Source organism: Candoia aspera, chromosome 2 (assembly GCF_035149785.1).
Source record: "Candoia aspera isolate rCanAsp1 chromosome 2, rCanAsp1.hap2, whole genome shotgun sequence".
Taxonomy (NCBI): domain Eukaryota; kingdom Metazoa; phylum Chordata; class Lepidosauria; order Squamata; family Boidae; genus Candoia; species Candoia aspera.
In genome coordinates, this window is record NC_086154.1 from 24,595,115 (window position 1) to 24,859,775 (window position 264,661).

Here is a 264,661-nt window from a genome sequence, read left to right on the forward strand (position 1 = left end):
TTGCAAACTGGAATTTATTGCTGAGAAAAGTGTTACAGCTCAAACAATACTTTCAGATGCCTTTATGCATAAATGTTCACTTCAATTTCTATATACGTCGATTTTCCTGATATTTTGAGAAACACTGACTGAGTTACTGCATTATGTTAGAGGCAGAACTGTGACTCCATCTTCTGGGTAGCCCTTTAGATAATAAGAGGAGATGGGGGAGGAGCAGCACGCATCGACCGAAAAAATCCCTCCTTCCCGTTCCTTAACACATTATTGCAATGTTGAATATTCATTAAATGTGTGCCTCTGATTACAGTGCCAACTTTAAATAATTTAATTTAAAGAATTCAATAACAATAATACATTTAATAATAATACTAAATTTAATAATAATAACAGCAATTAATTTAATAATAATAATAAATGTAAATAATTTAATTATGCAACTCCATTTTGGAAGCACTGAGAAGAGCTACAGTCAAAACACTTGGTTGCTAAATCGTGTCTTCAAGGAGTGGCTTCCTGGGGAATATATTTTCTCTGTATTTTTTGCAGCAAGAAACTCTCTTACGTTCAACATCATGCTGTATAATCTTTGGTCCTGGGAGACACTTCTCATTCTTGAAATAAACACCTTGAACATTTCATCTGAATTTTTAACAGTTATTTGAGAGTATTTTTAACAGCAGAAAGATAAGTAGAAATAATGTTTTGTGTTATCTATCAAAGTCATCGCTGGATTTATTTATTTATTTGGGCTTTATACTAAATCGTTTTTATTATGTTGTCCTTTCCTTTTGATTCTTCTTCTACCAGGCCATTAAGATGGGTCTCTTGGTCTGTAATTAAAGCTTTGGAAAATCTCAAACTGGAGTAGATTTTTGTTTTTCTGCATCTTTAGCTATATAGCAGTCTGTTTTGAGGTACTTTAGATCAATTTAGATATTATCCTAAATATGTTGTTAGCAGTTATGTCAACAGATTTTAAACACATCAATATTACCTACAGAGATTCCATTTTAATCAGGATTGCTATGACCAAACCAGGGCTATAACCAGCCGAATAGTAACGAGAGGCACCAAAACAATAAGGCTTTTTAAAAACAACATACATTTGGGGAGCAGTGAAAATTTAGACAAGCAATCTCCCCCACCCCTCTTCTCTCCTAGCTACAAGTCTGGGACAGGGAGAAAAGTTTTAATTATTCTCTCTCCAGCTGATATTCGCATTATAACAAATCCCACAATTAGGTTTAGCAAAAAGTACCACCGGTGGCTTTTCCTTTAATGAAAGTAAAGGCTCATGACAGCTGAGGAGGTACAATTTTTGTTAGACTTACAGCCAGGAATGGAAGGATTAAATCTTCCTTTCCTGTCTACTGCAGTTCCAAAAAAATTATGGAGGAAAGTATTACAGTTCCTTTTAAATATAAATTTGCCCCCTTAATATAGTTGTCAATAACACATTTAGCACAACATTTATTTCTCTGCCAAATGATATATAATGCTAGATACTAACAGGGCCAGCAATCCCCTCAGCTTTGCAAAAGCCCCGGGTTGTTTATTTATTGCATTTGTTGTCCTTTTCATCCAAGAATTCAACAAAATAACAGTTCTCTTCTAAGAGTTCAGTTCTCTTCTAAGTTTATCAACAAATTTCAGTTAGGGTGTGTCATGAGTAAGGATGGCGAGCAGGGGGCTCCCATCCAGACTGTCAAGCGCATGCGTAGCACTGAGGAATTGTTCAGCCATTCAAAGAGACACAGATCGGGACCGCCTTAACCCTTGGGGGTTATATGTCTGGGTTTTTCCCACGCTTCTTCAGTTTGTTAGGATTCCTGTTAAGTACTAGCAATAAATATTAGAGACCAGTTCATTGTCTCAGTGTGTTTCCTGGTTGTTAGGACAGGGTGGGCTGAAAAACCGGCTCAAAGTCATCCAGTGAATTTCATAGTACATTATTAAATATATATGTCACCCAACCCCCAATGACTCTGGGAAGTTTACAAACGATTTAAAGCATGAGAAAACTAGACAATAAAAACAACAAGGAACAAAAAAGGTTAGAGATAGCAGAATAATACACTGGGTGGAAACAAAAGAAAACTACCCAGGTCAAAAGAAGGTTTCAGTCATCCCCACCAAGGCCCGAGTGAAGAGCCAGGTCTTCGGGCCCCTTCAAAACACCAGCAGGGTGGGGGGCACTCAGATCTTGGGGGGGGGGGAACATCATTCCAGAGGGCATGTCCTCCACTCGAACACATGCTTTAGGTTAACAAAATCATAGGTTATGAAGTATAACAAAATTACTACAGAATGTGTCCTAACTGCCAGGAAACACGCTGAGACAAGGAACTGGTCTCTAATGTTTTGTTGCTTGTACATAACAGGAATCCTAACAAACTGAAGAAGCGTGGGAAAAACCCAGCCATATAAACCCCAAAGGTTAAGGCGGTCCTGATCTGTGTCTCTTTGAATGGCTACCTAATTCCTCAGTGCTACGCATGCGCTTAACAGTCTGGATGGGAGCCCCCTGCTCGCCATCCTTACTCATGACATCATGCCCTAAACAGTCTTCCGGCAACAAAACATGTACTGAAGAGAGATTATACAGAAAATTGGGCTGAAGGGCTATTAATACAAAGTTTGAAGACAAACTGGAAAAGATTCAGGAATCAGTAAAAAAAAAAAAAAATCAGTGAGGTTCTGTCTAACTGTGCCGACAACACTTTCAGAAAAAAAGTGAGCAATGGTGAGGGAAGTCAAAAGAACTTGGCGGGGGTGGGGATGGGAATGGGGAGGCTCCTTCTGCATCACAGTTTCATATCCTCTATATTCACAATCAGTTTACAGCTTTACCTTTATTGCTGATTCTGGGATAATTTGAGCAAGGGCACATTCAAATTAATTTCTGTAAAATTAGTTTGCAGCCAATATCTGTTATTTTCGCCCCCCTCCCAAATCCCTTTTATGAATTAATAATTCTGAAGTACTGCAATTATTGCAGGCTTTACAATTTTAAAGATTTAGGTAAACAGGCCAATTATCTCTGTTAGTTATATAGAAAGTTAATTTGAGCAGAACCACTCACCAGTACCTGATGACACTTCATTATCTAGTTACTTGTTTATTCCAAGGCTTGCAAAAGCTAGAAGAGAAAAACACCATCATGTAATATTAGAAAAAGCAACACTTCATAACAAATTAATTTCATGCAAGTAACAGTCCTGTGGATGTACAGTCTGGTGCTCATTGGATTTTCAATTTAATTGTCTTAGTATAAGAGAGCAACATGACCTAATTCTTAAACTCCCTGGTGTGGTTTTCTTGTGAATGTGGTATATTCTGAACCCACTTGCCACATGGGCTATCTTGAGCTCCAGGAGGAAGAATTGGATGTAAATCAAATCAAACTTCCTTAGGTCATTCAGATCTAAAACTACTTAAACATGCAATCTTTTACGTATCTAAATTTAAAGACTTCCTATAGTTAATCTTGACTCTTTTGATTTTTTTTAATCAATTCAATCTTGTCTGATTCTTGCTGACTGCCTGGACAAGTCCCTGAAGTTTTCTTGGCAAGATTTCAGAAGTGGTTTGCCATTGCCTCCTTCCTCGGGCTGAGAGACAGTGACTGGCCCAAGGTCACCCAGCTGGCTTTGTGCCTAAGGTAGGCCTAGAACTCACAGACTCCCAATTTCTAGCCTGATGCCTTAACCACTACACCAAACTGGGTCTCTGACTCTTGATATGTCAGTGTAATTTTGTTTAATTTCCCACTCTAACCTCTAACCTTTTGGATGGTCTCTAATATAAATATGACCTTAGCTTACTTTTTCAAAATCACCAAAGTTAGCTAGGTGCCACCACCTGCTGTGAAAAAATCCTCTTTATCAGGGGCATCTATGTGTGTGTGTGTTTGTGTGTGTGAACAATGTCAAAAAATTGTTGATCAAAGCCTTTTTTTATTTGTTTATGTAATGCATATGATGCACGCTAAAAGGGGACAGGGATTTGATTGCCCATGTTGACATCAATTTAACATCATTGCCTATCTCTGGATACTAAGACCCACTTCTTTTAGTGAGACTTACTGCTAGGTAAACAACCATTTGGTTGCAGCAATAATGTCAATGAAAATGTACATGGCCGATGGAACAACATTAATACTTTTTTTTAAAAAAAAGACTTTGCATTGGACTCAGTCGAACCCCAAATTCAATTAGTCTGCTTTGGACAGGTTTAGGAGATGTCTGAATCAAACTGATGTTCCTCCAAAGAATCTGAAGCTCCACTAACACGTTGTAAGTGATGCACAGGGAAGCAATTAGGAAGGCTTATGAACTGGCACAATTTTCCTCAAGCTCTGTCACTCAAAGTTAGCAGCCTGTTATCCAACCACAGTGCCTTGAGTAAGGGATGTTGAAATTTTTCAAGACCCTTCTAGTTTCAGAGTTCTTTGCTAGGTTTTTCTCTCTGGAACAGGAAAAGAAAAAAATGGTGCAGCACTTGGTGAAACAAATAGTTACTTCCCATTAGGTGCTTGATAATTTAATATATTATCTATTATACAGAAATTGTAAAGTTTTTGTTTATTTCTTGTTTATTTCTTGAATTGGTCTTTTTTTTTCATAATAATGGAAAATACCAATTCATCAAGACATCATATACCAATGAAATCTAACTTCACTCATAACCTAAATTTAGCTTATTTTTGTGTTCTGCTTTTCTGAACTTGTAACCAGCATTGGAATGAGATGGAAATGTTTTGTATATGTGAATAGAGAGGGTGAAAAGTTATTGAAGGGAACTCTCTGTGGTGCTGAATATGAAATGTTATTTCGTGAGAATAAATCTGAGTCTCCACACAGCTAGTCTGATGTTTTAACTACCAATCCGCCTATAGTTTGCCTGTAACAAGAGACAATATGAAAATCAGAACAGTTGATTTCTGCCAGTTGATATATAACCAATAATAGACACCTAGAAAGTCTTCATAAAAGGCATAGAGAGACTGATTTCTCAATCAATTCCATATGATATCCATACATTTCCTATTTTTGCTAGATTTGAGATTCTGTTTATCCACAGACCTCTTAGGCTAGCATCACATGAATGAATGGGGCTGTATATGAGTTCACACAGAACATCTGCCCTTCAGACATTCATGCCAAATGTATAGCTATCAGAAGAAATATTAGCTTGCTTTCTTGTTTTTGTTTGTGGATCTTTCATTTTGTTTTGGTGCCCCTTGAAGAAGAAACATTTTTGATGGCATTATTCTATCCATCTGTCTACTTGGAGAAAATCGATGCTCTAGGATTTACCATCTAAAATACATGTCTGACAAGGAAAAGGAGACTGGGAAGTGATGTAGAGGAAAGGAATAATGGGAAAATATAAGAGGATATTTCTAATATGTTGGGATATCTCTTGCAAATCCTTGAAGTTATGTCCAGCCTTTTCTAGGTTTCTTCTGTCATCTTCAGGCCTCCTCATCCTCCAAGCAACAGTCCATTTCTCCCTTTTTCCTTCTGAGGTGGCCAGGATCCTTCCAATACCAAGCATTGGCTTCCAGCTACCAGTCATACTTACTTACCAAAACTGATTAGGGCAATAACAATGGAAAGTAGTTGGAAAGTAGCATTTCATTTTTAAGTTCTTCTTGCCATCCAAAGTAAAATAAAGCAAACTGTAGTTATTAGCAAGGTGTAATGCTGTTTGTTAGTATAACAGTGCCAAAATATTGTCAAATGTGTTTATTTGAGGTGGAAGGAGTATTCATGCAGAACGAGCATGATATTTTTTTAAAACTTTGAAATGTATTTTTTAAACTGACATACCAGGTAAGAAAACTAAAGTATGCTAAATACTTCAAATGCTATAGAAGGAATAATAACTGAAGTAAATTACTAGGGCACAAATAATTCATTCCATAAGACCCAAGAGACATTTGGCTTTGATCTTACCTTTCTTTAATTTGAAGTGGAGGGGGATCTCCATTCCATGAAGCATGCTGGCAGTATCTAGGAGTACCTAGGCTTCTTTTGATTTTGAGCAAAGTGGATTAACAGGGTTTCTCTAAAATCAACATAAAATTATATTAGTGCCTACAACTGTAACAAAAGTTTCCACATTTTGGATTCAAATTGGATTTCCAGGTTTGATTTTCAGGTGAGGTTGAGCTAAGTCATAAATCATTATGAGAGAGACAAAGGAAGTTTTGAAATCACAGCAGTGCAGGAAGCATTTTAGGCTGAGTTTTGTGTAAGTAAATGTCATGTGGTGCAGGCATGGATGCATCTTTGAGGGAGTTTTATACCACTGAAGTGTTGAGCTGCTTATCTGTATTAATGCCCTGCTTGTATACTGATAAATACACCTACTTTTTATTTGATCTTACCTCCCAAAAACTCAGCTGCCATAAACTAAAAAAGCTGCATGTATTGAATTATATAATTCTTGTTGATGAAAACAAAATTCAACCAATAACAGCCACGTTGTTTAACTGCTTGGCTTAGGCAACTCATCCGAACACAAGGTGAGTATATATCACCTATCAATCCCACTTTCAATATTCCTCCATCCACCCACTCACCTTACTTACTGGCAGAAAGGAAATCTCTTTCCTTCCTCTCCTACCTAGCAAATGGTGTTGACTTGTTTATAGCCAGACTTTAGTAATACTGGCTGAAAATAAACCAACTCAGGCTGGTTTAAAATAAGCCAAAGTGTTTCACTGAATTTGGGATAAGTTTGAGCCAATATAAGAGCCACCGATATGATTTTCTGTCATTCATCATAATGGGCATAGTACTACATCTTGCACATAATATGTGAGAGAGAAAAAATGGAAATATAAGTGAAAAAGCAGGAAAAACTGTCAACACAGAAATAGTTCTTCAGCTCTGGTGGTTCTGCTTACATTGTTGAAATAAAAGAAATAGATACCATTGATTAACTTTCTCTATCTACAAATATGTCTATGTATATTTGTATTGAATAGTGAGGCAGCTTCTGGCTTGTGTTTAAAGATCACAGAGTAAAAAAAGTAACAAGCTAAGAAAACAAATAACAATTATTTTCAGTTGATACTTGCCACACAACTAAAAGATCGAAATATACTTCCACTATCAGTTATTGCTGATTAAAACAAATCAATATATTTGAACATTTTATCTATTATATATGTTCCAAGAAAATATGATAATTTCAACCTGACTGTTTCTCTCAATAGTTTTTTGGCTCAGATATTTAATATATAGTGAATTACAGCTTAAAACACAACTATTTCCACCTTTACTATGAGTTTTTTTATTTTTATTTTAAATTCACCTCCGTGAACACTTCTTCCTCTTCACTGAATTCTTCGTTCAAGCATTTCACTTTTTAAAATACTCTACAATTTAATACACTTTGAAAGGTGCTGTGTATGTACCCAAAGAAATGAGAAGATTTGTCAAGGAATATATATAAAGAAGTAACAGATTAGCAAGAACATGGTTATGTGATCAATGGTACTCTTTTGTACCAATGGCACAAGAAAACATATGATGATAATTTTGATACATTTCATGAACTGCCACCCATTGTGGTAGTAAATGGTGCTTCCTTGCTGCTATGTAGTTTTTGGGCCTTAGATGTAGAACTTTAAAGAGTTTCATTCTGTTCTCAGAAACAAATTCTGAAAACAATACCAAAAAACACTACCTTAAACCCAAAAGATTTCCCCAAATCCCCCCTCCCCCCAAATCTTTTATATGAAAAGCAGGTGGCAGCTGTAGCTAGTTGTCTTTGTGCAACTTCAGGTTGTGTGTCAGTTGTGTCCATTTCTGGACTGGGGAGCCCTGCTCATGGTCACTCAAGCCCTTGTGTCAGTCTTGTGAGGTAGACCAGACAGGAAACACAGACAGATGAGCTAATCTACTTTATTTTAAGGTTACATTAACAGAATCTTGCAAGCCTGAAAGTACAGTTCTCCCCCCATCTCCTTTACAGCCCAAGAAACTAGGGAGGGTCTCTTCTGAGCCTCTTGTCCTACCCACATTCCTGCTATGGGCTAAGTAGCCTTTTATCTGACCATTACCTTGGATGCATCTCTTTGCCCTGTCTCCCAAGGTCATTCCTACATACCATTACATCTCAGTCTGGATTATTGCAATGGGCTCTACATGGGGCTGCCTTTGAAAAGCATTTGGAAGCTTCAGCTGGTGCAGAATGTGGCAGTGTGAGCAGTTAATGGCATTGGTTATTCAGCGCATGTGACACCACTGCTTTGTGAGCTGCATTGGCTTCCAATGTACCGCCAGGTGCAATTCAAGGCACTGGTAGTCACCCTCAAAGCCCTTCATGGCCTGGAACTGTGTGACTTATGGGACTGTCTCTCCTCAATTGTTTCTACCCATCCTACCCAGGCTGGCGAGGAGAGGCATGCACTGAGTCCTGTCAGCTAAGGAGCATTGGCTGAACGGGCCCAGAAGGAGACCCATTCCTGCTGTGGGTCTTCACCCTTTGAAACATCATTCCATCTGAGATCAGACTAACCTCAACCCTCCTACCCTTCCGTAAGGTCTGAAGACTTGGTTTTGTGCCTGAGCCTAGGACCCCAGATGTGTAATAGAGCCCTTCTGTTGGCTTTGTTGATGGCTGTTTTTAGGATGCTCAGCTGCTGTGTGCTTTAATTTTTATGTTGTGTATTTTGTATAATCTGATCATATCTAATCATATTATTACTGATTTATGTTCAATGAATAATAGCCTCTACTGGGCTGCAAAGGCATTTACATCGCTCAAATTCCAGTAAGACCCACCTATAACCTACTTTTAAAGTAGTGTCTAGTTTTTGTTTGTCAGGTTGAACTATTCCTGAAATATGTTGATAACTTGTTTCCTGTGCTATATAATTCCATGTCATCAGCTTAGCAAAAGTACTGAGTTTGAGCCATGTGTAGGCATGAAAAGGGGTCTTCCATCCTTTGCTGTTCCTTGATTATTAAGATTGCAATATACACCTACTTAGACAAATCAGCTTCGCTTGACCAAACAGGTCATTTTGCCTAAGTCCCTAAGCTAACCTATACTTATGATCTATGTATAGTATTAGATAGAGTTAGCTATGACTCATATGTACTGTATGCATTAGGTTCTTCTGTATGTACAGTATAGATGTTAATGTATTAAGGATGACAGCCAGTTTGGTGTAGTGGCTAAGGCAACAAACCTTAGAAACTGGGAGACTGTGAGTTCTAGACCTGCCTTAAGCATGAAGCCAGCTGGGTGACCTTGGGCCAGTCACTTTCTCTCAGCCCTAGGAAGGAGGCAATGGCAAACCACTTCTGAAAAACCTTGCCAAGAAAAATGAAGGGACTTGTCCAGGCAGTCTCTGAGAATCAGACACAATTGAATGGATGTTAAAAAAGCATTAAGGACCCATCTATCTTGTGAATGTAAGAATGTTAGCACATTAGGCCACCTACAACATGATGGAAGACATAATGACTAATGTCCTCTATTATCTCTCTTTATATTTGGAGTTTTTTTACACCTTGATTGATTGTGTGCCATTAAGTCAATGTTGACTCTTAGCAACCACATAGATATTGTCCATCATGATCTGTTCCTAATCTGGTCTTTCAGGCCTTCCAATGGTGCACCCATCACCACTGTAACTGAGTCCATCCACCTTCCTGCTGGTTGTCCTCTTCTTCTCTTTCTTTCCATCCTTCCCAGTATTAGAGCCTTCTCTGGAGAGCTAGGTCTTTGCAGAAGTGTCCAAAGTAGATCATTTGTTCATTTGTGCTTCATTAGAAAATTCTGGATTGATTTGTTCACTGATCCATTTGTTTTCCTTTTCTTTTATATACACTCCACTTTTCCTTGCTTGAAATATAGTGCAACAAAATTCACCCTTGTGCCTCTCCAAAATGTGCCCATTCATCAAAGCATAAGTCTTAAATGTCCACTCTATATCTTCTCTTACATCAGCGTTGAAAGTGTAGGAAGCATACCAGCTGTATCCAAAGGAAAAAATCCATTTGAAATGGAAATGGTGTATTTCCAAATTGTGTCTTATAATAGCTCTTCAGTAAATACATTCAGAACATCTGCATTGTGCTTTGAGGCAGACAAGCAACAGGAGAACCTCTGAAAGGTTCAAGAAGCAAAACAGCACAGAAAAAGGAGAAGAGGTCTCAATTGCAACAGTAGGGCCATGACCTGGCTGGAAGGCAATTGTATCTGTAACCTCCTGAGCCTTTTGTTCTTGTTACCCTAATCTGTGAAGCAAACCAACTCTTTTCTGGATGAAGCAGAAGATTATATAAACAGTTGGAACAAGCTGAAAAGGTTTACTAAATGTGGCTGCCCCTTTTGGGTTTCTGCTTCATAGAAAGGAAAGAGTATACTTTTTTTATTATTGGATCTGTAAAAATGAAAGGAGGGAGTGCTACAGTATGTATGCTGCCTTGAGCTTCTGAAGGAAAGACAGGATATAAACCCAACAAATAAATAAATATATCAATTGGGGAGCAGCTTATTTGTGAAGATTGCTGACCAAGAGTAGGCTTTGTTCATTTCTGTAGATTAGACTTGACTGGTGCCAAAGATAACAAAGTGCCAAAGATTAACACCAGATGAACAATCAAACAGCACAATACACCCTAATCAAGGAACTATTAACTCAATCAACCAAGCAGCAAACCACAGCCCAATCAAGGAACTCCCAAGAAGAGAACAACACCCCCACCAACACAAGCAGGGCAAGCCACAGTATATAAACTGAGAGCAAGGCCCACTCCCTCTTCGCACTGAAGATGTTGCCTAGTCTGGCAATGAAACGTCTGCAAGAAAACAACAAGGCTCAGAAAGCACCAAGGACTCCACAGCCCTGGATAAAGAAGGACCAAGGGGGTGCAGGGATGACTAGGTGTGACTGGATGGATATTCTATACAGACTGGGATGGGGAAGATGTTGCATATATCCACCAGAATTCTCAGTCTCACCAGAAGTCTCATTAATTCATCTTGGAAATTGTACTGGATTTTGATCACAGAAGCAAAAGTTTGTTGGTGTAACACTCATGTTGCTGCCCAACCTCTTTCCTGCCTTAGTGGGCAGAGGTGGTCTGTCACCTCTGGAAAGATTATCCACTCAAGTCTGGCTCAGGTTTTGTAATCCATGATGAGCCTGTCTCAGAATATTCTCTGTTTGCTTGAGGATATGATAGATTGGCAGCAAACCAAAGGTTGGGATAGGTAGAATCAGATCATTGTCATGGACAATTCCTTCCTGGTAAGGTTATATCTGACTATAACTGATGTCTCCAGTAAAGGCAAAGCATCAGTTAAGATGGTCTATCCTCAAAGCTAATGGAATTTAAGGTATTCCTGAAAATCTCTGGAGAGCTTTCTAGAAGCAATGGCTAGCAATTCTTCTTAAGCCATAATCTTGCTGTAGAATTGTCAGGACTTGGCAGCAACTAACAACAACAAGGGTTGTTGATACTATCACTCCAGAATGTTCTCCGCAGTTACCAAGAGCCCCAAATGTTCTTTGCTTGACTAAGCAATTCTAGATGACAAAGTAAATCAGTAGATGTGCAAATCTGATGTGAATTTGACCCAGCAGAAATCAGAATGGCCAGCTGTGTTCCAATGGTGACAGCAAAGAGATTCATTTCTCCACCATCTTTGTATTCTCAGTGTACCACCCAGTAGAAGTGGTGTTTTGTGTTTTGTGTGTGTCTGTGTGGGAGGGCTATTCAAAGATGGTCCTGAGACAGACTCAGCTAGCTAGTCAGTAGTCTACTGTAATAGGCTTCCAAGGCATTTTGAAGGTAAAGCCTCTTGCATCTGCTGTGAATTAGATGCCCAATTCATGCCAATCTTGTTGAATTTATAGGAGTGCCAGAAAGTATAACTGGCTTTGGTTTAGCATACTGTATGAATGAACTGTGATTTATTCAGCAAGCTGTTCAATAAATCATAGTTTAGCACAATGTTTGAACCTGGTTCCATTGGCTGCTCTCCACAGTAATCCTAAAGCAGCCCTTCCCTGTCCATATGTGTTGGAAATATAGTCCCCAGAAATCCCAAGAAGGAAGTCATAGTTCCAACACATTTGGAGAAACCAGACTGAAAAAAGTTGTCCTGCACTTTTTGACAATAGTTGGAGTCCCTTGGGCTATTTTTCTCACAGATATAATCCAGCCTTTGCCTGTGTACATCCTCTGAATTGGTTTGTGTGAGGTTTTGATTTAGGTTAAATATACAGAAATTGTGCACAATCCTAGGCCTGCAATAAATACTTTGGAACCTATTACTTAATTTGTCTCTGGGCATCAGGCAGAAAATAAATTTAATAAATTATTATTAGTCAAATTTCTAGGCTGCCCAACTCTCACTAAAAATACAATAAAATACAAAAGGAACAGTATGTAGCAGGGTTTCTCAACTAGGGTTCTGTGGCACCCTAGGGTTCCATGAGAGGTCCCTAGGGGTTCCCTGGAAGATCATGATTTATTTTACAAATCATTTCAAATTCGGGCAACTTCACATTAAAGAGGTAAGTTTCATTCTTTATTTTTAGTTTAAGAATACTGTTAATGCATATATACAGACCTACCCATGAAATGAATATAATAATTTTGTAATTTCTGGGCTATATTTGAGCCTGAAGGTGCAGGGGTTCCCTGAGGCCTGAAAAATATTTCAAGGGTTCCTTCAGGGTCAAAAGATTGAGAAAGGCTGGTATGCAGCATAAAGTAAAACTACCATCAAGTGGGGGAAACCACAAAAGCTGATCTAAATTTGACTAATAAATAAATAAATAAAACCCACCATGTACCTCCACTTCACCCATACACTACCCCTATTATTAATAACCTAGAACTAAACTAGCTAAACTAGGACAACACCGAAATCAGATTGACTACATCCTTTGCAGCCAAAGGTGGCGGACATCTATACAGTCGATAAAAACAAGACCTGGAGCTGACAGTAGTTCAGATCACAAACTTCTTCTTGCACAATTTAGGATCAGACTAAAGAGATTAGGGAAGACCCACAGATCAGCTAGATATGAGCTCACTAAGATTCCTAAGGAATATGCAGTGGAGGTGAAGAATCGATTTAAGGGACTGGACTTAGTAGATAGGGTCCCGGAAGAACTATGGACAGAAGTTCGCAACATTGTTCAGGAGGCGGCAATAAAATACATCCCAAAAAAGAGAAAACCAAGAAGGCAAAATGGCTGTCTGCTGAGACACTAGAAGTAGCCCAAGAAAGAAGGGAAGCAAAAGGCAACAGTGATAGGGGGAGATATGCCCAATTAAATGCAAAATTCCAGAGGTTAGCCAGAAGAGATAAGGAATTATCTTTAAACAAGCAATGCGCAGAAGTGGAAGAAGACAATAGAATAGGAAGGACAAGAGACCTCTTCCAGAAAATTAGGAACATTGGAGGTAAATTTCAGGCAAAAATGGGTATGATCAAAAACAAAGATGGCAAGGACCTAACAGAAGAAGAAGAGATCAAGAAAAGGTGGCAAGAATATACAGAAGACCTGTATAGGAAGGATAATAATATCGGGGATAGCTTTGATGGTGTGGTCAGTGAGCTAGAGCCAGACATCCTGAAGAGTGAGGTTGAGTGGGCCTTAAGAAGCATTGCTAATAACAAGGCAGCAGGAGACGACGGCATCCCAGCTGAACTGTTCAAAATCTTGCAAGATGATGCTGTCAAGGTTGTTGTTGTTTATTCGTTTAGTCGCTTCCGACTCTTCGTGACTTCATGGACCAGCCCACGCCAGAGCTTCCTGTCGGTCGTCAACACCCCCAGCTCCCCCAGGGACGAGTCCGTCACCTCTAGAATATCATCCATCCATCTTGCCCTTGGTCGGCCCCTCTTCCTTTTGCCTTCCACTCTCCCTAGCATCAGCATCTTCTCCAGGGTGTCCTGTCTTCTCATTATGTGGCCAAAGTATTTCAGTTTTGCCTTTAATATCATTCCCTCAAGTGAGCAGTCTGGCTTTATTTCCTGGAGGATGGACTGGTTGGATCTTCTTGCAGTCCAAGGCACTCTCAGAATTTTCCTCCAACACCACAGTTCAAAAGCATCGATCTTCCTTCGCTCAGCCTTCCTTATGGTCCAGCTCTCGCAGCCATATGTTACTACAGGGAACACCATTGCTTTAACTATGCGGGCCTTTGTTGTCAGTGTGATGTCTCTGCTCTTAACTATTTTATCGAGATTTGTCATTGCTCTTCTCCCAAGGATTAAGCATCTTCTGATTTCCTGACTGCAGTCAGCATCTGCAGTAATCTTTGCACCTAGGAATACAAAGTCTTTCACTGTTTCTACATTTTCTCCCTCTATTTGCCAGTTATCAATCAAGCTGGTTGCCATAATCTTGGTTTTTTTGAGGTTTAGCTGCAAACCAGCTTTTGCACTTTCTTCTTTCACCTTCATCATAAGGCTCCTCAGTTCGTCTTCGCTTTCAGCCATCAAAGTGGTATCATCTGCATATCTGAGATTGTTAATGTTTCTTCCAGAGATTTTAACTCCAGCCTTGGATTCCTCAAGGCCAGCTTGTCGCATGATGTGTTCTGCATACAAGTTGAATAGGTAGGGTGAGAGTATACAGCCCTGCCGTACTCCTTTCCCAATCTTAAACCAGTCTGTTGTTCCGTGGTCTGTTCTTACTGTTGCTACTTGGTCGTTATACAGATTCTTCAGGAGGCATACAAGATGACTTGGTATCCCCATACCACTAAGAACGTGCCACAATTTGTTATGGTCCACACAGTCAAAGGCTTTAGAATAGTCAATAAAACAGAAATAGATGTTTTTCTGAAACTCCCTGGCTTTTTCCATTATCCAGCGGATATTGGCAATTTGGTCTCTAGTTCCTCTGCCTTTTCTAAACCCAGCTTGTACATCTGGCAATTCTCGCTCCATGAACTGCTGAAGTCTACCTTGCAGGATCTTGAGCATTACCTTACTGGCATGTGAAATGAGTGCCACTGTTCGATAGTTTGAACATTCTTTAGTGTTTCCCTTTTTTGGTATGGGGATATAAGTTGATTTTTTCCAGTCTGATGGCCATTCTTGTGTTTTCCAAATTTGCTGGCATATAGCATGCATTACCTTGACAGCATCATCTTGCAAGATTTTGAACAGTTCAGCTGGGATGCCGTCGTCTCCTGTTGCCTTGTTATTAGCAATGCTTCTTAAGGCCCACTCAACCTCACTCTTCAGGATGTCTGGCTCTAGCTCACCGACCACACTGTCAAAGCTATCCCCGATATTGTTATCCTTCCTATACAGGTCTTCTGTATATTCTTGCCACCTTTTCTTGATCTCTTCTTCTTCTGTTAGGTCCTTGCCATCTTTGTTTTTGATCATACCCATTTTGGCCTGGAATTTGCCTCCAATGTTTCTAATTTTCTGGAAGAGGTCTCTTGTCCTTCCTATTCTATTGTCTTCTTCCACTTCTGCGCATTGCTTGTTTAAAGATAATTCCTTATCTCTTCTGGCTAACCTCTGGAATTTTGCATTTAATTGGGCATATCTCCCCCTATCACTGTTGCCTTTTGCTTTCCTTCTTTCTTGGGCTACTTCTAGTGTCTCAGCAGACAGCCATTTTGCCTTCTTGGTTTTCTCTTTCTTTGGGATGTATTTTGTTGCCGCCTCCTGAACAATGCTGCCAACTTCTGTCCAGAGTTCTTCCGGGACCCTATCTACTAAGTCCAGTCCCTTAAAGCGATTCTTCACCTCCACTGCATATTCCTTAGGAATCTTAGTGAGCTCATATCTAGCTGATCTGTGGGTCTTCCCTAATCTCTTTAGTCTGATCCTCAATTGTGCAAGAAGAAGTTCGTGATCTGAACTACAGTCAGCTCCAGGCCTTGTTTTTACCGACTGTATAGATGTCCGCCACCTTTGGCTGCAAAGGATGTAATCAATCTGATTTCGGTGTTGTCCATCTGGTGAAGTCCATGTATAAAGCCGTCTCTTAGGTTGTTGGAAGAGAGTGTTTGTTATGCAGAGTGAGTTGTCTTGGCAAAATTCTATCAGCCTGTGTCCTGCTTCGTTTTGTTCTCCCAGGCCATACTTACCTGTAATTCGAGGTGTCATTTGACTGCCCACCTTAGCATTCCAGTCTCCTGTGATGAAAATAACATCTCTTTTAGGCGTGTTGTCCAGTAGGTGCTGCAGATCCTCATAGAACTGCTCTACTTCAGCTTCTTCAGCATTTGTGGTTGGGGCGTATATTTGGATCACTGTGATGTTAGATGGCTTGCCCTGAATTCGAATTGAGATCATTCTGTCGTTTTTTGGGTTGTATCCAAGCACTGCTTTAGCCACTTTACTATTAATTATGAAGGCTACTCCATTTCTTCTGTGGTCCTCTTGTCCGCAGTAGTAGATCTGGTGGTCATTTGATGTGAAGTGGCCCATTCCAGTCCATTTCAGTTCACTGACGCCCAGAATGTCTATCTTTAATCTTGACATCTCACCAATAACCACATCCAATTTGCCCTGGCTCATAGATCTTACATTCCAGGTTCCGATGGTGTGTTGATCCTTAGAACATCGGATTCGCCGTTCACCACCAGCACCGTCGGCCGCTAGCCGTCCTTTCGGCTTTGAGCTAGCTGCGTCATCACGTCTGGGGCTAGTTGAGCTCATCCTCTGTTCCTCCCCAGTAGCATTTTGACCATCTTCCGACCTGGGGGTCTCATCTTCCGATGGTATACCGACATATCTCTGGTTGTACTGATCCATTTAGTTTTCACGGCAAGAATACTGAGGTGGGTTGCCATTACCTTCCCCAGGGATCGCATTTAGTCTGACCTCTCTGTCATGACCTTCCCATCTTGGGTGGCCCTTCACGGTTTAGCTCATGGCATCATTGAGGTGCTCAAGCTCCAGCACCACAACAAGGTAACGATCCTTTGCTGAAGGCTGTCAAGGTAATGCATGCTATATGCCAGCAAATTTGGAAAACACAAGAATGGCCATCAGACTGGAAAAAATCAACTTATATCCCCATACCAAAAAAGGGAAACACTAAAGAGTGCTCAAACTATCGAACAGTGGCACTCATTTCACATGCCAGTAAGGTAATGCTCAAGATCCTGCAAGGTAGACTTCAGCAATTCATGGAGCAAGAATTGCCCGATGTACAAGCTGGGTTTAGAAAAGGCAGAGGAACTAGGGACCAAATTGCCAATATCCGCTGGATAATGGAAAAAGCCAGGGAGTTTCAGAAAAACATCTATTTCTGTTTCATTGACTATTCTAAAGCCTTTGACTGTGTCAAATTGTGGCAAGTTCTTAGTGGTATGGGGATACCAAGTCATCTTGTATGCCTCCTGAAGAATCTGTATAACGACCAAGTAGCAACAGTAAGAACAGACCACGGAACAACAGACTGGTTTAAGATTGAGAAAGGAGTATGGCAGGGCTGTATACTCTCACCCTACCTATTCAACTTGTATGCAGAACACATCATGCGACATGCTGGGCTTGAGGAATCCAAGGGTGGAGTTAAAATCACTGGAAGAAACATTAACTATCTCAGATATGCAGATGATACCACTTTGATGGCTGAAAGCGAAGAGGAACTGAGGAGCCTTATGATGAAGATGAAAGAAGAGAGTGCAAAAGCTGGCTTGCAGTTAAACCTCAAAACAACCAAGATTATGGCAACCAGCTTGATTGATAACTGGCAAATAGAGGGAGAAAATGTAGAAGCAGTGAAAGACTTTGTATTTCTAGGTGCAAAGATTACTGCAGATGCTGACTGCAGTCAGGAAATCAGAAGACGCTTAATCCTTGGGAGAAGAGCAACGACAAATCTCGATAAAATAGTTAAGAGCAGAGACATCACACTGACAACAAAGGTCCGCATAGTTAAAGCAATGGTGTTCCCTGTAGTAACATATGGATGCGAGAGCTGGACCATAAGGAAGGCTGAGAGAAGGAAGATCAAACCAGTCCATCCTCCAGGAAATAAAGCCAGACTGCTCACTTGAGGGAATGATATTAAAGGCAAAACTGAAATACTTTGGCCACATATTGAGAAGACAGGACACCCTGGAGAAGATGCTGATGCTAGGGAGAGTAGAGGGCAAAAGGAAGAGGGGCCGACCAAGGGCAAGGTGGATGGATGATATTCTAGAGGTGACGGACTCGTCCCTGGGGGAGCTGGGGGTGTTGACGACCGACAGGAAGCTCTGACGTGGGCTGGTCCATGAAGTCACGAAGAGTCGGAATTGACTAAATGAATAAACAACAAAAGAACTAAACTGCCATACCGGCATCTTCAAGTATTGGCTATTGCCCGCATACACTACTCCTTTTTTGCGCTGTTCTCCCCTCCCCTTCATCTGCGCTTCCCAAATCACGATGGATTGATGATTATGAGACTCTTAGCCACTCCACAGCTGGCGCCCCAATAGCGATCCATCGTACGTTGAACATCAAACATTCCGTCGGTGCAGTTAAAATAAAGAATACACATCGGTCCTAAAAAGCTAACAAGGGCTTATTTCTAAGTAACTATATAAAAGTGTATAAACTGTATGCCCACTAAAGTTAACGAGGAAACTGAGCGTATATCTGGAAATTGCATTAAACAGTGGCAGGCGCCAGGCCTGCCAACGGCTCGTGATAACACAGTGAAGGACGTAGCGCGGGAACAGTTTCGGCTTGGTCGTACCCAGGACCGCCTGTTTCTTTTTCAGACCTCGGAGTTCCCGAGGTGGTCGGCTCCGTTCGGGTAAGCTGAGGAAACGCGCTGTTCTTGTCCGGGCAGAAGACGTGTCAAGGCCCGCCGTTCGGCGGTTACCTTACCTGCGCCTGCCCTGCGCTCGACCAACTCACGCGCGGCTGACACGAAGAAGGCGGCAAGGCAAAGCCGCGAACGCGGGCAGCCCGCCCCCTCCTCCCTTTCCCTCCTCCCAGCGCGCTCGGCTCGGGCGTGGATATTCTCCGGGAACTCAGCTCGCTGTCCAGCCTGGGCTCCTCGCCGCAGGCGACGAGCCTACAGCCTCTTCCGGGCGCTCTTCGCAGCTGGCTGCTGCAGCCACCGTCGCCGGTGCCTCGAGCGGAGCTGCAGTTTGCGCGCTGAGAGCTGGGCAGGGATGGAAACCGTCAACCAGGTAAAGGAGCCGGAGGAGGAGGAGGAGGAGGAGGAGGAGGAGGAGGAGGAAGCGGCGGCGGCGCGCGGGAAGGCTTCGCCACGGGCGCACGGAGGTTGGGATCCCCTCCCCCTCGCTCCGGGCATCCTCTGACTTTGCCCCCGCTTTTGTTTCCCCCCAGCTGGCCTCCAAGGGCAGTTTCCAGGCGGTGAAGGAACCCCTGGCTTTCCTGAGGCTGCTGGAGTGGGTAAGTCGGACGCCCTGGAATAGGGGGAGAAGTCGAGGAACGGAGGGGAGATGGCGCGGCGCGGATCCTTCCCTTTCGGCGAGTCCCAGAGAGGCTGCGAGGAGGCTGGAGAGAACAGCTGGTCGCCCTCCGTTGCTTTGCGTGAGCCTTCCCCCTCGCACTGAGGAAGGGTCCCCGGTAAAGCAAGACCGTCCGCTGTTGCGGAGGACGCGGCTGTGAGGCGGCCGAAGGGGCAGCACTTGGGTCGAGCCTCCAGCAGAGGCATTTCTTGGTGTTATTCTCTTAGTGGTTGGTGGCCCTTTCTGTGATTATGGACGCGTTGCTTCGCGGGCTGAGCACCTGCTTGAGGACCTCCGTCTCAGATTAAACGACCGTCCAGAGTCGTTTGTACGAGATGGGCGGTGAAGAAATGCGATAAATAAATAAATAAATAAATAAAGCCGGCTCTAAAAGAGTATAGAATAAGGTTGGTTTGTGTAGTGGCTTTTGCTGAGAGCCAGGAAGTGGAGGGAGGCAAAGCTTTCTTTCAGAGATAAGAATTCGGAGATAAGAATTTGGAGGGGGGATGGTGACTTTTCTTAAGTATAAACACCTGATAGGGGCACATGATCTTCTTAGCAACTGGCTTTCAAAAGAAGGAGGAACGATAAGCAATACAGGTTCAGGCATCCTGTTACGTCCCTATAATTTACCACAATTATCCCTTCCTAGAGACCTATTTACCACTCTGAATTGGAAAATCTCTTCCTCTGGCAGCCTATAAAACAAACTGGGAAGGGACTGACTGCTCTGAGTTCCTCATTTGCCTCGCCCAGCTGAACAGCATTTTATATCCTAGCTCCTACATTTTGATTGGACATATTTTCACTTCTTCATCAAGGGAATGCGGCAATTTAAATGCAAACTGGAATATTTCTGCGCAAGGTTCCTCTCTACTATCCTCCTCTTTTTAGGTATTTAGCAAAGTAGTCTTTGGGCTTTGGCTGTAAATTAAGGTAGATAATTAGTACAATAATGTCAGGGCTTTCAGAAAGGTATCTGCAGGTCAGATGACATCAATTGCAGTATGTTGGAAGGAGGAAGAGAAACCTATGTGATCCGAAAGCTCAGAGCATGTCATGAAGGATTAATCACACTCCTTTTCACCTTGAGCTAGGAAATTATGTAATATATACATAGTGTGTGTGTTGACTGATTCATTAGGAACTTATGAGGCTAGCAATCTTTAAAGAGAAAACTTTGTTTTACTCCTATCTTTAAACATATTTGAAAATGTGTATTTAGTCAGATTTTCCAAAGGCTTCTAAAATCAAGGAAAATGTGTTGGTAACATCTTGGCTTCACTTCTTCTACTGTTTTGATCCCCTCCCCTCACCTCCAAAAGAATTGTACTTTTTGCTTAAACACTTGTGGTGGTGGTGGATTTAATTAAAAAGGTATTTCAAAAAGTTGTGACTGCTAATGAAGTGTTCTATAATAGCAGTTTGTCACTTGCAGGGAATGTCTTGAGGAATGAATTGATGTTTCAGGTCCAGAGAAATACCCTTTGAAGGACATATGCATTGATGCTTCAAGATGAATTAATCTAAATACTGACAGCTCACATGGTAGTAATTATCTCTGTTTCAAGGATGCTACAAAGTCTGAGAGGTTGCTGGCATGCTGTCTACCCAAAGTCTGAAACAACCATAGAGAGTACATGTTCAGCTTGAAGAATAAGTAAAATAAGTGGTAATAAGGGCCAGAAGATCTTTTGCAAATAATAAGGCAATTGCGTTAGAAGTCTTGATTAATCCAGAAAACCCGGTTGTATCTGTCCATCCTGTCAGATCTGGCAGCCAAGGCATGCTCCAGGTCCCATCTATTACAGAGTGTCATCTGGCAGGATCCAGGAAGAAAGCCTTTTCTGTCATGGCACCCACCCTCTGAAGCACCATTCCCCTCAGAGATCAGACTTACCCTGACCCTGCTGGGTTTTCATAAGGCCTTGAAAACCTGGTCTTGTTCTCAAGCCTGGGGTTCTGGGTGTGTGCTTGACCATAAATCATGATTCTGTTTTTTGTTCTTGGCTCGTTTTTATTTCAGCTCCTCTATATATTATTTATTATTTTGCTATAATGTTTTTATCTTGTTTGTATTAATTGTTAACCATTCAGAGTGATGTACTTGAGATGGGCAGCAATATATATCAAATAAATAAATAAATGTCTGCATAGCATGGTGGAATATTCCAAACAATATTTCATTGTAAGTTCTGGTAGAACTTTTGATAGTGATGCTTCCTAGTTTTTGCAGCCCATTTAGGCCAGACATTTAAATAGGATGCCCATTATTATTATTATTTTTTGGTGGGAGGAGATTAGAGTGCCTACCATCCCAATGGTCATGCTGCCTGAGAATTCTGTGAATAGCTAAACATCTTGAAAGCGCAAAATTGGAACAGGCTGGATTAATCACTTGGGTTGACTGGCATATGAGGTTTTGTTTCTGTAGCAGGGGTGTATTCGTTTAATGATAAACCAGAGAAAAAGTCATTGTAAGTTAGGAGATCTAGATCTTTAAGATTTCAGTGCTGTATATCTAGGTGACCTTGGCTGACCTCAAAAGGGTTGATATTTGGATGAGACACAACCAAGAAATCCCTGTAGGTTAGATTGGGAACTTGAAAAAATGCCGGAAGAAGACAATCCATACTACTTCTCTTGTTGACAAAAAATCTAAATTGATGTAACTGTGAAGTCACCAGAGACTGAAAATGACTTGACAGATACTTTAATTTTTTACATTCATGAAATCTTGTGAGGTCTAGGAGGCAGAACCAAAGAAACCTAGTTGTGAACACATGATTGGTACTGTATAGGATCAGAAACTGGTTTGTATTTTATACAATATAGCCAGATTTTTCTGGAATTTGAAAGATGCAGTACCTATGAGTATTGTTTTTATATGTTGCTTTCCTTATTATGTTATGTTTTTTATTATGTGAGCTGAAATGTTAAGGTGCTACTTTGTATTACATCCCTCTGTTTCTTAGCATAGTTTCAATCTACAGTGTTCTACTGTAGCTCTAGAATAAGTTTTCTAATTCAGTCTCCATCAGGGATTTCTGGGAGGTCAAAAATGTCAAGATGGAGGCTGCAACATTATGACTGAAGCCCCACCTCAATTCTATATATGTCATGCATGTAAACTATCTTGATTTTTCAGGCTGTCCTGAACATGCTCCTGACCTGCATGCTTCCTCGATCCATTCAGTGAATCCTTGATTGTCCATATGTATATACAAATAACATTACAGTATTCCCTTTCAGAATAAGGAATGTTATTCAAAGTGTGGAAAAGGAGAAGGAAATCTGAAGAAGTTAAACACATAAGATAAGAAAAGGAACTATAGCTATACCATTCATTATGCCTCTCCATACCTTTCTGTCCTTGCAAACCATCCTTGCTTCCACAGGCATCCAGATGAAGAAAGACCATTCATTCTAAAAACAATCTGGCATGTAATCTAACACAAGGCCTGGAGAAAGACTGGGTTTTAAGGATAAACATTGTCCCAGAGGGCAGGTGTTACAACTAAGAAGGCCTGTTTCCTGGATCCCATCAGATGACACTGTTCAGTTGATGGGACCAGGAGCATGCCCACTTGTACAGGATTGTACAGGATCAGCAGAAACTACAGAAAGCACATGGTCCCTCAGATAACCAGTTCCTGTGCCATGAAGGGCCCTATAGGCGATAATCAGTACCTTGAATTGCACACAGAAGCCTATTGGTAACCAGTGCAGCTCAGGAAGCAATGCTACATGAGCATGCCCATAATTGCCAGGACTGCTGCCTTCTGGACCAGCTGCAGCTTCTGGGTGATTTTCAAGGGCAGCCCTATGTAGAGTACAGTGCAATGGTCTACATGTGAGGAGACCAAACCATGAGTGACTATCTGAGAGACAACCAGGTAACAGTGCAATTGGCACCCCATTTTGTTCTTTAAACTTCTCCTCTCTCTTTGTCTGAGGATCTCATCACCTCCATTTAGCCATGACTTTCTTAGTCTCTCTCTCAATCTATCTTCCTTCATATATTTATTTTGCAGTTCATTCATTATTCACTCATTCAATATATTTATTTCACACTAGTCACTCACTTCTATATTCAATCCACATTTATTCTGTACCCATTCATCTTGATGCTATCACTTCTTGCCCTACCTCACAAATTTCTTTATCCCATCCCAACTACATCCAACTTACTTGTATGTTTCTCCTGACATGATTGTTGATTATGTGGCATCAAGTTGATGCCACTTCTTAGCAACCACATAGATGAACTTTCTCCAGGATGACCTGTCCTCAAACTGGTCCTTCAGGTCTTTCAACAGGGCACCCATCACCACTGTATGTCTCTTGACATACCAAAGAATAGAACAGCAAGGATCATACCCCAAGGCAACTCTGGCTTGTAAAAGTATAATTCTATTTCATAGAGTACATCCCTCACTGTTGTACCTGAAGGTAATCCAGAACACTGAGTTTTCCAATAGCTCCTCCCCCAACTGCTAATTATACCAATAAAATTATTTGTTTCTATGGTGAATAGTTTTAAAGTATTTCAGTGAAAATAATAAAACAAAATGTGTCAGAATTTGGGGAACTTTCTTAATTCTTGAAATCATTACAGCCAAATATAACCACCAGAACTATTGGTTCCTTCCTACCTTCATAGATATTCTTGCTAAAAATGGTTAAAATTAATTATTTTTAATTTAAGAAATTTGCTATGCATTTTTTTCTTGGCCTTGAGCAAGGCAAAAAGTTCTGAGTTGAGTGGTGGTGTCATATGCAGATAATTTGGGACAAGACTTTTCCCTCAATAGTGTTTACGTGAGCTGCTTATCAAAGCCACCCATATGACAGTTCAACCAGGAACGTTAATGGTGTACCAGTGGTCTCTCATCACACGAATCTCTGAAGAGCAACTGAATAAGCAAACTAAAAATAGAACAAGAGACTATTAGACACCTGACTAATCTATGAGGTACCAGTTAGTCAAAGGGTTAATCACAGCGTAGACCATCCTTTCTCAACTTAAGCAGCTTTAAGATGTGTGGACTCCAACTCCCAGAATTCCCCAGCTAGCATACAGTGATAGGCAACACTGACTATCTTGAGGCTCATCTGTAACTTTATGTTCATTTCCCCCAACCTGGTGCTCTTGGGATGTATTAGAACTGCAACTCTCTAATTTCCCCAATATTGCTGCCCCAGTACACTGCTATTGTACTTGCCCATAGATTCTTAGAATCATAAAGGAAGTGTCCGGCCTAGCCCAAGAATGACACAGGAGCAATCCAGCCAAAGTTCAGTTCTTTATTTGCTTACACCGTATAGACATAATCTTGCCAGGCTAAACCCATGCTACTCTAACCTAATGGATATACTGTACCCTGGGAGATTTCCAGGGTGTGGCTACTCTGAATCTCTTCCTCTTCCCACGGTCCAACTCTGGGCTGTGCTCTCTCTTGTCTTGCCCCCCTCCTTGGAATGTGCTCCCTCCTTCCTGGGGACCAGCTGCATTACTGTAGTCTATCACATCACCTCCCCCTTTGTAGACACATTCCATCACAGGATGGAAGGGGGCATTTAGATCACTGAGTCTAAGCCCTACTCAGCATAAGAAACCAAATAAAAACATATTCAGTGGGTGGCTGTCCAGCCTCTGCTTGAGCATCTCCAAGCAGAATTCACAGTCTTTCTCAGTATTTGCTTCTGCTGTTGAACAATTGTTACTGTGTGGAGGTTTTTCCTAACACTCCACAGAAATCTGCCTTCCTGTAACTTAATCCATATTCTGTGTCATATACTCTGGAATATACCTTCTGTGTTACAGCCACTCAGGTATTTGAAAGGTGCTCTCATGTCCTCCTTCAGCAACCTTTTTTTTTAAATTCTAAACATACCCAACTCCTCAATCTTTCTTCCCAAAGTTTAGTTTTGAAACTTCTGGCCATCCTTGTTGTCCTTTTTTGCACCTCTTCCAGTTTCTCTTAAAACAGATACCTAGAAATGGATGTAATACTTGAGATGGGATCTGACCAAAGTAGAATGAAGCGAAATAATTATTTCCTATGATTTAAAAAGTGTACTTCTATTAATACAACCTCAAAATGCATGTGTTTTTTAATCAAATGAGGTTATACTGTTGACTCATACTGAGCTTGTGATAAACTTCAACTGCAGAATCTTTTTCATGAATACTATTATCAAGACAAGCATTCCTCACTCTAGAGCTGTGCATTAATTTATTTTTTCTAAGTGAAGAACTTTGCACAATTAAATTGCATTCTGTTACTTTCAGTCCACTTCTCAAGATAATTTTGAATTTCTGTTTTTTGAGCTCTCCAAAGTGGGTGAATATATTCTAGGGGGTACATAAAATGATCCACTGGAGTGCAGGAAGAAAATATTAGAATATATGTATTTACTTTGTGTCTAAAAAAATAAGAAAGAAGTTAAACTATACTAATGCTTAACATACTATATGTATCCGTGTGTGGTGTGTTCCATCTGGCAATGGAACTAATAATAATAGAAGTAGAACGACTGTGGCAAAAGAAAGCAAAGATAGTACCAATAGTAATAGGTGCCTTGGGTGCAATTCCACAACTGGACTACTTGAATACCATGTGCATTGACAGAATCACCATCAGTCAATTGCAAAAGGCAGCTTTACTTGGAAAAGCTTACATCCTGTAACAATACCTTTAATATTATTAAAAAACTACATCTGCCTATCCCAGGTCCTTGGGAAGGATTCAATAGGTGGACAGAAATGTGAAATCCAATCTAAACATCTGGCTAACTGTGCAACCAACCATAATGTATAATGTACATAATATATTAGTACAGTAAAATAAGTGTATATAGTTTATAAGTAAACATACATATATTAAGACTACATGTTCAAAAATTATTTACTGATAAATGTGTCCCATCCTGTTTCATGCTGACTGCAGATTTGATAAACATTCCTTCTACCTCATTATCCAAACTGATGAGCCCTTCTTGAATGAATGAATGAATGAATGAATATATATATATATATGCCTGAGTCCCAAACAACTCTAGGCAGCTTCTAATCAAAAACCAACCTGTTAAATGACAATACAATATACCAGAAGAGCAAACTACAAAAACAAAACAAAGCAAAACAATATACAAGTATTAAGCCAGCAGTGTATTCATCTGATAGACATGCCTTCCAGCCATTAAAACTGTCTGCTTCTATTTGCAGCCTGTTTACCAGAAAACAAGACTCAAGGTATCCAATGAAGCTTAATTTTCCAAATCAGTCTGCAAATGTAGATTTTGTTTTGTTCTTATTGTTTCACAGTGACCCTTAAAAAGCCAGTTTTCCTAATGTTTGAATCCTTTTTGATGACTTGAACAAAGCCTGACAGATATGTAACTTCTGATTTGAGCAGCTGTCTCTGAAAGAAAATGTTAAATAAAATGGCAAAAGACAGTAGGTCATACCTTGATTTCCTTAGTCTAGATAAAACATTTTTTTAAAAAAATCTACATTTGTTCTGTTCTTTTTCTTTTCCCTTATTTGTCTTAATATGCATTTCCCTTTGTCCCAAGGCAGAAACTGAAAACTCTTTAATATACAGATAAGATTAGCATACTGTATTTATCTTTCCATCTATAGCTGGAACTTATTTTTCAATCATATTATGCAATCATCAGATAATCAAACCCAACAGGCTGACAACTGTCAGCATACAGTACATCAAAAAAAGTGATGAGAGTATTTGATCAAAATTGTATTGAAGAAACCCAAATACTCTGGTACAATGAGACTTGTTGAAAGTAGACACTCCAGACAAAAAAGTTACTGCAAGGCAATCATTTTGTTCAGTTCTGTAAAGACATTTCCTACATCCAGAACTGATTGGACACTGATCAAAACAGAAAGGTGTTCAGAAGCTGCAGTTGATTCAAAAGACTTCTGCCAGATTTTTAACTTGAGTAGATAAGCCAGTAGAGAGCCAGCTTGGTGAAGTGGTTAAGGCACCAGGCTAGAAACCAGGAGACCATGAGTTCTAGTCCCACCTTAGGCACAAATCTAACTGGGTGACATTGGGCCAGTCACTTACTCTCAGCCCTGGGAAGGAGGCAACGGCAAACCACTTCTGAAAACCTTGCCAAGAAAACTGCAGGGACCTGTCCAGGCAATCTCCAAGAATCGGACACAATTGAACAGATTAAAAAAAAAAAGATAAGACATAGCATCTAACTTTAATTCTATTTCATTTTCATTGGCTGATTACTTGTTCCCAGAACAAATTCAGTATAGGAGTTTAATTTTATCTTAAGTTAAAAAACAAGATAACTTGTCTGCCTATAAGTACTCTGCTATATCACTCAGGATGATACCAGAGATCTTGCTATGTGTCTTTTCACGAATTGAAGTTCAGTGGTAGACACTAGTGACAAACCTTTCTTAGTGATGCATGTTTATTTGGGAATGCTCTTCATAGAAACGTTATCTGATTATTATAAATTGTTCTCTTTTTCCACATAGAAAAAGAAATAAGGCTTTCAACCATATTTAGACAGGAATGGTGTAGTGTGCTGGTGATGATCTGTTCTGTAAACTGACATGTACTACTGCTGCTCCAATGTTGTTATTTTATAACTTTTTTGCTTTTTATTATTTTATATAGATTTTAATTCAGCACCACAAGCTGAATTGACTTGTAAATGAAGAAAATAAATAAATAATTTAAATAATAGCTTTTCACAAATAATTTTAATGGGACCAAAGTTTAAATCTACTTCTACTGGTGTTCCTAAATCTGACCCTTGCTAAATTAAATATGCATATCTATTTAAGTTGATTAAGTTTACTACATTGCATACTTAACTGCATCCACACCTGATCTATTATTCTGATCTATTATAAATTCACTGAAGAAAATATATGAATTTATTTCAGACATAGTATACTCTCAACTTTCCCAACCCTTTCTGAATGAGTTAGATTAAACTCCTAGAATTCTTAATTTACTTTGGGCCATGCTGGCTCTGAATTATGGGGAATGCACTCCAATTACATCCAATTACATCTAGAAGGCACTAGATTAGAGAGGTGGCTTATATAAACCACGAGATACAAAGATCAGAACAGTACCACCACCACCTCAATCTCATTATTTAGCTTTATTCTTCTAATTGGATATTAATGAAAGTGGGAGAATACAACCATCCCCATCCTTGGTACACATCTCAACTGAGGGCAATGAAACAAGTCAGGAGAAGACTAAAATGCAAGTTTAGGAAAAGTCATCTTGATGTTGATTGAACAGAAGTAAGAATTCATTACTGACTGCATTTTGGGGAGGGGAAAAAAAAGCGATTCTCCACTGTTCAGTACTGTGGAGAGAAGCTGAAGGAATTGTATTTTAACAGTTTCGTTCCTCCTCGTGGATCCAGTTTCAGAATACTGGTAGCTGTGTCACCCAGCTGTGTTTTGTCCCCAGTACTATTTAGCATTTCATTGAAGGTATAGGAAACAGTCATATACTTGGGGGCTAGATGTGATCAATTTGCTGATGGCATTCAGCTCTACTTCTACATACATCTGAAACAGCAGAGGCTGTGTATGTTCTAAATGGTGTCTTCACGGGGAAAAAAAAAACACAAGCTTATTTCAGAAGCTGAAATTCTATGAAGAAAAATCCAAGGTTCTGGAATCAGTACTGCCAAGGAATTAAATCTGACATGTAACAGAAATTGAAATACTAAAGTTTGGGAGTTGAAATAGGTGGCAGGGGGAGATGTTTCCTGATTATTTTCTCTCTGAAGGGTATTCTATAACTAGGAAAACACAACTGCTTTAGCTGAGAGCCAATTTGGTCTAGTGGTTAAGGCAACCAGCTAGAAACCAGGAGACTGAGAGTTCTAGTCCTACCTTAGGCATGAAAGCCGGCTGGGTGTCCTTGGGCCAGTCACTTTCTCTTTCTCAGCCCAATCCATCTCACAGGGATGTTGCTGTGGGGAAAAATAGGAGGGAGGAGTATTAGATATGTTCATCACCTTGAGTTATATATTAAAAAGGTGGGATAAAAGTCTAATAATATTTTTTTTAAAAATGAAAAGACTTATTTTTAAGCTGCTATTGTCTAAGAATGAGTGTATAAGTGGTTATAGCAGATTACTGAATTGTACTTGAATAGATACAATTACATAAGTAAATAACTGAAACCTTCTGGCATTTGGTGAAAAGGTCAATCTCAGCATTGTCTCCATGGCTAGATATTATTAGAATTTACTATTTATTGAAGATTTTTATTGCTGAATTTTTGGTGAGAATTGTACTTACAGAACTTTTTCCAATTGCCTTTTTGTATAACATAGCTCATAACAAAATGAATCATTTAGTGCTCTTATTTTGAATTATTATGGATATTTTATCCTTGATCTCCATTTCAAAAGTTTTTCTGAGGCCTGAGAAAGAATGTTTGTTTCTTCCCACTTCAACATTCTTCAGACATATTTTAGTGAAGGCATTAAAGCAGGTACAAAATAACTTAAACGGCTTCCATAGTGATGCTCTGTTTCATCTAATCTTTATGAAGTTAATGTTTATTATTTTAAGAATTTTTTTGTTCCAAACTGTGAGAATAGTACAGATTCAGCTAGCAGTAATTACCAACAAACAGAATTGTCCCCCAGGCAAATTGTATTAGTTGAAGGGTTTTGTGCCTTTTATACACAAAATTTCTATTATTTAAAAATTTATCATTTTCAGCCAGTGCACAGATATTATGTACTGGATTATTAGTAGGCTTAAAGATGAATGAAATTGCTGAAATGAGAGACAGTAAAACAGCCACACCTCAATATTGTACTATCAGTCATTTGATCTGGAGAAAAAAATGAATAAAATGGGGTTATTAGTTAGGGCAGGCCACCAAGGACATGGAGAAAAAGTGAGATTAAAATAACAACCCCTGAAAAACCACTACCTGTATCCGTAAAATCAATGTGGTTTGAAATAGGCAATGTCTGAATCTTGTAAGCTTGGCAAGATTCCCATTTCATATGTTCTGAAAGTCATGTTTGCTTTTAGATCGTGACTGCCTGCCCCAACACAATGTCTTGTTTGTAAACTTAGTTTTATCAATTGCTTTACTTGCTTGTTTCAGTGTCACCGGTCCGTCACCGTGAGAAATTGTGCAGTCATCTTTTCTGAGTTGTATTAGCTACCTTACCTAGTCTAGCTTCTGATTTGTTTTACAAATTTTATGAAGACTGGCATATTCATCTACTGTGTAACTGCCCCATAACCTAAGAAAATCAGTTCCATTATCAATAGTTCCTCCCTTTCCAAAAAGATAGATTGTCTGGAATTTGGCACAGTTTCCTTCCCACAAGTGGAATTACTATTGCTGCAAAATTTATTATTTTTGTCCCCAATTAGGTACTATTTAACTAAGTTTTACAGTTTTTCTCTAAAATAGAAAGATTACAGTTATCTGTGTTTTTCTCAGGCTACATTAGTAGAAAACGAAGTTCTGTTTTTCCAGTGTTACATGAATCAAGTCAGATTAGTCTATGTCCAGAATAACCTGTAACAATGAACTTTAAAAAAGAGGCAATTTTTTCTTCCCAAAGAGGAAAGACAAAAAGAAAGCAGTTGGAATAGGCAGAAAAAGAGAAAATTGTTTAAGAGACAATTGTTAGAGACAGAACAAGTATCCTTTGCCTTAGAATTTGTTTATAAGCAGCATCCACAATTACTGACAGTGAAAATTGGGCTCCTAAAGAATACTTCTTTAATCCATCCATCCATCCAACTAACTATTCCTCCCTGGCTCTCAAGCTTTATGATAATAAAAATTAAAGGATAAATCAATGCAAACAAATAATAAAGGGACCCCATCCATAATCATACAAAATTAGTTCCTCTCTGAACAAGATAACCACAATAATGCATATAAAAATCTCTGACAGCATTCTAATGTCATTATCCAAATGCCCATTTAAACGAAATGGTACTAACAGCCTTGTAGAAGCTTAATAAGGAATCTGCCTGGTGCATCTCCAAGAACAGGGCATTCCACTGAATGGACAACATTAACAAAAAGGATTGTGTAAGGACCCATGTCCCTTTGATTTCTCATAGGGTAAGGACTCTAATCGTCCTTCCCTAGAGGATGGGATGAGTCAGTTTTGAGGACATACTGTAGTCCCTAAAGTATATTGGAGTTAAGCCATTAAAAGCTTTCTAAATTAAAACTGGCATTTTGAATTGGACTTGGAACCCTACTGGTAACCAATACAATGATTGCAAGATCAGTTTTACATGATAATAACAACACTTACCTGGGAGTAGTCTGGGTCCTAGCTTCTCATGACATCCTCAGATAGCCAGCCAATGCCCTGTTTAAGGTGACCCATTCTCTAGATGCTTAAATTGACTTCTTTGATCAGAGAAAAGATAATGTTTGCATTTATTACTGACCCCTTATGGGATTTTTGAGTAAAAACAGAAAAAAAATGAACTTACGATTTATGGTTTTAATGATTAGACAGGAAAGATTATAGAAAGAAGAGAGTTAAGTTGAAACTGTAGAGTAAAAGGTAAATTTATAATTGTTCCTTTAACTGCTGTAAAGAAGATTGGAAGCTACTTCTTTCTATCTTTTTTTTCTTTTTTTTCTATTTTTCTTTTATTTTTTCCCCTTTGTTGCACTTTTAGCTTTCTCTTTGATTTCTTTCTTTTTCTTTTCTTTTTCTCACTTTATATTAGTTTGAATTAGTTTTTATCTTCCTTTTTAAAAATCTTTAATAAAAATATATATATAAAAACTAATAAAGTGGGACATTCTCTAACGGGGAGGGAAGGGCCACAAGGGCTGCTGTGAGTAATATTCTAGGCATCTCACAGAGAAAGTCACCTGGATTCTCTTGGAATTACGTTCTGACTGGGAAGTTTCAGTCAAGATGACTGAGGCATGATCTTGCTCTGTTATCTAGAAAGTATTTGATCTAGTATTTCCTGAGGAAGCAGATAGAGTCCTTGGAACTGTTAATTGGGCCACTTATTTAATGATCCATGTTCCTCCTGGTTGATTACGGCTTCCCAAAAGGTGACATATGGTTGAGTCCATTTTGTAGTGAATTCATCCTCGAATGACAGGGTCATTCCACCTACCTTGAAGGAGGTGGTGGTATGTATCCTTCTCAAGAAACAATCTTTGGACCCAATGGTTCTGGATAATTTTCACACAGTCTCCAACTTTTCCTTTGTAGGAAAGTTTGTTGAGAAAGTAGTCAGGTTGCAGCTTCACAGGACCCTGGAAGAAGCAGGTTCTATGGATTCGTTTCAGTCAGATTTTAGGCTAAGGCACAGTACCGAGATACCATTGATTGCACTTGTTGATGACTTCTGGCAGAGCTGGGATGGAGGTAACATGACCATCTTAATTCTCCTTGATCTCTTAGCAACTTTCAATACATCAAGCAAGGTTTCCCCTGGATTAATAACTGAGAATGGGAGGCATGATGTAGCAGTGGTTCTCCTTTCTTCATGGCTGATTCCAGTCAGTGCTGGGGGGTGGAGAGGAGAGTTTAAGCCCAAAGCCCCTGGTTTGTGGAATGCCACAGGGCTCGATGTTCTTGCCTCTCCTGTTTAACATCTACATCAGCTACTGATTGAAGTCATTCATCAACATTGGTCAAGTATCATCAGTATGCAGATAATACTCAGCTGTAATATTGGCTTCTAGTTGACCAAAAGGTTCTGTCAAAGTCTTGTCCCAGTGTGTGGAGGCTATTGAGAACTGGATGGGGAGAAAGTGGCTTAGGCACTTTCTCCCCATCCAGTTAGGACAAGACAGAGTGACACTGGTTTCTCTGGTGCTGGGGATTTTCCATCTTTAGTTCTGAATGAGGCTTCACTTCTGCAGACAGAAGTGTTGTGCACTTGGAGGTCTTTCAAAGAGCAGGTGGCAGCTATGGCCAGGAAAACATTTGCCCAAATTTGTGTCTAGTTGTCACGGTCCCTGTTCCAATGTTCCTGGAAAACATCATAACGGGTTCCCATGCCATAGTGCTGACACGAGTTGCTGTCCGGGAGGGGGCTGCTCCTGTTCCTTGTACCAGGCTGCGATGCGAGGAGGGAAGAATGCATGTTTGGGTTATCTTGCCTGGTCAAGGACGTTTCCCGCAGACCGGCCGGAACCGTTAGGGGCACCTGCAGGGCATGGGATTGTACTGACTTTGGGGGGAGAGTCTGGGAGCTGTTTGGGGATTTATTGGGAGACATCCCGCGCTTTTACTATTCTCAGCTTTGCTTGTGATCCTGCACGCTGTTCATTATTGTCGCGTCGCGCGACCAGTCCTTCGCCCTTCGGTCTATGGGATTCCCTGGGGGGGAATGAGCCAACGATTCCCTCGCAAGGGTGAGGTCGAAAAAACAACGGTAGGCACAGGATTCTTTTGTGGTGAGAGACGCTACATCTCAGGAGGATCTGGTGCTGCCTCCCGCGTGCCACGCCCCCACCTCCTTTTATTCAGCAGTTCTATCAGGGCGGGGGAGTGAGTACAAAGAGAATAGGGAAATACAAGTCATGCCCTTATAAGGGAATATACAGCATTCTGAGGCTACGTGAGAGACGTGCAATCTAGCTGTGCAGTAATGGAGTCAGGTTCGTCACACATTATTAAATCAGATATCCATGAAAGCCTTGTGTGAGTCTGATAGTGATTTTGAATAGGCAATCATTACACTAGTACACCAATTGTGCCTTTCCTGGACTGGTAGTTCCCTTCTCATGGCTACTTATGTCTTAGTCACCATGTGTATGGACTACTGTAATGCAATCTATATGGGTGCCCTTTAAAACTACTTAAAAGCAACAGCTAGTCCAGTGATACAAGCAGTTATGGGCATAATATCTACTATGTGAACTGCACTAATTACCAGTGAGCCTGTGGGTGTAATTCAGGGTGCCAGTTTTCACTTATAAAACCATATATGGCATAGGGCCCAGTGATCTGAGGGACCACCATTTTCCCCATCTTTTCTGCCTATTCTTAAGATCCAACACAATGGACTCACTTCATGTCTCATTTTTCAGGCAGAGCCATCTGCAACAGATCAGAGTTTGTGTCCACCTGTACTAAATTATGCTAGGTTTGTTTATGATGTATGTCTGTTCTTCCTGTTCCAATCATCTTTCGCTTTTCTGATTTAATATCCGGTGGTTTTGTTTTTAATTCTGTACAGAAGCAGTATTGAGTTAGGCTGCCTTAGAAATCTAAATTATACATTCATACATACATGTGGTTTTCTGAAGATGAGCTAGCTATAACAGGAGCTTTTACTTCTGCTGGCTTATCATCAGGTGCCTCACAATAAGGTAAAGCATGGATGGGCTGCAGTTATTGTGAAAGAGAATATTTAGTCAGCTGTTCAACAGGCCCTCAAGCCCAAATCATTGGTGGCAGTGAAGGTACTTAAAGTGAATGATTGATATTTTCAAACCAAGCGCAAACCTTTTTGTCTACTCCCAGGGTCCTGCTAATTCAGGCCTTTTACAAGGTACTTCTATAATAATACCAGTTTATATACCACTTCCCATGTCAGAAAGTATATCTGAAAGTGGATTTTTTTCTAGTCTCAGAAGAAAGAAAGCAAATAATTAAAATATTTAAATTTTACCTGTACGTATCTGGTTAGCTCAAAAGTTTACTGAATCCTACAAAAGACACTGTTCCAATGTGTGTTATGTCTAATTCCATATTCTTTTATCCCATCTAGTAACACCCTCTCTCCCATCTGATTTGTTTCTTTTGCCAATCTATTTAAAACTAGCAAAATTAGCTGCAATAATCCATTTACCCAATTTTTCACAGGAATTCTTGCTGCATTATCTTCTGAACATACCGTATTTGGTATAAGTGGTAGAATATTTCTAGTCTGAGTTTTTGGAAGAATTCTAGCACCTATCTTTAGTGAGAGATCAGCATACTTAAAGACATAGAGATCTATGAAAAAGGGTACCTATATTAACATATATTGTTATAATTTTACTAACAATTTTATTTTGCAGTGTACATCTGTGACAGAAGGTGGCAGATCTTGAAAAAGATAAGTAGGGCTGGATCTGCTTAGTACTTGGATGAGAGGCCACTGGAAACTCCCAGGCCTGTAGACTGGCAAGTTGAAAAAAACATCCTGGAAAAAGCAGTGGCAAACCACCCCCACATTGCTGCCAAGAAAATGAGATGGTGATGCCCACATAGTCACCAGTAGACAAGCTCAGCTCAAGGGAATCTTTAATACGTGCTTTTCACTTCTCTCTTCGATATATATATATATATATATATATATATATATATATATATATATACACACACACACACACACACACACACACACACATACATACACACACACACACACACACACACATACACACTATAAAACCCTGTAATTTCTGAATGTTGAAAGCTGTTTGAGTTAACTTTCCATCACTTAGAAGTAACCATTCTCCTTAATGGAATACCATGTACATAGTTTGCATACTATACTTCTATAAAAGTCTTCTTTCTTCATTGCCCAACTGCACATATCTGTATGTGAAAACTAACGTATGCATGGAGGATGTGCAACTCCAATTAATAGTCACAGGTCCAGGTTACCTGAGGGACCCTCTCAACCCTATTACATCGACCGTTTCTACCTGGTCAGGGAGAGATTGCATGTTACAAACCCCATCCGTGAAAGACTGTTGATTGGCAAAGCCCCGGGAGAGAGCCTTCTCTGCCATGGCCCCCGCCCTATGGAACGCTCTTGCCCCAGAGATGAGGCAGGCCCCCACTCTCCCGGCCTTCCAGAAAGGGGTGAAGACCTGGCTCTGCCATCTCGCTTGGGGATGAGGAGGGGTAATCAATCCCAGGGGTGGTTAGCACCTTGAAGAGGCTCCCATGAATGAAATGAATTTAACTTAAGAACTTATTAACATCCCTATCTTGGATTTTATATTTATATTTTTACTTAAGAATATTGTTTTTATTATATTTTAATCTTTATTTATTTCAGTTTTATTGTAAACCTCCCAGAGTCACTCTTTGAGTGAGATGGGCAGCGACAGAATTTGAATTAATTAATTAATCAATCAATCAATCAATACCAGAAAATGAACTTGCGATGATGGTTCAATGAAAACATTTAAAAAGCAAATTTCACGTGAGAATGGTTAGGAATAGGTCAAAATAATATGACCAACAATATAATATCTTTATACACATAGATTGCAGCAGGGGTTCTTAAATTGGGGGAGGTGTAATTTGGGCATATCCTGGGGACAATTTGTGATTCCTTGTTGGTGAGTCAGGGATCCAGTTTGGGACTGCTGTTACCAAGACCTTTGTATAAAAAAACAGAGTGTGCTTTTTTTGTGGGGTAATGATATTATTCGAAACTGGGAAAATGAGTAATTCGATCAAACAGTTTAAGAAGCACTGGACTGAAGGGTAACGTTTTTAATATTGTGTACTGTTTTGATTACTTCAGTTTAAAAAGGTTATTATAGATCTGGAGAAGGGTTGGGGGAGGGTAAGAAAAGTGAGAAAAGACTAGAGCAAGGTAAAACATTTGGAGTTATTATTTTAAAAAACAAATAAAGGGAGAATTGATAGAAGCTCACTGTATGTAATTATGAAGGTGTAGAGAAAATCTATCACTTACACAGACAGACATGATTCTAGAACTTGGAGTCAAAACTTAGTAAACTTATCTACTGTACAAAACATCAGGCAAGAGGAAAAAAATGGTACTTTCCCCATCTATTACAGCTTTGTTGTTTATTCATTTAGTCGCTTCCGACTCTTTGTGACTTCATGGACCAGCCCACGCCAGAGCTTCCTGTCGGTCGTCAACACCCCCAGCTCCCCCAGGGACAGTCCATCACCTCTAGAATATCATCCATCCACCTTGCCCTTGGTCGGCCCCTCTTCCTTTTGCCCTCCACTCTCCCTAGCATCAGCATCTTCTCCAGGCTGTCCTGTCTTCTCATTATGTGGCCAAAGTATTTCAGTTTTGCCTTTAATATCATTCCCTCAAGTGAGCGGTCTGGCTTGATTTCCTGGAGGATGGACTGGTTTGATCTTCCTGCAGTCCAAGGCACTCTCAGAATTTTCCTCCAACACCACAGTTCAAAAGCATCGATCTTCCTTCTCTCAGCCTTCCTTATGGTCCAGCTCTCACAGCCATATGTTACTACGGGGAACACCATTGCTTTAACTATGCGGACCTTTGTTGTCAGTGTGAGGTCTCTGCTCTTAACTATTTTATCGAGATTTGTCATTGCTCTTCTCCCAAGGATACTAGCTACTCTAGTTACTACCAATAGGATCAAAGGTGGTGTGGCTTTGAATACTAGTTATTGGGAAACTTTTGCATGGTGAAGTTTCATTATAGATTAACTTCCTGATATGCAGAAATTCAGAAGCTAAAGATTTCTCATGGTAGCAAATTAAGGGGGCTCTTAATTTTTAACCTCCTGCTGTTCTAATTGAGACACTTTTAGCACCCTCTGAAAATATTTATTTATTTATTGTTCACATTTCTATCACTGCCCATCTCCCCCTAAAAGGGGGACTCTGGGTGGTTATATGGTCACTGCCCTTCCTAAACCGAATAGGAACCATTAAAGTACAGTTGGTAAGGAATCTGTAAAAGTTTTAAAATATTTTAATATTTCTGTGCAGTAAATGTGAGCAGTATTTGAATCTGAAGCAGAAAAAAGTGCATTAGATCTGGCCTTGGTGCATTTGCTGGATCTGCTGGCAACTGTTTGAAGAAGCAACATACCTTTTCTTAACTTTCAAGATAGCTGAGCAAAGCTGTATGTTTGAATTATGGAGGTGACTGTATTTGAGTTAGCTTGTGGCCATTACACTGTTCTTTCAAATTGCTACTTTGATGTATTTATGCACATCCATATTCTTCTTTTCCTCATTACACCATGTTGGGTTTGTAGACTAGCATGACACACTCCAAAACCTCTTGGGTTTTGGTTTTAAAGGGGAGAACTGCAGCCATTTATTTAGAATTGATTTTATTCAAAAGTGATATTCTGTCCCATCCAGGTGAGGGGAGGTACCTCTCCATTCAAGGACAGATGGTAGCACCTGCTTAATGGAATAGGCATACCTGGATACTCAATAATTAAGAGTTTTGCACCCAGTGCATGATATTTACTCCTTTGCAGAAGCATTCTTTTAAATGTTAACTGTGTCTAAAGGTAAAGGTAAAGGTTTCCCTTGACGTAAAGTCCAGTCGAGTCCGACTCTAGGGGGCGGTGCTCATCTCCGTTTCTAAGCCTTGGAGCCGGCGTTGTCCATAGGACACTTCCGGGTCATGTGGCCAGCATGACTCATGGAACGCCGTTACCTTCCCGCCGAAGCGGTACCAATTAATCTACTCACATTTGCATGTTTTCGAACTGCTTGGTGTGCAGAAGCTGGGACGAGCAACGGGAGCTCACCCCGCCGCGCGGTTTCGAACCGCCGACCTTCCGATCGACAGCTCAGCGGTTTAACCCGCAGCGCCACCGCGTCCCTTCTAACTGTGTCTACTCTTTACATTTTTTGAAATAAGTGCCCCACCAGCCTATCAAACGTACAATCCCAGCACACATTTATATGATTAAAATGATGCTATGGACAGGAGAAATGGAGTCAACATTTTGTTTAATTAGCTGTATAAATTAAAAAAAAAATAAAATGTACACGGGAGAGCCAGTGATTAGTGATTAAGGCGCTAGACCAGGGTTTCTCAACCAGGGTTCCACGGAACCCTCGGGTTCTGCAAGAGGTCACTCGGGGTTCCCTGGGAGATCACGATTTATTTAAAAAAAATATTTCAAATCCAGGCAACTTCACATTAAAGAGGTAAGTTTCATTCTTTATGTTTAGTTTAAGAACACTGTTAGTGCCTATATACAGGCCTACCATGAAACAAATACAATAATGTTGTAACTTCTGGCCTCTATTTGAGCCTAAATGTGCAGGGGTTCCCTGAGGCCTGAAAAATATTTCAAGGGTTTCTCCAGGGTCAAAAGGCTGAGAAAGGCTGTGCTAGGCATTGACTGGACAATGTTCAGTTCTGTTAGAATTTTTATTTCCTTACCAAGTTTGTTTCTGAGCTGGGACCAAAGAAACAGGCAGTTGCATGAAATAAAGTTCTTTATTCTTCACCCAGGAGCAAAAGCAATGACAGCAAGCTGTTAGGTGGGCAATCACACAGGACCCCCTCCTTACAGCACATTATATACATTCCATTCAACTCCTTCTTTAGAATACCACCCCTTGCTCAGTTACCCACACTCCACCTTAGCATCATTCCATATTAAGAACTTCCTTCACTCCACCTTAGCATCATTCCATATTAAGAACTTCCTTCCTTCGCTCCACCTTAACATCACTCCATATAAGGAACTTCCTTCCATCCTTGATAGGGTCCCTTGACCATTATTAAACCATACTTTTTCTCTGGAGCAGCTACCTTTTGAAAGTACAACTTATCTTTCTATGGGCATAGCTATCTAACAAGGCCTGTGAGAAAGGAAGAGTAAGAAAGCCAACAAAACTCTTCAAGGAAATAAAACATGGTTTCAGAACCATAATAAGAGTGCAAATGTTCTAATATATGAATCCTAAATATAAAATATATTTGTATGTAAGTTCGATATGTGTAAGATCATCTATCAGTTCTACTCTAAGCCAAGGAACCTGACTGGGATATTTTAGGCCCAGCTGTTATATATCTTAGTCCAACTATTCTTCCAGGGATATTGTTGTGAAGACAGAATTGGAGGAGTGAATGATAAGAACACTACTCCTATTCTGGAAGAACAACAGGATATAAATTTAACAAGCAAATCTGATAAATATAAACAAACATTCTTAACTTGGATATAGTGGAACACCTTTGACAGAACCATGGAGAAGTAGTTTTCAATTTTGTTGTTGATTTTTTAAAAAATTCTTCCATTACATTGGGAAGAAACACAGTGGGTGAATCAGTCTGTTGAATTATTACACAGAGTTGCTGAAAAAAAATGTCAGTGGACACTTAACTTTTCTCAGGAGGGAAGATTAGCCTTATTTCCCTCTCTTTTAAATACCTTCTAGAGAAAAACGTGAAAAAGCTTATCACCTAGGAAACGTATGGCCCTCGATCACACAGTTCTGGCACTCATTTAGACTTTCAGGCAGCAACAAGGTCCTTATTTAACTGGTCTTTTCAGTGGCACTAAAATAGATGATTCTACTCATCCTAAACTTTTTTTGGTAACTAGGAAAAAATGGATAAAAAGTAGTAAAGACAGCTTATGTCTTAAACGTGAAGAAGTATTAGTAATGTTTTCCCTGGATAATATTCTGTACCACAATTATACCACATAATGAAGAGAAATCTCTGGTATTACCCTTGTTGTTTTTCAATATAATTTAGCAGGGGAATCAGCAGTTTGTGGTTTGTACTGTTGGAGATGTTAACAAATCAGCATGCCTCATTAGCATATAGATGAGTTGATCCCATGATGCAATTCTCTATGTGTGAGGAAGCTGTTTGTTGCCACTCCTACTTCCTCTCTCTCTCTTCCTTCTTGCACCGACCGAGGAGGCAGCATGCATACTGCTCTCTCTCCCTCCATTATGGCCACATGTTTGGGTCTTGAAGAAGGATTTTTCCCATTCTCTGCATGCAGCTCTTAGCAGCTATGAGGGCTAAGAGTTCATTAAGTTTAGGGAAAGAACAGAAGAAACAAGGAACATCATTTTTCTAGTGAAGATGGATGTAACTGAACCAAATAAATCAGTAAGATTCCCTTTACTTCCTTTTGAACCTACTTTGTCTAAGTGTGTAATTCTTTATGCTTGGGTGGGCTGAGTGTGTAAGATCAATAACCTGCATTTCTCTAATGTGCTCATGAAAGCTATTTAAGATAATATTCTTTTTCTGTGCGCAGCTTCTCCTCTGTGTTAAGCTCTGCTCCATTCAGTGGCCCTAGCTGTCCACTAATGGCTTCATGTACTTGGTTTCTTTGAAGTTAACTTAGATTCATCTCAACAAAGAGATTTGCACTGTGGAGGTGAGGTCATTCTGAAAAAGGAAATGGGAGGAACAGATGTAGGCTGAATTCTAGCAATTTGGAGTGGCTGTGGGTATGAAAGATTTCTGACTCCATATCTATAGTTCTGGATGAGGTCACCTTCCCCTTGTACAGAGCTGGTGTGTAATCTAGGACTTCTGCATTTGCAACTCCTGCTTGAGCAGCAGGTGGGGATTGTGGCCAGGAAAGCCTTTGCACAATTACATCTTGTGCACCAATTGTAATATTTCCTGGACCGGGGAGCACTGTGCATGTCACTCATGCCCCTGTTACTTCACAATTTGATGACTATAACTGGGGCTGCCCTTGACAACTGTCTAAAAGTTTAAACTCGTTCAGCATGCAACAGCCAGGGTAGGGGTAAAACCGTCTAGATTTGGCTGTCAGTTTTTAGAGTAATTCAGGGTGCTGCTGTAAACCTTCAAACCCTGCAGGGTTATTTCCAAAGCCACCAGCTTTGAAATGAATCTGCCCATCCTATAAGACCTGGGATGCAGGCCCTGTTCAGGGTCCCATCTCATAAGAGGTTTCATCTGAAGGGACCCATAGTTGGACCCTCTCAGTTGTGACATTATGGGAAGAAAGATGTATTAGTCTACTGAGGCAAAACATCAGGAATGGAGCAGCATAGAAATTTTACTTAGGAGAATAGTGGGACTCACATTTTCAGGCTTTCGATGTCTTTATGGGAGGAATCTTATAACTTTCCTATCTCCCTGGATAGTTCTTCCATGTGGTGCACTAAATCTGTTGCAGCAGATGCCTCTTAAGGCTAAGGAGAGGGTATATCAGACTGCATACCACACATACTAAGCTCATATTCTCTACCTATGTCCTGCTTTAATATACTCTAGGCACTATAAATTCTTTTTGCCAAGGATGTGATGGTCTGTTGGAGATGAGCTAGACTTCCAAAGCTTCCGTTGACAGATTCTGATGTATCTGTATCATTTTTAAAGTATATAGCACAAACAGTGATTTGTAAATAAAGTTCCCACAATGTGGCAGAGCATATAGTTGTTCCCCCACCCTGTCCCCCCCAAAATCCTTTATGCTATTAGCTGTTTTGCAAAGTCTCTCACCTCTCTAGGAGAGCTACAAAATGACCAATTTTCTTCTTTTTGAATAAGAAATGTAAGTCTTAGCAAGATATTCTGCCATTTCTCCATTCCACAACCCCCTTCCCCAAGTACCTGAAACCAGTGTTTCAGCTCTGTTAGTACAGATTGCCTTGATCCTGGGATGAAGCTTGTTGGGCCTGGCTCTCTACCTGTTTCCTTGTAAAGGCATGTTTAGATTGCCGAGGTCTTTCAGCAGCCTCCATTTGCACTGGTCCTGGCCTTCGATCATTTCAGAGTTGCCATTTGTAGTTTTTGGAATGAGTAAAGGCTAATTCAGAAAGTCATAACTAGCCTATCCCTGAAATATTAATTTTGGCCATCTCCAAACTCACGGCCATCTATTTCTTAAGTATCCCAATTAGAGAGTTTGGAGTTTAGAGAGTATGTGGAGTTTGGTAAAAGGGTATCTTCTGACAGTTCCCCCTAGGCTCAAAATATTTATAAATTTTTCTCAAGTTAAGGACATTGGCTTTTTTCTCTGCAGCAGTGCAGATGGAAGATTTAAATGTTCGTGCTGCCTGTAATCTCATGGAATAGATTAGGGCCTGTAGAGTAAGTGGATATCTCTGTCAGGCCCAGCCCAAGAATGACAGAGAATCAATCCAGCCAAACTTCAGTTCTTTATTTGCTCACACTGTATGACAGAATCTTGCCAGACTAAAGCTACTCTACGTAACCTAAAGGGAAATAGCCTGGGAGGATCTAGGGTGTGGCTACTCTGAACCTCTTAGTCTTCCCACGTTCCCGCTCTGGACTGTGTTTTCTCTTATCCTGCTCCCCTCCTTGGAATGTGTTCCATCCTTCCAGAGAACCAGCAGCATTACTGAAATCCACCACAATCTCCTTTATTTAGTTTGGTCACAATTCTGTAGCTGGAGAACAGCTGCCTCCAGCAGATGGTCCAGCAAGCCTACTAAAATTAAATGGTTCTGGTGGAGATTTTTTTCTACCTTGCTAATTCTCAAGATTGCAGGACCAAAAGGAAGGAAGTTCTATTTATGCCCAAGATTTTTCAAAACGGCATGATATCCAAAGCTTTGACCACCATATTTGTTCTTTATTAACTACCTGAGGCATTCAGTTACATAGCATTAAATTAGCTAAAATAAATAAAGTCCTTACAATTCTTACTCTGCTGTTCCTAGTAGAAGACCTCAGTACTGAAGTAATTTCAACTTTATCTCTTCCTAATACTTCATTTCCATATAAGATACTCCTCCTCTTTGCTGATTAGATTCATATTTTACTATGGAGCCCTAGAGAGGATCATAGTTTCCCTATCTGCATGCTACAAGATGAAATATAAAATTCATATGTCAAAAAAGGTTTAGCTAAGGGGATATGTGACACCACCCATAGTTTTTTTCTTTATTCAGTTGCATGTGTTTGTGGAATATTGTAAAAACTGTTGCTTTGAAAATAGTTTTATTCATTTCACTACTGTCTGAAATTATGGTTTGTTGATAAGATTTATGGCTGTTCAGCTTGATAATTTATGTGAAAGTTCCTGAAAGCCATTGTACTGGTTTGTTTATATATATATATATATATATATATATATATATATATATATATATATACATACACATACACACACACACACACATACACACACACACACACACACATACATACACATACATACATATACACACACACAAACACACATCACATACATACACATATACATACATACATACATAAACAGACACACATACACATACAGACACACACACTGTGTGTGTGTGTGTGTGTGTATCTTCCCTGATCTCTGTTTTCATGGAAATCTCCTTGAAATAAAATTTCTGTTATTAAAAAAATGGGATTTTCCTGCCAACTAAGGTTTGGTTTACCTTGCAGTAACTACCCTGTTTGTGAGATGGTGTTCATGAATAAGTCATGTTCACATGTAAGATTATTGGCCTTTTACTGAGATGAGTAAGAGTTTGCTTAAGCATTTTTTGTCATAATGATACATGCAGCATATATGACTCATTCAATGCAGCAGACCAAGTTATTGTGTGTAATTACTAAATGCTTTTGAAGTGGACATTTTCCTTCTACCTGCCCGCCCTCTCACCTTACCTTTCAACCTTGTCTACTGTGGTAGGGGGATAATGCAGCAAAAATAATTGAGTGCTTTTAGAAGTCAAGGTATTTTGCCATTTGATATATTTTCTTGCTTCAGAGAGTTTGAATATAATTATAATTATATAATTATATTAGATATGTGTGCTGGCATAATCCCAAATTTCAGTTCAGGATTGTTTATACAACCTGCTTTTTTGGAATTAGTATCTGAAATGTACTTCAGCTATGAAATTCCATTCTGAACTAAGTTGAAAGTAATGCGAGAAATCTAGGTTGATGTAAAAGAGGGCAGCACTCTTGTGTTTTAATAATTATGTAGAAAATGGGAATTCAGTGGGAACTGCTTGTAATACAAACGTTCCTATGCAAAAGCAATAACTGAGTTGGAATTCTGTCTCTTTTTCTTAATATGGTCACCCTCAAAATATATTCTAAAGGATTGCTGACTTTTTGTTCCTTCAGAAGGAAACAAATATATAAAATTGCATCCACATTTTAAGATATGATCAGATTTATTCACCTTGATTGACTGATTGATTATGTGCCATCAAGTCATTATCAGCTCTTAGCAACCACACAGGTAGATTTTCTCCCTGATGATCTGTCCCTAACCTGGACTTTCAGGTACACTCATCACCACTGTAACTGAGTCCATCCACCTTGCTGCTGGACATCCTCTTCTTCTCTTTCCTTCCACTTTTCCCAGCATTAGAGCCTTCTCTAGAGAGCTGGGTCTTCACATAATATATCCAAAATAGGATAATTTGGCCCTGGTTGTTTGTGCCTCAAGTGAGAACTCTTATTTGTTCATTGATCTACAGTATTTGTTTGTTTTCTTGGCCATCCACAGTATTCTCAGGACTCTTCTCCAACACCAAAGTTCGAAAATATCAATATTCTTGCTATCCTGCTTCTTCAAAGTCCAACTTTCTCTTCCATAGAGTGCCACAGGAAATACCATTGTCTGCATGATTCTGATACTTGTAAGTATAGACACATCACAACATTTGAGTATCTTTTCCAAGGCCTTCATTGCTGCTCTCCCAACTGCTAGTGTGCAGCATATTTCTTGACTTCTTGCTCCTTTACTGTTGATGGTTGATCCTAAAAGGCAGAAACTATCCTCCACTTTGATATCTTCATTGTTAATTTTAAGGCTGGTTGCTCTACCTGTTGTCATTAGTTTGGTCTTCTTTACATTTAACTTTTGTCCCATTCTTTTCATTGCGCTCCCTGACTTTTATTATTAGAGCTTGCAGATCCTTTCCATTTTTGGCTGTCAGAGAAAAGTCATCAACATAAAGATTATTGATATTTCTTCCTCTAATTTTAAAACCACGCTTTAGCAATTACCAAAATGAGTCTGAACACTGGAAATAAATTCTGAATAGTTTTTTTTTTTTAATTATAAACAATTAGCCTTGTTGTATAACTGTAAGTCAAAACAAAATGCTTAACAGTGGAGAGTACTGGCATCGACTGGCATTTCTTCAGATTTAGTAGTAAACATCAACTTTTTCTGAGGGGCAATCTTTCTTTCTGTGTTCCTATAGTTTACACTTGAAAGCAGTACTTTGCAAAGAAGTGGCAATAATTGATCACACCTGTCATTCCAAATACAGACATCCAAAAGGTAGGCGTCTTGTGCTACACTCTAACTCTGACGTAATTACAGATAATCTATCCTCAGTTGCTTTATTCTTTTTCTGTTATTCAGAACTTAAATCTCTAGTGCTGCTGGAAACATACAGCTGCAGGAAATACATTTGGGAAAGTTGTCTCATCTATGTGCTTGCTATAAATAATAACAAATGGCTAAGCAGTAATCAGTAACTGCTTCTTGATGGCAATTTGGTGCTGTTTCATTTAGCTTTTCCAAAACGAACTGTAAGGTACTAAGGCTGGAGTTAGAAAGAGATACATCCATGCCCAAAGAAATACAACACTTTGGGTTGCTCTCTGACAGCCTGTTTCTGCAAAATGTAACACACACACACCTTTTTTTGTTTTTGCTTCTTCCCTGAGGCAGGATGCTTCAGCCTGTCTAGAATGACGGAGGCAATTCTGAGTCGCATGATTCCCTGTGCTGGGTGATGCTGTGCTCCTCTTCTGACATTGTAATCAGTATTTCTGTACAAGTGCTGGAGAAAAGCCCCGACATAGTAGAATAATAATGAAGATACTTTCAGGGCTCAGCAAAGGTTAATGCTGATAATGGTGCAGCAGTGTTTGCTTTCAGAACAGATCTAGTTTTAGAATGTTGAAGAATTACGGAGTGTGGAGCACTGAAAGATTCTTGGAAGCCGTTGGAAAGTAACTGACAACTTTTCACTCTTTTCAACCTTTTATCAAGCCCAAGGGTTAAAAGCCAAGGCAAAGGGGAGAGGGGGTGACCCTCGGGCCAAATCAGCACCAGTTCACATTCTTAGATGGGATGGGGTGAAAGCATTCCAAAATGCAAACTGGGTCTATCAAATAGAAGGTGGTGTTAGATTTCACTAAAGGCTTTCCAAAGATTGTTGGGAAGAAGATACAAGTAAGAAGACACAAATGGGTTTAAGAGCCCCATTTGTGTAAATACAAACTCCATCTGTTAAATTCAAAGCTGTTTTGGTCCTGTCCAAGATACAGAAATTCCTTGGACAGTAGAAAGCGGAAGAGGAGTCAAATGGGCAACTGTATTGTGAAAAAGCTGGAAATAATTTTAAATGTTTACTTAGATATAAAAATCAGTGAAAACCAAGGTGTGTAGAATTCTTTAATTCTTCAGCTGATCTGGTGTAGGACTATTGTATCTGGTCTGCAGAAATCCAGAAGGCCATTAGATGTCAGCAACAAGGTATTAGAAACTCTATGCATTGCTGCCATACTGTACGTGGGCATCTAGATTTTTGCAGCCTGGTTGTGGTAGCCTTAATTATTGGATGACACAGTCCAAGTCCTGGAAGTTGAATGGAAGATGGTGCCATATTAAAGTAAATCTGCATCTTACGTTAAAGATTTACTTAATGAGAAAATCTTTTCTCCCTCCCTCCTTTTCTCAGAAGTAACTGTGGGAGTCTGATCTAAACTGGAAGCCTAGCTACTCTATACTGCTATATTGGCCTCCCTGCTGCTTGGTGATATCCCTGCCTGATCTCAGCTAGCAGTAGAGTTTCCAAGGCTGTTAGATCTTAGAGATTTCATGAGATGCTCTCATGTGCTTATTCTGGCACGGTCCAGGAGTTCATGGTCCCCATAATAATCATGGACCTATCCCACATTATGAAGGGCCTAAGTCACACTGTCTCAGGTAATTGCTGTTAATATGTTTTCTACTACAGATTAAGGTTACTATGGTAACTAATCATTTTGGCCGGGTGAAGAGGTTGAATTTAATTGTCCCCTTTTCAGAATTTAATTGTCCCCCTTTTTGCACCTGGGGGAAAGAACTTGCCTGGACTTGTTTTAGTTTCAGTTTCCCTTCTGTGTAGGCATGTAGAGAGTTAAGCAGCTCTCACTGAGAGCCTGTAAATATGTTTGCTTTCTGTAAATAAAATTATTTTTATAGAAATGCCTGGTGTGTGACTTTTCTGATCTCTCCTGGGCCAAAGGCTTTCCTAGCAATCTCCTAAATTGCAATGTGATTGAAGATGGAGGACAAAACCATCAGTCCTTTATCCTAACCAGGTTGCACTTGATTTATTTTGGTTTGTGATACAAGGTTCCTGGGATTCAGAGTCTTTTCCACACCAAGATGAGTTATCATCAGCAAGTAGTTTTTGTTCCCTAGCTCGATGATGGATGGAAGATTTGTATGGTTGTAGGGCTACATACCATCTGGTAAGACTGGGATTGTTGTCCTTCATTTTGTGTATCCACATAAATGGTTGTTAATCCATAATTACTTTGAATTTTCAGTCTAACAGATAAACTTAAGAGCCTCAATAGGCCAACATAAGGCATATTTTTATTTTTCAATAGTACTGTATTTCTGTTTGTGTTGTGCTAGCCAATTGCAAGATTTGTTCTCTATATCTGTGGGGAACAATGATTTGTTCCAGGCACTCCTTAGTTAAGGGATAAGCCATGGCTCTGTGTAAGATGTTGACTGTGACTTCCAAGACAAGGTTTCTTTTCCCAATCCTCTACTTTTATCAGCCTTACACAAACATTTTTCTTTGTGGGGGAGGGCACCCTTGAGCCCCTATTAGAAATGAACACACTGGAAGTATATTCCACCTCTCTTCTTTTTTTGGCTTCGATTCCTGTTTTGCCTATTTGGCCTGACTTCTTGTGGAGACTCCAACCATTTCTGGGGACCACTGTCATTTGAAGCTTTCAGTTCGCTTCCAATAGGAATGAAAATTGGTCCCTATAAGAAGATCAGAAGGAAGCTTTGGAGGTTTCCTTACAAGGAGATTTGTAGTAGTCCCTTTTATTTTAATCTGAGCCTGTATTAAGGGCACTGTGAGTTAAAAATAAAAAATAAATACCGCCACAAGGGATGCAAGATACTTTAATGAATTATTTGGGGAAAATGCATATTACTAGAGCCATAATTAATATGAAAGTGGGTGCAAAAGATTAAAGCCCTCACATCTCTATGCTAAAGCCTTAAGATGGATCAGGGCCCTTAAATTTAAATTTGATAAGAAGGAAAAAAAGTAAGGTGTTGCTTAAAGGTTTAAGTGTTAGAAGGAAATAGGAAAGTGTGTTTCAATAGGAAAATCTTGCCTACTGACCTTTCAAAATCCTGCTTGGATTAAAAATGTTCTATCAAATGGACTACGTTGCAACTTTCATTATTGACCAGAGTTGAACAGGTGGTGACCAAATGATTCCAGGTAGCTCTGGAAGAGAAATATTTCCTTTCAGTTAGGATTCAGTACTCAGGGGGCTTGTAAAATGAGCTTGTAAAAAAAGAATTAGAATGTGACTTGTTTGAGACACAGCAGCATCAGTTATGTATCAGTTTTTAGGAGTATGCATTTATGTAGGTATTTTATATTGTGAGTGCAGACTAAATGGAAACTTATTTTATAGTTACAAAAAGGCAGTGGGTTTGAATTTAGTACGTATTGTGATGTTTACATTCTTTTTTTTTTTATTTGTTATGGGGTATTTTCTTTTTCTGCATGCTTCTTCTAGGTGTTCCAATTATTGTTGAGTTTGCAACAATATGATCTCTTGATATCCCTGGAATTATGTATGGCTTTTAATATGTTTGATTATAGTATCTTTCTGGAGACGTAATAGACACAAAGATACTGTGCTCTGGTATGTAATCTAATCTTATTTTATTTGTAGATTTTAGAATAAGGTGTTGCTGAATTATTTCTGTGTTTGGAAGATCCTACGTAGGGTCCTCAAGAAACTATAATGATTTCAGTGTCCATCATGTACATAAACCTTGATGTAATCTGGCATTTTAAAGTTGGTATGATAAGGCTGGTCTCGAGTCAGTAACAGATGAGGTAAGATTATTTAGTGGAAGATCTTTGGAAGATCTGTAACTCAGTATGAAATACTATGTTTTGTTTGCAGAAATATTCAACTTAAGGCTCTCCATTTCACTGGGAAAAAATTCTTTGCTGCAGCCTGGGGTCCTGCTGTCATGACTGAATTTGCCCCTAGTCATAATGATTTCTTTCATGGTAATGGTAGTCTTTGAACTAAATTCAAGACACTGATACTTGCTCAGAAGACCTGAAGTGTGCCCTTTTCTATCTTGGACTTTGTACATAGGTACACTCAGCCTTTAAGTATCCTACAGCTAAACTGAAGCCATTTGGTTATAGGCTAACAAAGAGTAAGACATTTAAAATATGGTCTTTAAGGTGCCACATAAAAACAAGTGATAGCACCTGACCGACCTGGACTAATCATGAAAAAGTTAAACAGGATTGGATCTAGTTACTATCTGATTAGGAATCCACTGGAGGAATCCCAGGGCTCTACTTTACACCGAAAAGTTTAAATAAACTTCATAGAGAAGGTAGTGTCACGTCATTGCCAAGAAAATTACACAAATGTGCCCAGATAATCACCAAGAGTTTAGTTCAACTTGAGGAATCTACTTTTTTCTTAATATGCAATACTTCTTTCAGAGGTTGTAGGAATTTCTCTATATGGAAAAATGTTCGGTAGTTGTTAGTATGGAAACACATTAAGAGTATGCATGATAGATAGACAGACAGACAGACAGAGGTAAGTGTGGATAGAGAGCTTTTCTGATAAGAGTAGAGCACTGGGTCATCTGGTGACACGAAAAGATGGGAGACTTAAGACAGACACAAGGAAATGAGGTCATCACGCAGCACATAGTTAAATCATGTTTTCTGCCTTAATTGACACCCACATCTTTGAAAGTAGCTTAGGCAAAAGTCATGGAAGGTGAACCATCACCAGTTGCTAGTTAAAACAACATATTGTGACTTCATGTTCAGAATGATTCTAAAAAAGCATTCAGAGGAGAACAGATATATGAAGCTACAGGTATTGTGAGCTTCCTGAAGGCATTTGATGATCACTGTGGTGGACCATTCTGATCAGCCTTTTCTAAATGTAGCACTGCATGATTGCTGTCTTGTCTATCAGTTCAGAAATTTTTGATGTACTGTACTTCTATCCACAAAAGCTTATGCCAGTTATGATTTATTTATTTATTTATTTATGATTATGTACTTCATTGCCTATATTCTAGAAGTGACGGACTTGTCCCTGGGGGAGCTGGGGGTGTTGACAACCGACAGGAAGCTCTGGAGTGGGCTGGTCCATGAAGTCACGAATAGTCGGAAGCAACTAAATGAATAAACAACAACTTCATTGCCTAAGACAGATAAACTCAGCCAAGTGGCACTTGTTTCTACGTAGATATGTACAGACTTGAATTTGATTATGCTGTAAACCTGCTGGTTTTCCAGGAATCTTAAGACTTGGTTGCTTCTGCTGTGTTATACCAGCATAGTTATTCCTCTGGAAATCATGTAGTCTTCTTTGTCAACAATACATTCTTAAAAGACGACAATGATAAGAAATACTATAAAGAAATGTCAGCTGAAAATGGTTAGCTAAGCAGCTGTGTGTACCTTTTTGGTATGAATGGCAGGGAGTGTATTCCTGATTATGAAATGCTAGATAGCAGCTGTGATGCACTTTGGAGAAGGATTACCAGATGGTTAAATGATTAACTTGTTTCCATGGAGATCACAGAAATAAAACAAAGTTTCAGAGATGTAATGAACATATTAAATCTATTATATATAAATCTGTGAAGTAATACATATGTACCAGGTTTGTTTATATGCCATTTCAAGAAAAAGATGGTTGCTTGTTAGACACAGTGCAGGCAGCTTCCATAAACACTCTTGTCACAAACCTGTGCAGTCCCTTTTAGAGGCATAACATATTTTTCATGAGGAAGGGGGGATAATTTTGGTAAAATATTATACCTCCAGCAATATGAATTGTTCAGTTATAAAGATGGTATCGGGTACTCAGTGTGTTGCCTAACAGAATATGAACACTAATGTTACGATTAAGAATGAATAACTGCATACTAATCTTAGCCCGTGGGGTATATCAAATGGCAACTTTTGTTTCTGAATTAGATCAAGAGTACTGGTCTTGATAGTGTCTGCACTTTATTGGTTGAAAATCTTTCAGGTGCATCCTATAAGTGGTAGCCAGGGGCATTTGCCAGAGGTGGTGATGTCAAAACAGGAAGATGGTGGTTACAGCATCGTGATCAAGGTTCTGCCCCTTTGTCTATGAGTACAGTATAGGGACCCAATTAGTATGTGGGACTTGGACCATGCTGCTTCAACTGCCATCTTGCCCATTTTGACCCCCCACTGAGGATGTCTCTGCTGGTACCACAACTTTTGGAAATATGGAGTTTGGTCTTTTCTATTTTTGGCAGATCTGCACCTAAACAAGCTATCTGACCAACAGATCAAATCCATTCACAACATAGAAGAACTTAGGTTGCACCCTTTCCAACTACTTCAACAAATTGTATTAAAAGACATAAGTTTTTGTGAGCAGCAGCTGCAGTTTTTGTGACTATCTTCCTATATTCACAACACATGTTTCCCAGTTTCGGAAAATATTTGTTTTAATTTAACTGATGCTGCTGCTAGGTTTCTGAGTTATTGTGGTTTTCAATTTGTATTCTATCTTAAATTATTTTTCTCTTTATTGTATTTGTCACAAGAGTAAATATTAGTGCTTCTTGGGCGTTTTGATTTATATATGTTTTATTATGTAGTTCAGTATAATTTTATATTTTGATTTTGTTCTTGTGCAAGTTGTTAAAAAAACAGAAAGGTAGAATAAACAGCATAAGTAGCTAAAGGCCACACAGTGGCCTGTTGGTAAATGTCAGTGTTTTTATTTTGCTCTCTGCATGTTCTGAATACAAAAATACTTGAGTAAGGGTCATAACTAAAATGCTAAAATACCAACATATATGTCTTGTATTTTCTGTTTCAAGGTGTGCCACCTAAGTTAGAAGTAAAATGATTTCCTTTTCTGGTATTTTTCTATCTAACATGAAATAAATAATAAAATGTGGAATTATCAAAATAGTTAACAACATTAAATTGATCTATTTTCCTTAGCAAAAATAAAACAAATTCCATATGGAATTGATTGTAAAAAGAGACTTTGATATTTACAATACAATCAGTTTTAATCTTTGGAGCCAGGGTTTCTCAACCAGGGTTCCACAAGAGGTCACTAGGGATTCCCTGGGAGATCACAATTTATTTAAAAAAATATTTCAAATTCAGGCAACTTCACGTTAAAGAGGTAAGTCTCATATAGTAAATTAGTTCGTGGGTTTGTCATGTTTTGGATTCCATAATTACAGTTTACCCAGATATATTTCAAGATTAAATATGATATTGTGGAGGATTGTCATGCATGAAGGCTTGTACATGACCTAGGCAGGAGGAAAGACACAGAAATACAAAAGAGAAGGCGAAGCTGAGCCACTTGATGACCCTGAAGAGAGAGGAAACAGATAACGGAAACTGGCCACAGATCCTTTGTGTGAAGGAAGGCAGCATATGGGCACAATATGCCATTGTCTGTGGTCCATGGTATGAGCATCTTTAAAAAGGGCAGGTTAGAGTCCCATTGGTAGAGAAGAATATACTGTAGAGATGCTGGGATAGCCATAGGAAGGTCATCCCATACTATTATCAGATACCACATTCCAATTGCAAAGGTCATATTATGATTTATACTATTTTTTGTTTTTATTTCTTTGCAACATTGTGGATGCTATATAACCTGGAACCTTGCTTAGTTTGGAGCTCTTTTGCATTCTTCTGGCCAGGAGCCCAGTGATTACTGTAGTTGTGCATGCCAATAAAAATACTTCATTGAATCTATCTACAAATGGCTTCTTATTTAAATGGGCATTTTCCCACATCAATATCTAAGCCAATTGTTTCTAAAAGTTGCACTTTTCATAGTATAAAAATTATGCAAAAACTTGATATGTTCTGCTCATTTAAGATTCTCTGCCTTCATGAAAATAATTAAGGCAGATCCTTCACTTTTTCTTTTAATGCACTTCCCTTATTTTTCCCCAAGAACTCTTCAAAAACTTCATTCTGCCTTACAAGTAGTTATTGTAAGTGATTTTATATATCTCACCACTGTAATTTGAAATGACCCATGTGTCATGACATCACTGCACAAAGGATGCAACTTGCATTGTCATGTCTGATTTAAGTACAAAGTTGCATCATTTGCCATGACATCCAATGCATGTGTCATCATCGTCCCCCACCCCCCACTGCACGTATTCCCATGCCATAGCCATGTTAAGGATAGAAATGAATTTTAAAAATAGGAACAAGCAGAAATGCCCAAGCCAAGTCCAACACCAAATTGCTATCTGTTTTCTTGCCACAGGTCCTAGTGGCTCAATGCCAGTCATCTATAGTCTTTTTTCCCCATTTCTTTGCCACATATTCCTAAGTGTACTTTTCCAGTTCCTCACCAAAGAATCTAGTTATTTATACACATAGTTGTGTGTGCCACTATTTGCTATTCAGGCACAAGCTATTCAATATGTGGGAACACACCAATACAGGTAGTCCTCACTTAACTATTGCAATTGGGCCCGGAATTCAGTTGCTAAGTGAAGTGGTCTTTAAGCGAATCCGACCCAATTTTACAATCTTTTTTGCAGCAGTCGTTAAGCGAACCATGTGATTGTTAAGCGAATCGTGCAGTTCTCCATTGATTTTGCTTGCCAGAAGCTAGCGTGATGGTTGAAAATGGTGATCATGTGACCACAGGACACTGCAATGGTCAGAAATACAAACTTGTTGCCAAGCGCCCAAATTGTGATCACGTGACCATGGGGACACTGCAACGGTTGTGTGAGGATTGGTCGTAAGTTGGTTTTTTCAGCACGGCTGTAAGTCCGAACCATTGCTAAACAAATGGTTGTTAAGCTAGGATGACCTGTATCCCTTTTTGTTTGTTGTTCTTTATATTTTGAATGCTTTTTAGCATTTTATGCACACAGTACACATAGATGTTTAAAAGGAAATTATTCTAATTGCCAATATGTTTTATTTAAATATGAAGATACTATAAATGAGCATTTAATTACTCTACTAGCAATATTTCAGTTACAAGACCTGCAGCAATAACAAAATTTCTAGAAAAGCAAAAAAAAATTCATAATACCTGATATGAAGACTAATTCTTCCTTGCTATTAATGCATTAACAGATATCATTTTCATTATTATTCAGCTTTTCTTAGAGGAAGTTGAGGTTTCTTTTTGTGTACTGGAATAATGAGTTGGAGTCTTCAGAGTGGAGGTTCTTTATGTCACTAGGGTTTATACTTGTTTTAAAGATGTTGATATACCACTGGTTTGAGAAGTTCACAGATTTGTTAAAATTAGTGCTAGTGTCCTGTGCCGGCACTGCTGACTGCCAGCCAACAAGATAGAAAACTGGCTGCCTGCCACAGTCCAGAGATACTAGACCCAGTGTGCAATCTGGGGGTCCTCATAGAGTCACGGCTCCTGCTTGAAGAGCAGGTGGCAGCTGAGTCTAGGAGGGCCTTTGCACACCTTCGGGTTGTGTACCAGTTGCGCCTGTTCCTGAATTGAGATGACTTGAGATGACTCACTCATGCCCTCGTGACCTCCCATCTGGATTACAGCAATGCACTCTAGATGGGACTGGCCTTGAAGAACATTCAGAAGCTTCAACTGGTACAGAATGCGTCTGCATGGGTAGTAAGTGGTGTCAGATATTCGACACATGTAACACCAGTACTACGTGAGCCAGTGTGCTTCTGGGTGCAATTCAAGGTGCTGGTTGTCGCCTTTAAAGCTCTCCATGGCTTGGGACAGTGTTACCTAAGGGACCATCTTCTCCCAGTTGTTTCTACCAGTCCAATTCGGTCTGGTAGGTTGGGCATGGTACAGGTACCATCAGCCAAGGAATGTTGGTTGGTGGGGACTAGGAGACATGTCTTCTCTGCCGTAGCCCCTGTCCTCTGGAACATCCTCCCTCCAGAGATCAGGATGTCCCCGACCCTGTTGGCCATCTGTGAGGCCATGAAGACCTGGTTATGTAGCCAGGCCTGGGGCCCCAAGTGTATTAAGGGCCTCATTTCTTGGCTATACTAACATCTATGCATTGTTTACTTGGCGACCGTATATACAGTATGTACTTATTTTGTACTGTTTAATTGTTTTTAACTGTTTTAACTGTTCTATGGTTTTTATGATTGAAATAAATAAATAAATAAAGTATGTAAACTCAGGCAGAGTACTTTTTACCTATACTAAAGATGGCAACTGTAACATAGTCAAGGCTTGGCACAGGCCGCAACCAGGAATCCAATAAACAAACAACAAATCCAAAGGAGAAGGTGAGAGGCAGGGTGAGATGGAATCCAGAGTTCAAACATGGCACAGCAAGGTAAACACGACAATGCTGAGGCTTGAAAAGTTGCTCTCAGCATTTTCTCTCAGGGAGTGAAGCCACCACCCAGATGTGCATTGAGTCATGAGTCACTGGAGTCTACTGTCCTGCCAGCCTCCTTCTTGGCCAGTCTAGCTGACCTGCGGAGCTCAGCCCTCTATTGTTGTATCTTTAAAGCACGCCTCTGTTTGGGACTGGGTGGGTGAACCTCAGAGTTTGAGAGGCTGTCAGTGGGTGAAGGCAGGGGGTCCTGGGGGCTTGCTGGAGCTGCCTCAGCCAGAGTGGACTTACTGGCTTCCGCCTTGCTGGAATCACCCCCTCCAGGAGCCGTAGAACTCCCCAGCTCGGCTTCCTTCTCCTCCTCATCAGAAAACGAGTCCAACAGGACCACAACAACTAGGATGAAGTTTTTCAAACGTGTTGAGTTAGCACTAAGGGCAAAATGTAATCTTAAACCCTTTGGGGGGAAAGAAAGTAAAGTAGAGGCTAAAGCCATTCCTTATGAAAATGTGGAGTAACTCACTGGGAGTTAAGTATGCTCAGAAACTTTACTACAGATGTCTAAAGCCCCCAATTCATTTAGATCAGCGTTGCTCAAAGTGGGCAACTTTAAGGTGTGAGGACTTCAACCCCCAGCTGGCTGGGGAGTTCTGAGAATTGAAGTCCACACACCTTAAAGTTGCCCACTTTGAGCAACGCTGATCTAGATTACTTGCTATTTCTCTACTCTCCCAATTGGCACATTTGGAAGAGTGAGTGGATGGGGAAATTGTGCTAGATCAGAAATCTGGTAATGATGGAAGTGCTTCTCCATTTGTCTTTCTAAGTTGTGGAGGACTCTCAGAAGAATGTGACCCATTCCACGTTGGATATTGCTGATAAAGTAATTCATATTGTCTGATATATGCCAGTAAAAGGGATATGAACCTTTAACTTCCAAATATCTCCAGCAAAACAGATATATACAAAATATCAAGAATAAGTGTTCTGGTTCAGTTTCAATTTTTAAAGTGAATGAGAACTTTCAATTTAATTTTAATAATATAGTTTATCAAAACAAAACCTTCCTAAAAACAAATATGATAGAGAATCATTATTATGGTTATAACAACCATGCTGTTATTATTGCAAAGTTGGAATAATTCTATGGAGACATTCCAGTTCTAAAATAATTGAAAGGAATAAATTATTGTATATGCTAGTTGAGATGTACTTTCTATGGTTTTAAGATATAAATACTGAGGATGAGGTCGCAACTACACTCGTTCAGTGCCATCATGAATTCGAATGGTAGCTGAACAAGTGTTTGTTAAACAAGGACCATTTTTATCATTATTAAGGGACACTTCTGGGTGTATTCTATGGCTCCCACCTTTCCTTGGGCAGAAACGGCTTCATTAAGCCCTCTCTGCTGTCTTCACCAGAACCAGGTGCATCACTTTTATCTTCTGTTTTCACTGTTTCCACTCTTCTACTTCCACTTTCCAATATTCTTCCTACGCAGTCTATTCTCCATTCTCCCTGTCTCAATCTTGCCCCTCCCCAGAACTCAGTACAAACAACAATCCACAAAATAACTATAAAATTGTACCAAAAATAATTACCCCCACAGTTACACAAATCTTCCCTAAACCAATAAGCCTCTCCCCTAGGTCACAATTCAAGGGCTAGTGTATTAATCATGATTTTCCACCATGTTCTAGAGATAAGATGACTACTACTTTGTATGTGGCCTGGAAGTTTTGGTTAGTAACAAATATTATGGTGTTACAGCTTTTCAAAAATAATTTGGAAAATGTGCTTTGGAGAACAGTTTGGCCTAGTGGTTAAGGCAACGGGCTAAAAACCAGGAGACTGTGAGTTCTAGTCCCACCATAGGCATGAAAGCTGGCTTGGTGACCTTGGGCCAGTCACTCTCTCTCAGCCCAACTCACCTCACAGGGCTATTGTTGTGAACAATTTGTGTAAATTTAATTCCAAATTTGTATTTTTTCCAATGTCCTAAGCAAAAAATTCAAACATATTGAAGGCCTTATAGGTATATAGAGTAAATAAGGCTATTTTTAAAATTTTTCATTCCGCTGTATAGAATTAAGAAACAATCTAACTAGATGTCCAATCTATCTGCTCTTGATAAATCCATATTGATAACTGTATTGATCTGAATCAGTCACTGAAATTAATCCACTGGTAGTTCTTTTTCACCTTAATTGGCTTCTATTCCATTGCTACTTCAAAGTGCTGGTTTTGACCTACATAGCTTTCCATGACATGGAACTCAGATACTTATGGACTGTAGCTCCCAAATGAACTGAGTCATTCCTTCAGTTGCAGCCTTCTTTGAATGCTTTATGAATAGCAAATTCAGAGGGAGGCTACGTGAACAAAGGCCTTCTCCACTGTCCTTATGATCATTCTCTTATTTATTCTTAATTTTTATGCTGCTTTTCTTCCTTTTTCCTAAAATTTTATTTATTTATTTATTTATCTATCTACCAAATTTATCACTGCCCATCTCCTCCAAGTGGAGGAACTCTGGGCGGTTTACAATATAAAACAATAAATATATAATAAAATTCCAATATAAAACACATTATTAAAAAATTCAATTTTTTTTTTATTATTTATTTATTTATTTATTTATTTATTTATTTATTTATTTAACTTCTCAACCACCCAACTGGTATGCGAGGACTCTGGGTGGTTTACAAGAATAGGTATTACATACTCTGATTTTCTTTTCTTACAGAGAGGTTCATAATAAATTAAATGGATAAGAGAATCAACTTAATGTTAGTCCAATAAGCCTGAATGGGCACATATGTGTAATATGTTTACCTAAGCAACACCTAGTTAATGCTCATGACAGTAATTGAATGTCCATCAGCTGCTTAGTCTTTGTTAACGTGGAAACACTACACCATGAGCCAAGGATTGTGGTTGCAGTGTACAACAAACAATGTGACATGGATTGAGGGGGTGTTGATTGGGAGGATGTGGATAGGTGATGTGGTTTTGAAGAACTACTGGCTTTGATGCTTTGGAAAAAGAACAGCATATGAAAGAGACCTGGTGAAGCAGGTAGTATTTCAGATCTAAGCTCTGCGTCCTGGAAAGAACAGAGAAGGGATGAAATGAAATTTATTTGGCAGGAAAAGAGGTAAGATATACACGAGAGGAAGAGCAAACTGACAAATATTAAAGTTGATAAATTGCAGGAGAATGCCAGAAGTTATTAGTGTGAAATTTGTATCCTACAGAGAACAAGCAGGATAAATTTGATTAAATTGAATATATAAATTTTATTAAATTTAGTTACATGCATAAATTCAAACCTGTTTTTACATTTATTCATCCTCTATGAAAGCATAGGCATAAGACAATAAAACTCAACTGATTTTGCCTAGGCTGTGCAGTCTTTCTATGCGTTAAAATACATACTGGATAAAATATAACTTGCATACTGTTTTTTATTTATTGCTACCACATTTAAAGCTGGAAAAAAAAGGATTTTCTTTTTCTATTCCACAGAACAACTGTCTGGCTTTGGACTTTAATTCCTTACACATAGCTCTTTTTTTTTTTTTTTTACTTTCTTAGATCTGCCACCCAATAACCTAGTGGCGTTAATATTTTATATGTATTGCTACAGAGTATTTATGCAAGCGTGACCTTTTCTTGAAAAGGTTTAGTTGTTGAACATCAGACTCTAATTTCAATGTTTAAGCTAAAAATATTGCTTTAAGTGTAGTACTAAATCATCACTTGTCAGAGATAATTGAAGCTTTTTATCCAAGGCATACTTCTGCAGATACATTACCAGTTTTCATAAGCAGATTGTGCAAAAGAAGGAAATAGTGAGGTGGGGACGTGGGGTTATCACACAAAGAGCTGAATTATAAGATATGTCAATTAATACAAAATAATTCATTGAACAAGTCAAATGAATATGAAGTGCAAACCACTCAAGCATTTATTTATTTATTTTCTATCCCACCTTTATTATTTTTATAAATTACTCAAAGCAGCAAACATCCCTAATGCTCCCTCCTCCTCCTGTTTTCCCCACAACAGCAACCCTGTGAGGTGGGCTGGGCTGAGAGGGAGTGACTGGCCCAAGGTCATCCAGCCGGCTTTCATGCCTAAGGCAGGACTAGAACTCCCAGTCTCCTGGTTTCTAGCCCGTTGCCTTAACCACTAGACCAAACTGGTTCTCAGGACACAAGTATTGCTTTTGTCCCAAGTCATGTATCTAAAACACTTAAACCTTAGTAAAGGTAATACTTTCCCCCACTGACTCCCAAGAAGGACAACCTCATCAAATAACTCAATAATGAATATTGCAGTAACAAACAAGAAATGTTATTGTGTTTACCTAAAAGAAAGATGAGCCAGAATTGAAGGCAATTCCTTTATCCTCCTCACAAATGAAAGTTACATTGGAAATAACACATCTGATTATTATATTATCAGTGAATCTAAGAAAACCATCTCATTTTAAAGGCAAATTCCTTCTGGGGACATACATTAGTTCCTTATAAGAGATCACCCATAATGTAAGACATATATTCTGTTTTTCCCAAAGTATCAATATTCTGACAAAATGAAAATAATCTTTGTTGTCACAATAAATGATTAAAAATAAAAACACTTCTAGATCTCTTCCCACCACACACCATTTGAGTTTATAGGACAATAAAGGTTATCAGAATTCACCTTCCTCAACCAGATATTGTGGATTTCACTTCCCACCCAGCAGAACCCAATATTTATGACTGATTTATTAAATTCTCCCCTTTCATATCACTTTTACTTTCCACCAGGTGTGGTTCGTCCAACTGCTTTCCCAAGGTGGCATATTCCATTGATTAACAGATCTCATTATTCAAGAAGGTGGGAATTTTGGAGGTCATCAGGTTGGGTAAATCAAGAATAAGGTAATAGAGGAAGCGTTGGAGAACCATGCATGGAGAGACAGGAATAAAGTAATGTCAAAAGAAGTACAATGGGCTGTGTAATCATTTGCAAATTTGCACATGTTACTGATGGATAATTATGAATAAATGAGCCAGTATGCAGAAACACTTTGAAGCATTTTGATATATAAAACATTGGTTATGTTTCCCCCCCCCCTTCTCAATATTGTTCTTCCTAAAATGTGGCTGTATTAGCAAAACAAGTGTTACCCTTAACTCTAGAGCTGCTTAATTCTCAAGAGTCTGTATCAGGCTGGTACTTATTTCAACAAGAACCTAGTGACACCTGGTGGCAGACCACATATTGCCTCATAAAAGATGTTCAGCAAATTGTATATGCTGTGGCTTGACCTATTTTTGCTAATAGAGTCCTCTTTCAACCTTATTTCTGTGAAAATCATCTTGTTTCTCCAATGAGCCTGAGCGAGCTGGAGATAACAGCAATATGCTGCTGCGGTAATATCCGTTGTCCTCATTTTTGCCAAAACAACTAGAAAGTAGTCTGTCTTAAAAGTGATCTTTTTCTTTTCTTTTTTTACAAACAGCAACACCCAAACTCATGATCTTTTTGTTATATATACAGGACCCTATGCATTCTGTGTGCTTAAGCAAACGGGTATGTATATTTAAGACCAGTATTTCCTCAGATGCTTCTTTGTTGGTGAGAATGAGGTACAGTTTGTGGATTACGAACATGTATTTTCTTTATAACAAGAATATGTTAAGAAATTATTTTACTTAGCAAATTTGTATGCTGCTGTTTTCAGTCCGGCTCATTTATGACTGCCCTTTATGGTGCTGTACCATAGAATGTTGGCATACAGATACTTGTCCTGAAGTTCACAACTATCTTGCTGAGTGTAAAAGATACAGTAAAAATGTTTTAAATGAGCAAATGTTATATTCTGCTACACATGTTATGGAGTGCTAATACTTGTTACTATCCAAGACTGTTTGATATCTAGTGAATTTCTTCATTTCAGCCAGATGTAATTTTGGGATGTGGGAAGTACTCATGGTTTTGTAAGTCTAAATGCATTTTTTTCTACTACTCAGAGGATGCAGCCATACATGTTACCATGGTAGAGATGTGATATATTACAATAATAATTTGTACTGTTTGTTAGTAAACCAGTGACTATTGATAAGTATAAAATATAAGATAGATTTTTTTCTATTTTTCTTTTCTTTCTTTCTTTGATGGCACATGATCACTCATAATCAATCATACTGCTGGACCATGTTTAACTTGAGGCTGTCAAGGACAGCTACATCCCTTTCGCATGTACTATTTGCAAACCAGGCCCCCCTCATCCTATACTTACGCCTTACATTTTTTTCTACCCAGATGTAGACCTTTACATTTCTCCCTATTAAATCCCATCCTATACACTTCAATCCACTGCTCAAGCCTATCTAGAACTGTTTGAATCTCCTGGTTTTTCATTAGCCTCCACTCCTCTACCTTGGTGTCATCTTGTAGAATAACTATTCCATGTTCAGTGAGTAGTAAAGACAAAAGTTTGTTCAGCAACAATTGTTGGATCTGCAGATGCCAACAATATTGTTATAGGCAATATTGTATAGCACAATATGTCAGTTTCTCATTAGCTAAATGTATGCTTTTGCTTTACAATAGCAAATATGTCCCTCAAAGATGGAGACATTCATGAACATTCTTTGGGTGCATTCATTGAACCAACTGTGACTCCATCTAACGTTAGCATCATCTAGCCCATATTTCTCTCTCTCAGTCTTTCACACACACACACACACACACACACATCCATCCTCCATCCATCCATCCATCCATCCATCCATCATCTATCTAAAATATTCTGCCTCAATCCTAACAGTTTCTTGGTGGGTAACAAGATAAAACATACAACACAATAAAATAAAATATATAATAAGGTTAGGCAAGCTCTGTTGTATATGTGATTTTATGATTGATACGTTTATTTACCTTGGGTATCATGGCCTAGTATTTTTAATTGTTCATTTTTTTTATCTTTGTATACTGCCCAGAGCCACTGATGTGAGATGGGCAGCCATATAAATTATTCAGATAAATAAGGTGGTTCAAAGGCACACTTGAACAAATAAATTAAGGTCCAAAGGCACACTTGAACAAGATGGTTTTACCATCTTCATTTTTTTGTCTGAGTACAAAACTAAACAAAAATAATCTGAACAATGTACAAATGTATTTTAAGTAATACCACCACAGCTCTGGTTGTATTACTTAACTCTGAAGGACCAATTTCTTAAATCCCGCATGCATACAAAATGGATAAAATTGCTCATATTGCTTTGACTTTTCTCTGAACTGATCCTGTTTGTTCTTCCATATTCCTCTTTACCATGTTGGATGGGCTAAGGGACAGGCCTCACACTATTGCACTATGGAAAAGATTGTTATCCCCTGGACTACTGGGTATATGTTCCACCGTAGTTATAACAATGCCAATTTAAATAACAGTTATTAACATGAGGCTTGCTTTCCTCACTCTCAGGATATGTATTTTTCTGCTGACTATGCTTCAGGACTTAATACAGTAAGCTAAGGATAAAAGATTACAGTAACCTTTTGCAACCTTTTGATGCTGGAGGAACCCTTGAAATATTTTTCAGGTCTTGGGGAACCCCTGCACATTCAGGCTCAAATATAGGCCAGAAGTTACAAAATTACTATATTTGTTTCATGCATAGGCCTGTATATATGCATTAACAGCATTCTTAAACTAAAAATAATGAAACTTACCTCTTTAATGTGACGTTGCCCGAATTTGAAATAATTTTTCAATAAATCGTGATCTCCCAGGGAACCCCTAGTGGCCTCTTGCAGACCTAGGGTCCTACAGAACCCTGGTTGAGAAATCCTGGATTACAGTGTTAAGGTGTAGTCATTATGGGAAAATGGATGTTGTATATCAAGAATATTGCTTTCCCCAAATCCCTAGAACAAAGAACCTTACAGGTTTGTGATATTTTTAAATAATCATAGAAAAGATCTAGCCTTCAAAACACATTCTGAATTACTGTTTGTTTCTGTAATTGGGATAGAGTTTTCCAAAGCAAAGCAATAATGTCTTCATCAAGAAGCTACATTTTTGTCATGATCTTACTATGAGATCAAATAGAAGTATTAATGATGTCCAGACTTTAAATGCTTGTCTTAGATGTTTTTAAAGTGCTAAAAATATGTGCTACTATGTTTAGGAACCCCAGCTAATGATTTATTTTTAATCTGCCGTAAAGGAATGTGTAAACAAATAGAAATATATTCTATGAAATTTCTATCACTAGTACTTTTTTTCAAATAGTTTAATTTCCTTAATTGATTTCCACATTTTTTTAACCTCATTGTACATAGGAAAATTGTACTGCACACACTGATACTCATTCTCTCATGAACATAGACACGCAGATGCATTTTTTACAGTCATCTGAAAAACAGTGTAAAAGCAACATTTCAACCACGTTGAAAAAGCAGCATTTCATATAACAAAGTATTCACTGTGGTGCTAAAAATCACAACTTGAATAAAGACTTCTTCTTTTTTAAACTTTAAATCCAGAAGCCATAATAAAAAGCAGGAGCCTTGTTAGACAATTTAAAAGATGCAGAACATGATCATAATTCTGTGGGCCTGCTCCAAGGATGATTAAATATGGCAGGGTTTTCAGACAAATTCAAGAGTGAAGAATGCTAATATGCTAATTTATATGTACAGATGTAAACCTAGAGAAAATAACAATGAAAATTTAACTTTCACTTGAGGAAAGGTAATTAATTTTCCATTTTAGTCTGCCCAATAAATTAATTTGAATCTTACCCCCAGATTATCCCATTAAAGTTCCCTTCAGGTACATTGGTACCAGTTAATTTCTTACCTACACATTGTTCCAAATCAGATTTGTATTCATTTAGTCTCCCCATTAATTGTATTTTCCTCTCAAAATGGCCTCTTGGTTTCAAGCAAAGCTAAGTATGAGATACAGCATTACACAAGGACCACCCAAAAAACACTAGTATGCAAGTAAGATTTTTTAACTGGGGAGTATTTTAAAAACTTTCATCCCAGAGTGAGTATGGACTTCAAAAATGGTGAGGTGATCCCACATACCTCAGAGAAAAGGGTTGGATTTTACTGAGGAATGAAGAAATGAAAGCATGTCATTGTGAAATGGCAATGAAGGAGAAAGTAGCAGTCACAGGGGAAATAATATCTGATGGGGAAATAACTTTTAAAACAGTAAACAGTGTTGAGGGAATGGTGATGAATACATGAAAAACATCCACAAGGTACTCAGTGCAGGAAATAATGGGCAATGGGAAATGCCAGTGAAGGGGAAAGCCATTGCTACTTGGAGAAGGAGCATTCAGGAGGGAGATAGGACTCTAGGGCTTGTGAGGACCAGCACACACATTGGGAAAAGAGCAAGTCTGTATACAGGAAGCCCTGTCCTTTGTCATAGAGAGAGTGAGTGCTTTGGATAAATGATCTGGGTGGGGGTCTGATATTGGTACACACATCTTAGCTTTTGGAGTCAGACGTTCAGAAGGAAGGAAAAGGGAAACTGAGAAGCTACTCTGTGTATACCATATAGCTTGGGGGAGAGAAAAGACTAGGAAGAAAAAGAGAGAAAGAGAACTATGAAACCAGCTTGTAGCTAAAGACAGATAATAAATAGGTAAGGAGTAGAGCAGTTGAAGAAGGAGGGCTGATGTATCTCTCTGCAATGCACAGTCCTAATTATCAAGGCCTGGTGGAAGACAATCTCCAGAACTTCATGGAAGATGGGAAAAGAGCTTAGGGGGGACCCTATCATTAGATGCCAGGCAGTGCTGTTTGGATCCGTCCAATCGCCATATATCTTAGCTTTCTCCTAGAGTTCTTCTACCACTGGGGACTTGGACCAGTTCTGAGACTGGAGCAGTTCAGCTGCTCCAGAGACCCAGGAAGACTGTGCTTCTGCAATCTAAGATTACTGGAAGCCCCAGGAGCCTTCTTGGCTATAACTGCTGTTTTTTATTTGTTTCATGTTTTTCGAACTAGCTTACATAAGCATGCTGCCTTTCTGATCTTTGGCACAAGGGCTAGAAGCCATTGGTAATCTTGTGACACTGCATTTGATTGTTATATTACTGTGTTGCATGGGAAGCTTTGTTTTGGTTGTGAGCTTTATTTGATGCAATTTCTTAGTAAGATGAAAGAGAGGGAAACTTCTTTCTATTCATTTCCAAAGGTATATATTGGCCAGTTGATTTCTCTACACTGTTAATAATTTTGTAAATCTCTATCAGTGATATGGTGGTTTCTTAGCTGAGGTTAGACTTTATTACCTGGCTGTGTAGATTATTATTCACTATTCAATGAAAATTGACATCCATAATGATCACTGGTGCTTATTACCAAAATAGATTGCCCTTCTGTAATGTTACAATATCATAAGATAGAAGCAATTCAAATAGTTCTGTTCTTTTGCTTGAATGAGTTATATCCTTAGAAATACTGTATAATTAGGAAATATTCATGTAGCAAAATATAGCTTGCGCTATATTTTAGTACAACAAAATAACTCTGCATTTTTCTCTTATACATAGCTAGACTCTTCTCCCTTCTCTTAGTCTAGGAAATTAAATTAGAATGACCAGACTGTGTTTTCAGGGTGCCACCTGAATTTAGAGATCACCTCAAAAATAGATTTGATGTGCTAAACACTAATGACCAAAGACCAGAAGAGTTGTGGGAAGACATTAAGAACATAATTTGCAAAGAAAGTGAAAGATCATTAAAAATGCAGGAAAGAAAGAAAAGATCCAAATGGATGTCAGATGAGATTCTGGAACTTGCTCTTAAACTCTGAGTAGCTAAAGCTAATGGGGAAAAAAATGAAGAGAGCTCAATAGAAAATTTCAAAGGGCAGCTTGAAAAGATAAGGAAATATATTATAATGAAATGTGCAAAGACCTAGAGTTAGAAAATCAAAGAGGAAGAACACGATCAGCATTTCTCAAGCTGAAAGAGCTGAAGGGAAAATTCAAGCCCCAAGTTGCTATCCTTAAAGATTCTATGGGCAATACATTAAATGATGTGGGTAGTATTAAGAGAAGATGGAAGGAATATACAGAATCACTGTAGAAAAATCACTGTAGAAAAAAGAGTTAGTTGATGTTCAGCTATTTCAGGAGGTAGAATATGATCAAGAACCATCGGTACTGAAGGAAGAAGTTCAAGCTGCACTGAAGGCATTGGCGAAAAACAAGGCTCCAGGAATTGATGGATTACCAACTGAGATATTTCAACCATCAGATGCAGCAGTGGAAGCACTTACTCTTCTATGTCAAGAAGTTTGGAAGACAACAACCTGGCCAACTGACTGGAGGAGATCCGTATTCATGCCCATTCCAAAGAAAGGAGATCAAACAGAATGTGGAAATTATCAAACAACTTCATTAATTTCACATGCTAGCAAAATTTTGCTGAAAATAATTCAATAACATTTGCAGCCTTACATTAACAAAGAACTACCAGAAGTCCAAGCTGGATTTAGAAAAGGACGCGGTACAAGAGATATTATTGCTGATGTCAGATGGATCTTGGCTAAATGTAAAGAATACTGGAAAGATGTTTACCTCTGTTTCATTGATTACACAAGGCATTTGACTGTGTGGACCATAACAAGTTATGGGTAATATTACCAAGAATGGGAATTCCAGAGCACTTAACTTTACTCATGCAGAACCTGTGCGCAGATCAAGAAGCAGTCGTTAGAACAGAAAATGGTGACACCGAGTGATTCAAAATTGGAAAAGGTTTGTGGCAAGGTTGCATACTTTCACCCTACTTATTCAATATGTATGCTGAACAAATAATTCGAGAAGCAAGAATGTACGAAGAAAAAAGGGTATCAGAATTGGTGGAAGACTCATTAACAACCTGCAATATGCAGATGATACAACTCTGCTTGCTGGAAGTGAAGAAGACTTGAAGTAGTTGCTGATGAAGATCAAACACTGTAGTCAGCAATATGGACTACACCTGAATGTGAAGAAGATGAAGATACTCACAAATGGACCAATAAATAATGTTACAATAAATGAAAAAAAAAATTGAAGTTGTCAACAATTTCAGTCTACTCGGATCAACAATCAATGCCAAGGGAAGTAGTAATCAGGAAATCAAATGACGTATCATGCTGGGAAAATCGGCCATCAAAGACCTATCTAAAGTTTTCAGAAGTAAAGATGTCAGTTTAAAAATAAAGGTGCGGCTGACTCATGCCATGGTCTTCTCAATTGCCACATGTGCCTGTGAAAGTTGGACATTAAAAAAGGAATATAAAAGAAGAATTGATGTATTCGAATTGTGGTGTTGGTGAAGATTATTGAAAATACCATGGACTGCCAGAAGAACAAACAAATCAGTTTTAGAAGAAATACAACCAGAATGTTCCCTAGTGGTGAAGATAACTAGGCTTAGACTCTCATACTTTGGGCACATCATCAGGAAAGGCCAATCACTTGAAAGGGACATCATGTTTGGTAAAGTCGAGGGCCAGCAGAAAAGAGGAAGACCTTCAATGTGATGGATTGATACAATTACCACAACAATGGATGCAAACATTGGAACGAGTCATAAACAACTCGACGGCAACTAACAACAACAACAATATACTACCCCATTAAACAAAAGTAATAGTTACCAATGCCTAGGTGGAGTTTAAAGTTGTTTTAAAAAGGGGAGCTGCAGTTATCACTCAGCTGAATATGGGAACAGTTTGTGCCTGCTGACACACATCTGTAATAACAGCCTCTTGTCACAGTCTGTTTCTCAGCATCTTTCAGTCAGCTGTGCTAAACCAAACCTTTGGGCAGGCAGTCAGCTTTGTTACTTGTTATCACAGCATCGACAGAACACATGTTTCTTGCACCTGCAAGTAATATGACAATAGATTTTTTTTCCTTGTGTGGCCCCATGAAAGAAAAACTGATGAGTTACCATAGTTGCTAATTCATTCAGTGGGGACATAGGGTATAAATGGCATAAAGGGCCCCACAGTTTTAGGGGAAAGCTGTCATGTAAAATTCTCAGTTCAAATAGGTCTTTTAATCCAAAAAGTCCTCCAGCTCTGTTTCCTTCAGCCCTCTCCAGAATCAATTAAACATTTTACATCTCCACTAACTATCCAATTTGTATCAATGCTTATATTTTTATAATATAAAAATGCTTATATTTTATATTATAAAATGCAAATATAAGCATTTGATAAGGGCATGAGTGACTGCCCTCCGAACAGTCACTCATGTCCTGATCATCTCCCTCATAGACTGTTGCAATGCACTCTACATGGGGCTACCCTTGAAGAGTATCCGGAAGCTTCAACTGGTCCAGAATGCGGCTGCGCGAGCAGTTATTGGTGCCCCAAGATCGGCACATGTGATACCACTGCTGCGCGAGCTGCACTGGGTACCAGTTTGCTTCCAGGTCCAATTCAAGATATTGGTTAGGACCTTTAAAGCCTTACATGGCATGGGACCATGTTACCTGAGGGACTGTCTCTTCCCCTTAACATCGACCCGTCCCACCCGGTCATGCAGAGGGGGCATGCTACGAACCCCGCTGGTAAGGGAATTCTACTTGGTGGGGTCCAGGAAGTGGGCCTTCTCTGCAGTGGCACCCACCCTCTGGAACATTCTGGCCCCAAAGGTGAGACAGGCCCCTTCACTCCCAGCCTTCCGGAAGAACTTGAAAACCTGGTTCGGCCACCTCGCTTGGGGTGGGAGGGGCACCAGTTCTTCTTGGGGGTGGCTAGTACCATAGATCACTCCCCAACAAATAAGATCTTCATCTCTTGGATTTTATATCTATTTTATCTTTATTTATTGGTCTCCTATATGTAATTTATATGCTTTTAATCTTGATTTTATTGTAAACCACCCAGAGCCCCCCTTTTGTGACAGATGGGTGGTAATAGAAATTTGAAAAATAAATAAAAAATAAATAAAATAAAATTTACATCTCCGCTAACTATCAATGCTTATATTTTTAGAAAAATATCCAAAATAAAAACAAACTTACTTTGAATGCAATTGGTCGATATTCAAGATTATTTAAATTTAATTGTTATATTACAGTATAGCAACACATAAAAAGCACTTTTGGAGCAAAGGAAAAAAAGAGGTAGACCTCTTTCTAGACTTTGATTTCTGAAGTACAGTGTCACCATTATTATAAACCCTTCAGAAACTGTTCTAAGCCAATTCTGTATTAGAGTCATGAGATCTCTCATAATTTATTAATCCATTGCATGACCACAGTAGATTCAACACACAGTCTAAATCTTCTGATGTTTTGAAACATAAACATTTATATATTAATTTCTGGATGACTGGATTTTAATTCTGCAGTAAATAGTCACCACAGGCGATTTCACATTTAAAATTTATTGTTATTATTATCATGGAAATGTCTGATAATATCACTTCTTTCTTACACAAGTGGAAGAATCACATGGCTGAAATAATTAAAGAAATAATTCTCAAATTTATGACGCAGCTGCTTACTGAAGCAAAATAAAAAATAAAAAACGTATTTTTAAATGATAGTTTTGTACTATAAGGTGCAACTAAATGCCAAGTTTACCAGGAAGTAAGCCCTATTTAATTCAGTGAGACTGGCACATAGATATTGTGGCATCAAGGATAGGTACTGTTGGATATTTTTGAGGGCCCGGGACAAAAATTGATCTGGCTCTGCTGCTCTACACATTTCACTGCCTGTTGACCTGCCCTTTCACATTTCAAGTTGTGGCAGCAGTGAAAAAGTTGAATCCACTAGGGGAGGGCGTGTGAATATTTATCTGAGTCAAAAATAAGATGCTGATCCCATCCAAGCCCCAAATAACAAGCTGGCATTAGAATTAAATTTATACATGAATAAGGTTGTGCTGTAAATCTGTTAGAAAATGACTTATATTTAAATGTTAATCTGCCTCAAAAAGAACAATGAGAATCACAAAGATTGCAGATAGCAGAATAGAGAACACCTATTCCTTCAGTATCTCAGTTTTACATTTGCATGTAAGTCCTAATTTGTATAATATATTTGCAAAAGTGTTGTATTTCCCACCTATATCCTTCTCTACCCTACTCAAAGAAGTAAGGCTACTTTAAAAAATGAGGAGTTTATTTTAATGAAATGAACAAAGAAAAGCTCCACCTGATGCATTTGGATAGAGCAGGCCAGATAATATTCTTCGTACAGAAACCAATGGTTAAAATTCCTCAATAGCCCAATGTAATTTGCTCATTATGGCTAGAGTAAATCTTAGCTAGAAAAGTGTACAATAAAATCTGTTTTATGATTTTATGTACAGATTCTCCAGTTTATGCTAATGCAACTGGCAATTGGGGAGTTAGAAATATTCCATGTGAAAATCCTGTCTAAACATTTTCTGTTTATTCTCTGTTTATGCAAAATATCCAGATAAGAAAACATTTGTATGATATATTTATTTTTGTTGCCTTTTATAGCTTCCATATGATATTTTGTTTCTTGTGAGAAGTCGGCACTTGCAAAATATAAGCAGAAAATGTGAAAATGAATAAATTATACACACACACACACACACACTGATTTACTTATTTATTTATTTATTTATTGTGGGTGATAGGATAAATGTCTTCTGCTGAGCCAGGCTGCAGACACCCAGGAGGACTCTAAGGCAATTCTGAGCTCCAGAGGGTGAGTTCATGATCACATCAACAGGGAGAGCTAACATGAATTTGGCAGGAAAGTTCTGTGACAAAGTGGAAAAAAGTGGGGGAAGGGAGAGTTATATACCCCACCTTAAGCTCCTGAGATAAAGTTCTGAGAGAAATCTAACAAATAAAACCATCACCCAGATTTTCCCTCTTGTCCTGTCCCAGCCCAATCGCACACAATACACCAGGGAGGCAGTTGTAAAACTTTACTGAGAAACTTGTGAGGTAAACTTGTGCGGTAACGAACAGGCGGCAAAGAAGTGAGAGTGCAAACGCACACCCCTTACAAAAAGAAGCCCCCAAAGTCCTGTAAGCTTGCCTTAAGGGAGTTTAACGTCCAAAACAAGATTAGTCAAGAGAGTCCAAGAGTCAAGAGTCGGGTCACAAGGTTTCCGATCAGGAATCAAGGCACGTGGAGTCCAGTAAGCAGACGGTTGTCTCCAATGACCGATCTGGGCCTGCGGCTCCCTTTTTATAGAGGCAGATCCAGATTATTTAGGAGGGCAGGGCTACTTTCTCGCGCATAGCCTCTCTGACCTCTGCTGTTCCTTCCTCCTTTCCACTCTCTTTTCTCGAGCACTGGAAGGAGCAGCAGCTCTGAGTCTTCATCCTCACTCATCAGCGGCGCCTGTGCCTGCTGCTCACTGACCAGCCCCACCTCCTCTGACGGCCCAGGCGGCCATTTATCCAGAGCTGTCTGCTCGTCCTCCAACTCTACGCCAGAGGCTGGCCACCCATCCTCATTGTCCAAGCCTGAACCCCCCGTGGACTCCAAGCCCAAGCCCCCCATGACACCTCTAAGTGAACAGCTAACCTGGATGTCTGAGAAGGAAACTGGAATTTAAAAAACTCTTTGTACCAAACTGAGTATGAATCAACATGACTCTCTTCATTTCATCCTCGTAACAAGAATGGAGGAACCACTTGTTCTTATAGGAAAGGATGAAGATTTATTAGAGCACAAGTTAACAGAGGAAGCCAATGACTGTAAGGAAGAAAATCAAGCAGGAGCATGACAGTGACAACCAAAAACAAGAGTCATAAAAGATATCCTGCACTAGTAGAACTCAGAAATTGTTCTGGGACTCTCACTGAAGAAACAGGTTCTGAGATTTTAGTTGGGTGAAAAAAGGAAACATCTTACAACAGAACTCAGGCAGTGGAACTGTGAAGAAGACAAGGAGAAAAGTCATGGTAGTTCCTACTCCACGGAACAAACATATGCTGATCAGATTCTTCAGGTTGTGAAATATACTGTCTTTCAGGAACATTGATCAGGGAGTTTCTCACTATGAATTCTGAAAATCTATGAAGGGCACTGAAAATCTGGGAACTCTTATCCACCCTTCCAGGCCTTGAAAGCAATTTAGAAAGAGATAGGATGGTTTGTTTGATGACCAGCTTGCAAAACAGACAATAGTTGGTTTCCATCAGCCCTTTGAAGTAGGCAAGGTCAGGAAAAAAATGCCACAAAGATTACTAGAACTCTGTTTTATTGTTGTAGGGTACAGAATTTTGAAAACCTTACTGTATTTCTGTCTGCCTCCTCTTATACCAAAGAGAATCAAGGTGGGGTTATCTTAACTTTCTTTCCCATACTTTCTTCTTTTCCAGGGCTAAATTTATCTTTACTTAATCATTCTTACATTCCTTCTTCAAGGTTATTTTCACAATCCTCTCCAATTCTGGGACCATGATCTGAGTTATCTGGATAATGGACAAGTTGGATTCTACCTCACAAGGACTGGTAAAATGCATTTGTCTGAAGAATAACGAGCTTGATCAGGAGGGTTTAAAATGGAATCCTGTGAGGATCAGAGATAAAAAGCTTGAAATATATTTTTTCAGATAAAGACATATACATTGTGGAAGGAAATGAGAGTATTGATGTAATGGAGTCAGTTAAAACATCTCAGTGTCCTTCTGAGAAAGTCAGAAAATTGGGTTATAAAGTTCATGGCCTTCAAGATTAGGTGATAAGTTGTGGGGTATCCAACTGTATCAAAAAGTGCCTCACCATCCAACCAACAGAAGCTATAAATAGGATAACACTGCCACACATCAGAAACATCTCAGAAACTACCAACAGACTGTTACAACCGCATGGCATCACCATAGTGCATAAAGCAACTAAAACTCTTCAAAACATCCTAAGTAACCCAAAAGACTCAGTAGCCCAAGAAGAAAAAAAACAGGAGTTATTTACAACATACAGTGCAAGGACTGTAACAGGCACTATGTAGGACAGACAGGCAGAAGACTAGCAGAGCGCATCCACGAACACCAACTAGCAGTCAGAAGACATGATGAAAACTCCTTAATCTCATAACACATAGACAGACTTAACCATACTTTCAACTGGGAGACTGTGAGCATCCTAAACCAAGCCAAATGCAAAAACACTAGAGAATTCCTAGAAGCTTGGCACTTAGACAAAGCAGCCATCAACAGACACATAGAGGTAAACAACATTTACATACCATTCAAAAGAGACAACAGAAAAGACAAAAGAGCAGAACACCTCCTTGCCACCAATCAACACCCATACATGCAAAGATTAACACTAGGATTAACACCAGATGAACAATCAAACAGCACAATACACCCTAATCAAGGAACTATTAACTCAGTCAATCAACCAAGCAGCAAACAACAGCCCAATAAGGAACTCCCAAGGAGAGAACACCTCCACCGACACAAGCTGGACAGTATATAAACAGAGAGCAAGGCTCCCTTTTTGCACTGAAAAAGGCTCCCTTTTCACACTGAAGATGTTGCCTAGTCTGGCAATGAAATGTCTGCAAGAAAACAAGGCTCAGAGAGCACCAAGGACTCCACAGTTCAACCCTGAGCTACAAATATTCACTTCAATGCTAAAGATCAATGTAAACCTAGCATACTTAAAGCAGAGTTACTCTGTCTGCCTTTCTTGCATTTCCCCCTCCCCTGGACTAAGGAAGCTTTTCTGTAATGGTCTTTCTCCTGTGTGTTTCCAGGATCTGCTAAACATTCTATCACATTTGGATAGGGGAAGAGTCACAATGAGGTTGACTTTTAGTGTAGGAAGGCTAATATGACTTAATAAAACCTCATTGAATGATGCCTATAAATAGACTTCAGCAATCAAGGCTACAATTTGTGTGCACAATGTGTTAAAAATATTAACATTTGCTGAGAAATACAAGTGACTGGACTTGGCAATACTATAGAATATATCAGGGTTAAAGTAAGTGGCGAAGGTAATAAAGGAAATATAATTGTTTACATCTATTATCTCCCCCTGCCCCCACATACACAAGATTAAAAAAATGGATGGTTCTTTCCAGAAGCAAAATCAGAAAGATATATGAAAGAAGAAAGATAAAGGACAGATTTTGCCAAGCATGACCATTCCATAGTTGCAGTACAATCCTAAGAAAATACAGATTTGGTTTAAGGAGTCACAAACAGAAATGTCATGTGTGTTCATGCATGCTCTGAAGCATCCTTCACCTTTGAATAAGAATTGCATAGCTCTAATAGAAATATTGTAAAGGCATAGCAATTTACTCAATTTATTTAAATCTCTGGTCCAGATGAATTGCACTGCAAGATGCTGAAAAACTTATGGTTTGTCCAGCCAAATCTTTATGTATTATCTCTGGGAATCCTGGAGAATATCAATGAACTGATAAAATTCGATAAATAGATAAATAAATAAACTATATTCCTCCTTCATGTCCTTTTCCCTGTGGCTTCCCAGATTTTATATATAGTTGCTTTCCTCTTGTGCCACCTGATTAGTATTGCATCTAGCTCCTTGCAATTTTCATAATTCCTCTAATTTATTCCTATTTTTGTTTCCTAGCTGGTCTTTGGTAGTGGCCTCCACATTGTCTTGTTTTAAAGTCAGCTGAAAATAAACGTTAGTTTTCTTGTCTAGATATTTACAGGGTCATAAATCCTCCAAGGTCAGACTACCTTTTTAACATGAGCTTTTAGGTAATGTTTATAGTATGTTTTTAAAGATGAATTTCAAAAAACTTCAGAAAACAAGAAGCAATTTTTGTAGTTTTCCAGGCGTCTCTGAAACCTAACATGGGAAGAGTCCATCACATGGACTCTAATACATAGTGTTCATGTGGGAACCATAGAGAACAGTTGTATGATTCCAAGAATAGACACAGGTGCTTTAAAGAGTTGCAGGTAGATGCTCTGTAATAGGTGGTTGGTGGTTGGTTGGTTGGTTGGTTGACAAAATGTTTATCCTGACTGATTCCACAAACTCTGAATAGCTTACACAAAAAACCCATTTGGAGTAGAATCATAAGTGCTATACAGACCTAACATGTACATAAGTGAACACTTTCTTTCTTTCTAAGCCTTTATATTTCAGTGAGTTTATTTTAGTGCATTACAGTGTGAGCCAGCATGCTCCCTTTTTGGTGTTACCTTGTCCTCTAAGTTCATAAGGGAACCTGTTAAAATACAAATCAAACACTACATCTTAACATTAATGAATTTTGAACTGCTTGCAAGTGAAAATAACTACAGGGGATTTGTTTAAGCAACAGATGGCTACATTGTACTCCTTTCACCTCTTTTGAAAATGCACGGTTTATGCCTGATGAGCTGAGAGAGAATGGTATGAAATTCATACAAAATGTTCCCCTCTTTTTCTTTTTTCCCTTTTACTGAAAGGCAAATATGTTAGGATGCAATTTTGGAAAAAGGAATGGCAGACAGAGAAAAAGAGTATTAATCTATTCCTGTCTTCACCGTGTTTGCACTCAAAATCCCCCTTACCACCACTACCATCATAGATGCATATGAATTTTTTTCCCACAGGATTCCATCTGTGTCTTTATCAGACTTATTGTAGTTGCCATCTACTGTATATGGACTATATTAAACCTGTAGTCTATCAATATCTTGTAGAAAAAAAAAACAGAGTAGCAAATACCAGAGTTTTCAGAATTGACTAAAAATACCTGGATGTCTGAAAATGGAAAAGCAGTTGGGTAGAACAATTTGGAGTGGACAAAAAGATGGCAAAAATGATACCACATACACTATCATTCACCCACAATCGTAACTTTCCGAAATTACTTTTTACTTCTTATTTTATTTTGATAAAAATACCTGAGCTTTGTTGCACACAACTGCAGAAACGTTATAATGTCTTCTGAATTTGCCTGCTTTCCTACAGTTTCTGAAAATGTGGTTAATATGGAGGATTAACTGCAGAGGATTAATTGAATTCATGTAGGAAGAGTTCAGCTCCATCTGGTTAATAAGGGAAAGACTGAATGCAGTTAGAGACAGTTCTATACTGCAGAAGATCTTTTGTTGATGCTGGTTTTTAGACATAATAAATGCAGAGAAAATATTTTAATTTTTTCCCTTTGCTGCTCTCATTGATGAGAATTATCTGATGCTCCAACTCAGTTGTAACATCCTGGACTTCTTGAGTCCTAGAAAGCAATGTTTTATCTTTAATTTGCATTTCTTTGTTACATACTTATTCTTTCTCCTTTATTTTCAAAATAATCCTGTCTGGGCTGTGAAAAAAAGGACTGATCCAAGGTCCTCAGTATATCTTGTGGCTGACGGGGAATTCGATTCTGGATCTCCTGGAAGAAGATTTTATCCCAGAGCTGGCAATAGGAGTCAGAATTAAGGGCATTCGGGAAGGCCCATACCTTGCAGAGAGTGTTTGTTTAGCTGTTTTCCTATTTTTAAAAAAGTACATTGTGTGCATACAGGGAGATCCTGCAAGGTGGCTATATGAGATTAAGTGATGTTTGTTCTCCCACTTTCCTGGGTTTCGTTTATTTTATCTGTTTACTTTATCTGTTTATTTTATTGGTTTTTTATTGTTTTTAGATTGTTATGGAGTTTTTAATTGCTGTGTTGTACACCTCCTAGAGTCACGTGTTTGTGAGATGGGCAGCTTTATAAATATGCTAAATAAATAAATATATACATACACGCAAGTCAGTGGAGTATATTCAGTGTGCAGTTGAATCCTGTATATGAATTCAAAAGAAACAATACCAACAACAGAGTGACACCAAATACTACCTGTTACTTTGCATTAGTTTTCCTTTAATTGTAGAGTGGTAACTCATCACATTCTGTATAACCTAACCAAAGAGGCCTGCATCAGGGTTTACTAATCTTGGGCATCTGCTAGAGCTACCAGATCTGGGCTTAGATGCAAGTAAGAAGATTGAGTTTGTTGTTTTGTTGTGCTCGGTATTTTTGAATGAGAGGGTGAAACAGGTTCAGCATTACCTCTAACAATCAACGTTAATATACAGTCACCTTGAAGAGTCACAATAGCCTCCCCAGTTCGGCTATGAATACTAACAAGGCATTTTTAAAAAAAAGGTGCATAAGGTTTTACCTAGAAAGAACATTGTATAATGACTGCCTATCCAAATCAACAGTCAGACTCACACAGAACATCTATGGAAATCTAATTTAACAATGAATACTATGCAGGATCACCGGCAAACCTAAGGACACCAAAAGTGTGGGATTTCTCCCAATTAAACCACAAGCAATCCCAGACCCCTCCCGCTATTGTCAGTACAATTCCATCCCCTTGCAGGTGTTCCTAACTGTTGTTGGCAGTCTTTGGGCAATGTCCTTGACCAGTCAACTTAGCCCAAACATGCATTCCTTCATACTCGCATCGTCCAGCTCACTGCCTGGTACAAGTGTACAGTAGCAGCCCCCTCCTGTACAACAACACGTGTCAGCACCAGCATGGCATGGGAACACATTACGATGTTTTCCAGGAACATTGGAACAGGGACCATGACACATTGCTCTTTTGCCTGGGTTCATACATTGTATTAATCTCTCTCTCTATATATATATATATATATAGGTTTTGGTTTAGCATGGGGCATGAGCTACCCAAGTGTGGCTTATTCAGAGCGCAGTAGGCAAACCAGATCTTTGTTTGGGAATAGACATGGTTTAAGGAAACTATACTACCATCCACCCTAAAATTACCAAATGAAGTTCTAATGAATGCACACCTATGTTAGACTATCTCTGGCCAAGATCAATAGAGGATGAAAGCTACTGAGAGGACAGAGAAGCTTGCTATAACCAAAATTGATCTGATAAAGTCACTCTTTCTATAGGCACAAAGTTTTGCATTTATATGTCTGCTGCAGCTGGCTACATTGGCCTTGTTACCTAACTCCAAATAATGGGGATGTTGAAGCATATTGCATTCACACACTTAGTTAAATTCTGGCTGCTGATAAAAGGAGAAGATTGCAAGTCTATCCAAGGTCAGATTAGTAGGAAGTGAAGCTCCTCAGAATGCTACTACCGTACATAGTGATATATTGCATGCATAGAAAAACCTGGGAAGTTTTGAGTAGGGAGGCCTGGTTAGATGGCAAACAAGTGAATTACAGTAAGCACGGCTAAAGATTTGGGCCCTTACCGGATGCTAGGACTACCAGATCTTTTCTACAAAAATCCAGACAACCACTAGATAGAAAATAACTTACTCTCCTGCATCTCTTTGCCGCCTTATAGTTGCAATCTTAATTGAGTAAAGTTCTTGCATGTTAACTGCAGAGTATTTAAATGATTAGTTGAAAATTTCTTAATCAGATATGAGCGTTAAGTAATTAGATGAGCTGTTATGTTATAAGTGTATATGCGTGTATGAATTATACCTCTTATATTGCCTGTGGTTGAAACTGATATAAGAGCATGTAAGTAATGTGTTGTATCATGGAGTATCATCACTTTCTCTCAGCCCAACTCGGTGCAATGTAGACTAGCCTCCTCATGGTACACCCCGGACAATGTGACTTGTCATGGCTAAATAGTCTACATATCTGGCTGCTGGACCTCACAAGGATTTCCCAGAAAGAAAAAGCAGCATGAACACCGAGCTGCTATGCCATACATTTAAAAAAAAATGTTCCTTTTATTTATTATCCCGCCTTTTTTATTATTTTCATAAATAACTCAAGGTAGGGAACATACCTAATACCCCTTCCTCCTCCTATTTTCCCCACAACAACAACCCTGTGGGGTGAGTTGGGCTGAGAGAGTGTGACTGGCCCAAGATCATTCAGCCGCCTTTCATGCCTAAGGCAGGACTAGAACTCACAGATTCCTGGTTTCTAGCCCAGCACCTTAACCACTAGGCCAAACTGGCTCTCCATTTATCATGATGCTAACCCGTCTGAATGAATTCTACAAGTTCTGCATTGGAATTTTGATTCAGGCAGGGGGAGAGAAGGGAGGACCTTATCTGCTAGGGCCAATTTTCTCTGTTTTGATTGCGATCTTTCTCCTAAAAGGATTGATTTCAATGCCTGATATTTATGCTGTATCATCTCTTGAAGTGATCATGTGATTTGTTCAGTCATACACAAGGCATTGTTCCTGTTCCTTAGTACAAATGGCATCGTTTTAATGTGTTGCAGATGTCTGTAATGGTGCATCCAGACACTGGAAGGCTTCCAAACAAGGAAACCTTTTGCTATTGAAACTAGCGTGCCACAGTCTGGAGCCGGAAATCAGCTCCGTCTGTAATTGCATACTTGGCCATCGGGTAAATGGATAGAAAGCCCTAAATTTCAATTTGAGGTACATTGTGCAGATGTTGGTCATTAGGACACTTTATCTACTGCTGATATTCTTTTTGCTCCTGCCTCATTTGCAAACACTTTAAGTAACAAGGGTATTCGTGATGATGAATAATTTATTTAAAAACATAATGACTGGCTGAGTCAAAAACATGCTTTCTCTCAAATTTTCATGATGGTTTCAGTTGGTTTGCTATTTTGTTGATGAGAGCAATAAACGCATGACCGCATTATAAAATAAATGTAAAGTTCCCATTGCTGGCTTGAAATCAGTGTTGTGCAGGGCCAGCCCTGTTACAGGTAGTCGTCATTTACTGACTGCAGTTGGGACTAGCAACTCCATCACTAAGCAACACAGTCATAAAGTGAAATGTCACATGACCGTGCCAACTTACGATGTCAGTTCTGGCTGCAGTCATTAAGCAAATCACTCATGGTCATTAAGTGTGACATCATGTGACCGCTGCTTCCAACTTCCCCATTGACTTTGCTTCTCAGAAGCCAGCTGTAAAAGTCACAAATGGTGATCATGTGACTGTGGGACACTGCAACCATTGTAAATGCGCGCCAGTTGCCAAGCGCCCAAATCAAGATCAGTGGACACTGCAATGGCCGCAACTTCGAAGACTGGTTGTAAATCTCCTTTTTCAGTGCCATAACTTTGAATGGTCACTGAATGAGCGGTCAGTAAGCAAGGACTACCTGTTCAGAGCAGCGGATACCAGGAAGCAGATGTGATCATCTGCTGGCTGTTCCTCCTGAATTTCCCTTCTGCTGGCAAACAGAATAGTGTATCTTGTCATAGACCCCTATCCTTCGCTTCACACAACAAAATAGAGAAAGGCACAGTTGATCCTGCCCTTTGGGGCTATATTATTATGGTAATGACAGAGGTCTGCTATTGCAGGCACTCCCTGACTTGGATATCCAAGTCCTTCTTTAAGAATGATGCTTAGTGTCAGAACAATTACAAAGGCTGCTTTGCAACTATTGTGGGTATCTGTGCAGGATCTGGGATTTGTGATTTATTCGGATTAACTGAACCAACAGGTTACTCTCAATGAGTGATGATAATAGGGCCTCTTGCTTCACCAATATCAAGGAAGAGGAGGCGGAAAAGACAGTAAAACATGTCAGGACAGACATGGTTCTGTGTTTTTAACCAATGCATGACAGGGGGAAGAGTGATTTTTAGAGTAACTACAAAAAAGTACAGGATAAGCTGGGTGAAGCCTGACCCTAAATCACATCCTATCTTTGTAGATAGTAACAGGGCTGGCTGTGCACAAAACTCCTTTCAAGCCAGCAATGGGTACCTTGTGATCCACAGAATACCAAAAATCAATAGTAGCTGTGTTGATCGGTTAGAAAAAAATTCAGATCCACAGTTGGGTAACTGTTTTATTGGAATAAACCATAATGATGTAAAAGATCAAAGACACTGCTCATTCCTTTTTGAGTTCTGTAGAACTCTTATTCAGGAATAATTTGAGAAAAACAGTGGATGGAGAAGAAGCAAAATAATATGAATTGGACTAGAAATTAGAACTATGTCCATTTTTTCCCCATTCTTTTGGAATTTTAGAGGAAACCTGAATAGTTCTAATATTTGAAATGACATCTATCCTGCAAATGCCACCTTAACATTGAAAATATGCTGCAGGATGCATAGCTGTTACTATCCAATTAAGATAGAATATTAGCTTGTTTGAGAGCAATAAATCATCTCAGATTCCTAGTTTGTCTTAGGCAATAAAAAGGTGAAGAAATTGCCTGCACCAGCATAGTGCTTATTCATTTAACCATTTATTAGGGTCCTTTCTCTTCCCTTTCTAGAGCTTTCCGTTCTTTCCTGTATCCAATTTCAATCCTATTTTATTTTTTCCCTTTGGCGTTTCTGCTCTAAGGAGAGATGGGATGTGTGTGCACGCATGTACTGACCCTTATACCTATGTGGTTGTGTGTGTGAGAGTGGCATATGCAAATGGAGTATTCATATGATTAGGGTGGTTATCTCACTTTACAGACAATTTTAATCAGTAGCCTATTTAATTGATGTTAACTTATATTTTGTTCTGGCTCTGGCTTTTGTGTGGGGGCATATAGTTTCTGGGAGGAAGACACACACAGCGATAAAATTCATGACTTAAACAACAGGAATGAGCAATGTCTTTGATCTCACTGCAGCAAAAGAAAGATTCTGTAATAAAATTGTTAGCTTTCAGAGTGTCACAAGGCTCTTTATGAATTTAACTAATCTGGATTGATTTGTTCTATGAACCATTTGTTTATTTTCTTGACTATCCACAGTTTATGTGTAGGTATACTCATAAATGCACACTTACATGCATATATATCAGTATGCCGCATGCACACATTGGCCAGGAATGGGTGAATCTCTAGGATTTGGTTTCAGCTGGAATTAACAGCCCCAGTTGTAACAAGCTGGGGAGGGTAGGCGGCACACAGGATTCTGGCCTGTCTTCATAGTCTTTCTGTCTACTCTTAAGAGGAGAGTATGGTATCTGAATTCAGAGACACCTTCCTTTGGGGTAAATGTGTTATTTTTATTAAATGCAGCTTGATAGTTTAGCTGTTACCATATACCAGCAGAGGGCATATATGCTTTGAAAATAAACTGTTGCATGGAGGCAGATTCTTAACAACAGAAGCTGCACATGTCTAATTCAGGAAGTTCCTTTGCCAAGCTACAGAACAAATGCTTTTATAGCACAATTAGGTTTAGAAATTCATAAAATAAATTCCATCCAATTAGAGATATTTCTTCAGGTACAGATGGAAGAATATCAGTATAGCAATGCAGTTCTATTCTGCAGTCTCACATCTATATTCTGGAAGGCTAGTAAAACCTGAATAAAGGATTCCTGAAGATACCATGCAAGTTACTAGAGACAAATAGGATTGAAAGCAGTGAGCACTAATTGAAGTCATGGTCATGACACATGTGCAAGAATGCAAAATATGGGAAGTCCCGAAATATACAGATGCTTATCTGTGAACTGAGTCACCACCAAAGCAAATTAAAATTTTATTTATTTATTTAATTTCTATAGCCACCCATCCCAGCCAGTGACTCTGGGTGGCTTACAACAACAAAAACCATAAAACAAAAGAACAATTACAATTAAAATAATTAAAACAAAATAAATATACATGGCTGCGAAGTAAACAATGTAAGATGTCAATACAACCAAGAAACGGGACCATTACCACACTCAGGGCCCCAGGCCCGGGCACATAACCAGGTCTTCACAGCCTTATGGAAGGCCAACAGGGTCAGGGTCATCCTGATCTCTGAGGGGAGAATATTCCAGAGGGTAGGCGCTATGGCTGAAAAGGCATGCCTTCTAGTCCCTGCCAACCTACATTCTTTGGCTGACAGGATCCGTAGCATGCCCAATCTACCAGATCAAATTGGATGGGTAGAAACAACTGGGAGACGGCGGTCCCTTAGGTAACCCGGTCCCAAGCTATGAAGGGCTTTAAAGATGACAACCAGCACCTTGAATTGCACCCGGAAGCACACTGGCAGCCAATGCAGCTCCTGTAGCAGCGGTGTTACGTGTGTCGAATATCCGACTCCACTTACTACCCATGCAGCCACATTCTGCACCAGCTGAAGCTTCTGAATGCTCTTCAAAGGCAGCCCCATGTAAAGTGCGTTGCAGTAATCCAGACAGGAGGTCATGAGGGCATGAGTGACAGCGAGTAGAGCCTCCTGGTCCAGGAATAGGTGCAACTGGTGCACAACCTGAAGGTGTGCAAAGGCCCTCCTAGCCACGGCTGCCACCTGCTCCTTGAGCAGGAGCCATGAGTCTATGAGGACCCCCAGATTGCACACCGGGTCCGTCTGGGGCAGTGCAACCCCATCCAAGATCAATGATGGAAAAACCTTGTCAATGGAAGGCCCACAAACCCAAAGCCACTCAGTCTGGCTTGGATTGAGCTGAAGCCTGTTGCATCCCCTCCAGACCCTTACAGCCTCCAGGCACTGGGTCAGGACATCCACGGCATCATTCAGGCAGCCGGGGGTGGAGATATAAAGCTGGGTATCATCAGCATATTGATGATACCTCATCCCAAACCATCAGATCACCTCCCCCAACGGCCTCATGTAGATGTTAAATAGGAGAGGAGAGACAACCGAGCCCTGAGGCACCCCACAAAGTAGGGGACATGGGCTGGACCTCTCCCCCCTATCAACACTGACTGGAACCAACCCTGGAGTAAGGAGGAGAAACAGCACAACACTGTGCCGCCTACTCCCAACTCCTGAAGCCAGTCCAGAAGGATACCATGATCGATGGTATGGAAGGCCACTGAGAGGTCAAGAAGAGCAAGGATGGCCACACTGCCCCCATCCCACTCCTAAGAGTGCGATCAATGCTGTCTCAGTCCCGTAACCCGGCCTGAACCCTGACTGAAAAGGGTCCAGATAATCAGCTTCTTCCAGGGTCCTCTGCAGCTGCCATGCCACCACTCTCTCCACAGCCTTCGCTAGAAAGGGGAGGTTGGAGACTTGACGAAAATTATCCAGGTTGGTGGGGTCAAGCGATGGCCTCTTGAGGAGAGGATGCACCACCACCTCCTCAAGAGCTGGCGGGACCACCCCCTCTCTCAGACGAATTAACCACCGCCCAGACCCAATCACGTGCCTCCTCCCGGGCAGCCTTGACCAACCAGGAGGGGCATGGATCCAATGCAGAAGTGGCCAAACTAGCAGCTGCAAGGACCCTGTCCACTTCCTCAGGTGCAACCGGATCAAACTCCCCCCAGATAACCATGCCAGACTTAGTCCACGCAGTCTCCACTGGCCCTGCCTTAAGGCTGGAGTCCAACGAGGAGCGGATGCGAGCGACTTCACCTGCCAGATGCTCAGCATATTCCTCACAATGGCCCTGAAGGTAGACCCCCAAATCACTCCCTCCAAGGAGAGTCTGGGTCACCCGAAACGGTCGCTGGGTGGCTAAATATTTATTTATTTTCTATCCCACCTTTCGTACTTTTATAAATAACTCAAGGTGGCGAACATACCTAATACCCCCTCCCCCTCCCCCTCCACAATAACAACCCTGTGAGGTGAGTTGGGCTGAGAGAGAGGGACTGGCCCAAGGTCACCCAGCCGGCTTTCATGCCTCAGGCAGGACTAGAACTCAGAGTCTCCTGGTTTCTAGTCCAGCACCTTAACCACTAGACCAAACTGGCTGTCATTAGCCAGTCTAAAGTCCAGATGGGAACTAGCCTCTAATTGTCATTATTATTATTACAGTATCATCATGATTGATTGATCTAAATTTATTGGCCACCCAGCTCCAGTGGACTCTGGGTAAAACGGGGGTTAGCATCATTTTCCTTTGGAAGAATGTAAATGTTTATGTAATCCCAGCCTAGGGACTTCCAGAGGCTTGGACATTGAATGGCTGCTTTTTCTGTTGCCTCTCTTCCCTCTTTTGCTTAATTTGTTCAATTGGACAGTTTTTAGTGGCTGAGTTACCTTTTTTGCTTTCTCTTTCACTCATTACATGTGTTTTGATCTTGATTTTTCTTTTAAGAAAAAAACCTCCAGCTTTAATTATGCCTCAATAAACAGAAGATAAAGAAAGTCTCATCTTCTCTGGCAGATGAGGATGTTCCAAGTCCCACCTCCACAGAAGAATTAGGGCTGATGCTGAAATCTCAAGATGAAGCTGCCTCTGCAGCTGAGATTCAAGATATTCACTGGAAAAGTCGGCTGTGACTTCTCATTCAATGCAGGCTGCGGTCGGGGCCTCTTCTAAGGAAGAGGCTGTTCTCCTGCACTAAGTTGCAACCGATGACTAAGTTGCAATCAGTGTGTAATCTTATGGAGTCTAATCATGGCAAATTATGTTCTGAGATGATGAAATCATGGCAAAATGTGCACAGAGATTGGCTCTATTGGGGGGCAGGGAGAGATGGCAGCCATCTGTATAGATATCTGTACAGTGGCCATCCAGACGCAGCAGCAAATTCTGAGCATTTTATTGTAAATTAATATAAATTTGTCTCTCCAAAGTATGCCCTTCTTGTTTCCAACTCCACAAAAAGTCCTGGCTAGATCCATCTGGTCTATGTCTACTAGTTCATTCCCTATGCTGCTTCTTTTTTCCTCTCAATTGTCTTCATCTGCAGCTCAGTCGCCAAAGGCCTTTAATTTTGCTATTTGAGCCTCACTTAATAATTTGGCTCCAGATTTTGAAAAGTTAGCTTTAAAAAGGAACAAACCCCAGCCATGGCTGACTCCAGACTTTCATCCGTAAATTAGAACGGAAATATAGAAAGACTCTGCTGACAATAGGGATTTCTTTTAATGAACCCTTACTGATCTCCTTGCAATGGTGGAACTAACCAAGTAATGCTATTTTAGTAATTTCACACTAGGTACCCTATACTGCATTTTGCTATGTTCCATTCTTTCTTATCACCATTTTTGTCACAGGCTGCTATGAAAGTTTTTCTTCTCTTACACCTGACAATCTTGGAAAATAGCTTTTAGCCAAAACTGATATGCTCCATGCTTTTCATTATTTTGGCATCTATACCCAGTGTCCACTGTATTACCATCAGATGATCAGTGGTTCTAGACCATGGATTGGAACCATTTCTTTAATCAGTTCTTGTACACTGCCTTGATATCAGAAACAGCATTAAATATTTTTTTAAAAAATATGAATAAAATTGTCACCAGTGATATGTGACCTTTGATGTTCACAGTAGTATGGATGATTACTACATTGGCTCAATTATCAAAAGCCCATTTAATCAATGTATTTTGATAGTCTTTCCTTGTATTTGATAGATCCCAAAGCAAGCCTTAAGCCAATCCCAGTCTAATAAATTAAAGCTGAGAAAGTTTTCAAGACTAGTATCTACAAACCAAATGCTACCTATTTGAAATGTGAAATATGATACTGAATCACAAACTAGCCAATCACATTTAAGCCTCAACTATTGTGCCGATCGATCTGCCCATGTGGCTAGTTCACAGATTAGAGTTTCTTGTAAATCCAGAAAATTTACTTAATTGAATACATTATTATTAAGTTAACAGTGAGTAAGCATGCATATGAATACAAATAGATAACAGGGAAGAGTCATCTAACCTTAACATCCACCTCTTCAGATAGAATCTTTTAGACTAATTCATTTTAGTCCTCTGACAGATAATACACAAGACCCAATATTATATGGTTAAAAAATAGTCAGGATTGATGGAGATGTGCTTTATCAGAACCATCGATTACCTCCAATTGATGTTTATATTGCTTTTTCTAATAAGACAACAACTTTTATTGAAATACATTGATTTTATTTTCTTTAGAAGAAACTGGAGAGCTAGCAGAATGGACTGAAAAATGATGGGGGAGGGCTGGCATAGAATTGGACCAGTCTACTAAATCATCTCTAAGAAAAACAGAAGGCTCTGATAATTGCTGTTCTTCTATTTCCGTTTGTAAGTCCCATTCAGGATCCTCAAATTTATCAGAAATGGGAAATGGGATTAGTTTACTTACCGTTTCCTTTTGTAGGAAAAGTTCATCAATTTTTGGCTGTTTGGCTTTCTTGGAAGAGTACTGTGAGCCAGGACTTCCTTTTCCTCATTCTCCCAAGTCAGAAGTCCTCTCCTCTCCTCTTTTCCTCTTCTCCTCTCCTCTCCTCTTTTCCTCTTCTCCTCTCCTCTCCTCTTCTTCTCTTCACCTGACTCCTACCTTTTTTCTCTCCCAGGAAGTAACAGATGTATAAGTGCTTACTTTAATAAGTCACAACCAGCACAAATTTTGGTGATTGCTGCTGCTATTTGAACTACAGTTACTATAATAATGTATTTTATGTAATTTTATTGCATTTTTTAAAAATATAATAATCACAGGTCTAAGTATTTTATTATTGTGCTTTCTGGCCCAAAGGCTGTAATAAAGTTTTATGTTTGATGTTTTAAAGAAAACTGAGAAGTAGAGCAACCTTTGATAGTATCCTAATGTTTAACTTTTTTGCTCTAGCACGGTCCTCTGCACTGTATGTTAATTTCTTGTTTGCTTTTTAACAGACATTTCTCTGTTCAAGCTTCATGTTTTCTCCCAAACTTCTTCAGATTACTTCCTTGAGTTATGTGAGAATATTATGCACTGCAGTACAGCAGCAAAAGCACTGGTGGCATTTTAGACTTTTGCCAAACTTAAGTAGACAGCTAGTTATTTGCTGAAAGTTTCCTGCCTTATGCTATTTCTTTTACTTGTTAGGTTAGCAGCTGCAGTGATTTAAAACTGTATCAAAAGTCCTCCTTGCGTTAACATAAATATTTTCATTCTATAATTTATATCAGGTGAAACAACATGAAAGGGTAAGTTATGCTGAATCCATGTTGGCTTTTGTAGAAGCAGAGAGATTTAATTGGCTTTACTTCTCAGATGCATTATCCTATGTGTACTTACATACAGAATTAAAGGAGAATGAAAATGAAACAGTTCTTTGCCAACAGACTAAAATTAGGGCTTCTGGGAACACCTACTCTCATAATTTTTTTTTCCTAGATAGCTCAGTTAAGAATTTCAACAAAGGAAGAAAAGTGTTCATCCATTTTAAGTGGGTTTAGTACACCCTTGATTTTTTTCAACATATTTCAAAAAGCAAAGCAAATGAATGCACTGATTAAACAATTTCACATAAAATGGAAAATCCCAGAAGGTAGCTGCATTAGTCTGTTGCAGAAAAAAATAAATAAAGAGGAGTGTTGTGGAACCTTATAGACTTGGCAGAATTTTCCATGGACAAGAAATCTCCAACATATACCTGGTCATCTTCCTTAGCCTCCACTGAATAAAACTATGAGAATTTTTTGAAAACAGAAGCAACTTTCCATAAAATTGTGAGACTATAATTCAAGAACTGTGCAGACACAACCAAGAGCCTGAAATAGGGTTTCAAATGCACAGACTGGGTAATCTGATGTACATTTTTTAATGTATTGCTGCTCTCACTGTTGTGGTTAACTAGATGTGTCAATTTTCTTTAATCTCAGTGCTTCCAGCACACCCAAAAACCTATGAGATATCAGATTCCTATGGAGAGTAAAGCTCATTTATTTATTTACATGGAGGACTCAGAGAAGTTGAAACAGTCTCAAAGAAAGGCAGTAGGAATAATCAGGGAACTAGAAACCAAGTCCTGTTGTTAAGCTTCATTTAGACTTTTACATACAGTGATCATATGTCCTTTATTGTAAAAGACAGTCCTTTATCTCAGAAAGCTGTCCTTTAGATTTATTTATTTTTCAAAAACTCACTTTTGTCCTTTATTTTGATCATTTAACTTTTACTGTACAAATTATTCCACTGAATGCATAGTCTTTCACATTCATGTGAAAAATATAGAAATTGAATAGTCTTTTTAAAATAAATTTACATATACTGTTTGATTTTAGATATTTTTATTAGAATATTTATTTTTGTAAAGTTTTTTAGCAGGGTTGCTCTTGAATTTTCCTTTGTAAAGCAAAATTATAAACATAATTATTTTTTTTATGCTTATGAACCTCTTTCAGATTTGCTCCTTTTTCAGGTTTGTCCTTTATTTTTTCCAAGAAAATATGGTCACTGTACTTTTACTTTTACTTGAATCTGAAGGGTAACAGGCAGAAATTTAAGGACACAGCTTTTTGATAACCTAGTTTTATTACAGATACTGAAAAAGCTAATTAGAGCAGAACACCAGTTAACTACCAAATATAAGTGGATGGATGGATGGAGATCAGTCACCAGGTTCAAATAATTACATTTTTTCCCACCCACCTATGTGCCCCAACAGACCAACACCTGTCTATTTCTCAGTGGGGAGAAACTGACAATTATTCTTTGCATCTGACCTTACACTACCTCCCTCTCCATTGCCTCCTTCTCTCCTTTTCTGACCACGGAAGAGCTTCATTTTCTCCCTCCCCATAGGATGAAGAATAGGAAAGATCTGTTTACATCTATGTTTCAGGTGCGGATAGTGAAATATCCCCTGTCCTTCCTCCCATTCAAGAGAATTGGGGGAGAGGAGAGCAGGCAGGAAGAATAGACGTCTTATATTTAGCAACTCACTCCACTCCAAAATTCTCCCTCGCAGAGATCAGTCTGGGAAACTCTCATTTCTTCTTTGGATCAGGCATCTGGTGGGGGAGAGAATTTAATTCCAGTTATCTTATGATTGTCACCCTCCCTCCCCATCTTCCACTCCTGAGAGTAAACAGCAGGCAAGGGAAGAATTTCCATTCTCTGTTTCATCTTCCTTGCTTACTCCTGTCCAGCAGTTTTCCCCAAAGCTTCAAGTGAGGGGAACCCACTCTCTACTTCCTCAAACTAGATTCCCTCCACCTTGGAATCTGAGGAATTGGTAGGTGTAGAAGCTGGAATTCTGGACCAGCCAGATGATTTGGGATTGTGTGGATACTGTAGGTCTAACAGTCATAGAAGGTAGGGCACATGGATGTTGTCTGCTGCTTCCCAAGATCTCTCTGCATTTATGTAATCCTTCCAGTGAATCAGATATTCCATTCTGCCCTTCCTGTGCCAGGAACCCAAAATTCTTTCCATTATGAATTTATGTATTTATCAAATTTGTCACCACCCATCTCCTCCATTCTCCTCCTCCTATCAAAATGAGAGAAGATTAAGCAGAAGTATGGAAAGGGCAATAGGGGTGAAGGTGGATGTTCTAGGACATATCTTTCATCTATCCTAGAGCTTTTGCAAGCCAAATAAAAGAATTAATAGTACTATTGCTTTTGATCATGAACATCCACTGGATCTCTGTAGAATTAAGTAAGAAATTAATAAATCAAATAAGAAATTAAATTAGTAGTTAACTATTTTGTTGGGGGGATTGTGTGTTTTATCTGTACTACTGGATCATACTAATTATATAAAATCCCTTTAAATGATCTCAGGAAGCCTATGCTGATTACTGAATTCACCTCAAGACTGAATATTAATTAAAATGGGAAGTGAATTTCTTTTTCTATTTGGAAAAGAAAGAAAAGAAGAATCAAGATAAATATGTTTGTCTGAAAAGATATCAATCTGAAATTATTTAACTATATCTTATTAATTTAAATACTTATAAACTCTATGAAAGCTCTATGGATATAACAATAATGTCAAATAAAAATAAATTACACTGTAAATCTTTAATCTCTTGCAAGTGTGTGGGTGTATCCACTTAGGAATCCTAGCCTCCTTCCTCCCACCCTCCCCACCACCGTTGTGTTGATGAAGATTATTCTGCTAAGCCTGAATGCCCCTATCCAGCCCAGGTGGGTTACCTAGATCACAAGTGAGGTGACCGGCATCTGTGTCTCAGCAAGGAATTTGAAAGAGGAAAAGGAAATGTGAGCTCTAGATAGAGGAGCTTGTAACAATGTGATTATTGAAAGTGAAGTTTCCTACATCACTAATGTAATGATGGGGAGACACCTCAAATAGGCTACAATAAAAAGACTGATTGAAAGAATCCAATCAATCTCAGTTCTTATGACGGTGATATGTAGTAAGATAAAATTATCATAATACAATCAGTAAAACAGAAGAGAATTTAACACCTTTAGAAATGAAAATCTGAACAGTAAAATTACATTTCCATACAAATTGAGAATCTTAAGCTATACTGGATTGTTGTGGGCTTTCTTATTCCATCCTTAGGGTTTATTGTTCCGAAAAAGATTTATTGTACTTCTGGGAACCTCAAATTTCTGCCCTCCTTTCATGTGATTGATGTTACAGTTTTGGTATATATGGATTCAAATATGAAGAATGAAAATATACTGGATTTCATCTGCATTGTCGTTATTTTGCTTAGCCTTGAAAGAGGAGTGAATAGATTGTATATCTGTGATGCCTCTTGTTCTTAAGTATCATCCCAAATTATTTATTTATTTATTCAATTTGTATTGCCACCCATCTCAAACCAGTGACTCTGGGTGGCTTTTTTGTTGTTGTTTATTCGTTTAGTCGCTTCCGACTCTTCGTGACTTCATGGACCAGCCCACGCCAGAGCTTCCTGTCGGTCGTCAACACCCCCAGCTCCCCCAGGGACGAGTCCGTCACCTCCACAATATCATCCATCCACCTTGCCCTTGGTCAGCCCCTCTTCCTTTTGCCTTCCACTCTCCCTAGCATCAGCATCTTCTCCAGGCTGTCCTGTCTTCTCATTATGTGGCCAAAGTATTTCAGTTTTGCCTTTAATATCATTCCCTCAAGTGAGCGGTCTGGCTTGATTTCCTGGATGATGGACTGGTTTGATCTTCCTGCAGTCCAAGGCACTCTCAGAATTTTCCTCCAACACCACAGTTCAAAAGCATCGATCTTCCTTCTCTCAGCCTTCCTTATGGTCCAGCTCTCGCAGCCATATGTCACTATGCTTTAACTATGCGGACCTTTGTTGTCAGTGTGATGTCTCTGCTCTTGACTATTTTATCGAGATTTGTCATTGCTCTTCTCCCAAGGATTAAGCGTCTTCTGATTTCCTGACTGCAGTCAGCATCTGAAGTAATCTTTGCACCTAGGAATACAAAGTCTTTCACTGCTTCTACATTTTCTCCCTCTATTTGCCAGTTATCAATCAAGCTGGTTGCCATAATCTTGGTTTTTTTGAGGTTTAGCTGCAAGCCAGCTTTTGCACTTTCTTCTTTCACCTTCATCATAAGGCTCCTCAGTTCCTCTTCACTTTCAGCCATCAAAGTGGTATCATCTGCATATTTGAGATTGTTAATGTTTCTTCCAGCAATTTTAACTCCAGCCTTGGATTCCTCAAGCTCAGCTTGTCGCATGATGTGTTCTGCATACAAGTTGAATAGGTAGGGTGAGAGTATACAGCCCTGCCGTACTCCTTTCCCAATCTTAAACCAGTCTGTTGTTCCGTGGTCTGTTCTTACTGTTGCTACTTGGTCGTTATACAGATTCTTCAGGAGGCAGACAAGATGACTTGGTATCCCCATACCACTAAGAACTTGCCACAATTTGTTATGGTCCACACAGTCAAAGGCTTTAGAATAGTCAATAAAACAGAAATAGATGTTTTTCTGAAACTCCCTGGCTTTTTCCATTATCCAGCGGATATTGGCAATTTGGTCCCTAGTTCCTCTGCCTTTTCTAAACCCAGCTTGTATATCTGGCAATTCTCGCTCCATGAACTGCTGAAGTCTTTTGTTGTTTATTCGTTTAGTCGCTTCCGACTCTTCGTGACTTCATGGACCAGCCCACGCCAGAGCTTCCTGTCGGTCGTCAACACCCCCAGCTCCCCCAGGGACGAGTCCGTCACCTCTAGAATATCATCCATCCATCTTGCCCTTGGTCGGCCCCTCTTCCTTTTGCCTTCCACTCTCCCCATCATCAGCATCTTCTCCAGGCTGTCCTGTCTTCTCATTATGTGGCCAAAGTACTTCAGTTTTGCCTTTAATATCATTCCCTCAAGTGAGCAGTCTGGCTTGATTTCCTGGAGGATGGACTGGTTGGATCTTCTTGCAGTCCAAGGCACTCTCAGAATTTTCCTCCAACACCACAGTTCAAAAGCATCGATCTTCCTTCGCTCAGCCTTCCTTATGGTCCAGCTCTCGCAGCCATATGTTACTACGGGGAACACCATTGCTTTAACTATGCGGGCCTTTGTTGTCAGTGTGATGTCTCTGCTCTTAACTATTTTATTGAGATTTGTCATCGCTCTTCTTCCAAAGATTAAGCGTCTTCTGATTTCCTGACTGCAGTCAGCATCTGCAGTAATCTTTGCACCTAGGAATACAAAGTCTTTCACTGCTTCTACATTTTCTCCCTCTATTTGCCAGTTATCAATCAAGCTGGTTGCCATAATCTTGGTTTTTTTGAGGTTTAGCTGCAAACCAGCTTTTGCACTTTCTTCTTTCACCTTCATCATAAGGCTCCTCAGTTCCTCTTCACTTTCAGCCATCAAAGTGGTATCATCTGCATATCTGAGATTGTTAATGTTTCTTCCAGAGATTTTAACTCCAGCCTTGGATTCCTCAAGGCCAGCTTGTCGCATGATGTGTTCTGCATACAAGTTGAATAGGTAGGGTGAGAGTATACAGCCCTGCCGTACTCCTTTCCCAATCTTAAACCAGTCTGTTGTTCCGTGGTCTGTTCTTACTGTTGCTACTTGGTCGTTATACAGATTCTTCAGGAGGCATACAAGATGACTTGGTATCCCCATACCACTAAGAACTTGCCACAATTTGTTATGGTCCACACAGTCAAAGGCTTTAGAATAGTCAATAAAACAGAAATAGATGTTTTTCTGAAACTCCCTGGCTTTTTCCATTATCCAGCGGATATTGGCAATTTGGTCTCTAGTTCCTCTGCCTTTTCTAAACCCAGCTTGTACATCTGGCAATTCTCGCTCCATGAACTGCTGAAGTCTACCTTGCAGGATCTTGAGCATTACCTTACTGGCATGTGAAATGAGTGCCACTGTTCGATAGTTTGAACATTCTTTAGTGTTTCCCTTTTTTGGTATGGGGATATAAGTTGATTTTTTCCAGTCTGATGGCCATTCTTGTGTTTTCCAAATTTGCTGGCATATAGCATGCATTACCTTGACAGCATCATCTTGCAAGATTTTGAACAGTTCAGCTGGGATGCCGTCGTCTCCTGCTGCCTTGTTATTAGCAATGCTTCTTAAGGCCCACTCAACCTCACTCTTCAGGATGTCTGGCTCTAGCTCACCGACCACACCGTCAAAGCTATCCCCGATATTGTTATCCTTCCTATACAGGTTTTCTGTATATTCTTGCCACCTTTTCTTGATCTCTTCTTCTTCTGTTAGGTCCTTGCCATCTTTGTTTTTGATCATACCCATTTTGGCCTGGAATTTACCTCCAATGTTTCTAATTTTCTGGAAGAGGTCTCTTGTCCTTCCTATTCTATTGTCTTCTTCCACTTCCGCGCATTGCTTGTTTAAAAATAATTCCTTATCTCTTCTGGCTAACCTCTGGAATTTTGCATTTAATTGGGCATATCTCCCCCTATCACTGTTGCCTTTTGCTTTCCTTCTTTCTTGGGCTACTTCTAGTGTCTCAGCAGACAGCCATTTTGCCTTCTTGGTTTTCTCTTTCTTTGGGATGTATTTTGTTGCCGCCTCCTGAACAATGCTGCCAACTTCTGTCCAGAGTTCTTCCGGGACCCTATCTACTAAGTCCAGTCCCTTAAATCTATTCTTCACCTCCACTGCATATTCCTTAGGAATATTAGTGAGCTCATATCTAGCTGATCTGTGGGTCTTCCCTAATCTCTTTAGTCTGATCCTAAATTGTGCAAGAAGAAGTTCGTGATCTGAACTACAGTCAGCTCCAGGCCTTGTTTTTACCGACTGTACAGATGTCCGCCACCTTTGGCTGCAAAGGATGTAATCTATCTGATTTCGGTGTTGTCCATCTGGTGAAGTCCATGTATAAAGCCGTCTCTTAGGTTGTTGGAAGAGAGTGTTTGTTATGCAGAGTGAATTGTCTTGGCAAAATTCTATCAGGCTGTGTCCTCCTTCGTTTTGTTCTCCCAGGCCATACTTACCTGTAATTCGAGGTGTCATTTGTCTGCCCACCTTAGCATTCCAGTCTCCTGTGATGAAAATAACATCTCTTTTAGGCGTGTTGTCCAGTAGGTGCTGCAGATCCTCATAGAACTGCTCTACTTCAGCTTCTTCAGCATTTGTGGTTGGGGCGTATATTTGGATCACTGTGATGTTAGATGGCTTGCCCTGAATTCGAATTGAGATCATTCTGTCGTTTTTTGGGTTGTATCCAAGCACTGCTTTAGCCACTTGACTATTAATTATGAAGGCTACTCCATTTCTTCTGTGGTCCTCTTGTCCACAGTAGTAGATCTGGTGGTCATTTGATGTGAAGTGGCCCATTCCAGTCCATTTCAGTTCACTGACGCCCAGAATGTCTATCTTTAATCTTGACATCTCACCAATAACCACATCCAATTTGCCCTGGCTCATAGATCTTACATTCCAGGTTCCGATGGTGTGTTGATCCTTAGAACATCGGATTCGCCGTTCACCACCAGCACCGTCGGCCGCTAGCCGTCCTTTCGGCTTTGAGCTAGCTGCGTCATCACGTCTGGGGCTAGTTGAGCTCATCCTCTGTTCCTCCCCAGTAGCATTTTGACCATCTTCCGACCTGGGGGTCTCATCTTCCGATGGTATACCGACATATCTCTGGTTGTACTGATCCATTTAGTTTTCACGGCAAGAATAATGGGGTGGGTTGCCATTACCTTCCCCAGGGATCGCATTTAGTCTGACCTCTCTGTCATGACCTTCCCGTCTTGGGTGGCCCTTCACGGTTTAGCTTATGGCATCATTGAGGTGCTCAAGCTCCAGCACCACGACAAGGTAACGATCCTTTGCTGAAGTCTGGGTGGCTAACAACAATAAAAACAGTCATAATATAAAACAATAAAAACAATAACAAAAATTAAATATAAATATAAATACAACCGAGCAATCTTAAAAGCCATGGCGAATAACTTTTAGTTCATTTTGCTCATATAGTTTCCTTTATCTGTCCACCTGCATTGTTTCCCTTCAGGATGCATACAGCATAACAGTTTTCAGAAAGAAGACTGAAACAAAAACAAAAATCCATGAATGAAAATTCTTCTGCCTGGTTTGCCCAACTTTTTACATATATACATACATACATACATATATATTTAATTCAGTCTAGGTGCTGCCCAACTCCATGTGACTCTAGGCAGCTCACAATATATTTGTTTGTTTGTTTATTCATTCAGTTGCTTCCGACTCTTCGTGACTTCATGGACCAGCCCTCGGCAGAGCTTCCTGTCGGTCGTCAACACCCCCAGCTCCCCCAGGGATGAGTCCGTCATCTCTAGAATATCATCCATCCATCTTGCCCTTGGTCGGCCCCTCTTCCTTTTGCCTTCCACTCTCCCCAGCATCATCATATTACCATTAAAAAAATCCAAACCAAACCAAACATTCCAATACAAACCAAAACAGACAAAAATAACAAAGTCACATTCAACCAGGGGCCCCATCCTGGGAGAATAACCAGGTCTTCAAGGCTTTATGAAAATAATAGAATGAAACTAAAAGAAATAAATGCTAAGCTTTTTCATTTAAATAAAAGAAACCTAATATATAAGTATAGTTTCCCCACCCCCATCCCCAAAAAGGACTTTAAAAGAACCAGAAGTAGCCCCTAAAGTGCAAGGAAAGAACAAGGACTCAGAAAATCCATGCATTTATTTGATCAGTCATCATTGTAACAGGAGAAAAAGAATGAATTTAAGCTGCTATTTCTGGTGGCAGTTATGCAGTGACCAAGAACATGGTCTACGAGATTGAAAACTTGTCTTCAAATATAGTTAGTATAGTCTGGGCAACAACAGCTTGCACAGAAGCAGAATCCACAGTGGGCCTTAACCCCTCAGTTGTATTATTTCCAGCTAGCTGTATAGATCTGACCTTTAAGGTAGCTATCAGTATGTTGAAAAGCTATGCTTATTTAAATAGTAGTACCAGATGTGGCTGTAGTATTTATAGTTTTCTTCATGTTAAAATCTTATTGTAAGAAGGTACTTGTAATTTCACCTCTATGGAAATTTATTTACTCTGTGTGTGCAATGTAACAAGAGCTCCTGAGAGGCTGATTAATTTACAAGACTGACAAAACAGTTCTTTGACCTGAATACCGTAATAGGTTTGTAATGTTATAAAATAAGATAGCGAGCAATGCACGTGTTAATCAGTTAACTGAGTGGCCAGGAACAAAACAACAACAACAGGAACACCAAAAAAACACTTTGTTCATAGAACTAATTATCATTTTTTTACAGCTTGAAGAGTATGAATAGTCTGCAGGCTTCAGACAGAATTGGTAGGTAGATGAAAGGTAAATATACATGGTAAATATACATATACATAAACTTACACATATGTTCTAGCTTCTTAGCTTTCCTTACTTTTAAGTAATTTGCTCAACTTAAGGAGCCCAGTTCCCCTACTCACATGATGGTGGATTCACTTTGGTAAAGGTCTAGAACCCTTCTGAAAGCTAGCACTTAGAGATAGGCCATCTTGTTCTCCATGGTTAGTTGTTCCTCATTGCTCTTGAAACAGAAGCACCTGTCCTAACAGTCAGGAACCACGCTGAGACGAGGAATTAGTCTCTAGTGTTTTATTACTGCTGATGTCATGAGTACTGATGGTGAGCAGGAGGGGGCCCCTATCCAGGTGGGAAAACGCATGCGCAGTACTGAGGAGTTAAGGAGCCATTCAAAGAGACACAGATCAGACCCGCCTTGACTTTTGGGGTTTATCTGTCTGGGTTTTTCCCACGCTTCTTCAGTTTGTTAGGATTCTGTTTTATGTAGCAGTAATAAACACTAGAGACCTACTCCTCGTCTCAGCATGATTTCTGACTGTTAGGACAGCTACAGTAGACAGAAAATCCTACCAAACTGAAGAAGTGTGAGAAAACCCAGACAGATAAACCCCAAAAGTCAAGGCGGGTCTGATCTGTGTCTCTTTGAATGGCTGCTTAATTCCTCAGTACTACGCATGCGTTTTCCCCCCTGGATAGGGGCCCCCTCCTACTCACCATCAGTGCTCATGACAGCACCAGACATTTGTTTTCTGTTACTACAGTGTAATAAGTTATCCCCAGCTGTATTATAAATTCAAGTTAAATAACTTGCTACAGGATGTATGGAATCATACATTTCTACTCTTCCTATAATTAGTCTAAACAACAGAAATTATAGACTGTGAGTTCTAGCCCTGCCTTAGACATGAAGCCAGCTGGGTGACTTTGGGCCAGTCTCTCTCTCCCTCCTTCTCCCTCTTCCTCTCTCCCTCTCAGTCCTAGGAAGAAGGAAAGGACAAACCACTTCTGAAATCTTGCCAAGACAACTGTAGAGACTTGTCCAGGCAGTTACCAGGAGTCAAGACTGACTTGACTGACTAAATAAAGCAAAAGACAACATGGAGAGTTCAATTTTATTTTCACAGCAGCCCAATGAGAAAAGTTGAGAGATCCATCTGTTCATCCTATAAGGAAGGAACAAACATCTCTACAGCCTCATGTTATTCTCCTCATTGCCCCTAAAATCTATATATTGGATATGGACTTTTTTAAAAAATAGGAAACCTATATTCATCAATATGTACATAGTTTTCAAATGAATTAGATTTTTTTCAGAGTTTAATGCCTTTACAAAAACTGGATATAGTCTGCTTGCAATAAATTTTATTTATGTCCCAAAGTGTCAGAAACATACATGATCCATAAATATCATGAAAAGGGTGTCTGGCCAAGGTCTGTTTTAGGAGTGTATAAATCTTTGTGGCCATAATGTAGTTGTTTACGTGTTTTTTTAAAAATATCTCTGAGAATCACCAAGTTTGTGGACAGAGATATCAGAGTGAGTGGGGACACATTTTGTACTTTTTTTTTTTTGGTAATGAAATTGATGCCCAGAGGTTTGATCCTGCTGCCTATGACCCTTAGTTGTATCAACCAGGCTACTATGGGAGGGCTAACATTTCTGAACTGCAAAATTGCCAACAATTGCTAAATGATAGCAAAGTGACAAAGAAAAAGACTATGTTTTTGCTGCCATCTCCTTGAGGATTGAATTTTGCAGCCCAGATATGGTATCCCTAATTATGGATTCTCTGACAAACAAAGAATTGCTTGGCATGATGTGTAAAGCAGCCATAGCGTGCAATAGTTTTGAGACTGCACTTTCATTTGTTTTGATGATGATAGAAATGGAAGCAATTTCCAGAATTCAAGGGTTCAGACTTCTCCAATAAGTGGCTTTCATAATAAAGCAGAAAGATCACGATAAGTATATAAGGGTCTCCTTTTAAGGGCCAGTTTGACTGACAAGATGCAAGAAGTAACTCACACTGGGATTTCTGACAGATGGCTTTGGTTACCCAGCAAGGTCACCCTATCAGGGAGGTAGTTCCAGCAGCTTCCACAAGGTGTCAAAATGCCATGGCAGGCTTGACTTTGTGACCCAAGTCCCACACTTTTTCTGTGTGCATCACACACATGTACAAAGGGGTGGAGGTTGGATCATTACACTGCATTTATCCTCATGCAAATTTTGGCACACATCCCCTGCTGTGGGCAGTTCTGAGTACTCATGACACTCCACCTCTCCAAAGCTGTTCCACAAAGTTGGCATTCCTGGCAAAGTGGTTTCTGTGCATGCACGTGTATACACAAATTATTTTAGAAGACCCTTAAAGTGATAACACCATACCTTTGGGAGATGATGACCATTCGTTCCTCTGGAAGTTGACACAGTCCTACTGCATTATCCACTTGCAGGTACCAAGCTAACTGTATCTTTTGATCGACCTACTTGGCATTATGTTATTAAAACTATAAGTGAAGAACAGGATATGAAAGCCTGCAAACAATGATTTATTGTGTCCATAAAAATCTGACCATGTCAACATATGTACCATTACAGAACCATAATTATTAAAATTTAACATTTGTATAATATAATCCTCTTTAACCTTCTCATTACTATTGGCTTGCTTAGTTCAGTGACCCATCCCATTCTGTTCTCTCATGCTTGATCCCACTTCCAGTGGACACTGGTGGGCAGTCAAATGTTTTTTTTAAGTAGTTGGGTACATTTACACATTCCCTGAATTAAACAGCTTGCTAGCTTTAGTTGCCATAGCAAAGAAGTTGAGTGTTCCCTTGACACGAGCAATAATTATGGTGATTATAGTGCGGTTTGTGAGGGGGTGATGTTCTTTACTTTTCTTTTCTTTCTGAAGTAGCTATCGCAAGTCTTTTTATTCTGGTCCAAAGTACAATGTGAATGACATATTCATTGTGTTTGAGGAGAAGCGAAGGCTGCTCTTTTACCAGGAAAATTACTGTGAAACAAAGCCTCAACAGTTCAACAAAGAACCAGCATAATGCCTCAGTGGCAGCAAAAATAAATGCATGCTGGGAAGGGCAAACAGAACATATGTCAGTATCAGTAGAATATATCCAGGGTAGTGCAGGTATCTCTTCAGCAAAGGATCGTTACCTTGTCGTGGTGCTGGAGCTTGAGCACCTCAATGATGCCATGAGCTAAACCGTGAAGGGCCACCCAAGACGGGAAGGTCATGACAGAGAGGTCAGACTAAATGCGATCCCTGGGGAAGGTAATGGCAACCCACCCCAGTATTCTTGCCGTGAAAACTAAATGGATCAGTACAACCAGAGATATGTCGGTATACCATCGGAAGGTGAGACCCCCAGGTCGGAAGATGGTCAAAATGCTACTGGGGAGGAACAGAGGATGAGCTCAACTAGCCCCAGACGTGATGACGCAGCTAGCTCAAAGCCGAAAGGACGGCTAGCGGCCGACGGTGCTGGTGGTGAACGGCGAATCCGATGTTCTAAGGATCAACAAACCATTGGAACCTGGAATGTAAGATCTATGAGCCAGGGCAAATTGGATGTGGTTATTGGTGAGATGTCAAGATTAAAGATAGACATTCTGGGCGTCAGTGAACTGAAATGGACTGGAATGGGCCACTTCACCTCAAATGACCACCAGATCTACTACTGTGGACAAGAGGACCACAGAAGAAATGGAGTAGCCTTCATAATTAATAGTAAAGTGGCTAAAGCAGTGCTTGGATACAACCCAAAAAACGACAGAATGATCTCAATTCGAATTCAGGGCAAGCCATCTAACATCACAGTGATCCAAATATACGCCCCAACCACAAATGCTGAAGAAGCTGAAGTAGAGCAGTTCTATGAGGATCTGCAGCACCTACTGGACAACACGCCTAAAAGAGATGTTATTTTCATCACAGGAGACTGGAATGCTAAGGTGGGCAGTCAAATGACACCTCGAATTACAGGTAAGTATGGCCTGGGAGAACAAAATGAAGCAGGACATAGGCTGATAGAATTTTGCCAAGACAATTCACTCTGCATAACAAACACTCTCTTCCAACAACCTAAGAGACGGCTTTATACATGGACTTCACCAGATGGACAACACCGAAATCAGATTGACTACATCCTTTGCAGCCAAAGGTGGCGGACATCTGTACAGTCGGTAAAAACAAGGCCTGGAGCTGACTGTAGTTCCGATCACGAACTTCTTCTTGCACAATTTAGGATCAGACTAAAGAGATTAGGGAAGACCCACAGATCAGCTAGATATGAGCTCACTAATATTCCTAAGGAATATGCAGTGGAGGTGAAGAATAGATTTAAGGGACTGGACTTAGTAGATAGGGTCCCGGAAGAACTCTGGACAGAAGTTGGCAGCATTGTTCAGGAGGCAGCAACAAAATACATCCCAAAGAAAGAGAAAACCAAGAAGGCAAAATGGCTGTCTGCTGAGACACTAGAAGTAGCCCAAGAAAGAAGGAAAGCAAAAGGCAACAGTGATAGGGGGAGATATGCCCAATTAAATGCAAAATTCCAGAGGTTAGCCAGAAGAGATAAGGAATTATTTTTAAACAAGCAATGCGCGGAAGTGGAAGAAGACAACAGAATAGGAAGGACAAGAGACCTCTTCCAGAAAATTAGAAACATTGGAGGTAAATTCCAGGCCAAAATGGGTATGATCAAAAACAAAGATGGCAAGGACCTAACAGAAGAAGAAGAGATCAAGAAAAGGTGGCAAGAATATACGGAAGATCTGTATAGGAAGGATAACAATATCGGGGATAGCTTTGACGGTGTGGTCAGTGAGCTAGAGCCAGACATCCTGAAGAGTGAGGTTGAGTGGGCCTTAAGAAGCATTGCTAATAACAAGGCAGCAGGAGACGACGGCATCCCAGCGGAACTGTTCAAAATCTTGCAAGATGATGCTGTCAAGGTAATGCATGCTATATGCCAGCAAATTTGGAAAACACAAGAATGGCCATCAGATTGGAAAAAATCAACTTATATCCCCATACCAAAAAAGGGAAACACTAAAGAATGTTCAAACTATCGAACAGTGGCACTCATTTCGCATGCCAGTAAGGTAATGCTCAAGATCCTGCAAGGTAGACTTCAGCAGTTCATGGAGCGAGAATTGCCAGATGTACAAGCTGGGTTTAGAAAAGGCAGAGGAACTAGAGACCAAATTGCCAATATCCGCTGGATAATGGAAAAAGCCAGGGAGTTTCAGAAAAACATCTATTTCTGTTTTATTGACTATTCTAAAGCCTTTGACTGTGTGGACCATAACAAATTGTGGCAAGTTCTTAGCGGTATGGGGATACCAAGTCATCTTGTCTGCCTCCTGAAGAATCTGTATAACGACCAAGTAGCAACAGTAAGAACAGACCACGGAACAACTGACTGGTTTAGGATTGGGAAAGGAGTACGGCAGGGCTGTATACTCTCACCCTACCTATTCAACTTGTATTCAGAACACATCATGCGACAAGCTGGGCTTGAGGAATCCAAGGTTGGAGTTAAAATCTCTGGAAGAAACATTAACAATCTCAGATATGCAGATGATACCACTTTGATGGCTGAAAGTGAAGAGGAACTGAGGAGCCTTATGATGAAGGTGAAAGAAGAAAGTGCAAAAGCTGGTTTGCAGCTAAACCTCAAAAAAACCAAGATTATGGCAACCAGCTTGATTGATAACTGGCAAATAGAGGGAGAAAATGTAGAAGCAGTGAAAGACTTTGTATTTCTAGGTGCAAAGATTACTGCAGATGCTGACTGCAGTCAGGAAATCAGAAGACGCTTAATCCTTGGGAGAAGAGCAATGACAAATCTCGATAAAATAGTTAAGAGCAGAGACATCACACTGACAACAAAGGTCCGCATAGTTAAAGCAATGGTGTTCCCCGTAGTAACATATGGCTGCGAGAGCTGGACCATAAGGAAGGCTGAGCGAAGGAAGATCGATGCTTTTGAACTGTGGTGTTGGAGGAAAATTCTGAGAGTGCCTTGGACTGCAAGAAGATCAAACCAGTCCATCCTCCAGGAAATAAAGCCAGACTGCTCACTTGAGGGAATGATATTAAAGGCAAAACTGAAATACTTTGGCCACATAATGAGAAGACAGGACACCCTGGAGAAGATGCTGATGCTAGGGAGAGTGGAAGGCAAAAGGAAGAGGGGCCGACCAAGGGCAAGGTGGATGGATGATATTCTAGAGGTGACGGACTCGTCCCTGGGGGAGCTGGGGGTGTTGACGACCGACAGGAAGCTCTGGCGTGGGCTGGTCCATGAAGTCACGAAGAGTCGGAAGCGACTAAACGAATAAACAACAACAACAAAAGTGCAGGTATCTGGTAAATAATGGCTCTTCTTTTGAAGATCCCCATCTCTGTGCTATGAAGCAATAACACAAATATCTCTGTTAAATTTTAGGTTTGCGGGGATCCATTTAACGTTTTGCTAGAATCTTGAGATTTCTCTGCTGGATCAGGTGCAAAAGGCATACATAGGTGCAAACTAGATGACATACTGCAAGAAAGCACTTGTCCAGTCCAGATGAGGACTATCATGTATTAACTAAGTCAGGTCAAAGGGTTTCATTACATATCATTAAAAAGTTGCATCACTCACACATACACACACCATTCCACTGATGTGGCTCAGATGACAGAAAGTCATCAAGTAACGCCTCTTCTGACAACCAAGTTAGAGTAGAACCAAATGGGAGGATAGAGTCATTCATGGCTCTTGTGACAGAGTACATTAAGCCAATATTTGATGTCGATCGGAAGGTCGGCGGTTCGAAACCGCGCGGCGGGGTGAGCTCCCGTTGCTCGTCCCAGCTTCTGCACACCAAGCAGTTCGAAAACATGCAAATGTGAGTAGATTAATTGGTACCGCTTCGGCGGGAAGGTAACGGCGTTCCGTGAGTCATGCCGGCCACATGACCCGGAAGTGTCCTATGGACAACGCCGGCTCCAAGGCTTTGAAACGGAGATGAGCACCGCCCCCTAGAGTCGGACACGACTGGACTTTACGTCAAGGGAAACCTTTACCTTTACCTTTATGGAAAAGTTTGTCAAGTCCCACAATAGAATGGGTTCACATAACCGAGTATGTGTGGTATACTTAATCATGGTGTATTGCATAAACCACAAGTAGTGGATACAAAATGCTGAAGCAATGTGCTTATTGGAACAGTTTATCAAGGTGCAATCAAGTAACCTAATATATGGCTACAGAGCTGCTCAGGGCTACTCAGTCTATTCCTACAGTATATCCAAGCATAATGATAAATATGACCAGAAGAGTTGCTGATTGGTCATGTAAGAAAAAAGAATTGCAAAATGTAAGAATTTCAAAGGAACTTGGAGATCACCAATATATACTGTGTGTGTGTGTGTGTGTATATATATATATAATGCAATTGTCTCTAATTTTCTCATTATTAGTGGCTTGCTTACTTAATTCAAAGAGCCATTCTATTATGTTCTCACATCCTTGACTCCACTTCCATTGGACACAGGTGGGCAGTCAATCACTATCCAGTGCAGGAATTCACTACTAATGCATTTTTATTAATATTTTCTATGCTACTCCAGTCTCACAGGCTCTGAGTGAAGTGCAATCAGAAAAAGGATTAAAATCACTGTAGAACTGCAATCAATCAATCAATGTACCATCCACCAGTGGCAGGTCAGATCTTAGTATTCCCCCCAAATGCTTGGTCAAGATCCATTTTTTAATAGCTCTGTGGAAACTCAGCAGGGAGGTGGTGATCCTGATGTGTAAAGGTTAGTTGTCCATAGAAGGGAGGCCAACATTGAGAAGACTCAGGGGGCCCTGCAGGTACAACTTTTTGATACTTATATTTAATAAACTTTTATTCAAGTCATTTATAAATATGTTGAACAGCACAGGGCCTAGAATAAAGATCTGCAGAATAGCACCTGAAACTTCCAGCTTGACCAAAAGCCATAGAAATATGCTCGTTGGGCATGATTATTGAACCAACTCTATATCCATCCAACTGTAGCATAATCAAATCCACATCTGTCATCTTTTCTTCTGAACTTTCATAGGCAACTTTGGTGAATGCTTTGCTGAAGTTAAGCACTGTATGTCTATCTCATTCCTGTGGTTAACTAAACTACTGTAGCCACACTGTCAAAAAGGACATTAGATTAGTTTGGCAGGACTTATTCTTGATAGAGCCATGCTGGCTTCTGCTAAGCTGTGCATTTTTTTTCCCTAAATGCTCACAGGCCAACTGTTTAATAATTTGTTCCAAGTTTTACCAAGTATTTGTAACTGATTTATGTATTATGTTTTACCCCAGAGTTCCATTGGTAGATGGGCAGCATGGCTGGCTGGGGAATTCCTGCAGTTGAAGTCCACACATCTTCAAGCTCCCATGGTTGAGAAACACTGATATAGCTGTACTGTCAAAGAAAAAGTTTCCTTTGGTGAGATCACAGAATTTCCAAGATCACATCCACAAGCTCCGCCAGGGCTAATGAATAAAATTGGTCTGGTCTTGTCGACATAAACTTGTTTATAGTAGCCAGGTACCCCCAACCAGCTCTTTACTTACCATAGGTAGACAGTCCTGGGACTAATTAAAATGCTCATGCTGTCAAACAGGAGATCAGCATTCCACTCACCAATTTCATCCCCAAAAGTTTCCATAATGCCTACTGGATCTTATTTGTCTCCTACCTGTGGACATCTAGTTTTTTTTCCTGCTGTTCCCCAGCATATACATTTGTAGAGACTCTGAAATCCTTGGGTCACAGAGCTTGATCTATTCCTTCTTGCACTAACATGCACGTAATAGGTGTCTCCACATCTTGCATACCCCTCCGAGTCCCAGTCCTTGGCAACACAGTATTTTATGGGCTCTCTTCTTTCTCCCATATAGGATCAGTATAAAGCCCTCCATATCGACTTTGCTATTACTTTCCAAAGACATTATTCCAGTTCTTGCAAGGTGCAGCCCATCTCTTATCAGGAGTCCTTCATCTCAGAACCATTTCCCATTATCAAAGAGTCCAAACTAGCAGAGGGGCAAAAAGTTCAAGATGGAGGAACATAATAATGCCATATATATGTGCTTCAAGTCATACTTGACTCCTGGCAACTACATGAATATGTCTCTCATGACCCCCAGTCTGAAGAAGCTGCTCCAACTGAACCAGTAGAATGCCAGCCTCAGGAGACACCAAGCCATGAATCACCTGAGGCTGATCAAACACAGGCAGCATCAGAACAGCTGGAGCAGTCAGTGATGAAGTACAGCCTTCTAGCCCTCAGACGCAGCAAGTAGAGCAGAGAGCAGAGCAAAGATGCTTAGCGAGGCCCCTTGCCAAGCAAGGGTGTTTCTGCCTTAGCGAAAAACAGCTGGCTGCAGGCTTATTTAAGAGGCAGCTCTGTCCCATGTTTCCTTGTTGGAAACAACTTTCTGATTTCCTGTGTCTGGCATGTTGCCTTCTGTTCATGTAAGAAACCTGAAACTCTGACTCTTGGACTGACTGGCAAACCCTGATTGGCTCTTTGACTATTCTTCTGCATGTTCCTATGGAAAGTGAAACTACTCAGGCATGCTTTATCTCCAGAGACTCTGATTTACGTCCCTTTGCTTGTCTGCTCAGCCTTGAGTAAATTGCTTACCATTACCTAGCAACTCTGTGTGTGTGTGCGTGTTTAAAACCTGAAACAGGACAATGGCCTTGCAATCTGCTAGGCAACATTTTCAGAAGTGGTTTGCCACTGCCTTCTTCCTAGGGCTGAAAGAGAATGACTGGCCTAAACTTACCAGCAGGCTTCTGTACCTAAGGCAGGATGAGAACACAGTTATCCATGCTTTTACGCCAGACCCTTAACCACTAGACCAAACATGACAAAAAGGTGCAAGCATATCATCTGTATAGCCAGTTATTACCTCCCAACATTGTCTTTTCTCTCCCATGGCCACATCCTTTGACAGGAAGGAGTGAGGAAAACAAGTTTTTGCCTAAACAAATTAGGAATGAACCTTTCAGGCTGTGAAAGATAAGACCTTCCTATTTTGGAAACCAATTTCTTGCTTGTGACATGAGGGGAGACAGTGTCTGGAAGCTAGGCCACATAATATTTCTCCCTGGTCTCCCACTTGTAGATTCTTCAACTGATTAGCCAACTGACAAGTGGGAAAGCCCCCAGTTGTGAAGGAAAGTGCTGATTGGTCGGCCTGTCTTGGCCTGTCTTTTCATTCATATCAGCAATACTTTCCCAATGCCAGATGACTGGACCCCCTGTATAATTGTTCTCACCCTGAGAATGAGAACAACACAAACCCTTTGCACTGCCATCCAGTTAGCCTATTAAGGGTACCTATTAAGTTATATGTCTGCTTCTTGTTATTTATTTATTGCTATTGGATTAGCTGGATGAAGAGAAACTGGTAACTGAAGAGCAAGCAAGATTTAAGGAAGACAGATTTATAGTGGATCAGAGTGAGTTCTGAAAACTTTTCATAGAAAATGCATTCCTTATATGTTGCCTTCATTGACTTAACATCAGCCTTCCGTTCTATTCCAAGGGCGATTCTTTGGTGGAAGCTGTCCTTCACATCCACTGGTCAGATGCTACTCATAAGGAAATAGATGTGGGAGAACTGGCTCCCTTACTGTGGACGTTGCAATCCGTCAAAGAGTGAAACAGAGTGTATTGTAGTTCACGTATTTTGGATACCCATGTGAATTTTGGGCTAAGCTGCCTTAACCGAAAAGCAATTGCACTCTCCTAAGTTTAGTGATAGGCATTTGGCAGTGCTCCTGTATGTTGTTGATACAGCAGTTCTTTTGCTTATACAGGTAAGCCTCCTTTACTTCTCACCAAACTCCTGTTTCCTCTCCTTGAAAGCTGGCTTCCTTATACGTCCCCTGATGTGGCCTCAACTAGATCATCAGAGAGCAATGCTCTGATCACACCTAGTAGACAATCAACAGCACAGGGTGCAATAAGCAGCCAGCATGAAGAAAATGCACTAGTGCTTTAGTTCAACAAGAATTTGAACAACCTTCTTTGAATGTGGTTAAAATACTTGCCAATGGGAGAGAGGATAAGGAAAAAACAGTGATCCACTGAAATTAATTCTGATGTAATAAAACTATTTTTTTTAGGCTTTAAAAAAATTGTCATTTTCACCACTGTAATTGGTCTGGATAGTTAGTCATCCAGCTCTCATTTAAATGTGAAGACTTCCCTACTCTAGGAGGATTAAGGTGATACTGCATTTAAAATGGAGAGAGGAACTATGGAGAGCTATGATAAGAAACATGGAAGTACCCAGCTATCCATAGATGAGGTACGTGGCATCACAAAGCAAAGACACTAGTGCTAGCATAAGAACCTGATTGATTGATTGATTGATTGATTGATTGATTGATTGTGTGCCATCAAGTGACTTTTAGTGACCACACAGATTTTCCCCATGATGATCTGTCCCTAACCTTTCAGGTCTTTCAGGTCCTCCTATGGTGCAATCATTGCCACTGTAACTGAGTCCATCCACCTTACTACCAGTCATCCTCTACTTCCCTTCCCTTTCACCTTTCCCAGCGTTAGAGTCTTCTCTAGAGAGCCAGGTCTTCACATAATGTGTCTGAAGTAGGATAATTTGAGCCTGGTCATTTGTGCCTCATGTGAGAACTCTCAGGTGATTTGTTCAATGATCCATTTGTTTGTTTTCTTGGCCATCCACAGTATTCTCAGGAATCTTCTCCAACACCAAAGTTCAAAAGTGTCAATACTCTTCCTATCCTGCTTCTTCAAAGTCCAATTTCCTCTTCCATAGAGCACCAAAGGAAATACCATAGTTTGCAGGATTCTGATATTTATAGTTATAGACACATCATGACATTTGAATATTTTTTTCAGAGCCTTCATCACTGCTCTATGAAGTGCTAGTCTGCAGCATATTTCTTGACTGCTTGTTACTTTCTTGTTGATGGTTGATCCTAAAAGGCAGAAGCTGTCCACCGCTTTGATATCTTCATTGCTAATTTTAAGGCTGGTTGTTTTAACTGTTGTCATTAGTTTGGTCTTCTTTATTTTTAATTTTAGTCCCATTTTTTCACTTTACTCTTTAACACTTACTACTAGAGCTTGCAGATACTTCGCATTTTCTGCTATCAGGGAATAAGAACCTGGTTTTACCTCCATTAAACCATGGCCTATGTAGCTATATTATCTCTTCTAGCTGGTAACACTCTCCAGAATCTGAAGCAGAATTTTTCTCATCTGATCTTGGGTTTTTTTTGCAAAGGATCTAAGCAATTCAATTAAATAGCAATAACTTGGTTTATTCAGAACAAATAAAAATATATACACTGTTTAGTATGACTGTGCCAAAAGCAGAAGAGTGCTTTGGGACCTCAGTGTAGCTACCTGAAGGCCACTTGAAGTCATTTGTGGGAATGCATGGAAGGCACTGTTTGCACAGCCCTCTTGTTTACAGTCTTTGATCCAACTTCTGTTACTTCTGGGGTCTTTTCTTGGTATATAATTTCTCCTATTCACTGATAATAATCATGTTTGGTTAAATGTCTACTATCTGATCCTTCCTTAAATGAGATCTTTGCATATCTTGCAAATACACTATCACCATGATATTCTCAAGATCCTAAGATGAGATTCTTGTGATAACTCCAAGATCTTCTCATGGTAACAGGGAGAGCAGGACAAATAGGCCTGAATTACACGTAGAGCCAAGCTGTATACGGTTTGTTTGCTGTTGGGTTTATTTATTTATTTATGCCCACTGCAATCAAGAAGACTCTTGGCTTAGTATAATTTCGGCTTGGTGTCATGCAAGAATCATTCTTTACCATAAGACAAGGTGATGGTCACTAATTTGGATTGCTTTTAAAGGGAAATTATAAATCCATCATTGGACTAGTCATTCCTCCATCTTGATACAAGAAGAGCATCCATTCAAAAAACTGTTGCTGTATTTATGCACTTAGCCACTACTCCTGTCCTGTTGGCAGACTAATATTACCTCTTCATATATTGATATAGAGTTCTTGCAAAGATGAATATTTTTTTTGGTAATTTTAAGCATACATACAAAACACATTAACAATCTCAGATATGCAGATGAGACCACTTTGATGGCTGAAAATGAAGAGGAACTGAGGAGCCTTATGATGAAGGTGAAAGAAGAAAGTGCAAAAGCTGGCTTGCAGCTAAACCTCAAAAAATCAAGATTATGGCAACCAGCTTGATTGATAACTGGCAAATAGAGGGAGAAAATGTAGAAGCAGTGAAAGACTTTGTATTTCTAGGTGTGAAGATTACTGCAGATGCTGACTGCAGTCAGGAAATCAGAAGACGCTTAATCCTTGGGAGAAGAGCAATGACCAATCTTGATAAAATAGTTAAGAGCAGAGACATCACACTGACAACAAAGGTCCGCATAGTTAAAGCAATGGTGTTCCCCGTAGTAACATATGGCTGCGAGAGCTGGACCATAAGGAAGGCTGAGAGAAGGAAGATCGATGCTTTTGAACTGTGGTGTTGGAGGAAAATTCTGAGAGTGCCTTGGACTGCAAGAAGATCAAGCCAGTCCATACTCCAGGAAATAAAGCCAGACTGCTCACTTGAGGGAATGATATTAAAGGCAAAACTGAAATACTTTGGCCACATAATGAGAAGACAGGACACCCTGGAGAAGATGCTGATGCTAGGGAGAGTGGAAGGCAAAAGGAAGAGGGGCCGACCAAGGGCAAGGTGGATGGATGATATTCTAGAGGTGACGGACTTGTCCCTGGGGGAGCTGGGGGTGTCGACGACCGACAGGAAGCTCTGGCGTGGGCTGGTCCATGAAGTCACGAAGAGTCGGAAGCGACTAAACGAATAAACAACAACAACTCTTCAGTTTGTTTAATGCTAAGCAGTCTATATACAATTCACAATAGTTATCACTTTTGTTATATTATATTATATTATATTAATACTGCCATGTTTCTTCCATATCCATCCTTCAACTTTCCTCAGTTCCACAAACCTATCTGAATTTTTCTCAAGTGCTAGTGATTACACTATACCATCAATTGTGCAGATATAGAAAACACGGAAGGGAAGGATGGCATATGATACATTATTATGCATGGTGTGTTCTCCTCCCTTCCTTATGAAGGAGTAATATCAGCTCATTACCATCAGCAGTACTTAAGTTGTTAGGTATGCAGACAGCACAAGTTGTTAGTTAGTTCTTTAGTTATTACACTACTCACCTTCCTGACTGCTTCCTATGCAAGAATTATGTTTCTTTTACTCAACTTAAAATATTAGCTTTAGAAGAAGACCTGTCAGTCAAAATTCTCAAGCTGCCCTCTGAGGGAGAATTTTTATAGAACTCTTCTAATTGCCAGTAGCAGTGGTGGTCGTATTATTGAGTAGAAATCCTGTTAAAATCAGTGCAATAGGTGTGTAGACTCAGTTTAGTTACTTCTCTGGTTTGTTTGCCCTTTTTTAAATAAACCACAAATGACTGATTTGAATTTCTTTCCCTTGAGCCTACTTGGAAGCTCAAGCACCCAAGATGTTAGCCTGGTTGTGGAATGTACCTGCAATTAAGCAGGTATCTGGAGAAGATGCTGATGCTGGGGAGAGTGGAGGGCAAAAGGAAGAGGGGCCGACCAAGGGCAAGGTGGATGGATGATATTCTAGAGGTGACGGACTCGTCCCTGGGGGAGCTGGGGGTGTTGACGACCGACAGGAAGCTCTGGCGTGGGCTGGTCCATGAAGTCACGAAGAGTCAGAAGTGACTAAATGAATAAACAACAACACACAACACATCTAAAATACAGGAACGTCTGTTGGAATTGCAAATTATTTTTGAAGTGAAAACATAGACTTGATGTCTTTCTGGCCATTCAGAGTCCTCTGTTGAATAACATTTCATTAATTTAAATGGGGAAAAATAAACCAAATGACTGCAAGAACTTGACTTGCATCTTGTGCCTCTTTAGCAATATTTTCAGTCTTACCAGAAATTGACTAATGGAAGAGAAAGATTGACTTATCCCATTTCATTTCTTTGAAACTTTTATATGGAATTTCTGATTAGAGTACATTGCTAGTAAGCTTTCTGAAAGCTGAAGAAGGCTGACCTAGTCAATAATCTCTGGATCTAGGTTTCTGTGTTACACCTCTGGAGGCCATGATTATTTTTTTGATCTCTTTATTCAAGACATGTATTTTCCTTATTGTGGCCACCAGAGAGCAGCAGCAGTTCAGGGTTATTGTCTTTTCTAAACCCGCACTGATTATTTTAAAAAGAGTTTTGAATACAAGTTATCATACGGGGTTGTTTTTTGTTTGTTTCCTTGCTGACTTGCATTTTGTTTTATAACTACCCAATGATCTGATGGAAAATTGTAGCAAAATGCAACTCATCATTGATTACACAGTAGAGCAGCAAATTTTGTCCTACTGATGTAGGCAGTTGTTCAAAACAAGTTCAGGATACAGGCATTGTTTATACACATCTTTATTTAGCTACTGAATTTGAACTTTACTGATTCTTCCTTCCTCTTACAGTGTCCTGTTCTCACTGAAATTTTTTCCAAAATACTGGGAGGCTGTCCAAAGCATGGACATGTGTGTGAATGTGTTTTTATAAAAAACACTGCAAGGTTACCAAATTTTTCCATTTGAGGTAGGAACACGAACATCTCATGATATTTTGATATTTCTAAAGATTCTGGTATGTATTCATTTGATGTCCCACAATGCCATTTGAGGTCATGTGTGATGCCGATAGATGCAGAATTGCAGTACCTATCATAGATGGTGGTTCTCTGAAGCTTTTGATCGTTGTGGTGCACAAAGGAAAAAGTTGGGAATCACTGGGTTATAATATGCCTAGCCAAATGAATAAGATCTGATAACCCTTCCCACTCTAGATCTCCAGTAACTGAACACTGTACGTACCATATCTGATCATGAAGATGCTCTCATCTATATTTTCTGATCCTAACGTATAGCCATCACTTCTAATTCAGTGATAGACCTTCAGCATTAATTCTTGTAACCCCCTTTCAAAGCCATTTAAACTAGTAGCTATAATTAAAGTTGATGATTGCAGATTCCATAAATTATCTATGCATTATATTTGTTCCTTCTATTTGTCCTGAAGCTATGATTAATAATTTTAATTGGATGGTTCAAATTCTACTGCAACATGGCAAAAAAATGCATTTTGAGTCACTCTGTACTGATTGCACTATAGCTGCACTACAGCTTTGTATTATCTAGATGAATCTGATACTCTCCATATGTGTTATAGCCATCCCAGCCTTTGAACATTCTGATAGTAGGGAGTGCCTGATTGCCAAGGATTGAATCAGGAATCTTTTAGGGATAGAATAAGCGTTCCTTATTCTGAACTATTTAAAAGTGAACTATCAATTTTTTCCTAATATATGGATATCTCAAGGGGGAGATGGGCAGTGATAAAAATTTGACAAACAAACAAACAAATAAATAAATATACATAAAAGTCTGAGATGAAGAAGGAGATTATTTGTAATGATCAGTGTCACAAAGATCCAAATATTCCCTAAAACAGGAGCAAGCCGTTGAATTGTCCCTCAGTGTTCATAGGAAAAGTAGCTTTGGGTGAAATCTATCAGCGAAAGGTTTCAGATTCCCAAAATAATACATTTCCATCTCTCTAATATCTATGCTTTTGAGTGGCTTTTTACCCACTGTGCTGGAAAATAGTATTAGGGACCAGAGATGGATTTACAAAGAATGCTGAGATCTCATTATCCAAGATCCTTATGTCAACGTTGAGATAGTTGAAGCTTTCCAGGAAATAACTATGGTAATTGTTCTTCCATTTGAAAAACTTTTCATTTTATAGCTATTATTACTAGGAAAGGTTAAAAAACAAAAACAAGGAACCCAAGGGGCCTCTGAAAAGCATGAAAACTAGGAGGTGGCTAACTGAATCCATATTTACATTACTGAAAAGAGTTTCACAAATATATGGAAAAGTAGACCTATTTTTACAGACCTTTAGAATGTACAATGCTAGTAATGGCTCATACTGTGATTTCTAGAGAAAGCCTTAATGTCCATATATTTAGACCCAATGCTGGTATTTAGAATTGTAACAACTGCCCTTCCCCCAAAAGAAATGCTGCAGGACATTCATACAGTATTTTTTAATATTATTTCAAATTCTATTACAAGCATTGTCTTTCTCACCAGGTAGAGGTTGTATTCAGATGGGACGCGGTGGCGCTGCGGGTTAAACCGCTGAGCTGTCGATCGGAAGGTCGGCGGTTCGAAACCGCGCGGCGGGGTGAGCTCCCGTTGTTAATCCCAGCTCCTGCACGCCAAGCAGTTCGAAAACATGCAAATGTGAGTAGATCAATAGGTACCGCTTCGGCGGGAAGGTAACGGCGTTCCGTGAGTCATGCTGGCCACATGACCCGGAAGTGTCTATGACAACGCCGGCTCCAAGGCTTAGAAACAGAGATGAGCACCGCCCCCTAGAGTCGGATTCGACTGGACTTTACGTCAAGGGAAACCTTTACCTTTACTAGAGGTTGTATTCAGATATTGCAAAAATACGTAGTTGCTTAATTGCAGGTACATTCCACAACCAGGCTAACATCTTGGGTGCTTGAGCTTCCAAGTAGGCTCAAGGGAAAGAAATTCAAATCAGTCATTTGTGGTTTATTTAAAAAAGGGCAAACAAACCAGAGAAGTAACTAAACTGAGTCTACACACCTATTGCACTGATTTTAACAGGATTTCTACTCAATAATACGACCACCACTGCTACTGGCAATTAGAAGAGTTCTATAAAAATTCTCCCTCAGAGGGCAGCTTGAGAATTTTGACTGACAGGTCTTCTTCTAAAGCTAATATTTTAAGTTGAGTAAAAGAAACATAATTCTTGCATAGGAAGCAGACAGGAAGGTGAGTAGTCTAATAACTAAAGAACTAACTAACAACTTGTGCTGTCTGCATACCTAACAACTTAAGTACTGCTGATGGTAATGAGCTGATATTACTCCTTCATAAGGAAGGGAGGAGAACACACCACGCATAATAATGTATCATATGCCATCCTTCCCTTCTGTGTTTTCTATATCTGCACAATTGATGATATAGTGTAATCACTAGCACTTGAGAAAAATTCAGATAGGTTTGTGGAAATGGGGAAAGTTGAAGGATGGATATGGAAGAAACATGGCAGTATTAATATGTGTGATAACTATTGTGAATTGTATATAGACTGCTTAGCATTAAACAAACTGAAGAGTACTCTGGGTTTATCAAAAGCAATATTCTCTGCACTTAAACTTTCCTCCTCTTTGACATATACATAGAAAATGTTTCCTCTTTATTTTCTTGGTTCCTTTTCTGCTGCTTTGCTTGGATGTGTCCTATTTTGATTTAAAGGCTCTTCTTTACAATTAAATTCTGTACAGGTATCCCAAAACAATCACTGTGTAGTTTTCTGATCCTGATATCGTTGTTCAAGTTATATCTGCTACTTGATTAAATGAACTTAATCCATTAAGCATCTATATAGGTGTGAAATAGAATCCAAAGAACTAATTCCCCAAATCTCCATGTCTTTATTTACAACTGGATATTTTCTATTTTTATTAATAGCAGTAGTAGTATCAACAACCACAGCACCTTCACTTTGATTATACCCTGCCTTTCCGTTGAATCAGGACAATCAAGATGGCTGGCAACACAAAATAAATATATACAAACAATGTAAAAACAATGACCACACAATAAAAGGCAAACATACTTTTTGAAAACTTGGTTTTGTTCTTATGAGAAGGAATGTAGGTGTTTGCAAACTACCAAAAAATTTATTCTGTTCATATTATGATAGCCTAAAACAGGGCTTGGAAGAAAGCATACATATTTAAAGTGATGTAGAGTATTTGTCTTTTACTTATTTATTTAAATTATTGCTATGCCACATGGCATGCTATGCACCTCCAGGTGGCATATAATACAAAATGTACAATTTATAATGCAGTGAAATGTGAAGCAATAAAACATAAAATACATGGCTATTAATAGTGGGTGGAACAGTATCACCAGTGCCGAGGTGAATAAGGACAATGTTTCATGGACTTAAATTGAAATAAAGTTGGCAGATGATTTATCTTCATGAAGAAGGTGTTCCCTAGATTGGGCACCAGAACTAGCGGAGAAAATCGTCCTGGTTGATGACAGATGAATGCCCACAGGATAAAAAACAGTGAGGGATGTCTCCATTGACAACTGCCCTGGGGGAAATGGCAGGTCAATATGGAAGGTTTCTTTCAAAAATCTTGGCCCCAAGTTGCTTAGGGCATTGTGGATTAATTAAGAAAGCCTTGTATCTGTTCCAGTAGCAAATCAACAGCCACATTCTATAGCAGAGTGCATCATGAAACATTTTGCACCACCACCAATCAAAGCAAATATCTGTAGCTCAGGGTTGAACTGTGGAGTCCTTGGTGCTCTCTGAGCCTGGTTGTTTCCTTGCAGACGTTTCATTGCCAGACTAGAAGATGCACTGAAGATGTTGCCTAGTCTGGCAATGAAATGTCTGCAAGGAAACAACCAGGCTCAGAGAGCACCAAGGACTCCTCATTTTGCACCACTACTGGACCTTCTGGGCCATGTATAAGAACAACCCCACATAGACTGCATGAAAGCAACTGAGCTATGAAGTTAAGCTGTCCCTGTCCAGGAATGATTGTAGCTCTTATGCCAACTGAAAGAGATAACACTCCTTATCATTACAGCTACTTGGACTTTTAGTGGTGATAATGGTTCTATTACCACCTACAGTTACATGCCTGTTCCTGCACAGGAAGTGAAGTCCCATATTGAACAGGTAAACTACTCATTTTCCAGATTCAGGAGGCTTTCTCCCAGCCCAGGAACTCTGTTTTATCAGGATTCAGCTTTATTGGCCCCGGTTAGTCCCACTACTGGATCCAGCCCCTCCTGATTTAAATGTGACCAAAAAAAGAGATATCTCTGTGGATCAGCATACAGATGATACTGGGCTGCAAATCTGATTACTGCTCCCAGTGGCTTCATATAGCCTGAGGATAGCCAAGAGTACATTTTACACCTGGATATAGGGCTGAGGTCACTGATTGGGTCACATCACAGAAGTAGGCAGAGTAGACTTTTTGGAGGCAGTTGGGACAGTCTTTGTTTTTTTAACTGTGCTAAGCCTTTGTGGAGTTTATCCTATGGCTTTCATGCGTTTCCTACCAGAAAAGGCAGGAAACAGTGCTATCAGTTTTCAGCCATCATAGTCAGAGGAGACTTCTGAAGGTTGCAGAAAGAGGGCCCATGAATCTTTGCAGCTTCCAGTTGCTCACTCCTGGTAAAAAGGTTAAATAGAATTGGGGATAGTTTGGTGCTCTGTGGTGGTCCCCAGTTGCAAGAAATGAAGAGAGACTTGGTTCTTATTCCTGATTCAAATGTGTCAAAGAAATAAAACTGTTGTCAACATACTGATGATGCTATGATCCAAATCTCCTTATGGCACAGGCTTCATGTGAGTCTGTTTGTGTGTTTGTGTGCATGCGTTTCTCTACTTATTTACCGGCACACTTCTACAGAGTTGAAAGATCTTCATCCAATACGCTTCCTCTTGTCAATGATGGCAGACAGGAGTAGAACCACTACAATACAGTGTTCACTATGATCAATTGACAGAGGCGATTCATTCAGATACCTTGTTCCTCACCCAGTATAGGTCATCCATCAGGACAAGTAAGGATGATATAGTCCCAGAACCAGACCTGAACCCAAATTGAAATAGATATACCTTTTAGCAATACAGCAGTGAGCAATATGGGTATGAAAAGACATTATGTCCTATAGGGTCTCCTGGTGGAAGCCAATTGTCAGAGGTAGCTGCTTATGGCCGGGCTGCTCAGGTATATCAGCATTTACCCACTTAGTGTTGGTGGGTAATTCTCCAACTATTGTCTTAATATCTCCCAGAATTCTCCAACTGTCCAATTGTCTTAACATCTCTGGATAATACCAAGTTCTATTTGCTGGTTATAGAAGGGAACAGAGTGTTGGAAAGGAGCGATCGATATCTGTGAATATAAACTGCTTATGTCGTCCCAAGCAGAAATGTTTACACTCATTGTTTGCCAGTCAGCTACAGCATTTTACAGAATATTGCTATAAGAAGCTGAAATCCAGTATTCCATTGCCTCTCAATTCAACGTTTGCTGTGCTTGCTCAGTTGCTATTGACTCTTTCGGGTGAAGAGCATGCCTATTATTTAAAACAGGGGTCTCCAACCCCCAGGCCGCGGACTGGTACCGGTCTGTGGCCTGTTAGGAACCGGGCCGCACAGCAGGAGGTGAGCAGTGAGTGAGTGAGCAAATTTACAGCTTGAGTATTTACAGCCACTCCCCATCGCTCACGTTACCGCCTGAGCTCTGCCTCCTGTCAGAGAAAGCAAGCCCGTTGGCTGCTATCTCCAAACAGCATGAAGAAAAAATAATAAAAGGTCGGGAAAAAGGGGAAGCGCTTGAATCATCTGAAACCCCCACCCCCCCACCCCCCAGTCCCTGGAAAAATTGTCTTCCACGAAACCAGTCCCTGGTTTCGTGGAAGACAATTCACATTTTTGGTCCCTGGTGCCAAAAAGGTTGGGAACCGCTGATTTAAAATATATTTTATACTTGATATAACTCTTGAGATTTCCTCAAGTTTGCAAACACCTACGTATTATTTTTATGGCCTCATTTTGATTCCATATTCACCATCTGAATTTGCTATTAGAGGGAGCAATGTAAGTTAATTCGTTTCTTACAGAGCAGGAAAGCTAAATTAAAGGAAGATGCCTCTGCATATTTTATCTTTTGCAACTCAAGTAGTGCTTGGATTAGGCCTGCACTCATGGGCATGCTAAGAAACAGTGTTGATTAGATCCAGTCAATGATTAGATCCAAACAATACTGGTTGGACATGGGGAAAAGCCATAGGGAAATGGCTTCTAAGCCTCAGTGGGCAATGGATAAACTGACTTACAAGCATCACTCAGAAAACATAGTTCTTAGAATGGTGATGTCTAGAAGAAGTATAGCTGTGCAGATGAGAGTCTAGGTCATGTCTCAATGGTCCATGAGGTGTGCTTGACAGAATTCCCAAACTTCAACACTACGTTAGTAATAGGTCCAGGCTAGGAGGCATATTTATCTACCATATTCCATGGCATGCCAGTTGCCCACAAGTTGTATACATTGATTTTCATTCATTTGACTGCGATTCAGAATGTATTAAGGTATGAAATATGTCCACCTATGCACAGCAATACCAGCTACCTTAGCCGCTAAAATAGTTTTTCTCAGGCTCATGGTGCTAGAACCTTGACCATTTTGCATATACGTGCTGGCTTGGAATAATGAGGGATGTAATCTAACGTATCAGGAGCTTCAGACAGGGAAAGACTATCTTAAGATGTTGGCTTTTCTTTGTTACGTTTTAATTCTGTGACGAAAATTGAATTAGACTGATAAAAATCTCATTACCTAGGCACATGGACATGTAGAAACTAACAATATTTACTCAGACATGGAAATGTTATTCCTAAATATTCTGAATCTCACATTTAGAAACATGCTGTATTCTTCTAGGCCTGCATATAATTATACAACTTCCATCTTTTGCAGAGAACTTATGTTACTGTCTTTTGATGGCTATGCTATATATTCACCTTCCCAAACTTTGTGCAACTATACAGATGAAATTAATCAGGCAAGCTGGAGGTGACTGATGTGGTCATGAGTATAAAAGCTTCAAAGAGAAATAAACCATTAGAACTATATGCTCTGTGTTGTAGCCTCTTTTTCCCCCCATTCCAACTGATACTTGGTAAATCAGGAATAATTTTGCTGAACCCTAAGAGAACATGCGAAATCTTGCCCATGCAGAAATGAATTTTTAAATTGGATGTTAGGAGGGGGTGTCTGTTCCATTTGGCATGTCAAAAACTTCCCTCTGAAACTCACGTAATGATGTGTGAGTCCTGGCAACACTGCAAACTGCAGCAGGCAAACGTGGATTGATGCACAGTTCCATGGTGCCTTCACTTAGACATGAATGGGTAACTGTTCATTAAGTAGCGTGCTATTTTTAAAAGAAGAGAAAAATGCCTCCAGATGTCTTTTAGATTTAATTAATTTTGGAGCTCTGAAAAAATTAAAATTAAAAGAAATGAAATGGGAAATATTTATCAGTTTTGCCATAGGGAGTATTTACACAAACATATCCTGGCATTTTGTGATTTTAGTGGCTGACGTTAAGCATACTGCAAATGCTTTTTTACCTTTGTGAGTCTGAATATAAAGCAGGAAACTTCCAATACTGCCTGGGAATTAAACAGGGAAGCTGCTAAAGTAGAGCATGGTATAAACATGAGGAAATGACACAGTTGAATCTGTTTCAGAAGGGAGAGAAGTGAGCATTTAAAGTAAATAAACCAAGTTTAAGCAGCTTCCCTAGTACAATAGTTAAGAACAGTTGGAGTTTGTTTAGTGAGTGTGGGTTTTTGTTTTGTTTTTCTTTTTCTGAAGGCAAGATGAATGGGTGTCATGATAGAGATACATGAAATTATGCATAGTGTGGGTAGAAAGAAATTCTCTCCCTTCAGTGCAGGGAAAACTAACAGAATAGTAGGAGATTTAAGACAGTTAAATGAAGTGCTTCACACAACATTTAAACAGTAGAGCTTGCTTTTAAATGGTTTGGCAATGCATACAACTTAGATGGTATTAAGAAAGGATCTAATAGTTTCACAGAGGATGAAGCTATCAGTGATTAGTAGATAGGATAGTAAGATGCTGTCTCCAGAAGCAGTATACCTCTGCATACCAGTTTCTTGCACAGTCTAACAAAGCTTTGGCAGGGAATAAGCAGAGAAATAAGAAATCAATTCCTTTATTTCGCCACAAAGCTATAAATCAGTCCTTAGTCTTTGATCCGCATTGCACTCCATAATCTGCATCAAAGTTCAAGGGGTCCAAGCTAGGGAATTCATAAAGCCAGATGCAAGATATGCAGCTTCAGAGTAAGACAATTGTGAATTTTTTTCCAGCTAAGCAGCTTTTGACTTGCTACAGCCAATTCTGAAAAGCTTCAGCTGTTGAAGAGCTTTCCCCTGCCAGCGGCCACTGCTTTAGCTAGCTAATTTCTGGCTTTTCTGCATTACTAGCAATGTTGCTGAGGGCTGGTGAACTTCTTCTTGGTCTGAGATTCTCTATCAAAATTAGGAGAGGAAGGGCCTGCAAACAGTCTTTCCTTGCTCGTACTGGAACTTGGTTCTATAATTTCTGAGTTGCCAGTTCCTTGGCTTGGCTCAGCTTTCTTCTAAGGAAGATGATGTGGTCCAGCTGGTACCCTGACAGTTTCTGAGAAAAACAACTCATGTTGTGCTTTCCATGGTCATCTGGTTGATCAACGTAGGAAGTAGGATGCAGGACTATCTGATGTTATCCAACAGGTTATTTTGTTCATAGTCTTACACAACATTCAGAGCTAATGTGTAAAGAGGGGGCAACTTTTCCTCTCAAACAAAGGAAATTGCTTTTTTCCAATTCAGACTATTGTCTGTCTCATTAAGGTCCAAACCAATGTTTCTCAACCTTGGCAACTTTAAGATTCCTCAACCTTGCTGGCTGGGGAATTCTGGGAGTTTAAGTCCACACATCTTAAAATTGCCAAGGTTGAGAAACACTGGTCTAAACTATTTCTTTCCAAGCCCAACTTAGAAATATCAGGGATTGAATTTTGAACATGAGATGCTTTGTTTTCTGCTGCTGAGACGTGGCTGTCAACCTCGGAAAAGCACTCTGATTTTTATGATGTCTCTGCACGTACCTGTTGTATCCATATCCCATGTGGCAGTCCTCCAGCTGTGTTCTGAACTGAACTTTCTGTATGGTATTCAAAGATAGCTCAATTGCAGCACCCTGCAGCCATTCAAACAGGGGGATAATTGTAACTGGGACAAGATCACTACTTTACTTTTACAAATTTGATGAATAAATCAAAGGTTCGTGGTGCTGTTTTATTAATGGTTATTTGGGAGCAAGTCCCTTTATGTCCAGAGAGATCTATTATGTGGGTTCATAGCAGTTTCAACCAGATAGTAATTGGAGATCTTTTCTTTTTGTGTGCATGGACACTTTTACCCAGGCAGATACCAGTTAAATAATTGAGTTTTACATTGGTATTACATTGTATGATCACAGCAGTCATTGAAAGTGACCTAAAATTGTAGCTAGAGCTGTCTGATTTCTGTTTTTAAATTTTAGTAGAATAATCTGTAGAATAACCTGGATTGAACAAATGAAGCTGTATCTGCTCCTCTTTCTACATACTATAATTTGAATGGATGCATGTAACATTTCAAGAAAGTAGCCACACTTCCTAGAAATATTTGCAACCACACTTGACCCTTTTATTTCCTTGGTTTGAACGATTGATTAGCAATGCTTTGGGTAACGTTTGGGATTTTGTAATATAGAAGGCGTAGGATCATGGAAAAGAGTTTCTGCCAATTTACTGCACTTGTTAAAGTCTAATGAAGTGCACTTAAAATTAAGAAAATACATTTTGGGAGTTATTGCTTTAATATCAGTTCTTTAAATGATGGTAGGTTTGAACTCTTAAATTCAAAGTTGGAGAAAACAAAATTAGTTTGTTTCAGGTGGTCCAGTTACCTGACCATAAAGCTTTCTTTTCAGTGTGCTTTGAACCAAAGATATTATTGCATGAATAAGACATTTCAACTCCTTCCCTGCCTGCACATACCCCTTTTGTGCAGCCCACATTGCTCTAGAGGTCAGAGGGAAATCTTTTAGGGACTTTGAAGCCAAATTTATGAAAGGATTGAACTGGGGTGGAAATGACAATAGTAATGGAATGCAGATCATTCCTCATACTGTTACAATGGGATTTTTTGTAATGGTCTCTTTTTTTTCCTCCATATTTCTCATTCATCTTGTTGAATATTTGGGTTAGTTAGACTTGCATGTTAAATTTTGCTCTTCAAATTGACAGACAGTTTGTAGTGGGTAAGGCACAGGGCTAGAAACCAGGAGACCCTGAGTTCTAATCCTGCCTTAGGCACAAAGCCAGGTAGGTGACCTTGGGCCAGTCCCTCTCTCTCAGCCCTAGGAAGCAGGCAATGGCAAGCCACTTCTGAAAAATCTTGCCAAGAAAACTGCAAGGACTTGCCCAATCAGTCCCCAGAAGTCAAAAACTGACTCGAAGGCACGTGCACACATACACACACACACACCTTACATGGGAGCAAAATCTTCGTGAGATCTTCTTGGAATGTTGACTGAACTTCCATTTGTATTTCACTTGGATAAAGAAACTGTTTTAGTATCAAAGTTATATTGGCTGTTCGTTCTTTCTAGTATAATCCATATAATCTGTTATTGCTTTCTATTTTACAGAGTTGATGAGAGACCAAAAAAAAAAAAAAAGATTGAAATTCTCCCTCAGGAGAGCTAAATAATCCTCTGAATATAAATGTTCTTATTGTAGCCGTGATCTTATTAATCAAATGTGGGATGCACCTGCAAACTATTTCAGTGTATATATGGAAATTAGATTAAGAAACTCTAAGAGAGTTGATACAAATACAGGCCAAATGGGTTGATGCTTTTTAGCACCAGTTCCTAATTATATTCCCCTGACAGACTGCTAAAGATGAGGAAGCAGTTCTGTGAGGCCCGAGGATTACCTATAGGAGAAATACATGGCAGCCAAGATCACTGCTTGCAAGTACCTCAGCTGGACTATTCACAAGCATGTTTAATCATGACCTTCCTGTTTCTCCTTCAAACTGAACTATGCTGTAGGGCTGAGATTGTGTAAAGCCATATTTTCAGGTACCCCAAATAGCTTCAAAATGTTGGTCCCGCTTCCAGTGACAACATCAGGCCTATGTGAAAGAAGATCCAATCTTGTACCCAATCTTGTTCACTGTCATGTCTTCCACTGGGTTAGGGACTCATCCCCACTCTTTGTTTGATGAGTTAAAACTTGTTTTGTAAATACTGGATACATCTTACTTCTTTTTCCCCAGTGGAACCCATCAGACAATAGAAAGGTCACTGACAGTGCAGTGCAGCAGCAGAAACAATACAAAGCTTTCTCTTTCCAGAAATTGGATGTCATTCATTTTGATCACCAAGGTTTGATCCAACTGAACATGATTTGGGGGTTGCCCTTCCTCTACTTCAGAATTTTAATTCTCATTTCTGTAATGCCTCTTGTTCAAGCCAAGATGAAGCAGGCCAGCTATTGTTCTTAGTGTGGTTGTTCAATGGTATTAGATACAGCCTCTCTGGGGCTGATCTGATCTGATTCACTTTTTTAAAAGCATGGCCTGCATTAAGTTTATTTTGAGATTGCACTTGGATTCCTTTGGCTTTGATATAAAATAAGGCTGTTAAAAATATCTGCTTTCAGTAATGTCATACATATTTTCAAAATATTTTAGATGCCACAATCTTAAGACACTTGGTGGTTTACAGAAATAAAACATCTACAATAAAACAATATAAATCAAAATAGTAAAACCATTTAAAAATTAATTGAAACTAAAACAACATCCCAGTAACAATTAGGAATTCCAGGGGATTTATGTTAATTAATTAAAAGCCTTCCAGATCAGCTCAATTTTCACCAAATTCCAGAAAGCCAGCAGGGATGAAGCAAACCAATCCCCCTGTGGAAGTCTGTTCCATAAAAAGGGGGCCAGCACAGAGAAGCACCTCCTCCTAGCCTTGCCCTCCCCCAATTTTGCTATAATGGGGGACCATCAACAATTTTTCTCATACAGTTTCTATCAGATTGTGGTTGAAGGAGATGGTTTTGCAGGTATCATGTTATCAAGCCATGCAGGATTTTATAGGTTAAATTGTGCACAGAAATTTCCTGAGTCCACAGAAAACTAGGCCACCTTCAGGAAATATTATGTTTTTCTGGATTGGCATGAAACCATGATCAGCATGTAAACATTGCTTTTCAAGATACTGAAACTTTGGAAGGTACTGAAATGACTGCTTACTATGCTACCTAAAACTCACACTACCATTCTCCATTAGGCTACAATGCAGACTAGAAAATCATAGGAATGGTGTAAATCGTCAGGGCCACACAAACAAAACGTAATTAAAATTATGTATTTTTCCTGATGCTGGTGGCTAAAGCTATGCTCAGGCATAAACAATTATTCAGAAAAAGATGCTTCTTCCTTGCAGTCAGAACTACAACACAGTTGCCATTCCATAGTTTGTGGTTGAAAAGTCCACAGTTTCTCCGATCAGAATTTAAACAGATCTTACCAGGTGTTATCTTCCTAATTTGGTTCCTGCCCACCTCAGTCTTTTGTCTGTTCCTTGTCTCCTTCTCTTCAAAACATATATTTATGAGCATGGGTCTCGTTAGAATTTTACACAGTAGGAAACTAAGTGCCAAAGCAGCTATGCCTGTTTCATTGCAGGAGGAGCTGAATCAAGAGGGAAGAATATGACTGCTAATACAGAAACCATCACCACCAAAACACAATGAAATTAAGCACTATAGAGCATCCAGAAACTGGCATTTCTGCTTGGATCTTTAAACAGATGATCCCCATTCAGATAAAGGGTGGGCAATAGGGAAGTGAAACATGGCCTATTCATCACAGAAAGAGGCATTGCCTGTAAGCTTTGTGGAAGCATCACTGTTAATCATCTGCATCGCACATTAAGCTGTCAATCTGAACACAGCCTAAATTCTAAATTCCTGATTCTGTACGAAGAAGGGAAAAAGAGGAATGTAAGAATAGCCCTGTTGGATCAGAGTAATGATTATAATTCAATGTTTTGTTTTGCATAGTGGCCAACCAAATGTGTCTGGGGCACTTCTAACCAGGCGTTGTAGACTTTCTTGCTGGTGTTCCCCTGCATCTGGTATTTAGAGGAATGGCACCCCAAGAGAGGTAAACATGGACTCTTTAAGACAACCCCAGCCCCCAAATCCATCCCATTCCTTTTTTCAAGTCCTCTCAGTTAGTGGCTATCACCATAACTGGTGGGAATGAATTCCACAGCTTAAGTATATGTTGGGTGAAGAAGTGCCTTCTTTTGTTCTAAATCTTCTTCCAAGCAGTTTACTGGATGACCCCTACTTTTCCAATACGGACCGAGTTCTAGTTCTTTTGACCAAAGGAGAAAACCTTTATCCATGTCAAGTGCCTACAACAGTGTTTCTCAACCTTGGCAACTTTAAGATGGGTGGACTTCAACTCCCAGAATTTCTGGCTGGGGAATTCTGGGAGTTGAAGTCCACCCATCTTAAAGCTGCTAAGGTTGAGAAATACTGGCCTACACAGTCACTTTTTTTCCTTAACTTATAGTGTTTAACCTTTTCTCATTATGCAATGGGTATGAACCCTCTTCCAGGCAAAAATGGGTATGATCAAAAACAAAGATGGCAAGGACCTAACAGAAGAAGAAGAGATCAAGAAAAGGTGGCAAGAATATACAGAAAACCTGTATAGGAAGGATAACAATATCGGGGATAGCTTTGACGGTGTGGTCGATGAGCTAGAGCCAGACATCCTGAAGAGTGAGGTTGAGTGGGCCTTAAGAAGCATTGCTAATAACAAGGCAACAGGAGACGACGGCATCCCAGCTGAACTGTTCAAAATCTTGCAAGATGATGCTGTCAAGGTAATGCATGCTATATGCCAGCAAATTTGGAAAACACAAGAATGGCCATCAGACTGGAAAAAATCAACTTATATCCCCATACCAAAAAAGGGAAACACTAAAGAATGTTCAAACTATCGAACAGTGGCACTCATTTCACATGCCAGTAAGGTAATGCTCAAGATCCTGCAAGGTAGACTTCAGCAGTTCATGGAGCAAGAATTGCCAGATGTACAAGCTGGGTTTAGAAAAGGCAGAGGAACTAGAGACCAAATTGCCAATATCCGCTGGATAATGGAAAAAGCCAGGGAGTTTCAGAAAAACATCTATTTCTGTTTTATTGACTATTCTAAAGCCTTTGACTGTGTGGACCATAACAAATTGTGGCAAGTTCTTAGCGGTATGGGGATACCAAGTCATCTTGTATGCCTCCTGAAGAATCTGTATAACGACCAAGTAGCAACAGTAAGAACAGACCACGGAACAACAGACTGGTTTAAGATTGGGAAAGGAGTACGGCAGGGCTGTATACTCTCACCCTACCTATTCAACTTGTATGCAGAACACATCATGCGACAAGCTGGCCTTGAGGAATCCAAGGCTGGAGTTAAAATCTCTGGAAGAAACATTAACAATCTCAGATATGCAGATGATACCACTTTGATGGCTGAAAGCGAAGAGGAACTGAGGAGCCTTATGATGAAGGTGAAAGAAGAAAGTGCAAAAGCTGGTTTGCAGCTAAACCTCAAAAAAACCAAGATTATGGCAACCAGCTTGATTGATAACTGGCAAATAGAGGGAGAAAATGTAGAAGCAGTGAAAGACTTTGTATTCCTAGGTGCAAAGATTACTGCAGATGCTGACTGCAGTCAGAAAATCAGAAGACGCTTAATCCTTGGAAGAAGAGCAATGACAAATCTCGATAAAATAGTTAAGAGCAGAGACATCACACTGACAACAAAGGCCCGCATAGTTAAAGCAATGGTGTTCCCTGTAGTAACATATGGCTGCGAGAGCTGGACCATAAGGAAGGCTGAGCGAAGGAAGATCGATGCTTTTGAACTGTGGTGTTGGAGGAAAATTCTGAGAGTGCCTTGGACTGCAAGAAGATCCAACCAGTCCATCCTCCAGGAAATAAAGCCAGACTGCTCACTTGAGGGAATGATATTAAAGGCAAAACTGAAATACTTTGGCCACATAATGAGAAGACAGGACACCCTGGAGAAGATGCTGATGCTAGGGAGAGTGGAAGGCAAAAGGAAGAGGGGCCGACCAAGGGCAAGATGGATGGATGATATTCTAGAGGTGACGGACTCGTCCCTGGGGGAGCTGGGGGTGTTGACGACCGACAGGAAGCTCTGGCGTGGGCTGGTCCATGAAGTCACGAAGAGTCGGAAGCGACTAAACGAATAAACAACAAATGAACCCTCTGATCATTTTGCTTGCCCTCTTCTGCACTTTTCCCAGTTCTGTTCTATCCTTTTTCTTGAGATGAACCAGGAAAAAAAGAAAGAACAAAATGTACATTACGGATTCTACGCAGTGCTAGTATATGTGGTATACCTTTAGCTTTGGCCACAGAACGAACACCCACCACCATTGTCCATCCTGGTATGGCTTTTTGAGTGCAGGAGTTTCATGTGTGCTTCTGACCACATGAAGACAATCTACATTTTCTCCTGCCTGCTGGAGCTCCACAATCTCTCCAGGGGCTCTGCAGAAGGATGTGAGTGAATGCTGCTCAGACTTAAGAGAAGCGCAGGAGACCTAGTGTGTTCCACATATCAAAGTTAGTGCATTCACAGATCTGAGTAATGAGCCTTGCCTGTCTTTTCTGATAGTTTACCAGCAGCAACTAAGTACATATGAGAAAAGCAGTCAGGATCTTCTCTCGAAGGAGGAAAGTATTAAATTCCTGTCCACAGACTACGTGTACTTAGTGTCTAATAATGTGAGGCCATTTCTCTCCCCACACCCCCATCATCACCTCCCCCCAGCAAATAAGACTGAGGCTGTTCCCTGATTGGTATATCACCTCACTTTCTCAGAGCATTGATTTTTCTTGCCCTCCTTTTATTTGCTTCATAAAAACGGTGACAAGGAGCTACACAGTCTGTTGTGGAGCTTTTGGGGTGCTTTTATTTTTAGCATGAGCCAACCTTTTTCTTCTTTCAGATGAAGGAAGTTGGATTGTAAAACCGTTTGTAAATGTGTATGGTGATATTTGCTCCGGTAAGTTAACATTGTGCGTCCAGCAACTGGAACTGCAAAATGTCTTTTCTAAGGCAGTCTTTGAACATTGTAAATTACTGTACTGTGGCATGTGTGTGGATTTGTGTTAACTGCCTCCTTTGTTTAGCTTCCTTGATGCTTTTAACAATATCTACTACTTTTTCATGTGTGTGTATCTGTGTGTGTGTAGAGAAATATTTGAGTGAACTTATCTTGCAGTTAGGAAACTGCAGAAATGTGGGCATAAGAAAGAAATAATGTAAAATTGAACTAGTGAAGCACTGACCCATAGACTTACACATTTCACTCTCCTGTTCCCCCAAATCTTTTGTTTTGGGGGGTGGTTTTTAAAATGCAATTCTTTGAAAGATAGACCAAGAAAAATGGGCAATAGAGATGCTGTTTCTTATTTGTTTTATTTGACATATTCTGTCTCCTTTTAACATAACTGTTAGTTTAACATGCAGTATGTGTGTAACTGCAGGCTTTATTCTGTAAAGCAGAGATTTATTTTGCTCTTAACTTTTAAGAACATTAACCTTGTCCTGTTAAAGGTATTCTTTATTTTATGTAATTTTCAAAATAAATCTATGTAAAATAGCTAAAATAAATTATACAAAATAGTACCAGATGTACATTTTATTTTAAAATAGGGAAGTAATATTGTATGCAATTATGAAATATTACAGTAACTCTATATCTGAGAAGAGTAAGTAGGAACTGTTCCTTTGTGGCAGGAACAGAGATACCTACTAGAATTTCTGAGCTTGTCTTATTCAATTAAGAAATGTATACTTGCTTTTTACTCTTCTTGGAAGTGGCAAATTTTGAAAACTATGGAAGAGCCATTAACAGCCAATAGCAATTATGGGCTTTTATCCCTCAGAAATGCATTAAGTTTGAATGTTCGGTGGTTAACTATGATCTGTCAGTTAATTTTTTTGTCTTGTTCAATATAACTGGACAATTAGAAAAATAATAGGCAAAGCTGATGTTCTAATTTCCTGAGGAAACTCTTTTGAAGTAGGCATGCTAATTAAAGCTGTTCTGTTGCATTTTTCAAAATCTTTTTAAAGTTACTTCTCTCCCACTTAAACCTAAATAAATTAAAATATGTTTTGCTGGTCAAAATATACACATGAAAAAGTAATTTATGGGAAAGCATCAGTAATAAGAAAACCTAAACCCTTTAGATATTTAATTATCTAAAGATAAGCATAATTATTAGGATTTTAGTAATCATTTAATAATCCAAAGTATAAATATGCTGCATATGTTACTCAATGCATGTGCGAGCATTGATCAAAAATCAAAGTATGAACAACTTTGTATTTTTTAAAGCATTAGCTTGAAGTATTTTGCTATAGAGGGATTCGTGTCAGAATCTCAAACAGAATGCAAGTACTTAGAAAGGAATGTGCTATGGACTGGCCCAGCTCAAAATGCTGGTTCCAGTTCATGTGAATATGCCTTGCCTATCAATCATGGAATATACAGAAACAAATCCACTAGAAATAAGAAGGAAAAACTGTTGTATGTAGAAGATAGGAAGACTAAGACATTTAAACACTAGCTGAAGATCTTTGATGCTCTGATATAACCTACAAACTGGGCCCAAGTAGGAGAAATGTAAGCATTCTTTTTCATGGGAAAAAATAAATATAAAAACAAAAAAACCTGTATCCTATTTTGGAAATCTATTAGATTCCCCCCTTCCATTTTTTGCGCTGGTAAGCTGGGAAGAATATTAGATCTGAGCTGGGTCTATTCAACAAAATTAATGCAGTGAAAAGGTTTTGCCACAGATTTTTTATAGAGACTGGATTGTACCTCCATCTCTTGCAATCAGTACAACTTTCAACTCTCATAAAAATGAAAAAAAATGTATTTGAGGTATGCAAAAGTATTAATTGAGATACTAATTAATTACACTGTTCCTGCATGCAGTACAACCAAAGCTTAATATCACTGGTGTAGAGCTTCTCTGACCTTATCACACTGTTGTTTCAAAGGCAGAAAGTTACTAGCCTGTACCTGCCTGGTAGGTCAAAGTTTAAGTCAACCATGTTATCAAATCAGCAGGCACAGCAGGGGGTACCACCTAACCAATCTTAGCAGATTCCAAAAAAGCTGAGCAAGGTTGGTCTTCATTAGAACTTGGATGGGAGAACACAGGGAAATCTCAAAGCTGTAAACTGAATGGGAATTTTAAAAACCCAGAAGATGGTAATGGTAAGCCACTTCTGCATTGTTGCCAAGAAAAAAACAGGTACGTGTCCATACAGTCACCTGCTCAATTCAAGTGACATTACACCAGGAAAGTCAGATATAAGACCTGAGTAGTACATACGACTTACTGTCACTAAACACAACTCAGTGACTTCTTAAAAGAGATCTTCTATCTCTTCATTCTTGATGGCAACATTCTACAGCTTGTCTAAAGTTCTTGCGAATTCCACTATAACTGGTGAAGAATATTGTAGGGACAATTCTGTAAACAGGTGGGGACAGCATTTTAAGTGACCACTATACATGCAGTGGATTGCAGGATGGAGAGGTTAGGGAGATACTGTAGTAGACTGCATTCTATTTGCACTTCTATTCTCTGAATCAAAGCACCTGAGATTTTGGCTCTATTGAGAACTCCCAAGTCTCAATTTTTAAAAGTATTATAGTTTATTGGAACTAAGAAAGAAACAGGGACAAGTAAGAAGACTGAGCTTCATAGTTTGTGGAACAACAAAGCTTCCTGTTTGCTCTTGCACTTGTATGAACTTGGTGCTTGTGTCTTGGTATGTGAGGAAAAAAATTTGAAAAACCAGGACATCACACCAGAAAAGGTACAGACCAAGCAATCACTTTCCTTTTACATTTTAAAGATAGTAATCGTAGGGGTCACTCATGATTCAAATATAATTAATAGCTGTGTAATGCATGCTGCCTAGTAATTGCTGGAACCAAACCAAGTTCTTTGTGCATAAAAGGTAGTATCTAGTGTGTCATGTGAATGCAGCCAACATTTGTGGATGGTAGAGAAAGCTAGAAAGGGACCACCTGAATCTACTCCTCAGTCAGTGTAAGGTTTGAAATAGTAGACTGGGTAATATCTGGATAATGTGCTAGGCAGAACTCCACAAATGGCATGAATTTGAGTTGTTTATCGCGCACACTAAGTGAAAATGATGGTGGTGCCATCACCCAATTCCAGTTATTTAGGAGTGAGGTTGTCCAGCTGAGCGATCCCCATATTCCAATGCAGTTAATTCTAGATTTTGTATGAAATGGGACTTTCTTCTCTGTTTTCAAGCTGGAAGAACTGCTTATGGGCAATGCTGTTTTTATACAAGCATCACTGCTGTTAAAAACTTTTGTCTTTTAAACAACACAAATGAGTCTGATATCTTCAGCACAGACAACTCATTTGCTCCAAAGGATTGGGAGATGAGACTTAATTAAAAAGTGATACTCATTTACATTACTGATTGGGAAAGAGGAATACTTGCAATGTAGGAAGGTAGTCTAAGAAAATTAAATGGAACTGCCTGCAATAGTGCCTTGTTTAATCAATTATTTATATTATTTGTAAAATAGTGATACAGTTATAGCTGATAATGGCGTTATTATACAATAATTTCTACCAAAACTTGAGGCGGAGAACATTTTCAGTGAAGCTACTGCTACATTCGGCCTTCCAGAGAGTATGAACTTTCTGTGCTGCATTTGGCGGATAAAACTCATAGTGTGATCACACTCCTGTTGTGCTGCCTTAACATCAAGTACAGAGAATCCTCATATGTGCTAAAAGGCAGCTAATGTCACCAGTTGGCTTGGTTAACACATCACGCTAGACCATAATGTGATGTGTTAGTTTTTAGCTGCGATGGATGGATGGAACTAGCCGCTAAACTATGGTTTGTTTTAGAGCAGTATGCCATGCTTTGAAAGCATGGTTTATTGTTGGCTTTTGGATTGTACCCACTTTCATCCCCACACTCCTTCCCATGTACCCTGCCAAATATATAATTCTAGTTTTTGTTCATCTGGGAAAGCTCGATTTTGTTTTGTTTTTCTTCTCTTGAATTTGAGCCTCTTTCCCCTCTAGGAAAAAAAAAACTTTGCAAAAGAACTAACAAATATATTGATGGACCGGAAGAAACTAACCTGTCACCAAAATACTTTTAGCTTGCTACCATATATAAGATTATGATTCATGATGAAAACTACATTTTCATGATTATGATTCATGATGAAAACTACATTTAAGATGTTTTACAGGCACAGGTCATAGCAGTCACTTCTAATAGCCGAAGGAAAGTTACCTGGTCCCAAACAAACCGAAGATTGCATTTTGATTTGTAGTGGAATTTTATGCACCCAAATGTAATGAGATGTTGACTGTTGGTTGACATCGTCTCATGTTTTACAAGTAAGAGAGTAAAATAATGGGGGGAGGGGGGAGGAATGGAAATGTTTCTTCCCCCTCCATTTATATTATTCAGTAACCAGGATGCTCAAAAGTTGGAAAAGAACGCAGTAGACAGGGGTTTCGTAAACTGGTGAAATGGGAATTCTCATGCATATTGCTCTGAGTCAAAGCAAAATTCAAAGTGAGGGTGGTCTGCTTACTTATTTTAAAGCTGGGCTCACAGTAGAGGACTGTGTGTGTTTTTGGGGAGTGCTGAGGGCCACAGTGGATGTGGATGTGCCATGCAAGTAACCAGATTCATACCACCCAAGCAGATAGGACTGCGGTTTCCCAAATGAAAACCATTAAAATAAATCTTGAAGAGTGAAAGATGTACCTCAGGTTACCAGCAGCTGGGTTCACATTAGCCACCACATTAGCCATCATGGTTTGGTTTTGGTTTACAGTGTTATCATCCCTGGCCTGAGTTAGTGTCTCTGTGGATCCCCTGTCATGTTCTTATTGTTATGGTTGTTTTTAATCCAGGCTGACACATTTTGTTTTATGCTTTTAACTGTTTTAATTGTATATTTGGATATTGCAAACCACTCAAAGTCTTTTGGAGTGAGCGGCCATAATAAATTTAATAAATAATAATAATCCAACTGCTGTATCTTACAAAGCATGATTGAGTGCAATGTATTAATTCAACCAATTGTGCATTAATGAACTAATTATAGCCAAGCAACAATATATGTCTGTAGCAAGACACAAGTATGCCAAAATGATGACATATACATTACGACATCATATTAATAAAGAGTGTGGTTTTGTAATGATCTTCCAATGTGTGATGCAAGTATGTAAGTTGCATCATTTGTATCATGATGTAGTAATGCACATGTCATCCACTGCTGCTCTTCCCCACTCATACACACACCCAGTTGCCCATGTAAGTAAACTACAGCATAATAGAACCTTAATCAGATTTTGCTACTGTATTTCAGTGGCATAGTTAGGGAGGATTCTTGGCATTGCAAAAAGATGTTTGAAGAGCCACACATGGTCCTTATTCCATGGGCTGTCCACCCCTGATTTAAGAATGGTCTCAGCCTCTCAAATTATTCTCCTGGGGTCTCAGAATTTAACCTTTTATTCAAATTAGGACAACATATATGCATTTCATATGCTGTAATTTTTGTATTCTGTGGAAAGATGACTCTGGGTAGCTAACAGCAGTTAAAAATACAGCCAACTGCAACAATAAAATACATAACCAGCAGCTAAGGTAAAAACCAGTCAAACCACAGTTAACATAACCAATTCATGGGCTCTAACTGACAATTCAACCCCCAAACCCAGGAACACAACCATATCTTAAAGCATTACATACTTGAATTACTGCTTCTGCATACTCTATATTTCTAACTCCTCTTAAATGTTTGTGGCATTTTGCACTGATCTGGATTATGATAGATTATAGCAGTGTGGGTGTTCCAAATTATTAATGTCTTTCTCACCAAAATATCAAGCTCCCAGGTTCAGAATTGCAATCTGCAAACCACATCATGAAGGTGGAGCAATATTGTTTTTCTCCCAACCTTGTTCTTTACATTATAGCAGCAATATAGGAATTACTGTCACACATCTCCTTCCTACCACACCAGGGTAATATGGGAAACCTTGGAGCTCGGCTCTTTCTTGTAGCAGCACCAAACCTCCAGAATCTGGATTAATGCTGATGGAAGGAGAAGCTTTCTAGAGTTCCTTATATTACCTGAAGGATAGAAAGTAGCAGAAGTGCAATGGCTCCTATATTTTGAAAGCACTATACTATATAGTATTCTCCATGCTAAGTGCATATACTATATTATATTGTCATTTCTTTCAAGTAGCTCAGACTGGCAGACACATTTCCCCATTTTATCCTACAATAATCCTGTGAGGTTTATTACTCTAAGAGTCTGACATTGTGACCAAATTAAAATGTTTATTTGTTTGTATGTATGTATGAATGAATGTATAAATAAATAAATGATGTATATTGCAAACATATACATTCTGTTTTGAGCCATTCTAGATCAAATGTGCATTGTGTAGTCAGCCTATTTGAGAAATATATTGATATTATGGAGGAATTAGGAAAAGATGTATCCCATTCTCTCATAAGAATATTCCATATAAAGTTACCATTTATATCTGATCAGAATGTTTGTCCATCTAGATCCTACATCTAAATCCTACTCTGCTTGGAAACTCTCAACAGGATCTCCAGGAAAAGAGGCATTTACCTGTTATCCGATCCCATTATGGAAAGCCACTAAGGAATATACTTGGGCCTACTAGAATGTAAAATCTGTGTTCTATACTTAGCTATGATTCCTTTCCTAAGTTTATTGGCCCGTCCCCTATTTTTCTACATTAAAAAAAAGTGTTGCACCTCCTGGGAATCATGCTTTGGAGATGATCTTGCCTTCCAGTCTTTGGGGATGCATTTAGTTCTTGGCTGTGGCATTTAAGTCCCACCAACTTCTTAGATATTTCTGTTCTTGTCAAATGGCCTGCTGATTAATGGTTAGAAGCTCTGGAAGAAAGATCCCAGGCCTAGGCTGTTGGCTTTCTTGTGACTTCCATCTTCCATCTATATCAGGGATTCCAAATGTTGTGGGTAATCTCATAAAATGATTGCTGGGGGAATATTGCCCATTCACAAAGTGGATGCTATGTATCATAATCAGAGACTAGAATGCATCCCCTCTTAGCTTCTCTTCCAGCAAAAAGCTCTCTACAGCTGCTGTTTATCTTTGTTCTTTTCTTGGAGAGGTGAATTGAAAGCACTGGGCTGCAGAAATCTGTCATTTGTGGTTTCTAAAAGGCTTTACAGGATGTGTTGGGGTCCAGGGGTATTTATGGAAGTAAATATTCTTTAGCAGGTGTGTGCTTGTGTGTGTATGTATGGAGAGAGGGAGAGAGAGAAAGAAATGGAGCAAAGTCTGGCAGCCACTAAAGGAGGTATTTTTGGGAAGATCCCAGAGGGAGACAGAGAGACAGAGAATTGTCAATCTGCCACCATCTAAATGTACTAGAATTGTAACTCCCAGAATTCCCAGTAAGAGATTGGGGATGTTGATTGTGTGAATTCAAGGAAATATAAAGGATGGGTCTGGTTGGCTGGGTTTGTAATTGCTATACATTTTCTATCTCTATTAATGTTAAACTCTATCATCCCTCTTTTGGGGGAGATGGGCGGTAATTAAATTTGAATAATAAATAATAAATAAATAAAATCTCTATGCAAAGCTGGAAATACTGTCATATTTATGTTAGTTTGCAAAAGCAGAGAAGGAGTGAATCATATGTCCTGAGTAGCAATATGCTAGGATTGATTGCTGAGCCCTATCATCACTGAGCTGTTCTCTCTTCTGTTGAGCAACACCACTAGACACTGTGTTCTCAGAGCTTATTCTGGTGTAACATTTTGCTCTGCAGAAGTGTTTTTCAGGTGGTAAGTATAAAGACAAATTAATGTAGATTCTTCAGGAAAGATATTGAAGAGCATATTAGAAGCATATCAGACGCCAGTATTGTAGAGTCCTTGATGCTCTCTGAGCTTGGTTGTTTACTTGCAGACATTTTGTTACCCAACTAGGTAACTTCATCAGTGCTAGTGAGTGTGGAGTTTGCTCCCTGTTTATATACAGTAGCTTGCCCTGCCAGTGTTGGTGCAAGTATGATTTTCTCCTTGGTAGTTCCTTGATTAGGGTATTGTTTTCTGCTTGATTGTTTGTCTGGGGTTAATCCCTGCTCATCTGGGTGTTGGCTGCTGGCAAGGATGTGTTCTGGTCTTTTCATCAAAAACATATCAGAAACAAGCAACAGACTATTACAACCACACAGCTTCACCGTAGCACACAAACCAACTAAAGGCCTCCAAAACAACTTAAGTAAACTAAAAGACCCAGAAAAAACATACATCTTCAACATACAGTGTAAGGACTGTAACAGCCACTATGTAGGACAGACAGGCAGAAGACTAGGAGACCATGAAAACCAACTAGCAGTCAGACAACACAATGAAAACTCCTTAATCTCATAACACATGGAAAGACTGAAGCATAGTTTCAACTGGGAAATTGTGAGCATCCTAGACCAAGCTAAATAAAAAAATGCTAGGGAATTCAGATAAGTCAGCCATCAATAGACACACAGAGATAAACCACATTTACACACCATTCAAAAAAGACAATAAAAAAGCTAAGAAGGAAACAAAAAGACCAGAAATCATCCAATTTAAGAGGAATTTGTGTGGATTCCTTTTTCAGTAACAGAACAGTTATTAGAGCAGTAATCCTGAAAACATTTTACTGAAAGAACAATGGAATGCCAGTTCCTGACCTCCCCTCCTCCAGCATTTAATACAGCAATTTGATAGATATATGATCATATGAGGTAGGCTTTCGCTGAGTTAATTACTGTAGTGGTCTAATTTCATCTGCAATTTCTTTCAGTTTGTTGGAAAACAAACTGCTTCCAAAATGTGTTTCAAGGGAAGGAAAAAAAATGGCTAAATGCTCATGGAAGTGATGTGCCATTCTTACATTTACTTTGGACATGAGATGGCTGAGGAATGTGTGAAATGTCTTGTCCAATTTTCTCACCAACACTGTGCAGTCTACTTGGTTTCCGACAGCTCCGTTAAATCTCAAGAGAAGGCATTATGAGGAGTCACCTTTCATGGGACTTTTAGGTTAGAAAACAGAAGCTGTGCTAACCCCCCATTTCTTATTAGGTATATGGAAAAATACAACACACACCCAAAAAAAAAAGATGGTGGATCAGAAAGATGATATCAAATTCATTGCACAGATGGATAAATTTTGTGCATCATTTTTATTCCGCTCCAGTGAAAAATAAGAAAAAGCATTATGAAAATTGTATCAAACTCTCAAAGGCAGTTCCTTCATAAAACTAATGGGAAGTTATTAAAATAGGCTATAATGTTCACTGGCACTGTGTCTAGATGATGGTGGTGATAATGAAGTTTGTTAATTCAAAATCAACTTGGATTAAGTATAATTGAAGGTTGTCAGTGAGCCATTTAGATAATATATAATAGTGTGATGGAAACACTGTAATAATAAGTAGGTTACATCATCAGCTGCAATTATGAAATATTTTTCTTCTTTTTGTTTGCTTCTGTGCCCCATATACAGTCTCCACCACAGATAATGGAGCTGTCACATTTTCTTGCTAAAATCCTATTTTCCCAATAATTCATGTTCTCTGTATTTTCCAGTGTGTAGCAAGTGGCAGCATCTGGCTTTTCTTTTCTTTGCTTGGTAGCAGGGATGCTTGCCAGACCTATTGATAGAGTGAGACAACAGGCATACCCCTTTCCCAGAGGTGAGTTAATCACAGAAGTTGCAGGGCCCAGAAGCCCAATCTTGGTTGTGGTGATCAAAGGAATACTTCTACTATTTACCTGTGAGAAGTTAATCTTCCACAGACTCTTTTGGGAAAACTTGTTGTTTATCATTATATACTGTACATCATTAGAACTGGTTGGTCTTGAATAAAATTAACCTTGAAGACTACAGTATTACTTCCTTCTCTGGGAGATGTGGACATTAATATGGTCTGGTGAAGATCAATCATCTTATAGCTGTCTATGACAGCTAAGTAGCATCAGGCCTTTTGTCTTTGACTCTCTACTGTCTATTAATTAAAACTTGATTAGTAACATTTTTGATATTAGAATGTCTTCACAGACTTGAACTCCTTGTACCATTATTCTAAGCATACTTATCTAACAATTTAGATTCCTGGAATATTTTCATAAGAATCCAGTAATACACTTGCTTTTCACATATTGCATTGTAAATATTCAGCATGTTCCTTAGGTCATATAGATTATTGAAACATCATATTGACAGTGACAAAAAAGAAATTATTTTGTTAAATTGCCACTCAGAAATTTCAAACCATTGAAAATTGTAGTGTTCCCCACTGTGATGTAAAACTTGCTGAATGATATCAAAGCAAAATCAGTCATTTCAAGTATCAGTACATTGCATATAGCTCTTGGACAGTGGGGTGCAGGCAATAGTATGTTAAGATTTGCCCAGTAATCTCTACAGTAGAGATTCTAGCTTGCACAGAACAGCACAGGCAAGCTTGAGGCAAAATTGAGCTTTGATTCTGCTTGTGGCACGGTGGCTAAAATGTACCCAAAGTGGTTGGTATTGTCTTTATCATTAGCAGAGAATGCTACATGTGACACAGGTACAATTGAGCCTGGTAACATAATGTACACTTTCTCTGTTTTACTAAAAAGGACTATGTGAAGCTTCAATTGTCCAAAATGATAATGGCCAATGGAGATCAGTATCTGTGGCCCTGGTGTTGATCATGGTTTATGGAAGATCGTGATCTGGAATGTAAGAGGATTATATGGGAAAGACCACAGATTAATGAATGAAATTAAAGGAAGTAGTTATGCTGTGTGTCTATAAAATTAAGAGAAAGGTGATACATGTAATCGATCTCAATGAAAAATTGTCTAATTTTGTGGAGTTGATGAATACATGCAGAGAAGTGAAAGTATAGGCTTAATTATGATTGAAATGGCTAAACCCTATGTTAGAAATTATGAATTGGGGTGAATGAAAGTAGAAATCATGAGGTGGTGATTTTATAGAAGTGTTGGGTTTACAGCCTGAATCCAACTTGCAGTCCCCTCCCTGGTCACTTTTACCAGCTTCGTGGGCAGGATTCTCATGCATGGGTGATGAAATTCCATAATTTGTCACTCTCAGGGGATTTGAACATGGGTGTCCCTGGGCCTAGTTCAAGAGGTTTATCCCCAGGTTAAATTAGTGTCCAGAACAGAGAAGAAAAAGGAATATTCCCTTCCTTCATCTGTTACTAGTGCTGGGAAATCTATAGTTCCCTAAACTCAGACACCTGATTTGCAGGCAGAGCAGTGGGCCAGATGCTACAGCCTGATTTCATTCCTCTATCACCTGCAGAACAGCAAGCCAGGAAAACGGGAGTGGAAACAGTTTTTAAGCAGGGTGGTGGGTAGGTGAATAGAAAGAGTGGATTACAGTGGCATTACACAAGTTGAAGGATCTCACCACCAGCCTAATCGAGTTTGGCTCAAAAGAGAATCTATTTTCTGAGCTTGGGGGAAAAGATATCAGCTTTCCAAGTCTTAAACAGCGCAAGAAATTTTATCCACTGCTCATATGAAAAAAATCAGCGAGTGGTGCCATCCTTTAGATTAGAATACAATTGGGTTCCGTTCCATTTCTATTAAAATATAATGAGGGAGAAGGGCCAGTATTCCATTATGTGGTTAAACTAAATGGTGCATCGGAGAGCTGGGGATAGTTCTTTTAAACTAAATCAATAGGCGTTGAGGTAGATAACGATGTTCTTCAAAAGAAAAGATGGAAAATTGTCTCTCTGGAATTAAACGATTATGCAAGCAAAATTATTAGAACATGATGGTTACTCTGTTAAAAATACTTATAATGCCAGTGCCATTATCCATCAATTTAAATCTGAGATTAAGTGGTTTTCATCTTACAACATGAAGTGCTAAATTAAAGCCTCTGCTGTGAAAGGAGATTCAGAAGAATTATTTGAGAAAAAATACACTTACGAGTTGCCAGATCTTTTTATTTGTTTGCTTTAAGTAACCTACAAATTGCCTTTCTACAATTTAATCTTCACACAGGCTAAGTGGCTTTAGATTACCTTTCTGATATAAGTTCAAAGAACCTTGGGCTTCCAAAATAAACAGATAATTATACGTACAGTCTTCTTGGACTGTAGCATGCCATAATGCGTAACTGCATGTTCCTACTGAGCACTCAGTTGTACAGAAAATAACTGTTAGGAGGAAGGAAAAGTTGGAACTATTATTCTTAAAACTATTAATACAAGGAATCATTTGTACCTGGGACAATACAGAAATGTGTCATTGTTTCAGTGTATTTTATTACTATCTACATGGCTTGGCAGCAGTTCTCCAGGGTTTCAGACAGGAAACTCACCAGGCTTACTTACTGAGAGCTGTTCACCACCTTGAGTTATACATTTAAAAAGTCAGGATAAAACTATCATCGTCATCGTCATCATCATCATCCTTCTCTTCCTCCCTGGGATTGAACCTGAGACTTTTGAATGCAAAGTATGCCCCATATTACTGAAACTTTTCTCCTATCTTCAATTTAAAGTCCTTAATAACAAATAAACAAAAAAAACAGTGTTTTAGGAATGGGGTGGGCAGCTTTAAAGTCCATTTTCAGCTTCAGCATGGCTTAGGAAAAGATGGCAACCCTGCCTCCCAACTGCTTGCTCATCAGTCGATCACAAAATGCCATTTTGCAGTCTTCTGGCTGCGACCAGCTGTCCGGAGAACACATGGGGCGATTCCTGGTTCCCCTTAATCCAGAGAATGCTTCTGGGCTCCAAGAAAGCCTGCCTGGGCCTGAAAAACTGTCCACGCTGACTGGTCTACCTCAGAGATTGCAGAGACATGGATCAATATGCCAATCCCCCACCGGAAGTCCAATTTGAAGTCCTATACACTGTTAATCGGGTTGATGTTTGTTATATGTTTAATGGCCCATGTTTTGTTTTGTGGATTTTGTTATTAGAGCATTCTAGTTCAGGATGCCTATTGATTTGATATCTTTAACTGTTTTATATCTTTTTTAGTTTTGTACACTGCCAAGAGTCACTGGAGTTTGGTGGAATAAATTTAAATAAATAATAAATAATAATAAATCACACATTAATACTTGACTATCCCTTAATCTAGACCAGTGTTTTTCAAACTTAGCAACTTTAAGATGTGTGGATTTCAATTCCCAGAATTCCTCAGCCACACATCTTAAAGATGCCAAGTTTGAAAAACACTAGTCTAAACGAACCTTTTCCAATCTGATGCCCTCCAGATGTGTTTGATCAATTTCCATAATTCCTCTTTACCGTGATCATTGTACATGATAAATTAAATCCAATACAGGGAGTCCTCACTTAACAACCACAATTGGGACTGGAATTTTGGTTGCTAAGTGAAGTGGTCATTAAGCGAATCCGACTGATTTTACGACCTTTTTTGCAGCAGTTTTTGAGTGAATCATTGTGGGTGTTGAGTGAACCATGTGGTCGTTAAGCAAATCACATGGTTCCCTATTGATTTTGCTTGCCAGAAGCTAGGCAGGAAGGTCGAAAATGGTGATCATGCGCCACAGGATGCTGCCACGGTCATAAATGCGAACCAGTTGCCAAGTGCCCAAATTGTGATCATGTGACCGTGTGGACACTATGATAGTCATAGATGTGAGGACCGGTCATAAGTTGGGTTTTTCAGTACTGTTGTAAGTCCAAACTGTCACTAAACAAATGGTTGTTAAGTGAGGACTACCTGTACATATAGAGGACACCAGGTTGGAAAATTGTAAGAACTCTTCTTAATATGACCTCCAGTGATAACAGTTGCAGTGTCATCTTCCTGTAAGATATCAGAAGCTACAGATGACATGGGAAGGATCTAGGATACCTTCCATTTCCATAGCACTCTTACTGCAGCTCCTAGAATATATTTTAGGAGGCACAGAGACAGTGGATAGCACCACTGACAGGAAACAGGGCATATGATGGACTTCTATACAATACAGCATTTTTAATATTATCGGAGATGTGAGGGAGGAACTTATGCTGTAGCAGTTCCCATTGTACTAAGTTAACATTAAAAAACTCACTTCCTGCAACCAAAGCATGAACAACTCAATTCCTGTCACTGAAGCTGATCATCTCCTAAAATACTTACTTGTTTCTTTAGCATTATCTGTGTGCATGGTGCTGGCATGCAAGGAGATAGACCCTAATCCCAATAAGTATTCAACTAAGAATGTTTCTGCTACTCCTTAGCGTATTAGTTTCAGCAGCGTTGTTGGGTTTTGTCCCAAGAGGCGAGATGCCCACACAAACCCTCCTGCTCACTGATCTTGACAAAGATAGTTGTTTCCCACTGCTATTAGCCATGGCGATCTTCATGACTCATCAAGGGAGGTGAAGCTAAGGGCAGCTAAAATAGCTGGGAGGGGACCCCTGGGACCCCCGCCGCATCAAACTCAGTGGGTTGGGTAGGCTGAAATGACCACCGCTCTAACAACGTTAAGGCTGTGATGGCCTTGTTCCTTCACCCTCTTGGGGCATCTCCGGCATGGGAGGGATGCATTACAACAGCCCAGCCCCAGCCCTGGTAAAAACGAAGGGAGGTGCCCCTGCCTGGTGTTTCAGGGTTTCTTCATTACAAGGGGCCTCCCAGAGTCTCTTTTGCACAGCCGATGGCTTCAGCGCTGCCTGCTGCTCCCATTCAAGGACCATCCATCACACGTACAGTTCCAGCCACAATTGTGCGTGCATTACTGTGGATGAGCTGTTTTCACAGTGTTTATTTAAGAAGTTCATGTTTTATAGGATATCATGATGCTATTAGTTTTCCTCGTTTTTTGATTCACTGTAGACTTATGTCTCTAGAAGGTACAAAAAAGCTTCACAGTTGCAGCCATCAGGCTAATGAACTGGTCCTCATGCTGCCCTTATGGTGATGTGAGTTTGAGACCTCTGATTTAAAATAAACATAATTAAAGGAACAACTTGAATTATATAGCAAACAAATAGCGATCTATTTATATTCTTCTCTTCAGCTTCCCCTTTTATCCTTTTTTCTGTCGTCAGAATGATGCTGATTAGCAAAAACCCTCAATTCAACTATATAGATGTACTGCGTGTAGTACGACTAAGTTCAGCGCACACCATTAGCAGTTAAGGAGCCCCACCTTGCAATATTGAGTATCTTCTCTGAGAAAGGTGCTACACAGTTTTCTTGACACCTGCAATGCTTAGATAATTGAAATATTTTAAATGGAAATTCTGGGACTTAACTCTAAAACAGTCTTCATTCAACGCATCTAATCTACCTTTAATTACCTCTTTTGGTGCCTGTTGATGAACTCTGCTAACTAACTGGTGATGTTGTACCTTTTCGAGTCTGCTACCAGCACAATTTTATTTCTGAAGATTTAAGGAGAGATGCAAGTAATGTTGCTTACCATGGTCCACTCTGTCTAGAATACATGTGTGTTTGGTATGCGTATATATATTCCAAGACAGGGTGCAGTCATACCTCTCAACTGACCTAAAGCAAAGCAATAAATATTACATCAAAATAATTACCTAAATCTATCTAACTATAGCATATAGTTGTTTTTTTTAGAACAAAAACAAAAACAAAACTTTCTGAATATTTAAATGTCCTCATTAAGATTAACCATTCTTGCATGGGAAAAAGGGGAAAAAAACAAATTTTGTCTGTGAACCTGCTTACTCAATACCTGAATATGTATATAGGTGGTCCTTCAGGTTCAGAGAAGACATGCTGTTGTGCAGTTCATCTGTGGACACGGAGGTGGCTCTGCAGTCCCAGTCTGGAAGCGCAGAGTCTAGCATGATGGGGCCACTGGAAGCCCACTGTTGTAGTAGCTGTGGGTGTTATTCTGTGACGCTGCTCACGGTTCTCTATCAGTTTTTGGTGGCGCCTGTCTTCAAAGCTGGTAGAGGCTTCATAGCACACCCTTGGCTGGATGTCACAATGGTGTAGGGTTTTTCCTTCACAGTGTCTTTGTAGTACTTGCGTGGACAACCTCGAGGTCTTTTCCCAGTCTCCAGTACACCATAGAGCAACTGGCGAGGCCTACGGTGGGCGTTCATTCTGGTGATGTATCCCACCCACTGCATCTGGGCTCTGATAATCAGGGACTCAATGCTGGTGGACTTCACAAATATAGAATATATTCTGAATCTATAAAGTCTGAATATAGACTTTAAAAAACAACCATATATTGTGTTATATTATTGGTCCTTTTAGTTCAGTGTTATTTACACCGATAGGCTGGTGATAACACTGAATTATGGGATACACTGATTTATGGGATCTTCGACAGAGATTCCTCACTTTATAAGGGCTTGGTAGCAAGTAACTTCAAACTGGAAGGCATGTGCTCTGTTAAAACACTGAAACACTTTCCTGCAAACTACTAAACTTACTTTATTGGATCATTTCATTAATAATATTGCAGACAAATATAGGATAATCTCCCATTTATACATTCTCACATATAGTCTCAAGAAGCCAAAATATTAAATTTTATGGATATTTTCTTAGTAAAACTGCTTGATTTTAACAAGCAACTAAAATCTATAAACGTTAAACCATGGCAAGTCCTCAGAAATCACTTATGTGCTTAATTTTTGGCCTATTATACTGTACATGCATGCCAATGCAGTTCTAGCATCCCATTAGTGACTTAATAGAAGCCAATCTATTTTGTCATTTCTACTTTTTGTACAAAAATAAAAATTGTAATACCATCAAAATGCTAGATAGCATGAATCAGATTGAATGCTGCCCTGTTTGCTAGGGCAAGCACTGGAAGTCAGATGATGGAGCCAATAATTTTATCATCCTACATAATAGGCCATCGACTTAGTCTTCTGAAGCTCTTTTGAAGTCAGCGGGACATAGGTAGAATAGCCATCTCTTTTATAAATTTAAATTTTAAGAAATCATAATGTAAGTGCTAATGTTACACCATATTACTTATACTAATTTAAAATTCTTGTAAAAAGTGAAATGAAATGAAAGCTTTTGAGTGCTTTTTTAAAGCTAGCCAGTACCATCTCTTACTGCATGGCCATCATATAAGCATAAAGAATATGAAGATTGAATTTATTCCAGGTTGCTCAGCCCCAAGTAATCACCCATTGTTGCCATAAGGGTACAGAGATATATTCAGTTTTAAGGAGTTTTCCACACTGCAGTTGTGTTGGGGTACAGAACATAGGCTCTGACAATCTTTTGCTCAAATATGGTATTTCGAAATAAATTCCTGTACTGGATTTTGTAGTTCCTTTTTCGTATGTTGTAGGAATATAAACAATGGCATGTTCTCTTCCTGTTCTTCTTTTTTTCACAAGCAACGTGAAAATAGACCATTAGGACCAGAAGCAAAGAGCCCAGATATTGTGTTATGTCATGATTTGCTCATTGGGTTTCTGTGACCCATCTAGGGTGGCTGGCTTCACACAGCTCACTTTGCCATAGAATAAAAGCCATAATTGCTGGATGTACACAACATACTACACCAAAATCAAACCACAAGAGAGTTTTGTATATGTACTTGTAGTATGTATTTGTACACAGGACTGCAAATCCTATCTCTGACTCTTACGCTTCAATAAAACTCTTCACATCCAGAGCTTAACTCACTTAAGAACAAGTATGAGGTTCTGCAGGAACTAATCCGTTTCTCCAAAACCTTTTAGTATTTCAGGCCCTTTCATTTTTATCCTTTTTCGTTTTGGCTGTTCCACTGTAGTCTTCCCTAATCTGATTAGGGATTGATTACAATTTCCAGATGGATTGATTGCAATTTCCATAATCTTCAGCCAGTCATTCCCTATCTGGACAGCACTAGGTTGAGGATGGTTGTTACCTAGCTTCCAATATAATTTTACTTTGTGAAGTATGTTTTTTAATTTGCTACGCTGTTCTTGGAATCTGCAGAAAAAACAATAGAGGACTACCTTCCTCTGGTAAATAAACAGAATCCACATGAGCTGTATGATAAATAAAACAGCAATATTTAATTGATACTGCATGCTACATCCCTCTTGGCTGACTGATTATGTGCCATCCAGTCAGTGTTGACACTTGAGACCATACAAACAGATTTTCTCCAGGACAATCTTTCCCAACCTGGTCCTTTAAGTCTTCCAAAGGTGCACCCGTCACTGCTATAATTGAGTCCATCCACTTTGCTGCTGGATGTCCTTGTCTTCTCATTCGTTCCACCTTTCCCTAGACTTCTCCAAAGAGCTAGGTCATCACATAATATATTCAGAGTATGATAATTGACGATGGTCATTTGTGCTTTGAAAAAGAACTCTGTGTTAATTTGTTCAATGATCCATTTGTTCGTTTTCTTGGCTATCCATGGTATTCTCAGGAGTCTTCTCCACACATGAACAGTCCATGATCTGTTCCACAGTCAGCCCCTGCCATGTCTTGGCTGTTATTACTGAGCTCTTCCACCTCATTGTACCAATAATATAGTCAATTTGATTTCTGTTTATTCCATCTGGTTATGCGCATTAGGCATTGTTTTGGTTGTCTGAAGACTGTGTTAGCAACAAAAAGACATTGGATTGGCAAAAACTGATAAATCATTATCTTGTTTCATTTTGGGTTCCTAGGCCATACAGTTTGACCTCGTTTTCCTCCTTAATATTTCCACCTTTGGCATTCCAGTCTCCAACCACAGGTAGTAGATTTTGCTTGCATGTTCTGTTTTTTTCAGATTGAACTTTACCACAAAAATAATCAATATTTTTCTGCATAAGTGGTTGGAGCATAAACCTGGATAATTTTCATATTAAAGGGCTGTGAAGTCCAGTTAATAGTATTTGTTCACTGATTGCATTGTTGCCAAGTACTGTTCTTGCTATATCCTTCCCCACAATGAAAGCAATATTGCTCTTTTTTTGTTTTTCATGTCCTGAGTAGTAAGGAGTATTTGGACTGAAAGTGTCCAGTTCCAGTCCAGTTCAGTTCTCTGATGCCTACAATGTCAATCTGTACTTAATTAATTTCATCTTTCACTTTGTTAAACTTTCCCGTCTTTATGCTTCTTACGTTCCATGTTCCCACTTTAATTCTGTCTTTGCAGCTTCAGATTTAATTTTCTGCATGGCAAAATCAGTAAGCAGATGTCCCAAAGGCTTTAATCTAGCCACAGCATGAACACCATTAGTGCTCTGAAAGATCCTTGGCTCTTTCTCAGTAGCATGATGAGTGCCACCTGACCTGAGGGGCCCATCATTCAGCACTATATTGTTAGTTGCGATAGATTTTCTATCCATGGTTTTCTTGGTAAAATACAGGAATGGTTTGCATTGCCTCCTACCCCACAGAATGAAATGATGCCTTTGCCACTGTCGTTAAAGTGATAATCTGCCTCCAGCATGGAGTGCATTGAGTGGCTAGACAGATGCAGGATTTAAGTTGGGATGAGGTATGAGGTGGGGAAGGAGGAGAAAACAGCTTGGTTATACATTGGTTATGCAGATATGGGTTGCATGCAAGACAGATTAAAAGTACCTTATCCATTAACATTGGAATGTGTTAAAAACCCACTGTGTTTGTTGAGACTTTCTGAGATGGCTAAAACACGTTGATGTATGTGAGTTCAATATCTATTGAATATAATGTTATTGAATATAATGGGGTAATGACTGATCACTGTTGTGATGCGCCAGTTATAGTTCGAGTCTGGCTAGTTTAAGCTCTTGCCATTGATGAAGTGTGGCCTTGGGCAAAGAAAAACATGATTAGTATTTGGAAAGGAAGAACTGGTTTAGCTGTCTAGACAAAATAATGGCATAAAATTAACAGTATGGTGCAGATGCATTCCTCCAAAAATGTTAAATGCGGTCTTGTCTCCAAAAGGATGTGCACAATGCTAACACGGATCAATAGGACATCTCTTGTTCACTGGATATTGTGGGGCCATTTTTATTTTTAGGAAAAGCAGAGTGAAATAACCTGATTAGAGACAGTAGCATGATACCTTGAGGGCAGAAACAACCATGGAAGCCTGAGAACTTGTGAGTTGCCACAACTGCAGGAATTGCAATTAGCATTCACCTCTGTGGCTCTCTGTTTTACGATACTTATGTACCCAGTAGATGGCAGAGCACTAGAGATACTGGGAAAAGGCCAGGAAGATAAAATAAAAGTCCTTATTATGCTCCTTATTATGTCCTTGCAGCCATATGGCTCAACTGCCCACCTTAGTCAGGCTTCTTTTTTATTTTAATAACTATTGCCCTTAAATGTTTGTGCAACCTGAGCAATTGCTCATTTTATGGATGGAAATTGGCATGTCCTAATCTTTGTGGGAGAGCCTGTTTGGTGTAGTGATTAAGGCACCAGGCTAGAAGCTGGGAGGCCAGGAGTTCTAGTCCTGCCTTAGGCACAAAGCCAGCCAGGTGACCTTGGGCCAGTCACTCTGTCTCAGCCCTGGGAAGGAGGCAATGGCAAGCCACTTCCAAAAAACCTTGCCAAGAAAACTGCAGGGACTGGTCCAGGCAGTCTCTGAGAATCAGGCACAACTGAATGGATTAAAAAAAAAAAATCTTTGTGGCAATTGAAATTATTTAACCAAGAGCACAAGGACTTTAAAATAAACAAAAAGCAGCAGAAAAAAAGGAACCTTTATGTTTTGCAGATCAGAAAAATAGTGTGTCCCAATCTTGCACAGAATCAAAGATAAATCTCATGTCTTGATGCTTCTCTTCCTCCCTACTGCAGTTTTTCCTAAAAATTGTACTATCTGAACTCTCCTTGAATGTGCTGGTAGCAGATCTGCTGCTGCTGTTGCTGAATTAATTTGCCCTCATGGCTCCTTTCTTCTACTATCAGCTGAAAGGATTAGGAAATTATTATCATTGGAATAACAACACTTCTTTTTATATACACCATGCTGAATGTAGAAAGCCAGTTTGAATTTGTTTCTGTTTTGATTCATCACCTCACTTACGTATGTTAGGAAGAGACGAGGAGGAGGAAGAGCTTGAAAAAAGTCCTTGCCTAATGGAAGAACTGAAATAAAGACGCATGTCATAAACCAGATGTCATATGGGTATGTCTGGTCTTATTAATATATGCAAGTTGTTTGCCATGTTGTGATTTTGCAATAGGGAAATGTGCATGCAAGACATTCATTTTACTTGGGTGATTATTACCAAGTATGATCTTGGCCAGCTACAATAACTTCACTGGCCAAAATAAAGCATACCATAAACTTGTTATTGAAGCAAAGTCTAAACTAGGATAAACTTAGAAGACAAGCTTAGGGGATAAACTATGATAACTAAAAGACAGGTAGGATGTTGCAGATGTGTGTGAAAGCTACGCACCTTTATAAAATTGCAAGGAATTTTTTCCAGGAGATTCTGAAGAAAGAAATCTTGAGGACATTGATGGCAAAATGATTTATGGATGTTGCTTTCCCTGCTTTTCAGGAAACATACATTTCTTCTAGCTGTCATTGAACAAATAAGGCAGTATTAATAACTGTTAGTACTGTTACAGTTTTCAGCAAAAAAATGCATTTCAAGAAAAACACCCTGTGTCATGGATGATTAAAGAGAAGGTTTGGAACATTTATCTTCATAGGGTTTTCAATACAAGAATGTATTGACTCCATAAAAACTAGGAGGACCATGCAACCTGGATACAGCACAGTCCAAAGATTTAATTGCTTATAAAGATACAGTATGTGTTGCCTGATCAAGTCGCTAAAGTGGCACCGTTGGTTTTTGTTATGTATTTTTCTTTCTCCCCCCCCCCCATATTGGCCTTTTATGATATTGAAGATTCTAAACCGACTGTTAATACATTCAGCAGTGAACTAATAAAAATCAATTCTTCAGATCCAGAACCATTAGGCAGCTATGGTACAACACCCCAGTTAATGTATAGAAACCAGTTTAGATATTCACAGCATAACGAAAAATCGAAAGCCATAATTCAGGCATTTCCTTTCGCAAAGTCCACTTTGTCCAGAACCGTCTCTGGGAACAGAGCTGAGATGAAATCAACATTCTATTTCTGATGTTCTCAAACTATTTATAGTTTACCCTTCAGCAGAAATTGTCAAGACAGTTTAGAACTATTTAAAATTGGGGAGGGGGGGAACTGTCAAACTGAAAATTCCAGTTAAAGTAGTCAACAAAATAACATAAAAATACTGATGGCTGAATCTTAGAGAAATGCACAGCCAATACAAGCTGCCTTTGCCCCCCTCTCCAACATGAACATAATTTACTTTCTTTGAACCCTATCCAAACTTTGGAGCCTTTGTGTTTCCTGTAATTTATATAAAAATTCCACTGTAACGTAAGTATTAATGTTAAAATATTTATTTATTAGATTTATATAGCTGCCCAGCTTATGCAACATATCCTACAACAATAATATATGCAGTAAAAAACATAAAAACCAACCCAGAAACTCCAGAAGCCCCCAATCATCCCCACACATCCTGTAAAGGTATGTGGGAATGACCTTGGGAGACAGGAGAAAGAGCCGCAGACTAGACAGTGCTCAGATAAGGGGCAGCTGAGCCAGCAGAAGGAACGGGGGTGTTGCAAACATCTCAGAAGGGACCCTCCCTAGTTTCTTGGACTGTAATGGTGAGGGGGGAGAGATGTACTTTCAGACTTGCAAGATTCTGTTAATGTTACAATAAAGTACTTCTGGGGTTACTTCTTATCTAGACTACCACACAAGGCTGACACATCTCCAAAGAACTTTCACACTGTCCTAATGCTTGTGGGAAAAGCCAGGTCTTCAAGCTTTTCAGAAAGCCTGCCAGGTCTCAGGGGAAGGACGTACTAAAAGGCAGGAGCTGCTACTGAGAAGGCATGCTGCCTAGGTCCTGCTAGATGGCAGCATTTAAGGGAAGGAACCTGGAGTGCACCCACCCTATCCGACCTGGTGGAAAAGGCAGATACCCTCAGGGAGAGGCGGTCCTGCAAATAACCTGGTCCTGTGCCATTCAGGTCTTTAAAGGTAGCAACCAACATCTTGCACCCAGAAAGAAACTGGAAGCCAGCACAGCTCACATAGCAGCAGTGTAACAGGTGAACCATGGGGTGCCCAAAACTCTGCATGCTGCCACATTCTGGACCAGTAATAATTTCTGGATGTTCTTCAAGGGCAGCCCCACTTACAGCATGTTGCAATAATCTAACCAAGAATTGACCAGGGCATGAGTGACCATGAGCAAGGCCTCCCTGTCCAAGAATGCACATAAGATGAATCCATGCAAAGGATCCCCCTAGCCACAGCTGCCACCCTCTGCTCAAGCAGGAGCTACGAGTCCAGAAGGACCCCCAAAGTGTGTACTACTTCTGTCCAAGGGAGTGCAACCCCAGCAAGAGTCACATATTATTCCTCACCAGAAGCAGGTGGCCCTAAACTCCAGAATTGCTCCATCTTGCTAGGGTTGAGTTGAAGCCGATTCCTCCCCTTCCAAACTCCTACAGCAATGTTTCTCAACCTTGGCAACTTGAAGATGTGTGGACTTCAACTGCCAACTGCTGGCTGGGGAATTCTGGGAGTTGAAGTCCACACATCTTCAAGTTGCCAAGGTTGAGAAACACTGCCCTACAGCTTTTTATTAAACTTATTAAAATGTTTAGGAGAATAAAAATGCCATGTGTGAAACCCCAGAAAGAGCAAATTTGGGGTCAAATGTGTCCCTTTGTGGGGAGACATCACTGAAAAGACCCACTCCTGGGAAGCTACTCAACACGCCTCTGAATTACAGGGCAGCTGGAGTAGGACTTTCAAAGATGACCTTTAGCTTCATTTAGGAATGTGCAGGAAAAGGCGTCCCTTCAGAAGATGTTAGAGCTATATTGGTGAGCACCTCCAAATTTATTCATGGTGAATATGGACTATGTAGTTTTGTGCATTCATGTTTTACTTAAATCTATGGGAATTTTATTCAGCAAACAAAATGTATGTGTTAGCTTGCATTTCCCATCTCCAAAAATGCATTGATTTTTACTTTGCCTAACCATTTGAGCTGAATTATTACTACCAATTGACACTGCTGCTCTCTGCATCAACTGAATTCATTCCAAAGGAAGAACTACATTTTGTTGGAGGAAATAGCTGAGTCCCGTGTGTTTGTCAGAGGTCTTTTGTTAATAACACAGTAGCACAAAATACAGCTCCAGTTTAATATATAACAACAAAATGCACACTGAGACTCACTACCATTTTTACAGGCTTTTTAGCCTGCCAGTTAGACCTATCTGGCCCTGAACAACTTTTTTCATTAACAAAATTACAAGAATTTCTGTCTGGTTATTGTTCCCAATACATAAGAATCAGATATCTAGTTGATAACACTACCAAAATCACATCTCTCTCTCAGAATAGTATGTAAGATTACTGATATTTCCTATAAACCTGTAGAAAATGGATCTTTTGTCATTGCTAAAACTCATTGTTTTATCTATCTTAAGTATCTCCAAAATTCTGTCTAAAGCTATGTGGTGCTCTCCAAATATTTTGGACTTTGACTTTATGAGCCACCATAGACAATGGCAAACAACGGTGAGAGCTGTTGTTCAAAACAGGTTGCCTACCTTGTTCTAGAGCAGCCTTTCTCAACCTTTTGACCGTGGAGGAACCCTTGAAATATTTTTCAGGCCTTGGGGAACCCCTGCACATTCAGGCTCAGATATGGGCCAGAAGTTACAAAATGATTATTTTTGTTTCATGTGTAGGCCTGCATATATGCATTAACAGTGTTCTTAAACTAAACATAAAGAATGAAACTTACCTCTTTAATGTGAAGTTGCCCGAATTTGAAATATTTTTTTAAATAAATCGTGATCTCCCAGGGAACCCCTAGTGACCTCTCACAGAACCCTGGTTGAGAAACCCTGTTCTAGAGCCTATAAAAAGCACTCAGATCATCATGCAACAATTTAAAATCACAAGATCCTATAAAACAATATATTTAATTAAAATAAATAAAAATATAACAGAAGTCATAGCTGAAGTATATGTTTTGTGTGCTTAGCAACACAAATTATACTGGCATTAAAAAAAACAAAAAACTCTACCTAAACAGTGAAAAACCACCATCAAAACAGCCAAAGAAGAGTTTACCCAGCAGAAGATTCTGAAAACAAAAGATAATGCAATTAACACAAAACTTTACACAGATAATCAAATGCAGCCTAGATACACCCAAACTACTGTAACTGTCAGTTGGCCAGTTTTTATGACAGGAAAAAGGAAGCATACTTTATGCACTCAAAGCTGCTCAGCCTCTGTTCAATTATGTATTTTGCTAGATTTATGGCAGAGGTAAAGACCAATCCATCCTCTGCCATTTTTCAAGCTGCACTCTCAGAAGAACAGTTCAAGAAACAGAAATCCAAACAGTGCAACAGAAATACTTGAAAAAAGGGCTGACAGCTTCCTACATTCCTGTGAAAATGGAGATTCTAATAATGAAGCTTTGGGTAAAATGCAAGGTTATTGGCAGTTTGATCTGGAATCTGTGTTGCAATTTTTGTACATCTAATCTTGAGTCTTTTAGCTGTAATTGAAGTGCCTCCTTGAATATAGAGCTGAACAGAGCTGGAAAGAATTCAGTAGACTGAAATCCTGAGGGACAGAATGTGATAGATACTGTAAGTGTGTCAAGAGCAGTACAGATGCATAAAAGATAAAACAAAATGAGAATTGCAACAGAAGAATGTTATAAATGTATAGAAAATGTAAAGATATGCTGTGATACCAATTTGTTTCCTACTGTTTTCTCTGAGTTTGTAGAAGTGGAAGGAAAGAGAAGAAGAGGACAACCAGCAGCAAGATGGATGGACTCAGTTAAAGTGACAATGGGTGCACCATTGGGGACTTGAAAGAGCAGGTTAGGAGCAGATTGTCCTGGAGAAAATCTATGTGGTTGCTAAGAATTGACACACACTTGATGGCACATAACCAATCCAATAAAATGCATGATTAAAAGGAATGAGCAGTTTCCTTGATCTCATTGCAGCAAAAGAAAGATGTCATGATAAAATTTAGTCTTCACAGTGTCCCAAGGCTCTTTATGAACTAAACTAATCTGAATGTCATTCATATCTGCCTAGTTTTTGTACAGAGAACAATAAGTAAAGCTGAAGTGTTGGCACTAGTTTTTATTTTTTATTTTTTGCAATAATGCTTTGATGGAGGGCCATCAAGTTGGTGTTGACTCTTAGAGACCACATAAACTTTCTTCAGGATGATCTGTCCCCAACCTGCCCTTCAGGTCTTCCAATAGTGCACCCATTACTGCTGCAGTTGAGCCCATCTACCTTGCTACTAGTTGTCATCTTCTTTTTCCTTCCACCATTCCCATTATTATAGTCTTCTCAAGAGAGTTGGGTCTTTGCATAATATGTCCAAATTTTGATAATTTGAGCCTGGTCATTTGTGCCTTGAGTGAGAACTCTGGGTTGATTTGTTATATGATCTATTAGTTTGTTTTCTTGGCTATCTGTGGCATTCTCAGGCCACTTCTCCAACACCAAAGTTCAAAAGTGTCAATAGTCTTTCTGCCCTAGTCCTTCAAAGTCCAGCTTTTGCTTCTATAAAGTATCACAGGGAAAAACATTGTCTGCATGATTTTGATCTTTGTAAGTATACAGTAGATAGATCACAATGTCTGATTATCTCACTACTCTACCAAGTGCTAGTCTGCAGCATATTTCTTGATTGCTTATTACTTTACTGTTGATAGTGGATCCTAAAAGACAGAAGCTATTCACCACTTCAATATCTTCATTCTCAGTTCTAAGGATGGTTGCTGTACCTGTTGTCATTAATTTGGTCTTCTGTATATTTAATCTTAATCCCATTTTTTCACTATGCTCCTTGACTTTCATTGAGTTTCCAAATCATTTGCATTTTCAGCTATCAGAGTCATCAGCATAACACAGGTTACTGAAAGCCGGCTGGGTGACTTTGGGCCAGTCCCTCTCTCTCAGCCCAACTCACTTCACAGGGTTGTTGTTGTGGAGAAAATAGGAGGAGCAAGGAGTATTAGGTATGTTCGCTGCCTTGAGTTATTTATAAAAATAATAAAGGCAGGATTAAATAAATAAAAAATAAAATATTTATTCCTCCAGTTTTAAAACCACATTAATGTTCTCCTAATCCAGCCTCTCTCAACATATAAATTGAATAAATAAGGGGAGAATGCATTGCCTTTTCTCATATCTTTGCCAACCTAGAGCCATTCAATTTCAACATAGTCTTTTTAGATGATGATTTCTTGTCATATGTACAGGTTTCACATAAGTACAATGAGAAATGCTGTGATTCCCATTTTCCAAAGGACATTCCCAGGGTTGTCATGGATGATGCCTTCTACATGCCATAAGCATGAGGAAAGGCATAGAAATACTAGGGAAGCCAAAGCCACCTGATGACCCTGAAGAGAAAGGAGACAGATAACAGAAACCAGACTGTTATCTTTCATTTGTATGAAGGAAGGCCACTTATGGGTACAAGAAATGCCATTGTTTATGGAACATGGTGTTAGTATATCTAATTAGGGTGGATTAGAGTCCCACTAATAGAAAAGAATGTAGAGGTGCTGGGATAGCCATAGTAAGGTCAACACATATTATTATCAGATGTTACATTCTGGCTGGAAAAAGTCATACTATGATTTACATTGCTTTCTTTATCATCCTATGTAACATGTCTGGGGTTGTATAACCCATAACCTTGCTAACTTTGGTGTTCTTTTGCATTCTTTTGGTTGAGCGCCCAGCGATCCCTGTAGTTCTCCATGCCAAAGAAGATACTTTGTTGCATCTGTCTCCAAATGTGGATGATGACATCTCTATTGCACAGAATTTCAATATATTTCTTCCATCTTAGTTTGAATCAGTTACTATTTTCTCTGTCCATTGGCATCTTTTAATAAACCAATTTGAAGTTGGAACTGCCTTCTGAGTTTGGAGACTTTTTGGAAGATTTTCCTTGTTTTTCTGTGTCTGTTTCCATCTTCAATGTCTTTCCAATGTAATACTGTTTCTTGGCTCTTGTAAGAACTCTCTGAAATTCTTTGTTATGTTCCTTCCTGAGATATTTATTTTCTCTTGACTTTAGATTTTCTTTTCTTTTTGGCAATTTCTACCATTTGTTTTTACATCCAGGTTAGGTTTTCCTGGTTTTGTTCTTTGGTGGTCTCTTTCCATATTCATCTTTAACATCTACTTTGATTTCATCCCATTGTTCCTCTGGTACAGTGTCCATGTGGTTCAGGATTTCAAAGTGATTCCTAATGTTATCCTTAAAAATGATGGGTATATGCTCAAGGTCATAACGTGGAAACTGGTTGGCTTTCTTCTTCTGCTTTAGCGTGAGTTGGAATTTGCACATGAGCAGTTCATGATCTGATCCACAGTCAGCCCCTGGTCCCATATTTGCTGTTATAAGTGAGCTCTTCCACCTTCTTGTATCAATAATATAGTCAATTTGATTTCTGTGTATTCCACCTGGTGATGACCAAGTATCAGGGTACCATTTTGGTTGTTTGAAGACTGTGTTAGCAATCAAGAAATTATTGGATTGGCCACTGATAAGTCATTCTTCTGCTTCTTTTCTTGGCTATACAATCCAACTATGTTCTCCTTTTACATATTTCTAACTCTGCATTCTAGTCTCCAACCATAGGTAGCACATCTTCTTTGCACGTTCTGTCAGTCAAAACTTGGGTAATTGTCATAATAAAGGATTGTTCACAAAGTCTAATTGATATGATTCAGTCACTGATTGAGTTGTATCAAAATACTGCCTTTGCTATATCCTTCCTGACAATGAAAGCAAAGCCATTCCCTTTTTGTTTTTTTTGCCTTGAGTAGTAAACTGTATGAAAGGGTCCAGTTCCATCCATTTCAATTTGCTGATATTTAGGAATTAATATGAAGTTAATTTCTTTCACTAAGTTTGTTTGTTTGTTTATAAGACTTCTATAGCTGCCCATCTTATACACAATAACCCTGGGTGGCTCACAAACAACAGCCAATGAAAACAGAAAAAATAAAATAGTAATCCCACACTACTCAAGAACATAAAAATGCCTTCCATGGCATGGTGACATCACTGCATTAACTCCATGTTTGCTGGGCTCAACACCTATCCTAGCCCGATGCTTAGTGGAAGGGCCAGGTCTTCACAGCCTTCCAGAAAGCTAAAGGGGTTGGGGCCTTCTGGATCTCAGCAGGGAGGCTATTCCACAGGGCAGGGGGTGCTACAGAGAAGGCACACCTCTTGGTCCCACTGGATGACAACATTAAGAGAAGGAAACTGGAGCATGCCCACCCTATCTGACCTGGTGGGATGGGCAGATACCTCAGGGAGAGGCAGTCCTGCAAATAACCTGGCCCTGTGCCATTCAGGGCTATAAAGATGATAACCAGCATCTTGACATTAGAAAAAAAAAACCCAGTATGCAAAATAACAGGAGTCAGCATGCTTTAGAAGGGGGTTTAATGAGATTTAGTCCATGTAGGCAAGTGAGTGCAGTAACTAAGGGTGAAGCTAGCAAAGAAAATAATTTGACAAAATCAGCTTAACTTCTTGGGCTTATTTTTGTTGTTGTTGTTAATTAGCACAAACCTTCAAGAAAGACTATGCAACTAAAAAAATACAGAAGTAAGTGTCTTTCTGCCAATAAATCTGCTTTAACATTGCTATTACCTTCAAGCTCCTGTTCACAATTACTGGTAATCTAAGACAGCAATTAACATTAATCCAATTTGGCACCTTTAGATATGCTCAGACTGCAGGTTGCAGATCTCAAGCTGATCTACAAGACCAAATAATAATCTTCTGATGCAAAGCTGGTGTAGGCCAAAAGATAGCAAGAAAAGTAAGACCAAACTATATTTAGAACCCGTTCTCTTCCTCCTACCTCTCTGAGGTTCACTGTTGCTGCTGACGTCATAACTATGCACACGTGCTGAATTCACCTTGATTAATCATTGTCTTTTCACAGCTTTTTGCAGTCTTTGCATTTGCAACATGTGGTGGCTATTCTGGAGGACTGCGGCTCAGCGTGGACTGTGCAAACAGGACACAGAGCGACCGCAGCATTGACATAGCCTTTGCCTATCCCTTCAGGTAAGATACTATTGTTTTTTGTCACCAGCATGTCAAGGTTTAAGAGGCAGGGGACAGCTTGAACAATTTTCATACCAGCAGAAAAGGCTGCCGAGGTTTACTCTGGTTAGCACTCATGGATTTTTTTTTAATTTTTATCCCACGGTTATTATTTTTATAAATAGCTCAAGAAGGTGAACATACCTCATACTCCTTCCTCCTCCTATTTTCCCCACAACAACAGTCCTGTGAGGTGAGTTGGGCTGAGAGAGAGGGACTGGCCCGAGGTCACCCAGCCGGCTTTCATGCCTAAGTCGGAACTAGAACTCACAGCCCCCTGGTTTCTAGCCCAGCACCTTAACCACTAGACCAAACTGGCTCTCATATATTGTAGGTATCTAGCCTGAAAAAGTTAGGGCAGCCACTAGATGGCAGCAAAGAGATAATGAAATGTTAACTTTGGTGCCATCTAGTGGTTATCTAGATTTTTGCCACATAGATATGACTATTTCCTATAGTTATATTTAGATACATTGATGTTTTGTGACTGGCCATGTCCACCATGGCAGCCATTTGTAGAAAATCCACAGTAGGTTCTCAAAATTCAGTCTGTGCTTACTGGTCAAGAAAATTATCTACCAGTGGTAATTTTTCTACGAGACCTTATGAAAACACAAATTTTCAAAAAAGATTCAGAGACTCAGCTTTATAAAGTCTGAAAAAAACTGATTCCTAGAATGTATTATTTAATCTAATGTTGCTGCTGATATATTTTGCAGGCCTAGTTCATGGGCTAACCCCACAGGAGAGCTGAGCCAAAGACAGCAATAAAATATTTAAAACCTACTGGCAGTAATACATAGTACCTCTACTGGCAGTTTCAACATAAAACGAGGCAGGGTGGACAGTTTTAAGGATAAGCATGAATGTCCCTCCACGTTTCTTACTATCATGGAATACCTGTCGAAGAGACACTCAATACCTTGAAATAGAATTAATAGCTATCTGTTTATTTCCATATAAATTCCATTCAAAGAATTGATTGTTTTAAAAAAAAGTACTGCCAACTTTCCCCCAAAACACCTGTTTCTATAAGTCATCATTTGCTGTTTTGCCTTTGAATTCCATTTACGTTTTTATTGGATAGTAATGATGTTCGCTAGCTGTATCTGAGCAGCTAGTAAACTCATGAATTATTGTTAGGGAAATTTATGGTAGGCTTGTGCTCTGCAAATTTGTAGTGGCCTTTATTACAGATTTTTTTTTTCCTGCTGGCTTTGCTATTCTCTGCGGCCTTTCATATCTCACTTTTTTGATATTCATGAAAAAGGCTCAGAAATTGAGTTATGCAAATATATAATTTGATGCCCTTCCAAACAGGTCATTTTCATGAACATGTTTTACAAAAGAAATCCTTTGGGGATGAAAGCTCTTGTACTATTTTTTAAAAAATACTTATTTCAGAGAGCTTTTAGAAAATAGTTTGAAAGTTAACCATGTATTTTCTGATTCAGATGTACATGGCTCAGCTTAGTAAGCCAAGACATGTGGGAGACACTGCAAAGCATCTTTTCCTTTTGAATATGAAGCACTGTGCAGCCTCAATACTGGTGGCTCCTTTCCTTTCCATACCACAACTGAAGACTGCCCTGAGTTTATGTCCAAACCAGGAAGCCATGGTTTAGTCAAGCCAGCATACTCCTTAAACTAGCTTCAGGACACTATGAAGTGTTTCAGGGTTTTGTGATTATGTGTGTGTGTCATCTTATTCAGAGAACAATCACTTCCTGCTGCCCACATGCTATGGTTAATTAACTCAGCAGATAACTACAAGGGAGAAATAAAGGTAACTTTCAAAAAGATGGGTATTGGGAAAAATGCACACACCTTGTGTCTGTGAGTAAAAGGAATATACGCTGAATAAAATTGCATACAAAATGTGAATATTAAAAGAAACATGCTGAAAAATATGTATAATGTTCATGAAATAATCTTTAAAAACTCAGATTAATACAGAAGCAGGCTGAATTGAACCTAAACCTGAAAAAAGGAAACAAATTGACAGATTTCCAAGGTTCAGCTTTTTAAGCCAAAATATGAATAACTAAATTGGCCAGTCTATGACCAGCTATAGTTTAATGCAGTGTGCAGTTTTGAAAAAACATCCCTATATAATTTCAATTGAAAACATGCCGCTTGTTGTGAGATAGAATAAATAATTGCAGCCATAGCATTCCAATTTCAGTAGTGAATATTAATGCTCCCAGAAGAAGGCAAGTCTTTCTTAACAGGGATAAGTTTCTTAGGAAAGATCAAGCCATTCCAATATTTCCATTATTTCCACAAACCCATATTCCATCACCAAATGAAACAAAAAGAGGGACTTTTCCTGCAATTCAGGTAGTCATCGCTTAATTACCACAATTGGGACTGGAATTTTGGTTGCTAAGCGAAGTGGTCATTAAGTGAATCCAACCAGATTTTATTACTGTTTTTGTGGCGGTCATTAAGCAAATCACCATGGGCGTTAAGTGAACTATGTGGTCATTAAGCAAATAATGCAGTTCCCCATTGATTTTGGTTGCCAGAAGCCAGCCAGGAAGGTTGAAAATGGCGATCATGTGACCATGGGATGCTGCAATGGTCATAAATGCGAACTGGTTGCCAAGTGCCCAAATTGTGATCATGTGACTGCAGGGATGCTTCTATGGTCATAAGAATGAGAACTGGTCTAGGGTCAGTTTTCTTCAGCACCGTCATAAGTCCGTATCATCACTACACAAATGGTTGTTAAGCGAGGACTACCTGTAGCTAATTATGTATTTCAAACATGGAAATAGTTCTCCTTCTTCCCTGGTGCATTTCAGGATAGCAGCTCTTTCCCTAACTCCCTTCACTTTCTCCTCCAGTAGAGAAATAGCCTTGCACATGTTTAGGTCTTCTTCAAACAAGAAGACAAGTGTTGCACATATTTTGCATTCTATACAGCCTGCAACCTTCCTTGCCAACTCTCTTAGCTAAACTTCTGTGCCAACCTTCCCTGTTTGCTTGCTAGTCCTCTGGATGAAGGTGGGGGGAAAAAAGGTTAAATCTTCCTCTGCCAAACTCTTTGCTCACTCAGTGAGCTTCATGAAAAAAAAAATACTTGGAAACACAATTAGAATTAGGGAAACTACTAAATATTTGAAATGTCCTAAATCAATTAAAAGGTTAAAATGCACACAATCCCAAACAGCATGAGTCACTCAGTATCATTTATAAATGCTTATTTTAATTATTTTACTCTGGAATAAACTTGGCTGAACTCACAGATCATATTAAGATGTGGTTGCTTGCCTGATGTTTACTGAATAAATCAGAATTAGTGGGATACACACAACTTGCTAAACCATAAGCCATGACAGTAGTTTCCTGCTATACTCAGTGCATGAGTCCCTGTGCACCCCCTAAAAATGAATAGGAAACCAATATTTTCTGGCATTTTTATATTACTATTTTATTATTTGAGTCAATTCAGATTTAATTATTTTAAAGGATTGTGAGGTCATCATTTACATTTTTGAGTGGTAAAGCCGTATGGTTCTCTCTCCTCCTCCCTTCTCACCCTCCATGATTTGGAGCATCTTCCTTGTTCTGGAACAGGGTTTCTCAACCAGGGCTCCGTGGCACCCTAGGGTTCCGCGAGGGCTCACTAGGGGTTTCCTGGGAGATCACAATTTATTTAAAAGAATTATTTCAGATTCAGGGAAGTTCACATTAAAGAAGTAAGCTTAATTCTTTATTTTTAGTTTAAGAATGCCGTTAATGCATATATACAGGTCTACCCATGAAAAGAATATAATAATCTGGCCTATATTTGAGCCTGAATGTGCAGGAGGTCCCCAAAGCCTGAAAAATATTTCAAGAGTTCTTCCAGGGTCAAAAGGTTGAGAAAGGCTGGGTTGGAATGTCACACTGATACATCTGAACTGGGGTTTGGGAGGAAGGATTACGATACAATATGTGAAATTATATGGGATACGCATATATGCTATCCTTCCATCCCACTGAAGTCACAGCTGTAATAAACCTGGAGTAAAGACCTACTTTTTCCCGAGAACATCTTCCTAAAAAAGGCTGAACTGCAGAGGCGTCTTCAGGATCCAACTCTTTTATCTAACTGATGAAATCAGCATCACTGATTTGCACTGAAAGCTCCAATCCTTTTGTAGGTATGTGTGATGTCACAATGCACATACAAAAGGGATAAAACTTGCTGCACAAGGAAATGGAGGCTGCTTTTGTTGTTTCACACACACGCTGCAGACACCTCTGTTGAACTGAACTGTGGCAAAGCAGATACTTTGGGGTGAAATGAGAGTTCTCCAACCCCCCCCCTCCCCAACCTATTAAACTTCTCAGCCCACAGAAGAAAGGCAAAAAGGGCCGCCTGCTTCCCCAGATCACTACTTCTAGCACTGCAACCTAGAAGGAAACATTGCTATATTAACAAGGAATAGCACTCCCTCTCCTCTGACACAACAAATGAAATGGTCTCATCTTGATGCAGCTTTGTGTTCTAAATTGAGGTCATAAACATAGGGATTTTATTTGTGTTTTTGGTGGGTTGCTTGGCTGACATTTGGCAGGAGAGGTCAGCCCTTATCAAATCTTAATGACAGGGATCAGTATGAAACTATGACAAGTCTCCCAAATGCTTGTTGTTTTGCTACCTAACAAGGATGCTTTTAGCCTTTGGTCTGCCTTCTATTATGAGGTCATATTGAATAGGAAAGGGCAACTGAGCTGCTGAAAATGCTGAAGGAAGACTATTGTAGATTCAGAAGGATCCTCCTTACAGATTCTGCACAGCAGGATGCAACATCCATCTCTTCTCTCACTTCATTTCCAACTTCAGCTGGAGCAATTTAAAAAAGACGGAACTGCTTAAGCAAACCTATTCACAAAAGCACCCAAATTAAATTTTTAAAAATGGCATTGTTGGGCCTATGAAGTGGCATGGAATTGTGGAAGACAATAATGAAAGTGTTGACCTATTCCTTGCTGGCCATCCTGGTGGGATTTTTTTTTATAATTAGTCAGCAATGCTTTAGATCTCCAAGTCTACTGATACATTATTGAACACAGAGGCATAGTTATTGAGCTAAACAGAAAATTGAGGGTTATATGAGAAGGTATAAGTGATAAGAAAAAGGAACTTGGATTCCTAACTACAATTCTTAAGCAAAACGACAAATTAGTGTGATCCAGTGAATCTTCTCTGGATTTTAGTCAAGCAAAACATTTTTTTTTTTTTTGGTCACTGACATCTATGGCATATTTTTATTACAAAGTATACGGATGTCCCACTTAAATTTCTCATATCCCTCCAGGGCTTTTATAACAAGGAAGATATATTTTGAAAAGCCTTCCACATAATTAAAGGATTATCTTCTCTATTCCTCTTAAATGCAGTTCCTAAACTGGAATGGGGGGAGAGTGATATACTATTGTCTTTCCCTGGCATCACTGGCCCATTAGGGAACTGGGCACTTCTATTTAATTCTTCACTAGTTCAGAACTTTTTTTAAAAAATCAAATATTATAGATCACTGTAAATAATATTGTTTGTGGATGGATAGCAAAGCAGCCAAATGTATAAGATTATTTTCTAACATTTCCTTGGTATACAACTTCAGCAATTAATTGACTGACTCATGGGACCTAACAATATCAGCAATGCTTGGCCCAACTCCATTTTTTGTTCTTTGAAAAATGAAGGATCAGCAACATCAATAATTTGGCAAATAGACTGATCTCCAGGGAAACGTTGTTTTGACATTGATAAAACAGTGCATCCAACCATGCATGGCAGAATTTGAAGCCAGGTTTTAAATCTTTCTCTTTAGGGATTCATATGAACACATGATACTTTGAAAATAGGTAAATGTGAGGCTGTTTCCTGCTCTCTTTGTCTTCCAAGCATACAACTGGGAGGTCTACTCCATGCTGAAGGCAAATACAACTCTGCATGAACCAGCACCCTTGAAGTTTTGATCGGAGCGAATAGGGGACAGGACTAATATGCACATTTTCTCCACCCATTTCCAAGCCTTTATACTTTGAAGTGAATGTTTGAAGAAGGCTAATTTGACATTAATAAATAAAGACATTATCTAGGAGAAAGCATCAATTGTATTGTTTTGAAATGTAGGAGGAGGACATGGCTAGGCATTAGTGGCTAGTTCACATTTTACTGCAAAGGTGAGGAATATTTGGCTCTCTAGATGTAATTGGATGAACTTCCATCAGCAAATATTGGTAAAATGCACATATGACTCAACTAGAGGTTTTAGTAAAGTCTTAGTGTTGAGTTTGGCTCCTGGTGTCAATATGTTTACAGCCAGATTATTTTCTTGGCAACTGCATAGAAGTGGTTTGCCATTGCCTTCTTTCAGGATGTATTTTTACCTCTAAATTTAGCTTACAGTCCTGGTATTTCCTCTGACTCTGACTCTTGAGCTTTTTCAAGGACAGCCAAGGTCAGTTAGCTTCTGCATGAGAACTGGATACATCATTCTTCCATCCAGTGAAATGATTTGGTATTAATGTATTTTTTCCCTAGTTGCAACTAGGTTGAAGGGACAGATGGGCTTTGGATCCTGAAAATGTTCCTGGGATACCCTTTTCCCTCTTCCACAATGGTTGATCATGACAAGATATCATGGAGCATATATGTGCCATTTTGTGAACTATTTACATTTGAAAATGTTACTGTATTAGTTTTGCATAATTTATTGCCACAATAGCTAAACAGGAGTTTGCTTCTGATAACTAGTCAAATCAAATCAAAATTTTATTGCGGTCAAAGACCAGCATAAGGAGGGTGGGGTACAGTCAATTAAAAGCATAGCAAATACATTAAAATTACACACAGAGAGAGAGAGAGAGAGAGAACAATACCAGAGGCTCCAAACATCAGGTGCTCATAGAGAGAGCAGTCACCTGAGACTCAAGGTTTAGACAGACCAATCTGAGCACAGCCTGGATTGACTTCAGGAAAGCCTACAACTCAATGCCACATACATGGATCTGTGAATGCCTGGCACTATACAAAGTCAACAGGACACTCAGGACCTTCCTCAAGAACTCAGTGGGACTGTGGAAGACAACACTGGAAGAACTCAAGGCAGCTTGCATAAGCGGCCATCACTGGTGAGGCATATGCACATACCAAGGTGATGCACTGTCCCCACTGCTGTTCTGCATGGGCTTGAACCTCCTCAGCCAGATTGTCACAAGAGCTGGATACGAATACAAGTTCAAGAGTGGAACTACCATCAGCCACCTCCTCTACATGGACGACATCAAGCTGTATGCTAAGAGTGAACGAGACATCGACTCACTGATCCACCTGACACAGATCTACAGTGAGGACATTGGGATGTCATTCAGACTAGAGAAGTGTGGCCGGATGGTAGTAAAGAGAGGGAAGGTAGTTAAGACTGATGGGGTGGAACTAACAGCCGCCATATAGCGGACATACAGACCAGCTACAAGTACCTTGATATCCCACAGACACATGGGAACCATGAGGAGGAGGCAAGGAAGACAGCAACATCCAAGTACCACCAAAGGATAAGGCAGGTCCTGAAGAGCTAGCTCAATGGGAAGAACAAGGTACACACCACCGACCAGGGTCCAAGTGATCCGAACCACCCAGGATCCCTCCTTGTGAGGGAGATGAGAGGTGATAAACATATGATAAATAAATAAATAAACGATCAACATGTATGCCCTGCCAGTCATCAGATACCTGCCAATATAGTCAGCTGGCCAAAGGAGGACATGGAGGCTGCTGATGTGAAGACCTGGAAGCTCCTCACAATGTATGGAGGCTTCCACCCCAAGTCCAACACCCAGAGACTGTACACCAGCTGGAAAGTGGGTGAGTGGGGTCTGGTGAGTGTCCAAGCCACTGTCCTGGATGAGACCCAGAGTATCCAGGAGTACATCAGTAAGATGGCACCTAAAGATGAGCTGTTGAGAGAATGCCTGAGGCAGCAGCAGACATGGAAGAAAGATCAAGCAGAGGAAGTGCCATGGCAAGACAAGACCCTGCATGGGATGTACCATCAACAGATAGCTGAGGTGGCTGACCTTGGGAAATCCTACCAGTGCCTGGAAAGGGCTGGACTAAAAGACAGCACTGAGGCACTGACCATAGCAGCACAAGAACAGGCACTAAGCACCAGATCCATAGAAGCAGGGGTCTACCACACTAGACAGGACCCAAGGTGCAGACTGTGTGGAGAGGCCTCAGAGACAGTCCAACACACAGTGGCAGGAAGTAAGATGCAGGCAGGAACAGCATACACTGAACGGCACAACCAAGTAGCTGGCATTGTGTACAGGAACATCTACACGGTGTACGGACTAGACTCTCCCAAGTCCAGATGGGAGATTCCACAGAAGGTCATGGAGAATAACAGGGCTAAGATCCTGTGGGACTTTCAGATCCAGACAGACAGGCAGGTACTGGCCAATCAACCAGACATCGTGGTAATAGACAAGGACCAGTAGACAGTGGTGGCGATAGATGTAGCGGTGCCAAGTGACAGCAACATCAGGAAGAAGGAGAATGAGAAGTTGGAGAAGGACCAGGGCCTGAAGGAAGAACTAGAGAGGATGTGGAAAGTAAAGGCCAAAGTGGTCCCAGTGGTGGTAGGGGCACTCGGGGCTGTGACCCCCAAGCTGGGAGAGTGGCTCCAACAGATCCCAGGAACAACATCAGAGCTCTCTGTCCAGAAGAGTGCAGGGCTAGGAACAGCTAAGACACTGTGCAGAACCCTCAAACTCCCAGGCCTCTGGTAGAGGACCTGAGGTTGAGGAGGACACTCACCACCCATAGGGGTGAGGAGGGATTTATTTATATATCACAGAAGTCTAAAAAAAAGGGGGAAAAATCTAAAAGGAGGGGTAGGAGCATTAGATGGGTGTAGGGGAGCATAAAGGTTAGTATATATGTCAGTACGGTACTCTAGTGTGATGAATTAGATGCTCATTAAATTTAGTTTATGGCAGCAGTCATCATCTGAAGCATTTTAAGTGCTGCTGCGCAGAACCTGGCAACATTGTATGCTGCAGCAGGGTTGGTATCTGACAGCAGCAGGGAGGTGTAAAATTGTCCTGAGCGCCCTGGGTATTTATACAGTAATGATAAGATGAGGCTAGCACAAATGTCTCTATAGTACAGGCATTGGAGGAGCACATGCTCTGTTGTTTCTATGTGACCAGAGTCACAGGGGCATTGTCCCTGGGTAAGGAATCCTCTTGTATTGGCCTTCAAGGACAGCTGAGGGGAGGCTAATAACTAGTCTTTGGCCACCTCATTAGGTACAGCCCAAGTCTCCCTGTAGTCTGTGAAAAAGCTTACTGCTGAGAACTCACATTTTTCTAGCTCGGCTCAAGTAAGCTAGTATTATGGAGAAAATGGATTTTCTCCTTCTTCACATAGAAAAAAGTCCAAACATACCTACAGTTGTAGAGCAATCTATTGCTGTGAAGTGTCTTCCATCCCACCAAACGTTCCACCCATAGCTAATTTTTCCAGTTAGGGATTTGCTATTTTTACTCATGAAGAATGAAGGCTCAGCCATTACTACTACATTAGAAGTAGAAACAAGGGAATACTTGTGCTTATACGAAATGCAACCTTGATAGATGCATTCAGACTACCTTTAGTCAATTCATGTCTTCTGCTAAAACATGGAAGGTTTTGAATTCATGAAAACATGGATAAATTTGATAGCTATCAGTCAGAAGGCTCTGTCTGCTAACACAGCTTGACTGTCGGTAGGAAAAATCTTCTGAAGAAAACAGGGCATACCTAATTCTGTGATACATCCAGAGGGATAATGAGTGAGGAATTTCAAAGAGTAGTTCATCGCTGCTATGAATGCTGCCAAATTGCAGGCTCTATTTTGTCATTCTGTAGGAATAGGGTGGCGCAGAGGGGGCATTGAGCTATATATCACCCTACAATTTAAAACGGGAAGGTTGCCACTGAATAATACCAGAAGATGCAGTGAAGTGCAATGTAATTCTATGAATACTTGAAGTAAATCTCACTTTGTTCAATGAGGTGTATTCATCCAATAATTATTTTTAAAATTGTAGCCTAAGAGACATAACAAACTAAATGCATTATTTTTAAGTGCCGCTAAAAACAAGAGAAAAAAAATGCAGCAGTACTATAAATAGCAATCCTAAGGGGTAGATTTGTGATAGATCTATGGGAAAAGGAGAGGATGAGTCGGAATTCGTTGACGGCCAGATGGTCTGGCAACATTATCAGATCAAACAGATGTGACCAAATAGCTTGTCCCAAATGTACACTTTCCAAATGAGTTGGGCTTTCCCCCTATAATTCCCAGATAATGTGGCATTTGCCATGCTGGCTGGGGATTATCAAAATTGTACAATTACATCTGGAGGGGAAGAGCATCAGGTTGAAGAAGGCAATGATAAAGCATCATCAGCTGTAAAGCATTCTACTACCTCATAAATCACTCAGACCTCATTTGAGTATCCCCCAATTACTTAGTCAGGAACATAGGGAAAAAGGTGCTCTATTGGATATCCAGGTTTATATAATGCTTTATACAGTATAATGCCAGAACAAACAGCTTTGACATACAGTAGCTCAGTAGAAAATCAGCAGCCACTACCAGCCAACAACCAAAATCAGTTTCCTCAGAACTGGGCAATACATTCTTGGTAGACTGACCTTTTTTAGCCACCTAAGCTGCAATGTTTCATGTTAGCTAAAGTTTCTAGACCAGCTTCAAGGACAGCCCACATACAGCATGCCTCATTTAGGGTTGTATTCTCAGATCTAGCAAACCAACCTTCTCTTATCTGGTGTTCCCCAGATGTTTTGAACTGTAATTTCCATAATTGCCATAGGCAGGTTGGGGGAGAGCATCAAATGATAAGAGGACAGATGGCTGTTTCCATGCCTAGGTCTCCCTTACGGGTTGGCAGACAAATTAGTGAGTTCACCTTTTCTACCCTGCCCTTCTTTTGGGGGGGGGGCATAGAAAAAAAACAAATGGCAATGCCTGCCCTTTGGAACACCATGCCCTGAGATGAGATTGGCTCCAACCTTGTTAGTCTTCCAGAAGAGCCTGAAGACATGGCTTTGCCATCTGGCCTAGGGAGTCTGGTGGCGTTGGTGGAGAGCCTGCTAAATGGTTGTATTTTTAGAGGAATGACAGTGCTCTCCCACAGATTGTTTTTTTAATGATTTTAATAATTTTATTGTTTTAAATTATTTTTGCAGTTATATTTTGGTTGTTTTTGTATTATATTTTTAATGTTATTTTTTAATGTTGGTTGAAAAAGAAAAGATGCAAAGTTGTGACAGTCTGCTTAATATAAATATATACAGGTAGTCCTCGACTTACGACAACAATTGGGACTGGAACTTCGGTTACTAACCAATGCGGTCATTAAGTGAGGCATCATGTGACCACACCCAACTTTATGACCTTTTTTGCTGTGGACATTAAGCAAATACAGCTTCCCCCATTGATTTTGCTTGTTGGAAGCCAGCTCAGAAGGTCGCAAATGGCAATCATGTGACCACTGGATGTGGCAACCATTGTAAATACACGCCAGTTGCCAAGCACCCAAATTTTGATCACATGACTGGGGGATGCTGTGACAGTCATAAGTGCAAGGACTGGTTGTATGTTACTTCTTTCAGCACTGTTGTAACTTCAAATGGTTGCTAAATGAATGGTCGTAGGACAAGGACTACCTGTATCTGACCCTGGATCTTTTTGCTACATGCATAAAGAGATAAGTATCCTATTCAAATCCATGGTATTTAGGTCATCCTGTTTCTATTGTCTATCCATCTTTTGTACTGACACTACAAAGAGGTAACTTTGTAAGTTGCTATTTGCCATGTTATGTTTTTTTTTTCTTTTCTGCCCTAGTCCATCTTCTTTTTCAAACATGGACAGTAACTGTGGTTAACTTAAGAAGCAGACTTTTGTCTCCATGCTTTGTAAATGGCAAAGACAGATGCTAGTGATTCCCTGTTCAGTAAGAAGGCAATAAACCGTAATGAAGAGCATTTGCATAACTGAGATGTAAAACCTTAAAGACCAGTCAAAAAAACTCTGATCATGTTCAGAACAATCTCTAACAAACTTTAGGGAAGTGGGAGTGCAGAGAGGGGGAGGGACAGAGGGATTGCTACTGTATAGAACACCACACTATGGATAAGGATTGTCTTTCTTTTTTTAACAACTATGCCAAGCATATTAATTATATTATTTAAATTATTTGGAGTAGGAGCAGAGAAGACCCTGCTTTACATCTACATCAAAGATAGGCAACGTAATGCCTGTGAGGTTCATATGACCTCTGCAGTCCCCTTTTTGCCAGTCCCACGGCCCTATAAGATTACATCACTAAATTTGATAGTAAACCAGCCAAAGAAATGGCAGAGCAATTTTTCATTTTTCTTTCTTTTTTAAAATAAGACATAAAACAACTTAGAGAGCTAGTCTGGTGTAGTCGTTAAAGGCACCATGCTAAAATCTGGGAGATGTGAGTTCTAGTCCAGAAGAAACTTTATTTCGGTCATTGACCAATAAAATACATCCGATAAAACAAGCAAAGTTATCCCCTAATATCAGTAACTGTTAGCAACCATTTGTAGGAGAAACTTACACATAATATAGCAGAATTTTGCTACTTTCAAAGAAATACATTTATCTTGGTTGTTTAACAGATAACGTAAATAAAAATTATCAGAGTGCCCCAGGAATTTAAATAGAAGGGGCTAATCAGCTGGTGGCAAATGTCCCTGTAAAACTGACAGTACAAAAAGAATATGGGCTGTGGTTTCTATGGCACCCATGTCTCAGGGGCAGAATCAGGTTTCATATGGGATTTCCCTATATTTCCCTTCCAGAACAGCTGTGGGGACAGCATTCAATCCAGCTAGAAATAGTTCTAGTCCTATTTAGGCACAAAGCCAGCTGATTGACTTTGGGCCAGTTGCTCTCTTTCAACCCTAGGAAGGAGGCAAGAGGAGGCCACTTCCAAAATGTTGCCAAGAAAACTGCAAGGACTTGTCCAGACAGTCACCAAGAGTCAAGACTGACTCAAAGGCATAAACACACACACACACACACATTTTACAGCTATTTTGCTAAAACTAAATTGTAAAAAAGGAAGATTGCTCTGCAATACTTGAGTTTATTTACAAATACAGTGGTGGAGACCCAATATAACACCTCCAGAACTAGCCAAATCCACCCCTGGAGCAAGAGCATCTGAAACAGCACCCAAAATGCTTACAGAATTCTTTCAAAGTTCTTGCTTTGAGGATCAAGGATCCAGTAAGCTAGCCTTGTGGGAAGATCCCATGGGCTAGACATTGAGATTCCTCTCAGATGAAGTAACCTGCCATCCCTGAGAGGTGCCTGCCCCCAGGTCCTGCCATATCAACCTCTGCACATCAGAGGTTATTGTGAGGAAAGAAATGTAGCGATGGACCAATGTAAGCCACTTTGATTTACTTTGACTTGCTTGGAACAGCAGTGTGATATCTGTTTAACAGCATGTTTTTTCTTTTGCCTCATCAAAAGTTCTTCCCAAATTGATATTACAGGCTTTAAAACCGTACTGTTCCAAAACTTGTTATAACAAAGGCAAAAGTAGGATGAATCTGCCTACCAACAGCAAAAACCAGAGGAATGGAATTCTAACTCAAGATAGCTCTGTATGGGTATTGTCTGCCTTCCCTCGCAATTAGATAACTTACTTTACTATTCATTTCAAAGCAAACAGTTCATTTAATCTAACACATTCCATTGAATTGTCCAGGCATTCGGCATTAAGCACCTAGGCCAAAAAAGAAAAAAAATTCTGAGGCATTTGAAAGGCCTCTGCAGTCTGATTTCTTTCATGCACATTTGAAATTTTGAGATTTTATGGTGGACACTATCACAAAATGGTTGCCAGGAGGGATTTACTTATTTACATAAGAGAGGACATGACTGGTGTCAACAGACTCAATTCCCAGGGGATGAACTCAGTCCCAGGATGCCTTTTACCATCCTTTGTGGGGCAGAAGCATTTCAATAAAAATACAATGCCAATGGCTAGCAATTTGCTTTGCCACATGACAACTTCCTGTTTTGCTTAATTAAAATACTATTTTAAAATAATTAGGTAGGACTAAGGAAGGTGTCCAGGAGAACTATAGTACTATTCAAGTACTACGTTGGTCTGTATATGAGAATGTCTATTTGTGTATACATATGTTTCTTTAATTAAAATGCAATTAAGGAAAGTTGATGTTTAATTTTATAAATATTTAGATTTTTTTCCCCTGTTAACTACACACAAGATTAAATAAATTAAATTATCAGCTCTCAAGGTCTGAGAACATCTCCATTCCTCATTTTTTTCATTCATTCTTGAGAGAGAGGGTGATGCCATCTGCCTTTAAGGAGGTAATGAGGTGCCTCCTCCTTTAAAAGTTGTCACTTGGCCCAGCAATATTGCATAGCTATCGTCCATTCTCCAACCACTGCTTTTCAGGGAAAGTTCTTGAGAAGATAGTGGTCAACAGTTGCAAACAACCATCAGCATCCCTTCCAGTCAGGTTTCAGGTATTGTTATGGAATTGATTGACTATGACCACATTGATTGGTTTTGTGGATGACCTGTGGTAAGACTGAAACAGTGGAAGTATAACTGCCCTGGTCTTGTTGGACCTCTCAGTGGCATTTGATCATGGTACCTTACTGGATCATCTTTGAAGGTTGAGAGTGGAAGGCACTGATTTACAATGGTTCTTCTCTTTCCTGAAAAGGAGATTCCAATCAATGATAGTAGGAGGGGAGAGATCATGCCCTAGGTCTCTCTGTTATGGAATGCTACAGGATTTGACATTTTTTCCATTTTTTCTATTTAATATCTGTATGAAACTGCCGGGTGAGGTCATCCATCAGCACAAGATCAGGTATTACCAGTATGTTGATGATACTCAGCTGTATACAGTATCTTAGCCTGATGCCGAACAGAGATGTTGTAGAAGTTTTAACTTGCTGTCTGGAGGCTGTTACGATCTGGGTGGGGATGAACAAGCTCAGCAAGCTAAATTAGCTATAGGCTTGGATGCCTTCCACTACCAGGGGTATTCTATAGGTAGCTCTAGACAGGGTTACCCTATCCCATGCAGAACTTGTTTGTAACTTGGGCGCTGCTTGTCCATAACATGGGCGTTCTCTTGGATTCAGCTCCTGCTTGAAGAGCAGGTGGCAGCTATGGCTAGGAAGGCCTTTGCACATCTTGATTCAGTGTGCCAGTTATGGCCTTTCCTGGATAAAGAGGTTGTGCTCATGATCATTCATGCCTTAGTAAGTTCTTGTTTGGACTACTGCAAAATGCTCTACATGAGGTTATCCTTGAAGATCACATGGAAGGGTGAACTGGTCCAGATGCAACAGTTCTTCTAGTGATGGATTCTTCTATGTTTTCCCATGTAACACTGTGAGAGATGGTGGGAAAGCAGTGGATGAGGCATTTGGTTTACCTGAGAAGAGGCAATGCACTCCAGATGTGAGACGTGGGAAGAATCTGTTTGAAAGAGATTCCACCTGAATTAACTCACCACAACTGAGGCTGGGATTTTAGTCTTACAGTTTTCAAGGTTCTGTTTTTACCCCAGACTAGTATTAAAGACACCTTCCTGAAATCTGTGTCATTTTTGCTTCTGTGGGTTTGCCAGCTACATTGGGCTTGACGAACACCTATACTGTGAGAGCTGCACTGGTTACCAGTTTCATTCTGGATGTAATTCAAGGTGCTGGTTGCCACCTTTAAATATCCTACATGGTTAGAACCTGAAAATAAATAAATAAATATGAGAGACAACCTTCTCATTTCGGCTTTTGTCCACACAATAAGATTAGGAAAGGTGGACTTTATCTACTGTAGGTCCCTTCTCCTAAAGAGCTTTATCTTCAGGGGCTACAGAGATAAGCCCCCCCCCCCCGCTTTTTTGGACCACAGTTCCTCCTGAGATTAGATTCTATCCTTTTGGGGGGAAAGCCATTGAAACCTTGCTTTTCCAGAGAGTCTTGGAACAGATCGGTGGTGCGAGGGATCAATGCTATGGATTGGAAGTTGTAGCTGTTGCTCTGTTTTGTTGGGTATGATGGTTTATTTTTAATGGTGCATGGCTTGTTTTTGTTAGATTGAGTGGCATATAAATTTTAGTAAAATAAATTCAGTCACTTCTCTCAAACTTTATTCAGCTTTCTGAATAAAATTATGTGTCAATTTACACATTGGCAACCCTTAACTCAGTAGCTTTTCTAGAGTACAGAACAGGGAGTTGGATCAACTCAGAATAGCAGTCCTAATAATCAACTCAAATACATAAGGTGGTTGTTGGAGTGACAGCTGTTTGAAATTTCACATGGATCTAATAGCGAGGTAATAGCAAAGAAAGCTACGTAGGGTTGCATATGGAGGAAGCAGGCTTATTTAACAGGCCTTTTTGTCAGCAGAAAATTATATATTCAGAGCAGCAATTTCCTGTGACCTTTAGAATGACACAGTATTTACTCTTGATGCTAAAAATGTTTCCCAGATGATTCAGGGCTACTATTGCTTCAGCTCCTTTTTGGTAATTCTTGTCACCAAAGTGGTGGGTGACTCTCTCCTGTATCCTTCATTTGCTCTTTGATTTCTAAGACTTCAGAGATTTTAAAAAGCCAAGAATCTTCATGGACTCACATTTTGCTTAGGGAAGGAGGAAGGCAGGGGAGACAAGAGGAATAGCAGCCATTGAAGTAATCCTTAAGTAATAATTAAGAGGTGGTACTTCTTAATTGCAGCTCTGTGTTAATCAATCATCCCTGCACTTCATTTCTGTGGCACCCTCAAGATGATTGGCAACGAGGCACAGCAGTGGAAACAGTGAATGGTGTCGCAAATAAAATAGTTCCTTGACTCAGTCAAAAAGCCATCTGTTCAAATAATCTGTTTTTAAAAACATTAGGCAATAAATAGCAGAGGTACCATTTGATATGATAAAAAGGGTTTATGGAGTTTCGACTCCTTGGATATAGTAACATTAAAGAGGGAAAAAAATGTTTTATACACCTCCCCCCCCCCACACACAACTATATCTAGAGATACAGAGGGTCTCTGAGAACTAAACATATGTAAGCTGAAATATGAGGTGGACAGAGAGAATAAGTACCTTTCATGCACTGTATTTGTGGCTGATCTGGTGAATCTTGCCCTGCTGAACTCTCCTGTTCCTTGCTTTTATGGAAAACAAATGGTAAGTTAGTGAAATCTTCTGGCTAGGTTCATACATCAAACTAAGCCATAAAGAGTTTTGTTTAATTCAGCTGCAACGATTTTGACAACAATAGGGGGCCTTTGAATCAAGGCCTTACTGAAATGTCATCTGTCGAACTCTTTTGCTCCCTTACACTTATTGTAGAGCACAGTGGGACAGTTCTTTGGAAGTGCAAACAACGCTAAATTCCCTCAAGAAATCCAAAAGGCTGCAGTGTCTGGTCAGTGACATCCATAACAAACAGCAATGGTGCCGAAATAACAACATGCGCAAATTGCACACTTCCTCATAATGTCTAATGCAAGTACATACAGTAAGCCACCGCGTTTGTGTCTAGCGAAGTGTAAGTACAAAACAGGGCACAAATGCAGCATAAAAACAAGTACTTTTGTCTCAGAAGTCTTCGAGACAACCACACAAATAATAGATATTACACTCTATCATTTCAGAGTGCAGGACATGGTATAATGGATTTAAATTACAGAAAAGCAGATTCTAATGGAATGTTTGAAAAAGCAGTCAGAGTAGTTTGACAGGTGAACCAATTAGCCAAGGAGGATGTGGGATTGGATCTGTTTAAGCAAAAAACAGGCACCTATTGTGTTTGTTTTACAATATTTAAAACCCAGCCCAATCCTGACCAGTTTTGGGTGGGGTACAATAAAGTCAAAACAAAAATTAAACTAAATATAAATAATGCAATATAATATCAAAAGTACTAAGCAGTGCCCTGCTGAATCAGACCTGTGGCCCATCTAGTCCAGCAGTCTGTTTTCACAGTGGCCAACCAACTGCACAAGGAAGCCCACTAGTCTCCCAGTCAATGGACTTCAGAGGCAATCACACTGCCATCATGTTTGCTTGACCATGGTTTCATCTAACGTTTAAGCAAGAGATAAGTATCAAGGAGAATCTCCAAGTCTCAAACCAACTCCTTTGTGGGAAGCACAACCCCCTTAAGAGCAAACTACCAGAACCACTGATATTAAGTCACCAAATGTCTATCGATGACTAGTAAACTTTGCTTTGATAGGACTTAACGAGAGATTGTTTTACGCCATCCAGATCCTTATAACTTCTAGGCATCAGTTCAGGTCTTCTACAGTACACATTATCTGGTTTGGTCCAGGGTGGTGATATTTAAAAGGGTATCATCAGTATATTGATGACATTTTACCCCAAACTGCCAAATTGGCATGCCCTCGCATATAAATGGGGGAAACATTAAGCCACCCCACATTGGAGTTCCCAAATGTTTGAGCACTGATCCTCCATGACCACTGACTTAAACCACTGTTTGAGCATGGAGTGGAGCAACTATAAAACTGTGCCCCAACTACCAAACCCTTCAGTCTGTCCAGAAGGATACCATGGTGAATGGTATCCAACATTGTTAATAGGTATAATACAACCGAGAGGGACACAGTCACCCATCTAGGTCCTGATGATCTTTGATCAGAGTGACCAGTCCTGTTTCTGCCCATAACCAGACTTTAATCCTGTCTGCAGAGAATCCAGATTTTAATCTAGAATTCCACTACATTCTCCATCATCTTTGCAAGGAAAGAAAGATTGGAAACTGGGCAAAAGTTGTCAAAAACAGCCATGTCCGAGAAGGGTCTATTCAAGAGAAGGCACACCACCACCTTTTTTAAAGCAGGAGGCATTATGCTATTCCCCAGAGAGGTGTTGATAATCCACGGAACAACCTCTTGCCATTCAAAGAAGCCAAGGGAAACATGGCCTGAATGGCAGAATTCAGACTACAGAGAACCTTATTCACTTTCTTGGGCTCCACAAGTTCAAAATCCTAGATTGTGATGCAAGACACTGTACTCTGTTCATCTGGTGGTCAACCCAGAGTAGACACAAGCAATTTCAGCTACCAAGAAACACACGCATTCCAAAATAGTTAAAGTGAGGGTGCTTTAATTAGGATTTCTGCAGTGAGTAGGGGCTTGAACACAATTGCCTAAACGCCCCTCCCAACTTTGTCATTCTGTGGCTTTCCTTCTCCTTTTATTGCTAGAATGGGTCCCTATCCATATGTAAGCTTGGGTGTGATTGTGTATTCCAACTTATCCAGTCTGTGATCCAACGTGCCATATATAGCCAAATCACCACATGTGGAGGCATGCAAGATATTTGGCAGTGTTTGTGTTCTGAAAGTTTTTTAAAAAGTATTTATTGTCTCTAGTAAACTGACCCTACCCAGTTGGTTGGCTGCATTCAACTCTGGAAAGAGGTACAGCCTTTGAAGCAGCCTTTAAAATGTTGTACTGTGGAAATATAGTTGGTTAAACAGCTGACTCCCCTCAAATATTAGATACTGATCCACAGAATTCTTGAATAAAATTTTGTAGAGCCCCATTATATCAAGGACACCTGAGGTGCACCTGCAATGTACCTCAAAGCTGTAGAAAGTGCATGGTCATTTGCAGAGAACTAGACTGTTTTCTGATTCCAACTCACTCTCTTCTTGTTCTCAATGTTAGGTTGTACCAGGTGAATTTTGATGCTCCCACCTGTGAAGGCAGACGAGAAAAACTTTCACTAGTAGGCGACTTTTCTTCTTCTGCGGAATTCTTTGTCACTGTGGCCGTCTTTGCCTTTCTCTACTCCTTGGCAGCCACAGTAGTTTACATTTTCTTCCAGAACAAATACCGTGAAAACAACAGGGGTCCTTTGATTGTAAGTGTGCATTCAACCAGTACTAACACCTTTGTCCTTTTAATTGATGCCTCTGTCTAAGTTATCTCTCCCATTGGGTTAGTTTGGATTCTGTTATCATCTTATTTAAGTTTTTGTTTTTTTCTATTTCCTACATAGATTTTACACTCCCTAAATAGTGTTAGTTAGAGTGTTATTCAGTGTTAATTAGTGTTATTGACAGACTGCTATGGAGAATCGTACAGAAATAGTGTGATGGCAAACAAAATTTGCCCAGTGATCCTGACAAGATAAACTGGGCAGAACATGTAAAAAAAAAATAAATCTGAGAAGTTTCATTGGTGATAATTGTGTCTGTGCAGACAGCAGTTCATGCGGATACACTGATTTTATAAACCTTTGTTATGAACATTTAAGAAGAGTGAATATTCCTATTTTATCCCTTGATACAGATATTACAATACTTTGGGAGATTTTCAGGGGGTGATATAACTTTCTGTCTTTTTTAAAGTTCCATCCATGTCTGGAGATCCTGAAGAGACAAAATTCTTTCTGCACAATTGGAATGCAGCTTTTTTTCCAAGATTCACCTCACTTAAAAACTGTGGAGTGCTACTGATTTCCTTGCACAGATCTTAGACTACAATCTGCTTTGTCCCACTCAGGAAAATAATCCAGGAATTAGTTGGATGACTCTAACATACGACTCAAATACCCTTGGCTTTTCAAAAGCAAGTAAAAACTTGCTGTAGGTTGTTCCATTAAAAAAAAGAAAATCAAAATCCATAACCGGGTAACAATTTTATTAGGATCAGCCAGAAAGATATAGACAAGTCTGAAATCTTTGGATTTTCTGGCAAAGTATTGCTTAAAAAGAAGGGACGCGGTGGCGCTGCGGGTTAAACCACTGAGCTGCTGAGCTTGCTGATTGGAAGATTGGCGGTTCGAATCCGCGTGACGGGCTGAGCTCCCGTTGCTAGTCCCAGCTCCTGCCAACCTAGCAGTTCAAAAACATGCAAATGTGAGTAGATTAATAGGTACCGCTTCGGCGGGCAGGTAACGGCGTTCCATGTAGTCATGCCAGCCACATGACCGCGGAGTGTCTACGGACAAACGCCGGCTCTTCAGCTTTGAAACGGAGATGAGCACCGCCCCCTAGAGTCAGACATAACTGGACTTAATGTCAAGGGAAACCTTTACCTTTTTATTGCTTAAAAGCAAATCTTAATAACCAAGCTCATTGCAGAAATCTGAAAGGGAACAGCTAAAAGAATATTAATCAAATTTATTTCCTTTCTTCCCAAGCTGAGAATACTGGCTGCAATGAATAATGCCAGAATGGGCATGATTGCAATCATTATTACAGAGGTGTTTTATCTCAAACACATTCAGATACATCTATAGGTGTTATAGTATAGAAAATGTGCCCTGACATTTTTGGTTGAGACTATTAAGAATAATTTATAAAGCCATGACCTACAGCCTTGTAAACATATGGACCCCTATGGGCAAGAGGGCTTCAAGACCTTAAAATTAATCTGAATTTTTTTCTGTTTGACTGATAACATGGGTGTGCAGATGTACGTTGGCTCTCCAATTATCTCCTCAAAGGGGAAATGAGTGTATATAAACTCCATTCGAATGAACTGTGTAGCTACCAACTTCAAGGTCTTTAATTTTACAGATCTACGTGGGTGCAAATTTATTTGAGCCTTCAGCAGGCAGCACTCATTACTCATGCAATTATATTCTTCTGTTTAATATGTAAAAGGCATTTCTGCGTCATGCGTGGCAACTAACTTGAAGCCAATAGGCCCATACCTTCTGCTCTTTACTGTTGCTGGGATTCCGTTCCTTTCAAGAAAAATAATTCCATTCTGATGGAATGTTTAACATTGCCACATTTTTATCTCTTTGCCATCATGTATTTCTAATCCGCAAGTAGAAAATAAACAGTAGCAGTAAACTGTAGAAAAGCTATAATGATGACATTTTCATTGCCTGCAATCTGTAAAAATAATTAGATGAGATATCCTGCCTTGTAAAAATCAGCTTTTATGTTGCTGAACAGTCTCAGGGGAAGGCTGCACTGATAATCAGCACTACAAATGGGAGATTATTTATGTAGCTCACCCAGCTCTGAGAAATTCAGCATAACTCATATCATAAACGGGAAAATGTAGTACACCAGGCCCCCCAGTCTGGTCCTCGGGCCTCAGCTGAGGCTGTCCTTCACCCCCAGAATTTGCGCAACTACCCTGCCACCTTTTTCGGTCTCCAGAAGAAAGCAGAAGCCACATCTGCCCTCCACTTTTTCCTGCACACGGAGAAAGATAATACTACTGATTGCAACAAGGTGATTTTCAGCCGTACACTTTCTGGGATGAAAGACTAAATGCAAATGCACTTAATTTGCCTTTATGCGCCACTCCAAAATGCAAAAAGGCCTCCACAGTTTTGATTCCATATCCTCCAGAAACATTAGCATTACACCTCCTGCAGCCCTTGGGGATTTTTTTTAGAAAAGAAAAGAATGTAACCTGCCAGATGGGGGGGAAAAGAGGCTGTTTCTGCCTTTTACAAAACATAGAAGCTTTGAGTAGATAAAATTTAGGATAAAATTTAAAAATTTAAATCCAAATATTTTGCATTTTGCAGAGTCTGGATTACATATACTGATCTTTGAGGGGTTGGTGAATAAGTAAGTTGATCTCCTGGATACATGTTGGATCCCAGTCTAACAAATTGTTTCTTTCATGGTGCAGAATAGAGGAGGGATCACCTGGTGGCCTACTTTCCATCCCTATGCTGCTGCCATTATGTACATAAAACGGTTAAAGCAGAAATTACCAAAGGCCACTCCCTTTGGGTATGTCCATGTTAATTACCCACAGCATTGTTTCCTGTGGCTCTGGAAAGTTCTGTGTCCTTTTCTTTGGCCCACCTTTTATCCTTTATTAGCCAGTTAACAGTATTTGCTGTTTAATAAATAAACATCAAGCTATGTTTTTTGCTAACTGAACTGTGTGGTGTCTGCCCTTGCTCTAATCTGGACATAGGGATTGACTGGGAGTGTATTGGGTGCCAGCTAACTATCCATGGTAATTTTCCAAGATTTTTTTCTTTATTTGCAACTTAATGGAATCTTGGAATGAAATTATGTAAAATGGCTCAGGACTCTGCCCATCTGGCCATCAGCAGGACAATTCTCTGAAAATGGAATGGAACAGGAATGGAACCAAATTTAGTGTGACAGGAGAAGCTGGCAAAAGGAAGGTAAAATTTGAATATGGTCTGGATCCGGGTGGCCAATGCAGAGAAAAACAATCCATTAAACTTTCCCCCAGTGTTTCTTTTGTGAGTGGCAACTGAGTGGTGGCTCAGAATACTGCCAGCTGCCCCATCCTTCCTGGCCATGTGACCCAGGGCAGAGCCACCACGAAGGGGAAAGCATTCCAGAAAACACACTCTGCATTCTTCCCCAAACTCATTCTTGTTTCCAACCTAATGGAATGGGGAAAGGAAACAGGATAGTTTTCTAAAAATGCAGCAGGGTTATACTCAATTTGGTGCGGGATGGCGAAGAAAGATGAAGTTTGAAAATGGGCTGTATCCAGCTGGGCACTGCAGAAAACCATTTTTGGGGCCCATTCCCTGTAGACACGTACAAACGCACACAGTACAACACTTTTATATATATATATATATAATATATATAAATATATATACTGTATAATATATATACTGTATATATATGTATAATATATATACTGTAAATATATATACTATAAATATATATATATACACACACATACATACACACACACTGTGTAAATATATATATAATATATATACTGTATATATATATACACACACACATACATACACTGTATTTACACACATGCATACAGTATATACATATGTACATGTACATGTACATACATACATACATACATAGAGAAGGAAATACAGATGCCAAATATGACCGTTGCTGGTAAAGGGGTTAGAAAGAATTCCAGAAGTTCTGCTCTGCATGCTTCCTTACCTGGTTTAGGAAAATAAAACTACCAAAAGTGGTAAAACATTCTGTATTTTGCACAACACTAAAGCAGACAGCAGACTCCCACTGGCATCTCTGCCCCAATAGCTAAGCTCCACTGGGGCTCCTCTCCTAGCTGACATCTAACTGTCCCAAACCTGGGCCCTTAATCTCCAATCCCTGGCATCTCCATTTAGGATTAGGGGAAAAATGTTTCAGTGACATCCTAGAGAGAGGTTTATCCCATGTTCTTTAGATGGTACCAAAGCTCAGTCTCAGGATGAGGCAACTTCCTATGGTCCTTTCTCTTTGTGAAGGCTAGTGGAGGTTCACATCTGTGAGAATCCAGCCTGCCTCTGACTCAGGAAACGAAACTCCTTCTGAGTCAGAGGAGGAAATAGAAACTTACCGGGCTGAAACCGGGAAAGCGAAACCCAGAGATGAGTCAGCAGAGCGGGAAGAGTAACAGGTGCTGATTGGCCAATCTTCAGAGCAGGATTTGAATCCTCCAATCAGCGTGCGCCAACAACGGGCAGAAAAGCGCACGAAGGAGAAGGCAGCCCAACTGGCTGCAGAAGGGTCCAGGTGCGCAATGGATCGGCATAAAAGGCAGACGCGCGAGGAGCAAGCTGCTGGAGACAACTGATCCTATGAGCCTGCAGCTTCTGCAGAAGAGTCCTTACCAGCATCGGAGATAGTGTCTGTTACCGAGGAGGGATCAGCGCCAGCATTCTCCACCAAAGAGGACTTGAATCCTGCTTCTGCTGCCACCGAGGATCTTTTCCTCGCCAAGCCCAGCAATCTCAGTCTCGCTTCCAGCCTCGGACCTCCATGGTCACCTTGGGCACATTCCAGGTGCACGTCCCACCCCATTTTGAGGTTCCAGCCATGTCCAGAGTCTCCAGTCCAGCCTTGTCGTTCCTCAAGTCCGCAGCCTTGCCCCGAGCCTTGATGCAGCCTTGCAACGTTTCTAGCTTGCAGCTTAGTTCCAGGTCTTCAGTATAGATTCAGGGTGTCCCTGACCTCCAGTCTCACTGTGGATCTCCAGTCCAGTTTAGCCGCAGCTCGGGTGCTCGACATTGTTCCAGAGTTTCACACCTATCTTGCTGTGAACCAGAATTGCAACCTTGTCCAGAATCTGTGGTTCAGTCCTGCCATGCCTCGAGTTTCTTGCCTAGTCCAGAAGTTCCAGTCCAGTCTTGTCTTGTACCTAGCCTTCAGTCTAGTCCAGAACTCCAGCCACATCTAGCCTTGCTTTGAGTTCTCAGCCTTGTTCCGAGTCTCCATTTCCAAGTATCCAGTCCAGCCCGAGTCATCGAGCCCAGTCCAGTCCAGTCACTAGAACCCAGATGTATCCAGGGAGTTCCACCCAGCCTCGCCAGCATTCTGGTGCCAGCCTAGTTTGAGTGGTGTTCCGGTTCGAGGTCATTCGACTTCAGTTCCAGTAGTGTCTTGTGCTCCTTCTTCTCTCAGCCTCCCAGCCTCCATCAGAGAATCCTGCTCTGCCACCTTGCTGCTGTCTCCTCCTGCAGTCTTGCTGGTTTCCTTGTTGCTGCCCAGTTGGTCTTGACTGAAACCAGTTCTTCCTTGATTCTAAGGACTTATTTATTGTAAATAGTTATTTAATAAAGAGTATTTCTGATATTTAATCTGCCTGGCCGCCTCTAAGTCTGATCAGGACAACATCCCATAAGTTGGCTTTAGACGTATTCGTCAACTTATGACATTCTAGAGCAGTGTTTCTTAACTGTGGCAACTTTAAGATGTGTGGACTTCGACTCCCAGAATTCCTCAGCCAGCATTGCTAGCTGGGGAATTCTGGGAGTCGAAGTCCACACATTGCTGGCTGTGGAATTCTGGGAGTAGAAGTCCACACGTTTTAAAGTTGCCAAGGTTGAGAGACACTGCTCTAGAGGTCTTGGCCATAGTATCTTGGGAATGCTGAGAGTTGTATGCTTAGCGGATCTAGCATCAGATCAGAGAAGCCACTCTACAAACTATCCTAAGGGACACCACCATCCAAAATTAAGGAGGAGTCAGGCTTCTCCTGGCAAGCTGGACAGGATACAAATGAACTCAAGGGCACAAAACCTCTGATAAGTAGATTTATTGCAGAAAAGCTAAAGAAGCCATTATGAAAAAAGACTCCAGTGACTGCTAGGTATTGTATGCAAGGCCTATTTATAGTCATACTGAAGTTCAAATTCTTATATCCCTCTCCCCGCCTCCCCCATGTTATTATGTACAGGCTAGAAGCCAATCTCTTTTGTGGGGGAGGGATTGTCCATCTGCCACTTGTCTTGACTGATCTGTTACGAGACTGTTTACATCTGACAACTAACACACATTTTTCTCTGAAGATTGTTGGGCTGAGGGTTTAACTAGATCCAAGCTCTGGCTCATGCCACCAGGTACTTCGGTGTTTGGGCTGGCCCTGCATGTATTGTGCTTCCATATCAGGAGCTATTCCGCATGGAAGGTTTTCATATGTAGGAAGATACAAATGTATGTGGATTTTTAAACATGTGGTTCATGTATTCTGAGAGTACGCTACCAAGCAGAACTGTCCTTCTGGCCTTTTGTACTAGTTCACGTACCCATGTACCAATCTATTTTTTCAATGCCTGTCAAATGTGAACCTGAAATTTTTGATGTGGTTTTTGTAGGACTTCATTGTGACAGTGGTGTTTTCATTCATGTGGCTTGTGGGCTCTTCTGCTTGGGCTAAAGGACTATCTGATGTGAAGGTTGCCACTGACCCAGATGAAGTACTGTTACTGATGTCAGCTTGCAAACAACAGTCCAACAAGTGCTTACCTGTGTACAGCCCTGTTATGTCAAGTCTTAATACTTCAGTTGTGAGTATTCCTTTTATTTTATAGAAAAGGAGGGTTCAGAAATAAAATGACCAGTCCCCACCTATGGGATCTCTCATCATTTGTCTTTTCTCCACCTTCAATTGGAATCCACCATGAATTTCATATTTAACCTAATCCATAGGTTCTTGCAAGGATAATAAGATATGACAGTCTGAGCAGCTGACTCTTTAAACACACATACTGTAAGCAACTAGAGCCATTTGAAAAGATAATAATTGAGCATTCTGGTTGTATTTAACAATCAAAGTCCATTTATCCTAGTGGCATGAATATGAAATAAATTTCTCCAGGTTCTCTTTATTATAGAGAATCTGGAGAAGAAAGGACATTTTAATCATCTGAGTCTGTTGATAGCTAATACCACTGCTGCTGATTATTATTGCACAGCAGAAATAATTACTTTAGAAAAAAATAGATTATTCATTGCTTTTGGTAACATCATGAACCCACAGTTGCAACACCAAAGAATAAAACTCTTCTTTCAATTAGGTTTTTGTGGCCCACCTACTAAAAAAAAGCTATAAATAGTTTTCCATTGATTATTGTTCCTTTATATTTTCTATCTCTACCTTACAACAGGAGTAACAGTTAGATTAATATTGTTTTAACCATATCTTTGGATGGTTCACTGGACAAACAATCTTGAATTAATAAGTTGTCTTTGGGATTTTTTAAGGAGAATCTCAAAGATGTGGATAATCAAAAAAGAGAGAAAAAAACATAAATGAAAATTAAGCCCCGCTCCTTGGGGGGGGGGATGGTCAGTAACAGAAATTTGAAAAATCAATCAATCAATTAATTAATTAATTAAATAATGTCTTGCTATGCTTCTCGTTTAGGTCTTTGGATTCTTGAACTTTATTCTCTGGGCAGGAAATATCTGGTTTGTTTTTAAGGAGACTGGTTGGCATTCTTCAGGTGCAAGGTACCCTCAAGACACCCTTGAGAAGCAGTCCAGCAGCTATAACCAAGGAGGCTACAATCAAGATAGCTATGGGTCGAGTGGTGGGTATAACCAACAGGAAGGCAATTTTGGGCAGCAAACTAATTATGGCCAAGTTGACGAGTTTGGCCAACAGCCACAGAGCTTTAGTCAGAGTGGCCCAACTTCATTTACTAATCAAATGTAGCAGCTGCAGAGTTCTGAGAGCCCTTATGCTGATCGTTTTGTGTAGAAAGCTCAAACGTGGTGATAGACAGCCCATTTCTGAGTGTTTGTAGATTAATGTGATGCAGAGTTTCAGCTAATTCAAAGGTCCATGAATATGAGCTGCGGGAGGTGGGCTGTGGCTCTTGTTTGTTTGCAGATGATGCAGCTCCCCCAGTGAATGATGATGACCTGTTCATCACAGTGTTGAAACGGAGTAACTTATTGTTGTACGTATGGTATAGATACCCTTGCAGTAGTTTTGTACTTGTATGGTAAGAATGTTTTGTAGCCTTCAGTCTGTAGATTAAAATATGCATAATATAATTAAATTAACATTAGCTTTTATTCTGCATTTTGATGAGGCAAAATAACTTCCATATGATTTCTGAAGATTACTCTATATAGCATGCATTATATCTCCTAAGTTTTCACCATTGCTGTCCGACTGCTAGTTTATACAACTCAATATTTTTTGCTAATTAAAACACTTGATATTCTTCTTTATTAGAATATTAGCAGTGTGTCTAAGTGCATGAAACCAGATACTTTTCACAGCAACAGAATGACTGTGAACATGGAATTTTTCTCCATCAGTATTTAATTGTTTTGCTAAGATAACATTTTAGATAATGTATATATGACTAATGTATTTATTTTGGAGAGTTGGATCAGTTACCCAAAACTGAATTCTGTATCTAACTAAAATATTTTTCCTTGAAAGGAAATTTTGAAATATATAACTGTTCAATTGTTTCTGTCTATTAAGTTCAGTATTTGTTCATAGACCTATATTTCAGTTGACATTTTGTGACTCAGTGGATATAATATAAGGACCAAGTAACTGTGTTTACATCTTTACAAAGGTATTTATTTTATTAGGATAACAGAGGTTCAGATATTGATAGTGCAACACAAACTATACAGGTATTGCAAAATATTACAAAAAAGTTTTTCCTATCTTGTCATCACTGTTGAGGAATCTTTTTCTCAACTTCTGTTCAGATCAGACATTCTGCTGACTGTTGGATTTGGTGCTATCTCTAAATAGAAAAAAAAGTGTCAGAAGTAAGATTTCAACAGTGAAAAACTCATAGCCATTTCTTAGCAGGGTGCATGATTAACTTAGAGATCCAGTTGATCTCAAATTACACATAATAATTTCAAGGGGAAACATTATTTCCTTTCAGTGATTGAATGAAACAGATCCATTTGTACCATGGCAAGAGAACAAAATCAGATTTTTGCTAGATTAGGAGCTTTACCTTCTCCTTACTCCAGCAATGGATAGATCCCAGGTACGGGGCATGGAGTTCCCACTGCTAAAAACATATCTGCCATAAGGCAGACTGAATTTTGCTTTCATTGTTGTGAGATGGCTCCTTGACTGCCTTTTGAATGATGCCACCTCACAGATTGAGCAGAACATTTGTTAACTAACCAGTGTAGATGTGTATCTCTGTTGAGTGATCTTGTGCACCTATCATAAGGAATAAGGGGAGGGTAAGAACTGGATTTCTACCTTGCCATATATTTATCAGACTGAATGGTTCATGCCTGGAGAGAGAAACAGTTGATAACTGCCAACTTCGAATGCACACTGGAGTCTGTATGCAAACAAGGCTCCTTTTTTCTTATTCTATTTGCAGCCTACAGAAGAATACACCATAAAAACTGAACATCTGCATTTCTAAACAAAAGTGTTTCTGTCTATAATATCATTGTATGAGCTGTAAACGTTCAAAGCAACTTTTAGCATAAAGCAGCATAGTCAGTTATATGATTGTTGTAACCAATGTACAGCTGCTCCGTGAATAAATTAATATTGTGGTATAATTATTTGATCTCAGTAGATAAATAAAGTGTATTGCATATAAAACTTGCTTGAAGAATTATGGTGCTGTTGCAAAGGTCTAAACTAAAGCAACATTTCAACCCATGCCCATGGAATGACAGTGAATGTAATCTGTTTCACTTAGCAGGAAAATAGGACTTCAACTGGCAAGCACATTTTTTACTGAAAATTAGAGGTAAATCAGTATCTTCTGTTGGATCCAGTTAGACAACATGGGAGATTCAGACAGACTGAAGCATAGTGATGTCTCAGGAAATCAAGAAGACAAACGAATTTACAAATGACTGAACATATATTCTACTGTTGATAATGGGTGTACTGAAAAACTAGATGACAAATGACATTGCTTTATATAAAGTGTGTGACATTCATAGGTATGGCATCATTACAGTTCTTTCAAAAACTTTTACTTCTATCAGGAATATATAACTTGATATTTTCCAGATGCTTTGGATGACAGTTGGCATAATCTCTGTTGCTGGTTGGGGTGTATGGAGTTGTGGTCCAAAACATCTGGATGGCACAGGTTGCCTTTTCCTGATGTAAGGTAAAGGTAAAGGTTTCCCTTGACGTAAAGTCCAGTCGTGTCCGACTCTAGGGAGCGGTGCTCATCTCCGTTTCTAAGCCGTTAGAGCCGGCGTTGTCCGTAGACCTGTCCGTGGTCATGTGGCCGGCATGACGACACAGAACGCCGTCACCTTCCCGCCGAAGCGGTACCTATTGATCTACTCACATTTGCATGTTTTCGAACTGCTAGGTGAGCAGGAGCTGGGACTAGCAACGGGAGCTCACCCCGTCGTGCAGATTCGAACCGCCGACCTTCCGATCGGCAAGCTCAGCAGCGCAGCGGTTTAACCCGCAGCACCACCGTGTCCCTGCTGTAAAGAATAGGATATTATGGGGGGGGGGGTTGCAAACTTTTCTTTCTGGGCATGAGGAAACCCTTCAGAATCAGACCTATGGGGTCAGTGTAATCACTTTCCTAGTACACATAGGATCACATTGGCACATGGAGAACCAGCCTGGAGAAGTGATTCAGGGATTAGTCTAGCTTTGAAGAGTTTCAGGTTCAAATCAGTCCTCAGAACTTCACTGAGTGACTTTGAACCAGTCACTGTCAGGACAGCCACAGGGTTATTTTTGTGGGAATCAAAGGAAGGGAGCTGCTTTGAGCTTCTGGGAGAAAGGAAACATGTATGTACTGTATGTCTATCCAATAAATAAATAAATAAAGCTAAACATGTCCATGGCTCACAAGCAGGGCACAAAAGTTGTATAAAAGATATATAAAATTCTTATCCCTGAACAGCCATTAATACATTCTTGCTCATATTATCTTGAAATGTGTTCAAAGGCTATATAATCTCATCTATGGAATTTTATTATGCAATAAGTCCTAAATTATCTTTCAGCCCAACCTGTCTCACAGGTGTGTTGCATGGGGATAAAAATGAAAGACAATCCCTATGGAAGCTGCCTTCAGCTTCTGGAGAAAGTGGGGTGCAGATCAATCCTGAGAATGAATTTCCCAAAGAGGAAAGCTATTGCTCTCCTATATCTATAGTCTGGCTGAGTGGCTGAATAAAGGAATGAAAATAGGTGGAAGGGCCATTGTAAAGGTACCTTTGCTAAACTGAAATATCTCACCTGAATCGTACCTATTTTCAGTCTAAACTGTTAGGTTTGTAGTAACTATCATCTATCTATCTACAGTATCTATCTATCATCTATCTATCCATCTATTCATATCTCTATCTATCAGAAAGAAAGCAAAAATATATAGGCTTCTCATGATGTCTATATGTACACAAAGTTTTACAAAACAATGTCAATAACGGATTATCATATTTCATATAATCATCAATACGTAAGCTACATCTGTAATCTCATTCATAAATGGCAAATGACATCAGGCCTTCCATTGACTAACTGGCTCCATACATTTATCTTTCTGGCATTGAAAGACAGTCTCTTATTAGGTACATCATTCAAAAGAATATGAATTTCAAAAAATATTAAACCCTGCTCAAAGTCAAATTAATTTCTTCCTAGAATATAACAATTTTAGGACAATGGAAAACATGTTTTAATGAATTTCTCACTGCATCTCCAATAAAACCATGGTTTATTTATTCTTTTTCTATACAAACACAATGGGGGTCCAATAAATCCAAAATAATATTTTTTTAAAAACTAAGATGTAGTCTGTTGAAAATTTTGATACAGATGTTTGGACCATTTCCCATTGTTTAGGGAAAAGGGGAGCTCTAATTTTTTGTTCCACTCATTCTTTAAAAGTTGCATATCAGATTTATTTATAACAAGTATTTATAAAGACTAAGGGCAGGCTTTTTAGTCTCATAAGATTTAGTGACCACTTATAATAATTAGGTGTTTCTGAAGCTGAAAACAGTATCGTTCCAGATCAAGATGTCAGTAGATGCTGTAATTATAAATACAGCCAGTGGGTGGCAACAGAGAAATTCTATTTATCCTTTAAAAAAAAATTTAATCCATTCAAGACTAATTGGATGATAAAGATTAGTTTTTATAATTATCCTTTCAGATAGAAAATTACAAAAACTAATCTTTATCATCCAATTAGTCTTCCATACAACAGTTTTTTAAATTGATTTTAAGGTCTGGCTTTACCCTATAGTGTCCATTTTTGAATCAATAGAATTGTAATTGCAGATATGTCTAATCTATTATATTTTGAATGCCAAACAGTCGAATTACCTAAAGGTGCTTTGCAGGACCATATTTAGAGATGGCAAGGCTCTAAGCTATGGGATGCCATAAAAGCTCTATTTGGCAAGTGCTAAGAGAGAAGAAGACAGTGTAATAATGGAATTTGGCAAGAACAGACAAGAGGCATAACAGACACATGATGGGTTGAGGAAGAGCCGGACAGAAGGTGTGAATCCGTTAGGGCTGGATCAAGCTAAATTAGCCGTAAGACAGAGAATTTTAGACACAGATGGTCAAACAGAAATGGCTGCCCTCCTGTAATGATCTGTGGGTATATTCTGTGAGGAGAAAGAGCTGCAGCCGGGGCAATGGTCAGGTAAGAGACATGTCAGCCCACAGAAGGAGTGGGGAGGTGGAAAGCATCTCAGAAGGCCCTTCCATAGTTCCCTTGAAAGTAAAGGCAAGAGGGGAGAGATGTACTTTCAGACTTGCAAGATTCTGTTATTGTAACCTTACAATAGAGGTAGTGTTAGCCCTCAAGGTGTTGGTTTCTTGTCTGGACTACCTCAAAGGGCTAACACCTCCAATTATATTTATAAATAAGCAAATTTTAGCTCTCAAACCAACTTCATACCTATACCAAATGTTGACCCCTAAATTCAGGAGAGCTTTAACTCTAGCCCGTTTTAATGCCCTCCCCACAGCTGTTTTGGAAGGGAAATCTAAGAGAATTCCTTTTGAAGCACAGTGTTGTCCCTGTAGCCTGAGTGTGATAGAAACCACAGCCCATGTTCTTTTTTCTTTTTTCTTTTTTAGAATTCTATTAAGTTTCAAACAAAGATAAAGGCTACTGAAAGACAAAAAACTACAAAGAAAAAGAAGAAAGAAAAAAACTAAAAAAGCGTGAAAACACAAGAGAATTTTTTTTTTAGAGTTACAAAAAGAGGTGACTTTTAACTGCAAGGATATACAATTTTCATAATCAATCCCTTCCTCTATATTAAACCAAAATCACATTATTTCTATAAATCATTCCATTGGCACATTATAAAAATCACTAAATACAGTTGCTCCATCCCCTTATATTAAAAGATGATAGACAGACAGACAGACAGACCTCCTAATCCACTACCCCCTCAAGGATAAAATGTATTTAATTATTTCCTTCCTACTACTATTCTACACTTTCCTGTCTACTATAATAAAGATCAAACTAAAAAAGCATATAAATTGTCTACCATTATACTTGATAATACAACAATTTTAATAATCTTAATCATATTAAACCCAAAACCAAATATTTTTATACCTTAGTAATCTTAATCCAAGTCATTATAGATAAATGAAATCAGGCAAACCCTAAAAACAATTCAAATAGATATTCTTAAACCTTTATCCCCCTTCAAAATAAACCAAAGCATTTACATATCCCCACAATGTGCACAGAGCTTTTTTCTTACAGAAATCAAACAGCCAAACTGCCCCCCTCAAACACTTCAACTTCTCTTCAGGAAACCTCCCATACATAATAGCCCCTTCTTTTCTATGGCATTCCATCAAAGACCAATTTCATTTATGGTTTGCAACTTGATCTCTCCCTTTAATTTCTTCAACTCGACTATCCAATCTTCATCCAGCATTTCAACAGAGATCGAAGAGACATTTCTGTCACTGTTAAATTCTTCAATTCCATCCATGACATCCCCATCCAAATGACACATTTTAAAGCTCATATTTTCCACAGTATCCTAAAGGCCTTGCATGAAAACTTGGTAAGAATTGGAAAGAATCTGTTTGAAATCTCAGTGGAAGTCAGAGAAAATTTGTTTAAGATCTACTGCCTCAAGCAGTAGATTATGGCACCCCCTAGGAGCTTAACTAGCGAAAGTTGAGGATATGAAGGAGTTACAGAATATGTTTACACAAGTGAAAGTGATAAGCAGACAGTTCCCCTGGGAAAGTAGAAGCAGAAAACTGAAAGTTCAAAACAGCTGATTCAATATGTAGGAAAATGTGAATATCTTCAAATTTAGTACAAAGATAACAACAGGGAGACAATTATTTATTCTCAATCCTTCTTAATATTTGGATGGAAAACAAGCCAAAACTTTAAAAGAATTTTTAAAAATTGATCTCAAAAATAACGATAAGCACCAAGAGAACCTGCTTCTCCTCGCTGTAGAAAGCCTCTCTTAGGGTACATATATTTAAAAGAAATATAAATTGGGTGATTTAGAAATGGGGTGGCCAGTCTTAGTGTCCCTTTAAGGCTACAGCGCGGCTTGGAAAATGGTGATGTCCCGGCCTCCTGGCTACTCTTGCCAGTCGAGCACGAACTCTGTGAACTTCTGACTGCAAGCCGCCATCTGGAGGACAGATGGGATGATTCCAGGTGTTTTCCTTTCCCGGAAAAACACTCCTAGGCTTCAGGAAAAACCTGCCTGAGCCAGAAAAAAATGCCGCGTTGTCAGTTCTGCCTGCTAAGCCCGTGGGCACAGCTGTTCAATCTGCAATGTCCCCACTGGAAGTCTCAGTCCACGGTCTTCTTTATGGTCAGTTTTATAGGGACACTTGCCACCAGTTGATTACTCCTTTTTAAACTAAATTCCCAGGGCATTCCAATAATTTCTATTTACATCTTATGTCCATTAAATGGATGACCAGGTTGAGCAAGGCTTCTCTATTGATGCCCTGACCTTCTGGAATCTCACTCTCCCCTGACCACCCTAAATGTAGCTAGCCCCTGCAAGATCAGTTTTTGAAAAATGATTAAAACATGGCGTTTCAGTAGTAATATTGAAAATAAATAAAATAAGTAAATATTGCTGAAAAGCAATTGAATGTACCTTTCCATAATTTCCATACAGTGTTCTCTCAATACCTTAAAGAAATTTCTACACTAACTTAGTTTGCCCTAACTTATTATTTTCCAGATGATCCTCACATAGCTCTTGTAACTCCAAAGGGACTTGGTATCCCTTTTCATATCCACCCCATGCTTATTGCACAATTTTTAAAGTTGGGAAGTGATTGTCCCACCTTTCTATGTCTATATTGCTATTCTTTGGCCTTGTAAGGAAATATTCTTCCTCATTTGTGATATACTTTTATATATTTGAAAACTTCCCCCTTCTGCCTAAAGGCTGATTTTTTACTGTTTCTTTATTGGATATTTATTCTGAATACTTAATATATGTTCATTGATTTTCCTACCAAAATGCCTCTAAGCAAAATATAATTTAATAAAGCTGCATGTTTAAATCCAGTCACTTGCTTAAAAAAATCAAAATAATATAGCACACTAATCTGCTACAGGAGGAGATTCTTTCCCTTTTCAAAAGGAAGTAGTTTCTTTTAAAGCCATTTATACCTCAACTATTTTAACCTTAAAAATGTCACAGAAGAATTGTGATGCTATTTATCAGAAAACATAAAAAGTGTTGTTGAAACATTCTGTAAGAAAGTCATCTTACACAATAATGTTTTCATGTGTTGTCAGTAGAAAATGATTCTTTTATCCAACTTCTCTCTATTGAACTTCCACTCCTGAACAGCAGGGGTGTCTGCAGAGGTGGGTCAAAAAAATCAATATGGCAGCCACAACTCTACAACACCATTTTAAAAATACGTCTTGCATGTGCAATGAGTGCTACCAAAGGACAGGGCTTCAGTCAAAGCTGCTATTGTCCATAAACTAAGCAGCTCTGTAGTCCCCTTTTTCAAAAATATGTTTTATCTTTTCTACCTTCCTGAAGTTTGATTTTATTTATCTCTTGTAAGATTGGTCTATCTTTGGGGTAGGGGAAGGACTGATTCCTCTAACTGCATGTTTTGACACTATAAAGCCGGGAGGTAGCAACTTAGGCATTATTTTGTTTTTTGCTTTTTTTCCTTTCTATCTCTAGAAAGGCAGAGCAAGTTGTTAGAGACCTACTTTTCTCCCATACCAATATTAAGGGGAAGACTTGGGTGAGCTGCCATATACGTATGTGGTAGTATTAGTAATGCCAAAGTCACTTCTGGCAAATCAGGAAGTGGGGCCAGGTGTGAGGACCCACAGGGCTTTGGGGAGAGATGGTTTGAGACCTTCAGACTTCCATCCAAGGTGCTCAGCCATTCAGCCATTCCACTATATGTATGTACTCTGTGTGTGTGTATATATATACAGTACATGCACACATACACACACACATAATTAATAATTTCTTTAGTTATTAGGAAAGCTCTGCTGTAGCTAAAGAAACCAAACAGTTTAATTACACAAAGAATCAAACTGTATTTTAATATTTCATCAAAAAGTTCCAAACGCACTTTCCAAGACTCATAATTGAAATGCTTTAATGACTCATTAGAGAGGCTGTAATTGAGAGTCAGAGAGCTATTTCAGGTTACCACCCCTGGCTACCATTACATAGATACCACAGAAGGCTCCAAATGGCTTTTTTTTTTTGGCACATTAAAATCAATGGCCAGGCAATCTAACCCTTTCCACAACATACATTTTCCCACCAAACACAACCCCATCCCTTCCCCCCTCCCCCGATAGCCAACATGCACACACAGAGCCCATTCTCATAGTTCCTGAACATGTGAGTGGCAAGACATACCATTAGCAAGTAGGCCGATATAATGGGAAGAAGGAATGACCTTGAGGAATGGGAAGAAGAGCTGCTACCAAAACAATGGTTAGATAAAAGAAACCTGAGTCTGGGGCAGAACTGTAACCTGAGAAAATGGGGGAAGCACATTCAGACTCACAGGATTCTGTTGCTTTATAATAAAAGTAATATTGGCCTGCTGACTTTAGTTTCCTAGTCTGGTCTGCCTTGAAGGGCTGATATCTGATCTGGTTCACATAGCATTGCTACACCTTTACTATGTATTTAACCAGTTGGTGAGTATCTGCCCTGACTATGTTATATCACAAACCACAGCTTTTAGTCTCATACGTTTCAAGAGTGAATTGCCATGCAACACTGAGAGGTCATTTTTCAGCTGAGAGCAGTAACTTGGATCGTGGACAATGACTCAGCCTTCTCAGTCCTTGCCATCTAACTCAGGCTCAGATATAAAGATCCGCATGCTTTGTTACAGGATTCAGATGGGGAAAAAATCCACATCTCACACTTAATGTCAAAATTTTCAAGCTGAGAGCAGCTCCATTTCTATGTTATTTCTGGGTATTAATTGAAGGGATAATGAACATGGATTACAAGCATGTTGACAGTGACACTGCAATTATATGCTATCTTTTTTTCATAGGCTTTCCCTAAAGAAGGCACCGGAAATCTAAGAATAATCAGAGCATGGGAGGAGACGTGTTGAAAGATCAGCACTAAAAATGGGTGGGGAAAAGGATAATCTTTTCCTAGGTTCTGCAAAAAGAATAGTCCAAGAAAAGTGGGGAAAATGAAGGTTGTCAACATCTGTATCTGCTCTGGCTTCCATTTAAGAGCAGACAGCCTGCAGCCTGCAGTCCTTCCCTTGATTATGATCCAACTTTCAGCAGTATGAGATAGAGATGATAGAGATAATAATGATATTATAATAATAGAAGAAGAAACTGAAGGCTTGATTTTGGCTGCCCAAGAGCAAGCTATTCGAACTGATGCAATCACAGCCAGAATTGAAAAATCTTCAAGTGATTCAAAGTGCAGATTGTGCAAAGAGGCAAAAGAAACAGTAGATCGTATACTCAGCTCATGCAAGAAGATCACACAAACTGACTATAAACAGTGACATAACACAGTCATCAAAATGATTCACTGGAACATCTGTAAAAATTATCATTTGCGAGTAATGAAAAATTGGTGGGAACATATAGTTGAAAAAGTAGTCAAAAATGAGCAGGTTAAAATATTGTGGGATTTCCAAATACAAATTGATAAAGTCCTGGTGCATAACACACCAGATTTAACTGTGGTTGAAAAGATAATTGATGGTGTAATTGATTGTGGATAATTGATGTGGCAATACCAGGAGATAGTAGAATAGAAGACAAAGAATTGGAGAAGATCACAAAGTATCAAGATGTGAAAATCGGAGTTGAAAGATTATGGCATAAACCGGCAGTGGTGGTCCCAGTGGTTATCAGCACGCTGGGTGCCATACCAAAAAGCTTTGGACGGCACTTAGAAAATCCGCACATTGACAAAATTTCCATCTGTCAATTACAAAAGGCCACGTTGCTTGGATATATACTACACTGACACATTATGACATCCTAGGTTCTTGTGAAGAAAATGCGAATAAAAGCCAACATCAGCTAAAGAACTGGCAGCTGTGATTTCACATTGGTGTGCAAATATATTATTATTATTATTATTATTATTATTTAATTTCTATGCTGCCTGACTCCCAGCAACTCTGGGCAGAGATAGAGATAGATAGATGATAGATGATAGATAGATTGATAGATTGATAGATAATAGAGATGATAGATACATGATAGATATAAATGAAACAAGAGAGATGTGCTAACATGTACAAAGTTTAATACAACTCTGTTAAAAAAACTACCACAGAAGACTTATCACATGGTTTTAAATGTCATGCCAAGGACAGCACTCTGAAAAGTAAGCAGATCCTGTATGAAGAAATGGGCTGGGCCAGGACAAACATTAAACTTAATTAAATGCAAATAGCTTCCCATATATTTAATAACTTCTCCTTCTGTTACATGAAAGATGGTGATCCACTGAGTTGTTCTGCAGAGCACTGGGGGCTATATCCAAGACTGGAGATCACTCTGACTCTGAGGCTTCAGTGAACTTGTCACTTAAAGCTAAATTGCTGCAGTAGATTAACACTTTTTTTTTTTTTACAAGAGATGAACTTGCAAACTAAATTGGCAAATTAAACCTAATAGATGCCCAGGTCTAGATAGTGTCAACCCCAAGTTTACTAAAGAACCAAGTAAAATTGTTGATCTTTGTCAAAAATATGCAATGATTTACATACAGTAATTTAAGATTGGCATCTGAGGACAATAAAGGAAATTATAATCTATATAGTTTACTTTGGTAAAATCGTAAAAACTATTATAAAGAAAAATAATGAAGCAAGTAGAAGAATTGTTGTCACTATAAAAAGACCAATGTGGCTTTTACAAAGATCCGTTTTGTCTCACTAATCCTTTGAAGCTACCAACAAGCATATAGATAGTGGCAACTCAAACCCTTTTTAAAAACCCAAGACAATGTCCCTCACTAAAGTTATTAAGAAAATTCAGCAGCAGCAGGAAAGGAAGAATATAATATATAGGCAAATATTATATGTCTGTTAATGGCTATTTAGTAATTTTTTCCAAGTGTTATCTTTTTAGTTTTATAAATATATTACTTATTTTAATATTGTTAGCCAGCCAGAGTCATGTATTTGAGATGAGCAGCCATATAACTCTAAAAGAAAAAGAAAAAGAAAAAGAAAGGAAGGAGGAAGGAAGGAAGGAAGGAAGGAAGGAAGGAAGGAAGGAAGGAAGGAAGGAAGGAAGGAAGGAAGGAAGGAAGGAAGGAAGCAAGGAAGCAAGGAAGCAAGGAAGCAAGGAAGCAAGGAAGCAAGGAAGCAAGGAAGGAAGGTGGGTGAAGCTAGAGGCCATATTTAATTTTTTTTCAATGTTCAAATTCAAGGTTGCCCAGTAAAACTAAATGCAAGGAGATTTAGATCAATAGATTATTAGATTAATAGGAATTACTTCTTTATGCAATGCATAGTCTTAATTGTGGAGTTTGCTGCCATCCAATGGAGTGAAGGCCATCAATGTAGGCAGTATTAAAAAAAGGATTGTACAACTTCATGGAGAATTGGGCTACTAGTCTTGATGGCTGTTTGCTATCTCTGGAATCAGAGGTAGACTACTTTGGAAACCAGCTAGGCACAACAGTGGAAAGAAAGTTAACACTGTCCTGTCCATGTTTGTGGATTTCCTGGAAACAACTGGTTGGCCATAAACTGGTACAGGATGTTGAATTAGATGAGCCATTAACCTGATCCTGCAAGGCTCATTTTAAGTACTTATATATTCCTCAGAGACAGCCAGTTTTGGGTAGTGGTGAAGGCACCAGGCTAGAAACCAGGAGACTGTGAGTTTTAGTCCTGCTTTAGGCACAGAGCCAGCTGGGTGACCTTGGCCAGTCCCTCTCTCAGCCCTGGGAAGAAGCAGGCAATGGCAAACCACTTCTGAAAAATGCTGCTAAGAAAATTACATGGACTTGTATCTGTAATTGCCAGGAATCAAAACTGACTTGAAGCACAACCAAACAACCTTCCTTAAGTTTAATGGGCTTCTTCCCGGGCAAATGTATTTAAAATATAATGAATTTCCAGATATGAAATCCAAATGTAGTAACTATATTGAGTGTAATGCACTAAATTTCATTTCCTCCTGTTTTTAAAATCTTGAATTAGCATTCAGAAATGTATATGAACTATGCAAAAAAGATTTAAAAGTACCTTCTGCATCATGTACAAACATCTTATGCCTTGGGTGTCACAACTCCTCTTGATTTCTGGTACTTCCCTTCAGACTGATTTATTTACAGCAACCCAAAGACCAGGGAACATTTCCATGACTGTGCTGTCTTCACAACACCAAGGTTTCTGTTTGCCAGTTTGCAAGCCCTTCAGTTGCTTAGAGATCATAAACAGTAGTGGCCAAGCTGTAGGAAAAGATGTGTGGCTGTGCCTCTAGTGCTGAGACTAAATCATATTCTCTAAATCAACCAAAGGATGTTTCTTCAAACAAAGTTTCAAAGAAAACATCCAAACGGTAAGTAAGAATCAAGAGCAATTTTTCCTTCCTGGGAAACTCACGTTCATTCTCCATTTGATTTATCCTTTCACTGTGTGTATGCTTCTTCATGAGGGAAAAGGACCAAGGTTTCACAGTTTGTGGACAGATTTTTTCTGAGTTTCTAGCACTTTAGCCAAAAATTACTTGTTCTCATAAAAGTTATATGTTATCATGTTTATGTTATCATAAAAGTTATAATAACAGGGTTAGATCAGGGTTTCTCAACTTAGACCAAGATTTCTCAACCAGGGTTCCACAGAACCCTCAGGTTCCGTGAGAGGTCACTAGGGGTTCCCTGGGAGATCATGATTTATTTTAAAAAATATTTCAATTTGGGCAACTTCACATTAAAGTGGTGAGTTTCATTCTTTATTTTTAGTTTAAGAACACACTTAATGCATATATACAGGCCTGCCCATGAAATGAATATAATAATTTTATAACTTCTGGCCTATATTTGAGCCTGACTGTGCAGGGGTTCCCCAAGGCCTCAAAAATATTTTAAGGGTTCCTCCAGGGTCAAAGGTTGAGAAAGGATGCCTTAGACCACCCGGCTGAACTTCCCGTTCAGCAAACAAGGCCAGATTAAAGCACACCCAACAGATAGATTGCAGCTTCTGTTTTAACACACCCGGTGAAGGAGAGCTCACCAACTCTCTAAATACTTGGTCCTACTGTCAACCTGCTCTTATTGTTATGAATTTTTCCCAACTAATTATAGTTTATATTAATTTTTAAGGAAGAACCCTTCTACTTTTTTATTTAAAAACAACAATAATTACTTCTTCTTTTTCCACGTTTGTATCCCTTACTTGCTTTTGAAATTTGAGCTGTCCTGACACAGGTGGTCCTGGTGGACTGCATTCTAATGCAGACCAGAACCAGCAACCACTTGACTGCCTTTTCCAACAAACCAAATCATTTATTCAATGTTAAAGAAAAGCAGTTGAAGATCACAAGGGGACATGGAAGAGCAGGCATTTTATTGGCTGCATTCACACAAACTGGGTTTTGTCCAAGTCACATACCACTACCTTCCCCAACTAATATTTTTATGTCTCCAAGGGATAAGCCACCACTTGATGGTGACCCAATGACATCAGTAGAGGAATTGGATTGAAATTTTCCACTCTTTTTAGAAATTTTAATGGTGGGAAGTGTTTTGAATGCAAAATTGGGATATTAAACATTACAGAGGTTTAAGGCACCCATTTTGCCTTTTTTTTTCCTGCTTTAAATCAAGCTTGAATGAAAAACTAGTCACTGACTGATGAATTTTGGAGTATGAGCTTAGGAGACTCCAGTGGTTGTGAAAATGGGACTGTAGGTGCTCATTCCTGCCCTCACACCATATGGAAGACAATATGTGGTAATGAAATCAAGGAACAAATTTTCCTTACTTTTTTCACAGATATAAAATATATACATATACATATACATATACATATACATATACATATACATATAAATCAGAGAGTGGAAATATAACAATAAATAGTGATGTACCATTACAAGATTGAACTTAGCCTTTACTTGGTCTTTCTCTTCTGGCATGCTTACAAGAAGACCTAGAAGCTTCTAATTTGATTTCAGCGAATCTCAGTTTAGCTTTAAACCTGAATCCAAAACAATGGTTGAGCCTACTATGCCTAGTTAAAAAAGAAACCTACTTTCATATACTATAAGACATTTGTTTCCTTCAATCAGAAGAAGATATGTTTGCTTGCCTATCAGGTTTCCATGTTGCTCGGTTATCTGCCCCTTCTTATATTTAATCTGTGTCATAGTTGATACCAGCTACTATCTCCCACTCTGGCAACTATGCCTGACCCTGTGAATCGGTGGGATGTTCAGAACAAGACACTGGTGGGATGTTCAGAACAAGACACTGGATCTGATACATGTTCTCAAGAGCCCCATCATTGTTTTACTGCAATGGTAGCCACCCCTGAAGGCATCAGAGGGACCAGCTGCTCCAGAGAGCACATTGCTTTGCAGCAAAAGGATCAGGCAGCCAGAACACCTTTGACGTGCTCTTAGAAAGAGACAACAATGACATGGGAGGCCACTCCAACCTATGTCTCAGGAGAGAGGTGAGTTGCTCTCCGTTCAGCACTTGGTTCTGCCTAATCATAGGACTGACCCTAAGAACAGTTTGTCTGGAGCTGGATCCAGACAAACACTACATTGTGAGCATCTCAAGTAGAGGCACAGCTTTCCAAAATTCTCCCAGCTGTCCTGGTGAAGTGCTGGGACAGCACAGTGATTTCATTGAGTTGTTGTCAGAAATAGGTTTGGAACTGAAAGAGAACTTCCCCAAGTAAGTCATTTAGACCTTAATTGAAGCTGGAATGCTAGATAAACACATACTTACAAAAACACGTGCTTACATCTATAAAGTAAGTGGAAAACTTGAATTTTTCAGTGTGGTGGAATGAGATTACCTGAACTAGTCTTATTTATTATAATTTTTGCCCACCAAACACTCAAGGCAGTTCTTTTTCAAAGTAATGCTTATAGGAAATATTAAAAGTCACCTACTGTAATTAATACCATGTTCATGCCCCATGAAAGAAAGTAATTTAAAAAATCATTTCTAACAAAAATTAACTGTGAGATATGTGAATCAAAATCTCTCTGTTTAATTTCCAGCATTCCAATTTCCAAGCAGTTGGCTTCTATAAAGGGTAAGGTAGTCTATACTATTTTTCTCCTCTATCTGATTAGGGGACACTATGAGACCAGGAATTACATTGGTCACCACTACACAAAGCACACATCATTGTTCTTCCAAAATGAAATGTTCTGTCAATTTTTATGGGGATTTGATTTCTTCCTCCAAACTTTTTCCAGTGTAATGCCAGGCTGTCCAGTCAGTAATGGGAAAAGCTTCTCCTGAAGTCCATGGGAGGAATGCAGTTAGCTTACTACAAGAAAGTCATTGCAAAGCAGTGTGTCACTGAGGGGTGTGTGTGTGTGTGTGAAAAGTATATGGCCACCCATATTAAATAAAATGACCCTGGATAGCTAACAGTCAGATATACAAATAATAAAATATACATGATTTAAAAACTGTTATGCACCACCAAATGCCATAACTATCATCTCAAAAACACCAATGCTGGGCTCATCTCCCATCTCGGCCAGTGACAGGTTTTAATGGCCTTCTGGAAAGCAAGGAGGTTAGGGAGCCTCCAAAGCTTGAGGCAAGCATATTCTATAGGGTAGGTGCAGCTACAGAAAAGGCTCGTTTCCTAGGACATGAGTGATCATGAGCAGGGCCTCCCAGTCCAGGAATGTGCAGCCAGTGCTGTTTCTGTACTATAAACTGGTCTGAACCCTGACTGAAAAGGAGCCATATAATCCACTTTCTCCATGGCCCTTTGGAAATAAGCACCTACCACCCTCTCAATAACCTTCCCTAAAAAGGGAAGATTGGAGACTGGACAAAAGTTATCCAACACAGTTGGGGACAACGATGTCCTCTTGAGAAGAAGCAAACCACCACCTCCTTCAAAGCAGGTAGAACCTCCTCTTCCCACAAACTACCACTTGGACCCCACCACATGCTACCCAGGAGGTCTTGAGCAGCTAGGAGGGGCATGGGTCCAGAACACAGGTGGCAAAACTCACAGCCACAAGGACTCAGATATAGATAGGAAGGAAGGAAGGAAGGAAGGAAGGAAGGAAGGAAGGAAGGAAGGAAGGAAGGAAGGAAGGAAGGAAGGAAGGAAGGAAGGAGGTGAAAAGTGAAGGCCAAAGTGGTCCCAGTGGTGGTAGGGGCACTCGGGGCTGTGACCCCCAAGCTGGGAGAGTGGCTCCAACAGATCCCAGGAACAACATCAGAGCTCTCTGTCCAGAAGGGTGCAGTGCTAGGAAGAGCTAAGATACGGCTCAGAGCCCTCAAACTCCCAGGCATCTGGTAGAGGTTGAGGAAGACACATACCACCTATATGGGTGAGAAGGGATTTTTTTTTAATATGGAAGATTAAGATATGCACAGATCCAAAGGGATCCTAGAACAAGGAGTAAATTCTCTACTCTGGGAATACCCTATCTACACATGCAGTAGAAGGAAGGGTATGTGCAACATTTATCACTATAATCTGTAGATGTTAGTGAGTCATATGCATCAATAATGAGACAATTCAAAGGGGTGAAGTCTAAAATCTGGTTTCATGTATACATAGGCCTTAGTGTTGTCTCCTAGAATTCAGAAGTGTTCTAGCATTAAACAAAACTATCATCATATCAGGAAATTGCAAGATACCAGGCAAGTCAGTTGTTGATGGTCTCTCAGACCTGACTTCTGATCCTGAAGCCTGCCCTCTCTTAGCTTCTTCCTCCCTGCTATTCACCATATCAACCCTGATCCTGAGGAAAGCTCCTGTAGACTTCTATTGATTTGTCATCCTCCATACCTTTTTGTTTCTCCCCCCCCCCTTCCCCATCAGCTCTAGGAAAAAGCTCTGATCTAGAAAAAGCTGTGGCCACAGCAGCCTTGGTTTATGATAATGCAGCAGATGCTGAGGGCAAACTCAGCAAATCTGAAGCTAAGAAGCTGTTCCAAAGTCAGTTTATGCATTTTATACAGGTAAGAATAGACCTCTTACTCCATTAAAAGCATCTAACAATTGTGTCTGGAAGGGATCACTCTCTGAAGCTTCATAGAACCTTTGGACCAATAAAACTCCTGTGTGAAACATCCTTTTAAGCATCACAGAGGAAGAGGGATTCCATACTTACCTGCATGTCCAATGAGAATGTGGGAATAATATTCAGGACAGAGAAGTGAACTGAGGGCAGCCATGGGCAGTATTATCTGTCTTACTTAATCATAAGCCGGCAACTCCCCTTTCTTCTCATTCCTCAAGATGAGGGGACCTTCTAGAAGCTGCTGAGCTACAACACCCAACAGCTCACATGGCACAAACAGTGGTGAGAGGTGCTGGTAATTTCATCCCTACTCAGACCATTTAAAGCAATGCTGTATAAAATACAATCTCATACAGTGCCTGAAGCCCCACCAGACAGCTAGATGATGGAAGAAGACATTTGAACTATTACTTCAAAGCTTGCTCCTGAATATATTTCCAATAGAAAAGAAAACAGGTAGCTCAGGGTTGAACTGTGAAGCTTTTGCTGTTTTCTGACCTTGGTTGTTTGCTTACAGACATTTCATTACCCAACTAGGTAACTTCATCTGTGCAATGATTGCAGACATTTCATTACTCAGCTATGATGTTACCTAGTTGGGTAATGAAACATGTGCACGCAAACAACCAAGCTCAGAGAGCACCAAAGACTTCATATTTCCAATCTTTTCTGAAAGAACTGGAGAGATATACTGCTTCTTATCTTCCTGCTTTGTGAAGAATATATGTACACAGGATAAAATGAGTCCAGGCTGTGAGACTCCACTTAGTACCCTCTTTTTTAGTAAGGTTCAAACAATGCTTAGGCATGGCTTCATTTAAGATTCCCCCAAGGTCATGTCCACTTGAGCTGATCTTGACTCCTGGTGCTTACATGGAGATGTTCATGTTGCGTTCTTGGCAAGACCATGCAATTCCCTTATCACCTCATGGCTGGGCGACTGCAATTTGCTCCATGTGGGGCTATCCTTGAAGATCATTCCTAAGCTTTGGCTGCTACAACACAGAGCTTCCCATGTAGTTGTAGACAGATTGAACTTTGTCCATGCAATGCCAGTACTTCAGGAAATGCATTGGCCACCAATTATCTTCTGGGTGCAGTTCAAGTATTGGTTACTGCCTTTCAAGCCCTTTATGACATAGGATCTGGCTACTTAAGAGGCTACTTTCTCCAGACTGAATCTGCCTGCGCAGCGAGATTAGGAAGAGAGGACATGCTGGAGGTCCCTTCTTTGAGGGAATCTACAAGTACTCTGAGGGCAGGTCTTCTCAATAAAAGCCCCTCTTTTATGGAATAATGTATCCCTGGATATTCTGTTCTCCCCCACATTCTTGGGCTTCCAAGAGGCTGTAAAGCCCTAGCTCATTCAGAAGGCATTCAGGGGTGATTTTTTGATTTCTCAGCCTACCTTCCTGCCCCAGAATCTCCTGATAGCTTCCCGCAAACACACCATCTAAGTCCTCTCTAGCTTAGCTTGAACTGCAGAATCAGCATTGAACAGTTTGGTGTTAGCTGCTCTTCTGCATTTTATATTGTTTTTGTTTCTTTTGCTTTTTGATGCATTGTTTTTATTTTAATGCAATTATATGCTGTTTCATGGCCCAAGCTAAAAGCCCCATACTGAGATTGAATGTGAATAAGTATATTCCTGATTAGATTTTCAATGGAAGTAATGCATTTCTTTTGCAAAATCTGTTTCTAGTTTTGTTTATTAAGGTACTATTATTGATATATGGCAGCCATTCCCTTTTTATTTAATAGTAAGAATTATTTATACCTGTGACTTGTATACATCAGCCATTTGATTGTTTTTCATATTAGTCACTGACTAGTTGCATTCAAAATATGAATAAGCCTTCCATTCAGCCAAGCAGCTTTTTGCTCACACAGTCTACAAACAAATCAAGAAATCTAAAAATAACAAGAGTATCCTCTTTTCTCCAAGTCAGGAAGCAATCAATGGCTAATTTTCAGTTTGGAAACTAACAATGACCCTAAACTACAGTTTGGTTGATTTAATATTCTTGCTTCTTCTGAAACTGGAAGTTTTATGAAGTCATTCATAATGTTTAATTAGAGGCTCTTGGGTTTAATGATGGGCATGCAAAGGGTTTTTCTGAGCCCGTGTAAGTTTACTCTTATCTTGGTTTAGTGAGCTATGAGAAAATATGGCTGCTTCCCCTAACCAGAATCTTGATTCGGTAGTCTTCCTAAAAAAAAGTATTTTGTGGGTGGATTCCTCTCATTAGCAAGAATGATGAAAGCCATGTCCATATTTTGCTATAAAACTATTCACTTTCCTTCACAGGGTCAAGAAGCAAAACCAAAGTACCAAGAAATAATTTCTGCTCTTGATGAGAACAAGAATGACCAAATTGATTTTGAGGATTTCGTGGTTCATCTGCTTAGCCTCACCTTGATGTCTGACCTCCGGCAAGAGATTCAAAATGTGCGGAAAACTAAGTGAATGTGCAGAAAACTAAATGTTGACTAGAATAAATGAACTGGGTTGGGGAAGTGGGACACAAAGGGGGAAATTGGGTTTTTAAAGCAAGCACTTTAGAGCTGCAGTTAGAACATTATTATTCTTGATAGAATAATTGATTAGGATATTATTAATAGCTAGCAATAAATCAAGCTAGAATAAGGATCTCTTTGGGCAATAAACATGCAAAATTAGGCTAGTAGTCCAAGTCTGTGATTTTACACAAGGAAGAACAAACCTTGAAAAGAAATGCAACTAAATTCTGTGGAATGTTGTGCTAGGTGAAATATGATTATTAAACAAAATGGTAATGAACAATTCTGTCTACAAAAATCAGATTGTGGTCTAGACACAACCAATACTGTAGTGGTATGCAACAGAACTACAGGAGGGACAGCATCCTCTCCTGGCTCCAGATATCCCATAAAAATAAATGTTCCTATCCACACCCAGTAACTGATGGAAATATCTCTCTCCACCCACACAAGGAATGGCTATGGGGAAGGTATTTGAAGATGCATATGATCATTTTACTCTCAGTTCAGCTGCATTATCTTTTCCATAGATGCTGGCTTACATTATGCCTTAAATATTGATTAACTTGTTCACACAGAAACTATCAGATAGTTGACCCCCCTCCTCTGCTGTATGGACAAGAATTCAAGCCAGGAACTTCAACTTGAGAAAGACCAAATTTCATAATACTGAAGTATAATTGCCCTTGGCATCTATTCTGAACAAACTTCAAATTGGCTTGTTAAGAAATTTGACTTACAGTCTTTGAAAACTAACTTTAGGAAACTTTCAGGATTGGGAGGCTGACATTCAATACTGGTTTATATGGCTGAATTTAAAGGAAAGTTATATCAGTTATTCCTAGTGGCTTTAATTTGATTATTCCAGGCTCCATTAAGCTATTGTAATTAAAACATTATCCAGAATTAATAACATCACATCTTTAAAAAAATGGAAAACTCTATTATCATGAACTTGACTCCTCTTGACTGATTCCTTACTGAGCAAGAGATCACAGACAATAGATATGTCTTTCATTCCTGCATAAATTTTAATCAAAGGTCAAATGTTCAGCTCCAAAAGAAGCTTCTGGTTGCTCTGCTTTTAGCCATTATACTCCAAAGCACATTCACTCTGAATTAAACTCTGGCAATCACAGTGAGACCACTGAATAAAATTAGGCAGACTTACAATGTGCAGCTGTCATCCTATGCACACTTCCTAGGACCTAAAAAGTGTACATCATGCACGTTCACTTAGGAGCCAATTCTATTCTATCCAAATAATGGATAGAACTGAGTCAATGGAATGAATTTAGGTTTGCAATTGAAATCCCACTCGATGTCCTTCTGCATAATGGATTGGCATGATTAGACTTTTTTGCCCTTATTGCTTCTTTTCGGCTGACAGTGCAAAAGCTAATCTTGAACATCTGGGATTGCCATAAGTATCTAGCAAAGATGAAGAAGTAAACTGTAAGGGGAAAACACCTAATTACTGGAAAAAATATTTTAAAAAAATTATTCTGACATTCAGATCCTTAGGCTACAGGTTGATATACCAAGGAGGATAGACTTTAAGATAGGCAGTCTTTATTTTATTTATTTTATTTTAGAACTTTAAGAACCACTAAGCTGAACCAGGTGCAAAAGGTGAACTTAACAATTTAAAAAGCAGATTCTCATCCTAGAGACTTGTTCTGGAAGTTCAGTTCTGGAACCATAATAATTTTTCACACAAAAGTATATCCTGCTTAATCCATATGCTCCCCCACCCCCCGCAACCTAATTTGCAGGGGGAAAGAGAAGCTAATTTTGTGAGTCTAATTAAAGTCACCTAGAACTGTAAACTGTAGACCTTAAATTCTCGTATGTGTTCCTCTTGGATACACTGATCCCTGGGATTGTGTGAATCTTCAGATGGGAGATTCAGTTGATCAAAGTTGGATCTCCCCATCACAGCAGAATGTAAATCTAAGTAGACCATGGAATCCAGAGCATGACAGTGTTGTTCCGCAAACCCACCCCATTTTGCACAGGTTGCCACATTGCATGCCTCTCCAAAGGAGTGAGCTTGCCATGCAATATGGCGGTGCTGCTTTCTGATGTCTTTTTGCTTTTGGGGGGCTTCTTACCAATGGCATACAATGTAGCAAGGCCAGTCCCCGCTAGGGAGAACACCAGGAAGAAGGGGTGCAATGAACTCTCATGAGCAGCAGAGCAGTGAGATTTGTTTGTTTGTTTATTTACAGTTGTATCTGCCACCATATTTCAAATATGACTCTTGGCAGTTCACACACAAAAACAAGGCAACCAACGAATAGATTAAAAAGTGAAATAGTTTAATAAAAGTTAAATCCTGATGGTGACAATCACATATCAAGTGCTTTGCAGAACATTGCCATTTCGTATGGCCTTCCTGAAGGACATCAAAGTGGGCGCCAATCAGACCTTGGGGGAAGGCCATCCCAAATGGACTGCAGTGGAGAAACTTGGTCTCCAGACTCTCCCACCTCTCAGCCTCAAGCATTCCTTCCCAAGAGGAGCATGCAGGATGGGATGGTTCTACTTGAAAGAGACAGTCCTAAAGATACCTGCCAGTTAAGCTATGAAAGGCTTTATAGGGCAAAGGCATCCTGAATTGCACTCAGAAATTGATTGGAAACCAGTGCAGCACTAGGAATGCTGATGTGTGGGAGGTAATAGCAAAATGACTGTAAAAGCTTTTCCCTGCCAGCAACCAAGCTGCTGCATTTTATATCAATTGTACTTTCTAAGTAGTCTTCAAGGGGAACCCCATATAAGGCACACTGAGTAGTCTAGATTCAGTGAGATAAAGGCCTGAGTTACTGCCACAAATGCCTCCCACTTCAGATAGGGCTGCAACTGGAACACCAGGTGAAGCTGGGCAAAGACTCTCCTGGCCACAGCCCTCTTCCAAATCAAGCAATAGCTGTGAGTCCAGAAGTAACTCCAAGTCATGGATCTGCTCCTTCAAGGAAGGGGCTGGAGTGCCATCTGGTCCAGACTCAAAACACAAGCTGACTGACAGCCAGATATTTTGCTCCCTTGCAAGTGTTCTTTTGGGGCTCCATTATATCTTGTCTGCCAAGCCACCAAACCTGGGGCAAGACCTTCATCATATTTCCCACTGGCTTCGTGGTGCAGATGCAAAACGGGGCATCATCGACATACTGATGATGCTCTGAACTGATGGAGCATAGCAGTTTTACGTAGAACTTAAACAGCAGGTATAAAGCTAAAAGTGTTTTGCAACTGCCATATTTTAAAAGACAAATACTTCTAATAATTAATTGCAAAAAATGCTCCTAACGTTTGTGAAGGTATCAGTGCTTCCAACCCCTTCATTTTCTCTCTCTTGCTTGAGAAGAGGAGGCGGGCAGGTGGTCCTTTAGCCTTGGCACACGCTTATTTTCTTTCAGGAGGAAGAAAGACCAATGGAAGTAAATTAGCCTATTCACTGGTGACCTTTGGTGCTAATGAAGGAGTAAAATATATAAGTTTAAGGGAAGGATTTAGCTCACTGACGTGAGCGTCGCTGTGCTGCAGCAACCTGTGGTTCTCATTTCTGCTTCACATCAGGAACCTAATAGCCAGCTCTTCCTGGAATGAATAATATGTTGATCCAAGGCATTGCCTTTCACACTTCCCCAACCCTGTCCCCAAAAATTTCTGGATGATGGACACCATCACCCACACCTTTGCATCTAGCTATTCTTATCCCAGCCTGTCAGTTGAGAACCACTGGCTTACAACCATCAGGTTATCCAAGTCCCCCGAGAGATCAGGAAAAACAGGGGAAAGGAGAAGAGGGAGCTATAATCAGTATGAGAACACACCCTGAGCATAAGACCTACCTTGCTTTATTCAGGGCCATTCAAGGGGACAAAATACTTTCTAAAAGTGTGCAAGATGTTCCAACTCCAAACATCTGTTCCAACCAGAATGGAACCACCCAGAGTCCCCCGATGGGAGGAGATGGGTGGGGACAAATTGAATAAACAAACAAACAAACAAACTTTCTGGGGTTAGAACATTTCAATATTTTGCCTACCCATAGTAGAGACTATTGCATTGATGGTGGTGCTGCAATGTCAGGACTTAACCTCAGCCTCCTGGCTTACTTACCATCAGAAACTGATCCCAGTGGCCGTGTGACTTTCCATACAAATTGAGAAGTAATTCTTTATATCTCTCCCCACGTGCAACTTTTAACTCAGCTGCTCTGAAGTTAGAAAAGCATGGCTTCCTACTGATCAGGAAAGAGGCAGGTAGTGTGATACCTGGAGGCAACAAAGGGCCCCAGACTCCTCCCTAAGTGCCTATCGGGTTTGATGTCAACTTCATTCATCTAATAATACAAATTAATGCAAACTAAATCAAAAGATGTCATAATATGGCATTATATATGTTTTTGAACTCTGCAAAGGGTCCCAAAGGGTCCACTTCTGGTGATTGGTACTAGTCATACTGAGAATACAGCCACCACATGCTCTGAAAAGTCCAGATGTACTGCCAGTAGGTTGTCTACTCCTGGATGATGAGTAGCATCTGAAGATAAAACAGCATTAAAATGTGTAGTCTCAAATAACGTTGGTTCTTTGTGAGAAGAGCATGTCTATCAGCTATCTCCTGGATGTATTGTATGGGCCCAGAATAAGTTGGCTTCCTTTGTTCCAACTCTGGATGGCGGAGATTTCTGCCATGAACAAGTACAAGCTCAGGCCTGTCCTTAAATGTTTGCTTTTTGCTTCTTTTTTCACAGAACCTGAAAGATGTCTCAGAAGCAGGTGACATGAAGGAGGAGAAGCTGGCCACCTGCCATCCTCACTCTCAATCCATCATGTACAAGTGTCAAAGTAAACAATCTGCATTGCAAAACCTTGCCATTAGTGGTGCAGGTTTGCAGTACAGCTCCTCCAGACAATTAGCAAAGAATGTGACAGAGCTTGCACGAAACAAGAGGCGGCATTCAACCCAAGAGCAAGCAGCAACTGTCCAGAGTCATTTATCTGTGCCATTTAATTAGCCTTTCATTCCTTGAAACAAGAAAGCAAAGACTCAAGGCCGATTACAGATTAGCACCTAGAAATGCACTCAGGCACAGAAACTTGTGAACTGATCCTTTCACTTCTAGAAGAACATTGTGCTAGTTTTAGAATGTCAGGACTGGTGAGAATAATCCTGCTGCACCACTGGCCAAAGAATGTGAAGTCCCTGCGTCCTGTTTGTGTGTCTGCTGGAGCTTTGTGATATCTGGGTTTGTTCTTGGGATTATGAACCATGGTGGGATTTATATCCTGCCGTAAACAAAAGTAACTCAATAACATGCTTTGCATGTAGAAGTTCCCAGCATTCAGCCTGCCACCCCCCATTAAAAGGGTCAGCAGGCACGTAAAGGGAAAGTCCATGGCATAATATGCTGCAGATCAGAACCACGCAGAGCTGTCTGCAGCCTCCTTCACATGGCGGTGAAGGAGGGCTCAGTTACATGACAAACTTCAATAAAATCTCAGAAGCTCTGCAGTTAATCAATCCAGACTAAATTATGCAAAATCAGCATATCATTTGAAAGGTTATTAAGGTCTATATTTTCCAGCAATCTCAGACATTTGGACATTAATGGAGGTTTCATGACTGCTCACACACTTCCTGGCAGCTCAAGAATATACAGATATAAAAGTCTGAAGTGAATCCAGAGAGGGGAGCTTGATTTGTCATGGAGACAGTGCCCATTTTCCCAATTGTGCAGACTCTGACTTAGAAGCACTTGGAATTTTACTGAGCTGTGTGCATAGAAGCATAATGCAAGATTGAATTTGCATACATAATTGTGCAGAGCAAAGGAAAACAAATGAGAAGACATAATAAGTCTACAAAGAGCCATCCACAAAGTATGCAGATTTTCCCCTAAGGATAATTAGCTTCATGCATGTCAATGAGATGATGTAAAGTTTCCAGAGCAGGTGGGTTGAAGTAGCTCCCAACAGACTAAATGTGTCAGAAAGATAGGTGAAAGACTGGATAGTGATGCCGTGGTTAGACGTTCATCCCAAAAGTCTTTCTACTCAAAAGGTTATTACAGTAGACAAGCATATTTTCTTACATACTGTACAGGTAGGTCTTGTTTAGCAACTGCCTTGCACAGTGACCACTTGCAGTTATGATGGTGATGAAGAAGTAACTTTGCAACCAGTCCTCACATTTATGACCTTCACAAGTCTGTAAAGCAAAGGAAAGCTGAGTAAGTTCATAAGCACAGTCATCCCAAATCACAACTGGCACCAAAGGACAAGAAAGAAACACGCTGTGTATGTGAAAAAAAAAATACTTATAATAGAAATATGACAATCAACATCCAGTGTGCAACAATGATGAATGCTCTAGATATAAAAGTAAAGAATTTCCTGTTCACCCTAGGTGGAAAACTGATCTTATAGAATTAACAGATTGCAGCGCAAATAGTAAGGACAGCGAAATAACTATACATAACAAAGTAATTAATATATAAAGTGCAAAATAAAACGCAATTTTTACACAATATCCAAGGAATCAAGTTAGTTTATCCCGCCTCCCAGCTCCTCATCTCTTTTTCCCTTTCCCAGGGAAGTGAAGCTCTACTATTTTACTATTTTTTCAAGTTGAGGAACTGAGTCCTTCTGCCCTCCTTGGGAAAACAAGCACAGCAAAGCCGTGATGGCGCTGTGTGTGCTGCTGCTGCTGCTGCTGCTGCTGCTGTTTGGGCGCCTATTTTTGTGGCGCAGCAGCTGCTTGGTTCATAGAGTATTGATCATTAGTGGTGGGGCAAGGGAGAGAGAGGTGGCAAGGAGTCCACACACAACAGTGTGAAAATGTTTCTGAGGATCTGGGAGGTCAAACCATCAGCTAAGTGAACGCACCGCTAGGTCAGTTCAAAGTCAGAAGGCTAAGAAATGTGACCATGTCTTGGCTTTCCTCGATTAGAAAGACAGAGAGATTAAAACTGGAAGCTTTTAGCAGATCAGGCCACCCTGCTAAGGGTTCCAGGACCGGTTAGCAGTGCTATCTGGAACATGCAATGCCGCTGGAGGAGAAACAGCTGCCCCCTGGCCCTGGTAACCTTCCTGATTTATTTTAGTGGTGATGAATCAAACGCATGTGCCTGAATGTAAGCAGAACTCCAGCAAAATGTGTACCAAACACTGCACACATCAACAACTCTCACTCTTGACAAAAACAGATTTGTGAAATTGGAGCATGAGGCTGCCTTGTGAAATATGTGATTTGTGCCTTCTTGTGTGGGTAAGCGTTTTATTATTTGCTCTCATGTCCTCCCAGTTATATAATTCCCTGGGGCTACTTTCCTTTTTCTCTCTTTTTTTGTTTTCTCACTCTCATCCTCTCTCTTGCTTTTTCATATTTACATGAACTTCCTGCTAGCTCAGACCAGAGATGGGTCTAATCTGGCGTTAAGTGGCAACCGCCATAGGAAATCATGGGACAGAGTCAGAAAAATCACCGGCAGCTCTGATTCTCCAAGGTTCTTCTAGAGATCTGTGGCTTTATCCTACAGCAGAGGACAGTGAAGTGACCTCGCAAAAGAGAATATTTGGCTATGGGACAATGATGGATAAGCCCCGCAATTGTAATCCCCCTTCATGTTGTAAACAGGGCAGAGAAGTAGTGCAAGAGCGCAGTACTGTAAATGGGACAGGGGGAGAGTGTGGAACACAGAAATGTAAGACACCAGTGGCCCTGATTTGAGCCTAGAAACGAAGAAGCAACCCGGTACAAATGAACAGTATCCCCAAAACATGTTTCACTGGACGATCCCTAATTATGTCTTGGTCCATGGCATTTACAAATGCCTGTAGGATGTAAGAAAATAAGAGAGAAGACAAAAAGAAAATTCTGAAAAATGGGATCTGCGGTCTAATCATGCAAAACGTCTGGACTCCTCATGATAACTGCCCAGAGTCCCTCCTTAGGGGGGAGATGGGCAGTGATAGCAACTTGATAAATCAATAAATAAAATGATGTTAATTAGGTTAATGTGAACTATAGCTGGGGGGAGGGGGAGCTTCAAATTTTTTAAAAAGGTGTAAAAAGCCTGATAGCTTCTTCTGACTTGCTAGGAAGAAGCAGTCACGCTGGAGAAATGAGGCACCGCTTACACGACAGCATCATTGTGGGAACTGGCAAGCGTTTCTTTGGAAGTGTGATATTTGAATTAAATGCAGGGGATTGGAAAGGAGCCGCTCTACCAGGGAATGCATTTAAGGAGCGAAAACTGCCAAACTCTGTGTTATTGTGCACAAATCTAGCATGTCATTCTCTGATGCAACAAGAGTCCTTTTAAAGCTATTATGCACGCAGCATTTGTTAGGGCTGTATAGCATTATGGAGCAGACAGCTTTATCACACAACAGGGTATCATCTACTCCATTGTGTCTGCCAATCTCAGCATCCAATAGATCATTTCCTCTCTCCCCTTCTTCTACGCATGCATTATCCAGCTCATCAATACCACATTTCATCTGTCACTATTTCTGCCCTGTGGTTTCTCAGTGTAGTTGACAAATGAGAGTGAAGAGGCTGAGGTTGAGCTCCAGCATGGAATATCATAAGGTTGGCAGTTCTTCTAAGGCTGAAAGCCAGTCCTGTCTCTAAGGCATAGATAGTTAGCACAAATACTTCAACATAATGGAAGCCATTCTGCATCGTAGAGAATGTTCTGAAAATACTAACTATTCATGAACTCTTTTCATTCATCATTCAAACAATTGCACCAGGAAAGCTTCTAGAGACAATCACATATATTCATGTTCCAAGCCCAAGGAGACTCTAAACCTAATTAATGTTATTGAGTTATGTCTAAAAAGAAAGAAATTGCACTGTGATGGAATAAAGGGATCTTACATCAGTCTAAGAGAAAATACCAAGTTGTAATGCTACTTCAAGGTTGATTCTTATGACATCCACCTCTCCTTCCACAACACTGAGCACACAGCAATTCAAAACAGGAATTCAAATTATGGCAGAGCATTTCACACATTGTCTACAGTGGTTCCTATTTTAATCAATAATTTTGTGATCTAAATTTAAATTCTCAATTGGCCAGAACACTTACATGCATTACAAAAGCCTTCCTTCTACATCCTCTCCATAAGAACACCAGAAGCTCCAGATACTTATTTTCTTCAGTGTTGTCCATGTCAAAATAGCTAACCATGTGCAACCAGGAAGTTCACAGCTATTGACAGGAGAGCAATTATTTGGATTTTCCTTTTCAGATATATAAGCTGTGAATGTGCAGCAGCAGCAGATCTAGCTATAAAGGGTGCTCCACCTTGTGGCCAGATTCTAGTAAGAACTATAATTCTTTTCAACTTACTGTACCTGGTCATCCACTGAGAATAGGGCTGATTAGCTATAGACTTATTTGAACTACAGTACTGTAAGTCTCCAAGACCTTGTATGAATACAAAAGGAGGTCAGTGAAGTCAGGTTATAAAGTCTGTCATTCAGTTGGGTTTGACCTGACCTATCCAAGAGTTTGAGTTAGTAATAAATTTGAATCTGTAGTGAACTGAACAAGGAAGATTGAGCTGCTCCTAATCTGGGGTCTTCCACAGGCATTGAACAATATCATCCCCAGAAACCATGGAGCTAGAATGGAAAACCCATTGATCTGTTGACAATTTGTTTCCTTGCTTGCCTATAAACATTGCCCATATATCAGTTCAAATTCTTTTCCATAGTTACATTAGCCTCACTCAAGATTGATCAAAGTGAATATTTGTAGCTCAGGGTTGAACTGTGGAGTCCTTGGTGCTCTCTGAGCCTTGCTGTTTTCTTGCAGACATTTCATTGCCAGGCTAGGCAACATCTTCAGTGCAACTGAAGAGCACCAAGGACTTCACTTGATAATCCTTATTGAAAATAATTAATCAATAAGTAGATTTTTGTAACTATATGCATCTATATTTACACTGTGTAATTGGGTCTGTTCAGAGTGCTAAAAAGCGTTTGGCCCAAGAGATCAGAAAAAACACACCAGGCATTTCTATAAAAATAAGTGTATTTATAAAAAGCATAAAACATAAACAGTTTCCATATCCAGATCCCTGGATAGGCACAAAAGCTTTACAAGCTCATATTTTACAAGCTCATACTTTCACACGCACAGAGCTGGAGAAGAGGCTGCTGGAAGGGAGGCTGCAAAAACAAAGTGAAACCTTCTTGTGACAAGTTCCCACCAGGCAATCAGCAGCTTTATCTTGTATGGTCATCCTTTTCACACCCCAACCTGAGGACAATTAAGTCTGACCTTCTCACCCTGCCAAAGTGATTTGTTACCATGGTAATCTTACTCCAGGCAGAAACAAAACAAATACCAACAGGGTCCCCCTTGAAATTCATGGCAAAGATGGAGGTTTTTCACAAGTATCTTAGCAAAGAATAGATATAAAAAGTCACTGATCCAAAGACCATTTTGTTTCAAGCAAGCCTTGGGAAAAAAAGGGCTCTATTGCTAGGTCTATAATTCTTAAGAATATTGAATACTACACTACAATCTTTTTAAAAGCATACATGAAATTGACATTTTTCCTTCCTTCTACACATACCGTTTCTTTCAGTGAAAAGCAACAGTTGCAAACTTCTCAGGTGTGTATAATAATCAGATTATTAAAGCCCTCTGCTGCCAGCTGGAGTTCCTCTGCTCGAGGTGAACCAGTTTTTCATGGAACCACACACCAGATTAGAGAAATCACCATTAAGAAATGAGAATAAAATATCCTATACTGTATATAAAATTGGGCACCCAATTTCTTCTTTTCAATTTCTTTCCTTTGTTCAGGAATCAAATTCATATAATAGAAGCAAATGATGAAAGGAGAAGAATGTAGGGTAGAAATCTAGCTGGAGCAAGGGAAAGAAATGAAATGAGAAACCTTTTTTTGCTCCAGATTTCAATATTTGGGGGGGGGGGGGAGTGTCACAGTACTTGCATCCAATATTGCAGCACATGTGTGAAAGCACAAGTGGATTGTGATGTCATGGTGCATGTTCTATCATTTTGGTACCTCGTAACGTTTCACATGTCAATATCCAGATTCGTGTCTGTCATTTGCTGGGAGAGGAATTTCAGCAGTGCCGGGCTGTACTCTCCTTCATGTTACTAAGGAATGTGTGTTTGGGTTATGGCATGTGTTCAAGGTTACTTTCCCAGGCCAATGTGTAACGGTTACCAACACCTGGGAGGGGGTGGTTGCTATGGTGGGGCGAGGGGCGGGATCAGGTTTGAAGCGAGGGTTTTTAGTTTGTATTTGGCCCGCTTTTGGTCATTCTCAGCTTTATTTGTATTTGCACACTATTCTTTCAATAAATCAGTTTTCATTAAGAAAAAAAAAAAAAGGAGAGCTGTTTTGCGAAAGGGCAATGCCTGCGATGTGGGAAAGAGGGGCACCGAGCAGCGGCATGCCCACAGAGGAAGACCGAGGAGCGTCCAGCAAAGCCGTCAGGGAAATCCCCCTCCGTGCCCAGGAAGATGAAGGCAGCGATGGCTGAAACCGAGGCTGAGAGCGTTCCTTTCTATGGGGACGAAGGGGAGATCGAGCCGTCTCAGCCAGCGGGAAACGCCAGCCACCTGCCCTAAGAGGCGCCACTGGGCAGGTGGTAGAGGAAGGGTGCAACCACGCTTCGGTGAGTGGAAATTTCCCTACGCTGACAGTGAAGGTGAAATCGGGGTCCCGTACACGAACTGTTGAAGTGTGGGCAATGGTCGATTCAGGGTGTTCACAGTGTTTAATGCACCCTGACATGGTGGCTGCATTAGAGCTACCCACGTTCCCTTTGAAACGGCCCATGATCTTTACCCAGTTGGATGGATCTACAGCGGGGGGGAAACCGGTGACTCACTCCACAGGGATGGTGGCATTGCAAATGGGCAGCCACTGGGAGAAACTGCCTTTTGTGGTGGCGCCTGTGGGGGGTCCGTTTGTCATTTTGGGGATGCCTTGGTTTGTCCAACAGAACCCACAGATAAATTGGGTGCACAGGATGGTGACTTTTGCAGATGGGTTCTACAAAGCCCCTAAGGGGGATGACGTGGACAACGGCGCTGTGGGGAGGGCGGCAGCAGCAACTCCGCATTTCCTCACCAGTCCGCTAGATGGGCTGCCGGAACAATACCAGGACTTTGCAGATGTGTTTGGCGAAAAGGAGGCGGATCAGCTGCCGCCACACCGCAAAACTGACTGTGCCATAGAATTTATCCCTAATGCACAATTGCCTAAGCCAAAAATTTATGCTATGACCCAGAAGGAACTGGCCATGCTTCGAGAGTTTGTCGACAAAAATCTGGCTAGGGGTTTTATTGAACCGGCCAATTCCCCGGTAGGTGCTCCTGTTCTCTTCAGACCAAAGAAAGATGGAACTTTGAGACTATGTACAGATTTCCGTGGATTAAATGCAGTATCAATATTAAATAAATATCCCTTACCGTTAATCAAAGACATGTTAGCACATCTGGCGAAGGGGAAAATATTCTCTAAGTTAGATCTGAGGGAGGCGTATTACCGCATTCACGTATGAGAGGGGGATGAATGGAAAACTGCTTTCAATTGCCCTCTGTGCTCTTTCCAGTATAAAGTGTTACCTTTTGGGTTGGCGGGAGCACCTGGGGTCTTTATGCAACTGATCAATGAGGTCTTGCATGACCATTTATTCAAAGGGGTCTTAGTGTATTTGGATGATGTGTTGATTTATACTGAAACAATGGAGGAACATGAAAAACTGGTGAGGCAAGTGCTCAGCAAACTGAGAAAAGCTGAACTGTATGCTAAACTATCTAAATGTGCATTTCATAAGTCTCAAATTGACTATCTGGGCTACAGAATTTCTGACAAAGGTATTGAAATGGATCCAGCTAAGATTCAAGCCATCCTGGAATGGGAGCGGCCACGTACGCGTAGGCAGCTCCAAAGTTTCCTGGGGTTCGCGAACTATTATCGGCAATTTATCCAGGGGTTCGCTGAGATAGCATTGCCGCTCACTGAATTACTCAAAACGAAAGGGTTGGGGGATACCCGAAGGGTAAAGAACCCTGGGGCATTGCTCAAATGGACGCCTGCATGCCAGGTGGCTTTTGACAAACTTAAACAGCTATTCACTGCTGAACCTATTCTGCAACATCCCGATCCAACCAAGCCTTTTGTGGTTCAAGTGGATGCCTCTGACTTTTCCATTGGAGCACTCCTGCTGCAAGCAGATGAGTCAGGGTGTCTAAAGCCCTGTGCTTACCTATCTCGTAAATTTTCTGAGACAGAAAGGCGGTGGCACGTTTGGGAAAAAGAGGCTTTTGCAGTTAAAGCTGCTTTAGACACTTGGCGCCACTTGCTGGAGGGCGCTACCTACCCTTTCGAGGTTTGGACTGATCATAAGAACCTTGAAGCGCTCAGCGCGCCTCGAAAGCTCAGCCCCAAGCAAATCAGATGGGCTCAATTCTTCAGCCGTTTTGATTTCAAGTTAAAGTTTATTCCGGGAAAGAAAAACTTTCTAGCTGATGCCCTTTCCTGCTTGCCCCAAGATTCAAGCTCTGCTCCTGACGTGGTGGGCACCTTATGGACTGAACCCCAATTGGGGATGGCAGCTGTAACTCGCAGCCAGACTCGTGCACAGCAGCCCAACGTTTCACTTCCACCCCGTACAGGAAGCTTGCCAATTCCCTCTAACTTGCAACAACAGTTTCTCTCTAAATTGAAATCTGACACTTGGTTGCAAGAGAATATGAACAATGTTACTTTTGACCGGGGCTTTGCTTGGAAGCACGATCGCCTCTATGTACCTGACGATTTGCGCAAGGACATTTTGCTCCGTTCCCATGATGATAAAGTGGCTGGTCACTTTGGGTTTGTGAAAACCCTCAACTTGATTCGGCGCCAGTTCTGGTGGCCCACGCTAAGGCGTGATGTCAAAACTTACGTTGCCTCCTGCCCAGTGTGCGCCAGATCCAAAAGGAAGGTTGGCAAGCCCCAGGGGTTATTGCAACCTGTGGCCAATCCCTCTCACCCCTGGGAGGAAATTTCTATGGATTTTATCATGGATTTACCTCCGAGCCAGAGGAAAACTGTGATTTGGGTTGTAAAAGACTATTTCTCAAAACAAGCCCATTTCATTCCCTGCGCTTCTATTCCCTCTGCTCAACAGCTGGCCCGCCTCTTCCTTGTACACGTGTACAGACTCCACGGGAGCCCCGCCCGTTTGGTGACTGACAAAGGCACACAATTTACTTCCCAGTTTTGGCGGGCTTTTATGAAATTGGTGGGCACTAAACAAGCATTGTCCACTGCGTCGCATCCTGAGACTGACGGATCTACAGAGGCACTTAATTCCACACTGGAGCAATATTTGCGTGCTTTTGTTAATTATCAGCAGGACAATTGGGTCGATCTCCTGCCCTTTGCTGAGGTCGCCTACAACAATGCAGTGCATCAAAGCACTGGGCAAGTCCCTTTCCGTACTGTGTTTGGCAGGGATTTTGTTCCCATTCCTGAGCTGCCTCAACCGATGTCTCCTCCCTCGTCTCCTACAGATTGGGCAGCACATTTGGGGGACTCCTGGCCCAAAATTCAACAGGCTCTGGCAGATGCCCAGGCTGCTTACAAACGCCACGCGGATGCCAAGCGTGCACAGCAGCCACCTTTCAAAGTCGGGGATAAAGTCTATCTCTCCACCAAGTTTATCAAGTCCCCACAACCCTCTAAGAAATTGGCACCCAAGTTCATAGGTCCTTTCCCCATTGTGGACCAAATTAATCCTGTTACATTTAAATTGGATTTGCCGCACAATCTTAAACGTTTGCACCCTGTTTTTCATTGCAGTCTGCTCAAGCCTTTCCACCAGTCAGATTGCTGGCACCCACAGCCTGCACCTCCTGCACCCATTATGATTGATGGTCAGCAACACTTTGAAGTCAAAGAAATTCTTGATTCACGGCGGCTTCGTTCTACACTGCAATACCTTGTTCGTTGGAAACATTTCCCTCATCCTGAGTGGGTTGCTGCCCGCGATGTTCACTCCCCTCTTTTAATTGCCCATTTTCATACTGCCTATCCTGCTAAGCCTGCACCTTAGTTTAGTTTCTTTAAGGGGGGCGGTATGTCATGTTCATCATTCCAATGGTCTGGGTACATCGTAACGTTTCACATGTCAATTTCCAGATTCGTGTCTGTCATTTGCTGGGAGAGGAATTTCAGCAGTGCCGGGCTGTACTCTCCTTCATGTTACTGAGGAATGTGTGTTTGGGTTATGGCATGTGTTCAAGGTTACTTTCCCAGGCCAATGTGTAACGGTTACCAACACCTGGGAGGGGGTGGTTGCTATGGTGGGGCGATGGGCAGGATCGGGTTTGAAGCGAGGGTTTTTAGTTTGTATTTGGCGTGCTTTTGGTCATTCTCAGCTTTCTTTGTATTTGCATACTATTCTTTCAATAAATCAGTTTTCATTAAGAACCCACTTGTGAGGCTGAGTATGTTAGAATAGGCAATCATTACAGATACTGGATATTTGAAAATTTTGGTATTTCAGTTAACAGCCTCTCCAAACAAAACATTTGGTAATTACACAGAAAATAATCATTTGGAATTATTGACTTGTACTGAAAACACAAAGGCATTGCAAATTTCTACATCTCCTTTGAAGGAGAAGGAGAAGGTAGAGAATAATAAAGGCACTGATAGCTTGTAGCCTTTTGCTTTTTCATTTTTTCTCATGGAACAAGATAATTCAGCAAGGTTGTTTTGTTCAAATTTGGAGCGGTATTTAAGACTCATATAAATGCCAGAGTTGATGTGAACAGTTTCTCTGACTCTGAAAACAGAATGTCTATTTCAGTTCAGTTGCTAGCATCCTGATCACCTGTCCTATCTTGGCAGTGCACCCACATCTGGAACAAAGCAAAAACAAGAACAATAACTGAAAATGATGTTTATTCACATTCATTTTAACCATAGACTCATAGCTCTAACTCTCTGCTTGCTGCTGGAATCCAAACCCTGATAGATAGCCATCTAGATTCCACATCTAATGCAGGGGAGCCTGCCACTTCCCTTGGTCACTGGTTCCCAAACTACCACTCTTACTGGGGAGATGTTTTTCCTAACATTCAACTGGAATCTGCCTTCCTATAACTTAAGATCATTACTGCATAGCCTGCTCTCTGGGATGATATCAAACAGATACTGAATTTCTTCTTTGGTGTGATAGCCCTCTGGGAACTAACAAAGTGCAATCCAATCCCCAACCCGCAACCCCACCCCCAGTAATCTTTTCTGAAGGTCAAACATATCTCTTCCCCAATCTTTCCCCACAAGACTTAGTTTCAGGTCTCTGATCATCCTCACGGCCACCTGGTTATTGAGGAATGCCCAGATAGAACCATGTGGATTTATATTCTTACTATCCCTGCTGTATTAGGAGAATGTTTGTTTCACATCTTTAATAGTTTTCCTGCAGAGAACTTCTATATCAAAAGCTGGAAAACCAATTATTCTTCAGAAAGGAATTTTATATTGTGGAGTCCTTGGTGCTCCCTGAGCCTTGTTGTTTTCTTGCAGATGTTTCATTGCCAGACTAGGCAACATCTTCAGTGTGAAGAGGGAGTGGGCCTTGCTCTCAGTTTATATACCATGGCTTGCCCTGCTTGTGTTGGTAGGGGTGTTGTTCTCTCCTTGGGCATTCTTTGATTGGGCTGTACAACCCTGAGCTACAAATATTCGCTTCAGTTGGAATTTTATATTGCTGGTTGCTAATTTTACACTTCTTAGGAAAAAAAACTCTGTATAAACATAATTGCTCATATGTCATTCTTATTATTTTAAAAAATAGTTAAGTACAATTGTTTATATCAGTCATAGATTAAACCAGGGTTTCTCAACCAGGGTTTTGTGGAACCCTAGGGTTCCATGAGAGGTCACTAGGGGTTCCCTGGGAGATTACAATTTATTTAAAAAATTAGTTCAAATTTGGGCAACTTCACATTCAAGAGATAAGTTTCATTCTTTATTTTTAGTTTAAGAACACTGTTAATGCAGTGTTTATACAGGCCTACACATGAAACTAATATAATGATTTTGTAACTTCTGGCCTATATTTGAGCCTGAATGTGCAGGGGTTCCCCAAGACCTGAAAAATATTTCAAGGGTTCCTCCAGGGTCAAAAGGTTGAGAAAGGCTGGATTAAAGAATATAAGTGATTTGTCTAGCGAACATCAGGAAAATCCCCATAAGGAGTATGCCCACTTTGAAGTGTAATGGATCCTGAGCTATATATACATTGAAGTTGCTATAAATTATGAAATGGCTAAAGTTCAATTATTTTTCTCAAGTCACATTGTGCATTCATATAGCATTCGTTCAATATGCTTGCATGCTCATCCATTGTCACCTCTAGGAAAAGCATATTTCAGTAGGGCTAATCAGAGAAGTCTCTTGCTGAGATTTTGGGAAATAACTGGAGTATATCTCCTTAATCTCACTCAGACATGTACAGCTATAATATAGCTGTTGCCAAAATGTATGGTCTCACATCGCCTCCTCCTTTTTCTTCCTTTTATTTTGTTTAGAGCAGGATAACCAGGCTAATGAGAGTTCTGGAAAACAGGCCCTACATGGAACAATAAGAAGAACTGATATGTAAAATATATGATTAAGGAGAGAGATGTTAGCAGTGTCCAAGTATATTTATTTATTTGTTCAATTTATATAGCTGCCCATCTCACATATGTGACTCTGGGCAGCTTACAAAGTTAAAAACATAAAAATACAACAAATAACCAAAGATATAACAACAACAACAAAATTAAAAACATTGAGAATAATAAAAACTATTAAAATTATTAAAACCATAAAAACTTAATAAGAGAGAGGTAGATTAGCTTTTCCTAATTGTAGACACTATTAAAGAGCAAACTATCTATCAAACAGGATGGATAGAATTTTCTAACAGCAGAATAACAACTATAGGAGAAGCAGACTTAGCCAGTGGATTTCGCAGATATCTGTGGTATGAAGAAATAAAAGAAGACAAGAATCTGAAGGTACATATTATAAGAAAAGGTTTATTAAAAATTTGGAATCCCTTGAAAGGAAGGAGAAGTCCAACAATTTCACCACTAGCACCTCCTTCAAAAGTTTTTTTTTTTACTTCAAGAACAATTATAGTAAGACAGATCTGATCACATATGCCAACATGATACCTTTGGACTCAAGAAATAGACTAAAGACATGTCAAGAATTGCTTAATAAAGATAGGAACCTACCATAGTAAATCCATTTGCAAATAACTGGAAAAATAAAAAGCAGTCTCAAAGAAGAAGGAAAGATCTTGAGAAAAATGACAGAATTTGAAACCAGGTTAATTTATTAGGATGAATCTATAAATTGTTACTATAACATGGGGAAATCAAAATCAAAAACTACTTTATAAAATGGATGCTACACTTCAAAGAAGTCATAAGAGTGGAAAAAATAAAGTTTACAGAAAATTGGTTCAAAATATTGTTTAAATGGCATATGACTCTGTCCATGATTGCCAAGATCGACAAACCGTACCACAACTAATGTGGGAAATGCCATGATAAAGAAGGGAGGATGGGGCGTATGTATTTATGTCAGGTGGCAATGAGATCATTTCACTCTGGTTCCCAAGGTTTTTAGACTGACAGTGAGAAAGACCATCCCATTCTACACAGGTGTCCCACCAAGGACAAGGCAAAACACAGTATACCCAAGTACGGTGCTTCCCAAACTTTTTCCTTCATTACCCAAAACCACTTATCAGAAAGTCCTTTTTACCCAATGTAGGTAAAACACTTTAAATCAATTTAAATGTCCCTGTTGTGATTGGGTAATGGGTTTGTGTGTTATTACCCAAAGAAAAACCACTTTTATGCAGTTTTGGGTAATTTACCCAGGGTTGGGAAACACTGTCCAAGTATAACCTTTTAGTGACCAAAATAAATGCTTGCTTACTTCTGTATTACATATTCAACCATTACATAGGAATATAAAGTTTTATGTACCTTGCACCCAAGCAAAGGAGATAAGATATCACTATCCAATCCCTCCTCACCAATTTTGCCATAAAACCACCAGCATTACAGTTGGTTTTGGTTTCTGTTTTGGTACTGCTCCAGGAAGTACCACAGAACCAACAGGAACACTGGGAGAAATGTCCTAACAACTAAGGCCGTCCAACACCAACATACTGATTGCATTGTCCTTCACCATGATGACCTCTACTTCTAACATTCTAACACTATTCCAATAACACGATACAGCATTGCATGAGTTTTCTGCTTCTGCTGTACTTTACAGAACTCTGCTTAAGAAGGCAAGACAATATAATTATATCACATCATCTGTTGCCATGGAAGAGGACTGGCTTCTCAACAGCCTTAATTTAAAAAACTTCACCTTTTATCAAATGTTCATCTCAGTACTGACTGATTTCATTTTCTATCTAAAGACTGCGGGGGTGGGGGAGGAAACACGGTTATGATGCTTTTGTTTTCAATGATTGGAGAAGCTATGATTCTTTAGGGAATTGAACTGGCATGCTCTTTTCAGGAGAAAGATTTCACATTACTGAATATAGAATTGCAAGTTCCATATTTCTTTCCATTGCATCTCGATAGGCTTTCTACTTTCTTGCTCCTGACTTTGCGTTTATGTTCATAAAGGTTCCCTGTGATGAGGGAAGAAAAAAAAAAACCGATATCCTGTTGAGAGTTATTGCCTGCACCTCCAAAACAAAGTGTGGGCTGTATCTGCAATCTTCAAAGAAGGAGTTCAAAGTTCTGCACTGAAGGAAACAAATGAACTCATTGCATATTGGTGCAAGGTGGTCCCAACTGTTGCCAACATTTCTCTCCCCAAAACATTAATTTTAAAATATACATTTTCCTACCATCCCAAAGAAAGTGTGAGTGTGTATGCAGGTTTATTGCTTGTATCAGGTCACTGTGCTGATTTTTACTACAGACTTCCTGAAGAAGAATATTTATTAAACAGGCTAAGTCCCTCTTTGGCAGTATATTTAAAATCCACAGGCTGCGGCTTGAAATGGCAAAGTGGTGTACTTACTCATTAGTCTCATGTGCTAAGTTTTCTACATAGGGACATCAAAGACTAACCAGTAACCTGTTAAAATAAACTGGGAGAATTTACCGTTGAATTATTAGGTGGAAAGGGACTCCAACATTGTTCTGTATAAATAACAAGTGCCTGTGTACCTTACCCCTCAAAGAGTAGCATACACACAAGCAGATTTGGAGAAAAATTGGTCACTCTGTTTTCACTTGAGCATCATCGCTTAGGATTTTTATTGTACTTGTTTTATTAGACTGTGCACTTTCAGGGTCTCTACCTTGCAAAGTGGCATATAATACATACAACAATGAACATTCAAGTTGTGAAACATATAAAGATTAAAAGTGTTAATGTTAATAGGCCACACACAAAAATTCAAAACATGCAGTTCCATAAAATTGTCCAAGTGCAGACCACTAAGAGAAAAGTCTTTAGGGATCTCCAAAAATCATGCAGAGTTTAAAGCTATTAATGCCAACACCATCAATTGGGTCAGGAAAGAGATAGTCAGCCAGTCTAATTAAAAGGAAAAATGGGAGTTATCTAAAGATGCATTAAGAGCAATGCAGACTCCAGATCACAAGAAGTAACTGTTCCACTCGCAAAGATTACTGCAGACGCTGACTGTAGCCAGGAAATCAGAAGACATTTAATCCTTGGGAGGAGAGCAATGGCAAATCTCAATAAAATAAGAGCAGAGACATCACACTGACAACAAAGGTCCGCATAGTTAAAGCAATGGTGTTCCCCGTAGTAACATATGGCTGCGAGAGCTGGACCATAAGGAAGGCTGAGAGAAGGAAGATCGATGCTTTTGAACTGTGGTGTTGGAGGAAAATTCTGAGAGTGCCTTGGACTGCCAGAAGATCAAACCAGTCCATCCTCCAAGAAATCAAGCCAGACTGCTCACTTGAGGGAATGATATTAAAGGTAAAACTGAAATACTTTGGCCACATCATGAGAAGACAGGACACCCTGGAGAAGATGCTGATGCTAAGGAGAGTGGAGGGCAAAAGGAAGAGGGGCCGACCAAGGGCAAGATGGGTGGATGATATTCTAGAGGTGATGGACTCAACCTTGGGGGAGCTGGGGGTGGCGATGACTGACAGGAAGCTCTGGCATGGGCTGGTCCATGAAGTCACGAAGAGTCGGAAGTGATTGAATGAATAAACAACAAAGTGTGTCCTAGCCAGGTGTCCAGTTCTGGGCACCACCACAGTTCAAAAGGGACAGTGACAAGTGCAGAGAGCTACCAAGGTCATAAAGGGGTTTGGAATGTGATAGTTGAAGGATCTGGATATGTTTAGTCTTCAGAAAAAATAAATATCTGAAAAGTTGCCCCACAGAAGAGGGGGTAGATTTATTCTCTTTTGCCCCAGGGGAATTAAGTCTAGGCTGGACACCAAAAGGAATTTTCTGACTATATAAGCTGTCAGCTGGCAGAACAAGAAGTGGTGAATTTTCAAAGAGAGGCTGGATGGTCATCTTCATAGATGCTCTAGTGGATCTTGTATTGATCAGGGGATTGGATTAGATGACCTCTAAAGTATCTTCTCCACCCACACAGAGGCAACTGCAGGGGAGGGGAGTTAGAAAAGTCAAAATAGTGGTCCCATGATTGAAGCCCTGCACTTTTTTGACATGTATGATACAGAATGCATGCAAAAAAAAAAAATGGGGCTTCAATCACGTGGTTAGGACTGCCATCTTGACCTCCCTGCATTCACCCATCTACCACTGAGCCTTCAACAGCAATGAGAAGTGCTGCAAATGAATGATGTTTGGTCCTGTGCCTTGAACAAATTGCCACCAATTTCTTTCTTCAAATTCTTCTTAATAAGCCAAAATGCGGTTTATTAATACACACTTAACCTTCTGTTTCCCTCGAGGCTTGGGCCAGCTCTTCCAGACAGAATTCCTTCCAATTGGCATATCTCCCAGTTAGATACTTCCAGCAAACTACCAATCCAATCAACAGAATTGTCACTGTGTGTGTGTGTGTGAAAATGAAATGAGATATATAACAAAGCTGGACTTTTACATAAATGAAGTCACTCCAAGAATGATATGAAGCATTTAGGAAAGTGTGACAGGATACCTAGTTAGTGGTCATGTTTGCAGATCATGCAAAACCAGAGTTTTACTCAATCTGTTTCATCTGGAATTAGACCAAATAGACTTTGACTGCCTTTATCCCCCTGATGTATGGCTGATGATTCCCCTATCATTCTCTCTCTCTCTCTCTATCTCCCCCCACCCCAACATGGCTAGGAGGACTTTCCAAACGTATTGCTGTCAGATTTCTTGAAATTCAGATTGTCACTGAGTCTAAATCTAGATGTCCTTACCTCCCATTATGATCAATTTTAAAGCAAACTAATTTCAAATCAGGGATTACGCTCAAACTGGTTTGCTTCATAGTTAACCAATAATTCAGGAGCCCACATTCTGATGCAACAAGGTTGAGTGTAAGACTAATGGAAAGCTCAGGCGTTTGAACTCTAGTTCCCAGCTGCAGCAAGGAATATGGAAGCTCAAATCTTATTTGAGCTGATTCCAGCTCATGCACATTATGCTAAACCACAGCTCAGCATAATCTGTGAACAGGCCACTCAAACATACATAGCTCCTGATAATAAAATATATATTAGAACCCTTTATAATAGTTAATTTTGCTCTCATCCTCCAGCCTATACATCAAGAATATGATGATCACCAAGAATGAGGGGTTCTTGGGGACTATATGACTAAATGCATCTTAGTCCTCTTGCCTAAGGAAGTGTTTTATATCTACATTATGCCTTTTAGTGCAGCTCAGAGAATGTTGTTGATTACCATGCAAACAGCCGAAGCCTCAAAAAGTTAAATCCAATTAGGCACTTTTACAGATAATCCCTCCCCAAAATTGGAGCATTCTGTTTTTGCCCAATTAAGCAATGCGTTTGTCCAATTTTATGCTCAAGTGAACAAGCAAATAAACAGAGGTATTCAAGGCTGTCCTTTAATGAGATCTGGCTGGCCAACTGCCACTGACACTATTGTGAAAGTGTTCCCTTCCCTTCACATTATATTCAAGTCATTTTGCTGCTGGCAGTCCTTTGGATCTGAAGAACAAAGCCCTGGGTATGGCTAATAGCCAGGACATGGAATGATTCTGAGCCCCCTTCCTGACTTTTAAGCTCAGTAAGAGAGAACAGTCACTTTGAGTTGGACACAACAACTGCACCTGCCAGTGGGGGTTATTTCAACAAGCAGTGAGCAGAAAGAGCTTGATAGCTTGAAAACAAACTTTATACATTAGTCTGGAAATCGCTTGATAGCAAGAATGAAGCCATGACAAGGCTGCGTGTGGAAGAAGATGCTGACTGCATGACACCATAAGGGTCATCAGCTAAATATCACTGTCTTTCTCTTAGTTGCAGGGCTTTTCAAGAGTTGTACTGGGATAATTCAAGAGACAGTTTGCCACTTGGCACTTTCTAAAGTTTACTGTTTTCAGAACAGGGAGGAATGGTATTTGGCCAAGAAGGTCATCTCAAAAGCAGATTCAAAACCCACCCTTGGTTTGCTTTATTTGGCAGATAATGTCACTGGCAATGATTTACACATCATTTCTACAATTCAAGCAGATGTCAAACTACAGTTACACCCTTCTTACAATCCTCTTGGTGAGAAATGGCTGTGCCCCAAGTTACTCTTAAGAAGAACTTAATGTATGAGTTTAGACATGAAATGTGAAACATAATGAATGCCTGCCAGTAGATATTTAAGGGGAAGGAACTTCAGTGGCCTCACTTTTTGGCATTTTATTTCCTTGCAAATTGGAACAGGAAATGTAGAAATGTACCTTTCTTTTTTGCAGACACTTAACATATCAATAATGTACAGAAACGTGCTGTGAGAGACACAGTGCCAAAGGATCACATTCAATTCATTCTTATTCTGAAAAGTAGTCCTTCTCTGACCTGATCTCTGTACGTCAAAATGAGTTGTAGTTGGAAGAGGGGTCTTTGTTTTAACCACAGACATATCTGTCAATTTTTGTTCTAGCTTTTTAGGTTGATACTCACACTTGGGATTATTCTTGGAAACCTATTAACAGCTAATGCTGTTAATGTGAGACTGGTGGCTATCACCTGCCAGAATGCAGGCTGCTGCGTCCTTTACCAACCACACCTTCTGGGCAGTCTTCAGAGGCAGCCTTATGTAAAGTGCATTGCCTACTTAAGCCAGGAGGGGATCAGCACATGGGTAAGTGTTCCCAGAGCAACAAGTTCCAGGAAGGGTCCCAATTGGTGCACCTTTTAGAGCAGGGCAAAGGCCACCCACCTATGGCCTCCACTTGCCTATCTAGCACTTGCAATGTCCTTGGGAGGACCCTAATGTCACAGATCTCCTCCTCCCAAGCTAGAATTATCAAGAAATAGCAAGATGGTTGCCTGATGGTTTCTGAGCAAACAGCGCCTCAATTTTGCAGGGATTTAGTCTTAGATTATTGGGGTTTAGATAGGAAGAATTAGCCTTGAGACACTGATGTACCTCATATCCTTCAATCTCAGATCACCAAATAACTTTTCAGAGATGAAGACTAGACATAAAGTATAGTTGCCTGCATGCACTGGATTTGAGATACACTGGGACAAGTGCATTATAGCATGGTGGCCATGAACTCCAAAACTCTCCCAGAACCTGCTGCATGGCCTGGAGGTAGAAGTCTCCCAGCATCTGAAGTCAAGGGTACTCTACCACCAGCCCCAAAATGAGCACCAGGAATTCAGAACAGTACAGTGCCATGCAGTAAGCTGGAGAGTGCACAAGGAGGATTTCTAGGTTATTTCACTGGCCCAATGTTGCAGAATAGCTGTAACCATACTGATGAGGAGGCAAGACCTGGCTTGCTTTATTCCTGGGTGCACAGTGTGTAGTTTTCCAAACGTTATTGATCCGCCAACTCCCAACATCCCTCCTTATTGACTGTGCTGGCTGGGGGCTCCTGAGATTTGAGGTACAGCAACATCTGGAGGTCCACACCTTACGTCCCATGGAGAAACCACAGCTGCTGAGGTTCCAAGCAGTTCTAAATCCGGAAGAGAAGCTTGCAACATTAATTTACAAGAAAAGATCAAAATGCCAAACAAGCTCCAAATGCCAGACTAAACATAAAGGTTAGTTGCTTCAGAGATAATGAATGGCTTCTCACTTGAAACATTCATGAATGAACTCCCATGCTTAGAGCATTCTAGGGAGAAAGAGTGTGATCCCCCCCTTTTTTTTATTAATGTAATGATCCCTGTGATTTGGAGGCTGAGCCAATCCTCTTTTATTGCCTGCTGAGCACTTCGCAGCAAGCTGCATGCCCAGAATATAACAGTCCTGATGAATGTCTGCACTGGAAGGGTAAGCCAGCATGACACTCGTTACACTGACTGGATGCATTTGTGCTGTGCATCAAGTCTGCCTGAGCTCACTGGAGATGGCGGGTCCTCAGCTGAACAGGTTTTTTCATGGACACCTCCCATACATCAGAATCAAGCCTGGAGAGCTTGCAAGTGCTTTGATAAGTTGGTCTGATCAGGGCTTCTAAAGCAGATGCTTAGTCCAAGCATCTGAGAGACTTGTGCTGAAATAAAGCATGTTGCCATGGTTGCAGTCACTGTAATGGCAGAATTGCTCAAACTAAACCAAAGGATGACCAGCTCAGATCTTCGTCATGTCCCCCCTATATCCAGTGATAATTATGGAAATCCTTAGCCATCCCAGCTAGTTCCAAGTTTTACTTTTGGAATCCCAAAAACGCTGCCCTGATATGTAGCCAACATTGCCAGTCATGTGTGTGTTTAAGCATCACATTTCTTATCTATTTATCTGTCTGTTAGATTTATACCCCTACTTTCCTCCAGGAGCTCAAGGGGGCATACAAATTTCCACCACAATTTCTCCCCCACATCAACAACTCTATGAGAAAGGTGGGGCTAAGAGAGAGAGTGACTGGCCCAAAGTCATCTAATGAGCTTCAGTGGCTGAGGATGGATGTCAGCCTGGGTCTCCCCAGTCCAACACCTTAACTAATGCCTCCTTTAGCATTTCAAGGTTTGAATTCTCAAGCACCCTCATATGTATTTTAAATATTTCAACCTATTTAGTTCTTTGGTTAAACTGAGAAACATCAGGTTTTCATTGAATTCTATGTGCTTAAACTGGGTCACCAATAGCTGGTCATCAAATTTAAATACATGTATTTTATAAATGTTTAGAATCAGTTTGCTATGAATTCACTTGACCCTTGTTTATTTTCATAGGCAGAGAGTAATAATAGTAATAAAACAGTAGATATTAATAACAATATAGTAATAATAAATGAAGAATACTATTCTTTCCAGCTCTGGTATGATTTCCCTGTATGTTTTCCACATCACCTCTCTTTTGTTATTTTAATTTTTTTTCAATTCAATGGGCCTTTCATTTTTATAGATGGAAAAGAAAGCGCTTGAGGCTTGTAACTTATAATCAATAAAGATTTCTGCCTTCTGGTCACTCTGTGCCTGCAAGTCTTAATTATAATGTTCCAAGCAGCTGGGACAAAACAGTTCTATCTATGCAACACATATGCAGAGCTCAAAATACCAGGGTTTTTTTTCTTTCATAGAACTGGTTATGGTGCATTCAGTGCAGTAGCCAGACGCATCTGTTGCCTTGTGTATGATTTGCACTTCTAAACCTACTTATCATGACTTTGAAGCACTACAGAGATGAAAAGTTTAGGCTGTAAAGTTGCTCTAAACAATGATGTTTAGAATTCCTAGGTATCTCTGCTATTCTTGTGTTTAATATTCACCTCCTTATTACTTTCTATACAGTAATATATAGCTATTGGTTCATTGCTCTTCATTGCTTTTAGCTCCTCATCAGACCAAGATCCTGATTAAACTGTACAAGAGGAAAGAGAGCTTGGGAACTATCGTGTCAACAGCCTATTCAACAGATCAGCCAGGGATTCAACAAACTTGCCCAGGACAAGATGGAAGATACCCAAGCACATTTAGAGAGCCATCAGGAGCCACCAGGCACATATATTGTATGTGAACAGTGATCCTCCTGACACTTCAAGGCTTAACTTGACTGTTCACCTACACTTGATAGGTGTCTTACAAACATGGCTCAGCTAGAACAGAGTCTTTATTGCAGACAAGAATGAATCCATATAAACCAGTTGACTGCCATTGCCAGTGGGTACAAATGAATTATAGGAACTGGATAGTAAATTCATTGTTTTTCCTTCTGCCTTTCCCATGAACAAATGGAGTCTTGGTGCGGTGCTTTGTGGCCTTGAAGCCAAGTAGTTCATGTATGTTTTCATACCCACCATCTTTGGTCTGAGAACTACAGGCTCCCACTTCAACCATCATATATACTGTCAATCTTTACCATTTATTGTTCTTCATTCACCCCTCATTCTTCACATTTTCAGGGTAAGAACTATTCTCCAAAAATAACATCCTTCACATTGCGGTCTTTCATAATCTATTATTAAAGGATATATCCACAAACAACAGACAATAAAGTCAGGGGGCAGGTATATGTGTAGACTATATGATGTCACCCCCATGTGTTCTAAATCATCTGAAGAGCTTTAGATCAAGTAAATAAATTTTAATCTGCTAAAACCACATAATAATTTTGATTTACTTCAGTCACAATATAGTTTTGGCTCAGAACTTGATGACAGCTTGTTAATCTATGTTGATACCGTTGGCAGAGTGCTAGAAAGCCTTTGGCCCAGGAGAGATCAGAAAAGTCACACACCAGGCATTTCTATAAAAATAATTTTATTTACAGAAAACAAACATATTTAAAGGCTGTTTGCTGAGAGGAGAGATTTCTCTCAGCTGCATATTCTCTGCAAGCCTACACAGAAGGGAAACTGAAACTAAAACAAGTCCAGGCAAGTTCTTCTCCCCAGGTGCAAAAATTAACATCTGAAAAGAGGACAATTAAATTCAACCCCTTCACCTGGCCAAAATGATTAGTTACCATAGTAACCTTAATCTGTAGTAGAAAACATATTAACAGATACATGAATGACTCTGTAGTCACTTGATAACAGAACAAAAATGCCATTTTGTGTTTTATTTTCTACCAAGGACATCTGCAGGGAGAATCAAAAAAGTCAAGATTGTGGTTATAACTACTTACTCAAAGCCTCACTCTTTTTTTAATGTGCATTTCACACATGTAGGAAGGGGGTGGGGCTTCAGTCACATGGTTGTCCCTGCCATCTTGACTTTTTTGATTCTCCCTGCAGATGCCTCTGCTTTCTATCATAATTGACTTGTTTTTGTCCTCATATATTACATCTTTCCCTAGTTTATGTTACTTCAGTGCACATGGCCCGTCATTTACTGTCTATTTTCACTCACCCTTACATTTATTTTCTCAAAAAGAAATCTTATCCATTCATGAATGTGGCTATGGGGGAATCTTTGTTCAGAATACTTCACTCTTAGATCAGTTTGATATTTCATCCTTGATATTTGATATAACAATTAAGTCAAAGCCTACCTTTGGAACATCCAGATTGTGGTGGCATAACAAAACTGCCCAATCTAATGGATTGTATACTTTTCTGTGATCAGTTAGTTTCTTATTAAAGGGATCTCTGGTTTACAAGAACGATTTCTAGGATTCAGAACACCCCAGTCAACAACAGTGAATGAATATTGTTGGACAGATTCACAGTTTGTCTGTATTAACAATTCAATCATTCCAGAGACTGGATACACTCTACTGTAAATTTCTTGGTAGGATAAATGTCTCAATAAATTATTCTGTGGGACACACAGTTTGATGGTGATCTTTGTCTCGTGCAGTTGTATTTCCAACTTGATGGCCATCTGTAAGAAGAGAACAGTGCTATAAGAATGCTATTTTGCAGAGACTCGATTTGGAATTAAAGTAGCTGTTCCTCTCCTTTTTCAACAGTGAAAACTGAGAGCTCAAAAATAAGCCTATTAATTATTACCTGTTGGCTTTGTAAAGCTGATTACCAACCTCTTCGACTTAGCCATATAACAGAGCAGCATCCCACAAAAGCAGCATTCTAATTGCTTCATGATGACTACAAGGCATGAATTGCATTTATTGCTATTAGACTGAGACTGTGGCTTAATTGTCCATTAAATTCTTTTCCAATTTGATCTCTTTATCTATAAAGTACTCTTGAGGTGCATCTTCCTCCTCTGAGCAAGTTATGTGCATTTATCCAGCTGACATTATATTTTCAGCTAAATGAGCAAACTTGGGGTAGGAGGAAGCATTCACGTATAACTGAATCAGAATGGGGAATATACTGCTTACACAGATCTTGAAACCAGCTCTATCAAGACCCTAAAATTGGGTCTTGTGCTTCCTGTCTCAAATAGGTAAGGGTTTCAGATTATGCACCAGGGACTTCAGATTCAGTGGGGTGGACATCAAAGGCTTTAGTAATGTTCCTACCTACTTAATCCCACAATCTACAAGAGTTGCTCTTCCAGGTATTTTGGAATTACAATTCCTGGAATTCTCAGTCAGTATATTCTTTGACTGACTGATTTGACTGACTGATTGGTTTGTTCAATTTCTACAGAGCTGGTGTACATTATAAAACACCAAACTAAAACAAATTAAAAATAATGCAATCACTATCGTTCAAGGCCTGGTGAAAGAGATGTGCTTTAACTGGACTTCTTAAGGAAGTAAGAGTGGTGCCCCTGCTGAAGAGTGGAAGTGATGCCGGAGAAGGTTCCCTCCTATACACGCAATAAACAGGCATTTAATAACATGGGTACCTTCCAAAGAACCTCTCTGGAAGATCTTAATGTCTGGGCAACTTCATAATAAAATAAGCAGTCCTTTAGATGGTTAGGCCTCAAGCCTCAAGTCATTCAGGGATTTAGAGGTCTAATACCAACAGCAAAAACTGTGCCTAGAAAGCCACAGGTCTTTCAGTATGGACATTGTGTGGTACCATGCAGATTAGCAATCTAGCTAATTTTGAACCAAGCAGGACTTCAGGAACTTTTAAAGGGTAGCTTCTGTCCTTAGTCTTAGGATATAACCAAGCCATAGAGAATTATTGCCCAGTCTGGAGGATGCCAGGTCGAGGAAGCCTGGCCTAAGGTTCCTGCTGCTCTTTTGCTGAATTTTCAGGAATCCTTGAATCCTATGGCCGTTGATTTTTTTCTCCTCCCAATGCTTTTTTCAAAGCCCACAGCAGTGCGAACTCAGTAAGATTGAAAGGCACCCAGGCAAATTGCAAAAGGAAGAGTTCATATCCAAGGTTTCTATGAAAGATTTGGATCTGAGCCACAAATGAATCTGATCTGAATCCATCTGAGAGTTCTGAAATTTCAAAACAATTCAGACAAACGTAGCTAACAGAAAGCAAGTAAGCAGAAATTTCATATCCTTCAAATTGGAATTGTCTGAAATATTGCTTTGCTGTTTTTTGTAAGATGCAAAGGATATCTTTATTCCACTGGGATGCAATACACTCGGATAATAGATAGATTTGTTCTTGGGTGGCTTTTCTGCTTTTCGTGTCTGTGAAACTTGCCTGGGCTGCCAATTCTGCCATCGTGGGAAGGGCATCCTTTGGCCTCATGACTGACCACTGAATCTGTAATCAAAGCTCACATTTTACTACAGGGCAATGATGGCAGCAATGATATGGAAGCGTGCATGCTAAAGGTTGGTCTTTCGTTGCTCATTTAACATGCCATTCAATATAATGAAAACTGATGTTGTCTATGGATGAGATATTAAATTTTTACTACACCACAGAAAGTCAACTTTAGCACTTCGCAAAGCTCACTGTTAAAATGAGCCTGTGGTGAAGGAAAAACGCCAGCCTTCTTGTGAATAATCCACAGCACCAGACGATGAATGCCAGGAGACTCAAGGCTTGCTAAGCATAAAGGCTGCTTTGAAGAAAGGGCAGGCAGTGGGAGTTGAAGAAGAAGGCTGAGGGAGATGGCAGATGCTAGAGGACAACAAAGAGAAGCCTGCAGAGGAAACGCCTGCTGGATTATTCTTAGCAGGCCTATAGAAGCAGACTCCCCCAGCCTTCCGTGGTCCAGGCAGAGAAGACAGCTGGTTCCTCATGTTGGAAAGCCTTCCACAGAGGGAAGGAAGGGGCCCGAGGCTACCCCCGGAAGGAGTTGCCTATATGCTCACAGTCAAGGCCGGCTGGCTTATTGAGACTGTTGGTGCAAGAGCAGGAGAACAAGCTCCAAACTGCTGCTTCCAGACCACGTATTTCCTTGGTTAGATATTTTGTTTTGAGAGTTACCTGAGTTCTTGGTTTGGACTGCTGAGGCTCCAAAGAGTCTGTTTTTGTTGTCAACCTCTGATCCTGAATGCTTAAGGGACTGGGGAGAAGAAACTTCAGGAGGTTTTCTACATCCTTGGAGAGTCCAAGGTTTGCTTTCTGTTACTCACTCATCAGCTCCCCACCTCTCTGTCTACAAGGGTCTCTGCCACAGAGCCATTACAAAACCTTCCAATAGGCTGCCAGATTAGCCCTTGAAAAATATGCTCCCCCTCGCCATGGTTTCCATCACAATGAGATTAGTTTTAGTTAGTTTAGGATAAATCTGCAGGGCCACAACTGGGGGGGGGGGGCAAATGGGGCATGTACCCCAGGTGCCACACTGGGGGGCACCAAAATTAGTGCTGGGGGGGCACCAAAATGGGTGCAGAATCCATGTTTGCCCCAGGTGACACAGACCCTAGTTCCAGGCCTGTAAATCTGTTCAGGACTTTGTTAAACAATGGTGCAGGGTAAAAGAAAATGTTGTAGAAGAGGAAAAATTAATCCTTTTTTCCTTTTGGTATCATCGTGGAGCAACGCATATGTCAAAAGTGAGGAAATTAAAACAAAAACCAATTAAAACCACATTGAGGCTGAATAAAAACACAAACCACTAGAGACGCGCACCCATGCTGAAACTCCCAGCTAATGTTCCTCCCACAATGCCTAGGGGGAGCGCCTGCTCTTCAGGGCCTTGCAAAGGCCAAGAGGGTAGGGGCTGTCCACATTTCGGGGAGGGGGGAGCTTCTACAGGGTAGGTGCCACAGCAGAAAAGGCACACTTCCCTGTTATTATGATCTTCAGCTTCTCAAGAACTTTATACAAGGCAATTTATACAATACAAATGCATATTTGAATATGTTCTTGGTATTTAACAGGCAATTTGATAAAAGCGTTTACAGCATAATGAGGGGGAACTTGTTCTCTGAAAGTCTGTTACAAGAAAAATCAGTGAAGACCAGAGCTGACTGGGAGAAGAGCCACTTTTCTCTGTCTTTCTCTCTTACCGAAGTGAATAATTACGGAACAGCTATTTCTAAGGAGGCTTGTCAGATACCACCCTTGTACGATTGTCTTTGTCATTGTAAGACTTAATTTCCCCACACGTTTAATTTTAAGCTTCCAGTTCAAGTTTCCTAAAATGGTTTTGATGATCAGAACAAGGGGTTTTTTTCCCTCTTGGGGGGGCATTTACAAGTTATTACGATACATTTCTCACAGCATTTTTTACCTCCTCCCTCCAGCAATTTCCAAAACAGAAAATGACTAAGTTACTTTATCAAATATGGGACTGCCTTCATTAACAAGTGTGACTTCTACAATAATTGCTGTGGCGATTGATAAATCCAGGCATTTAAAAAAAGGAACCATTATCCATTTCCCACCATTTTCCTGAGAATTCAAGTAGCTAATTACAGATAGGAAAATACCACAGAAGGAAAGTTAATTCAAATCAGAAGTCAGGATAACCTCCACTTGAGAACAAGAAACAAGTCACCTAATTTATTTATTTATTCATTCATTCATTCATTCATTCATTCATTCATTCATTCATTCAATTTATATAGCCACCCATCTCACATATGTGACTCTGGGCAGCTCACAAACAGTTTTAAAACATCAAGAACAACAAACAAAATACAGATAAAAAAACAAAATAAAAGCCATTATAAAAACCATTATAAAAACCATATTAAAACACACAAACATAATCAATGGCTGAATATAAACCATTCATAACATTTAGTATAACCACTGAGCAGGCTGTACACCACAACTGGATCCCCAAGAAATGTGGCAAAGCCATGTCTTTAGAGCCTTCCAAAGGCCAGGAGAGTCAGGGCCTATCTAAGTAATGGGAAGATGATGTTCCAAAAGGCAGGCACCATGGCAAAAAAGGCTCTCTTCCTGTGCATATCATGTAAATCGATCCACTAAAAGATCATTTTATGTATTCACCCTTAATATTTTATGTACTATACTATTCAACCTTAGTATAATTCCCATGACCCTTGACCTTTGAATGAGGTGTCTGGAGCCACTCTCTGAAAAGACATTTCTTTTCACTCAGGCCTAGAGTTCTTAAGATTTCTTTTTAAGTTTTTCAGTTTGGTTATATATACTACGCTTGATCTTAGCCAAAAGGCTGAGAAGCATGGTTACAGTATACTGTATATAATAAAGTTCTTTCATGGAAGTGGGAATATAATTGTTTAAAGCAAACAAACAAAATAAAATAAAATTAATGCAGAGGTGGGAAGCAGAAGCATCCTCTGGGTAGATCAGGCGGGGCAAATGGCGAAAGCAGGACCAAGTTAATGCTATGTAAGCGCCACCCCTTTTGTATGTGTCTTGAGACATCACAGAAATGTACAAAAGGGGCAGAGCTTGCGTATGATGGTACAAAGCTACCTTCATTTTGATGAAATCACATGATCCTGTTATGGAGGTCGCAGGCAAGGAGGGAGGAGGTGATCCAGGGGAAGAAGCACCTCCTCCCTTCTTGCCTGTGACCTCCATAACAGATCCTACAGATGCCTCTGATAGGGAATCTATGATTGGTGGGCTTAAGCCAGACATTCTTTCTGATTTCCTTCTGTGTGCTTCCAACAATTAACAATGCCTTAGTTCCTGAAGTCCGTGTTTGTCTTCAGTGTGAATTCTATTGTTTGTTTGTTTGTTTATTTATCAAATTTTGTCACCGCCCATCTCCCCCCACAAGAAGGACTCTGGGCGGTTTACGATAAAAGTAGTCAATTAAAACAATAACCATAAAATATAAATATACCATATAAAATGTAAATACAATTATCAAATAAATATAAAATAAGAATAAAATCCAAGTGGCAGAAAGGTCTAATTCAGTCCATGTGTGTGAGGAGCACTCTAAGGCATATGATGTGATAGAAAGATAGAATAAAGATTTTCTAAAGAAAGACTGCAGCTTTCTAGGAAGCTTTTTCTTCCTTCCCTAAAATTGCATTTCTACTACCATCTCTTTTCTGATCTTAGTTAACTAAATAATACCTAACTGAAAGTTCTCCAGAGCAAAATGAAGTCTCTTGAAATGCATCTTAGCTTGCAAACTGCATCAAACAGCACTGCAGATGTTGCCTTATTTACTTGAGTAAAGCCATAACGTAAAATAAATGCCTGTACTGTAATTAAAAAGTAGATAATGAAATCAAATATTTTTTCTTTTCTGGCAGAGCAGAACTCTAAGTAGTGTCCCTGAAAATATCATAGCTATCATTGGTACAACATTCTCTTTTCAGAAGGGGAAAGAAAATGCATGTTTTTTCAAACCTGCTCATTTATGTCCAAGTTATCCAAGTTAAGAAATGCTATGATTAACAAAGACACTCCTTCTATATTTAAATAACACCAGGGCAATATTAATATGTAGGATGAGGAAATGGCTAATTAATGCAGCACACTCTTTTGCAACCTTCAAGGGCTGGTGAGGTCAGGTCAAAGCAGAATTAATTAGCTATCCCAAGCTCCCATCCATTCATGAATTTGGACACATCTGGCTCATTTGCCATCACTGATACTGATATATAGAGGGACAGGCTGACAGAGTTGAGACAATTTGTAAAACAATTAAAATTCCTTGGGCACAGAGAGGAGGAAGGGAAAACCAGAAAGATGAACAGAGCAGCATAATGATTCCAGCAACAATGCAAATCATTGCCCCAAATATATAAATATGAAAATACTAATTTCATAGATTACACTACCACGTCTCTAAATCTGGACCTAAATGGCCCAGCTTTCCATGTGGGTTACGGATTGTATATCTCTTCTCCTGGCTGATTATTCCCCAAGTCTTTCTCCTTATCTAACATCATCTTCTAGGTAAGAAGTGACCTGTATTGAAAGTTTGTCGCAAGTCCAGAAAGATGGTGATTAGAATTCATTCACATCCATGTCTTTAATTTCTTCAGGAACTCCATTAAATGTATTTGTTATACTAATTTCCTTGAGTTGTCATAACCAAATGACAAATGCAACTATAATCTGCTTTTTGGGGGACTGGTTCACAGAACCTCCAAATGGAGTACTGCTGCAGCTACAGGAGGTCTTACATGAAACAAATTATCCTTTTCAGGCTGCATTTAGATATAGATCTGATATTGAGATGGATGACCCATACCAAGTATAATGGTTGCCTATTCTAAAACACCATCAGACTCATGAGCAGGAATTCAAAGATATCTGATTTATTAAAGGATAGTGTGCAGGATCACAGGATCACAGAGAAAGCTGAGAATGATGAAAGTGCACCGAATTCAAACTAAAAACCCTCGGTGCAAATGAAATCCCTCCCCCCGTAGAATCTTCCCAAGTTCACAATCCCAGGTGCTCCTAATGGTTTCTGATGGTCTGCGGGAAAAGTCCTTGAGCAGAGAACATAACCCAAACACATTCCATTGTACTGATTTCACGTACAGAGCTTGGTACAAGGTCTCACAGCAGCTCCCTCCCAAACAGAAACACGCATCAGCGCCATGGCATGTGAAACGTTACGATGTATAAACTACATTGAATCAGTGAACATGACATACTGCCCCCCCCAAAATAGAGAATACATCAAGCAGCAGGCTTCAAAGGGTAAGCAAGGTGGAAACGGCAAACTAAATCAGGAGCGTTAACATGGTGGGCAGACACCCATTCAGGATGAGGAAAGTGTTGCAAGAATCAACAATGTCCTTGACTTCAAAGTGTTGTTGGCCATCATTAATAATTGGAGCAGGAGGAGGAGGTTGAGTGTGCCAACGTGGTGAGTGGTGCACAGGCTTAAGCGAGCTGCAATGGAAAACAGGGTGCAAGCATTTCAAATTGTGAGGTAGTTCCAATTTAACAGTAACTGGATTGACAAGACCAACAATAAGAAAAGGACCAATGAATTTGGGAGCAAGCTTTTTAGAGAGTTGAGGAGATTTGAGAAATTTAATAGATAGATACACCTGATCCCCAACTTTGAAGTCATGTTGTCAAGAGCGATGCTTATCAGCTTGAGACTTGTAAGCAGCCTGGGCATCAGCTAAAGCTTGTTGAATGACTGGCCAGGAATCAGACAGTTTAACAGCCCAGTCAGATGTAGAACATGTCTGGGAAGGGGGCTGTGGCAGTTCAGGGATGGGAACAAAGTTATGACCAGAAACCATGCGAAAAGGGGTTTGTCCGGTACTTTGATGCACAGCATTGTTGTAAGCAACTTCAGCAAAAGGCAATAAGTCCACCCAATCGTCCTGATGATAGTTAATGTATGCTCTTAGAAACTGTTCAAGAGTGGAGTTTAAAATCTCAGTAGAACCATCAGTCTGTGATTGGGACGATGTGGACAGTGCTTGTTTGGTGCCAATCAATTTTAAAAATGATTTCCAAAACTGGGAAGTAAACTGTGTCCCGCGGGCACTGACCAAATGGGAGGGGCTACTGTGGAGGCAGTAGATATGGAGGAGAAATAGGCGCACCAATTGTGGGGCTGATGGGATGGATGCACATGGAATGAAATGCGCTTGCTTGGAGAAAAAGTATTTTACAACCCAAATTACAGTTTTCTTCTGACTGGGAGGAAGATCCACAATAAAATCCATAGAAATCTTGTCTCAGGGATGGGAAGGACTGGCCACTGGCTGTAAAAGCCCCTGTGGTTTCCCTCCTTTATGTTTTGACATGGCACAAACATGACAGGAAGCAACATAATCTTTTACGTTACGTCTCAAGGTTGGCCACCAAAATTGGCAGCAAACCAAATGCAAGGTTTTAACAAAACCAAAGTGTCCAGCAAGTTTATCATCATGGGAATGCTGCAAAACATCAGCTCTTAAAGTTTCAGGCAAATAAAGGCGATGTTCCACCCACGCCAGACCGTTTTCAAAAGAAACATTGTCTCTATTAGCTAGCAACCAAGTGTCAGATTTCAGTGCCTGGAGAAAGTCCTTCTGTAATTGACAAGGAACTTGCACCTTCCACCTCCCAGGCTGTGCTGGGGGCGGGGTTGCTTGTGCACGGGTCTGGCTTCGAGTGACAGCAACCAAGCCCAGTTGTGCTTCAGTGAGAACAGTTCCAACCATATCTGCCACTGGGTCAAGGTCCTGAGGTAAACGTGACAAAGCATCGGCCAGAAAATTTTTCTTTCCCGGGATAAATTTCAACTGGAAATTAAAGCGACTGAAAAACTGAGCCCAGCGAATTTGTTTAGGGCTGAGACACCGGGGGGTGCGGAGGGCTTCTAAATTCCTGTGATCGGTCCAAACCTCGAAAGGGCATTTAGCGCTTTCAAGGAGGTGATGCCAGGTTTCCAAAGTGGCTTTTACAGCAAACGCCTCTTTTTCCCAAGCATGCCAATGACGTTCGGTTTCAGAAAATTTCCTGGACAGATAAGCGCAGGGTTTTAAGTGATTTTCAGAATCCCTCTGTAACAAAATAGCCCCAATAGAGGAGTCAGAAGCATCAACTTGGACCACAAAGGGGTGTTCAGGATCAGGGTGCTGTAGAATAGGTTCAGCAGTGAAAAGGGTTTTCAACTTCTCAAATGCTGCCTGGCATTCAGGTGTCCAATTCAGCATGGCCCCAGGGTATTTTACTTTGCGTGTCTCCCCCAAGCCCTTGGCACGGAGTAAATCAGTGAGGGGCAAGGCAATCTCAACGAACCCCTGGATAAACTGGTGATAATAGTTACTGAACCCTAGGAAACTTTGTAATTGCCTCCGGGTGCGGGGACGTTCCCAACTTAGAATCGCCTGAATTTTTGCAGGGTCCATTTCTATACCCTTGTCAGACACTCGATAGCCCAGATAATCAAGCTGGGTTTTGTGAAATTCACATTTGGAAAGTTTGGCATAGAGTTTGGCCTCTCTAAGTTTGGATAATACCTGTTTGAGGAGGCGTTTGTGTTCCTCCTCAGTTTCAGTGTAAATGAGAACATCATCTAAGTAAACCAGGACCCCTTTAAACAAATGATCATGTAAAACTTCATTAATCAACTGCATGAAGACTCCAGGTGCCCCTGCTAACCCAAAAGGGAGGACTTTGTACTGAAATGATCCTAGTAGGCAATTAAAAGTAGTTTTCCACTCATCCCCAGCTCTTATGTGAATGCGGAAATAGGCTTCGCGAAGATCGAGCTTGGAGAAAATCTTGCCCATTGACAAATGAGCTAACATGTCCTTCATGAGAGGGAGAGGGTACTTGTTGACAACAGAGATGGAATATAACCCTTGATAGTCTGTACAGAGTCGAAGCATGCCATCTTTCTTTTCCCAGAATAACACAGGGGCCCCAACTGGGGAGTTAGCAGGTTCAATAAATCCCCTTGACAGATTTTTGTCAATGAAGTCCTGTAATGCCTCAAGCTCCTTCTGAGTCATCGGATAAATTTTTGGCTTGGGCAATTGAGCATCAGGGACTAACTCTATTGCACAGTCAGTTTTCTGGTGGGGGGGGAGGTAACTGATCCGCTTCTATCTCCCCAAACACATCAGCAAATTCTTGGTATTGAGCAGGCAAGCCTTCTAATTAGGGTAAGTCAGGGCGCGGTGTGGTGATTGCTGCCCTTCCGACCCCTGCATGTGCAATCATCTCTGCCATAGGAGCTTGGTAAAATCCATCTGTAAAAGTCACAGTTCTGTGTTCCCAGTTTATATATGGGCTTTGATAGGTCAACCAGGGGATCCCCAGGATTACCGAGGGATTGCCCACAGGTGCTACAACGAATTTCAAAGTCTCACGGTGGCTGCCCATTTGCATTGCCACAGTTCCAGTGAAATGGGTTGCCGCCCCCCCTCCCCACCATTGAACCATCCAACTGTGTGAAGATCAAAGGATGCTGGAGGGGGAAACTAGGCAGTTCCAAAGCAGCAACCAGCTCAGGGTGAATTAAACACCTGGAACACCCAGAGTCAACTAAAGCCCATACCTCTGTAGTTTTTGTGCAGGAACCTAATTTCACCTTTACTGCTAAAGTGGGGCAGTCAGCACTCACCATAGCATCTTCGTGCCCTTCCTCATCCACCTGCCCAGTGGCGCCCTTCATGGCAGGTGGATGGCATTTCCCGCCGGCCCCTTGTCGTCGTCTTCAGCCTCCCCTGAGAAATATAGTACTTCTTCAGCATCAGCTGTCCCTTTGGCCGCTGTCATCCACTGTGAGGGGGGGCGATTTGGCTGGCGGCTTCCCAGCTCGATCTCCAGCCTTGGCTTTTGGGCAATCAGCTGCCCGATGGCCCTCTTTTCCACATCAAAGACACTGACCCCTCGCATAGCGCCACTCCCTCTCCTCATCCCAGGCTCTATAGCTTGGCTGGGCAGCAGTCACAGCACTTCAGGGTCCCCTTATGGTAGCAGGAGGTTTTTCAGATTTTCTGGTTTGCATAAAGATATGTTGAGAGTGCTCAGCCTTTCTGGCCAGGCAGATCCAGTCGTACAACGACTCTGGGTCGTCTCTACACAACGCCCACCATAGGACATCCTGGTTGAGTCCCTCTTTAAACCGTTCTATTAGGGTTGACTGAGACCAGTCAGGGATTTTCCCAGCTACAGCCTTAAACTCTAGGGTGTAATCAGCTATGGACATTTGGCCCTGGGTAAGATCCTTCAGCACCTTCTTAGCTCTTGCCTTGGCCAGAGGATCTTCAAAATGCAGCTTTAATGCCCACATGAAATCATCAAAATAATCAAGTGCAGGGGAGTCAGCATCACTTAATTGAACATACCAGTCAGCCACTCGGCCCTTCAACTTGGTGGCAATGGCAGTTATCTTAGCCTCTTCAGAAGGGAAGCATGCTCCAAACTGCCTCATATAACTTTTAGCATTAGTTAAAAAGAAAGATAACTTTGTTGGATCCCCATCAAATTTGACAGAAAAGTCTCTCACCCCCACTCCAGTTGGAGTGGAATCGGCAGCCACTTGAGTGGTTGGGCCCCAGGTTACAGTAGCTTCCCCTCTTCGGGGTGGGGACACTGGTGATCAAGCCCCACAGGGTGGAGATTCATCCCAGAGCCGTCTCTGGCCCCACTCCGCTGGCGGTCCGGATGGGAGGATGGGGGATGGTTGCGGGAAGCAGGGATCTCCTCCGCGCCTCCCCTGCCCCTCCAGTGACAGAGACAGGTTTTTTAGCATGTACTCTATCAATTCTATTTTGACTTCCATCACTCTTAGTCTCTCAGGGGGTTGAGAGTCCTCCCTCCCTCGCGTGTTTGGCTTTCTCTCTGTTGACACCGTAGATTCTTTGTCTGGGGTTAGCGGGAACCAATACTTCCAGGATGCCCCCAATGCCCCTGGCTGCGGTTCCCCTACTTCATCCAAGGTGATCAACTCTGCGAGTGATTCGCTGGGTGCTGGTTGCTCTGGCTCTTCCCCATCATCAGATCCCTCCCCATCAGAATTGGAACTCGATCCATCCCAGGAGTCTGAAGGTTCTGGGGTGAGGCTCAGTTCTCCGCTCTTGACCGTCGACTCGGGCATCAAGCTAGCCGTCTCCTCAAGTCCCCCAGTCGTGAGCTTGGACTCAGCCATCGTTAACTATTTTCCCTCGCAAGAAACTAATCTTGATAGGAGCTAACGGTACAACTTTGGTGATTCTCAGCTTTATGTAAAGGTTGCCTATTCTAAAATACTATCAGGCTCATGAGCAGGAATTCAAAGATATCTGATTTATTAAAGAATAGTGTGCAGGATCACAGAGAAAGCTGAGAATGATGAAAGTGCACCAAATTCAAACTAAAAACCCTCGGTGCAAATGAAATCCCTCCCCCCGTAGAATCTTCCCAAGTTCACAATCCCAGGTGCTCCTAATGGTTTCTGATGGTCTGCGGGAAAAGTCCTTGAGCAGAGAACATAACCCAAACACATTCCATTGTACTGATTTCACATACAGAGCTTGGTACAAGGTCTCACAGCAGCTCCCTCCCAAACAGAAACGCGTGTCAGTGCCATGGCATGTGGAACGTTACGATGTATGAACTACATTGAAACAGTGAACATGACACCAAGAGAAAAGTGAGAAAATGTGACTCTTTCAATACTGCTGGATCCCTTGACTATTTTTGATACCATTGACCATCATATTCTGTAGTGCTCTTGAGAGAGCTGAAGTTTGGAGATGCATTTCTTTGTGCTAGTTCCAGTTCTCTCTCTTCAGCCACTACCCCAAAGTGATACTTCTTGACTCCCACAAGGTTCTATTGGGTTTCCCATATTATTTAACATCTGTGAAGCCATTGTAAAAGGTATTGGAAGTGGTACCCTGCTGTGCTTTCCTGCAAGCTCAGGATTAGACATCTTCAAGGTCTTGAGTAAGCAGCTGGAGAACATTTACATGAAAGTTCTGGGGAGATCATCTGATGATTTGGGGTGCACCATCATCGACATGTTGATAATACTGTTCTACATCTCTATCCCAACTGTACAAGAGATATGATGGAAGTCTTGATCCAGCACGTTGAGGATGTCAGGGTCTGGATGGAGAGGAACAGGTTGAGGCTCTAGTCAAACAAGATATAATGGCTGTTGATGCAGAAGTGATTTGATTCCGGGGCAGTTCCAACTCTAGCTATAATTCAAGTTGTGCTCCCTCTGAAAAACTGATCCATGGTGTCTTTCTGGACTCACAGCTTCTACCAGATCAGCAGTGGCCAGGAGGGAAGACCCATGGCAACAATGATCAAACCTATGAGCTTCAGTTCAGCCCAATGCCTAGGTGAATAGGAGATCTTAGTGGAAGTTAAAAGCAAACTAGACTTCTGTGCAACCATAAGATCTGTAGGATCCTGCATGTTCTGCATGATCTGTATGTTTCACCCTTGTTGACTTCTGCACCCAATGTGGACCCCATTTACAGAAAAAGCTGGTGCCTTTCAAGGCATGCTATTGATGTCTTTATCCATGTGGAGTTAGTTCATTTCAGTGAACTGAGTTTGAGTGCACTGCGTCAAAAAGAATATTTTGTCACAAGAACTTTGTTTCCTCATAGAAGAGAATATATGTAGCTCAGGGTTGAACTGTGGAATCTTTGGTGCTCTCTGAGCCTGGTTGTTGTTACATGATTGGTTGTTGTTACATGCTGATGATGTCATCTAGTCAGGTAATGAAACGTCTGCAAGCAAACAACCAATTTCCTCATTCTATAAGCAAAACATGCCTGATAGGTTTTATGGTTCAGTCTGTCTTTATATTTACAGAAGGACTGGCATAATTACCAGAAAACACATCATAAAGGAACCGGGAAGATTTTTGCATTGGTTTTTGGAGCTATCAAAGCCAGTAAAAAGCATCACAATGATATCAGAAGCTGATAGGCCTTATTATCAATAAATGTGTTCACTGATGTTTTCTAAGGATTATTAAGTCATTACAGGCATAAATATAAATATTCCAGTCACCCAGAAAATACCCTGTGTTTATTTGCTTATGGTTTGAGGAAGTTTGTTGACTACCATTTTTATCATTTTGTTTCTGGGTGTGCCTTTGAGTCAGTTTTTGACTCCTGGCAACTGCCTGGAATAGTCCTGCAGTTTTCTTGGCAAAGTTTTTCAGAAGTGGTTTGCCCCTGCCTCCTTCCTATGGGACTGGTCCAGCGTCCCCCAGCTGTCTTTATGCCTAAGGTGGGACTAGAACTCACAGTCTCCCAGTTGCTAGCCTGGCGCCTTAACCACTACACCAAGCTGGCTTTCTTTTGTTATCATTAGTCACCATTTTAATAAAAATGTCACTGAATATAGAAGCCAGTCTAACCAACTCAATTTTTCTATCTTTTGTTTCCCCCTTTTGTTTATAACCACTACCACCACCACTACCAATTCACCATCCCGGGCTTTTATGTGCTGTCCTTTGCTCTTGCTGGCTGTGAATTATGGGAGTTGAAATTTGACATACCTGACACAAACCAGGTTGAGGAATGCTGGGCTATTCTATAGACTGTTTTGGGGATACCTTATCACTTTTTCATTCTCTAGCCACAGAAATAGCAACATAGACTATGCAAATTTATAAACATCATGATTCACACTGGTGGCAATTTATTCAGCATTATTACAGAAGACAGCTATTAAAATATTGCTCATTCTTCCATCAACCATTTGAAGACATTTGAATTAGTTTACTATTCCATCTTACAAAATATAAAACAGAAGCTGGGAGAGTTTCTGCATGTGGTCACTCACAAATAAAATGCCTCCCAGCTTCTATTTATATTCTGTAAAATTATAATATGGTCAGAAGTAGACACTGAGTCTCTGACAGCACGATTATTTACTCACTTCTTTTTCTTATAAATGCAGGGGGTCCAAGATACTGTTTTGTTTTGTTTTTTGGTGGAATAAGTCATAGTCTAAGATTTACTGAAATTTTTGATACAATTTTTAAAGAAGTTTCCTGTTGTTTAGGCAAAATTGAGAACTCTAGTTCCTTGTTCCAGTGAGTCTTCTAAAATTGCATTATCAAATTGATTTGTCAGTAGCAAATACTTATAAAGAGTGATTTGGGGCTTTTTTTGTTTCAGAGATTTAGTGATAACATCTAATAATGTATCTCTGAAGCTGAAAATACCACTGGTCCAAATCAAGAGTTCAATAAAGTGAGTGCCCCTTCCTTCCCAACCCACATCATTTCTTATTTTTCAGTTTTCTTACTTTTTGCTTATCTCTCCATAGATTTAACCATTCATGTTAAGTTCCACCTGAATATTATTCATGTACCCAGCTATTTTTGTAATAAATGGCATAATGAAGTAATCTCCATTCAAGCTAAGTTTCTCCTTACCTGGATGTCAGAATTCATACTGTTTTTAGAATAAAAGTGATGGTGTGCCCATTGGGGCTGGAGTGGATCAATCGTCCAGTGTAGACAAAAGACATAATAATGATTCTGATGACTTGAATGAAGTATGGGTGGTGGAATCAGACAAGCTTACTGGGAGGCAATTCTAAGCACATAGGACAGCACAACTGAAAGGACAGATCTTTTGTCCAAATAACAGGCCTTTAGATAGGAGAGGTGACTACATCTTTTCCCAGGATGGTGCAGCAGTAACAAAGCATTTTTTAAGGAACTGAATCCAAAGAGGGCACAGCCCTAGGGAACATACTCTGTATCCTATGTAGAACCCACTGGTACCATCCTACACTGTAATTGTTCTGTGGAGCCTGTTATTTTATGCACTTTCTTCAGGGTGAATTTATGGGGGCAATCTGTGAGCATGCACAGAATCCGGCTGTAAGGAGAGTGAACAGACGATAACACTTTGACCCACAGGGCAACTGTTTTCACAGGGTAAATGATTTGTGTTTAGGAACCAGGACAGTCTGACCTGAAATTGTGTCCTTCACATGAGCTGACTTCATCTTCACTAATTCAGAGTGAGCAAGGTTGTGATCAAAATTCAACACATCAGGAGGCAGGCACCTAGTCAGGGAGCCTGAATTAGGGGTACCCAAGGATTTCATTCCATCCTTATTTTGGAAGAGCATGACAGCATTAGCTCCTTTGAGGCTGATGCATACATTATAACAGAGCTGTCCTTTGGATTCCATAGTACTCTGAATTTTGTACTAAGGGCAATAGCTCTTCCGGGGGGTGGTTGGCGCCACAGTGCCCTCCCCATTGAATGAAAGCTTTTCACCACAAGGGTCGTATATTTATCTATTTATAAGATTTTGGGTTGCAATCTATGTTTTATGGTTTTAATTTGTTCATTGTGTTGTAAACAGCCCAGAGTCCCCCTTTGGGGGAGGTGAGCGGTGACAGAAATTTGAAATATATATATATATATATATAAATGATGTGTAAATTTAGACATTTGTCTTCCGATGAACACTACCTTTATAACTTAGTCTGGAAATAAAGATACACTGATCTGAATCTTATAAGAGAGTGGTGTGTGTGTGTGTGTGTGTGTGTGTGTGTGTGAAATTCCAAAATGGGAGTCTCTGAAACTTCAAAAATCTTACTGGACTCCTTTTATCAGGATGGAAATAAGGGAGGAAAGATTTTTCCTCATTACCTCCGCAGCCTTTTTTTTTAAACTTAAAAAAGAACAAAATAAATCAACAGTACTCCTATTCATATTAATGAAAGGGAATTAATCTAGTCCAGCTCCAGGGAAAGTATACATTATTAACTAATCTGAGGGCATGATGGGGACTGTAAAAGTTGCAGATGTTGCTCTTATCTTTTCCAGCACAATCAGAGAATGTTACATCTTCTGACATTAAGGAAAAAAAAAAGAATCTCAAAGACTGTATGGAGGGCAGGAGTAAATATCCAATATTAATGTAAATATGAATTTTCATATTGTTTTGCAAATCATAATTAGCTTGGAAACATAACATATACAGAACTGATAACAGACCAGAAATAGACTGATCATTCATCTCTAATAGGAACTGATTCTGTTAATTTGGGTAATTGTCATCCTTCTATCACTAAACATTTCACACAAGACAATCCATGCAAAAAACAATTATTGTGGTAAGCACCTTCATTTTATATAATCTCTACAAGCTGTTTAAGTCACCTTCATTAAAAATTGAAGTAGCATTTATTATACTTTGGAAAGCTTAATGATGATGATGCTGTCTATTCAATCGTGTCTGATTCTTGGACATTCTATTCTTTCTATTCTAGAAAGTTTAAGTTTGGGCTAAAAAATGTTTCCAGTCAATTCTATTTGGGCAACAGCCACCACCTCAGAAACATGGAGGCCATTATTAAATAAAGTGAATTGTTGCTGAAAGGAGCCAATTAAACACACATGTTAGCTGCTCAGAGAATGTAAGATGTACTATTTTTCTTTAAACTATTTTTTTTAAAAAAAATTAGGGCACAAATGGCCTTTCTCCGAAACTCCAACCTTTGGAAGGCTAAGTAGAAGGCTGGAAAAACATGGCTAGAGGGTCATGGGATCAAGTGACTTGCAAACTAGCATGAGACATTTCAGACCAGCCCTGCACAACTCATGGAGGGCAGAGGGCCACATTGATAAATTAAAAATCCTTGAGGGCTGCAAAGAAATACCCAGAGTGTTGATCAGCTGTTCTGTGGCTAATGGAGCGGCAGAAGCACGAGAGCTGACAGGGGTGGCAAAGCATAGAGGTGCTCAGCAGCATGTCTTTGGGGAGGCGGCAGGGGTACCAGCTGTAAATTTACTACTTCTTAAAAAACAACAGCAGACTGCACAAGGCTGCTTGGTGGGCTGCATATTGTACAGCCCTACTTCAGACTATAATTGTTTATCAGTTCTGAACCATAAATAAAGAATGAGTAATTCATTACTCTTTGCTGCGAGAACCTGCTTCAGATTATCTAAGGATATGATTGTACGGCTTATGGGATTTTGTGTGTTTTTAACGAAGAATTGAGTATGTGGATTCACATATTGTGAATGTGGTCCCTGTGTGCTAGTGTTCCTTACTCACTTTGTACAGAAAAAGTTTACAGTACCCAGGTTCAGTAGCAATTGGTGAACTGCCAATGAACACTGTTGGTTGGCATTCTCAAAAAGAGTTTTTGTTTTTGCCTCACCAACTTTAAAAGTTCAGTCTCGAGTGCTGGAAGGAAAGCAGCAGAAATTTTAGTACTTTGTATCTAATTGTGTTGGCTTGTAGCAGCATCAGGTTGACCTTGGCTGAAATTAAGGTCTAAGTAGAATTGGAACAAGCTGGCACTTACATGAGAGGCCATCCTAGAAGACCAGTCTGGGAAGTAAAAAAAAAATCCCAGAATACAGAAGCGGCTGGTCACTTCCATATCATACCACAAAAAAAAAAAGCATAGATGCAAAAACATCCAAAGAACTGTAATCACACTCAACTTGGATCTGAGCTTTCCTTCAAGCCAAATCAAGCATTTAATCCATTCCAGTATATTGTATGTGAAGCAGTCAATACCTAGAGAGCTTCATATAAAAGCCACCTTTGTTCTTTTGTGCACCTCGGTATGCACTAGTTATAAAGTTGGGCACAGGTAAGCACCTTCATTTATTCATATATTTGGTACTTTTGTACGTTTAATATATTTAGTTTCTCAGGGCTGCAGGGCATACAGTGGTGATGTTGTGACATCATCAAAGTGTAGGGAGTTGACAGTGACGGCCTTTTAAAACATTTCAAATAGTGTATTGCTTACTTAGGGTTTCATTTATTTACTGGAAATTGCTTACTTAGGGTTTCATTTATTTACTGGAAAAATAACAGTAGAAGTAAAATAAATAAAAATTTTCTGCCAGGAATCACCATTTTGCTACCAAATTTGGATGATGATGGGAGGAGTCTAAAGGTTTGGAAAAAGTGGGGTTTGGGTGTTGCATAGGTTGCTCATCCCTGATAGAGATGTGTCGTTTTCTTCTTAGCCTCTCCTGTCTAAATTAAGGCCTTCCCCAGAATGTATCAGAGGTGTCCAGAGAATCAAAGGCTTGTACAAAAGGGGAGGACTTTGCATCACAATGGTTCAATGTTGCATTTGTCCTTTTGATGAATGCCATTAATCCTAAGGATGCCGCTGAATAATAGCACTAACCTCAGGAAGAGCACTCTGGGATGTTGAAACCCACTATTTCAAAGGAAACCATGAATGCAGCCTAAAGGTAGATTTCTGTTCAATCCTGAGTTCTATTTGCTTTTGAGATTTTACTTTAGAAGGTGACAAAATCAACTTTTGTTTTAAACTGCTTAACTCCCATTGGGAAATTTAAATATTGCAAAACCAGAGCAGAAGTCTGCCCGAGGGAGTTAAGCTCATCAAAAGAACATCCACTGTTTTGAATAATTTATACAAAGATTATTTCCAGCCTAGCATTTGAAGATTTTAGCACAAATTCCCCAAAGCTTGAAGTAGGGGAACAAGCTATAATCATAAATGAAACTCAGATGGCCTGTCCCTTAATTTGGAAACTGTTGTGCTTGTATTTAATGTTTGTTTCATAGCTGAATTATCAGTCACTGAAGATAGCAGTGGATAATTAAAACCCAAATTGTTCCTTGATTATAGACATTGCTAAAGTATCATTCTTTGGTATATAATTACTTCTCATGTAGATGACTAATTATTATTATTTAAATCTCCTATTAAAGTTTCCCAAATAAGCAGGATTGCCAGGTCTCAAGGTTTGGCCCAAAGTGTTAAGGTTTTAGCCTGTTTCTGAAAGCCTGAGGGAAGATATTTAATCTCAGGTCATGAACCAAATGTAAAGGGGTAAAGAGTAGGATTTGTAAATTGAAGTTGAAATACTTTGGAAGAAAACATCAACTGTAATATCGTAAGTAAGAGTTCTTGGAGTCCTACCAAGCAGATTCACCAAATATTTGGAAGTTTCGAATTTATTGGAATTGATACCATTAACTTTGCAAAAAAACACCTCCAAAATCCTTAGGCTCTTGGTTAGAACCTGAATCATCAGAAATTACTCAGTTCAAAGACTGTTTTATTTGTTGGATAAATAGACAATAATAATGTTTGTGCTTTTAATTGAAATCCTCCATTCTCTGACTATTTCATCTACAGCCAGTGGTCCAACTTTTAATATTTCCCATCATATAGTTCTTGCCTTAGAGTCAATCTGTTTCTATAAATAAGGAGGAGGAACAGACAGCATTCTAAAATAAATAAATAACAAAAAAAAGCAGTACATGTATCCTTGCTTACTGACCACTCACTCAACAACCATTCAAAGTTACAATGGTGCTGAAAAAATAACTTTATGGCCCATTTACAACATTCGCAGTATCCCTCACTCACATGATCGCGATTACAGTCAGTAGGTGTTGTCCTGTGCCTGGCCTGTTTTTGTTTTTGTTTTCTTTTTTTCCCTCTTTGCAGAGAGATTGGAGAGAAAGGGATTGCAAAAGAGTAAGCTGTTTGCTCTTCTACATGAAAGCAATGCAATCATGCTGGCGGCCCAGGGCTGGGAACCACAGGCATGCTACACAAACAGCTTATTTTCTTGAAATCTCTTCCTCTCCAATCTTTCTGCTCTGAAAGGGCAGGGGGTAGAAAAAAAGCAAGGGATTTCTATAGGCAATCTCTCCTTTGCCTGACCCTTTCTTGCTGCCGGTGCAATCACATTGCTTTTAATGTGTACAAGACAGTAAGCAGGCACTCAAGCATTCCAAAGGACTAGGGAGCAGTTAGGAGGCAATCAAAAGCTGAAGATGTGAAACTGAATAGTCTTGTTTCTTTCCAGCCAGAAAGCACAGTCATAGTCACATGATTTCCACTTAGCAATGCTTTGCTTAGTGGCAGAGTTGCCAGTCCCAGTTAGGGTCATTAAGTGAGGACTGCCTGTATATGCTAGATACTGGCTTAAAGACAACTCTTAAAGACAAGAGTCCCTTTTGGGAGATGGGCGGTGATAAATTTGATTAATAAAATAAATAAATAAATAAATAAACATAGTTGGACAGCTGCTAGGGTTGACTGTCCAGGCAGGGCCCATCAAATCTCAAGCCTACCTTGTTTTGCATTAAAATGTATATTATTTCAATGCACATTTTTCTAAACATATATAAAACTTGTTTTTAATTTGTTGCAAAAACATTTGCAATTTTGCCTAATACACACAATTTTTGTTAATAACTTCCTCTAATATATTTTTGTGCATAATTTAGAGAACTGTTTATTTGATTAACTTGTGATGCCTATATTGATTAGAAAACGAGAGATAACTTTATCTTCAGACAGGGGTGTCTGCAGGGATGGTAAAAAAAGCCAAGATTTTTAATGTGTATTGCATGTATCACATGCATGCCGAAGGAGGCGGAGCTTCAATTGCATGGTTGCCCCTGCCCATCTTGACTTTTTTGACCAACCCTGTGGATGCCCCTGCGTTCAAATGTGAATTTAAAAAACCTCTCCCCTATTCCTCTCTGCATAAGCAAGTTTTCTGCCTTGAGGCATTGCAAGGGCTCGGGTAAGCAAGGGCAGCTCAAATCCAAACAAGGCTGAACAGGTGACTTCAGTATGCTGAAAGCTGCTGGACACCCACACATCCAAAAAGTAGCTGCAGCAATTACTTCTATTCCATCACAGTGGAATATTATGATTTGTTTTTCAGAGTCTATATGGTGGCGTTATAAATCAAATAAAGGAATACATGCACACCTAAATCGTGCCTAGAGTTTACCCTAAGCTGGGTTTCAGCAAGTCTCACCTTCTGTCCTAACAGTCAGGAATCATGCTGAGACGAGGAATAGGTCTCTAGTGTTTATTACTGCTACATAAGACAGAAAATCCTAAAAACTGAAGAAGCGTGGGAAAACCCAGACATATAAACCCCAAAAGTTAAGGCGGGTCTGATCTGTGTCTCTTTGAATGGCTGCTTAATTCCTCAGTACTACACATGCGTTTTCCCCCCTGGATAGAGGCCCCCTCCTGCTCACCATCAGTACTCATGACACCTTCACAGTTCAAGTGCATGGGTAAGCTGGGTTCAGCAATATGTGATGAGTACTTTTCTGTAGTGTCCTTTTCCTATCACAAAGAAAGAAACAAGTGAGCATTGAGATATGAACTGTACAGACACAGGTCCAAGGGGATATATGTGGTAACCAGGTCTCCCCCCCCCTCCAATCTTTCCATCTCAACCACTGATAATCTCATCAAAATTTCTATTTATTTATCGTTAAATTTATATACTGCCCATCTCCCTATAAAAGTGAAAATAAGGGAGTTTGAGTCAAAGCCATTGAGGACCAGTGGCTCGTTGATATCAGACATTTGAACAAAGTTTGTGTGAGAAGCTGAGTTCCCTTTGTTATCTCGGATAAGGATGAGAATCTCGTCAAGACTCATAGCTTCAAATCTAACCTTGGGAACACACTGGTTATTACTGTAGAGGAATGGAAATTTTAGAAGGATAGCAGGCAATTCAGCAATCACCCTGAGCATGCTAATTTCCTTGGGGGCATCAAGAACTGGGTCATATCAAGTCTTAAGGTATTGAATGTGAGCTCTGGATTCATATTCCCCTTGCCACAGTGAACACAATCTTATTCTTTCTAGTTTATACAAGCTACCAAAGAGAAGTTCAGCAAGAGGCTGTAGTGAGAATTTTATTCAAAGAAAACAAAGCAAATAAATAAAACAAACTCTTATTTATCCACACCTAATAATTTACAGTCAATCTCCAGTATCCCATTACAGGCAAGGTGATGGATAAAGCAAATTATCTATTTTTTTTTCAATTGACTTTAAGTCTGGATATCTGTCAGGAGCTATAGACAATAGTTAGGAAGTGTGTTCTTCTTGAGGCTACTGGATCTTCTCATTCTTTTCAATATTTTTGACTTTGGGTCAAAGCAGGTATGAAAAATGGACTGCCATTTTTATTTGTTATGTCCCATGCCCAGCTATAGAAACTCCTCCATAAAAGTTAAAATTTATGTTTTCCAACATAAACACTTTTCCAGATCAATAAAGTGAAATACTGGATAGAAGTCCTACTCCTGAGTTCCAGAGACGTTGGTTCAGGCAGATTCTGCAACCTTCCCTCCTCTTCCTCCTCCTCCTCCTCCTCTTCCTCCTCACCACTTTCTACGCAACAGAGATCGCCCAACTTTCTAGACTGCTTAGCCATGAATTACATCATACTGGCATATCCATCAAGGCTCGTTCCTATTTTAGGTTGAATCCTGACCCACTGATGCTAAGAAGAAGAGTTAATAATAGCGTCAATTAATCTACTCTAAATATGGCTATATCTGCATTCAAGCCTTATGCTTTAAGTTGGTAATGTTAACATGCAGTCAACTAGTTGAATCAAATAGTATCTGTCATTTCCTGTGGCTATTTATTGTTCTTGCTGAGAGATAATAATGTTCCTGTCTAGCTTCCTAACTAGTGTGTCCTCTGAGCCTTCCATAACAAGCTCAATGGCTGTTCTGCCACTAAAATTAACAAAATAATACAGTCCTTCAAATGCTATCCATAATTCAACTCACCATCCCACAGCCCCAGTATATTTCTATAGTTATTGCACTTTGACAGGTAGCAATTGGCAGATTATATAGCACAGTGTTCCCTACCTCGTTTACACAAACGTTTCAATGCAATCTGTGCACGTTATTGTCTTATCATTGTTTCCAGATGAAATCACTGTTCTTTCATTTGACTGATTGCACAGATTCTCCCTACTGGGTGGAATAATTATAAAGCAAACAAGAAGAGAGAGAGGAGCTCAACAATGGATAATAATACAAAGAAAATACAGGAAGGCATATTTACTTGCTGATGTTTTATAAGTTGTTGAAATAAACAAGAACAAGAATATTTGATTCTCTTTGGCTATAACTGTTTCCTCCTATTTCTTTAGAAATTCATTATTGAGCAAAAAGTGTCTTTTGAGAAACGCAAGACTTTTTTTTCAATCTGCCAAGTTGTCAGTTCTGGATACTGGCACATAAAAAGAAACTAACTGGTAGTTTTTGTGTGCAAGTGCATTCACTGAAAAAGACAAATGGGCAGACAACAGTACTTGAAGAAAAAGTTTTATTCCACTAACAATAATTTCCAATCAATCTATGAATCCAACAGACAAACCTCTGTATTAAGAATGGCAAATGAACTGAACTTCAGTGGTGAACGTTTCAATGGCTACAAATTCAGGTACTTGTAATCTGAGGGCCTCTATCATTAAAAATCTGTTTTTTCTAATACCTTATTGTGCAATCTATACATCCCAACTCAAAAGTTGACTTGTTTTTATTGCTTTATTTATTTAAGAGATTGATATAGCCACCCATCTTATGTATCATATCCTTGGGTGGCTTACAAACAGTAATAAAACAATACAAAGCATAAAACCAGCACAAAAACTACTGGTGCCCCCCAAAACAACACATACCCCTAACATCCAACAGAGAACTTTCCCGGGATCCTGCCACACACTTCTGCTGTGGGACCAGCTAGGTCTTCAAGGCTTTGGGGAAGGCCAGAAGGGTAGAGGCCTGTTGGATTTCAGGGGGAAAGGTATTCCCAAGTGGGACTTCAGTGGGAGTTATTCCCAGGTAAGTGATTATAAAATGGCAGACTCAAACTAAATCCTAGCAAAATTAGTTAAGATTTGTCCAAAAATACCTGGCTCCAATTTACTTCGGATGGTAATTCTGGTGAGATCAAACTCCCACTGAAGGAGTCAACAATTCAGGAGTCTGGTAAGACCTTTTCTGACCATTAAATTTTAATTAAAAGGCATAAGCTTTGGTGAACTGCAGTTCATGTCATTAGATGTACTGTATCATCCATTTTAACTGGGAATTTATTTTGTGAGTTTGATTTGTTTTATGTATAGCGTTTTATTGGATTATATGGTATTTTAGGCTTGAAAACCACCCAGAATCTTGGGATAGGAATGGTATGTAAATAAACACAATTAATAACTTACCAATTAGCAGAGTGATGTAAGAATCTGAAACAATGGAATAATTATAGTAAAGTAGTTCAAGGGGAACAACACACATAAAGTTATGTTTCCATACCCAACATAGGGCCCTCTCTCTGCTGGTCATTTCAATCTAGGCTAATGGGAATAATAAACATTTAAAATTGAGACGCCCAATTTATGTCATTCCCTTGCAAATATTGGCCACAGCTTCAAAGTCCACTAAAAATAACCACTGAATTGTAACTGCCCAGAGTCCTGATTCCATATGAGCTGGGACCTGGCTCAACTCCATTTGGCACCCTATACTTCTCATGCTGAGACTAATGTTAACAGACAAGTAAAACACTTGTCTCTAGTGCAATATTGCTTACATTTTCAGCAAATGACAATGACTAGCAATCTCTTATTTCTCACTGAATTGTTATGAGCTTCAGGATTCCTGAAACCAGGAATTTCAGAAAAACTGCATTTAAAAGCTTTGGAATAATCCAGTATATTAAACCATGATCTGAACTTGCTTATTCTGAAACTTAGCCGTAGTTCTTCAGTTTGAATGAACCAAGAAATGCTAATTTATGGAAGAGATAAAGGAGTAATAAAGGGCATAGGCAAAGGCTAGTTAGAACTCTGTTCTATTTGTGAATTATAAAGCTTGGTTAAAAATTCACCCTTTCCATGAAACATAGCACACTGAACCACAAATTAGCCAAACACATATTTGGATATTGTGCAAATGCAGCCTGTGTGATTAGATGTGGCATCATGCAAACCTTGAAAACTGGGTCAGTTGAGCAAATCATAATTCACTTAAGCATGTGTCTTATGAATACT

General features: G+C 39.9%; 2 protein-coding genes across 3 annotated transcripts; both read left to right on the forward strand.

The window, feature by feature from the left end:
* The first annotated feature begins 18,917 nt into the window (after positions 1–18,917).
* Positions 18,918–189,641, forward strand: SYNPR (synaptoporin). 2 transcript variants are annotated; one of them, XM_063296417.1, is made up of 6 exons: positions 18,918–19,157; positions 19,318–19,383; positions 161,232–161,356; positions 181,217–181,412; positions 188,097–188,288; positions 189,149–189,641. In XM_063296417.1, the coding sequence occupies exons 1-6, from the start codon at positions 19,140–19,142 to the stop codon at positions 189,437–189,439; spliced, it is 888 nt and encodes a 295-aa protein (XP_063152487.1). In that variant the 5' UTR covers positions 18,918–19,139; the 3' UTR covers positions 189,440–189,641. The 2 variants fall into 2 exon arrangements, with proteins under 2 accessions (XP_063152487.1, XP_063152486.1); XM_063296416.1 differs by lacking the exons at positions 18,918–19,157; positions 19,318–19,383 and adding an exon at positions 130,980–131,099.
* Positions 189,642–202,671: 13,030 nt separating this feature from the next.
* On the forward strand, positions 202,672–209,916 carry SNTN (sentan, cilia apical structure protein). The gene is made up of 4 exons (XM_063292831.1): positions 202,672–202,769; positions 205,446–205,480; positions 207,248–207,387; positions 209,758–209,916. Exons 1-4 carry the CDS (start codon positions 202,672–202,674, stop codon positions 209,914–209,916), a joined length of 432 nt encoding a protein of 143 aa, XP_063148901.1.
* Positions 209,917–264,661: the final 54,745 nt, after the last annotated feature.

Excerpts from the sequence above, each read along its gene's own strand:
- SNTN (XM_063292831.1), top strand. The coding sequence starts at position 202,672 with ATGTGTGGCTGTGCCTCTAGTGCTGAGACTAAATCATATTCTCTAAAT. Across the intron at positions 202,770-205,445 it reads TCAAAGAAAACATCCAAACG|CATTCCAATTTCCAAGCAGT; the intron begins GTAAGTAAGAAT and ends TTTAATTTCCAG. Across the intron at positions 205,481-207,247 it reads GCAGTTGGCTTCTATAAAGG|CTCTAGGAAAAAGCTCTGAT; the intron begins GTAAGGTAGTCT and ends CTTCCCCATCAG.
- SYNPR (XM_063296417.1), top strand. Across the intron at positions 161,357-181,216 it reads GCCTTTGCCTATCCCTTCAG|GTTGTACCAGGTGAATTTTG; the intron begins GTAAGATACTAT and ends TCTCAATGTTAG. Across the intron at positions 181,413-188,096 it reads ACAACAGGGGTCCTTTGATT|GACTTCATTGTGACAGTGGT; the intron begins GTAAGTGTGCAT and ends TGGTTTTTGTAG.